General features: G+C 41.2%; 3 protein-coding genes across 7 annotated transcripts; 2 read left to right on the top strand and 1 right to left on the bottom strand.

The window, feature by feature from the left end:
- Nucleotides 1-63,035: 63,035 nt before the first annotated feature.
- Nucleotides 63,036-149,056, top strand: ARHGEF4 (Rho guanine nucleotide exchange factor 4). The gene is given in 13 exon segments (XM_035008306.1): nucleotides 63,036-63,052; nucleotides 63,111-63,495; nucleotides 63,775-63,829; nucleotides 68,506-68,510; nucleotides 135,449-135,628; nucleotides 136,657-136,833; nucleotides 136,915-137,094; nucleotides 139,012-139,244; nucleotides 139,547-139,676; nucleotides 145,489-145,620; nucleotides 146,403-146,646; nucleotides 147,411-147,488; nucleotides 148,023-149,056. Coding segments are annotated over 13 exon segments (1,968 nt in total). The 3' UTR covers nucleotides 148,175-149,056.
- A 900-nt stretch (nucleotides 149,057-149,956) lies between these two features.
- Nucleotides 149,957-195,565, bottom strand: FAM168B (family with sequence similarity 168 member B). 3 transcript variants are annotated; one of them, XM_035008308.1, is made up of 7 exons: nucleotides 195,523-195,565; nucleotides 186,668-186,748; nucleotides 179,268-179,351; nucleotides 157,198-157,340; nucleotides 156,886-157,063; nucleotides 154,978-155,103; nucleotides 149,957-154,525 (listed from the first exon to the last, which is right to left on the bottom strand). In XM_035008308.1, the coding sequence occupies exons 2-6, from the start codon at nucleotides 186,735-186,737 to the stop codon at nucleotides 154,991-154,993; spliced, it is 588 nt and encodes a 195-aa protein (XP_034864199.1). In that variant the 5' UTR covers nucleotides 186,738-186,748; nucleotides 195,523-195,565; the 3' UTR covers nucleotides 149,957-154,525; nucleotides 154,978-154,990. The 3 variants fall into 3 exon arrangements, with proteins under 3 accessions (XP_034864199.1, XP_034864198.1, XP_034864200.1); XM_035008307.1 differs by lacking the exon at nucleotides 195,523-195,565 and adding an exon at nucleotides 195,299-195,508; XM_035008309.1 differs by lacking the exon at nucleotides 195,523-195,565 and adding an exon at nucleotides 191,771-191,811.
- Nucleotides 195,566-208,540: 12,975 nt separating this feature from the next.
- PLEKHB2 (pleckstrin homology domain containing B2) lies at nucleotides 208,541-286,294 on the top strand. Of its 3 annotated transcripts, none has more exons than XM_035008304.1 (8): nucleotides 208,541-208,678; nucleotides 239,906-239,950; nucleotides 243,734-243,886; nucleotides 245,228-245,330; nucleotides 255,009-255,048; nucleotides 263,448-263,537; nucleotides 272,300-272,405; nucleotides 284,085-286,294. In XM_035008304.1, the coding sequence occupies exons 2-8, from the start codon at nucleotides 239,914-239,916 to the stop codon at nucleotides 284,219-284,221; spliced, it is 666 nt and encodes a 221-aa protein (XP_034864195.1). In that variant the 5' UTR covers nucleotides 208,541-208,678; nucleotides 239,906-239,913; the 3' UTR covers nucleotides 284,222-286,294. The 3 variants fall into 3 exon arrangements, with proteins under 3 accessions (XP_034864195.1, XP_034864193.1, XP_034864196.1); XM_035008302.1 differs by having other exon boundaries at nucleotides 272,297-272,405; XM_035008305.1 differs by lacking the exon at nucleotides 263,448-263,537 and having other exon boundaries at nucleotides 272,297-272,405.
- The last annotated feature ends 2,064 nt before the right edge of the window (nucleotides 286,295-288,358 follow it).

The raw sequence follows: 288,358 nt of genomic DNA, 5'->3' as shown, positions 1-288,358 counted from the left end.
CAGAGGCTTCTGAAAGGCCCAAGACCCCCAAGGCCCGGGCAAGCCTCCTGCTTTCTCTGCAGACACTAGACCAGGATGACCAGGAGGAAGAGAGTGGGAAAAGAGGCTGGCATCACCATGGCCTGAGCATAACACCCTCGCTCAGGGACCTTCCTGGGAGTGAGGTGAGTTACCTGTGACTCCCACCAACCTGTTTATTTACTTCTAAATGCAGGAGGAGGGAACCAGATGGGAAATTTTCCCAAGTGAGGAGAGAGGTGAAGCAGGAAGGCCAATTTGCCTTCCATGGAGACTGTACCATTTAACACTACTGGAGTGCCCCGACCCTAATCAACATAGTGTGTGACCAACTTCTGGGAATTTGCCAAACTAACAAATAGGAATTGACATTTCACTATAATTTTGTGCTTCTGGGTTTCTTTTTTTTTTTCCTTGTATAAGTCCAGCTATTTGAATTCCTTTTTCTATCAATTGCCTATTCTTCTATCAGGTGGTTGATGCAGGCTTTTTCCTGTCAGCCTTCATCCTTCCCCACTGTGAAATTTTTTAAAAAAAGAAATTTCCCCGTGTTGTCTTCTAATATTTTTAATGTTTTTATTTATTTATTTTTTACTTTAGATCTGATACCGTTGAGTTTATTTCAGTATAACGAGATAGTTGTTGGTGCTTCTGAATTTCCTAGTAAAAAAAAAAGTGGTCTCTCCCCCAAAGCCAAGACCCAGAACAGGGTAACATGGTGTTGGGTCAGGCACAAGAAAGGGTTTACAAGCTTGGGTTTTCTCATGAGTCACTGCCCTCAGAAGGAGGTAGCTTTTTTGAAATTCCAGAAAGAATACCCTTGGGACTGTGAAAGAAAACCTCCCTATGCCCTATCCACCCCTGTGTGGTGGGGTGGATCTACGTGCCCCCGCCCCTCCGCTTCTTTAGACAAATGGTATCGTGTCTCCCCTGGGCCCAGCACTGTGCTGGTGTGAAAGGACCTCAAGGTCAGCGTCAGTGTCCAGGAAGAGCCGGTCAGGGCAGGCCCAGCTGCACACTGTCCCCTGGTTTCTGGGGAGCCCCACCCCTGAGCGAGCCATCTGTTTGGAGCCAGTCGTGCTGGGCTGGTCTGTGCTCTCCCTCCTCCCGCTGTCAGCCATCCAGGTACTCCTGTGGGTCTCCGGTCTCCGAACACACGCATTTTCCCTGTGTTCATGTATTTGCTGCTCTCTTGTCTTCCTACATGTTCTGATGTGCCCGCACACTAGGCCTTCCCTAGTGGGGAAGATAGGAACTAACATCGGTCACCCGCTTCATGCCTGGCCCTTTCCTGGGCACCTTCCAGGTGTTTGCCTGAGGCCCACCACATCTGCTTCTTCTCTTGTACAACACCTGGACTGCCTGTGTGGGTCTTAACAAGCAGTGATGTGATTGCAAAGTGCCCAGGAAAGGGCTGGGCGTTAAGTGGGCATTGGATAGATGTTACCTCCTGTTCCTCTTTGTCTTTCACATCTTACCCGAGGAAAGGGAAGGCCTCGTGTGCCTACACATCAGAACACGTAGGAAGGGGTGCCTGGCTTCGGCTCAGGTCACGATCCTAGAAGTCCTGGGATCGAGCCCCGCCTCGGGCTCCCTGCTCAGCGCAGAGTCTGCTTCTCCCTCTGACCTTCCCCCTGCTTGTGCTCTCTCTGTCTCTCTCTCTCTCAAATAAATAAATAAAATCTTAAAAAAAAAAAAAAGATGGAGGAAGACAAGAGAGCAGCAGATACGTGCGTGAACACAGGAATGGGAAGGGGAGAAAATCCTTCAAGTTTGCTCTCTAGCTGAAGCCCAGAGCAATCAGGGACCAAGAAACTCAACTTGGAGATACGAAGGCTCCCTCTTGTGGCTGCTCCTGGGAGAGCAGGCAGTGATTGGAGGAGTAATTAGCAAGGAATTCAGTCAGCATTCCCATTTATTCCTTCCACAGTGCATTTAAGGAACAAGGGTTCTTTTATTCCATACCCTAAGACAACCATTCTTAATATTTTGTTAGATTTTCTTCCAGCTTCTTTTTTGCAAGTAAGTTTTATATATTTATCATGTTTGTGATAATGCCATCTATAGAGGCTTTAATTTTCTATGATTTTGCGTCCTGCACTTTGTTTCTTTACAGCTCTTTTAAGTTGAGAAATTCAGAGGTCATACAGAAAAGCATAATGCACATACTATATACACATACGTATAGATAATATTTTTTTAAATGCAAGTGATTTTATTAGGTATAAACATTCTTGGTGTAGGACTAAAGGCATCACTTTAAATATCTTGAATATTAGATAATTGATTAACAGAATAGACTATGATTGGAATGGTAATAGTGAATTTTCACATATTATAGCTTTAGATTATGCATATTTTTTTTTTGCTTATCATTTGGAAAGAAAATTTTTTTATTTAAATTCAATTAGCCAACATATAGTACATCATTAGTTTTTTTTTTTTTAATTTTATTATGTTCTGTTAGTCACCATACAGTACATCATTAGTTTTTGATGTACTGTTCCATGATTCATTGTTTGCATATAACACAGCCACTTTGGAAAACAGTGTGGAGGTGCCTCAAAAAATTAAAAATAGAGCTACCCTATGACCCAGCAGTTGCACTCCTGGGTATTTACCCCAAAGACACAGATATAGTGAAAAGAAGGGCCACATGCACCCCAGTGTTCATAGCAGCAATGTCCATAATAGCCAAACTGTGGAAAGAGCCCAGATGCCCTTCAACAAATGAATAGGTAAAGAAGATGTGGTTCATATATACAATGGAATATTACTCAGCCATCAGAAAGGATGAATACCCAACTTTTGCATCAACATGGATGGGACTGGAGGAGATTATGCTAAGTGAAATAAGTCAAGCAGAGAAAGTCAATTATCATATGGTTTCACTAATTTGTGGAACATAAGGAATAGAATGGGGGACATTAAGAGAAGGAAGGGAAAACTGAAGGGGGGGAATCAGAGGGGGAGATGAACAATGAGAGACTATGGACTCTGAGAAACAAACTGAAGGTTATAGAGGGGATGGGTTAGCATGGTGATGGATAATATATTATAAAACAAAAACCGAGTAACCTCCACCCATTAAGAAACACCACACTCCCCCTGCCCCATCCCTTCCTGCTCAGAGCGCCCTCCCTTCTCTCTGACAGTAACCACTGCAACCTTTATGGTATTCACTTCCTTGCCTTTCATTATAACTTTACTACTTAACTTTGCACCACCAAACCACATAGTTTATTTTTGCCTGTTTTTGAGCTTTATGTAAATAAAACCTTATGATTTCCTTTAAACCTATCCATTCTATTGTCCGCCTTCTTTTGCTCTAATTTTGTTAAGACTCATTCTTACTCTGCGTATCTAACATTCTTTCATTTTCGTTGTTATATAGAATTACTTTGAATCAGCATACCACACTGTGTTTATTAGTCAGCTATTGCTAGACATCGGGGCTTTCTCCGGTTGCATCTCTCATGAACAGGGCTGCTCGGATCGTTTGTGCCTAGGTGCCTACTGCGCGTGCAAATGCATTTCTGCCCAGTGCATTCAGAGGAGTGAGATGGCTGGCTCACTGGGGGACGCAGATCTTCAGCTTTACTAGATACTGTCAAACATTTTCCCAAAGTGATTGTGCCAATTTACACTCCTTCCTTGAGATTTCTTTTACTCCATATTATCATTAACATTTGTTTGGTATTGTCAGTCTTGTTAATGTTAGCCATTCCACTAGGTGGATAGAGGTTGTCTCCTTGTGGTCTGCATCTATGCTTATATGCTTATATGGCAATTTGGATATCCTGTTTGGGGACGTGTCTGACCTAATCTCTCGCCCATTTGTCTGTGAGGTTGCCTTTTTCTTGCTGATGGTGTATATTCTGGTTATGACCCACTGTTGATCAAATGTGCCACACATATATCATTTTCCACTCCATGGCTTGTCTTTTTCCTTCTGTGATGTAAGTGATAAAACTGCACAGAACTAAATGAACACACACACACACACACACACAACTGCAAGGGAAATCTGAATAAGATCTGTGGGTTGTATCAATATCCTGGCTGTAATATTGTAACATTCTATAAAATGTTACTATTATGAGAATCTGAGTACAAAATACACAGGATTTCTCTATACTATTTCTTACACCTGGGTGTGTATCTACAATTATATCAAAATTCAAAGTTTATTTAGAAGAAAACATTTATGTCATCAATTTAATGACTGCATGGTATTCAGCTGTATATATGCATCATAATTCTCAACCAGTTCTCTATTGTTTTGAACAATTAGGTGGTTTGCCACTTTTTAACATAAATAAGGCTATATTGAATATCTGTGCAGATAAGCTTCTCAAAATGTTTTATTCTCCCCCTTTTTTATCCCCTTTACTTTTTAAAATTATCAAAATTATGCATGCACATAGTTATAAAATCAAATGTTAGTTAAATAATGCTTTTCAAACATTAACGCACATGTAAATGAGCTGGGCTCTGTTGAGGTGCAGGTCCTGATTCAGATGTTTGGGTGATGCCTGAGGTTTGCGTTCTGACAAATGTCCAGGTGCTGTAACCACTGGTCCTCCCCTTCATGAGCAGTAGTGAAAGGTTAGAAGACTTCCTTTGGAAAAGACAGCCATCTGGCTCGTTCCTCCCCTGCCCAGAGACAACCAAGTTAGGTTTTAATAGTAATTTCAAACTGCTATTTTGACTTAAAAATATTATGTATTAACTTCCAGTTTTTGATAATCATGAAGGTTCAGCATCTTGCCTTCCATCCCGTCTCATTTCCCATCCTTCTAATACCATCTTTCCAGTACAGAGTTAAGTCAGTAACAAGTGTTTATATCCTTATGGATATGAAAATATTCTTGAATGCAAATCCAAGCAATAGACTACAATGACACTTTTTGGGTTTTTTTTTTTTTCCTGTAGTTAATAATTGTTGAATTTTTCATATGTGTGATTTTCTATAAATCTATCCTTAAATCTGACTATAAGATCACTTATAAACTATTTTCCAAACATTCAAACATGTCAGCATTCTATCAAGTCTCTCCTTTCTCCTAGAGACCTTCCTTCCAGAACCCTCTGACCTCCTGCTGTAATTTGGACTAGTTGTTCCCAGGAATTCTACATAGCTTTCTTCTCTGGTTTCCAGTTTCTTGGATCCTGGGTCTTCCTTTATTCCTTTATTGTGTTCAAGAACATCCCCCACTAGCTTTCTAAGAAAAGGTATGTAGGAGGGATTGTTTTTAGTTTTTGCATGTCTAGAAAAAAAATACCCTTTTAATTTTCATACTTGATGGATAGTTGGGCTTTGTATAGAATTCCAGGTTAAAATGACCCTTCTAAAAAGTGAAGGCATCGCAACACTGTGTTCTAATATCAAACGCCGCTGGTGAGAAGGGCGATAACGTTGTTCCAGGCGGTCCTGCGTGGCTTGGCTTGTTTTGTTTGGTTTTTCTTTAGAAGCTTTTAGGGTTCTCTCTTTTATTCCTGGTGTTACGGAATTTCTTAGTGAAATTCTGGATGTGAGTTTCTTTTTATTCATTGTGCTAAACATTCAGTGTACCCTTTAAATCTGGAGTCTCTTAACCTTCCGTACCGGGAAAAAAAATTATGTATTATTAATTTGATAATTTCCTTCTCTCCTTTTCCCCCTGGAGCTCCTGTTAGAGGTTGTAACTCCTTGACAAAGCTTTAATATTCTTACCATTTCTGTGTTTCATCTCTATATCTTCATTTTATTTTGGGGGGAGGAGAGATTTTCTCAAATATATTTCCAGCCCTCCTATTGAATATTTTCAATGTTCTCTAATTTTATTTTGTAATAAAAATGGCTTTCTTCTAGCTATATGAATAATACATGCTCATTACAAAGAATTCCAACAATACATAAAAATATAGAGAACACAAAAAATTCTCTGTAATCCTACCACTTTATGGTAATCAACCTGATATTTTGGTGACCATTATTTTATTCTTCATTTTATATAAACACACTCAAACAAAGCCACATCTATAATTTGATACAAACAATCACTCTTGCTGTTTTTAATCATAGATGCTACCACTGTCCCTCTTCCTACCTCAGCATCACTTCATTGTGGTCCCCAATTAGCCCATACCTACAGCCTAGTGAATGACATTCTATATTTTCTCCATACTCTTATAATCATACATAAATACATATATGTATACATGCATACACTCCTACACAAAAACACTTGCCTGTATCTTAAACTTATCCCTTAATAACATTCATAGAAATATTCCCAAGGTACTTGTAAGTAATGGTTGCATAATATTCCATGCTGTGAGGGTATCAAAATTTGCTCCTTTTTTTACCCATAGATAGCTACACACTTTTCCTGTTCCTGGAAGCTGCAAATATTCCTTGAGTAAACACCATTTTATATATAACCTTATAGAAGACTAGTAGAGAGTCTTGAATGGAAGTGCCAAAGATCATAAGCATTTTTATATTTTAATAGATTCCAGATTCTCCTCCAAAAAGGCTACAATATTTCATATTTCCAGGGGCACCTGGGTGGCTCAGTCCGTTAAGCATCTGCCTTTGGCTCAGGTCATGATCTCAGGGTCCTGGGATTGAGCCCCACATCAGGCTCCCTACTCAGCAGGGAGCCTGCTTTTCCTCTCCCTCTGCCTCTCTCCCTGCTTGTACTCGCTCTCTCTCTCTGTCAAATAAATAAATAAAATATTTTTAAAATATTTTATATTTCCAGTAGCATTTTATATTTCTCTATATCTCCATCAGTAATGAACATTATAAGCTTATAATTCTTGTTTTGGTGTGATATTGTTGCTATTGTTTTAAAACTTTATTTTTAAATTTTTGTTAGCACATATTTATTTAATTAAAGTTGCTTTTTCTTGTTCCTTCTTGCTCTTTTTAAAACTTTTTATTTTAAAGTTGAAAAATAATATAGAGAGGTCCAGTGTGCTCTTCCTTCATCCAGTTCCCCAAATGTAACATCTTCTTTTTTCAAGATTTTTTATTTATTTATTTGAGAGAGAGAGAGAGAGCGCGCACGCATGTGCACAAGTCAGGGGGAGGGGCAGAGGGAGAGAGAGAAGCAGACTCCCTGATGAGCAGGAAGCCTGATTCTGGACTCAATTCCAGGACCCTGGGTTCATGACCTGAGCCAAAAGCAGATGCTTAACCGACTCAGCCACCCGGGCACCCCCCAAATGTAACACCTTATGTAACTATAGAACAATGTCAAAGCCAGCAACTGGCATTGGTAGAATGGGTGTATGACTCTATGTCATTTTATCACACATGTAGATTTACATGACTACTACCATTAGCCTGGTATGCACTATTCCATTACCCTCATGCTACACTCCTTTACAGTCACACCCTCCCCCCCCTTCCCTGACTACCTGCAACCATGAATCTGTCTCCATCTTTATGATTTTGTCATTTCAAAAAGATTACTTTTTGTGAATGGCTTTTTTCACTCAGTATAAATCCATTGATTTTTATTAAACTATTGTGTGTATCCATAGTTCATTTTTATTGCTGAATACTATTTCATGGTGTGTCTTTACTGTTTTTCTCCTTAACCAATTAACCTATTGAAGGACATTTGGGTTGTGTCCAGCTTGGGGCTATTGCAAGTAAAGCTTCTATAAACATTCATGAACAGGTTTTTGGGTAGATAACAGTTTTCATTCCTCTGGGAGAAATGCCCATTAGTGTGGTTGTTAAGTTGTATGGTAAGTATATTTTTAGTTTTTTAACAAAGTGCCAAATTCTTCCAGAGTGGCTATACCATTTTACATTTCCACCATCAATGTATGGGAGATCCGGTTCTCTGCATCCTTGCCAACATTTGGAATTTTGATGTTTTTCATTTTTCGTGTACTAATAAGCATGTGGCAGTATCTCATTGTGATTATGATTTACATTTCCCTAAGGGCTAGTGATGTTGAACATTTTTCATGTGCTTATTTGCCGTCTTAATCCACTCAGGCTGCTGTAACAAAATACCAGACTGGGTAACTTAAAAAACAACAGAAAACTTACTTCTCGCAGTTCTGGAGGCTGGGGAATCCAAGATCAAAGTGCTGGTGGGTTTGGAGTCTAATAAGAGCCCACATCCTAGATGGCCCTCTTCTCATGCTAATGTCACAAGCGGGAGGGAACAAGGGAACTCCCTGGGGCCTCTTTTATCAGGGCACTAATCCCATCCAGGAGGGATCTGCCCTCCTGGACTAATCACCTCCAAAGGCCCCACCTCCTCTGGGGGTTAGGATTTCAACATATGAATGGAGGAGGGCAGACATTCAGCCTATAGCATTTGCCATGCATATATATCTTCTTCAGTGAAACGTCTCTTTATGTCTTCCTCATTCTCTGAGTTGTTACTTTTTACAGTGGAGTATTGAGAGTTCTTTTTTTTTTTAATGAGATAATACTTGACTTAACACCAATAAGCTTAAGGTGTATAATGTATTGATTTGATGGAATTATATATTGCAATTTGATTACCTCCTTTAGCTAACATCTCTGTCATGTCACGTAATTCTCATTTCTTTTTTGTGATGAGAACATTTAAGATCTCATCTCTTAGCATCTTTGAAGTTTATAATATGGTATTTTTATTGTCATTATTATAATCATTATTCTGTGCATTAGATCTCCAGGATTATTCATCTACCAGGTACAAGTTTGTACCCTTTAACCACATCACCCAATTCTTCTACTCCCCAGCCCCTGGTAACCACCATTCTACTCTCTGACTCCATGAGTTCAGCTTTTTTAGATTCCACATATGAGTGATATCATACAGTATTTGTCCTTCTCTGTTTAACTTATCCCACTTAGCACAATGCCTTCAAGCTCCATCCATGTTGTCACAAATGGCAGGATGTCCTTTTTTCCCATGGCTGAATAATATTCCACTGTCTATATGTATGCCACATCTTCTTAGTCCATTCATCCACTGACAGACACCTACGTTGTTTCAATATCTTGACTATTATGAATAATGCTATAATAAACATGGTAGTGCAAGTATCTCTTCAATATCCTATTTCCATTTCCTTTGGATATATACCCAAAAATAGAACTGCTAGATAATATGGTAGTTCTATTTTTAATTTTCTGAGGAACCTCCATACTATTTTCATAGTAGCTGCACAAATTTACATTCCCACTAACAGTGCATAGTGTTCCCTTTTCTCCACATCCTCACCAATACTTGTTATCTCTTATCTTCTTGATGATAGCCATTCTAACAGGTGATAATCTCATTGTTGTTTTGATTTGCATGTCCCTGACCATCATTTCATCTACTTGTTAGCCACTTGTATGTCTTTGAAAAATGTGTTCTTTCAGTTCCTCCGCCCATTTTTTTTAATCGGATTGTTTGGTTCTTTTTTTATGGAATTGTAGGAGTTCTTTATATATTTTGGATATTAACCCCTTATCCAATATATGGTTTGTAAATATTCTCTGCCATTTTGTAGGTTGTCTTCTCATTTAGTTGTTTCTTTTGCTGTGCAAAGGCTTTTTAGTTTGCTATGGTCTCACTTATTGACTTCTGCTTTTATTGCTTGTGCTTTTGGTGTCATATCCGAAAAATCATTGCTGAGATCAATGTCGAGGAGCCTCTTCCTTATGTTTTCTTCCAGGAGTTTTACTGGATCAGGCCTTCTGTTTACATGTTTAATCCATTTCAAGTTAATTTTGTGCATGGTGTAAGATGGGGTCCAATTTCATTTTTCTGCATGTGGCTCTCCAGTTTTCCAATACCACTTATTGAAGAGACTGTCCTTTCCCCACTGGATGTTCTTGGCTGCCTTGTCAAATATTAGTTGGGCTATTTCTGGGCTCTCTATTCTGTTCCATTGGTCTGTGTGTCTATTTTTGTGCCAGTACCATCCTGTTTTTATTACTATGGCTTTGTAGTATAATTTGAAATTGGAAGTGTGATCCCTCCAACTTTGTTCTTTCTCAGGATAGTTTAGACTATTGGGGTGTTCTGTGGTTCAATACAAATTTTAGAACTGTTTTTTCTATTTCTGTGAAGAATGCCATTGGAATTTTTAAAGGGATTGTATTGAATCTGTAGGTGGCTTTAGGTAGTATGGACACTTTAGCAATATCAACTATTCTGATCCATGAACAGGAACTATCTTTCCATTTATTTGTGTCTCCTTTAATTTCTTTCATCAATGTCTTCTAGTTTTCATTGTGCCGACATTTCACTTCCTTGGTTAGATTTATTCCTAGGTATTTTATTGTTTTTGATGCTATTGTAAATGGGATAGTTTTCTTTCTTTTTTTTTTTAAGGTTTTTTTTTTTTTTTTTTTGACAGAGAGAGACACAGCGAGAGAGGGAACACAAGCAGGGGGAGTGAGAGAGGGAGAAGCAGGCTTCCCGTGGAGCAGGAAGCCTAATGCCCGACGGGATCCCAGGACCCTGCGATCATGACCTGAGCCAAAGGCAGATGCTTAACGACTGAGCCACCCAGGCACCCCGGGATAGTTTTATTTCTTATTCAGATGTTTCATTGCAACTGATTTCTAGGTGTTGATTTTATATCCTTCAACTTTATTGAAGTTCTGAATAGTTCTAATAGTTTTTTAGGTGAGTCTTGGGGGTTTTGTATATGTAAGATGTCACCTGCAAATACTGATGGTTTTACTTCCTCTTTTCCTATTGAGATGCCTCATTTCTTTTTCTTGCCTAATTGCTCTGGTTAGGACTTCCAGTACTATATTGAATAAAAGTAGGGAGAGTGGACATCCTTGTCTTGTTCCTGATCTTAGAGGAAAAGTTTTCAGCTTTTCACTGTTAAATACGATGTTAACTGTGGGCTTGTCATATATGGCCTTTATTATGTTGAGGTACATTCCCTCTATACCCACTTTGTTGAGAATTATTTCATTCTTGGGTTGCCTCGGTAGCTCAGTCAATTAAGTGTCTGCCTTTGGCTCAGGTCATGATCCCAGGGTCCTAGGATCAAGTCCCTGGAGCCTGCTTCTCCCTCTGCCCCTTCCCCTGCTCATGCTCTCTTTCTCTGACAAATAAATAAATAAAATCTTTTTTAAAAAAGAATTATTTTGTTCTTTTTTTAAAAAAAAATTACCCCTGTGAACGTCTCATTTTATTCATATATTACTTTCTTGATATCCTTTAAAAAAAAAAAAAAAGAGTGCAAGCACATCAGCTGGGGGGGGCTGGGGACAGAGGGAAAGGGAGAGAGAGAATCTTAGGTAGGCTCCATGCCCATGCAATATGTGCCCTCCTTAACATCCATCACCACGCTAACCCATCCCCCCACCCCTCCAGCATGAAGCACAACACAGGGCTGCATCTCGCGACCCTCAGATCATGACCCTGAGGTCATGACCTGAGCTGAAACCAAGAGTCAGACACATAATTGACTGAGACACCAGGCACCCCTCTTTTCTTGATATCTTTGAATTGTCTTTCTGTGTTTCCTTGTAGCTCACTGAGTTTCCTTAAAAGTTATTTTAAATCTTTACAAGGGAAATTATAGACTTCCATAACTTTGGGGTAGATTATGGAATATTACTGTGATCCTTGGGAATGTTATTTTCCTTTAATTTTTCATGTTCCTTGAAGTTTTTCATTGCTATCTTCACATGTAAAGTTGTAGTCACCTCCTCCAGGATTTACTTACTGCTTTCAGGATAGAAATACCCACTGTCAGCTCTGCTAGTGATTCTCAGGATTTCTCAGTCTTATTAATATACCGGTTCCATGCTTCTTATACCCTCTTCTGGCACGTTTCTTAAGTTTATATGCCTTCTACTGATCCTGCAAATTAAAAGGCTTTGCAATTCCCCTTTTGCTTTCCAAAAGGTGGTGCTAAAACACAAGCTTGTGTTCTGTCCCTTGCATGCAGATTGGTCTGGCTTTCTACATGTGCTCACTAGCCACATTTCCATCCTTTTTATTTCAACCTACCTGCATCATTATATTTGAAATGAATTTCTTACAGCCAGCATATACTTGGTTGTGCTTTTAATCTACTTTGTCCTTCTGTGTTTTTAATCTGTCCTTTAACCGCATACTATTGACTGTTTACATTTAAAGTAATTCTTAAGGCTTAAGTCTGCCTTTTTATTTTTATTTTTTCTGTTTCCTGTTTATTGTTTCTGTGTTCTTTTTCCCTCAGTCCTGTGGGTTACTTGAATATTTTTGAGAATTCCATTTTTATGTATCCCTAACATGTTTGAATTTCTTTTTTTTTTAACATTACAGCATTAGGGGTTTTTTTTATTTTATTATGTTATGTTAGTCACCATACAATACATCACTGTTTTTTTTTAAATTTTATTATGTTATGTTAGTAACCATACAGTACATCATTAGTTTTTGATGTGGTGATCCACAATCCATTTTTTTTGTATAACACCCTGTGCTCCATGCAATATGTGCCCTCCTTAACACCCATCACCGAGCTAACCCATCCCCTCACCCCCCTCCCCTCTAAAATCCTGTTTGTTTCTCAGAGTCCATAGTCTCTCATGGTTCATCTCTCCCTCCGATTTCCCTCCCTTCATTTTTCCCGTCCTTCTCCTAATGTCCTCCATGCTATTCCTATGTACCACAAATAAGTGAAACCATATGATAATTGTCTTTCTGCTTGACTTATTTAGCTTAGTATAATCCCCTCCAGTTCCACCCATGTCAATGCAAATGGTGGGTATTCATCCTTTCTGATGGCTGAGTAATAGTCCATTGTATATATGGACCACATCTTCTTTATCCATTCATCTGTTGAAGGGCATCTCAGTTCTTTCCACAGTTTGGCTATTGCGGACATTGCTGCTATGAACATTGGGGTGCATATGGTCCTTCTTTTCACTACATCTGTGTCTTTGGGGTAAATACCCAGGAGTGCAATTGCTGGGTCATAGGGTAGCTCTATTTTTAACTTTTTGAGGCACCTCCACACTGTTTTCCAAAGTGTCTGTACCAACTTGCATTCCCACCAACAGTGTAAGAGGGTTCCCCTTTCTCCACAACCTCTCCAACATTTGTTGTTTCTTGCCTTGTCAATTTTTGCCATTCTAACTCGTGGAAAGTGGTATCTCAATGTGGTTTTGATTTGAATTTCCCTGATGGCTAATGATGATGAACATTTTTTTATGTGTCTGTTAGCCATTTGTATGTCTTCTTCAGAGAAGTGTCTTTTCATATCTTCTGCCCATTTTTTGACTTGATTATTTGTTTTTTGGGTGTTGAATTGGAGAAGTTCTTTATAGATCTTGGATACCAGCCCTTTATCTGTAGTGTCATTTGCAAATATTTTCTCCCATTCTGTGGGTTGCCTCTTTGTTTTGTGCAGAAGCTTTTTATCTTGATGAAGTCCCAAAAGTTCATTTTTGCTTTTGTTTCACTAGCTTTTGGAGATGTATCTTGAAAGAAGTTGCTGTGGCCAATGTCAAAGAGGTTACTGCCTATGTTCTCCTCTAGGATTTTGATGGATTCCTGTCTCACATTGAGATCTTTCATCAATTTTGAGTTTATCTTTGTGTATGGTGTTAGAGAATGGTTGAGTTTCATTCTTCTGCATGTGGCTGTCCAATTTTTCCAGCACCATTTGTTGAAGAGACTGTCTTTTTTCCATTGCATGTTTTTTCCTGCTTTGTCAAAGATTATTTGACCACAGAGTTGAGGGTCCATATCTGGGTTCTCTATTCTGTTCCATTGGTCTATATGTCTGTTTTTGTGCCAGTACCATACTGTCTTGGTGATCACAGCTTTGTCATATAGCTTGAAATTGGACAATGTGATGCCCCCAGCTTTGTCTTTCGTTCTCAACATTTGCTTGGCGATTCGGGGTCTTTTCCATACAAATTTTAGGATTGTTTGTTCCAGCACTTTGAAAAATGTCATTGGAATTTTGATTGGGGTGGCACTGAAGGTATAGATTGCTCTGGGTAGCATAGACATTTTAACAATGTTTATTCTTCCGATCCATGAGCATGGAATATTTTTCCATCTTTTTGTGTCTTCTTCAATTTCTTTCATGAGTGTTTTGTAGTTCCTAGAGTATAGATCCTTTACCTCTTTGGTTAGGTTTATTCTGAGGTATCTTATGGTTTTTGGTGCTATTGTAAATGGAATTGTTTCTTTAATTTCTCTTTCAACAGTTGCATTGTTAGTGTATAAGAAAGGAACTGATTTCTGTGCATTGATTTTTGTATCCTGCCACATTACTGAACTGCTGAATGAGTTCTAGTAATTTGGGGGTGGAGTCTTTTGGGTTTTCCACATAAAGTATCATGTCGTCTGTGAAAAGAGAGAGTTTGACTTCTTCTTTGCCAATTTGAATACCTTTTATTTCTTTTTGTTGTCTGATTGCTGTTGCTAGGACTTCTAGTACTATGTTGAGCAATAGTGGCGAGAGTGGGCATTCTTGACGTGTTCCTGATCTTAAGGGAAAGGCTCTCAGCTTTTCCCCACTAAGGATGATATTTGCTGTGGGTTTTTCATAGATGGATTTTATGAACTTGAGGAATGTTCCCTCTATCCCTATACTCTGAAGAGTTTTAATCATGAAAAAATGTTGTATTTTGTCAAATGCTTTTTCTGCATCAATTGAGAGGACCATATGGTCCTTCTCCCTCCTCTTATTAATGTGTTCTATCACATTGATTGATTTGCAAATGTTGAACCACCCTTGCATCCCGGAGATAAATCCCACTTGGTCGTGGTGGATGATCCTTTTAATGTATTGTTGGATCCTATTAGCTAGGATTTTGTTGAGGATTTTGGCATCCATATTCATCAGGGATATCGGTCTGAAATTCTCCTTTTTGATGGGGTCTTTGCTTGGTTTGGGGATTAAGGTAATGCTGGCCTCATAAAATGAGTTTGGAAGTTTTCCTTCTGTTTCTATTTTTTGAAACAGCTTCAGTAGAATAGGTATTATTTCTTCTTTGAATGTTTGGTAGAATTCCCCAGGGAATCCGTCAGGCCCTGGACTCTTGTTTTTTGGGAGGTTTTTGATCACTGCTTCAATCTCCTTACTGGATATTGGCCTATTCAGGTTGTCAATTTCTTCCTGTTTCAGTCTTGGCAGCTTATAGGTTTCCAGGAAGGCCTCCATTTCATCCAGATTGCTCAGTTTATTGGCATATAGTTGTTGATAATAATTTATAATAATTGTTTCTATTTCCTTGGTGTTAGTCATGATCTCTCCCCTTTCATTCATAATTTTATTAATTTGGGTCCTTTCTCTTTTCTTTTGGATAAGTCTGGCCAGTGGTTTATCCATCTTATTAATTCTTTCAAAGAACCAACTTCTAGTTTTGTTGATCTGATCTACTGTGTTTCTGGTTTCTAATTCAGTGATCTGTGCTCTAATTTTAATTATTTCTCTTCTAATGTGTGGCTTAGTCATCATTTGTTGTTTTTTCTCTAGTTCTTTAAGGTGTAGAGTTAGTTGGTGAATTCGGGATTTTTCTGTTTTTTTGAGTGAGGCTTGGCTGGCTATGTATTCCCCCCTTAGGACCGCCTTTGCAGTATCCCATAGGTTTTGCACCGATGTGTTTTTGTTCTTATTGATTTCCCTGAATTCTTTAAGTTCTTCTTTGATTTCCTGGTTGACCCAAACATTCTTGAGCAGAGTGTTTGAATTTCTGCCAAATTTTTTCTTGTGATTGAGTTCCAGTTTTAAAGCATTGTGGTCTGAGAATATGCAGGAATTAATCTCAATCTTTTGGTATCAGTTGAGACCTGATTTGTGAGCCAGTATGTGGTCTATTCTGGAGAAAGATCCATGTGTGCTAAAGAAGAATGAGTATTCTGTTGTTTTAGAGTGGAATGTTCTGTATATATCTATGAGGTCCATCTGGTCCAGTGTATCATTCAAAGCTCTTGTTTCCTTGTTGATTTTCTGCTTAGATGATCTGTCCATTGCTGAGAGTGGAGTATTGAGGTCTCCTACAATTAACATATTGTTATCAATATGACTCTTGATTTTGGTTAACAGTTGACTTATGTATATGGCTGCTCCCATGTTGGGGGCATAGATATTTACAATTGTTAGATCTTCTTGTTGGATAGACCCTTTAAGAATGATATAGTGTCCTTCTGTGTCTCTAATTACAGACTTCAGTTTAAAATCTAATTTGTCTGATATAAGAATTGCTACCCCAGCTTTCTTTTGAGGTCTGCTGGCATGGAAGATGGATCTCCATCCCTTCACTTTCAGTCTGGATGTATCTTTAGGTTCAAAATGAGTCTCTTGTAGGCAGCATATGGATGGGTCCTGTCTTTTTATCCAATCTGCAACCCTGTGCCATTTTATGGGAGCATTTAGGCCATTCACTTTGAGAGTGATTATGGAAAGATATGAATTAATTGTCGTCATGTTGCCTGTGAAGACCTTGTTTTTATAGATTGTCCCTGTAAATTTCTGTTGTAGATCACTCTTGGGGTCTTTCTCCTTTTATAGAACCCCCTTTAATATTTCTTGCAGGGCCGGCTTAGTGGTCACATATTCTTTCAGTTTCTGCCAGTCATGGAAGCTCTGCATCTCTCCATCCATTCTAAATGAAAGCCTTGCCAGATAAAGTATTCTTGGCTGCCTGTTCTTCTCATTTAGTACCCTGAATATGTCTTGCCATGCCTTTCTGGCTTTCTAGGTCTCTGTGGATAGGTCTGATGTTATTCTGATGTTCCTCGCTCCTGTACGTAAGAAATCTCTTCCCCTTAACTCCCCTTAAGGTGGTTTCCTTGGTTCTAAGATTTGCAAGTTTTACTATTACATGCCAGGGTGTTGGCCTGTTTTCCTTGATCTTAGGAGGGGTCCTCTCTGCCTCTAGGACGTGAATGTTTGTTTCATTCCCCAGATTAGGGAAGTTCTCAGCTACAATTTGCTCAAATACATCTTCTAGTCCTCTCTCTCCACCGCCTTTGGGATTCCAATTATTCTGACACTGGAACGCTTCATGGTTTCACTTATTTCTCTGATTCTATTTTCATGGATTCTGAGTTGTTTTTCCCTGCCCTTTTCTTTTCCCTTTTTATCTATTATATTTTCTTCCAGGTCGCTTATTCGTTCTTCTGCCTCACTTACCCTAGCTGTTAGATTATCTAGACTGGATTGGATCTCACTGATAGCATTGTTAAGTTCTGCCAATTCAGCTTTCATTTCTGCCCTTAGAGGCTCTATGCTGCTATTAATTGATTTCTCCATTCTAGCTATTGTCTTCACAATTGCTAGCCTGAATTCCATCTCCAACATCTTGGTTATATCTGCATCCATTTGTAAATCTGCTGCATAAGTCATAATCTCTGAGTCTTTTCTATTTTGGGGGTTCCTCCTCCTAGTCATTCTGTTGATGGGTGGTTGAGGAAATGTATAGAGTCCAAATTATTGACCAGAACCCAAGCAAGATGCACCTGTTTTCTAGGGACCTTAGGGTTGCTGGCCTCTTGTTTTCCCAGCCTGTCTTCTGGGGGAGGGGCCTTCCACGCTGTTACTCAGGCAACCCTGTTTGGGCGGAGTTGCCCTGCCCCCCCATGGGCTCAGTGGGAATCAGTTTTTGGCGCCATCTGCTCCCAGTTCGCCCACGCGACCCCGCCGCTCCGGGTTTCCACCCCGGGGGCTGCAGTTCGCCCCCTCGACCCCGCTGCTCCAGGTTTCTGCCCCAGGGGCTGCCCTAAAGTCCTTTCCCTGCCACTACCGGTCTGCGAGTCTGTGTCCCGTCCCCAGTGCGCGAGGCTGTCACTCACCGGCGGTGCAGCATCCCCACGGCCAGGCACCCTCTCACTGCCGTTTATCCTACAATATCTGCCCACGGAATCACAGCTCCCTGCTTCCTATCTCAAAACCAACTGCCTTCGATATTCTGTTTGTAGAGATCCAGATCTTCTTACATCTTAGGCTGGTTTCATGGGTGCTCAGAGTGGTCTGGTAGATATCCAGCTCAATTTCGGCGACCAGTTGGAATAGGGTCCCCCACTCCTCCATCATCTTTTCCTCCCCCCTTGAATTTCTTTTTATAATTTTTTTTAGTGGTTGTCTAGGTATTACATTGTATATATACTACTTACCAAGGTAGACTGGTATGGACATTTTACCAGTTCAAATAATGTTTATAATATAATTATCTCAAATATTTCCTTAAATATATTGAGAATCACATCAGGTAATGTTATAATTTTTGTTCCAAACATCAAAACATAACTTAGAATTCTCAAGAGGAGAAGGAATGTCGGTTATATTTATCCATATTTTTACCCTTTACATTGTTCTTTTTCTTTCCTGATGTTTGTTGCAAGATTCTTACTTTTATTATCTGTTTCAATACACTCTTTAGCTATTTTTTAATTGAAGTATAGCTGATATACAATGTTATATTAGTTTCAGGTGGACAACATAGTGATTTGACAATTATATACATTATGAAATTCTCACCACAATAAGTGTAGTTACCATCCGTCACCATAAAAATTGTTACAATATTATTGATTATATCCCCTATATTGTACTTTTTATCCTCGGGATTTATTTATTGTATAGCTGGAAGTTTATACCTCTTAATCCCCTTCACCTATTTTACCCATCCCCCTACCCTTTTCTTTGGCAACCACCAGTTCTCTATATTTATGAGTCTGTTACTAGTTTTTGTTTGTTTGTTCATTTGTTTTGTTTCTTAAATTCCACAAATATATGTAATATTATATGACATTTGTCTTTGTCTGACTTATTTCACTTACTATAACACCCTCGAGGTCCATCCATGTTGTCACAAATGGTAAGATTTCATTCTTTTTTAAGGTTGAGTAATATTCTATTGTGTATATATACCACATCTTCTTTAACATTCATCTGTGGGTGACACTTGGGCTGTCTCTATATCTTGGCTAACGTAAATAGTACTGCAATAAACACAGGGGTACATATATCTTTTCAAATTAGTGTTTTCATTTTCTTCAGGAAATACTCAGAAGTGGAATTACTGGATCAAATGGTAGTTCTGTTTTTAATTTTTTTTCTCATTCAGTAAACATTGTCTTTTTTTATTATGTTCAATTAGCCAACATATAGTACATCATTAGTTTTTGATGTAGTGTTCAATGATTCATTAGTTGCATATAACACCCAGTGCTCATCACAACACGTGCTCTCCTTAATACCCATCACCTGGTTACCCTATCCCTCTGCCCCCCTCCCTTCTGTAACCCTCAGTTTGTTTTCCGGGGTCAGAAACGGACCCTCAACTCTTGGTCAACTAATCTTCAACAAAGCAGGAAACAATATTCAATGGAAAAAAGTCTCGTCAATAAATGGTGCTGGGAAAATTGGACAGCCACATGCGAAAGAATGAAACTGAACCTTCCTCTGACACCATACACAAAGATAAACTCAAAATGGATGAAAAACCTAAATGTGAGACAGGAATCCATCAAAATCCTAGAGGAGAACACAGGCAGTAACCTCTCTGACATCGGCCACAGCAACTTCTTGCAAAACACGTCTCTAAAGGCAAGGGAAGTAAAAGCAAAAATGAACTATTGGGACTTCATCAAGATAAAAAGCTTCTGCATAGCAAAGGAAACAGTCAACAAAACTAAAAGGCAGCCTACAGAATGGGAGAATATATTTGCAAATGACACTACAGATAAAGGGCTGGTATCCAAGATCTATAAAGAACTTATCAAACTCAACACCCAAAAAACAAAAAATCTAGTCAAGAAATGGGCAGAAGACATGAACAGACACTTTTCCAAAGAAGACATACAAATGGCCAACAGACACATGAAAAAATGCTCCACATCCCTTGGCATCAGGGAAATACAAATCAAAACCACAATGAAATACCACCTCATACCCATTAGAATGGCTAAAATTAACGAGACAGCCAACAACAAATATTGGTGGGGATGTGAAGAAAGGGGACCCCTCTTACACTGTTGGTGGGAATGCAAGTTGGTACATCCACTTTAGAAAACAGTATGGAGGTTCCTCAAGAAGCTAAAAATAGAGCCACCCTACAACCCAGCAATTGCACTACTAGGTATTTACCCCAAAGACACAGATGTAGTGAAAAGAAGGACCATATGCACCCCAATGTTCATAGCAGCAATGTCCACAATAGCCAAACTGTGGAAGGAGCCGAGATGCCCTTCAACAGATGAATGGATAAAGAAGATGTGGTCCATATATACAATGGACTATTACTCAGCCATCAGAAAGGATGAATACCCACCATTTGCATTGACATGGGTGGAACTGGAGGGGATTATGCTAAGTGAAAAAAGTCAAGCAGAAAGACAATTATCATATGGTTTCACTCATATGTAGAATATAAGGAATATTTTTAATTTTTTGAGGGGCCTCCATACTGTTTTCCATAGTCGCTGCACCAGTTTACCTTCCCACCAGCAGTGCATCAGGGTTCCCCTTTCCCCACATCTTTACCAACACTAATTTTTTCTCTTTTTGGTAATAGCCATTCTGATATGTGTGAGGTGGTATTTCATTGTGGCTTTGATTTGCATGTCCCTGATGATTAATGATGTTGAGCATCTTTTCATATGTCTGTTGGCCAACTGGATATCTTCTTTAGAAAAAAATGTCTATTCAGGTCCTCTGCCCATTTTTAAATTGGATTATTTGTTTTGTGTGTGTGTGTTGAATTACATGAGTTCTTTATGTATTTTGGATATTAACCCCTTATCAGATATACCATTTGCAAATGTCTTCTCCCATTCAGTCGGTTTCCTTTTTGTTGTTTCCTTTGCTGTGCAAAAACTCTTTAGTTTGGTGTAGTCCCAGTTGTTTATTTTTGCTTTTGCTATCCTTGCCTGGGGAGAAAGATTCAGAAAAATATTACTAAGGCAGATATCCAAGAGTTTGCTGCCTGTGTTTTGTTTTATGAGTTTTATGGTTTCAGGTCTGACATTTAGGCCTTTAAATCATTTTTTTTTTTAAAGATTTTACTTATTTATTTGAGAGAGAGAATGAGACAGAGAGAGAGAGAGCATGAGATGGGGGAGGATCAGAGGGAGAAGCAGACTCCCTGCTGAGCAGGGAGCCCAATGCGGGACTCGATCCCGGGACTCCAGGATCATGACCTGAGCCGAAGGCAGTCGCTTAACCAACTGAGCCACCCAGGCGCCCAGGCCTTTAAATCATTTTGAGTTTATTTATGTGTATGGTATAAGAAACCGGTTCAGTCTCATTCTTTTGCATGCAGCTATCCAGTTTTCCCAACACCATTTTTTGAAGAGACTGACTTTTCCCCACTGTATATTCTTGCCTCCTGTGTCATAGACTAATTGACCATGTAAGTGTGGGTTTATTTCTGGGCTTCCTATTCTGTTCCATTGATCTATATGTCAGTTTTCGTGCCAGTAACATACCATTTTGATTACTATAGCTTTGTAGTATATCTTGAAATCTCCAGCTTTGTTCTTTTTCTCAATATTGCTTTGGCTTATTTGGGGTCTTTTGTGGTTCCATACAAATTTTAGGATTATTTGTTGTAGTTACATGAAAAATGATATTAGTATTCTGACAGATTACATTGAATCTGTAGATGGATTTGGGTAGTATGGATATTTTAGTAAGATTAATTCTTATTATCCATAAACATGGGATATCTTTCTACCTATTTGTGTCATCTTCAATGTCTTTCATCAGTGTCTTCTAGTTTTCAGCATACAGGTCTTTCACCTTCTTGGTTAAATTTATTAGTAGGTATCTTATTCTTTTTGATGTAACTGTAAATGGAAGTATTCTCTTATTTCTCTTTCTGCTAATTAGTTATTTGTATAGAAATGCAACAGAGTTCTGCTAATTAATTCTGTGTCCTGTGACTTTACTGAATTTATTTATTAGTTCTAATAGTTTTTTGATGGATTTTTAAAATTTTTTATTGTTATGTTAATCCCCATACATTACATCATTAGTTTTAGATGTAGTGTTCCATGATTCACTGTTTGTGCATAACACCCAGTGCTCCATGCAGAATGTGCCCTCTTTAATACCCATCACCAGGCTAACCCATCCTCCCACCCTCCTTCCCTCTAGAACCTTCAGTTTGTTTTTCAGAGTCCATCGTCTCTCATGGTTCATCTACCCCTCCAATTTCCCCCCTTCATTCTTCCCCTCCTGCTATCTTCTTTTTTTTTTTTCTTAACATATATTGCATTATTTGTTTCAAAGGTACAGATCTGAGATTCAACAGTCTTGCACAATTCACAGCGCTTACGAGAGCACATACCCTCCCCAGTGTCTATCACCCAGTCACCCCATCCCTCCCACCCCACCCCCCACTCCAGCAACCCTCAGTTTGTTTCCTGAGATTAAGAATTCCTCATATCAGTGAGGTCATATGATACATGTCTTTCTCTGTTTGACTTATTTCGCTCAGCATAATACCCTCCAGTTCCATCCATCGTCATTGCAAATGGCAAGATCTCATTCCTTTTGATGGCTGCATAATATTCCATTGTATATATATACCACATCTTCTTTATCCATTCATCTGTCGATGGACATTTGATGGATTTTTTATGGTTATCTATATATAGTATCATTTTGTCTGCAAATTGTGACAGTTTTACTTCTTCCTTACTAATTTGAATGCTTTTATTTCTTCTTGTCTGATTGTTGCATATTTTAACCATTTTTAAGGGTACATCTGATGGTAAAAAATTCCCTGTTTTCCTTTCTCTGAAATTGTCTTGATTTTTCCTTTATTCCTGAAGAATATTTTCACTGCATATAGAATTCTTCATTAACCATTGTTTTCTTTAAAAACAACACTTGAAAAATGTTGTACCTCTTCTTTCTGGCCTCCGTGGTTTCTGATGATGTCATTTAAATTGCTTTTTCCTTACAAGGACGTTGTCTTTTCTATCTTACTGCTTTCTGCCTTGCTTGTGCTGGCCAATGAAATGTCTGATATTAAACAGAGAGATATTTGGAAAGCATCTTGTTCATTTGTGGATAACAAGTTTATTTTACAAGGATGCAAACTGAATAAACCTAATCTGTACTGCCCGATACTACAAGGAGAATTACAGATTTATACTAGAAATTTCCCCAAATAAAAATTTTAAGATTCTTCAAAATAAAAATGAAAAATCAGAGAATGAGTTTAATGCTGTGCATGTTTATAGTGAAATGCTGAAGTAGGACCTGAAAACATGTCATTCCAGACAGATAAGACTATATTACCACCACAGCCCTCTCAGTCCTGTCTACTTATTAATAAAAACAGCAGTGTTGGCTACCATATATTGATGCAGTATATATGTGACAGGCATTATGCTAAGTGCTATATGTATACTCTCTCACTTAATTCTGATAACTTTTCTGAGAGGTATTAGTATTCCCACTTTAGGTAGAGAAATAGAGAGGGAGTTAAGGAAGGTTGCCCAAAGCCACACTGCTGCTAAGAGCCACAGCCAGGATTCAAACTCAGCTTATCTAACCCCACAGTCTGCTCCCTGACCCTCCACCCTAGGATGCATGAGGAGCACAGAACAGCCTGATCTGCCTTGCCTCTCTCTTACTTTCCTGTCTCTCTAGTACAGCGATTCTCAAACTACCCTTGCAACATAATCCCTAGAGGGCATTATAAACAGATTGCTGGCCCCACCCCCAGAACTTCTAATTCAGAAAAGTCTTGATTGGGCTTGAAAATGTGTACTTCTAGCAGGTTCCCAAGAGTATGAGTTATCCATTGCTGCATGACCAGCCTGACTTAGCTGGGTGCCTTTGGCTCAGAGTCTTTCTCAAGGCTGTAGTCAGTGTTTTGGCAATGGCAGCACTTATCTCAAGGCTGGATTGCAGGACTTGCTTCCATGCTTGCTCTGTGACAGGTCACAGATCCCTGCTGGCTGTTGGCTAGAGACATTGGTTTCCTGCCACATGAGCCTCTCCATAACACTCTTCACAGTGTGTCATTTGGCTTCCTGCAAAGCAAGGGGAATCCATGAGAGGCCCCCCCAAAATGAAGCCACAGCCTTTCTATAACATAATCTCAGAAGTGGCATCCCATCCCTTCTGCCATATTCTTTTCATTAGAAGTGAGTCACTAAGTCCAGCCCACTCTCAAGAAGAGAGGCTCAGACAAGGGCCTGCACCAACAAGGTGAGGTCTTTGGGGATCATCTTAGAGGCTGCTCACCATACTGGGTGCTGCTGCTTGTCTGGGGCCACACTTTGCAAACTGCCACTCTAATTAATGGCCTCAGAACAAGACCATTTTTCCTGAGAGCAAAGCTCTTTGGTAAGTAAATGGATCTATGACTCTAGCAGGCTCCCAAGGTAGGAAAAGGGGTGGGAGGGGAGTTAACTCTTTTCTATTGAGCATACAGAAAAAACCAAGGTAAATTTCGCACTTAGAACACTCAGTCTCCAGCCAGCATTTTCTCTAATGGCCCAGAACCAAGCTATGAAAGTGCTAATGTTCTAAAGTTACGTTGAAAGAAAAGTTGAGGATAAAGCTGTCCTGGTGGCATGAAGAGACCCCAGCCAACAACTCAGGTACAGGCTGATAGAAGGCTAGGGAGTGGTGTGATGCAAAAGTCCAAGTTGCCTTCTAACTTGAAAATAAGTGGGCTCATCTTTAGTGGCAGTAAGTTGCATTCTTGTGGAAGTGCCAGTATCAGTTTGCTTGCCTTCCTTTCAGAAGGCTTAATGTCATTTACTTGCTGAATGGCATTAGGAGGACCCACCTTATTTATCTAATATAAGTAGTGTATAAAAGTAAGTGTAAAGGGCATAAAAGGGAGCCTTGTATACAGATGTACTCAATTAATATCCATTTCTTTTGGGGGGACTTTGAGAGTTATAAAAGAGTCTGAGGTATTGTATTGTCCTTGCTTATTATGGAGTCATTCTATCTACCTATGAAACAACAGGAATTTATACAATGTAAAATAGTGAATGGACATGGGGTTTAGAATCACAATATAATGACACACAGAGCTGTGTGAACTCAGGCAATCGCTGAAGCTTTCCAAGACTCTATCTGTAGGATAATACACCAGCTGTTTCTAACCCACAGTGGAGTTGGGGAGAGAAAACTAAATGAAAACACTTTTTAAACTTAGAGCAATATTTGGGAGCTGAAAAACCAAAATGAACAGTGATTTTTAAACCTTGGGTGCATATTAGAATCACCTGGAGAACTTTGAAAAGTCCGAGTTCCCAGGCTGTACCCCAAAACCGTAAGAAAAAATTATGCTCCCCCATCCTCCTCCTCTACGTTCTTTTCTCTCCCCATGGGAGTGTGTGCATACATACATATATATACATATGTATATGTATACATTATTTAAGGCAGACTCTTAAAATAGTTAAAAGAAATTTCACCTTTGTTTCCACCATTATTTTATATTATTTATACACAAAGTATTGGGGATGACATTCCAAAGAAGTGTTGTGAAAGAGGTGTCCTCCAGGGTGGGGTGGGGGCGGGGGTCGTGGGACTTGAAGAACACCTGTGAACAAAAGAGCTTCATTTCCCTACCTGTGGGTTGATTAGAACAGAAAGGATGGCCATGTCAACACAAATCTGAATTATTCTGTTAGGAGGGACAGATTTTATTTTGAATTCAGTTATGGTGTCTGAGTGGATAACTAAACTGAGACAAAGTGAGGGTAGCACAGGTAAGGTGCAGCTGTGTGTACATTGAGTTAATGTCTGTGCCAAGAAAGAAGTAAGAAGTGCCTGAGTGTGTTTGTGTTCAAATTCTGTTCTCAGGGGATATTGTTTAAGCAGGAGCTTTTGCCCCAACTATTGACCTTTAAAAAGTTTCTAATGAGCATGCCAAGTTCAGTGATTATTTTCAAGACTTTGTTTGATCAAGGTAGAAGACTTGATTTTTTGAAATAGTCTTGAAAGTGTAGATTTTAACAGAAACAAGATTTGTTTTATTCCTGATCTTCACATTTTCCAAAATTACTGTGAACAGAGTATTTCACTGGAATCTGTATTTTGGGGATTAACCAAAAGATGGGGTAATACCCAAAAAAAAAACTGAGCAGAAAAAGGACACTGTGCCCAGTTGATATGTTCTCCTCTCTGCTCTCCAGAACCACATGCGGTGGGAAGAACAAGGCATGAAGCCCAGTTGCTCCCACAGTCAGAAAGCTTTTCACATAGAGCCATTCTCTGCCACTGAGAGGGTGGCATGGACCCTCCCCTCCGTCTCTGCAGAGGATGTCCCCAGGGAGACTCCTTCACAACAACCCAGGAGCATCATTCCTCGGCACCCACGCATCAGTTTAGATGACCTGTGGCTGGAGAAGACGCAGAGAAGGAGGTTGAAGAAGCAGGTCCAGGTTGAAAGGAAGATGCACAAGGGAATAGCACATAAAGATGGAATCCAAGTAAGCTGTTCACATGCCATGTGTCATCAGACTTGGCCTGCTATCCCCTCTTCCTCTGCAGCTGCTTGCATTTCCTGAGCTCTCCCCTGACTCTGTCCTATGCTATAGCTTGTTACCCTTGGGCCCTCTGGATACAGCACCATGATGCCCCTCTCCAGCCCCTCCACCCCAGCACAGCCTGCAGGAGAGACTTTTCATAGTGGCATGTCCCAGAGCCAAAGGTTATGGCTCCTCTTCCCTCGCTGCAGTGTGTCTGTGCCTGTGTCCAGCCCTTTGCAAGGTATTGGAGCAGAACTGAAGAAGGCAGGGCCAGCCCTCAAGCCTTTCTGTAGTAATTACCATTCACTGAGGACCTAGTCTGTGTCAAGCACTGTGTTAGACACTGAGCAGTATTAGCTCTATTATTAATAGAGGAGCATGACATTCTGATATAATATTTTTAATTAAGTTAATTAAAATTATATTATGTCAATTAAATGTTGTCTCTAGGGACATTTTGACACCATGATTTTTGCATGAAACTGTGAGCCTATTAAAAAATGACTTAATAGTGCATACACCATACCTTTTATCCAATCCCAGACTCTGTTTCTTCTTCTTTTCCTTTATGAAATAGCAGGTTTATACACATCCCTGAGTCTCCCTCATCTATGAAAGCCACCTTTTTTTTAATAAGATGAAATTCACATAACATAAAATTAACCATGTTAAAGTATACAATTCAGTGGCCTTTAGTAGATTCACAGGTTTTGCAAGCATCACCTCTATGTAGTTCCAAGACATTTTCATCATCTCAAAAGAAAACCTCATACCCATTAAGCACTCACTACCCATTTCACTTCCCCAGACCTGGCAAACACTAATCTACTTTCTGTCCCTGTGGATTTACCTACTCAGATATTTCATATAAGTGGAATCATATAATATATGACCTTTTGGGTCTGGCTTCTTTCACTTAGCATAATCTTTTTGAAATTCATCTATGTTATAGCATATACCAGTACTTCATTCCTTTTTAGGACTGAATAATATTCCATTGTATGGATATATTTGTTTGATTTCATTTATCCATTCATCCACTGATAGACATTTGGGTTGTCTCCACCTTTTGGCTATTGTAAATAGTGCTGTCAGGAACACTTGTGTACAAACTTTTGTTTGAATACATGTTTTCTATTCTTTTGGGTATACACCTAGAAGTGGAATTGCTGGGACATACGGCAATTCTATGATTAGCTTTTTGAGGAATTGCCAAGCTGTTTTCTATACTGTTCACACCATTTAAATTTTTACCAGCAATGTATGAGGGTTGCAAGTTCTCCACATCTTCACCAATAGTTGTTTTCTGTCTTGTATTGTTTTGTAAATTATACCACCTAGTGGACCTGAATGATACCTCATTGTGGTTTGATTTGCATTTTCCTAATGACTAATGTTGAACATATCTTCATATACTTGTTGGACATTTGTATATCTTCTTTGGAAAAATGTCTATTCCCAAGTTGTTTGCCCATTTTGTAGTTGGGTTGTCTTTTTGTTGTTGAGTTGTAAGGATTTTTTATATATGTGGATACTAGCCCCTTATTGGATTAATGATTTGCAGATATTTCCCCCCATCTGTAGGTTGTCTTTCACTTTCTTGATAGTGTCTACTGATGCACAAAAGTACTTAATTTGATATAACCCAATTTGCCTATTTTTTCTTTTGTTCTTGTGAATTTAATGTCAGGTCTAAGAATCCATTACCAAATCCAAGGTTATGAACATTTACTTCTGTGCTTTCCTCTAAGTGTTTTTATAACTCTTGCTTTTACATTTGAGTTTTTTATTTATTTTGAAACTTTTTTGTGTGTTTTGTGTGAGGTTGAGGTCCAACTTCAATTTTTTCTATGAGAATATCTTGTTGTATCAGCAACATTCATTTGTTGAAGAAACTATCCTTTCCCTCACTGAATGGTCTTGGCATACTTGTAAAAAAAAATCAAATGACCTTAGATATATAGATTTATTTCTGGGGTCTCAATTCTGTTCCATTGGTCTGTATATCTATGCTTATGCCAGTACCACATTATTTTAATTACTTTAGTTTTGTATTAAGTTTGGAAGTTGGGATGTATGAGTTCTCTTTGCTACTTATATATATGGTATGGAAGGCTGTTGGGATTTTGTTAAGATTACAGTCACTAAATCCGGGGGCGCCTGCGTGGCTCAAAAGATTACACTAAATCCATAGATCACTTTGGAGAGTATTGCCATCTTAACAATATTAAATTTGAATCCATGAACACAGGTTTTTGTTCTGTTTTTTAGGAGTTCTTTAACTGCTTTTAGCAATTTTTTATAGTTTTCAATGTAGAAGTCTTGCACCTCATTGGTTAAAATATTTCTTAAGTATTTTTTTCAAATTTTTAATTGACATATAGCTGACATACAGTGTTAGTTTCAGATGGACAACATAGTGATTCGAGAGTTATATATATTATAAAATGCTCACTACAATGAGTGTAGTCACCATCTGTCATCATACAAGATTAGTGCAATATTATTGACGGTATTCCCTGTGCTGTACTTTTCATCCCCATTTCTTATTTATTTTATACCTGGATGTCTGTAGCTCTTGATCTCCTTCACTTATTTTGCCCACCAGCCCCCCTCCCCTCTGGCAACCACCAGTTTGTTCTCTGTTTCTGCTTTTTGTTTGTTTGTGTTTGTTCATTTCTTTTGATTTTTAGATTTCACATATAAGTGAAATAGTATGGATTTTTTTGATTTCAGTCTTTTTTGTGGCTGAGTAATGTTCTATTGTGTATGTGTATATATATATATATATATATATATATATGTATATATATCACATCTTTATACATTCATCTATTGAGAGACACTTAGGTTGCTTCCATATCTTGGCTATTGTAAATAATACTACAATAAACTAAGGGGTGCATAGATCTTTGATTTAGTGTTTTTGTTTTCTTCGGGTAATACCTAGTAGTGGAATTACTAGATTGTATGGTATTTCTATTTAGTTTTTTGAGGATTCTCCATACTGTCTTCTATGGTGCTTGCATCAACTTACATTCCCACTAACAGAGCGCAAGTGTTCCCTTTTTTCTACATCCTAGCCAATACTTTTTATTTGTTGTCTTTTTGATAGTAACCATTCTGACAGGTGACAGATACCTCACTGTGACAGATACCTCACTGTGGTTTTGATTTGCATTTCCCTGACAATTAGTGATGTTGAGAATCTTTTCACATGTCTGTTGGCCATCTGTGTGTCTTCTTTGGAAAAATGTATATTTGGGTCCTCTGCCTAGAGTACATATTTGGAAATATATATATCTCACATCTTTATACATTCATCTATTGAGAGACACTTAGGTTGCTTCCATATCATGGCTATTGTAAATAATACTACAATTTAGTCCTTCATAAAATAAATTGGAAAGTATTCTCTCCTCATCTACATTCTTTTTTTTTAAAGATTTTTTTTAATTTATTTATTTGAGACAGAGAGATACAGAGAGAGAGAGAGAGCATGAGCAGGGGGAGGTGCAGAGGGAGAGGGAGAAGCAGGCTCTCTGCTGAGCAGGGAGCCCGATGTGGGACTTGATCCCAGGGCGCTGGGATCATGACCTGAGCCGAAGGCAGAGGCTTAACCATCTGAGCCACCCAGGTGCCCTATATTCTTGAAAAGATTGATGAAATTGATTTTCTTTGTTCTGAAGTCTACCTTGATATTAATATATGCACTTCTTTTTTTGATTTATGTTTACATATACTTTTTACTTTCAACCTGTCATTAATTTGAAGTGAATTTCTTGTAAGAAACAATGTTGGATGTTTTTTTATCCATTATGCTTATCTCTTTTAATTGGTGTATTTTGACCATTGACATTTGAAATAATTACTGTGTTAGGGTTTCAGTCTGTCATTTTATTACTAGTTTCCTGATTCTCCTGTTTTCCAGTACTCTTTTCTTACTTTTCTGTCAGTTACATGAACATTTTTTAGGATTCCATCATAATTTACTTGTAGTATTTTTTTTTTAAAGATTTTATTTATTTATTTGTCAGAGAGACAGAACACAAGCAGGGGGAGAGGCAGGCAGAGGGAGAAGCAGGCTCCCCGCCCAGCAAGGAGCCCGATGTGGGACTCGATCCCAGGACCCTGGGATCATGACCTGAGCTGAAGGCAGTCGCTTAACCGACTGAGCCACCCAGGCATCCCATATTTGTAGTATTTTTTTAAAGATTTATTTATTTATTTGAGAGAGAGAGAACTTGTATGTGAGAGTTGGGAGAGGGGCCGAGGGAGACAATCTCAAGCAGGCTCCCCGCTGAGTGCGGAGCCTAACATGGGGCTTGATCTCACCAGTCATGAGATCATGACCTGTGCCAAACCAAGAGTCAGACGCTTAACCAACTGAGCCACCCAGGTGCCTCTCTGATATTTTTGAATATATGGTTCTGTATGGTTTTCTCAGTGGTTGCTAAAAGTATCATTGTATACATACATAACTAATCATTGTGTACTGTTATCAACATTTTATCACTTCCAATGAATCTTACTTCCGCTGAGGTTCATTTACCCTCCCACTTATAAAATATAATTGTCTAAAGTGTTTTCTTTATATACATTGAGCACCATATCAAAGGTTTTTATATTTTTTTTTAGTCATCAAAAATGATTTGACATTCACAAGAAGTAGGATAGTCTAATACATTTAACCTAATTTTTACCCATGCCATTATTCTTTCTTTAGGAAAGTCCAGACTTTGTTTGTCATCATTTCCTTTCTCTTTAGAGAACTTCCTTTAGCTACCCTTTAAGGGTAAATTTGCCAACAATAAATCTTTTACTTTTCCTTCAACTAAAAATGTCTTTATTTTCCCTTCATCCTGAAGGAAAAAAAATATAGGTTTGGCAGTTGACAGTTCTTTTCTTTCAGTACTTAAAATGTGTTGGGCCACTTCCTTCTGGCCTACATGGCTTCAGATGACAAACCCATTGTCTTTAGAATTGGTGTAACCATATAAGTAATGCCTCTTTGCTCTCTGGTTGCTTTCAGGTTGTTGTTGTTGTTGTTGTTTTATTCTTCACTTTTCAGAGGCTTAACTATGATGTGTCTTAGAAATCATTTCTTTGGGTTTACCCTATTTGGGGTCCACTCAGTGTCTTAGTTAGCTTGGGCTGCTATAACATAATACCACAGACTAGGTTGCTTAAAGAACAAACATTTATTACTCACAGTTCTGGAGGCCAGAGGTCCAAGATCAAAGTGCTGGATGATTCAGGGTCTAATGGGAGCCTGCTCCCTGTTTTGAGATGGCTTCTTGCTATATCCTCATATGGCAGAAAGAAAGATCATCTCTCTTGTGTCTTTTCTTATTAGGGCGCTAATCCCATTTATGAGTGCTACACCTTCTATTACCTTCAGATACCATCACACTGGGGATGAGGGCTTCAACATGAATTGAGGGGGAACACAAACGTTCAGTTTAATAGCACTAAGTGTTTTTGAATTCATAGTTTTATTATCTTTCACCAAATGCACCAAATTTGGCAAGTGTTCAGCCATTATTTTATTAAATATTGTTTCAGTCCCATTTCTCTCTCTTCTCCCTCTAAGACTCTGCTCTTTTGTTATTAGCTCACAGATCTCTGGGGTTCTGTTTATTTTGTTTCAGTCTATTTTCTCTGTTGTTCAGAATGAGCAAATTCTACTGATCTGTCTTCAGGTTCAATGATTTTATCTATCCTCTGTCATCTCCACTCTACTACTGAGCCTATCAATTTTCTGTAACCTAGCAGGGTTTTTGTATCAGTATTGATACCTGTTTGGTTCTTTTTTTATTTGTTTCAAGAAAATGTGTAACTGACTATTCAAGTACTTTTATAATGATTGCTTTATATTGTCAGATAATCCAGAATCTGATTCATCTCAGTGTTGATATGTTGTCTTTTTTCATTCATTTTGTGATTTTCCTGTTTCTTTGTATAATGAGTGAGACTCTGTGTTGTATTTTACCTTTTTTTTTTTTTTTTTTTTTTTTTTTTAGCAGTCAGTCAAAAGCTGGGCACTCACTGCCTCATTGCAGCTGAGTAAAGTAGAAGTTCATCTTCCCCCTCAGGCCTGCTTACAACTTCCTGGTAAAAGTTGGCACCTCATTACTTCCAACATGTAAATCACCTCCCTCCTGGGCCCTGCCACCACACAGAGAGAGGAAACAAAGCAGAGTGCCAGTTGGTCCTGCCTCTCTTCAGTTCCCCTGCCTCATTGTTGCCCAGTGGATCTGGAGGTTCGTCTCTCCTATCTTTCTGACAGAGGGACAGGTAGATATTAAAGTGGTGACAGGAGCAGGTAGATTTGCATGACATCTTTCAGTCTCATTCATGCCAACTGTGGTAGGCGATCACCCTGGCTGCACCCCACCGGCATCAGAGTAAGGGTGGTAAAAACTACTGGTGCCTCACCCCACCTCACATTGCCCTCTTGTCTAGTTCTTGCTGCATGAGGGTGAGGCTCAGCTCTCCACTGGACCCACTGACACTACCCTGGCAAGCAAAGTGGATCACCACTGCTTGCTTCCTCCAGGCAAGGGATGGAAGGTCAGCTCCCTGCTTGGCCTGCTAACACCACCTACTGGGGAAATTAGAGTGCCACCTGGAAAAGAATGGAAATTTCCCACTCATTTCCATAGACACCACTGAGAGTGGGGACAACTAGAGCATTACCTGCTTCTGCTAGGTGCATGTTGGGAGTATAACTCTGTGTTCAGCCCAACCAAACCACCTGAGAGGGGAATTAGAGCATGCCGTCTTCTGTGAGATAGGAAAATGGGGTGAAAGATTAGTTCCTTGCTGGGCCCCACCTTCATTTCATGCTCTTTGTCCCTCTTGGTCCAAACAGGCAGTGATTTTGCTATGATAATATTCTCAAGAACCTTTTGGGTCTCCCATGTATGTCATGGGGATTCACTCCATTAACCAAGAAGCTCTTCCAAAGATCTTTCCTCTCTCTACTTTTGGCTTCTTCTGATATGGCTAAGGGGATCTGTTAGTTGCATGCTTAGTGTCTTCAAAGATCCTTTTGTATAACTGGATACTCTTTCAATCTTTCTTGAGGTATTAGCAAAAGGTGAGGTCTAGACACTCTCAGCTTTTTCTCTAGGCCTAGTTTTCTGAAAGTGATGTCTTAATTTTAGTATTTTTTGCCATCTGGGTAAGCTGAGAATTTCCCAAATCATCAAGCCCCTGTTCCTTGTTTTTCAATAGTTCCTCCCTCAGTTTATCTCTTTCTCTTGCATTTTACCATAAGCAGCAAGAAGAAAACAGGCTATACTTTCAACACTTTGCTTAGAAATCTCCTCACCTAAATATCCAAGTTCATCATGTACCAGTTGTGTTTTCTACATAACTACAGGACACACTTCTGCTAAGCTTCCTACCACCAAATGACAAGGATCCTCTTTCCTCCAGTATCCAAAAAAAAAAAAAAAAATTCCCTCATTTCCCTCTGAGCCCTCACTAGAGGAACCTTTATAAAATGTCCATTTTCTACTAACAGTCTGTTCAAAATATCTTAGTTGTTCTCTAAAGCAATTTATGTTTTCTCTATCATGCTCTTCTCCCTCCGGAGCCCTCACTGCCAGGCATGACTTTAACACCCATGTTTCTATTAACAATCTATTCAAGGCAATATAGATTTTTTCCTATCATGCTTTTCCAAATTCTTCCAGTCTCTGCCTGTTGCTCAATTCCAAAGTCACTTCCATGTTTTTAGGTGCTTGTTCCAGTCACATTCCACGTCCAGGCACCAGAATCTCTACTTGTTTCCTATTTCTACTATAACAAATTACCACAGATCTAACTGTTTAAAAGAACACAAACCTATGACCTTACAGCTCTGTATGTCAGAAGTCTGACATGGCCCTCACTGAGCTAAAATTACCACATCAGTAAAGGTGCGTTCCTTTCTTGCGGTGCTAAGGGAGAATCCATTTCCTTGTCTTTTCCAGCTTCTGGAGGCTGCCCACATTCTTTGTCTCCTGACCACTTCTGCATCTTCAAAGTGACCAACATGGCATCTCTCTGACCATAGTTCTTTCTCTGAACCTGACCTCAGCTGGGAAAAGCACTTTTAAGGACTCAGGATCAGGTTGGGCTCACCTAGGTAATCTCCCCAACTCACAATCCTTAACCTTAATCACATCTGCAAAGTTGCTTGGTAAGGTAACAGGCAGGAATTAGGATGTGTGTCCAGGGTATATTATTCTGCCTAGAACAGCCACCCTTCTCCTAATGCTTTAGCTAGGGAAAACAAGCTTTTCTTTGAGCTTTTCTTGTTTGTGCCTGTTGTTTGTTCTGGGTTGGAGGCTTCTGCAGTGCCTTGTCTGGGATATATGAGAGGCATAAGGAGACCCACGTCACTCAGCACCCCGTTGCTTCTCAAGTCCTGAGGTCTCTAGATAGCCCACCTTCTTTCTACCTACCAGTCTTTCTATGTTTGTTTGTTGTATTATATCTAAGGAATTTAGTGGGAAGAGGAAGGACCTTGAAAGAATAGGGCTATTACCTCCTAGCAGAATCAGAAATCTCTAATAAAAGTTTGGTTTTTAAGAACTAAGCGGATTTGGGGGGGCATGAGGGGGTCCCTAAGGCCAGTGACACATTCAATGATGTGCTAGAAGTACTCCTGATACTCAGCATATAATCATATTTATGGGGAGGCTTACTGCAGTGAAAAGATACAGGACAGGATCAGCAAGGGAAAAAAACACATGTGACCCATGAAGTCTTCCCATGCTTTCTACCTTCTGTGAGGGTTCACACTGAGCTTGCTTCTTTCTCCAGCAGAAAAAAAAAAAAAAATGCAGTAACATGTGCCTAATGCTTCTGTCCAGGGAATTCCACTAGTCACTGAGTGCTTAAGGTTTTTATTGGAGGAAGCTGGCCACATGGCACTCCCTGCCTAACAAATACCAAACTCCAGACTGTTAGAAGGAAAGGAGGTGTTTGGCCTAAAGCACATTATACAACTGAGAACTGTAAGTACTCATTTTAATTACCTGATAAATAAAAATTGTACAGATAGTCCGGGCACAGTGAACCCATCCTTAACAGTTATGGAATGGTTTGAGAGCTAAGTTTCCAGATGCCAGCTAAGAACCAACGTTGCACAGAGGCCCCAGTAAAGATAACAGCCTCAGGTCTGCTGTTTGCTCTTTTCTGCATATGAGTAACAAACTTATTTGAGATTTTATCAGATAGTACATCTAGACAACAACATAAATGGAACAGCCAAACACTTTAGGATCTCACAAAATACCACACCAGGGAATATGCAAACCTATAGCTGGGAATGGAAGGGAGAATGGGGTAAGATTCAGAAATGGGGATAGTGCATTATATAAGGTCACTTTTTACAAAGTACTTTTACCATTTGACCATAATTCTCAGGGTGGGAAGTGAGAGTATAGGAGACAGTTATACATGAATAAAGTTCAGAGATACAAGTTGAACATACTACTTACAAATTTAAAGTATTTTATATTTTGAAGTGAATATTTTGATGCAGGTGCCACGGCAAACTAGCCATATCAAATGGTTGCAACAAGTCAACCCATGAATCTAAACAGTTTTATTATAACAACAGTCTTGTGAGTTGGTTACTATGTGCCCTGTTTTACAGATGAAGAAGCTGAGATTCAGAGACACTAAGAAACTTGCCAAATTTTAAGGTCATACATTGGCAGAGATTAGATTTGAACCCCTATTTGTGTGTCTCCAAAGCCTTTTCTCTTTCTATTTGCATTGTTTTACATAGGTTATAGATGATGAGATGAAACCACATATTTTTATTTGTAAATTCTTGTTTTAATTAGCTAATATGTAAAAAAATAATGTTGGAAGCTGTGTAACCATATAGGGCAGAAACAGATGCAGCATATTTAGTGTGGCACTTCCTTGGCTTCTCAATTCCCAATGGAAGTTGCACCTGCCAGAATCACTATATCACTGTCTGAAGAGGAGTATGAATCCGAGTCCTACTGAATCTGAGGAAATAGTTCAGTTCTTGATACACTACCATTTTTTCATGTGTAAGATTTATATCACCACTGGGGAGGAACTCACTTTAACAGTCAATGCATTTCAGTTTAAAGGTTCCCACCAACAGGCACATTCTTGTGTAAGACTTAAAAGCAGTGAGGACCCTGGTGCTCCCACAGAGTATCTTTGCCTCCAGCACCCAGCATCTCAGAAAGCCCCTCCTCACTCTTCAGTGCCCTTGGTGTCTGGTGACTCAGTGTAGGCTAAGAATGCTTTCCTCCATGCTATTCTAACAAAGAGTGATTTGTCATTAATTTTGATGAGGAATCTATAAAGCATGAAACTAAATAGTTCCTTATTATTCACAGATTCCATATTTGTGAATTCACCTACACACTAAAATTTATTTGTAACCCCAAATTCAGTACTCAAGGCCCTTGGGCAGTCAGTCATTCACAAACATGTGCAAAGCAGCAAATATTTGAGTCACTCAGTGCCAGGTTCTCAGCTCAGGTTGAACAAGGCAATGCTCTTGTTCATGTTTAAGCTCTTTTACTAAACAAATGTCCTTTTCGTGGCCTATTTAGTACCATGTTTTGGGCATTTTTGTGCTTTTTATTGGTTATTTTCCTGCTTAAAATGACTTCCAAACAGGGGCACCTGGGTGGCTCAGTCATTAAGCGTCTGCCTTCGGCTCAGGTCATGATCCCAGGGTCCTGGGATCGAGCCCCGCATTGGGCTCCCTGCTCAGCGGGAAGCCTGCTTCTCCCTCTCCCACTCCCCCTACTTGTGTTCCCTCTCTCACTGTGTCTCTCTCTCTGTCAAATAAATAAATAAAATCTTTAAAAAAAAAATGACTTCCAAACATAGTGCTGAAGTGATGTCTAGTGTTCCTAAGCACAAGAAATCTATGATTGCCTTACAGAGAAAATACATTTGTTGGATAAGCTTTGTTCAGGCATGAGTTCTACTGCTAGTGGCCATGAAGTCAGTGTTAATGAATTAATAATGTGGTACATTCAGAAAAAAGGAAGTGGAAATTCACTGATCTGTATATAAAGTCATTCTAGAAAGTGCTAAGGTAGCAGCTATAGTGTATGCTATAAATATGGAAAAGATGGAAAAAGCAGCTAAAATGTGGATGCCTGAGATGATGAACCATAAAAAAGTGTAGTGGGCACCATGTTGTAGGACTGAAAGCCGAGGAAATTTATGGTCACGTTACCCAGGGTCAGGAAAATGTTAAACCTCTCTGGTTAGTGCTGCCTGGCTCACCTGTTTCAAAGGACAATATGGTATAAGAAACATTAAAGTTGCAGGTAAGGCAGGTTCTAAGGATGAGGGGGCTTCAAGAAAAAAAAATTTAAACACCAGCTAAGTATTATACAAGAAAAGGGTTATGTGGAAGAGCAGATTTTTAGTGCTAATAAGACTAGCTTATTTTATAAGGATGTTGACAAATGAAACTATGTAGTGCGAATACTGTTTTGCCTGACAAAAATGTTGTGACTAGAGGCTCACAGACACCTCACTATTTCTCCCAGGAGCAATGACTCAGTATTTGCTAATTCAGTGTTTTCAAAGGCTTTATAAAATATATGTAGCACAAATAATGAGAATCAACTGTAATTAGAAAACCACAGCTCCAGCAAGAGGGTATGCAGGAAAGCATGGGGATGTGTGGATATAAAGTAGTCATATTCAGTTGTGACTCATTTACTATCTTTATAATAAAAACCTTTTTCCTGGATGATGCAGTCTCATTCCCGACCAGACTGAATTTACAGAATTACCTAGGTTTTGGACTCTTTTATCCATTCTGACAGGATGTTGTCCAGGTGTTTATCAAGGCACTATATTTTACCTACTTAAAAGGCCTATAAGCTAGATATTGAAAATATCTTGATTAAGGTGAATATTAGTCTTATTTATTCAACATACATTTAATTTTAAAAAATAATGTATGGAGCACTAACATACTAGGCATTGTTCTGGGTGGTGAGGATGTAAAAATCAAAGCAGTACAATAGAGGAATGCAAGGACCCCAGGGGGTCACAGCAGGGATGCTGAAGCCAGCCTGGCAATGTAGATGTCCCCTGGGCTGAGTTCTGAAAGATGTGTAGGTTTCTTAGGAAAGAAAGGAATGCAAGAAGGCTATTAGGGCAGAGAGAACAACCTTAGCACAAAGATATGGTGGAAACTTTAAGAAGTTGGCTTAACTAGTATATCAGGTATGAGGGGGAGTGGCAGGAGATGAAACAGAGGATTAGGTCAGGGCTGGGTCACAGAGCATTCTAGATGAAAAGCTTATAGTTTGTCCTCTGGCCACTATGTGAGGTGGGAGCCACCGAAGGCTTTTAAGTGCAGAAGCAATATGGGCACTTGATGCTAGCAATTGCACATTTTAAATAGGAAGCAGAGTAGAGGATGAATCTGGGGGAGACATAATAAGATATGAGGACCTGAATTAGGTGGTGGCCAGAATAAAATAATAAAAATTGTTCTAGTACTTATCAAGGATGGTCTATGTGACAGCCACTAAGTGATTCAAATGAAATAACACATTCATTCCTACAGATGCCATTATTTGCAAGTATTAATGTTATTTTCATTTCTCTAGTGAGAAAATAAAGGCATAAAAAAGTAAGCAGTTTGCCCAAGATCACATAATTAGCAGGTAGCAGGGGTACAATTCAAACCTAAAAAGTCTGGCTCCAGAGCCCATGTTTTAACCATCATGTCATACGTCCTCTCTAGGAGAAGGTTAGAGATATGTTTAAGAGATAAAATCTGTCAGATTTAGTTATTTTTGGGTGTGAGAGATGATAAAAAGGGAAGAATCTAATGTTTCCTTGGATTTCAGCTAAACAACTGCGTAGATGAATAGTACTAGCATTCCCTGAGAAAGGAAACATAGGAGGACCTGAGGTGTAAAGAAAGGGGTAGAATAATAAGAATGATTTGGTACTAGTTCAGTCAGAGGTGCCTGTGGCTCATTCAAATGGATATATTCAGGAATCAGTGTTGGAATTATGGATCTAAAGCTTAGGGGAAAGGTCATGGCTAAAATGGAGATTAAAAAGCCATGGAAAGTATATATTCTAGCAGAAAAGGAGGAGACAGAATGCAGAACACCAACATGAATCATTACAAAGGAAGGAAAGCCAGGAGAAAAGGAAAATAGAACAGAAACAGTAGAATGGTCAGCAATGTCAAATGCAGCAGAAAGCACTGAAAGTGACTCACTGGATTTCACAGTATGAACTTAATTATTGAGCTGTGTAAAGTAGTGTGGGTATAGAGGTATGGGCAGAAGTCAGAAGAGCTGCATGAGGAATGAAGTGAGGAAAGTGGAGGAAGTGAAGCAGTGGAAATATATGGAAATACAGTTTTCTTTCAAAAAGGATAGCCCAGAAAATAAGCAGATTTGGGGCACCTAACATTGCTTAACCTCTCTGAGCCTCAGTTTCCTCATCTGTAAAATGGAGATATTAACATCTTTCTATCTTGTTGGTTTGTTGTAGGAATTAAATTAGAAATGATGAACAAATTGTGCACTACATACCAGACACATATAAAGTGCTTAATGAAAGCTATTCCCTTCCTCTCTATCAACCCCTTCCTGAACAATGAGCTTGACTCAGAGCCATATGTTAGGATAAAACATGAAAACAGTCTCTTTCCTCAGGAAGCTTACAGTCTAGCTAGAGTGCCAACACAGTAATAAAATGTATATTTTAATTCAGTGTACACAAAACCATAGAGATATATACTGCAATACAGATGTTGTAGTTATATCAACAAAATACTGTTAACAGAAAGGAGATGTGGGTGATTCTGTTTGGAGGGATCATGGAAAATACCTTGCAGACAGAGAGATACTTGCCTGAAGAAATGATAAAATTTCACTGGGGAAGGCATTTCAAGCAGAGAGAATAGCAAAATCGAGGGCATGTTAAGGGGAGTCAGTCCAAGATGGTTGTGTAAGAACCTGAACTTACTTCCTCCTGTGCACAGCAAATCTATAGCTACATGTGAAACAATTCCCTCTGAAAAAAAGAACTGAAAACTAGCTGAAATGCTCCTCCACAACAAAGGATAAAAAGACCACATGGAGATGAGTAGGAGAGGCAGAGACATAATCTCTCCAAAATCTCCACCCCAAGACCTCACAAGTCCAGAGTTTCTCTTAAAGAAGGGAGGGGTTTGTGCCCCACATCAAGCACCCAAACCTTGGAACCTGCACCAGAGAGATGAGCCCCCAAAACGTCAGGCTTAGACAACCAATGGGGCTTACATCCAAGCGACCCAAAGGCCTATAGGAAATGGAGATACTTCTTTTAAGGGACTTAAATGCAGTCTCACTTGCCCCAGGAACAAGTGCAAAATCAGCAGTTTGAAAACCATCTATACTACACATGAAGGGGATCCATTTGCTAATCTTAAACATCTGCTGGAGGAGCAAGAGATAGTTGGGACTATGAGGGCCAGCAGGGTATATGATTACAGCCCCACAAGACTGTATACATTTACATACTTTGAAAGCTACTGCCTGAGGGTCAGACTTCCAATCAGCCTGAAACTAGGTGCTGAGATCCCTCTCCTTGGATCATGACAGGTCTTGGTGCACCTTCAACAATGGGGACCTATCAAGAATAAGTCAAACTACTTAGACACCCAAGTCAAGTAGCCAACCAAGATTTAGGGCATGATTAAATAATAAATTTCATCACCTACACAAAGCCACTCCTTCAAGACTGGTAGAGGTACCTCTTTTGCATAATACATAGAAGCAAATACAGAGAGTCAAACACAATGAGGAAACAGAAGAGTATGTTCCAAGCAAAAGAAGAAGATAAAACCTCAAAAAGACCTCAGTGAAAAAGATGTAAGTAATCTACCTGTTAAAGAATTCAAAGTAATGGTCATAAAGATGCTCACTAAACTTGGGAGAAGAATAAATGAACAAAATGAGAACTTAAGGAGATAGAAAATATAAGAAAGTACCAAACAGAAGTCACAGAGCTGAAGAACACTGAACTGAATTGAAAAACACACTAGAGGGGTTCAACAGCAGACTGAATCTAAAGAATCAGTGATCTAGAAAGCAGGGCAGTGGAACTCACCCAAACAGAGCTGTAAAAACAAACAAAAAATTTTAAAAAGTGAAGATAGTTTAAGGGATCTGTGGAACAACATCAAGTGGGATAACATTCACATTACAAGGGTCCCAGAAGGAGAACAGAGAGAGAAAGAAGCAGAAAACTTATTTCAAGAAATAATGACTGAAAACTTCCTATAATCTGGGGAAAGAAACAGACATCCAGATCCAGGAAGCCTACAAAGCTCTCAAAAAGATGAATCCAAAAATATCCACATCAAGACACATTACAGTTAAAATGTCAAAAGTTAAAGAGAGAGTCTTAATGCCAACAAGAGAAAAACAACTTGTTTTGTACAGGGGAATCCCCATAAGACTATCCCCAGATTCCTCAGCAAGAACTTTGCAGTTCCAAAGACAGTGGCAATATATATTGAAAGTTCTGAGAGAGAAAAAAAAAAAACTTTCAACCAAGACTATTCTACCCAGCAAGGTTATCATTCAGAATTGAAGAAGAAATAAAGTTTTTCAGACAAACAAAAGGTACACAAGCCTATCACCACTAAACTGGCCTTACAAGAAGGATAAATGAGACTTCTTTGAGCTGAAAAGAAAAGGCACTATTTAGTAACAAGAAAATATATGAAAGTAAAAATCACAATAGTAAATTTAAATATATAGTAAAGGTAAAGGCTAATAGGCTTATTAGCCACTTATAAAGCTAGTATGAAGGTTAAAAGACAAAAATAGGAAAATTAATATACAGTACTTAGTTAAGGGATATGAAAAAATATGTAAAATGAGATATCAAAAATGATGTTGGTGGGGAGTAAAATGTAGATTTACAATGGATTCAAACTTAAATTGCTGTCAAATTAAAATAGACTGTTATATATATATAGGATGATATATATGTATATATGCAGCACAGTAGTACCAAAATATATAAAGCAAATATTAACAGACCTAAAGGGAGAAATTGACAATAATACAATAATGGTCAGAGACTTTAACCCTGCACTTACATCAATGGATAGGTCACCTGAACAAAATCAATAAGGAAAAATTCAAACATTTGTTGAAGGCCTTCAACAAAAACTGCACATGATGGACTTAACAGATATATATAGAACAGCTTGTGGGGCTGTATTCATATACCCATTGTAAATTCCACCCAAAAGCAGCAGAATACACATTCTTCACAAGTGTACATAGAACATTCTCCAGGATAGATCACAGGTTAGGCCACAAAACAAGTCTCCATAAGTTTAAGAAGAATGAAATCATATCAAGCTTCTTTTCTGACCACAATGGTAGGGGACTAGACATCAATTCAAAGAAGAAAACTGGAAAAATCACAAATAATCAGTGACTACACAACAAAAGAAAATTAAAAAATACCTCAAGACAAATAAAAATGGAAACACAACATTCCAAAATCTGTGGGATACAGGAAAAGTGGTTCTAAGAGGGAACTTCATAGCAAAACAGGCCTACTTCAAAAAACAAGAATAATCTCAAATGAACAATCAAACTATATACCTGAAGGAATTAGGAAAAGAACAAATGAAGTACAAACTTACTAGGAGGGAAGAAATAATAAAAATCACAGCAGAAATAGAGACTAAAAGACAGTAGAAAAGGTCAATGAAACTAAGGGCTGGTTCTCTAAATAGATAAACAAAACTGACAAACGATTAGCCGGGCTCACCAAGAAAAAAAAAAAAAAAAGAGGGTTCAAATCAATACATGAAAGAGACATTGCAACTGATACCACAGAAATACAAACGATCATAGGAGACTACTATGAACATTTATACACCAACAAATTGGACAACCTAGGAGAAATAGATAAATTCCTAGAAATATGCAGTCTTTCAAGAATGAACCGTGAAGAAATAGAAAATTTGAATAGACTGATTATTAGTAAGGAGATTGAACAGTAATCAAAACCCTCCCACAAAAATTCAAGACCAGAGAGCTTTGCTGGTGAATTCCACCAAACATCCAAAGAAGATTTAATACCTATCCTTTCCAAAATCTTCCAAAAAATTAAAGAGAAGGGAATACTTCCAAACTCATTTTACAAAGCCAGCATTTCCCTGATCCCCAAACCAAAAACACCATAAGAAAGGAAAATTACATGCCAATATCCCTAATGAACAAAGATGTAAAAATCTCCAATAAAGTATTGAAGCAAATCAAATATCACAATACATTAAAAGGATCATACACCATGATCAAGTGAGATTTATTCCAAGGATGTGAGGATGGTTCAAAATTGGCAAACCATTGGGGTATAGAAGGAACATGCCTTACCATAATAGAGACCATATAGGACAAGCCCACAGCTAATATCATACTCAATGGTGAAAAGCTGAAAGCTTTCTAAGATCAGCCAACAAGACTAGGCTACCCACTGTCACTACTTTTATTCACCATAGTACTGGAAGTCCTAGCCAGAGAAATTAGGCAAGAGAGAAATAGAAGATATATAAATCAGAAAGGAAAAATAAAACTCACTTTTTGCAGGCAACATGGTATTATATATATAGAAAGCACTAAAGACTCCACCAAAAAAACTGTTGGAATAAATATTCAGTAAAGTTGCAGGGCACAATATCAATATAAAAAAAAGTTGGTTGCATTCTATATACTTAAAACAAACTATCAGAAAGAGAAATTGAGAAAACAATCACATTTACAATTGCATCAAAAAGAACTAAATCTCTAGGAATAATTTAACCAAGGAGGTGAAAGACCTGTACACTAAATTATACAACATTAATAAAAGAAATAAAAAAGACACAAATAAATGGAAAGATATACCATGCTTGTGGATTGGAAGAATTAATATTTAAATGTCCATATTACCCAAAGCAATCTACAGATTCAATGCAATCACTATCAAAATTCCAATGGCATTTTTCACAGAAACATTGTATTCAATTCCATTGTATACAGTATCTTCTTTATCCATTCATCTATCAATGGAAACTTGGGTTATTTCTATATCTTGGCTATTATAAGTAACACTGCAATAAACATAGGGTATTTTTCACAGAACTAGAACCAAACAAATCCTAAAATTTGTATGGAACCATAAAAGAATAGCCAAAGCTATCTTGAAAAAGAACAAAACTAGATATAAATACACAGTGGAATATTACTTAGCCATAAAAGAAAATGACATCTTGCCATTTGTGACAACATGGATGGACCTTAAGGGAATTATGCTAAACAAAGTAAGTCAGACATAGAAATATAAATACTGTATAGTTTCACTTATATGTGGAATCTAAAGAACAAAACAAAACTCATAGGTACAGAAAACAATTGGTGGTTGCTGAGGGGAAGTGGTGGAAAGCAGGCAAAACAGGTAAAGGGGGCCAACAGGTACAAACTTCCAGTAATAAAATAAATAAGTCATGGGATATAATATTCAGCATGGTGACTATAGTCAATAATATTATAGCACATACTTGAAATTTTCCAAGAAAGTAAATCCTAAAATGATCTTTGTATGGAGACAGATGGTAACTAGATTTATGCAGCGATCACTTTGCAATGTATATAAATATCAAATCATTATGTTGTATACCTGAAATCAACATGATGTTATATGTCAATTATACCTCTATAGTTTTTTTAAGAGCATGGTAGTATGGAATTCATGGAGTATCAGGGGTAGTGAGTGATAGGTCCTTGATGCCTTAGAAAGGCAGAAAACAGGGGTTGTTGTAGTGGCTAGAGGACAGAATGTGAAAACCTTGGCCCATGTCAGTCAATCTTGACAGTCTCTTAGGGCTTTAATAGGGGAGTGGCATGACAGATCTGGTGTGGAGCAAGGAGAGAAGATTTAGGAGAATGTTTTAGTAATCCATATGAAAGATGGCTTGATATAAAGTTTTGTGAAAATGATATAGTCAACAGCTTACATGCCTGTTTTTAAAAATCAGATGTGATTTGGCCTCCATGTAAACATGTACAGGGTCCATTTCCTCTTAACCAAGATTAAAGTAGATTTCTAGGGAATTCTAAGTCTGAGATTCTGTGATTTTAACAGGTTTGGGGGCCTAAGAGAGAATTCTGATAATTTAATAGGAAGTGGAGATTATATACTAGTTGAGTCAAATAATGCTCTGATAGTTTCTACAAGTAAACACAAAAAGATACATTACAGGTATGATTACCAAAAGAGCATGATGAAGAATAATACAGTATAGCTTGAAAGAATCAGAACCTAGGAATAAAAACATATGTTGAAGGAATCAGAACACTGGATCACGGTTCTCAAAGTGTAGTCGCTTTACTACCTGGATTATTTTGAAATATGTTGCTTAATTTCTAAGGAGGTGAAGACTCTCCAATTACCTTTTTATCACTGATTTCTAGTGTAATTCCATTTCGGTCAGAGAAGCATATTCTATATGATTTCAATCCTTTTAAACTTGTTGTTGTTACAGTTACTATTATGATCACCAAGGATATAGTCTCTCAGTGAATATTCCGTGTGCACTTGAAAACAATGCATATTCTGTGATTGTTGGATGGACTACTGTGTAATTCTCAGTTCCAGTTGGTGGATGGTGTTGTTCCCTTCACCTGTCCCCTTGCTGTTTTTTTTTTTTTTTCCTATTGATTACCGTGGTAGAAGTGTTAAAGTACCCAACCATAATTCTAGTTCTCCTTTAAATTGTATCAGGTTTTATCACTTCTCAGCCTTTTGGCTAAGATCAAGTGTAAATTGTATCAAGTTTTGCCTCATATATTTTGAAGGTCTGTGATTAGATGCATACCTCTTTAGGGTTGTCTTGTCTTCTTGATGAATTCACCCTCTTGTTATGTGTATAAAGTCCTCTTGTATCTCTGGTAATTTTCCTTACTCTGAAGTCTGTCATGTCTGATATTAGTGTAATGTCTCAAGTTTTCTTTTGATTAGTGTTTGTGTGGCATATGTGTTCCATCCTTTTACTTTTTACCCACCTTCATCATTATTTTGAAAGTGGATTTCTTATGATAGCATATTGTGAGGATTTTTTTCTTTAATCCATTTTGAAAATCTCTTTAATTATGTGTTCTGAGTATTTAAATTTAATGTAATTACTGATGTGTTTGGATTTAGATATACCATCTTCTCTGCTTGTTCCTCTGATTCATTGCTCTGTTTCCTTTTACTGTCTTTTGGATTATTTGGGTACTTTTTAGTTTTTAATTTTAACTTACCTGTTGAGTTTTTTACACTATATATTGTTATGTGTTTTTTTTTCTTAATAGCCACTGTAGGGATTAATATACATCTTTAACTTTTCATAGTCCACTTTTTATAACTGGTTATTTTACTACTTTAAGTAAAACATATGAAACCTCCCACCATATAGGTCCCTTTAGTCCCCCCTTAATGCTGTAGTTGTCATGTGCCATCTGCATATATTGAAAACCTCATCAGACAATAATGTAATTTTTGCTTTTAACTGTCAAACACACTTTAAAGAACTTAGGGGGGAAAAATAGCCTGTTACACTTACCTATATATTCTATTTCTATTGCTCTTCCTTCAGTTCCTGAATTTTGAAGTTTCTCTCTGCTATGATTTTCCTTTGTATGAAGATCTTCAAATTGTCTTCAGAGCAGGTCTGCTAGCTATGAATTTTCTTTGTTTTCTTCATGTAAGAATATATATTCACCTTCTTCTCTAAAGTATTTTTTTGTTGGATATAGAATTCTAGGTTGACGGTGCTGCATTTAAAAAGTAGTGTTCCACTTCTTTCTGGCTTCCATGAGAAATCTATAGTCATTTGAATGATTGTTCCCTTATATATATGATTTGTTGTTAGTTTCTGGCTACTTACAAGATTTTTTCATTGTCTCTAGTCTCAGTAGTTCGATTACAGTGTGTTGGGCATTGATTTTCACGGGTTTTCCTGTTTGAAGTTTGCTGAGCTTCTTGTACTATAAGTTAATGTTTTTCACCACATTTACAATCTTTCCAGAAATTTCTTGATATTGTTCTGCACCACACTTCCTCTTCTCCTTCTAGGTCTCTGATGGCAGAATGTTAGATGTTTGTTGTTGTCCTACAGGTCCCTGAGGCTCTGTTTATTTTTTCCAATATGTTTTCCTCTCTGTTCTTCAGACTGGATAATTTCTTTTAAGCTACTGAGTTTTCTGATTCTTTCCTCAATCATTTTATTTTGTAATTGAACTACACCATGAATTTTTTATTTCAGTTACTATATTTCTGAGTTCTAATGTTTCCATTGCATTCTTTATTTCATCTATATTTGACCCTTGAGCAATATAGGAATTGGGGTGCCAACCCCCCACACAGTCAAAAATCCACATAACTTTTGATGCCCGCAAAATTTACTAATAGCATACTGTTGACCAGAAGCCTTGCTGATAAGTAGTCAATTAACACATATTATTTATGTCATATGTATTATATACTTTATTCTTAAAACAAAGTAAGCTAGAGAAAAGAAAATGTTATTAAGAGAATCATAAGGAAGAGAAAATACATTTACAGTATTGTAGTTATTTTTTTTTTAATTCACATATAAGGCGGTATCTGGGTGGCTCAGTTGGTTTGGTAACTGCCTTCAGCTCAGGTCGTGATCTCAGGGTCCTGGGATCGAGCCCTGCATCGGACTCCCTGATCAGCAGGGAGCCTGCTTCTCCCTCTGCCCCTCCCCACTGCTTGTGCTCTCTCTCCTGTCTCAAATAAATAAAAATCTTTAAAAAAAATAATAAAGCCACATATAAGCACACCTGTGCAGGTCAAACCTGTGTTGTTCAGCTATATCTCCCTGATGTTATTTTCCATTCATTCCAAGAGTGTTCACCCTTACTTCTTAGAGCATGGTTATATGAGCTGCTTTAAAATCTTTGATAATTTCAACAACCATGTCATATTGGTGTTGAGATCTGTCAGTTCTCCTTTCCCTTATACTTTATTGAGATTTTCATAGTTGTTTATATATTAAGTAATTTTGAATAATATCTTGGACATTTTGAATACTATGTTATGAGACTCTGGGCCTTGTTTAGTTGCTATGGAGAACAATGACTAGTACATTTTTCAGGCAGTTGAATCCAATTTAGATTACAAGTTCTTACTGACCTTCAGAGGCTATGTTTCTTATGTCAGTTCAGTTTTCAAGGTGTTTTCAGTGTTATTTGGATAATGTGGATCACTCAGTGACCAGTCTGGGACCTGTAAAATGTTCTATTCCATAGTCCAGTTCTCAAAGACTTTAGTATTCTGTTTAGGGTCAGATCTACCCATGCATAGTTTGGGGGTAAGTCCAAGAGCTTATAAACAACTTTTTGGGATAATTTTCTTGAGTTCCTTCTTCTCTGCATTCTTCCAGACACTTCTTGGTCCCAGGAGCCCCCACATTCCTGGGGGGTTTTTTTGCAAGAAAGCTGGCTTTTGTTTTCCCACTTTGTGATACACTTCCTGCAATTCTCTCTGCCTCTGGAGCCAAGTGGCAGGAGGATAGAAAGAGAAAAATGAAACAGGATTCTTCTGCCATCCCATGCTCTTGGGACCACAGTTCCTCAGGTCATAAAGGATTCCCCTTCCTCAGAGTTTTATGTGCCTACCTGGCCAGGTATAAGGGAAGTATAAGGGAAAGGAGAACTGACTGCCATACTATAATGGAATGTCCTGGAAATCTGGGGTGGGAGGAGAACAACAGAGAAGATTTACCCCATTTGTTCATACTCTTTAGGGGCCCCTTTTCCTTCTCTTCAGACCAGAGAGGGCTTCTTTTGGAGTCCTTTTTATCCATACCATTTCAAGCTGCTGCTGCTGAGTTCAGACCACAGGATATCCCAGGAACAACAAAAGAATTTTCTAAGCACACTTGCTTAATCATGTGAGGGATACAAAAGAAAAGGAAAGGGAACAACATTTATTTGAATACATACCAAAATTTTTAAGTTAATACAATAACTTTACAAAGTAGATAAAACTGGAAGGGGCCAATTTTATCTCTGGATGATGATAAAGAAAGGGACAGTATCCCTTGTCTTCCCAAGACCCTATGCATCACTGGTCCTTACAGTTTGAAAGGTAAAGTCTATCTCATAATTATGATATGTTAGGGACTTTATGAGTTGAATTTTAATTAAGCACTCCTAGAAGAAAATGCTTTGGTTAAAACTAACAGTTATGCTTTTGGAGAACTGTCGGGCTGTGTGACTGAGCAGCTGGGGGAGATTTAGGGTTTTGGAGACTTTCTCAATAGTCCTCACTTTATATTGTTGAATGACAACCTATTCTGCCAGAATTGCCACATATGGCCACATAGGTTGTAGACTCTGGGAGAAGTTTTGTGGGGTTTATTTTCTCATGGATTTTGATGTGAACGGAACCTCCTGAAGCTGTGTGCATTTTGGCAATGTGCCCTACTCATAGCAAAGATCCTGGATAATGAAAAGGTATGATGTAGCAATGACAGCATATCATCTCTTTTTTTCATTTACTCTCTGCCTCTTTCCTCCTCTCCCAGTGTTGGAGGAAGATGACCGTTACCTCTCCAGAGTCTTTGAGTCTCGCTAGAAGAAGTCATCCATTCTCCCAGAGTGCCCCAACAGAATTGAACTGCATGGGCTGGCCAGAGTACATACCTGACACTGGTGAGTTATGTGCCTCTCTCTTCTGTTTTATACTCTGATGTCCTGGAAAGAAGGACAAGAAGTGAGAGAGTGTTGTTGACTGCTATGTTTGTCTGGCAGAAGTAGCTTAAAGGTGAGACAGATAAACCAGTGTCTCTTATCCCTTCAATTAGGAAGGGGTCCCTAGCACCCTGGGAAAGGGAATTCTTGGATGGGAGAAGACTCCATTATTGAATCCCCAAACCTGTCTCTCTTTGTTTATTTTAAGCAGAACTAATGACCACCTCTTGGGTCTTGTAATGGGATATAATTTGCAGAAGAAATAATCACAGAGAGTTGTCTCCTAATCTAGAATGTAACTTGAGTGTTTTCCCTTCTGAGGGACAAGCCTCTTCCTCTAGTTTTATGGCCACTTCTGTGAGTCCATTTCCCAAATCTATAGCAAACAGCCTCACATCACATATTTGGTCATAAAAGGGCTGGCCTTTGTGCCAGAAGGAAGCTGGGCCCCAGGGAGAGCCAGGATAGGGCATCGTTATACACCGCCACCACCTGTCCTAGACCTAACCCAGGATAGGCTGGATATGCTGAAAATGCTCAAGGGCTTCTAGTGGGAGGACAGGTGTTAGGTCTTGAGCGGGTGCAGATTATATTAGATGGCAACATTACTGTCTGAAAGCTGGCTAGAGGGGGAAGCCAAATACGGTGTTTATGAAGGATAGAGAATGGTAAAGCCCTAGACAGGATTAAAAAGGGCAAACTAGATACACCTGTCAAACACGTACTGTGCCAAGGCCTGGGGAGTGGGAACAGGACTGGCATTCAAGGCAAAAGATGATAGGAGCAGAGGGACCAGGCTCTGAACATCAGAGTATGGCATATGCCATCCTGAGGAAAGGTCAACTCTGATGTAGACCTGAGTCCTGAGCTTTGAATCCAACTCAGTGCATACTGGGTGCTGGTCCTGGGGGAAATGACTACTCTGATTAGCTGGTGGACATTATTGTTTTCCATTAGCAAATGTATGTGCTTATGCTGCATCGTGCAATGGACTTTTATTCTTTCCCAGGTATGGTTGTGATCTTAAGTTCACAATGAGAAAAGTCATGAAAAGGTATTTTCAAATGATGAAAGAATCTTTTCAAGGGAAAAAAAAAAAGATATTTCTAACATAGCTCTTCATTAAGTCATGGGATTATTTAGAGGCTCATGGAAGGGTCCATAATGGGTTAGAGTAGCATTTTTCCAGCAATAATCCTCAAGGCTGATTTTGACCCTTGAAGTTAGAATTTTCTTAAAAGCCAAAGCTTAATAATCACATAGTCCTATTATTTCAGAAGTTCATTTGAATTAATTGACAGGTGAATTTATTACAGAATAAGAAGTTAAAAAACCTCAGTCACACATTTGTCCTGGTATGTTTGCATATCAAGAACACTGGTCCGGAGGTTCAGGGCTCTGGCTTTAGCTGCACTTGATCTGGGGATGAGAAATTGGGCACACCCCTCTGTTTCTCTGTACTTCAGATTCCTTTATTATTCAAAAACGGAGTGATAATTCCTGCTTTCCCATTTCATTGGGTTAATATGAAGGTCAAGTTAATATGGGCTTGGGTCTCTGCAATTTACCTTAGAAAAGCCTTCTTTTCTTTAATTATTGCTTCTACTCCAACTGTTCTGTTCCAAACTTCTGAGATTTCTACTTTCTATAGATTATATTTCCAGTTTTATCCTTGGAACCTCTCTCATCATTTTCATTTTTTTTTACCCCTTTTTCCTCTTAGTTCTGGGAGAATTTCTTAGGCTTTTTTTTTTCTTCTTTGTTTTTCTGGGTTTATCTGTTAATTGCCTTCATTGGGATTTGTGATTCAATGATCACACTTTTAATCTCCATTAAATCTTTCCAGTATCCTCTAGAAGCTTGTTAAAAACAGAAAATAGAGAATTTTGTAAAAATTTTCTCCTTTTCATGTTTTATAAATTCATTTCCAGATTCATCTGCATTTCTTTTGACTAGTAGTTTTTCTTTAGGTGAAATTTCTCTATTGGCTTATCCTTACAGACATCAGTCCTTCGCCAGCAAGGGCTTGTTATCATGTAGCACTGGAGACAGCACCCTTTCAGAGACTGTTATAGGTTCCTGTTAAAATCCTTTAAACACGGCTGAGCAGGAAGTGAAAAGTTAAGCTTTCCTATAACATATATCACAAGTTCAGTCACCTTGGAGGGAGCTGTAAACAGTTCCAGCTGAAAGCTTTGCCTCTTGCCAGTATTTCTTTTCTATGTCTGGAGGAGTAGCCAAGAATTGGCCTGATGTGGGAACATGCCACCCTCTGCCCCACAAGTTGGTGCCCAGGATAAATTGCTCCACATCCACTCCTCTCTTGGTGGAGCCAGCAGAGCCAGATACAACTCTTCAAGTCTCCAGCACAGCAGATGCACACAGCATCACATAAAGCCCTCTGCACCTCCAGAGCCCATGCCTATGACTTAGGAAGGGTTGGCAGGGTTCTACCAGGCATTTCCCTACATGCTTTCTGGCTGCATTGCTATTTCAAAGTTATGGGTCACTTCTTTCTTCAGGCCAGTTATATCTTTACTGTATCTTGTGGCTGAATTTCTCTCTATTTTTTAAACAGCTTTATCAAGATATAGTTCACATACCATACAATTCACCCATTTAAAGTATACAATTCAGATTTTTAGTCTATTCACATACATCACAAATTTCCCTATTCTGGATTTTCATGTGAATGGAATCATATAAGACCTGGTCTTTTGTGACTGGCTTTTTTCACTTAGAATAATGTTTTCAAGGTTCATCTGTGTTGTCACATGTATCATTCCTTTTGATGACTGAGTAATATTCCATTGTATAACTGTACCACAATTTGTTTATCTGTTCATCTGCTGGTGGACATTTGGCTTGTTTCCAACTTCTGGCTATTATGAATAATGCTGCTATAAAAATTCATGTACAAGTTTTAGTGAAGACATATGGTTTCATCCGTATACATTAGAGTATAACTGGTGGGTCAGATGTTAACTCTATGTTGAATCATTTGAAGAACTGCTAAACTGTGTTCTAAAGCAGCTGCCCCACTTTACATTCCCACCACCAGTGTAATTTCTCCAACATCCACATCCTAACCCACCAAACTAGTGGGTGTAAAGTGGTATCTCACTATGGTTTTGATTTGCATTTCCCTTTTTATGTATTTATCAGCCATTTATAGATCTTCTTTGGAGAAATGTCTATTCAGATCTTTTCCTCATTTTTTAAAGTTTTTGTTTAAATTCCAGTTAGTTAACATACAGTGTAATATGAATTTCAAGTGTACAATTTAGTGATTTAATACTTCCATACAACACCCAGTGCTCATCACAAGTGCATTCCTTGATCCCTATCACCTATTTCACACATTCTCCCACCTACTTCCCCTCTGGTAGCCATCAGTTTGTGTTTTAATGGGATATTTGTCTTTTTTTTATTGAGTTGTAAGTGTTCTTTATATACTGGATACACATCCATTATCAGATAAATGATTTATAAATATTTTCTTTCTCCTATTCTGTGGTTTGTCTTTTCATTTTCTTGATGGTGTCCTTTGAAGCACAGAAGTTTTTTTTAAATTTGATGTCGTTTTTTTCTTTTTTTGCCTGTGCTTTTGATATCATGTCTAAGAATCCTTTGCCCAATCCAAGGTCATGAAGATTTGCCCCTGTTTTTTCCTTAGAGCTTTATACTTTTAGCTCTTACATTTAGGTTTTTTAGTTGAGTTCGTTTGCATGTGGGTATCCAGTTGTCCCAGCACTATTTGTTGAAAAGACTATTCTTTCCCCTTTGAATGGTCTTGGTACCCTTGGAAGTTCATCATAGATGCATGGATTTATTCCTGTACTGTCAATTGTATTCTACTGATCTGTGTCTACCCTTGTGCCAGTACCACACTGTCTGTTTACCATTGCTCTGTAGTAAGTTTTGAAATTGGGAAGTGGAGTCTTTCCCCTCCTTTACCCTTCATTTTAAGGAATGTCTAGGCTATTCTGAGTCTCTGGCAATTCCATATGAATGTTAGAATCAGGTATCAATTTCTACAAAGAAATCAGCTAGGATTCTCATGAGGATTGTGTTGAATCTGTAGATAAGTTTGGAGAGTATTGCTATCTTAACAATGTTGAATTTTGGATGAAAAACCTAAATGTGAGACACGAATCCATCAAAATCCTAGAGGGGAACATAGGCAGTAACCTCTTCGACATTGGCCACAGTGACTTCTTTCAAGACATGTCTCTAAAGGCAAGGGAAGCAAAAGCACAAATGAACTATTGGGACTTCATCAAGATAAAAGAAAATAGTCAACAAAACTAAGAGGCAACCCATGGAATGGGAGAAGATATTTGCAAATGACATTACAGATAAAGGGCTGGTATCCAAGATCTATAAAGAACCTATCAAACTCAACACCCAAAAAACAAATAATCCAGTCAAGAAATGGGCAGAAGACATGAACAGACACTTCTCCAAAGAAGAAATACAAATGACTAACAAACACATGAAAAAATGTTCCACATCACTAGCCATCAGACAAATACAAATCAAAACAATGATATACCACCTTACACCAGACCCGCATCGGGCTCCCTGCTCAGCAGGAAGCCTGCTTCTCCCTCTCCCACTACCCCCTGCTTGTGTTCCCTCTCTTGCTGTCTCTCTCTCTGTCAAATAAATAAATAAAGTCTTTAAAAAAAAAAAACTAATGATGTACTATATGTTGGCTAATTGAACATAATAAAAACAAAACAAAACAATGTTGAATTTCCTGATCCACAAACATGGGATTTTTCCCCCCATTTATTTAGATCTTCGTTTATTTCTTTCAACTATGTTTCATTTTGTTCGGAATACAAGCTGTACTTCTATTGAAAAATTCATTCCTAAGAGTTTTACTCTTTTTTGTTGCTTTATGAATGAAAGTTTTTTAATTTTCATTGGAAGTATATAAAGTATATAGAAATACAATTGATTTTTGTATATTGATCTTGTATCCTGAAACTTTGCTGAACTCATTTATTAGTTCTAATAGTTTTTTTATGGATTCCTTAAGATTTTCTACATACAGTGTTGTGTCATCTGTAAATAGAAATAGTTTCCCAATCTGGATGTCTTTTATTTCTTTTCCTTGCCTCACTGTCCTGATTAAAGCTCCTGTACAGTACAGTTGAATAGGAATGGCAAGAGTGTTCCTGATCTTAGAAGTAAAGTATCCCATCTTCACCATTAAGTATGATATTAGCTGTGGGTTTTTCATAGATGCCCTTTATCAGGTAAAGTTACCTTCTATTCCTAATTTGTTGAGTTGTTCAGCTTTTTCTTTGTTTGTTTGTTTGTTTGGTTGTTTTTTTAATCATGAAAGGGTACTGAATTTTGTCAGTGCTTTCCTGTGTCTATTGAGATAATCATGCAAATTTTGTTCTTTATTCTATTCATGTGGTATATTACATTAATTGATTTTCAGATTTTAATCCACCCTTGCATTTCTGGGATATCTTGGTTAAGATATAGAATTCTCTTTATATTTTGCTGAATTTGGTTTACTAGTATTTTATTTTATTATGCATATCCATAAGAGATATTGGTCTGTAGTTTTCTTGTAATGTCTTTGTCAGTTTTGGTATCAGGGTACTATTGGCCTCATAAAATGAGTTGAAAAATGTTCCCTCCTCTTCTACTTTTGCAGTAGTTTGTAAAGAATTGGTATTAATTCATTTTTCAATGTTTGGTAGAATTCAGGGATGAAGCCACTAGGATCTGGGCTCTTCTTTGTAGGTAGTCTTATGATTACTGACACAATCTCTTCACTTGTTAGAGGTCTATTCAGATTGCCTACTTCTACTTGAGTGAGTTTTGACAGTTGTGTCATCCTAGAAATTTGTCCATTTCATCTAAGTCATCTAAATGCTTGGTGTATAATCATTCATAGTATTTCTTTATAATCACTTTTATTTCTGTAGGGTCAGAAGTAATGTCCCCTCTTTTTTTTTTTTATTCTAGTAATTTGAGTCCTCTTCTTTCTTCTTGATCCTCTTCTTCTTGAGTCTTCTTTCTTCAGCTCAAAGTCTGTCATTTTTGTTGATCTTTTCTAAGAACCAGCATTTGGTTTCTTTTATTTTCTCTATTCTTTCTCTGTTCTCTATTTCTGTTTTTCTATATTTCTGTTCTTTATTTTTTCTGTAATGATTTCTACTCTAACCTTTATTATTTCCTTCCCTCTGCTTGCTTTAGGTTTTGCACTTCTTTTTCTGGTGTCATGAGATACAAGTTTGGTTGTTGACTTGAGATCTTTCTTCTTTCTTTAATATAGGTATTTGTAGCTATAAATTTCCCTGTAGGCATGCTTTAGCTCTGTCCCATAGGTTTTGGCAAATTTTGTCTTCATTTTCATTTATCTCAAAGTATTTTTTTATTTTTCTTCTCATCTATTCTTTGACACACTGGTTACTTTAGGAGTGTGTTGTTTAATTTCCACATATTTGTGAGTTTCCTACATTTACAGTTACTGATTTCTAATTTTATTCCATGTGGTCAAAGAACATGCTTTGTATTATTTTTATCTCCTTTTAAGTTTACTGAAGTTTGTTTTATGGACTAACATAGGGTCTATCCTAGAAAATGTCCCATGTGCACTTGAGAAGAATGTATACTGTATTGTTGGGTGGTATGTTCTATAGATGTCGGTTTGTAGTGTTGTTCAAGTCTTCTGTTTGCTTGATCTTCTGTACAGTTGTTTTATCCATTGCTGAAAGTTGGATGTTGAAACCTCTATTATTGTTGAATTATCTATTTCTCCCTTCATTTCTGTCAGTTTTTACTTTATGTATTTTGGTGCTCTGTTATTAGGCCTATATAGTTTTAATTGTTCTATCTTCCTGATGGAGTGACCCTTTCATTGTTAAACTCAGCTCTTAAACTCCACTGATTGGCAGTTGATTACTCTACTGTTTACAACAATGTCTTGGGGCATAAGTTGCTCTACAAACTAATTCAATCAAATTATGGCTCCTTTGAAGAAATAGTTTCAGAGATCTGTGTTTGGTGTTTGTTCTGATCCCAGAAGGACTCCCCCGCAAAATGTCTTATTCCTGGTTCTTTCTTGCAAACTAATGGGCTTACAATCTAGGCTATATCTTCATTAGATCCATAAATCTGTTCCCCAATGCCTTTTGCCCGAAGCTCCACTGCTCTTGGGAGCACCTTTAAGTTTAAACTTCTCCATGCTCTAGTACAAATGAGGTTAGTTCTTTTGGGAGAGATTAGCAGCTATCTGTTTTACAGCCTTCCCACAGTCAAAATTCTACACCACCCCCATCCCCACCCCCACCTCTGGCAAAATATTTGAGCAAGAGCTCTGGAACTGGAGATGGGGATCATGGCAGGCTTCTCTATGAGTAACAATCACTGAAGGAGGGTACATTGGCCTGTGGTCCCCTGGGCTTGCCTGACATGGAATCACAGCCTCCCAAGCAGGGGGAAGAGCTATCAGAGCCCCAGTATTCTCGGTATGCTGAAGAAGGGAGTCCCCACTGCTCAACCACTCTTGCCCAGGACTTAGCCTCAACAACAGGTAGTGAGGGACAGGGTGAAAAACACTGCTCCTCGAAATAAGTTAATCAGAGAAAGACATGTATCATATGACCTCACTGATACGAGGAATTCTTAATCTCAGGAAACAAACTGAGGGTTTCTGGAGTGGTGGGGGGTGGGAGGGATGGGGTGGCTGGGTGATAGACATTGGGGAGGGTATGTGCTGTGGTGAGCGCTGTAAAGTGTGCAAGACTGTTGAATCACAGATCTGTACCTCTGAAGCAAATAATACATTATATGTTAAAAAAAAAAAAAAAGAAGAAAAAGATAGGAGGGGAAGAATGAAGGGGGGGATAGCAGAGGGAGATGAACCATGAGAGACTATGGACTCTGTAAAACAAACTGAGGGTTCTAGAGGGGAGGGGGGTGGAAGGATGGGTTAGCCTGGTGATGGGTATTAAAGAGGGCACGTTCTGCGTGGAGCACGGGGTGTTATATGCAAATAATGAATCATGGAACACTACATCAAAAACTAATGATGTAATGTATGGTGAGTAACATAACATAATAATAAAAAAAAAGAAAGAAGAAAGAAAGAAAGAAAAAGAAAGAAAGAAAGAAAGGAAGAAAGAAAGAAAGGAAGGAAGGAAGAAAGGAAGGAAGGAAGGAAGGAAAGGAAGGGAAGGAAGGAAGGAAGGAAGGAAGGAAGGAAGGAAGGAAGGAAGGAAGGAAGGAAGGAAGAAAGAAGAAAGAAAAGAAAGAAAGAAAAGAAAGAAAGAAAGAAAGAAAGAAAGAAAGAAAGAAAGAAAGAAAAGAAAGAAAGAAAGAAAGAAAGAAAGAAAGAAAGAAAGAAAGAAAAGAAAGAAAGAAAGAAAGAAAGAAAGAAAGAAAGAAAGAAAGAAAGAAAGAAAGAAAGAAAGAAAGAAAGAAAGAAAGAAAGACACTGCTCCTCTAGGGAAGTAAGCTCTCCAACTGGGAGATAGTGAGAGAGGGAGCCCTATATTCTTGGCTTTAGCCACCTGGAGTAGAATCTCCAACTCAATGAGCTAGGAAGAAGGGGAGGAGTGGTTTTGGTTCAAATACCACAGACTCTCACCCTTCTTACTAAACTTCCATTGATTTTCTTGAACAGATATTTCTTTATTTGTGGTTTGCCCCTAGGACAATATCCAGGGGTTTTAAGTGGTTGTTTTTAAGTAATTTTCACCAGTTTCACTGGGGAGTGGGTCAGGAGAATTTGTCTTTTTCCTGCCTACAGGAAGTCAATCTCAATTTCCCCTATTTTTATGATTTATTAGTCATTTCCATTAGAGTTTTAAAGGAGATAAGTTAGATGACTGAGTTCATATCATGCTTACTTGATATCAAAATCCATTGCTTGAACTTCCTCATTATATCCCCAACAACTAGCATTATGCTCTGTACAAAGTAGGCTCACAGTGTCTCTTGCCAATGATACTGATAATATCCCAACAAGAACTGTCTAAGAATCCTCAAAATCAGGAGGAATTAACAATTATATAGTGGTTCAAAACATTGCTGGTGAGCATTGGAACCAATTCCACCACTTCCCAGATGTGTGGCCTTGGATCATTCTGAGCTTGTTAGTTTGAACTGAAAAATGAGGCCAATAATAGTACCTATCAGTTAAAGTTGTTGTGGAAGTTAAATAATATATGCAAAGTACTTAACATTTTAGTATATACTTAATAAATAGCTGCTAAGATTTCAGACATTTCTAGACACTGTTGTATATGTACATATCACTTCATTTAATCCTTACAATAATCCTGCAAAAACAGTTGTTAGTATCATTATTTTATGGGTGAAGAAAGAAAGACTTAAGAAGTTTAAATAATTTGCCCAAAGTCACAAGTAGTAAGAGAAAACCAGAATTTGAACCCAGATCTCTCTGGCTTTAAAGCTTCTTTCTGTTTAACACTGTTGTAGAAACTGAAGTAGAGGGTTAGTCAGGAGATACAGAAGCCAATCTCTAAGCTTAGAGAAGTTCCAATCCCATTCTGTATCTGTTTCTACATGTACAGTTCAATTGCAGCTCCTATTTTCACATCATTGAGCCAGCCTCAAACAATGATCCTCTGTACTGACCTTTCTGATAAAGACACTGTATTACTGTTAATTCAGAGAGAGAGAGAGGTAATTACTTATAATTATAAACCTGTCATGTGATGTTAAGAGAACCAACATCTCCTCTCTCTCCCTTAATAATATCAGAAATAGATGAGTTTGATGGGCTTCCCATGGTAGGGAGGCAGCTAAGTCTCACTGCATCAACTTTTATTCCCCAAGATTTCCTTAACCTTGGGTAATAAGTATTAATTTTAGTTGCTGGGGCACCTGGGTGGCTCAGCTGGTTGAACATCCAGCTCTTGGTTTCGGCTCAGGTCATGATCTCAGCCTTGTATCAGCTCATGCTCAGCGGGGAGTCTGCTTGGGATTCTTTCCCTCTCCCTCTGCCCCACCCCAACTCATGCACTCTCTCTCTCTCTCTCTGGAATAAATAAATAAGTCTTTTTAAAAAAAATCTTTAATTTTAGCTGCCATCATCACTGTGGTCTTAAGAAATGTGGATCCTTTTTTATACTCAAATGAAGACACTCAGCAGTACAGCTGAGACCAGGATAGCTGGTTCAAATAAGAGTTTATTGAAGTCTCAGGAAGACTTAAAAGAGAAACGGACTCAGAAAAAGCATGGCGCTTGGCTATCTGGCTGACAGTGGCTTATAGAGGCTAGATTTGCCCATGGCTGCTGCCGTCTGGAGGCACCATCTTTATACTATCCGCTCAGGATGACACATCATCTGCTCAAAGGCCTGACCCCGCAGAACAAGAATGCTCCCTTCCTGCCTAGTTGGCCTCCTACTGAGTTCCAGGCCCCCACTCATTCCTCCACAGGCACGCACCAAGTGCCCAGCCTGCAACAGTGGCCCAGCACCCATGGTCTATGGGGGCAGACAAGAGATAAACAACAAGCCATTGACAGATAAGTCCTGTGAAGGATAAATGAAGTTCCCCTGAGGAGGTAATGTTTGCTAAGATATGAATGTTGAGAAGGAGCCAGTACCCTGAAAAGCAAAGGAAGAGCATTCCAGGTAAAAGGAACAGTAAGTGCAAAGACCCTGAGGCTAGAAGGAGAAAAAGTAAGGTGGCCACAGTGGCTGGAATGCAGAGACCAAGGGATAGAAGAGATGATAAGAGTTGCAGAAATAAGTCAAGTCAGAACACACAGGGTCTTGCAGGTCTGGCTAACTGGGAAGAGATGCTTCTGGAGGGTTTGAAGCAGGAGCATGACATGGTACGCTTTATATTTTAGAGCTCTTGCAGGCTGCTCTGTGGAATAAGTTAAGAAACTAAAGAGGTCTTCCAAGCACAGTGTGATAGTGGTAGCAGTAAAATAAAGACATGGACAACTTTGACACTTATTCTGGAGGCAGAACCCAGACTTGCTGATGAGTTGGGAGAGATGTTTCTTGATCTGTGTCTCATACTGGCAATGACCATCTCTTTCCTGAGCACTTCTTCCCACCCACGAGAGCTTATCTCAGAGTTCTCAACCAGACAGCTGCACAAGAACACAGGGGGAACCCTCCTTGCAGAACTGCCCACAATCAGGAACAAGGGGAGGGAAGAGTTGTTCTTCCCAAGGGCAGGAAAGGCTGGAGGCATGGGTAGGATGTGTGCATTCCAGGTATGGAGTAGTTAGGAAAGCAGAGAGTTTCCCCAGACAAGTACAGTAAATTGAGGGAGGGGTCTTCAAGATGCAGATTGGCTGAGTCACCCTTCAGTGCCCATAAACTGAACACCCAACAATACCAGTATTACCTTATGCTTGTACAGAGCTTTGTACTTACCTACAAGGAGAGGAGAAAGATATCTATAGAGATGCAGGGTCCCTTATGGTACAGAGCTAGGAGCACATGTAGCTTAAGGATGGAAATGGGCCACAGGAAATGGGCCCCAAATGCAGGGAAGGGGAGACCACTTTTCCAGCATCAACCCTATACCAGCCGGTGTGTGGCAAGTACCTCTCATTTTACCCTCATTATCGTTAATATTTCAGCCACTTTACAACCAGCTCCCTAGGGCTTGGAGAAGTTGGAAGACCAGCGATGCTGGTGTGGGGGGGGAAGTGGGGGTTGGGAGGGAGCGTGAGCAGCCCTGATCAGCCTGTATCAATCCATATTAGGACTCCCCTCACACATCTTACCTCCAATACAAAGTCTCCCACTGTTTTCACCTCCCAGATTTTGTATTTCATATAAGTACTTCTTGACTTAACGTTCTTTTTGGAACAGTGGAGGTACTTCACCTTTTAGGCACACTGCAAGAACCCACAGAACTCTCACAAGTGTCTGGAAGGGTCAAAGGAAACAGCAACTTTCTTCCCTAATAATCCCTAACACCCCCCCCCCCAAAAAAAACAAAACCCTGTAATCTCTGGTTCTCTTTCTTGTGCTTTGGGGCTCCCATTTTCATTTGTGCCTGTCACTGGGCTGTTCCAGACACTATAAAAATCGTTTGGCGTGGACCATGATTCTACTTTTTATGGTCTCTTAATCACCGCAGAACACCTAGATGGCGTACCCTAGGCACAGTACCCTCCTGCAGGCTGGCTGCCAGGAGTGTCCAGGGTGCAGTTCCCCCGCACACCGTGCGTGTGGCAGGGCCAGGGGCTAGAGGCATGTCCCGGCCAAGCGCGCTCCCCCGAGCCAGTGTTCACGGTTGCATGCCAGAGTCACGGCCCCTGGATGAGTGTGGCCTCCCACCTGCGTTCCCGCCCCAGATGGACACAGAGGCGCTGCCCGCAGTCTTAGCGGAATCCTTGGAGAAGAAAAGCAAGCGCCCACCGGCTCTACTCACCACCGTGGCCTCGGGGTGTCCGCTTTTGAGAATGACCCTATCCTAACACACGCGTGCGAATGCTGGCTGCGGGCAGCGGCCCTGCGGGGACCGAGGGTGGCCCGGTGACCCGCGCGCCGCGCCCGCGCCCGCCGCCTCTCCAGGTCTGCGTGCGCGCGTGCGTGAGCGCGTGCCGACCGGGCCCACGACCCGCACCCGGGTCGCCGCCGCGGCTCCGAGCCCGCCAGGCTGGCCGGGAGCGGGCGGCGAGAGAAGGCGCCGCGCCCTGCCCGGTGGGCGCCTGGCCTCACCCTGAGCCGCGCGCGCCCCGCGCCTGCAGAGGGTCCCCCCGCCGCCGTGGCCGCAGACCGAGCAGACAGCGGCCGTCCGGGAACCTCCTTAGCGGAGCCCCATGATGTCAGCTGGCCCGGAGCGGCGGCCGTGCGGCGGCGGCGGGCATGGGGCCGAGGACGCCGCGCGATCGCCTGCACGCCCCTCGCCCTCCGACGGCGCTGCCGGCCCCGGCCCGGGCACCGGCTCGCTCGCCCTGTCGCCCTGCAGCCCCGCCGCCTCAGCGGCCCCCGCGCCCTGGCCCGCGCCGCCGCCCGCGGCCCAGCCGCCCCCAAGCCTGTGGCTGGAGCTCGGGCCCGCCTGCATGAGGGCTCAGCAATGCCCGAGCGAGTCGAGCGGGCAGACGAGCGGCGACCTCGGCACTAGCAGCAGCAGCAGCGGAGGCAGTAGCGCCGGGCTGTCCCCGGGCTCCGACTCGGACAGCAGCGGCGTGGTGTGCGGCGGCCGCGGCGGCAGCGGGGGCATGCGCGGCGCCCTGTCCCGCTCCTGGAGCCTGGAGAGCCTGCGCTCGGCCACCGCCGGTAAGGGCGCCGCCCGCGCCCCTGCCGCTCCCCGCGTCTGTCCTCTCCCGAGCTGCTGCTTCTCTCTCCTTCCCCCCTCGAGACTGTCTTGCCTCCTTTCCTGTCCTCCCTCACTTTTTCTGTTTTTCGTTTCCATCTTCTGGTTCCTTGCTTCCCATTGCTTTGCCCTCCTGATTCCTTTTCTTTTCCCTGGTTTTCTTCTGATTTGCCGCCACCACCACCTCCCACCATCCCTGTCCCTTCTTTCACCCACTTTTACCAGTGGGGCACCTGTTACAGCTGGGACCTTGTTGCCCCCACCCCCGGCAGGGCGCGTCGTCAACTGAGAAACTGAGTGCCGAAGGTGAGAATAGAATTTGGTCCTTGATGCTCTGTTTCCCTTCCCCAAACTGTTCTTGACCGAACTGCAGCTCTTTGACCTTTATAAAACAGAAGGTAGGAGAGGGCTCGCTGGCCAAGGGTGGACAGGATTCAGTGCGTTTGGTCCTGGCTTCAGGACAGGCTCCCCACCCAGAGGAGAGGGTTTGTCTTGGACCCGCTGAAATAAGCAGTGCTGTTTCTCTGAGATAGGATTGCTCTGGGGTCCCCAGGGACCATGTGCATCCCTTAGTACCCCCCTTTCTGTTCGGAGGACCCAATTCTGGGTACAGATTGAGATAAAGACTTTGACCCTAAATACTAATTAAGGACGTCCAGAGTGGTTTTATAAATGGTGATGGCCTACCCTTGGTTGGTTGGCAAACGGGATTCTTTATATTTTACTTCTTGCAAAAATTCAACAAGTTATTTTTGAGCCCCTGAAGTGGGAGCTGTAAAGGAAGATAAGTGCTGCCCAGAAATCAGAAATGGGGGGCTGGGGGAGGTAATGCTTGCATTATGCTTATGCATGGTGTAGGGGGTGCAGCCTGGGAGAGCTGCGTGGTCCTACCGAGATAGTGGAGGTGGAGGTGAGGCTCTGCGTGTGCCCTGGTCAGAGTAGCGGAGCCAGAGAAGGGGGCATGCAGACAGCAGTTCTCCCCACCCCGCAAAGGCGGAGCACAGCCATGTTGGGGAGTAGAGTTAAAGGCTGGCTTCCAAGGCTGTGAGAGTACCCTTCCTGGCAGATAACAGGGTTGAGACTCTGCTCTAAAGTCGGTGGTTTGGAAAAGGAAAGTGAAGGGTGCCCAGACCATTGTATTGAGCACTCCATGATTCTCATCTGCTCCGTCCCAAAACAAACACATGAAACTCAGAAAAGTTGGCTTCTCCTCCAAATAAAAGTTTTTTCGGAATTCTACAGCCCTGACTCCTTCCCATCCCAATTCCCTTGAAACTCTCCTTTCCCTCCCTCCCTGGGATGCTTAAATAGAACCCAACTTGAGAAAAACAAGATAATACTGTAAGTGAGACTTTAAGGAAACTGACAAAGGACGCTCTTTTTTTTCTTAGCCCAGTAGCTTTCCTTCTACTTCCAGAGTGAGAAGGCGCACCTTCTCCTCCTCAGCAGTGGCAAACAGGCCCAGAGAAGCTCAAGGAGGTGGCCCTGGTGCCCCCAAGGGCTGCTTTGCCCAAGGGCAGAGCTGAAGCAAATGGAAATGGGAGAGACCGGGTTTGTTAGGTGACCTTGAGATTCAGGGACTCCCAAGACCCCCCCCCCCCGGGGCACTGAGGCCACCTGGATGAGTTTCAGAGAGAACAGCTGTATGGGTATGAAGGTCTGGGGTGGTGTGTATGTGTATGTTGGGAGGCGAAGCAAGGTAAAAGCTAAGGCCCAGAAGGCTGCTCCTTGAGGGGCTCAGAGTTGCCCCTACAGTGGGAGGACAGGGTTTAAAGCAACGTGATATCGGAAGAGTTGATGTGAGACCCAGAAGCAAATGCCATGCCCTTCACAGAACACAGGTATTGCTAGGCATACGGACAGCACACTGCCCTTGCTCAGGGGGTGCTGGTCAGTAACCAACCACAGAGACCCAGGGCTTGAAGGCATTTTATTTTTTTTTTATTTTTTTTATTTATTTATTTTTTAAAGATTTTATTTATTTATTTGAGACAGAGAGAATGAGAGACAGAGAGCATGAGAGGGAGGAGGGTCAGAGGGAGAAGCAGACTCCCTGCCGAGCAGAGAGCCCAATGTGGGACTCGATCCCCGGACTCCAGGATCATGACCTGAGCCGAAGGCAGTCACTCAACCAACTGAGCCACCCAGGCGCCCCCTTGAAAGCATTTTAAATCCCCTCTTCATCCTCTGCCCTCAGTCCCATCCCTCAACCCTCTACTACCTGCCTTGTTTTGGGGACCCTGTATCAGTTGTATTCAATACTAGATTTGTTACAGGGTGCTGCCATGAACCCTGTAGAGTTTTGTGAGTCCATGAAACACATCACAACTGGATTCCTGGAGAGAATTAAGCCCTAATGTCCTAAGACATCTACTCTGTGCAATGCAAGAATTTTCTTCTCTTCTCCTAGAACAGTACTAGCTATTTGCCATCCTTGAGAGGAATTGAGAAAATAGGCACTCAAGTAATACTCTTTGGATTTGTGGTTTAGATGAGATCTGGTTGGAAAGGCTGCCATGGAGAGGGATTCAGTGGGAAGAACAAAGGGAAAGTAATTTGTCAAGCATCTTCTATATGTTCCATGTTACCTGCTTTACCACATAAAAATCCAGTGAGGTAAGCATTATTATCCTACAACTCAGGTGCAAAAACAGGATCAGAAAGATGCAGTAACTTACCCAAGGTTGCCTAGCTAGGCCATGTCTAACTAGAGCTTCAGACCTGGATCCGTGTGATTTGATAAGAGCTCTTTACCAGGTTTGGAGGGAGGCTCCAGTGGAGTGCCAGGTCCAGAAAGAAAAGGTGTGTTGGGGTGGAGCGGCGGCAGGGGGGTACATCCTGAAGTAATATCTTGGCTCCTTGCATGCTATTATCTTTATTTGACAGTCATGGCTTTTTTCTAGATCCCAGTTACCCCATTTTCACAATGAAAACATTGAAACCAAGAATCTGACTCCTTCTCTAATCAACTATAAAATTCCATGATTCTAGTCAGAGCTGTTGATTTGGGGTAGATACCCTCCGTGAGTCGGCATTTATTGTATATTGTATTTCTGTTCCGTCTATGACTCTAAGACAAAGCACATGTGTGTTTAATTGAACTGTGTTTCTCTCTTAAGAAAGATTCAGAATTACCAGTAAAAGATCCTTAGCAAACTTAATTATTGTTGTTGTGATTTTTGTAATGGAGCGTATTTGCTAAACATTTTTGTAGTTGTCAGCAAGAACCAGAAAGGCTAGTACTTGAGGCCGGAATTGCAACTTACCTGCAGGGCAGAACATCAGCTAGGGAATCTAGTAGAGAACTGTAGATTCTCCTTATTTCCAAAAGACTTTTTAAATCTTAAATGTCCAATCTTGGCATTTTCCTTTGAAATTTCACTTTTCCTGTTGTGGAGAGGACCTTCCTTTAAGGCAGAATCTGAAAATTAAACATAGTTGACAAGGTGGAATTGCTCCCTCTGTCTGCCCCACTGTCTCATCCCCCCTAAGCAAGTGCCTGTAGTCTCTGCAGCCCTCAGCTATATTATCACACTGCTGCTACTGGGTTAAGGCTTTTTAAATTCCTATTCTGATGTCTTGTCTGACAGGATTACTTCTCAGTTCAGGCTTCTGGGGTTGACAGTTTTCACTACCTGTGCTATTGCTTGGTTAATGCCATATGACTTCCTGGGAGAGAATGCTTGCTACTTCCACATTCCTCTGCAAGTCCCTGAGGCATTTTTCTGACTCAGATAGGAATCAGACTTTTCAGAAAGCTAGGCCTCTCCTGTAGTCAGACATTTATTTAACACTTGGCATGTTCCAGGCACAGCGCTAGGCACTAGAGATGGTAGGCAAACCATACATCTTGCCCTTAAAGAAATGACAGCAGAGTGAGACAGACAGTGACAGTTCATTATAAGGGCTCTGATAGAAGTAAATCCAGTGGGATGATGCGTCAGGGGTGCCCAAGCCACGCTCAGTGGATGGTTCTCTAGAAAGACGCACAGAACTCAGAAAAGCTTTTACATTCATGGCTTCAGGCTATTACAGTGGAAGCCTACAGACTAAAATCAACTAAGGCAAAGGGAGCATAGGGGCAGAGTATAAGAGAAACCAGGTGCATACTTCCAGATGTTCCCTCCCATGGAATCCCGTGGGCCATGCTTAGCTCTCCCAGTAACGTTGTGTGACAACATGCAGGAAGTATTGCCAACCAGGAGAGTTCGCCAAAGCCTTGGTGTCCAGGGTTTTTATTGGAGGTCAGTTACTTAGGCATGTAGTGTCCACAAGACTGACCTTAGTAACTTAGTCTCCAAGCTCTCCAGAGGTCACACTGATGCAGTGTAGTCCAAGGCCCCCATCATAAATCACACTGTTAGTATAAAGTGTCTGGGGTGGTTGAAGACCCCAGGTATACAAAGCCACTCTTATCAGGCCAGATATTTCAGGGACTTAGAGTCAATGTCCTCAGAACCAGCTGAAGGCCAGCCCTTCCTTCAAAATGTGTAAGGTTTGTACATCCCCAAGCTTCCCCAAGGAAGCTTAGGAGAGAGGCACCAGACCCTACTTGTTATGAGGGGCAAAGACAGGGAGGGAGGGAGTCAGAGAAACCTTTCAGGATAAGGTACTGCCTGAGTCTTATTGCCTGCAAGTTAGCTGTGTGGTGAGGAGTAGAAAGAGCCTTCACGATGAAGAGCCAACACAAATGCAGAAAGATGTACAAAGGAAGGGAGCCTGTGTTTACTGAGCACCTGTGCTGGGTATGTGTCAGGTGCTTTAAATATGCAGGAATTGCAAATAATATGGAATGAGGAGCATAGCAAGAGATAAGGAAGACCAGGCTGTGACTCCATGCTAAGAACTGTGGACTAACAGTTCTTGGAGCCATGGAAAGGTTTTAAGCAGGACATTAATGTGGCCAAATGTTTGCATACTTTCTCTCCTTCTTTGTTTTTATTATCTCATCCTTTATTTTTAAAGTTACACAGTAAAAGTTACTCTTTTTGGTGTATAGTTATAAGAGTTTTGACAGATGTATACAGTCATGTCGCCACCACCATAATCTAAATACAGAAGAGTTCTATTACTCTAAAACATTAATGCTGCCCCTTTGTAGTCACCCCCCTCGCCCACCCCCAGTTCCTGGCCAGTTTGACTATTGCAAGAGTGTCATATCCATGGACTCATATCATACTGCCTTTTGAAGCTGGCTTCTTTCACCTGGGATAACACATTTGAGGTTCCTCTGTGTTTTTGCATGTATCAATAGTTGTTTTTCCCTTTTATTTGCTGAATATTATTCCACCGAATGGATATACCACAGTTGGTCTGTTAGTTCACTAATTGAAGGGTTTTGGGGTTGTTTCTGTTTTTTGTCTATTATAAATAAAGCTACTATGAACATTAGTGTATGAGTCTTTGTATGGACATAAGTTTACATTTCTCTTGGGTAAACACCTAGGAGTAAATTGTGGGATCATTTTGTAAGTATATGTTTAACTATAAGAAACCATCAAACTCTTTTTCAAAGTAGCTACCATTTTCACTCTCACCATCAAAGTATGACAGTTCTCATTGCTCTGTATTTTCTTCAGTACTTAGTACTGCCAGTGTCCCAAGCCATTCTGTTAGGTGTGTGATACCTCATTTGGTTTTTATTTGCATATCCCCAGTAACTACTGATGTTGAACATTTTTTCATATGCTTATTTACCATATGGGTATCTTCTTCTTCAGTGAAGTGCCTGAATCTTTTGCCCAGTTTTATTGGATTATTTGTTTTCTTATTACTGAGTTTTGATGTGAGTTTTACTCATATATTCTGAGTACAAGTGCTTTGTCAGATATGTGATTTGCAAGTATTTTTTCCAGTCTGTGCCTTGTATTTTAGTTATTTAACAGTATCTTTTGCAGAGCAAAAGTTTGTAATTTCAGTGGAACTCAATTTATAACTTTTCTTTTATGGAATATACTTTTAGTGTTGCATCCAGGAACGCCTTTTTGAACCTGAGGACATAGAGTTTCCTGTTTTCTTCTAGACATTTTTATAGTTTTACATTTTATACTTAGATCTTTGATCCATTTTGAGTTAATTTTTATATAGTTTGAGATGAGGGTCAAAGTTCATTTTTTTGCATATGCATGTTCAGTTTTGTAGCACCATTCATTAAAAAGATTATCCTTTCTCCATTGAATTGCCTTTGTACCTTTGTCAAAACTCAACTGTCTATATTTGTGGCTCTATTTCTGGACTCTGCTCTGTTCCACTGATGTAAGGGTCTATCCTTTTGTCCATACTGTTTGTCTTAATTACTATAACTTTATAGTGTGTCTTGAGGAAGGTATGTGAACCCTCTCATTTTATTCTTCTTTTCCAGTATTACTGTAGTTATTCTAATTTTTTTTTACCTTTCCATTTGCATTTTAGAGTCAGTCAATATCTACAAAATGTCCTTCTGCAATCTTGACACAGATTGTAATGAATCTGTAAATCAATTTGGGGACAATTGAAACCTTGACAATATGGAGTCTTTCAATTTATGAACATTGTACCTCGGAGGCTAGGAAGCCAAGCCATGGACCACCCATCACTCACCTGCAGTACCTATAGATTTGGATGAATTCTTTCCTTCTAAAAGTTTCCAAAATATCCCAATGTTCCTGAGCCTGCCAGATAGTGACATTCCTCACTGACCTACAAGTCTGGGAATTCTATAAGCCCCAAATCAGACTAGTTTTTCTTTCTTTTTTTTTTTTTAAGCTTTTAATTATTTATTCATGAGAGATAGAGAAAGAGAGAGAGAGGCAGAGGGAGAAGCAGGCCTCCCACGGAGCAGGGAGCCCGATGCGGGACTCGATCCCAGGACCCTGGAATCATGACCTGAGCCTAAGGCAGACGCTTAACCATCTGAGCCACCCAGGCGCCCCAGACTAGTTTTTCCAAGAAGGTTTTGTAAGCATTGGCTGCATGAAGTCAACTTAGGTCCTTAAAAGTGTCTGGGTGTATGTCATTAAATTCATATTCTTACATTCGTATTCTTTAAATATGACATTCTAGTCATATAGCCAAGTTTCCAGGTATTCCTTCCGTTAACAAGGAGGACAGATTCTTATCGAACCTATGCAAACAATTATGTTGCTATGAAAATAAATAAGAGTACTCAGAGTGTCCAGATTCTGGAGGGGTCAGGCATGGAGAAAAAGGTATAATTAACAAATGTTTCATTTTACAAAAGCATAGTCTACCAAATGGCTGTTTATCATTTAAGGATAACTTAAGAGAATAAAAGCAGTGTTCCTTATGTATCCACAAATTAGAACATTAGAATATTAACAATGTTACAAATAAAACCCACAATCATCCTTCATCAAATCATTCAGTTTAATGTAGTTAATTATCACTCTAGTCTATCTTGGGTTTGTAATTTCTTAAATCCACCTGCTTCTCTGCTAGAGTTTTAGAAATCCAATGTTGGAATCTCAAAGTTGATTATGTGATATCATCAGAACCCTACACCCAAAAGTACCTGGCATAGTCCCTTCCATGGGGTACTGAGACAGTTCTTTGTTGAAGAGGAAGCTCTCAGGCCATTAGCTGTAGCCTCAGAATAAAAGAAAAAACTATCTATAGAAGACTTAAAGTGGCTATGGTTAAATTATTACTAATAATTTTAAAAGTGAAAGATCTCATGAGAATTCATAACAAGAGTAGTGTAACAGACAAGGAATTTTGGATGTTTCTGCTATATACAAAACAAGATAATAAAGTCAATCAGAAAATTTCAGACATCATAATTATAAACATAATGATTAACTGTATTTTCAAAGAAGATAGTTAACATTACAGCTAATTTATTTAAATGAATGAGCATAATCTCTACGTAAAATATTTTCAGATATAATATGTAATAATCCTGACAAAATTTATTATGAATATACCAACCATGTAGTTAGAATATACCAAGAATATCTATGAAGAGGTTGAATAAGTCTGGAGCAGGTCCTAAACATTTCAATCCCCTGTTGAAAACTACTGGCCTACAAAATGCTAGATTCAAATTAAAGAAGTAAAGTTGCAACCAACTTTACATTTAAAAATAAGTGAAATCATGATTTATAATACTATATTATTGTCATATGATACCAGGCAAAGTAGTACCAGTACTCTGATAAACAGGATCACATCATGGACAGCAAGGACATTGGCAATTCTCTAGGAACTTTCCATATAGCATACATTTTCGGAAATATTTCTGTTAACATTTTACCCATTCATATTTAACCTAGGGAAGGTTAGACATCTCTCCTAATTTGACAGCTCTTCCCATTCAGCTCATCTATGGTAACCTATCAAATAAACCTAAATATTTCTAGCACTTGTCTTTTTCACAAGATGAAAGAACAAATGCTTTATGATTTTCCAAACACCTTATAGGAAATTCCAAAGGCTATTTCAGGTTCAAAAGTTATCATTAAGGATTTAATTTTGGAAGGGCAAAATATCAAAAGTTGTCAGGAGATTTGAACACTGATTAAGATAAGATCATGAGTTACTAAACAATACTTGACTAGCTGCTGTTTAACGAATGTGATGATAAAATATTTCCAAAATAAACGTGATTGTAAGGAATCTTAGCTCTTTTCTAACTAAGAAAGCTTTGTGATCTGAAGTAATCAGACATGGCAAAGTCAACATAAAACACAATGGTTTTCATAATATACAGAATCTCTGCTGTCTAGGCAAATTACACAGAAAGCAACAGATAATCTTCTACAACTTCTTATGAAGAGCAAACCAATAATCCAAGAAAATTTTGTAATTTTAACAAAGAGACATCAAATTTTTTTTTGCGTCAGTATAATATTCAATACTACAACTCCTTTTGCAAATCTTATAAAACCTACCAACTCTTTGTCAGCTTTGACCATGACAAGTTGAACTCTTCTCTTACAACTTCTAGTTCTGTCTATATCCCTTACACTTCTCAAAGAGGAAAAAGCAAACACATTTGTTAACAGACCCAATTATATGTATATAGTCTCTCTATAGCATAAAAAATAAGAGCTCTTAAACTCAATGAATGATTCAGTATTCTATCTTATTGGAATAATCTAAATATCTATTGACTATCCATTAGTTAACTCCCAGTTTGAGTGACATAAAAATCTTGGAAATTATCTTCAAGCTAACATACTTACTGTTGAAAGAGGGTTTGTCAGAATAATGATTCAGTTTTGTTAAACACATGTACATTATTCATAATGGTAAACATTTAGTAGAAGTAATGCTAGCTTATATAAAAGTAAGCCTATATAAGTTTAGGAAGAACATACCCAAGTAGAATAAAAACCTACACATATATTATTTAACTCTGATAATTATTTAACATAGAGAAGACATAGTTTCACTTATTAAGCCAAAGACTTCCTAAATTATCTGAACTTGAATAGTTAAACTGTTTCTGAGGGGTTTTTTCACATTGAAAATATTTGAGGTTCAATTTCCTTATCTTCTTATAATACTAGGAATAGTCAATTATTACAAATGCTAATTTATTTTTAAGGTGATCAGAATAGAGCTTCTTTAAGAGATTTTATAATCTAATTTGGTAACACTATCTGAAGTTATGAAAATATTACATACTTGCACAGTGAGAGGGAAAGTCCTTTCTGAATTATAGACATGGAAACATACAGACACATAAAGAGGTTTATAAGCTTCAGTTGTAAAATTTCAGCCATTTTACAGAAATAAAAAACTCACCAGTCCAGATATCTACCTCCTGGTGGGCATGGAATTCTTAATTGACTTGAGCTTAAGATAGACAAAGAGACAAACAGAAGACTAACAAACCAGATTCTCTGCCATCTTCACTCAACAGAAACAAGATCTCTATAAAGCATTATCAGTACCAGAAATTAAGTGAGCACTCAAAAGGAATCAAATTCAAATCCTTACCGTGCTACTGATGGACACAAGTCCAGAGCCCAGGCCCATGAGCCCGACACACCATTGTTTCCCCATCACCAGTCAGGAAGGAGAGGCTCATCACCTGGGTGGAGCAAACAGGGATCTGAAGACTGGCCCTGAGACTGTACGAGTCACAGCACCAAAACTACCAATGATAAAGTGCACTGGGCAATTGAGATGGTTTGATTCAGGCTATTGCAACAAGGAGAATGTTCCTTACTGAGGAAAGTCTCAGAGAAGAGAGACAAAACTTGGGGTTTTATTAAACAAGGGAGTCATTGAAGAAGGGCAGAGGTGGTCTTATCTCAGGATATGGGAGAGTGGGGTGGTCCTTTGTATTCTCAGAATACAAAAGGATCACAAAAGGAGGGAGATTTTTCTGTTTTCTGGGAGCACAGGGCTCAGCTGAAGTTCAACATTGTCCAAATTGTTCTTTCCTTTTCTATTTTTAGGAGGAGATTATGTAGATTTGGGATTATTTTTCCTAAAATGTTTAATAGAATTCAATAGTAAATTATCTAGGTCTGGAGGACTTTGCTGTTATGGTCTTCTTTCTTTTTTTTTAGTTTTCAGTCAATTTAACTAGAGCCTTGTCAACTTTATTGACTTTCCAAAGAATCAACTTTTGGCTTCATTGACTTTTTTCTATTTTTCTGTTTTTAATCTCATTGATTTCTTCTCTTACCATTATTATTCCCTGTCTTCTGCTTTCTTTGTTTTTTTTCTACCGTTTTTTTTCCTAATTTCTTAAGGTATAAGTATAGACAATTGATTTGAAACCTTTCTTCTTTTCTCATAGAAGCATTTAAACTTGAGTCTCCCTCTAAGCACTGCTTTAGCTATATCTCACAAATTTGGTATGTTTTTATTTAATTAAAAATATTTTTTTAGTTTCCCTTGTGACTTCTTTTATCTATATATTATTTAGATTTTTTAAATTTCCAAATATTTAGGGATTCTTCCAAATATCTTTTATTGATTTCTAGTTTAATTCAATTACCATCAGAAAACATATTTTGTATGATTTAGTTCCTTTAAAATTTTTAAAGCTTGATTTTGTGGTACAGTATGGTTCTATCTTGGTTAATGTTGGGTGCAAATTCCATCTTAAAAGATCATTTTTATTTTTAAATAAAGAGAACAATTAGGAGTCCATCATGAACTGAACTGAGCTGAAGCTCCCAGGCATTAGAGTAACTAAGACAAGGCAAAATGAAGCACCAGTCAAGCCTTTGATCACTCACTGTGAAATAATCAAGAGGAGAAAGCATGATTCCACCCCCCAAACACCCCCCCCCCCCACCCCCCCCCCCCCCCCCCCCCCCCGCCCAACAGTGTTTCATTATCCCAAGTATCAGGGCAGGTGGGGAGAATGTTTCACTGCTGAGAGAGGACAGAACAAAAGATTCCTGACATCTTATGGATGGGGCCAGGGGTCAGGAACAGGGAAAGGACAGGAGTACTGGGTACTGAGTCAAAATGGACAAAAGAATCTTCAAGGTTTCTCTCCTCCCTACTATAAGGAGGTCTCTATAGAAGCACCTGAGTAAGGCTTTGGCTGAAGGCCCCCAATAAAGAGGTCTCCAAATAGAGGCACTCTCACTGAGGTAAGTAGTCCAGGACAGACAGGTGTAAGGAAGAAAGATGCTGAGTTAACTTCTGAACATGTTGACAACTTGGGAATCAAACAGTAAAGATCAAATCCCCTTCTTCTGAGTGTTCAAAGAATTAATTGCATTAGTCATGTTTTTATTTGCTAATGCTTTGATATCTTGGGGTCTTGCTGACTGGGAATAAAGCCACTCCCAGGCTACCTCTTTCCTAGAGAGCAAACACTCATCTGAGGCCATTCTCTTCAAATGAAGGCTAACCAATCCAGAGCTCACACTCCCAACCACCTCCTTTATGGGGCTCTTACACTGAGTGCCACTATCCCCTGGCCCTAATCATCCCAGGGTCAGAGACCAGACAACTATAGGCAGCCCCTAGACCCCAGAATCTGCTGAAATTACTCAAACTAGTCACTTCTAAGCCTGGTTACTCCATGTCGCCTTGACTTCCCCACTGAAACCACCCATGTTTTCCCCCACTTCATGTGTCCCCTGCATGGAAACTGTGAGCATTCATGACAGTCATTTCCATGTCCACATGTCTTACCATACCTGATTAAAACAAATCTGGGGTACATTTTAAAACACGAATTTAGGTGATCTGGGCTTCCAGACCTATCAGTTAGGCACCTCTCCACCCACCCTCTGCAGTCAGCAGTTGAAAGAACACTGTGCAGATGAGAAAGAAGAAACGCCACTTTAAGGATTTTTCTATGTAGTCCTCACAACCGTCCTATTTCATAAATAAGAGAAATGGGAGCTCACAGAGTTTAACTTACGGTGATCACATCACACAGCTGATTGATTATTTTAGAGTTGACCTCAGGTCTATCAGATTTCCATGTTTGCTCCATTCTAGCTGTCTCTGACCTGAGGCTTCTATTTGGTCTCTGCAAAAAAATGAGGAAATCGATGCATAGGGAGCTTGTCCAAGGCCATTAGTGTGAAAGTGAAGCTAGAAACATGTACCCCGGGGCGCCTGGGTGGCTCAGATGGTTAAGCGTCTGCCTTCAGCTCAGGTCATGATCCCAGGGTCCTGGGATCAAGCCCCGCATCGGGCTCCTGCTCAGTGGGGGGCCTGCTTCTCCCCCTCCCTCTGCTTCTCCCCTTGCTCATGTTCTCTCTCTCTCTCTGTATCTCTGTGTCTCGAATGAATAAAAAAAAAAAATCTTAAAAAAAAAAAAAAAGAAACATGTACCCCAGAGTGTGTGGCCTGGAGCACCAGTCTTGAGCAATGTTCAGTGGAAGAGGAATCCATAGATCAAATCAGTTTGAGAAATGCAGGTTAAAATGTCTCAGAGCCCATACTTTTCATATCTGTATGTAGTGCTTTCAAAATTTATTTGACTCCACAATTCTGTGTGTGTGTGTGTGTGTGTGTGTGTGTGTGTGTGATGTGTCTTATGCTGCTTTTCTCTGCATCAGCTTCCTTCTTAGTGTGCTTCTGCAGGTTGCCTGGAGCAGCCCACAGTGTCCAAGGTCAAATGTTACAGTCTGTTCTCGTAGAGAGGGCAAGTGTCTCTCATTCCCAGTTTGAGATCCCTTGAGGAGGATCCCGATTGCCTTAATGTGTGCAATCATCTGAAGCCAGCACAGTCATAATTCCCTATATGAGCCAGACAGACGTTCCAAGAGGTATGTACAGCAGGGAGTTCCTAGTCTCATTAAAAAGCTACTATTTATACACAAGAAGCAGTGGAGACACTGTTGCTAGAAAGCATAGCTCAGACACCACTGCTAAGGAGGCTGAAGGGGCGAGGTTCCTGTGCAGGCTGGCGAGGTTGGCTTTGAGAGGTTTGTGCTGGACAAGTGCAGTAGCTCCATGCTCAGGAGGCAGAAGAGGGCTGGCGGGGACTGCAGGATAGAGCTCAGGACCTCTGCTAGCAACCTCAGGGCCTGCTGGTATGGAGCCCAGCAAAAAGACTCTCCTTATGGACATGCTTCATTTCATCAGGGCCTCTGCCTCCTTTTCAGGTTGCAGCCATCTGCCCCAAGAAAAAAGAATTTTAAAGGCACTAGATGTGAGGGACAGGTGAAATTTGGGGGAAATAATTGGCAGTAAGTGCCTAATAATTGTTTGCAAGTACTGTTCTCCCAGTGCATCCCTTCATCTGGCTTCTCCTTTCTCCTGCTTCAGGTAACTCAGCAGGCTTTGAAGCAGTCTTCTCTCCCTCCCTCCTTCCCTCAACACTGTCTGCAGTGCCTTGGGTGCCCTACCCCAGGTGGTCTGCATTGATGGAGAGATGAAGTTAGGAAGAGCACTTCCCTGGCCCTGAAGCAGTCTTGAGCAGTCCCAAGACCTTCTGTGTCTTGTCACATCTCACCCACATCACGAGTAGATCGGCTCTCCTGTACTTCCTATAGGGCTTTCTTTACATATGTCTGCCATGGTGCTCTAGCAGCCCCATGACCATGGGCGCAGGCAGACGGTGAAGGGGCACTGACCTCGCCCTGCAGGCCCAGGACACAGCCCAGGGCGCAGAGTACAGCCCAGGACTACACCGTGCCATCCTGGCCCTGGACACATCTATGCAGGGCCACAGGGAGACGGTTCTGTGAGGTGACAAGGCAGCCAGCTTTCCCAGGGTCTGGAAGGAGCTATTCAAGAGCCCAACATGATGGTGGATCTTGTTGTGTGCCATGACTTCCACATTCTCACAGGGGTCCTATGCCGAGAGCCTTCAGACCCTCAGCAGTGGGTGTTATGAGCTGTGTCAAGGCCACGTTGGCTGTGGGTTTTTTTTTAAGATTTTATTTATTTGGCAGAGAGAGAGAGCACGCACAAGCAGGGAGAGTGGCAGGCAGTGGGAGAGGGAGAAGCAGGCCCCCACTGAGCAGGGGGAGCCCGATGTGGGACTCGATCCCAGGACCCCGGGATCATGAGCTGAGCTGAAGGCAGTTGCTTAACCAACTGAGCTACCCAGGTGCCCTTAGCTGTAGGTTTTAATGGAAAAGCAGCTTGTGAATGTAGTGAAAGATATGGATTAATGTTCTATGTATCAAATCTGATCTTCTGATGTTTTAAAAAGAAACAGCCCATGGGAGGTACTGGAGGATTGTGAAGGACACTGGACTTGGCAGCCACATAGACTAGACACTGGGTTTGGATCCCAACTGTGCCTCTTGCTGTGACAAGCTGACAAGTGACCTAATTCTCTGCTCTCAGGTTTGTCATCTGTAAAATCAGAAGCATGAGATGATCCTGAGGATTTTCATGAGGAATGAAGGCAGTAATGTGTGTAAAGTTTCTAATTAACTGCCTAGCACATAGACAGGTAGACACTAGGTGCTCAATAAATGTATGGAATGAATGACTGAATTTCTTTTTTCTTTTTTTTAATACTTAGTGTTTTGTTTGGCTTTCTTTTTTTATTATTATGTTCAGTTAGCCAACATATAGTACATTAGTTTTTGATGTAGTGTTCATTTTCTGATAGAAAAACAAGTCGAGTAAGTCCACCATGGATGAGATCTGTCTGTGCTCCAGGAGTACCCAGGGAGCCTGGCCAGCCACCTGGACGGCGGGCTCGGGCAGGTCACCAGAGGAGGCGTTGACAGCCCCGAGGGCTGTCCCAGGGCTCTCACAGGAGTCTGCCTCAGATTGGAAGCTTCCTGTTGGCCTTGGATGACCAGGACTCACAGTTCCAGAGCTGCATCTGTGTAGGTAGTCTTTCATCCCCGAAGCATCTCAGGCCTGGTTACTGCAGGGTAGAAATTAGGATCACCTGTGCGTTGTGATAGATGGACACAGAGAAATGAAATTGGATCTGGGGTTCAGGAGATTTAAGAATTAACTCTTAATTGACTTTTATTATTACAAAAGCAATGTATGTTCATTATAGAATTTTTTTTTGAATAATCGCTCATAATCTCCCAACCAAGAAACCATTGCTATTAACATTTTGGTATATATTTGACCAATCATTATTCCATGTGTAAACTTTTTTATTAACAAATAGAGCCCCTACTATATGTTTTGTCTCAGGACATGTTTTTTTTTTTTTCCTCCACTTTTTTTCCTCCACTTGTGGCTTCTTTGGATGTCATTAAATATTCCTATTATTTTCATGGCTACATTTTATTGACATGTCATAATATTTTTAGTTAATATTTTATTGTTGAGCATTTAGGTCTTGTTTATAATTTTCTAGTGTCTTAAAACTAAAACACTTAATTGGTATCCTCCACATATCTTTGTGTACTTCCCCGATTATTTTCTTAAGCTAACCTTCTAGAAATAGATTTGCTGAGTGAAAATGTACATAAAATTTGAAGGTTTCTGCTAAGTTTGAATTAAATTTTGATTGCAATTTTATTCACCTTGCTACAAATCCCTGGAACAGGATTATTGTCTATAATTTCAATAGTATATTAGAGCTGATACATTTATGTTAGGAAACCACACTACATCATAAATAAGATATTTTATAAAATACTTAATAGAAGCACATTTTATTTTTAGCAATGAACATGACTATGATAAAAAAAAAAATCTGAGAATGGATAAGCATAAAGGAATAGGACAAAATTGCCCATAATCTCTTTTCCCAATTAGATTTCTTCTTAACATTTCAGTATTTTCCTTCCAGATTTTTTTTTCTATGCATTTAAACACAACTGAGATCATTCTATATCCTTCATTCAGTACTTCTGCTAGTGTGATTTGTGTGTAGTAAAGTGTGCTTGGCCTGTCTCCATCAGCCTTTCCATGACAGGGCACAGGTTTTGTCCCTCCTTGTGGCCCGACATCGCACAGCACTGTCACAAATACCAAGCAGATGCTCTATACAGACCTTCTCTGAACGGATTTGAGAGTCAGGAAAAGCAAAGGTAAAATTAGTCTTGTGACCATATGGGCGGGGAATTACTGCCATATAGTTAAGCCTCAGAGCCTCTGCCCTTCCAGGATTAACTCACATTGCTGCTTCTCAGAAGTCAGGAGAAAAATGGTTCCCTGTACACAGATCCCTTTGAACTTCGGTCAGCAAACACAGCGTGGACAGTGATCATTTCCCCTACACACTGCCACACTACTTTACCTGGGGCTTCCTAACCCCTGCTGCGTGCAGGGATCCATTCAGATTTGCAGCTTTGCAATCTAGAGATGTTTAGGACCTCGGCTGTGGTTTCAGATAAGCTTTTAGAGTTTGACGCATTCCAGAAAAACATTTTATACATAAAATCAATTGATGTCATGCAGACATAGGTCAGCCTTCTTCAGATGAGTGAATTGCTATTGAGAAAAATATTCTGAATGGCCAAGGACTAAACAGTAAACTCTTTCTGCTTGAATATTTTTGCATTCTTATCCTAAATCCAATTCTTCCCCGTCTTTAAGTGAGTCTAGAGACTTTAATTTTTTTCTTTGTTAAATATCAGCAGATATTAAAGAAGTTTTTGTAATGCAGTATACCTAGCATAGGCTTCAAGGTCAGACCCACCTGAGATTAAGCCCTGGCTCCAGCCCTGGTGAACTGCATGACTTTGGGCAGGTTATCTAATCTGGAGCCTGAATTTTCTCATCTCTAGAATAGGACTAATGATACTTCATTAGTTGAAATATTGAATGCAAAGTTCTTAATACAGTATTTGGCACGTAGTGGATGCTTAATCAGTGTTTGATATTTTCTTCTGCTTTCCCTAAGAACCATCATCAGTGGTTGTGATCTAAGACTGAAGTTACCATCCCAGATATCAGCACCATGGCCAAGAGCTGTGGGAGAAAAGGCATAGGAAATTAGTACATAAATAATGAACTCTAGATATTAACTGGTTACATTTTTTAACAAATCCTTAATAGCAGTTAGTTTTATTATCTTTATTTTTTTGGTAAAGATTTATTGATTGATTGATTGATTGATTGATTGATTTAAGAGAGAGAGCATGCTCGAATGGGTGAAGGGGAAGAGGGAAGGGGGAGGGAAAGAGTCTCAAGCAGACTCCCTGCAGAGCACAGAGCCCCATGTGGGGCTTGATCTGACAACCCTGAGACCATGACCTGAGCCTAAATTGAGAGTCAGATGCTTAACCAACTGAGCCACCTAGGCACCCCTATCTTTATTTTTTTCTAATGAAATTGACTATATCCAAAATTTAAGCTCCTCTCTGCATAGCTCAATTCTGTTTCTTTTTATCTCTGTGGCTAGGGGGAGAGTATGTTTGTAAACAGTTTTAAAAGGGGTGTAAAACATCCTTGGGTAGAAGTGTTTGGGGTGTTGGTAAAAAAAAAAAAAGTGTTTTTTTTAAACATGCATCAATCTGATATTTTCCATGATTTCTTTGTTAAAATTGAGATTTAATTTCTTATTAGCTTCTTGATGAGTTTATAGTCTTAGAAGCTTCTCAGGTAATGTTTTGTGTGAAGATAAAATTACAGCTTCCAGTTCTGCCAGATGGTAAGCTGAGATAAGCTGAAAACTTATTTGCTGTATACCTTTTCAATATGCTGGGTAAAATACAAAAAAAATTACCTTAACTGCAATGGAAGAGAGCTTCCAGGTGCCAGCATCAGGAGGCTCTGAAGATGAGAGTTGACTGTCACACACTCTGACACTATAGTTGATGAGGAAAAGAAGGGTATTTGCCTGAAATCATGGCAGCTAGAGTTGTTTCCACTTGGGAATAGAAGATCAGTCCGTGGGCCTATGCAAGGCGGGATGGAAATAAAACCCTTACTCAAAACGGAGGCCCTGTAAGAGCTATACTATCATTGGGAGGGTGGATTTTTTTTAATTCCACTCAACTCTTCCTATCTCTGGGTTCTGGGTCTGTGTAAGGAAAAAAAAAGACTCTCTTTGAGAATTTGAAATTTGGGGCCTATACCTTACATGGATATAGGGTTCAAATTTACATCAACTCATGCAGTCTGAGAACCTACAAATTGGGAAATCACCTAAAAATCAGTTCCTATTTAGTGATAACTCAGGGCATTTGAGAAACAATCATATATCTAAAGGTGTTCCAAAAGGGAAAAAATAGTGTAAGAAACAATATTTGAAGGATTCATGGCTACACATTTTTTAAAATAGATGAAAGAGATGAATCTTTAATTCAACGGTCACAATAGGCTGCTCATCATAGTGAAACTGCAGAACACCAAAGATAAGTAGGAGATACTAAAAGCAACCAAACAGAGAGAAACCTTTAGATTATCTACCCTAGAACGATATTAGATTGAAAGCCTACTCAGCAGTTAACAGTAGAAGCCAGAAGAAGAATAACTTCAGGAATAACTTCCAAGTACTTCAAAGTGCCAAGAATTCTTTACCCAAATAAAGAGTAAGATTAAAATAAAGACATCAAGGCCTTTCTCTTTTCTAATGCAAGCTCAAGCCTATATATTTTCCTCCAAGCAGATTGTTACATTCTAGAGACTTTTATGTTGTTTTCATTGTCATTCAGTTCAAAATATTTTCTAATTTATATCTAAATTTCTTCTTTGGCCCATGGGCTATTTAGAAGTGTATTATTAATTTATAAATATATGTGGATTTTCTAATTAACTTTTTGTCCTTAATTTCTGATTTATTTGCATTAAGACCAAAAAAATTGCATGATTTCAACACTTTTGAATTTGTTTAAACTTGATTTTCATAGTGTTTTATATGTACTTGAAAATAATGTGTATTCCTTGTTGAAGGCAGTATTGGTCAGTAAGTCAAATCTTGCTGTATCTGTTTGTCTGCTTGTTCTCTCAGATGCTGAGAAAAGAATGCTTAGATTTTCCACCAGGATTTTTAATGTTTCTACTTGCTTTATATATTTAGGAGCTACGTAATTAGGAACATACAAATTTAGATTTGGGTTATATCTTCCTTAAATAGTACCTTTTGTTATTATTAAATGTTTCTCTTTATCTCTGATAATGTGTTTTGCCTTAACATCTACCTTCATATAAATAGAGCTGCATTAGCTTTCTTTTGGTTAGTATTTTCATGGCATTTCATTTTCCATTCTTTTAACCTTTCTGTTAGTTTAGACATTTCTCTTATAAATAGCAAGTTGTGGGTTTTTAAACCAGTCTGAAAACCTGTTTTAATTGGAATATTTAGTGAATCATAATTAATAATATATTTAGTTTTAAATCTACCATCCTAATAAATGTATTTCATTTGTCCCATCTATTTTGAGTTGCTTTTTACTCCTTTTTTCTTTTTGCCTTTTTAGGACTGACTATTTTTTTCCTTTTTTAAAATCTTCTGTTAGCTTGGAAGTTATAAATGTTATTATTCTTTTAGTGGTTATCCTAGAGATCACATCATAAAACCACCTTCATCTTATAAAAGCCTAATATAAATTAGTACTTTTAACATCTTTCTTAATAATGTAAGGACCTTAGGGGCTCCTGGGTGGCTCAGTCATTAAGCGTCTGCCTTCGGCTCAGATCATGATCCCAGGGTCTTGGGATCGAGTCCCGCATCGCTCCCTGCTCGGCAAGAAGCCTGCTTCTCCCTCTCCCTCTGCTTGTGTTCCCTCTCTTGCTGTGTCTCTCTCTGTCAAATAAATAAATAAAATCTTAAAAAATAATAATAATGTAAGGACCTTGGAACATTTAGTACATTTGTTCCTCTACTGACTTATATTTTAAGTTTCTGTATATTTTTTCTATGTATTTTTAAGTCAACAAGACATTATTGTTTCGTAGAGTCAATGTTTATTTATATTTTCCCATATATTTACATTTTCATTGCTTTTCATTTCTTCCTGAATCTCCAGTTTCATATCTAGGATACTTTTCTTTCTGCCATGATAAACATGCCTACTTTAAATCTCTATGCCTAGTTTATACCCCTTCATTTTGGGGTATAAAATTGGTACTTTGAAGATACCATTACATTGTGTTCTAATTCCCATTGTTTCTATTGAAAAATCAACTGTTTTACTTTTTGCACCTTTAAAGTCAATTGTCTTCTCCCCAGGCTCCTTATAAGGTATTCTCTTTGCCTTTTGTTTTCAGCAGTGTTGCTGATGTGCCCAGATGTAGATTTTTTTTTCTTTTTCTTTCTTTTTTTTTTTTTTTTTAGTTTATTACTCAGCTTAGGGTTTTATAGAGCTTCTTAAATTTATGGCTTGATGTCTGTTTTCTATTTTGGAAAATTCAAAATTCTCAAGCCATTCTTTTTAAATATTGCTTCTAGCACACTCCCTCTCACTCTCATCTCCTGAGGCTGTAATTACATGTAGACCTTCTTGGTGGATTTGCAATCTTTTACCTTCTCTTCCGTGCTTTCCATCTTTTTGTCTCTGCTTTATTCTGAGTATTTTTATCTGGCCTACCTTCTCTATTCAGCTGTATCTAATTTTCCGTTAAACCCATTCACTGAGTTCTTGATTTCAGTTACTGAATTTTTTAGCTCTAGGGTTTCCATTTGTTTTTGTTGTTGTTTTTATAGTTTTAACTTCCCTGCTGAAATGGTCATTCTTGCCTTTTACCTCCTTGAACCTATTAAGTATGTTAATTTTAAGATCTCTATCTAATAATTCCATTCTCTGGATTGCCTGTGGGTCTGTATCTATTGAAGTTATTTCTTTTGTTCATATTGCCTTTCCTCTACATATGCCTGGTTATATTTGGTGATGAGCAGAGTATTTGCAGAATTGTTTATAGAAATAATTTTTGGTTTAGGATGATATTATCTTTCTGAAAAGCAAATTTCTATTTGCTTCTGCCAAGTAAGTCTAGGCACTAGCAATTAGAGTTACCTTGGTCCAGTTTCAAATTATTCAAAGCTCAGCCAAGTCCTGCAAAGGACCTATCTATTATTAACCTACCCAGACTCCTAGGATATAGTCCTATAGAGTTCCAACACAAGGATAGACACCCCCCTTACCCCCTCTGGTAGCCCTTGCATCCATTTCCTCCCCTCTAGCCCCTTGAGGTTTTCTAGACCCTCAGCCATTCCTCTGTTTTATCAGGAATCAGTACCCCTCTTCCCCAGGGAAATGAAGCCATAAATACTTGGCTTCTTTGCTTGAGCCTGTTTTTCTCTGGATCTTGACCTTGTTGTTCATATCTTAATCACCTTTGCATGTCTTGAAGCACATGTGTTTCATATTTTGTCTAGTTTTTCTAATGGCTCCCCATAAGTGGATTGTTTGAATTATGGTCTGCTATTACCAGAAGAAGTCCCTTATCATATTTTTAAGATCTGCCTATGTTGCTCTGTATATGTTTACTTTGATTCTCACTGTAGTCTATTATGAGCATTTACTGCATTTTACCTATTATTCCAGTGATAAACACCTAGATTGCCTTCAACTGACTGTTTCCACAATTAGTACTACAAAAAAAATACATAGCATTGTGTTTCCTTATAAACTGTGTGGAAATTTGGGGTGACATCTATCCAGGAAGAGATTGCCAGAACATTGGAAATACCTGTATTTATTTTAATTAAGAGCTTCCAGGTAACTTGTCATCAATCCAGGGTGATTGCATCAATATACTTTCCACCAACACTATCCCCACACTGTCACCGAAACCTGGCATGTTCCAGCTCCCTAATTTCCATCAAGTCTAATGGAAATAAAATGATATCAAAAGTTTAATTTGCATTTTTCAGTTAGTTTTTCTATTGGATTTCTGTCCTTTTTCTCATTGATTTTCAAGAGTTCCTTTTGTTTTTAAATAATATCTTTTTTTTAGATACAAATATTACAGATATATTCTCAGTCTGTCCTTTAACTGTCATCCTATTCATAGTGTCTTAATTGATCAATATTGCTGTTTATGACTTGTGCTTTGTACTACTATTTAAAAAGTCACTTACTGCATGATCTCTTCTGTATTATGAGCTTTTAATTTTACATTTTTACCATTAATTGGTAAGTCTTTAAATCATCTGGAGCCCACTTTTGTATAATGTGTTGATAGGGATCCAGTTTCATTTTTCTGTATATAATCAGTTTTCCCAACACTAGCTATTGACATTCTACCTTTTCCTCTTTTTTCATTTCTTTTCACTTTTAATAAATTCCTATTTTTTAATGCGTTACAAACCAGATTTTTGAGTTTTATCCCCCTAATCCTACTTTTCCCAAAATCCAGTGGTTTTTGTTGTATGATTTTACATAGCATAGTGATTTTTAGGAATGCATATGTTGCATTATAGAACTACATGTATTTGGAAATTTCCATAATAAAATATTTTTTAAATTTTTAAATAAAAATGTAAACCAAATAAGTTCTTTTTTATTTCAGTTTTGTTAAAAGTGTTTTTGTGTAAGTCAGCATTAAACATTTTAATATGCTTTTCCAGAATTGATTGAAATATCTTTTCAATTATTTCTCTTTTTTGTCTGATTTGGTGAATTTTACCAATAGATTATCTCATGTGGAACCATCCTTGCATTTCTGGATAAACCCCTATTTAACCATGATGCATTATTTTTAATGTACTGTTGTATTTGTTTAGCTAATATTTTATTTAGGGTTTTTGCATCTACTTTCATAAAGGAGATCTGACCCTTATTTGTTGTTGTTGTTGGGTTCCCTTATTTGGTTTTGAATCGTAGTTAAACTACCATCAAGTTGAGGAATTTTTGTTCTTTTTCTGTTTTCTAGAACAACTTGTGTAAGATATGAATGAACTGTTCTTTAGAAGCTTGATAGCCTCTAATCTGGTCTGGGGTGCCTGGGTTGCTCATACAGTTAAGCGTCTGACTCTTGATCTCAGGTCAGGTCTTGATCTCAGGGTCATGAGTTCAAGCCCCATGTTGGGCTCCATGCTGGTAAGAGATCCTACTTTAAAATCGCATGGAGCACTGGGTGTTATACGCAAACAATGAATCATGGAACATGGTGACTAGTATAACATAATAAAAAAAAATTATAAAAAAAATAAATACATGAAAACAATGAATCGTGAATCACCACATCAAAAACTAATGATGTATTGTATGGTGATTAACATAACATAATAAAATTAAATAAAATAAATAAATAAATAAATAAAATCTGATCAATGGGATTTGGGGTAGGAAGGTTTTTTTCTTTTATACTACCATTTTAATTTCTTAAACCTTTGTTGGTTCAAATTTTCTTTTATGCCAATTTTACCATTTTATGTACATTTTTACCACTTAATGTACTTTTTCAGAATTTATTTTATCTAGGTTTTCAGATTTAGAATTGAATGACAAGGGACGCCTGGGTGGCTCAGTTGGTTAAGCATCTGCCTTCGGCTCAGGTCATGATCCCCGGGTCCTGGGAGCCCCCAAGTCCCACATTGGGCTCCCTGCTCAGTGCGAGCCTGCTTCTCCCTCTCCTCCCTGCTCATGCTCTCTTCTCGCTGTCTCTGTCTGTCTTTCAAATAAATAAATAAAATCTTTAAAAAAAAAATTGAATGAAAAAACTGAAACTGCAGTCCAACCTAGAAGGAAAGAGATATGCCTTAAAATAGTTAGAGAAAGGGGCGCTTGGGCAGTTCAGTTGGTTCAGCATCCAGCTCTTGGTTTTGGCTGGGGTCATGATCTCGGTGCAGGACCCCAGCAGGGAGTCTGCTTGACATTCTCTCTCCCTCTCCCTCTTCCCCTCTCCCATACTTGTACACATGTGTACTCTTTCTCTCTCTCTCAAAAATAAATACATAAATAAAATCTTTTTTAAAAACTAAATAAAGGGGACCCTGAGTGGCTCAGTCAGTTAAGCGTCTGCCTTCAGCTCAGGTCATGATCCTGGGGTCCTGGGATAGAGCCCCACGTCAGGCTCCCTGCTCGGCAAGGGAGCCTGCTTCTCCCTCTCCCTCTGCCTGCCACTCCCCCTGCTTGTGTTCTCTCTCTCCCTGTCAAATAAATAAATAAAAATCTTCAATATATAAATAAATAAATAAAAATTTTTAAAAACTAAATAAAATATAAAATGGTTAGAGAAAGTCAAAGCCAAAAAAGAAGCCCTAATATAAAGGAAATAAATTAATAAATCTAATAAAATAAAATATAAAACTATGCTTCAAAGCACCATCTAGACAATTTGACTTTTTAGACTAGGAAGTAGACCACATCATAGCATAAGAAAGATATTTAGTCTCTTGTAAGTAACAAAGGATTAGTGTAAAGAATGTGTAACGAACTTCTAAAAATAGATAAGAGGAAGACAGACAACTCAATATACAATGGGTGTATGGTACAAATAAGCAATTCTTAGAAGTGGAACTTGAATAATCAATAAATATATGAACAAACGCTCAGCTTCACTGATCATCAAAAGAAGCAACATAAAATTGGCAGACACTTTAAGTGTGAATGCCAAATATTGGTGAGGATGTACAGTGTCAGGAATTCTCATAAGTTGCTGGTGGGAGTGTAAATTTATACAGGTACTTTGGATAGTGGTTTGTCAATATCTAGTGAAGTTGAAGATAATTTTCTGTGTATCCTAGATAAACTCATCAATATATGCATGAGGGGACAGCTTTGTGTTGACTGGTGCTTCAAGGCTTGGTTATAACCAAGGAACACAGAAGAAGCAGGCTTCAGAAGGATACATGCAGTATGATAGTATTTATGTAAGTGTGTAAAACACAAATAATAAGATCCATAATAGTTTACCTTTGGATATGTATATATTTAGTGTTAGTAATATAACAATCCCTTTGGATATATACATATTTAATCAGATTATAGAAAAATGCATGAGAATACAAGATAATTTTAAGTACAGAGATATACCTCAGGAGAGGAAGATGAGGAGTTCACATGAAGGGTGGGGTCTCAAATGCATCCATAATATTTCGGGGGATCAGCAGAGAATATAGCAAAATGTTAATTAGCACTTGTTTAATCTCTGTGTGGGTGCACAGAAGATTTTTCCATTTTATTTTCTGTACTTTTCTGTATGTTTAGTTTGCATTTATTCAAAAAATATTTACTTAGCACCTACTAGCTGCCAGGCTTTGTTCTGGATGCTTAGAATCCAGCAGTGAACAAGGTACACATGTTGCCCTACCCTCATAGAGCTTACAGAGTTTAAAATGTTTCAGAATTAAAATATTTTAATGCTTGAGATAATTTTTTAAAAGACCCATTTGGGAGCTATTCCTTCTATAAAGCTCTAATTATACTTCTAAATCCATCCAACTTCATTTCTTCTTATCCCTGGGTTCAGGCACTTAAAAGGCTGTGGGTAACAAACACACCACCCTGGTACAGAAGGTCGATAGAGGAAGCTGCGGGGGGCAAGGGGTGTATAGGAACTCACTGTACTTTCTGCTGAGTTTTGCTGTTGCTGTGAACCTAAAACTGCTCTTAAAAATAGTCTATTTAAAAGGGGGGAAAAAAAAACTGTGGGGAAGAAAGCTAACTGCTCCTTGTAAAATCAACCTTCATAAACAGAATGTACAGTCTGAATGAGCTATTGGTCTACCTCCTGTACGAGGTTTTCAACATTGTGGTTTACACTTTTAAGGTCATAGAAGGAGCACCTCAGCTCTATAGTTCTGTAAATAGTCACCTAATGGGAACTGTTTTAATAAATAAACAAGGATGGCCTCTAATTCCTGCATTCACCGACCATATTTTGGGCACCCTTACTTCGTACAAGACTAGGATATGGGATATGGGGACCAGAGAGCAACAAGCAGAGACCCCTGCTCCGAGCGGTCCAGCAGTGTTTGTAATAATAATAAGTAATAATAAGTAATAAGTCTCTCATAAGTAATGATAACAACAGCTGGGGCCATTCGCTGTTCTACCTCCTGCATTGACTATCGAAAGACCTGGAAGATGGAGTCACCAGAGCACTCATGCAAGGACTGGCATGCACAGGTCTCTGTATCCAGAGATTAGGGAGCCAGAGATCCAGGGAGTCAGTAGTGGTTGAAGCATCAGAAAGGGATGGTAAAGGGGCACCTGAGTGGCTCAGTCAGTTAAACGTCCGACTCTTGATCTCAGGTCAGGTCTTGATCTCAGGGTTGTGAGTTCAAGCCCCACATTGGCTCCACACTGGGCGTGAAGCCTACTCAAAAAAAGGAAAGAAAAGAAAGGATGGTAAAGGAGGCCCCTAAAAGGTGAGCTGACAGCATTTTCAACCAGAGGGACACAGGGCCTGCCCAGAAAATGTCAGAACAACAGAGTGCTCAGGAAAAGGAGGGCATGTATGAAGCTCCTCATGGATCAGGGGACATTTTTGAAACCATAAACATGAGTGAAAGGGTAAAGGGGAGGAAGAGAGAGAACAGGAGAAGGCCAAGGGCAGAAGCCCAGTACCTGCGTTTTGGGGTGTAGACAGCATGGGAGGAGGTAAATAAGGAACCAGTGCGGTTGTCCTGTGCCACTGGGCCAAGGGTCTGAGGGGGACTGCCAGTCTGGCCAGGACTGAGAAGGAGCACTGCCTGACCATGCAAACCATTGTGTACCCCGATTAGTGGAAACGGCTCCCCCACAAAGGGCCAGTGTTCACAGCTGGCCGCAGTCATGGGGCTGGCGGCATCCTGACCAAGCCAGGATGCAATTGTCTTAGCACAGACACTGACACATGCAGGCATCAGACTGGGGTTCTGACAGTTCTCTAGGACTTGCCACACGCCATGTTCCAGAGTTAGTGAGGACCTATTGCCTCGGGCCCCCTCACTCGACACCTCCCAGATGCTCCAGATGTTGTAATCCTTGGCCACGGCCTGAGTTCCTGACTTTCCTTGGGCGGATGGCTCATTCTTGAGGACCTGGTTAGTCTCACTTCTACTTCTGAACACAGTGTTTAATGATGGCCCAGAGAAAAGCAGAGACCACAAGTGACAGCCATGTGTAGCCAGAACAAAGGGCTGGAGCCAGGCCTTCCCCTCAGATTTTCACATGAAGCCACAGACCTAAAGGACACCTGCTAAAGGAGACCCCCTGGGACCCATGTCTGATAGCTGGAATGGTCTGAGTCAGACATTTGCACAGGTGTATGGGTACCCAGTGTGTGTTAGGCCTTGTGCCAGGTAGTGAGATACAGTTGGAACAAGAAAGTTTACCCTAGTAGAGAACCCAGACCAGTAAAAAGGGCAGTGAAACATACATACATTACCAGGAATGATTGCAGAGGATGATGTTCATATTTCTGTAGACAGAAGTGCCGGGTACTATAGACATGAGGAAGGAGGAATCTCACCAGTCTGGGGAGTCCCAGAAGATATCCCAGGGGACAAATGAAAAAACCACAGCTGCGGCACCTGTGTGGCTCAGTGGGTTAAGTGTCTGCCTTCGGCTCAGGTCACGAACTCAGGGTCCTGGGATCGAGTTCTGCATCATGCTCCCCCCTCAGTGGGAAGCCTGCTTCTCCCTCTCCCTCTGCCTGATGCTCCCCTGTTGTGCTCTTTCTCTTTCTCTCACTGTCAAATAAATAAATAAATAAAATCTTCAAAAAAAAGAAGAGAAAAAGCCACAGCTAACATCCTACTTAATGGCGAAAGACTAAAAACTTTCCCCCTAAGATCAGGAACAAGGTAAGGATGTTCCATTCAGCATTGTCCTGGAGGTTCTAGCTAGAGCAAGTGGGCAAGAAAAAGATATAGAAGGCACCGACATTGGAAAGGAGGAAGTACAACTATCTCTATTCACAGATGACATCATCTTCTATATAGAAATTTGAAAGAATACTCACACACACACAATTAAAGCTAAAAAATGAATTCCAGGACACAAGATTGCACCCAAAAATGAGTTCTATTTCTATCCTCTAGCACTGCACAATTTGAAGTCGAAATTAAGAAATCAGTTCCATTTATAATAGCATCAAAAAGAAAACTTTTAGGAATAAATTTAACAAAAACAGTGCAAGACTTATACACTGAAAACTACAAAACATAACTGAAATAAATCAAAGAAGATCTATCTAAATGGAAAGACATCCCATTGATCAACAGATTCAAAACCATCCCTATCAAAATCCCAACTGCCTTTTTTGCAGAAATTGAAAGATGCTCATGAAATTAATTGATACGGAATTGCAGGGGAACCAGAAATAGCCAAACAATCCTGAAAAAGAACAAAGTCAGAGAACTCATAGTTCCCAATTTCAAAAAAAAAAAAAAAAAAATACTACAAAGCTGCAGGAATCAAGGCAGTACAGTGCTGGCATAAGATACACATATAGGTCAGTGGAACCAACTTGACAGTCTAGACAGAGATCTTATACAGCCAGGCTCAATTAATTTTCGACGAGTGTGCTAGGACTACTCCCTGGATAAAAGAAGAGTCTTTCAACAAATAGTGCGGAGACAACTGGACATCCACATGCAAAACAATATAGTTGGGCCCCTACCTCATACCATATTCAAAAATTAGCTCGAAGTGCATCATAGATCTAAACATAAGAGCTAAAATTTTAAGCTTCACTGCACAGGGCAGGATATGGGAGACATGGCTCCAGAGGAAAAAGCTGCCGAGGGGCTTTAGTTGACAACTGAAGAAGTCAGCCATAGGATGGAGGGAACAAACAACTTAGGACACTTTTCCCAGCCTGAGGCTGAGCCATTCGAAATCTAACCTTGGAGTGATTGGTTAGGCCATTGCTGAGCCATTGCAGCTCTGGGTACTACAACGTAGGAAGGGCAGAGCCATCTGGAGCGCGTCAAATGAGTGACCAGGCTCACGGGTCCAGGCCTTCTTTGAGATCTGTATTCTGTGTATATGTATCTGGACTGTGTGTGTGTAACAATGTGTATATCGTCTCTTTCCCTGGGTGGTGCACAGGCACACATGTTACCAGTTCTCTGTGGCCAGGGGGTGAACGAGATGGAGAGGCACTTCCGCCTGGCTTCCACGGCTTTACCCTGTGGGAGTGGACCATCCCATGACGGTGCACTTCCTCTGATCCCTTACATACATCTGCTGCTCTGTCTAAAATAGGCTCTACAGTGCCCGCATGCTTGTCCTATTTGTGTGTCTGCACTCATGCACTTTGAGTTCCTTCCCCATTCTCTCTCTCTCCAAACTTACCTTCCTTCCCCTGGCCATGCTAGCCCATATCTATCTTCCTTAGCTCCTTTCTAGGTTATTCATTTGCCCCCACGGTGAGCATAGATCATCAGCTGTAACATTCCTACTAGGCCTAGACAACTTCTCAGGTGGAGGGTTGTGGTCAGTTATGATGTGTATCGTGGACAGTGGCAAGATTGCCATTCCCTGTTCTTTCTATTTCCAGCTCGGTTGACGTGATTTGCATCATGGCCTCATTGTGTGTCATGCATTGGTAGTTTCGTTAGGTGGACTGTCCCTTCTCCCCTAGATCGTAACAGGAGTATTAGGCACATGGTTGTAGTTCAGGTGTGTATGTTACCTTACTTGTTCTACTGACTCTTTTCTCTTCGGACCCAGTTGTGTGACTCCAAAGCCCCTGTTGAAATCTGGAGCCAAAAGTATTTATCATCAAAAGGGCTAATTCCTTAAGGGTTTGGAGCTATTTGTACTTCTAGCAACCTTCTCTGTCTTCATCCTTCCAAAGTTCTCCAAACAAACCTTTCTTCTCCAGGGGTCCAGGGCCCCTCACAGTCTTCCAGACAATCCAGAGCTTCTCCCACTCCTGATTCTGCCCGAATGAATGCCTTGCCCCATTTTCTGCCTCTACTAAGTCCCAATCGCATGTAAGGTCCAGCACCAGTGTCTCTTGTTCTTGGGAATATCCTCCAGCCCACACGTCTCCCTTAGTGTCTATACGTGGGAATGCCACCAACTCCCCTGCATTTGCTTGTTTACTCTTGCCCGCATTCACCTTGGTTTCTCAGTGGAAAGTAGTTTGCTCTGGATATAGCTAGACTTCACATCCACACCCTCTCACTTACTCCAAATCACAACTGCTCTGAGCCTCATTCAGTTCCTTATTTATAAAACAGTGGGGATTCCTGTTTCACCCTGTCTTTGCAGTAAGTGAAATAACATCTATGAAAATTCCTGACTCATCATAACCTTTCAGGAAATGTTAGTTTTATTTTCTTCCTTCTTGAGCATGAGCACTGTCTCTTAAAATTTCTTCAGTAATCTCTGCAGAGAATTCTCTTCTCTGAGCAGAGTTCTGGTCAAAGCAGGACACTCAGTAAACATTGATGGGAATGTATGGTTCATTGAGTCCCCAGAAGCATTAGGATAAGTGGCCTGAGGACAGATGGCTGAAAAAAATCTAAAAGACACTCTGTCCAGACTTACTGGGTTGCTGAGAAAGACGACAGCCCAGCCGCTTACAAGGCTCTGCCCTGCCTCAGAGACTCAAGCGATGCTGATGTTAAGATTGAGATAATCTTTTCTGAACTCTGACTTAGCCAGCAGTCTGCCTTGCATTGGATAGTACATGACAGCACTTGCCAGAATGCTGTGAAAATGCAGAAACATTGAGGAGAAAATAATGTCTGACAACCTAGCCTAGAAATCCAAACCGAAGCACTTATACGTCCATCAGTTGATGGCTTTCAGATCTGTCTTCTGGAAAATAGGCTTTTGTGAAACTGATGAGCTTAATCAGAAAGAACTTAAGTAGGATAACTGGACGATAATGATTTGGAAATAGTTATGCAGGGATCCTTCACAAGGAGTCTTTGTTGAAGTAGGACTTTTTTAAACCCAAAGTTTTCAACAGCCAAGACCCATCTTGGCGGGGGAGCATCATAGGAGGGGAGTTTCACCCCCACAGAGCCTCTCAATGCCCCTGATGGTCTGGACCTGACTCTGAGAGAGACAAGAAAGGGAGGAGCCTGGGTCCAGTGTAGTGTGAAATCTGGGCACACCTTTGGAATCAAGATATCCATTAGTGTTTAAACTACATCCTGAAGTGTTTCCATTCTATGATTGTCTTTTCTCCTCAAAACAAAAAGAAAGGCTCAGGAGGGAAATGAGTTGACAAAGCTCACTTGGGGGCAGAGCCAAGCCTTCCTGGTCATGCCTCCAGAGCTGGTATCAATAGTCCTTCCAGGGCCATGTCTCAGACCCTGCCTCCCTGGTATGTGTATTGGGGCCACAAGCACCTGCCACCTCAACCACCCGCTAGGTGTGTGCAGTGTCCTGTGTCCCACCATATCATTACAGAGTCCAGGCCTAGATATCTGTACTAATGTGAGAATGAAGAATGATCTGGTACCCAGGAGGCGTACGTTTCAACTGATACCTTCTGGCGACAACATCTCCACTTTTTTATAGAGTCCAGCGTTAGCATATAGCTTGCATATGGTTTTATGGTTGCCTGATGGAGGGCAGGATCAGCTCCCTGTTCAGTGTCCCAAAACCTGGGGTAGATGTTGAATCTGATGGCAGCACATACACACCAACAGATTATGAACAGTTTCATTGCTCACATAAGGGGGCTTTCTGGGAGAGCAGGGTAGACTCCCAGCCTGTCTAGAATAGCTGGAACAGAGTGGTTAGTGGCCTAGGATTTTACTGTGGTTAGCGGTGGGCTGGGGTGAGTGTTCCTCACTTCCTGCTGCCTCAGATGGGGCCACAAAATGCCTCAAACAGAGAGGCACAGCCATGAGCAAAGTAACCCCTAAATCATGGAGAAGACTTTGCGTTTCTGAGAGACATAATCTAGTTCTGAGCTGTGCTGTATGCAATATGAGTGGGCTTATTCCATAGAAAAGGTTTAGTTAGAGTATTTTTGGTTGAAAGCATGGATTTTATATTTTGGTCTAAAGTCAGGTTTGGGGATATAGGTTTTCGAGCTAGAATGGCTGGATTTGAATCCCAGCTTCATCTTTGGCTATGTGACCTTGGGCAGGTTAACCTAAATGCTCTGTGCCTCAGTTTCATTAAACTGAAATAATAGTGCCCACCTAAAGATTTGTTTGAATCAAGTGAGATTATAATAAAGGGCTAACTGAGTTTCTAATACATAGTGAGGACTCAAAATTTTTTTTTGTTATTCTGGATATACCAACACCTACAGTAAAATAAGAAAATAAATCAAAGTCCTAAAAATTGGAAAGGAGGAGGCAAAGGTATTATAATTTAAAGATTATTATTTATTCCTGGAAAACCAAAGAGAATCAACTATCAGATACAAACAGATTCAGTAATGTAATTGGTCATAAAATTGGTACACAGAATTATATTTCCAACATAAAAGGCAAAATTAGTAATATATTTAAAAATCAACAGTTTTGGGGGGGATGCCTGAGTGGCACAGTCTGCTGAGCCTCCAACTCTTGGTTTTGGCTCCAGTGGTGATCTTGGGGTCGTGGGATCGAGCCCCACATCAGGCTCAGCCCGGAGTCTGCTTAGGATTCTCTCTCCCTCTCCCTCTGCCTCTCTCCCCTGTGCTCTCTGTCTCTCTGTCTCTGTCTCTGAAAATGGATAAATCTTTCTTTTTAAATCAAGAGTTTTTTAATATATTAGCAAGAATAATGCAAGAAAAAATGTCACACATATGTCTAACCAAAATTAAAAGATACCTTTGTATCTTGAAAAAAAATGTGATGGAGCTATATGAATAAGCTTTTAAAATTCTACTGAAACAAAACTTGAAAATTAGAAAACTTCTTTTTAAGTATCATAAAGTAAAACATTATCTCTTCCCTAAATTAATCTAAAAATTCTACTTAGTTCAGTTCACTCATTTATTCAACAAATATTGAGCATTTTCTGTTCTCCGGTCACTGTGCTAGAACTAAGAGTATAGCAACAAACAGGACAGCCATGGCATCTATCATAATCCCGGAGGTAGCCAGGTACTAGTGTTTGTGATATGTGGAATGAAGAAAAAGTTTAGAATATTGTGAGGCCAGTTACACAAAAGTAGGTGTTCCAAACAAAAGTAGGCCTACTTTTCTGAGTTAGAAGAAACTAAAGAGATGTAACAGGGTGTAAACATTGTGGCCTTTTCCCGATACCTAATACCTAATACCCCACCAGACCCCAAGTGTTAGGTTCATTCATTCATCAAACTGTTGTTAAGGTATTGCCCTGGGCACTGAGATACAATGGAGACAGGAACCAGTTATAAAAACTTCTTTTGGGGAAAATCGGGAGCCTTAATGTGAGCTTAGGCTAGGTGATATTATTGAGCTAATGTTAATTTTCTAATATTTGATAATGGTATTGTGACCATGTAGGAGAATGTCTTTCCTAGGAGATGCATGCTGATGCTTTGAAAGGTGAAGTGTCACCATGGCGACAACTTACTTTTAAATGGTTTAACACAAAATGAATTGTGTGACATAAAACATGTGTGGGAGGAAAATGTATGTATGGAGAAAGAGAAAGACCTAAAGAGGTGTTGTTTAAAGATACAGACTTGTGAGGTGCCTGGGTGGCTCAGTGGTTAAGCATCTGCCTTTGGCTTGGGTCAGGATCCCAGGGTCCTGGGATTGAGCCCCTCCACAAGGCCCTCCACAAGCCTCTTCTGGCTCCCTGCTCAGCAGGGAGTCTGCTTCTCCCTCTCCCTCTGCCCCCTCCCCCTGCTTATATTCTCTCTCTCTCAAATAAATAAATAAAATATTTTTAAAATTTTTTAAAATTTAAAAAATTTTAAAAAGTGTACAAACTTGCAACCAGTAGCTAAATAAGTTCTGGAGATGTCATGCACAGCAGAGTGATTATAGTCAACAATACTATATTATAAACTTAAAAGTTGCTGAGACTAAATTGTTCTAATTTAGTCTAACAATTGTTCAATTGTTAACTAATTGTTCTCACACAAAAAAAGAAATAATTATGTGCCTGATTACAGGTGCTGCTAAAGGGTGGTAATCATATTACAATATATAAATGTATCAAATCAACATGCTATGTACTTTAAATTGAACTTGATGTTATGAGTCAGTTACATCTCAGTTAAAAAAAAACCCAACTAGATAAAGCAAATGTGGCAAGTGTAAACAGTTAGTGAATCTAGGTGAAGCGGAATACTTTAAGGTTTGCAATTTTCAAAATAAAAACTGGGGGGGAATCCAGGTTCTCTCTTTCTATACAGTTACAAACTAAGAGCCCATGTCCCATTTGAGAACTGCCTTGTCAGCAGTTTGGAAGACTGGTGACCTGAGACTGGGCTGGGGAGCTTTGATACTGAGGAGGAGAGAAAATTGTGTCCTCACAGGTTAGCAGGTTAGAATTTGAAAGATTGAAAAGTTCTATTTCACAAGTCATGGTCATGTGCATTAGAAAAGAGTTATAGGATCTATCTCATAAAACATTAAGGAGCTGTCGTTTGTTGAGACTGTTTAGATTATGTCTAGTTTATATAACTCAAAGTTCTCTCTGTTTGGGGGACCAAATTTCTTCATCAGCAGATTGGTTGTGAGGGCACAATAATGGAACAATGCTTCTTGCAGCCTTTTTTTTTTTTTAAAGATTTTATTTATTTATTTGACAGAGAGAGAGATAGCGAGAGAGGGAACACAAGCAGGGGGAGCGGGGGAGGGGGAAGCAGGCTTCCCGCAGAGCAGGGAGCCCAACACGGGGGGGGGGGGGGGGGGCTCGATCCCAGGACCCTGGGATCATGACCTGAGCCGAAGGCAGACGTTTAACAAATGAACCACCCAGGCGCCCCTGCTTCTTGCAGTCTTTAAGAGATGGGGAGTCTGAACAGTATTTAAATGAGAATTTAATTAAGACAGTCCTGGGTTCAAATCTGGACTCAAGAACTTACTAGGAGGGCGCCTGGGTGGCTCAGTTGGTTAAGAACTTATTAGGAAAATCACTTTATCTTTTTTCACCTCTACTTTCTCAGCCTCAAAATGGGGATGATAAAATCTACTTTCTGGGTTGTTACGAGAATTAAACAAGATAAATGATGTAAAGTTCCTGGCATAATGCCTGCCATTTAAGAAGCATTCAATGCTCAGAATTTCCATTTTTCCTTGGATTAATGTTAAGGATCACATAATAAATAATAATAATAATAAAGTTATTACATATGGATTTGTATATAAAATCTGTATATAAAGGTTAAATTTTGGAAAAGCTGAATCTTGACATGTATGTACATGTGTGTGTACATAATATGGTTGTAGAAAGATATATGTCAAATTATTGATGGTGTTTTATACAGGGAGTGTGGTGGGCAGTCTTCCACTATTTACTTTAGATACTGTTTAAAATTGTTTTCAATGAAAACCTATTTGTTTCATAATAAGAGAAAAGAAAGAAAAGCTAAACTGTGTAAATGCACTGGCGGTGGAAGTGGGTTGCCTACCATTGAAAGGAATCTTGTGATGAATCCTTTTGTAAAGGATTCATCTCCAATCACAATTTTACATGCAGGAGTTTTTGTTTTTTAATGAGGTGTCCTAGAGTCCTGGCTGGAAATGGGACACGGCACGATGGGAGGAGAACAGAAACTGATAAAAGAAAAAAAACCTGTGCTCGGGGCTACCTTGGCTTGCTCTACCCTTGCCTCCCTTTCCTTCTCAGAGGATAGGGTACACCCTGGGCTCTGCTGGAAATGCTTTGGCTGTGAGAATCAGCCCAGGGGTCCCCTCTTCTGTTCAGTGATGCTGTTTATATTTTTTTACACTGTTAGATAACAAAAACTCAACTGAATAATTTTTTTTTATTTTATTATGTTATGTTAGTCACCATACGATACATCATTAGTTTTTGATGTAGTGTTCCATGATTCATTGTTTTCGTATAACACCCAGCGCTCCATGCAGTACGTGCCCTCCTTAATACCCATCACTGGGCTAACCAATCCCCATGACCCCTCCCCTCTAAAACCCTGTTTGTTTCTCAGAGTCCATAGTCTCTCATGGTTCATCTCTCCCTCCAATTTCCCCCCCTTCATTTTTCCCTTCCTTCTCATAATGTCCTCCATGCTATTCCTTATGTTCCACAAATAAGTGAAACCATATGATAATTGACTTTCTCTGCTTGACTTATTTCCCTTAGCATAATCTCCTCCAGTCCCATCCATGTTGATGTAAAAGTTGGGTATTCATCCTTTCTGATGGCTGAGTAATATTCCATTGTTTATATGGACCACATCTTCTTTATCCATTCATCTGTTGAAGGGCATCTCGGCTCTTTCCACAGTTTGGCTATTGCGGACATTGCTGCATAATTTAAAAGATCAAACTGGCTTTATAAAACCATTATGAATTGGGCAGCATCCCATCCAGCAAATAGAAAGGAGCTCCGTCAAGCTGCAGAAAAGGAAAGATTTTTAAAGGTAGAGAGGGAGCAGAAAAAAGGAAATTATTAGTAAAAAAAATCCATTGTTTTAGGCAAGGTCACCCTCCCCAGGGGAACGGAAAGGGTCAATCAGTAAATTTCCTAGTGCTGACCAGGAAATTCATGTTGATTTAAAGGTTAAAGGTTACATTCCTGGGGGAAGGAGGAGCTGAAATTGCAGATGGGTCAGATGTTAAGTCTCCTTTGCTTATGCTTTGCTTAACATAAGTGACTCCATTTTGGGCCTGTGGTTTTCTTTTTAACAATACTCATGGGACAAGCATGCAATGGTAGTATGTGCAGGGAACTAAGGCTAGTCTTTGGCTTAGAAGAATAATATCACAAATGTCTAAAGCCATCCTGGTTTAATCATTAACCACAGGCAAGAACCTCTTCATTATTACTCCTGTCAGATATCACTCCCCTCTTCCCTGATTAAACACATTAGTTTTAATTTTGGAAAATTTGACTGCTTTAAAAAAGCCTTCATTCTTGGGCGCCTGGGTGGCTCAGATGGTTAAGCGTCTGCCTTCGGCTCAGGTCATGATCTCAGAGTCCTGGGATCGAGTCCCTTATCGGGCTCCCTGCTCCTTGGGAGCCTGCTTCTCCCTCTGCCTCTCTCTCTCTGTCTCTAATGAATAAATAAATAAAATCTTAAAAAAAAAAAAAAAAAGCCTTCATTCTTATGCTGGGCCAAAATCAGCTTCCTGTAGCTTTTCATTCTTGCTCATGCCTTAAAGTAATTCAAATAAAGTTTTATTTTTCTTAAGTGACAGCCTTTCAGAAGCCTGAAAATCTTTCTCATCTCCCCTTCCTCCTCTTGCCTTTGCCAGGATAACCATGAATAGTAACTTATAACTGTTCCTGATATTTATAGACATATCATTGCCGTAGTTACTTTCTACAGATATGCTCATCTTTGTGAGGGTTCCTTTGAAAGAATGTTGCCAAGTGCCAGACATAGTATTCTACATGTGTTCCGCCAGAAACAATGGAACCCATCCTCCTTGGACCACCACAGTACATCTAAGATATGTGCATATATCTAAAGAAGTTAGAAGAAAAACAAGTTAAATAGAAGGCAGGGAACACTAAATATGAGAGAAGAAACTAATTAAATGTAAAACAAACATATAATAAAGAAGATCAACCCCCAAAAAAGTTGTTCCTTTGAAAAGTCTAATAATTAATTTCTTAAAGTCTAAAATTGATAACCTCTAGCAAGAATGATCAACGGGGTTAAAAAAGAGAGAAGGCACAAGTTACCAGTGTGAAAATGGGGAAAGAACTCATTACAGATCATATAGACATTAAAAAAAAGTCTTAGGACCATATTTTGAGCAACATTATGACAATAAACTAGATGCCTAGTTTAATGCCCTAGAAAAATGAACTTAGCAAATTTAACCAAGAAGAAACAGAATATCTGAAGAGTTTTATATCTAAAAAAGAAATTAAATTCATAATTAGAAAACCTTCTCATAAAAGAAAATGGGAGTAAGTGGCTTCACTACTGAATTCTACCAAAATTTTAAGGAATAAATAACACCAATCTCATATAAACTCTTCCAGAGAATAATAAAGGAGTAAATACTTCCCAGTTTGTTTTATGATCTCACATAACATTGGAAAATTAAAAGACATACTCATTAGAATGGAACAAAAGCTCTAAAAAAAGAAATTAACCAACCAGATTCTCTGTTGTGTGAAAAAGGGACACATCTAACCTAATCACATTCTCAAAAATCAGTCAATAGGTACAACTACTTTGGAAAACAGTTTGGCAGTTTCTTTAAAAAGGTAAACATATACCTACTGTATTACCCATTCCACTCCTTCTTTGGGGTTAATTGATTCCTTTTACTAAATCCCCTTTTTTTTTATTCTTATGTTAATCCCCATACATTACATCATTAGTTTTAGATGTAGTGTTCCATGATTCATTGTTTGTGCATAACACCCAGTGCTCCATGCAGAATGTGCCCTCCTCAATACCCACCACCAGGCTAACCCATCCTCCCACCCCCCTCCCCTCTAGAACCCTCAGTTTGTTTTTCAGAGTCCATCGTCTCTCATGGTTCGTCTACCCCTCCGTACTAAATCCCATTTTTATTTATTGTTGGTTTGTCACTATTCCTTTGCATTATTTTATAATGGTTGCTCTAGAGATTATCATATATATATATCCTTAACTTTTCACAGTCTACCAAGAGTAATATTATACCACTTCATGTAAAATGTAAGAACCTTGAAATTATACAGCCTCATTCTTCTCTTCCTCATCTTTCATAATAGGGCTGCTGCATACATTCATCTACATACACTATAAACCCCATAATATAATGTTACAAATTTTGCTTTTATTTTAAAGAAGTTTTTTTTTTTTTTTTAAGTAGCATGTTGTGTGTGCCCACATTTTTACCACTTCTGGTGCTTGGCATTCCTCCTTGAAGATCAGAGTTTTCATCTGTTATTTCACCTCAAGCTGAGGAACTTAGTATTTCTTGCAGTAATGATCTGCTTGTCACTATCTTAGTTTTTATTTTTCCGAAGATGTCTTTATATCACTTTTATTCTTTTTTTCTTTCAAAATTTTATCACTTTTATTCTTGAAAGACATTTTTGCTGATATGGAATTCTGAGTTGACAGCTTCCCCTACCCTTAGCAATTCAAAGATACTGTTATACTTCTCGCCTGGGGATCACTGATCTCCTTGATTTGTACATTTATGTCTTCTACCAAATTTGTGAAATGTTTGGCTGTTATTTCTTAAGATTTGTTTCTGCCCCATTCACTCTCTCCTCATCTGATATTGTCTCACAAGCCACTGGTGCTGTTCATTATTGTCTAACATTTTTAAGTCTCTTTTTCAGATTGGATATTTTCTCTGGTCCATCTTCAAATTCACTGACATTTTCTTCTGTTATCTCCAATGTGGTGTAAGCCTATCCAGTGAATTTTTTTATTAAAGGTACTATACTTTCCAGTCCTAGAATTTTCATTTGATTCCCTGTTATAATTTCCATTTCTTTGCTATTTCTTATTTCTTCATTCATTAGAAACATGTTTTTCCATATATTTCTGAGCATTGTCACAATAACTTATTTGCTAATTCTGATATCTGGATCATCTAAGTATTAATTTCCATTGATTGACTGACTTTTCTCTTGAGAACTAGTCACATTTTCCTTTTCTTCAAGTGTCTGATAAATTTGGATTGTATATTGGTCATTGAATGTTAAGTTGTAGAGTCTCTGTAATCTGTGTCTCTAAAGAGTATTGTGGTTTTTTTTTTTTTTTTCTTTTAGCAGGAAATTAAGGTGACTGAATGAGAACTTCACATTCCTGCTCAGTTTTTTATCCTTAGCTAGATTTCTTAGTCTTCCCCATACCTTCCCAGTTCAGGAGTCAGCCAGAGATTTAGGCAGAGTTCCACCCAGAAATTATCAGTAGCTGTCCTCTTGCAGCTCTCTCCTTTCTGGGATTGTCTTCGTTGCTCCGGCTTCTATGATCACCCTGAATTCTATTTTCTGGTTCTTCCATCAGTGAGACTATGACTGCAGGTTCCTACCTGAGTATTAGCCAGCTCTTGGAGCCTGCCCTAAGGCAAAAAACTAGAAGAGCAGGAAACTTACCTAGTAGTGTTCTGTTTTTCTCACCTCCAGCTTCTTCCTGCTTTGGGTCATTCTCCAGGGCCATCAGACTGTTGACTTTTACATTTTTTCCAGTGGGTATAATTATCCATGGGAGAGTTTTTCTCATAGTAGTTATTCCACTATTAACTGGAAACCCTTGAGATAAAAATATTTATTGAGTAGTTGAGGGAGATATTTTAACATTCTCTGACATGGGATAATAAATTTTGCTTGACCTTAAACACCTCTAAGTAGAATAATTAAAGAGGGTTGAGTCACAGTATTAGTGTTGTAACTGAGATTAATTTATTTGCACACTTGGCATATAATAAATGGAAGTTAACATCCTTACAGAGCCCTACATTCTATCATATTTCAGGGGACTTCTCCATTTCAGAAATCAAATTCATTCATGTTTGTGTTTTAAAAGCAGATCCAGGGGGCACATGGGTGGCTTAGTCATTAAGCACCTGCCTTAGCCTCAGGTCATGATCTCAGGGTCCTGAGATTGAGCCCAGCATCATCGAGCTCCCTGCTCAGCGGGAAGCCTGCTTCTCCCTCTCCCACTCCCCCTGCTTGGGTTCCCTCTCTCTGCATCAAATAAATAACATCTTTTAAAAATAAAATAAATAAATAAAAGCAGATCCAGGGGCACCTGGATCAGTCAGTTAAGCATCCAACTCTGGATTTCAGTTTAGGTCACGATCTTAGAGGTCATGAGATTGAGCCCCACCAGGCACTGGGCTCTGTGCTCAGCGGGGAGTCTGTTTCTCTCCCTCTCCCTCTGGCCATCTCCCTCCAACCCCCCCACACACACTCATGCATGTTGTCTCTCTCTCTCTCAAATAAATAAATAAATATTTAAAATAATCATGATAAAAGCAGATCCAAAATGGACAGTGTCTTTAAGTTAATTCTGGACAGGTCTTCAGGAAAAGAAAAAACAAGAGTTGAGTAAATTGGTAGTGCAGAGGTATGAGTTTCATTCCTGAAGCCATAGGACTCAAGATTGTGTGTCAATTCTACTGCTATTTTCTCTGTGACCTGGTAAAGCCTCTCCAGGCTACAGCATTTCTCTTGCATAAAATGAAGACAAATAACTTAGTCCATGTGACAGAAATAAGTGAAATATTTGCTAAATCTGAATCTGAAAGGTTTGGATTACACTTTCTTGATAGTAAAACAAAATAGTCCAAGCATGTTAGCACACCTGTTCTTTTAGCTCTCTTTATCCTGACTTTAACCCCTTTACCCCACCCCCAGATTATTTGAAGTTTCACCAGTGTTCGAGCCCATGGCCAGGAGTTTTATGGGAAATATTTTGACAATAAGAGAAAAGTAGCCTTGAGCAAATTTATTTTATCTGTCTGAAAGAATATGATCATTTGAATAGACAATGTCAGGATTGATAAAAAAGAGAGAGAGAGATGGTACAGAGGAGAAGAAAAATGGAATTTCTAGGAAGTCTGAATGATTCCAGCAAAATTTACAACTTGAGACTCAAATGTCAGGATGTTAAACATATGCCTCTTTGCATCAACTACTTCGGCCAGCAGTACATGCTGTTAATGTCCACATTAGTGGTTCCTGGTAGCTTCCATCAAAACTAGTTAATCCTTAGATTGGTCAGGAGCCTAGGGGAACTGGAGTGGAGGGGCGGGGTAGAGAGAGGAAATGAGGCCAGACAGGACACAAGCCATGGGCACCATGGCAAAGAGTGACTCTTACTAGAAAGTAAAGGGGAGCATTTGCATGTTTAGGCAGAGGAGTGATGTGATCTGATTATATTTTACCAAGGAACACTCTGGCTGTGGTGTAGAGGACACGGGCTCAAACAGGGAAACAGCCAGGAGGCTCTTGGGTCACTCAGTGGAGGAGGGGGCAGTGATGTGACCTGCACCAGGGGTTAGTGGTGGAGGAATGAGAAATGGTTGGATTCTGGGGAATAAAGCAAAAGCAGAGCTGACAGATTTGGATGTGAATTGTAAGAGGAAAGTGTCAAGGAGAACTCCAAGTCTGTCATTCTGAGCAACTGAAAGAATGAAGTTGTTAGCCGTTGGGACAAGGATGCCTGTGAGCTAATCAGGTTTGGGTGGACGGTCAGTAGCTCTGCTTGGGGCACGTGAACTTTGAGATTCTATCAGACCTCCAGGCAGAAGAGCCAACCAGGTTGGGTTTATGAGCCAGGAGTTGAAGACAAAGCTCCAGACTGGAGAGCCAGAAGGATGTGAAGCCTCTGGGAGGGAGCAGTGCTCCCCCACCTTGACGGGCAGGGGCAGGTGCTACCTCACCATTGCCTAGCACCGCCCTGACAGAGCAGGTAATGGGCACACGACAATCTAGGCTTCAGAACACATCTTCAACTACCCCTGGGAAACTGTTACAATGACTGCAGTGCAAAAATGCCCAATATCCGAATGTGAACCAAGTGTGGCTGTGGCAAGTAGAAGATAGCTCATGCTGACAATTACACAGCTATAGATATCAGAGCACAGAGTGGAAAACAACTTTCATCGTGAAACCACTCATTCATGCAGCAAGAGTCAAAGCATATTGCAAGAACACTCTACAGTTGACTCTGGACAGACAATGGAAATGAAGTCTACCAATATTTCATTTACATGTAGAATGTTAGAGGTTTATATACAAACTACATCTTCAAGATCCAGGAAAAATCAGTCTGATCCAAATAACCATAATCATTGCAAAAGGATTCACCTCAGCAGTTACCTGGGACTAAGGGACAAATACAGTATTTTCTAATTTAAATGCTAAAATTGAAAAATCATCAGCCTCAGAAGATGGAAACATAAGGACACCCATAATAGCATTTACAGAGAAATGATCATCAAGATTAGTATAAAACATGAGTTCCTCTAGGTCTCTCCAATCTAGCAATATATTTATTTATATTTGTTATTTAAAATGTGTAACTATATGTTAGGGAGGGTCTTTTTTTTGTAATAGGTTAAAGCAAGTCCGTATGAATATTTGATCTAAACTGAAAAGAGGTGCAGATCTTCCAAAGAGGTCACCTAGAATGACCATCAAAGGTAAAGCCCAGCTATACTGAAGGTTCCATTGTGCATGTGAAGACAGCAAAATTTGAAAAGTTACCTCAACCTGAAACTGGTATGGGCATGCTCAGCCTCCATGAGCTGAACATTAAAGCTTTACATGCATGGCCTCACCTTCTTTAAGGACAAACTCACAAAATTTTATTTTACTTTACTTAGAACATTTAACATGAGATATACCCTCTTAGCAAATTTTTGAGTATACAATAAATTATTATTGACTATAGGTAAAATGCTGTAGAGCAAATCTCTAGAGCTTATGATCTTGCTTAACTGACACTTTATGCCCATTTATTAGTAACTACCACCCCCTACCTTCCTGGCCACTGGCAACTACCATTCTGTTCTTTGATTCTATGAATTTGATTATTTTTGATTCCTCATATAAGTAGAATCATGCAATATTTATCTTTCTGTGACTGGCTTGTTTCACTTAGCATGATGTGCTCAAGTTTCATCCATGTTGCTTGCATATTGCAAAATTTCCTTCTTTTTTAATACTGAACCATATTCCATTGTATGTATGTACCACATTGTCTTTATCCATTCTTCTTTGATGGACATTTAACTTGTTTCCACATTTTTGCTATTGTGAACAGTGCTGAAATGAACATGAGAATGCTAATATGTCTTCGAGATCCTGATTTTATTTCTTTTGGATAAATACTCGGAAGTGGGATTGCTAGATCATATGATAGTTTTCTTTTAAATTGAGGAACCTCCATCCTGTTTTCCATAATGGCTGCAGCACTTTGCATTTCCGCCAACAGTATACACGGGTTCCAATTTCTCCACATCCTCTCCAACACTTGTCTTCCATTTTTTTTGATACTAGCCATCCTGACAGTTGTGAAGTGATATCGTATGGTGGTTTTTATTTGCATTTCTCTGATGATTGGCGATGTTGAGCATCTTTTTATTACCTGTTGGCCATTTGTATGTCTTCATTGGAAAAATGTCTATTCATATCTTTAACCCATTCTTTTAGAGATTGATTTATTTATTTTAGAGAAAGAGAACATGAGCGAGTGTGGCAGGGAAGGGCAGAGGGAGAGGAGAGAGAAACTCAAGCAGACTCCATGCTGAGCATGGAGCCTGACGCAGGGCTCAATCCCATGACCCTGAGATCATGACGAAACCAAGAGTCAGACGCTCAACTGACTGCACCACCCAGGTGCCCCTAGCCCATTTTTTAATTGGGCTATTAGCTTTTCTGCTATTAAGTTGGGAGTTCCTTGTATATTTTGGAGATTAACCTCTTATCAGATAATACGGTTTGCAAATACTTTCTTCCATTCCATAGGTTACCTTTTTACCCTGTTAATTGTTTACTTTGCTGAGCAGTAGCTTTCTAGCTTGAGGTAGTCCCACTTGTTTGTTTTTGTTGCCTGTTCTTTTTGTGTCATACTCATTAAATCATTGCCAAGACAAATGTCATAAGCTTTTCCCTTGTGTTTTCTTCTAGGAGTTTTAGTTTCAGGTCTTACATTTAAGTCTTTAATCCATTTTGAGTTGACTTTTGTGTAACGTGTAAGATAAAGGTCCAGTTTCATTCCTTCATATATGGATATCCAGTTTTCTCAACCCCATCTGTTGAGGAGACTGTCTTTTCATCATTGTGTATTCTTGGCATCTTTGTCAAAGATCAGTTGACCATATATGCATGGATGTATTTACAGGTTCCCTATCCTGCTGCATTGGTCCAAATGTCTCTTTATGCCAGTACCATATTATTTTAATCACTATAGCTTTATAATGTGGCTTAAAATCAGGAAATGTGATGCTTCCAGCTTTGTTCTTCTTTCTCAAGACTGATTTGGCTGTTTGTGGTCTTTTGTGCTTCCATATGAATTATACAATTGTTTTTTTCTATTTCTAAAAAAAAATGCCTTTTGGATTTTGATAGAGATTACATTTATCTGAAGATCACTTCGGGTAGTATGACTATTTCAATAATATTAGTGTTTCAATCCATGAACACAGGACATCTTCCCATTTGTTTGTGTCTTCTTTAATTTCTGTGTTTTGTAGTCTTGAGTAGAAAAGTCTTTCATCTCCTTAGTTAGGCTCATTTCTAAGTATTTTATTCTTTTAACTATGACTTTAAATTGAATTATTTTCCTTTTCTTTTTTTTAATTCTTTTTTTCTTTTTTTGCCTTCTCTTTTTATTTTTTATTTATTTTTTTAAAGATTTTATTTATTTATTTGACAGAGAGAGAGAGCAAAAACAGGGGGAGCAGCCGAGGGAGAGGGAGAAGCAGGGAGAAGCTCTTTGCACTGAGCAGAGAGCCCAATGTGGGGCTCAATCCCAGGACCCTGGGATCATGACCTGAGCTAAAGGCAGACACTTAACTGACTGAGCCACCCAGGTGCCCCTTCCTTTTCTTTTCAGTCATTTTTGTTAGTGTATAGAAACACAACTAATTCTTGTACTTTATTTTGTATATCGTTCAACTTTACTCATTTATTAGTTCTAACTGTTTTTTTAATAGAGAGTCTTTAGGGTTTTCTATATATAAGATCGTGTCATCTGTAAACAAAGACAATTGTACTTCCTTTCCAATTTGGATGTGTTTTTTTTTTTTTCCCCCCAGTTACTCTAGCTAGAACTTCCAGTACTGTATTAATAGACATGGTGAGAGTGGGCATCCTTGCCTTATCCCTGTTGTTAGAGGAAAAGCTTTCAGGTTTTCACCATTGAATATGATGTCAGCTGTGGGATCGTTATACATGGCCCTTATTATGTGGATGTACTTCTATTTCTAGTTTGTTGAGATTTTTAATCATGAAAGGATATTTAGTTTTGTCAAATACTTTTCTGCATCTATTGAAATGATCATGTGATTTTCATCCTTTATTTTGTTAATGTGGTGTATCACATTCATTGATTATCGTATGTTGAACCATCCTTGCATCCCAGGGATAAATCCTACTTGGGCATGGTGTATGATTCTTCTAACGTGCTGTTGAATTTGGTTTTCTGGTATTTTGTTGATGACTTTCGCATCAATGTTCAACAGCATTATTGGTCTGTAGTTTTCTTTTCATGTCGTGTCTTTGGCTTTGGCATCAGGGTGATTATGGAATTATAAAATGAGTTTGGAAGTGTTCCCAATTCTTCAGTTTTTTGGAAGAGTTTGAGAAGATTGTTGTTAACTCTCCTTTAAATGTTTATGCAGAGACATCTTTTAGATACATGAGATTGTCCTGTCGCATTTAACTTAAGTAGCTTACACACTAAAAGAAGGAAGTTGTATCATTTTAAAGGTTCAATCTATTTAAAATAACTGGCTCAGCTATAATCTACCATGAACAATCATGATTTTTATTTGGTACTTAATTTTTTATAGTGAAAATTATTATTTCAGTAATGTATGATATGATTCTGTGGCATTGCAGAGTAATGAAAATTTTCATTAAAGCATGTGCATGTGATGTCATTTTATTATATTATGGAGTATATATTATATTGATTACCAAAAATTTACCAAAAATTTGCTAAAAGATACTGCCTTCTTTGGATTTCTACTCCAAAAGTCTATGACCTAGAATGTTATATTGTAGGCTGGTTATATTAAATGAAAAATCAAAGTCATTACCTAAATTTTGCAATAGGCTAAACTTAGAGGAACAGTTGTTTACATCCTTAGCACTTCATATTTGCCTAACATAAAATTGCCATGTGTCAAAAATCATGCTTCACTTCTTGCTAAATTATGATATGTCACATTTTTTAATGTAATTGCTTTTTGAAGTAATTGTGACCACAAAGCCTCTTTTATATGTGAAGACCTGTACTTTGACTGATTTCCCAGGTACTTAATTCTTTGAGTAATAGGGAACCATGGCACCAAACAGCCAGGTGCTGGAGGGTGGCTGATGGGCAAGAAGGCCAGGGGGAAATAAGGGACTGTGTGCTCATGAAGGCGGGACAGCAAGGAGGCCCTCAAGAGGTGTGGGGAAGAGTGTGGGCATTTGGGCAAGTTTTTAAAAAATTTTTATTTAAATTCAACTTAATTAACATATACTGTATTATTAGTTTCAGAGGTAGAATTTAGTGATTCATCAGTTGTGAATAACACCCAGTGCTCATGACACTAAGTGCCCTCCTTAATGCCCATCACCCAGGTACCCCATCCCCCCCACCCACCTCCCCTCCAGCAACCCTCAGTTTGTTTCCTATAGTTAAGAGGCTCTTATGGTTTACCTCCCTCTCTGTTTTCATCTTGTTTTATTTTTCCTTGCCTGGCCCTATGTTCATCTGTTTTGTTTCTTAAATTGCACGTATGAGTGAAATCATATGGTATTTGTCTTTCTCTGATTGACTTATTTCGCTTAGCATAATACCCTCTAGTTCCATCCATGTCATTGCAAATGGCAAGATTTCGTTCTTTTTTATGACTGAGTAATATTCTATTGTATATATAGCTAGACACATCTCCAAAGACAAGAGAAACAAAAGCAAAAATGAACTATTGGGACTTCATCAAGATAAAAAGCTTTTGCACAGCAAAAGAAACAGTCAACAAAACCAAAAGACAACTGACAGAATGGGAGAAGATATTTGCAAATCTCCTATCAGATAAAGGGCTAGAATCCAAAATCTATAAAGAACTTATCAAACTCAACACCCCAAAAAATAACAAATCCGGTCAAGAAATGGGCAGAAGACATGAACAGACATTTCTCCAAAGAGGACATACAAATGAACAACCTTTAGTCCTGCCTTTGCTGCTGGCTCTCTGTGAGACAAGCAAGCATCTTAAGCTCTGGGAGCCTCTTTTTCTGGGTGATGTGTCTAATAGTACCTGTCTCCTAGGGCAGCTTGAATCTGATGTGTAAAACAGTCGGCACTCTGGAAATGCTCAGAAAGAGTTATTTGCTCCCAGCAATAAGAGGACAGGAAGACTAGTAGGGACAAAAGAAGTTCAAAGTCTTTCCTGTGAGAAAACCCTGCAAGTGGGCCTTGTGGGACAGAGGGGATTCAGGGTTGGTGTTACAGAAGCCATAAAGTTTTATTTACCAAATGGACAAAGCTCTCAGAAGCTTGAATAAGTGACCCTTTGTACAACCTGAATAAAAAATCTTGAGCTGAATTGATCACTAAGTGTGATATAGAATCCTGGAACAGAAAAAGTATATTAAGGAAGCACGGAGGAAACATTGAGGAGAGTATGGACTTTAGTTAATAATAACGTATCAGTATTGGCTCATTCACTGTAACAAAAGTAGCTTAAGATCTTAATAATGAGGGAAACTGGGTGTGGGGGATATGGGGACTCTCTGTACTATCTACTCAATTGTTCTATAAAGCTAAAACTTTTAACATATAAGCCTATTTAGTGGGAAAAAAAGTGTTTTTAACCTGGAAGCTGGACAAGATTTAGGACAGAAGGCAGATTCCAACTCATGAGCAAATAACGCATGAGGAGAAACTAGTCATGTCAGGAGGACAGTCTGGCATCCAGACTAGTGGGGTCTGGCCCCTGGGAGGATACCCACTGTCTCCCCCCACCGCCCCAGGTCCGCACTCCTGACTCCCCAGACCTGGCCTCAGAGCACGAGCAGGAAGTGGCTACTGTACCTGGCGATCGATGCAGGGCCACTGATAGGTTACTAATGAGTGGATGGACTCGGCCTGTGCTGTGGGCTCCTCTAGCAGTAAGCACAGACCTCAGGGACCCTTGTCTGACTTGCCATCAGCACATGGAGAAGAAAAGAAAGAAACGTAAACAAACTCAGTCTGGTGAAAGCAGCTCAGAGATCTGGCTGGTGTCTGAGCTTTGACTGCTTGCTTGCTGGGTGATTTTTCTAAAGGAACTTTAACCTCTCTGGACCCCCAGTTCCTCATCTGTAGAACAAGATACACAATTTAACCTTCCTGTGTGTATCACTAGGATGTAGTAAGAAGCCCATGAGGTGACAGACCTGAGAATTTACTCTAGTTGCCCCGCAAGGGGCTGTCGAGAACAACAGTGTTTGCAACAGCCGTCCTTCCCAGGAAGTGACCATCAGACCTCGCCTCTTCCCTCTCTTTGCCCTTTCTCTATTCCTGGAATTCTGAGACTCTTCCATGTCTTTGGACAACCCCATCTTCTTGCTTCTGGGGCCTGGTGCCACCCCCATTGCCTGGAATACCCTTTGCCACCCCCCCTCATCTCCCCACAGGTCACTTCCACCTCGAGGTGTCTAGGACATCTCAGGCTTGGCCAGAGTCTCCTATGCTTGCCATTTCACAGCCCTGCCACCTGTCACCATTTAACTCCTGTGTTTCCTGCCAGACCCTGATCCCCATGAGAGCAGGGGATGTGTCTGTTTTCTTCACACCACATCCTCAGAACCCAGCATGTACCTGGTGGTACACACACAATGGGCGCTAAGTCCTTTTGAGTGAATTCACAGAAAGAAAGAAATACATGCATAGATGGAATAAATGGAAGCCCCTGGGCAGTTGGTGCTGGGGCAACAGCCAAGGCTGCGTGTACCCCTCCAGATGCTCTGACATTCTGAAATTCCTGTTTCTACTCTGCAACTATGTGCCAGGCTCTTTAGAGTTTTCTAAAAGGGCCCCGAAGCCACCCCCAAAGACTGTATTACCTGGATCTGCTGAAGCAGAAATTTCCTAGGAGTTAGTAAGTCACTTTGTTAAGGACTCTTGACTGAGAACAGTAATCTCAGACTTTCAGCTCTGTACCAACGTCACCTGGAGGGCTGTTAAAAACAACCTGATGGGTCCCACCCCAGAGGTCTGGGGAGGGACCCCAGAAACTAGTTCCCAAGAAATGCTGCTGGCCTGAGGACCATACTTTGAGAACCACTAATTTCCAGGGTTCTAGGGCAGCACAGAAAAGATCCCCTGGGACTATCTCCCTTCATTGGCTGAGCCACGGCCTTTCCTTGTAAGTGGACACAAAGAATTGTCTGGGTGCTGTTCATCAGAGATAAAAGGGCCTTGCTGACCTTTTGTCTAGAATCCAAAATTCTTAGCTGTGTTACTGTTTAAATGTTCCAAATAGTTAGAATCTCAGAATGGATCAGACAGCTGACTTGTCTTCCTACATGCAAATTAAAAATCTGAAGTCAAGACTGACTTTGTGTTGACCAGGCCATGTTGTGGTCATGTATTTACTCACCCAAAGATGCTCATAGAGCACTTGCTCCACCCTTTAATGCCTTCATATAAGCTAACTGCATGTGAATCTTCCATTGGCCTTGCTTTGTAAGGAAGGAGTTTGGACCACCTCTCAGAGGGCAAGTGATTGACTCTGCCCCTGGCCATTTGCACAGACCAGCCAGGGCCTGGATTTCCTAACTTTAGTCCTGGGGTCATTCTCCCACTATGGCCTCCACTCACCCTCAGGAATTCCCCACCCCCTTTCCTTTAATGTAAACACCGCTTCTGTCCCAGACCCTGTGATGGAAGCTGGAATATTAGATGATGAGTAAAAATATTGAGACACTCACATTGAAATGTGCTTTTCTTTTCTCCCTGGTCTAAGTTTGCTAGGTGAGCAATCATTCTGTGAGCTGCTGAGACCCCAGCCGAGACTGGCTAAGAAAAAAGCCAAGGAAAGTAGTGACTCTTACAAGGAATCTATTTTATTTCTCCCAAGACCACTGATTTTTAAATTCCCCAGAGAAGAAGGATGGCGCAGAGACAGAGAGAGAGAGAGAGAAAGGCTGTATCTTTTAAGACATATTTTATTGTATTTATAGATTAAATTATAGCATGTCTGGGATTTGATTTAAAATAATGCAGTGCTGAAAGAAATCAAAGAAAATCTAAATTATGGAGAGATATTTCGTGTTCACAAACTGGAGGACTCAACAGTTTTGTAAAGATGTCTATTATCTCCAAATTGATCCACAGTTTTAATGCAATTTTTATCAAATCCCAGCAACTATAACTATAGTTTATAACTATAGACAAGATTATTCTAAAATGTATACAAAAGACAAAGGAATGAGAATAGCTAAAACAATTCTGAAAAAGAGGGATAAAGTAGGAAGAACCACGCTACCAAATTTCAAAAATTACGCAGCTACAGAAAACTGTGTCGTACAGACTGGATGGTATTGGAGGAATAAACAAATAGATCATTGGAACAGAACAGAGAATTCAGAAATAGTGCCAAGCAAGTATAGCCAACCAATGTTTTAAGCAGCTTTATTGAGATATAATCCACATACTATACAACTTACCCACTTAAAGTATAAAACTCAGTGGGTTTTGGTATATATTATTAATTTTTTAAATAGTGGTAAAATATACATTTAAAAATTTACCATTTTAACTGGATAATTCAGTGGCATTCATTATTTTCACATGTGCAACCATCACCACCACTATATATTACCAAGCTTTATCACCCTAAATGGAAACTCTGGTAACCTCTAATCTATTTTCTGTCACTAAGAATTTGCCTATTCTAGGTACCTTATAGAAATGGAATCATACAGTGTGTGTCCTTTGTGCCGGCTCATTTCACTTAGCATAGTGTTTTCAAAGTTCATCCATGTTGTAGCATGAAATAGAACTTTGTCCCTTTTTATGGCTGAATAAAATTCCATTTTATGTATATACCACATTTTGTTTATCCATTTATCTGTTGATGGACTTTTTTTTTTTAAGATTTTATTTATATATTTGACAGAGACAGAGACAGCGTGAGCAGGAACACAAGCAGGGGGAGTGGGAGAGGGAGAAGCAGGCTTCCTGCTGAGCGGAGAGCCCGATGCAGGGTTCGATCCCAGGACCCTGGGACCATGACCTGAGCCGAAGGCAGACACTTATCAATTGAGCCACCCAGGTGCCCTGATGATGGACTTTTAAGTTGTTTCCAACTTTGGGCTATTGTAAATAATGCTACCATGAATATTGGCATACAATATGAATCTTTTTGATTCCCCGATTTCACTTCTCTTGAAGTGGAATTTCTAAATCATACATTAATTCTTTGTTTTGCTTTCTGAGGACCTGCCAGACTGTTTTCCGCAGCAGCTTCACTGTTTATGTTCCTGGCAGCAATGCCTGAGGGTCCTAGTCCCTCCAGTCCTCCTCAGTGCTTGTTATTTCCTTGTTTTTGGTTTTTGGTGTTTGTTTTAATAATAGCCTATCCTAAAGGGAAGAATGAAGAGGGGGGGATTTGGCGGAGGTCGGGGTGGGGGGAGATGAACCATGAGAGACTATGGACTCTGAAAAACAAACTGAGGGTTCTAGAGGGGAGGGCGGTGGGGGAATGGGTTAGCCTGGTGATGGGTATTAAAGAGGGCACGTTCTGCATGGAGCACTGGGTGTTATACGCAAATAATGAATCATGGAACACTACATCAAAAACTAATGATGTAATGTATGGTGATTAACATAACATAATAATAAAAAAAAATAGCCTATCCTAAAGAGTGTGAAGTGGTATATCACTGTGGTTTTGATTTGTATTTTCCTAATCATCAGTGATATTGAGCATCCTTTTATGTGTTGATTGGCCATTTGTATATCTTCTTTGAAGAAATATCTCTTCGAGACCTTTGCCTATTTTTCATTCAGTTTGTTGTTGTTCTTGTCCTTGAATTGTAACCGATACATGATTTGCAATTATTTTCTCCCATTCTGTAGGCTGCCTTTTCAATGTCTTGAAACTATCCGTTGATGCATAATACTTCAAATTTTGATGTATTCCAGTTTATCTATTTTTTTGTTGTTTTTGCGCATACTTTTGGTGTCATATGCAAGAAATCATTTCCCCATCCAATGTCATAAAGCCTTTCCTCTGTTTTCTTCTAAGAGTCTTATAGTTTTCAGTTTTAATTCTTATGTTTAGGTCTTTGATCCATTTTGAGTATATGGTGTAAGGTAAGGATCCAGCTTCATTCTTTTGAATACAGATATCTAGTTTTCCAACACTATTTGTTGAAAAGACTGTCTTTTCCCCCACTGACTATCTTGGCATCTTTGTCAAAAATCAAATGACCATATGTATGACAGTTTATCTCTGGGATCTTTATTTTATTCTACTGGTCTACATGTCTATCCTTAGGATAATACTACACTGTTTTGATTACTGTAGCTTTGTAGTAAGTTTTGAAATCAGGAAATGAGAGTCCTCCAACTTAATTTGGGGTTTTTTTTTTCAAGATAGCTTTGGCTATTCAGGGTACCTTTAGATTCCATATGAATTTTAGGATAAGTTTTTCTTTTTCTGTAAAAATGCCATTGGGATTTTGATGGGGGTTACATTGAATCTGTAGATTACTTTGGGTAGTAATGTCATCTTAACAGTATTAAATCTACCATTTCATGAACATGGAATGTCTTTCCATTTATCAAGTTTTCTGTAGTATCTTGCAGCAGGTGTTGTAATTTCCAATGTACACATTTTTTGCCTGCTTGGTTAAATTTATTCCTAAGTATTTTTATTATTTCCAATATGACTATATTGCAATTAAATTTTTTTTCCTTTTCAAATTGTTCATTGCAAATATATAGAAATAAAACTGATTCTTATGTGTTGATTTGTACTCTGCAACTTTGCTGAATTTATTTATTAGCCTTAATGATTTATTGTGGATTCTTCAGGGTTTTCTACATGTGAGATCATGTCATCTCTGAACAGAAATAACTTTACTTCTTCCTTTCCATTTTAGATGCTTTTTTTTTTTTTCCTTTTTCTTGCTTAATTGCTCTGGCTAGGATCTCCAATACTGTTTTGAATAGAAGTGGTGAAAGTGGGCATCCTTGTCTTATTCCTCATCTTAGAGGGAGAGCTTTCAGTTTCTCATCATTGAGTATATTAGCTATGGCTTTTTCACATATGGCCTTTATCATGTTGAGGACATTCCTTTTTTTTCCTAGTTTGTTGAGTATTTTTTATCATGAAAGGGTGTTGAATTTTGTCAATGCTTTCTCTGCATCAATTGAGATGAAAATGTAGTTTTTTTCCCCCTTCATTCTATTAATGTTGTATATTGCATTGAACAGTTTTCATATGCTGAACCATTCTTGTATTCCAAAAATAAATCCTATTAGGTAAAGATATATAATCCTTTTGATATGCCGTTGAATTCAGTTTACTAGTAGTTTACTTATTGAATTCAGCTTACTAATCCTTTGTTGAGGATTTTTGCATCTATGTTCATAAGGGATATTTGTCTGTAGTTTTCTTGTGTTTTGTCTGGCTTTAATTAGTTAGGAAGTATTCTCTCTTATTCAGTTTTTGGAAGAGCTTGGGAAAGATTGATGCCAATTCTTATTCACATGTTTAGTAGAATTCACTAGTGAAGCCATCTAATCTTGGGCTTTATTTTGTTGGGTAGTTTTTGACTACTCCTTCAATCTCCTTACTAATTTTAGGTATATTCAGATTTTCTGTTTCTTTTTGAGTCATTTTTGGTAGATGTGTGTTCTGAAGAATTTGTCTATATCATCTAGTTTATCTAGGGTACAACAGTTGACCAAAAAAAAAGAAAGAAAGAAAAAAAAAAACACAACTCAAAATGGATCATAGATTTACATGTAAAAGGTAAAACTATAAGGCTTTTAGGAGAAAACATTAGTGAAAATCTTTTGGAACTAGGGTTTGGTGATGAGTTCTTAGACATGATTCCAAAGACATTACCCATAAAAGGAAAAATAAATAAATTGAACTTTATCAAAATTTTAAATTTTTGCTCATGAAAACCCTTGTAAGAGGATGAAAAAATACAGGGCACCTGGGTGGCTTAGTCGTTAAGCATCTGCCTTTGGCTCAGGTCATGATCCCACGGTCCTGGGATCAAGCCCCTCATGAGGCTACCTGCTCAGCAGGAAGCCTACTTCTCCCTCTCCCACTCCCCCTGCTTGTGTTCCCTCTCTTGCTATATATCTCTCTGTCAAATAAAGAAATAAAATCTTTAAAACAAATTAAAAATTTAAAAATTTAAAAAAAATTTTCAAATCTCAACATCAAAACAATAAATGATCTAATTAGAAAAGGGGCAAAAATAAATGAAGAAATACTCCACCAGAAAAGATACATGGATGAGAAATAAGCACATGAAAAAATGTTCAACAGCACCTGCCGTTTGGGAAATGCAAATTAAGACCATGATGTAATTATCACTATTATACCTATCAAAATGTCTAAAATATAAAATTGTTAACAGGGGCACCTGGGTGGCTCAGTCAGTTGAGCGTGCAACTCTTGGTTTCAGCTCAGGTCATGATCAAGCCCTGCTTTGGGAGCTAAGAGCTTAGCAGGGAGTCTGCTTGAGATTCTCTCTCTTGCTCTCCTTCTGCCCCTCCCCCCACTTTTGCTCTCTCTCTCAAATAAATGAATAACTCTTTAAAAATATATATAAAATTGTGACAATACCAAATGCAGATAAGGATTCTGAGAAACACACATTATTGAGTGTGAGAATGTAAAATGGTACAATTGCTCTAGAAAATAGTTTGGCAGTTTCTTAGAAAACTGAACATTCAGTTGCCATATGACCCAGCAATTATACCCCTGGGCAATTGCATTTATTCCAGAGAAATGAAAATTTAGGTCCACCCAAAAACCTGTACACAAATGTTCATAGTACTTTCATTAGAAATCACTTGGATGTCTGTCAGTGGGTTGAATGGTTGAACAAACTTGTATATCCATTGCATGGACTACTGGTAAGCAACAAAAAGAATGAGGTATAAATACAAACAACTTGGATGGATCTCAAGGGCATTTGGCTGAGTGAAAAAGCTATCCTCCAAAGCTTACATACTGGTTGCTGTAGTGGTTACACAAATCTACACAGTGATAAAATGATGTAGAACCATAAACACACATTGTACCAAAGTCATTTTCCTGTCTGTGATATTATATTAGAATTTCATAAGCTGTAACCACTGGGTGAAGGGTACACAGGACCTCTGCACTACAGTTACAATTCCCTATACTCTATAGTTATTTCAAAATAAAAAGGTTTTTTTTTAAGATTTATCTATTTATTTTAGACAGAAGGAGGGGCAGAGGGAGGGAGAGAGAATCCCAAGCAGACTCTGCACTGAGTGCAAAGCTCCACACAGGACTGAATCTCACGACCTTGAGATCACGACCCGAGCAAAAAACCAAAAGTCAATCACTTAACCAACTGTGCCACCCAGGTGCCCCTAAAAAGTTTTTTTAATGCCCTAGAGGAGAAGGTATGCTATTAAGACAACCTCTGATGGATTATAGTTTGTTTTAGATGTGTATTGCTGTGACTTTTTTATAAAGACAAAGTCCTCATCTCTTATAAATATATACTGCAGTTTTTACAGATAAAATTATGCCAAATCTAGGATCTGGAGGAGGAGGGGATATGGATGATGAAACAAAATTGCCCTCGTGTTGAGAATTGCTGAAGCTGGATAATGGATGTACAAGATTCATTCTCTCCGTTTGTGCTTATTTAGAACTTTCCATAATAACAGTTTAAAAACAGAAATGAAATAAAAATGATGAGGGTTCCTTGGGACTCTTGATTGTGTGGGTCAGGAGCAGGGCTCTTAGCTCCTGCCCCCAAGCTGGACTCAGACCATTGCTGCCAGGCTGGAGCAGAGGGCTTCTCCAGTCAGTTCCAGTTCCAGGGACAGAGTGCTGCTTTCATCAAGTCCCGTGCTTCTGTGTCCATATTCGGCCACATGCACGAATCTTTAGCTGTATTCCAGGCATTGGCTCTGCCAGGCCCCACAGGCTCTGCCTTCCATTACTTGCCATCATCCTCCAGGCCTCCCTACATTCACTTATTCATCTCTCCATTTTTTTTATTCACCTGTTCAGTCATTCCTCTGTCCACCATGCTCCCATCCATCTCTTTACTCATTCATTTCTTTAACACTCACTGAAGTCTACATCAATGAATAAGGCATGGTTACTGCCTTTGGGGAGATGGTCAGACAGTGCAATGTATAGGGGATGTATGATAAGTGCCATGACGATTGTCTGTACAAAGCACCTTGGGAGTGAGATGGAAACCGATGTCAGTCCTTGGAGTGATGGTGTTAGATAAGACTTTCACAGAGGAGGTACTGCTTGAGATGAGTCTTCAAAGTTAATATTTTCACCTATGTTTGGCTCACCCAGGGAATGTAAAATAATCCCCTTATTTTGATGTCAGCTGATTTGCAGACTTAATTCCATCTTCAATCTTAATTCCTCTTTGTCATGTAAAATAACATATTCGTGGGCTCCAGGGATTAGGACTTTGACATCTTTTGGAGGCCATTACTCTGCCTCCCACAAGAATAGAGTCCAGAACTTGATTTAAGGCCAGAGCAGACATTGTGGATCGATAGGAAGAGACTGTCTATTCCATAAATGGTGCTGAGAAAATTGCTTATCCTTACAGAAAAAAATGAAATTGGATTCTAAAGGTTGTGGATGCCATTCTCATGTGTGTTCCCATCACCATGCAATTTCTCAGACACCAGCAAGGTGTCCTACAATTCAGCTAAATTCTCACACTCTCCACCTGGAGTTAGCATCAGATTCCACAGGTCAAGGGCTCAGTCCTACAAGACCGCCCTTGTTCTCCCACTTCAGGCACTAGTCACAAGCCCAAGGTGTTTCTGATCCACAGGCTATAGATGGGAGGTTCCAACAAATTCCCACCTTGGGTTTAATTTGCTAGAGCGGCTCACAGAACTCAGAGAAACGTTTTACTGACTAGATTACCAATTTATTACAAAAGGATAGAACTCAGGAACAACCAGATGGAAGAGAGTCCCAGGCAGGGTATGCAGGAAGGGTCACAGAGCTTCCAAGCCCTCTCCAGGTGCGCCACTCTCCCCAAATCTCCATGTGTTCACCAACCAAAAAGCTCTCCAAACACTGTCCTTAGGGTTTTTATGGAGGCTTCACTATGTAGGCATGATTGACTAAATCATTGGCCACTGGCTATTGGTCCAGACCTTCTCCCCTCCCTAGAAGTGGGTTGAGGGGGCAGCCCCATCCCTGGGTTACCTAGGGGCTTTCCAAAAGTCATCATTAACATAACAAAAGAAACATTTATCACTCTTATCACAGGACATCCCAAGAGTTTTAGGAGCTCTGTGCCTGGAAAGGGTCAAAGACCAAATATAAAATTTATTATAAATCATAATACTACAGATTTCAACCTACACAATACACAAAAAGCATTCCCAAGTGCAATAAAAACTTAATGTCAAAAGAAAAACTATAAAACATTGAAGGATAACATAGAAGAGTATCTTTGCAACTTTGAGGTAGGGAAGAGTTTCCTAAGCACAAAAAATATGAACCACACAGGACATGATTGATAAATTTGCCTACATGAAAATTAAGAACTTCTGTTCATCAAAAGCATCTTAAAGAGAGGGGACAAGCTACAAAGTGGGAGATGATACTTGTGATACAAGTGGGCGGCAAAGATTTAGTATGCAGAATTGGGGCAGTGTATGTATATATACACATACATAGAAATATATTTTTTTACATTATTGATTATATTAAAGACCAATAGCTCAATAGACATAGATTTTTCACATTAAAGGAAATACCAATGACCCATAAACATAGACAAGGTGTTCGCCTCATTAGTGATCATTAGCGATCAGAGAAATGTAAATTCAAACCACAGTAAGATTCCATTCCATACCCATCAGCCTGTCAACAGTGTCTGACAATGCCAGTCCTTGGAGCTGGCTAGGATATGGTGTGGTGGGAACATTCATACATACTGTTGGAAGGCTTTTTTTTTAGAGAGAGAGAGCGTGTGCACGCACACGGGGGACAAGAGCAGGGGGAGAGGGAAAGAGAGTCTTAAGCAGACTCCATGCAGAGTATAGAGCCTGAGGTAAGGCTCCATCTCATGACCCCGAGATCATGACCTGAGCTGAATTCAAGAGTCAGACGCTTAACCGACTGAGCTACCCAGGTGCCCCACTGTCGGAAATCTTAAGTGGTAGAATAGCTTTGGGAAACAGTTTGGCATACCTAGGACCCAGGGATGCCACACCTGGGATGCCATACCTGGGCCCTACCCCCCCTAGAGCATCAATTCACACCAGGGGTAATGATTTTGCCAAAGAGGACAAAAATCTTAGGCATGACAATGATTTGTGGTCTTCCAAAGAGCCATGGAACATAACAAATATACAGTATATTTGTGGTATTAAAGTTTCATTGGGACGATTAGGAAAACAATGTATAAAAGGCTCTTTAGGGGGTAGTAATGAGAAAGAGGTTGAGAACCACTGTCCAAGGGGAAACTGTGGAACATGTGCCCAGGAGGTGTGTAGGTATGTTTGCAGTACCATCATTCATACCAGCAGCAACACAGAAAAGCACCCACTGCTCTCCAGCAGTGCAATGGATATGTAAAATTTAACATGTTCATAAAATTCAAGACTGTGCATCAGTGAGAATGAATCAATCACAGCTACACAAGCAGCTGAGTAAAAAAAAAAAGCCAGCCAAAGCAGAAATGCTACTGGATGGTCCCATTTATATAAGGTCAAAACATGCAAGACTCAACAGAAATAAATGCTAAAACACAGCATGGGTGTGATTTATAGAAATAATGGATAGCTCTAAAGGAAAGAGAGGGGGATGCAGTTGGAGTAGGACATGCAGGTGGTTGAATTCTAAGATTCTGGTATTTTTCTTAAGCAGAGTAAGTACTATGGAATTCATTTTATTAATTTCCAAACTATACTTAAATATATATACTGTGTATTTCTTTGGATACATATATATTTCATAATAAATTGTTAGCATTATTCTTAAGGGCCTTCTCCCATACCTGGCACATTGGTAGATGGCTTTGAATTGAATTCAGCTAGAGGGGACTCTTGAGTGTCATGCTCTGGCAGATATTTCTGTTTCCTTTCTTAGGGAGGTGGTGGGGATTGAATGGTAGGTGATTAACAGCGATGGGGCGAACATCAACCTGTGCACTCTTTGAATCAGACCATGTTTTTGCAGCAAAACTGGTTTGAGAAACTAGTTCCCAGGTCTTCTCCTTCCTCTCAAAGAAGGAGCATTTATCCTGAAAAGGTTCATCTCCTGCTCTGCCTGTCTCCCTTCCTCAGCTCCTCTTTGCCAGCTGGTGTCTCTCCTTCCAGCTATCCCTGATGGAGTTCTGGACACAGCCATCCGTGCTGATGAGGCGGGGAGTGAGGAGGACCTGTATGAGGACATGCACAGCTCCAGCCACCACTACAGCCACCCCGGAGGGGGTGGTGAGCAGCTGGCCATCAATGAGGTAGGGTCAAGGCTGCATGGGTGAAGGGATGGGGCTGGGACAGATGGCCTGGATGTCAGGGTGAGTCCAGCATGCTCGCACAGGCCTAGATGTCCACAGTCTCTGTGCTCCAAGCAGATGGCAGACGCCCCACGTGTACACAGCACAGTTTCAGCCTGTGGCTCTCACTTAAGGATGTGGGGTGCACCAGCAGAGCTTCCCCAAATACAGGACCTGCCCCTCTGCCTTCATGGCCTACAAGGAACCCAGAATGGCAGGCATGACCCAGGACCTACAATGAAAGAGCGCTGGTCTGTCCTTCCCCATAAGAGCCCCTGTAAGCCATCCTGGATGGAACAAGATTTGCTTGGCAGAAAGGAGGCCAGGGCTTAGCGCCCTGTCCCTCCAAGAAGTTGTCTGGGCAGGATGGAAAGCAAGGCAAGTGAAAATTGATTTTTCTCCTATTGACTCCAAGAGCTCAGAAAGCTTTCTGGTTGCTATGACAACTGTGTACAAGTTTGTTTGTTTGCTATTCTTACCTTAACAGAAGAAATTAGTGACATACTTCCTCCAGGCAAAACTGCTTCCCATACCAAGGACTCCTTTTGCATTCTCCAAGGACAGAGACATTTTGAGACCTTGACTCCTCTCTTTTTCTCATTTGTACTCCTATTTTCTCCCCCTCTTCTTTTTTACTTAATTCGGCGGGTAGGGGAGCCCTAAACATAATGTGGTTCATAACTCACATCCATTACACTGCATTCTCTTCCTGGTCATAAGCTACTATGTATTTCTGCCTCATCAAAACCAGAATCTGACCACCCAGGATCTTGCAGCACCTCAGAAGGGGGTCAATTTATGAATAGTGTGAGGGAATGAATGGGCTGGTAGGATTCTCAGAAGCCCTCAAGGAGTATGCTGTCCTCATTACCTATTCGACAGATGGGTACAAACTGTAGATGGTGGACGAACTCTTCTCTCAGGCCCGGATCTGAACAATGATTTAGAAGTCATTAAATAATGCTTTATTCAAAATCCATGGTGTGTTAAATAACACATATCCAAGTAAGTTGACTTTTCCAATACACAAAGTCTTTCTTTAAGTACTTCTCATCAGCTATTTTGAATGGAAGATGTTCTAAAATTATGTCATCTTAAGCTGAATTCACAGATAATGGTTTTGCTTTTCCTTGAAGTCTCAGGCTGCCCTCCTCAGTCTTGGGCCCCAGCCCTGGTGGGGAGCAGCATGGTGCAGGGGGTAGAATCTGAGCGTTGGGGCCCCCCAGACCTGGATGGGAGTTCCTCCCTGCCCTGGGCCAGGTGTGGAGCTCTGAGCAGGTAAACCCTCTGAATGCTGGTTTACTTAACTGTAAAATAGGATGGCCATGAGGTTACCTGAAGACTGACTGAAATAATGTAAATACCCTGGCATGTGGTGGGTTCTTGGTAAATTTCCAGCAATGAGGATGATAACAAAAAGGAAATACTCACATACAGCTTTTAGGGACTCTGAAAAGTTGTGTGACCATCGGTGCTGCGTTGTTAGAGTTCTTGAGTCTGTTTTCCGTAGCTGCGTGTGTCCTTCCTGATGGTGAAATTCTGGTCCGTCGCATTGTGTTGCTGGTGCGGAGGGGCCTTCCGAGGCCCTTGACAAGTTTTTCTTTTTTTTTAAGATTTTTTTTTTTAATTTTTATTTATTTGACAGAGAGAGAGAGATAGTGAGAGAGGGAACACAAGCAGGGGGACTGGGAGAAGGAGAAGCAGGCTTCCCGCCAAGCAGGGAGCCCAATGCGGGGCTTGATCCCAGGACCCTGGGATCATGACCTGAGCAAAGGCAGACACTTAACGACTGAGCCACCCAGGTGCCCCAGCCCTTGACAAGTTTTTCATTCTAAGATGCTTTGGATGAGGGAAGCCAAGAGCCAGGACTACTCTAAAAGAACAAATAAGCTCTGGCAGAGGGCACCTTTATGAGGGAAATGAAGGTAATTTAGATTATGAATTGGGTATCACCTATTTTGGCCACTTAGAGAATTTATTTCCTATTCAGTTCGAAGGTCTTTCTTGGTATTTGGGGCTCCTGAGTAGACAGGGTGGTAACGTTGTTTCTTATGTTTAGAGAACTCAGTGCTTTCCAGGGTACTTGTCTTTCCTGGATGTGCCTCTGCGGGGAAGGACGTGTCACATCCTGGAGGAGGCCAGCCAGACCGAGGAGCCCCTCTCCAGGGATACAGCAAGCTCATGCCAGTTGGAAGCTGGGCTCCTGACTTGGTCAGGGTCCACCAGGCTGCTCGCCTTTATGACACCCACCTGCACTTCTAGATCCCTTTCAGGGCAGTATAGCATAAAGGACAGGGCCTGGGTTTGGAGGCTGACAGCCCTGCGTCTTCCCCCCATCCTGCCACTGGCTAGCTGGGGACATGTGTCAAGCCATTCTCTCCTCAGGGCCTCAGTCTCCTCTTGTGGGGTGGATGTGGCACCTGAGTCCCACAGGGAGCTATAGGAGGGCCACTTATACAGGTGTATAAGGTACTCAGGAAAGGCAGGCACCCATTATGATTTTTTGGCAGCATTAAATAGACCCACTTTATCAGAAACTGAAGAGCTATAAAAGGTGATTCTCCAATAACAGGCTAGTTCACTTGGCCTTCCAAGAGCAGCAAATCCCACTGTGCATTCCCTGAAGCCTCTAGCACTCACTGCTGGCTCACATGCATGGCAAGAAGGTTTGCTAGGGTCAACGTGAGTTTCATACTTAGAGATTGTAGAAGTAACAGATGTCAAAAGTCCATACTAAAGAATATTTATCCTGCTCTAAAATCACACATTCACTTGTATTTTTTAGACACATGTATCATGTTCTAAATTGTGACACTTTCTTGTTTGTATTGACTTCAGAAAGAGAGACCACATCTCAATTTCCAAGCAGAAGGGAGCTCAAACCATCTGGCCCAAAGAGCAGTAGACACAGGGGAGAACACTGAAGCGTTTTGGTATTCTGGGTACAGAAGTGAATGCATGTGCCCACACCTGCATGCACAAGAAGGTTCTGAGTGTGATGTGTGGATGTGTGTGTTGCACGTCTGTGACATATCCACTGAGTATTTCATTCATGTCCGGGAATGTCCCAGGCCCTGGGATACAAGACTGTCGGGTCCAGGGGGCAGGCAGGGCATGTATGTGCCCTGACAAGAATGAGAAAGGACACAGGATCACGTTCATTCTGTGTTCCCTGCATCTCACGCGTGCCTTGCACCTCGTGATTGTCCGGGCGCTGCTACAGGAGTTCACGTCCGTGCCTAGAAGTGTCCCTTTCTTTCTTCAGCATTGCCCTGTCTAGTGTCTTGTCCAGATGCCAGTGACCCAGGCCTGGGCCTGTCTGCCTGATTCCTCCCCCTCTTCCCAGCCTCTCCCTGCCTCACAAGGCTCTGAGCAAGCCCTACTGGGCTGGGCAGTTATCCCTGCAGTCAAGCCTGAGGGTATCCTTAGCCCAAGCATATTTTCTGGAGTTGAGGGCTGAAAGGAGGAGTGTCTTTTTGTTCTCTTTTCAGGCAGGGCAGAGGGCACCTCTTAGATCTTAGTTCTTGGTCCCAGCCCAGGTTCGGAGGTTCAGAGGTTCTTCTGCCCCAGGCTGGTCAGCTACAGGGGAGGTCTGACCCCAGAACCGGGCCTTGGATGAAGCCCTAAAACACACCCCCAGGGCCGGAACAGCAGCAGGCAGAGTGCTGTAGACCCACAGCCCGCAGCACTGAGCTGACGAGCGGATCCCCAGAACTGCTTCCTGACCCTTCTTCTTTGGTGTCCGATGGCTCTGGAAGCACAGGGGTACGATAAAACGCCGGGCCCAAAGTCAGGGCTTCTGAGCCACACCCTACCAGAGGGCATGTCACACAGTCTTACCAGAAGAGCCCCGGGATTTGGGGTGGCAGGGAGCCTTCTGATGCCTTCTGTTCCCCCACCATCCTTCTGAGAGCTTGAGGGAGCAAGTCTTGAGCCTAGTTCCCTGAAGAACTGAAGAGATACAGCAAGAAGACTTTTACCCCACAACCAGACAGATGGGACTGGGCTGAACCTTCTGATCTGAGGAAGGCAGCCAGCCCTTCTGGACGCAGTCCTGACCCTCCCCTGGCACACACATCCCAGCATCTGCTTAGGGTGTTCAGCAGGATGGGGGTGTCCTCAGTGCACGCATCTGTACTCACTCACATGCATGTGGTACTGACCCACACCTGGAAACCTGAACATACAGAAACAAAGTCACCTACATGTGAACACCCACCTCTGCACATATTCCATGACTCGTGCCCCAGGAGGCACAGTGTTGAATATGGAGCCTAGAAATCTCTATTCACTTCTGACCTGCTTTTAAGTCTCCTCAGCCCCCTCAGCTGCATCCTTCTGATGGCATGGTGACTGTGACAGAGCTCGCTGTTGTGGATGGACTGACAGACACCTGCACATGAGCTTCAATCCCTACAGTGTTAAGTTTGCAGCCTCTGTCAGGAAGACAGTGGAAACTCCTGCATAGCTGACATAGGTTTTTTGGGGGTTTTTTTTAAGATTTTATTTGAGAAAAAGCACACACGACCACCAGCAGAGGAAGGGGCAGAGAGAAAGGGAGAAGCAGACTCCCCGCTGAGCAGGGCAACGTGGGGCTGGATCCCAGAACCCTGCGATCATGACCTGAGCCGAAGGCAGACGCCCAACCGACTGAGCCACCCAGGTACCCCTGACATAGGATTTTTTTAAAAAGCTGCTGAATCACATGCAGAAGAATGAAACTGGGCCCTTACCTCACGATATACACAAAAATCAACTCAAAATGGATTAAAGACTTAAACCAAAAACCTGAAACCATAAAACTACTAGAAGAAAACAGGGAAAAGCTTCTTGACACTGGTCTGGGCAATGGTTTTTTGGATATGATACCAAAAGCACAGGTAACAAAAGCAAAATAGGTTAAGTGGGACTACACCAAACTATAAGCTTCTGTACAGTGAAGGAAACCATCAACAGAGTGAAAAGGCAACCTGCGGAATGGGAGAATGTATTTGCAAACCATATATCTGATAAAGGATTAATATCCAAAATACATAAGTAACTCATACAACTCAATAGCAAAAAAACCCAATAACTCATTTTAAAAATGGACAAAGCACCTGAATAGACATTTCTCAGATACACAAATGGCCAACAGATATATCGTTCAACATTGTTGATCATCAGAGAAATGCAAATCAAAACCACAATGAGGTATCACTTCACATGTCTTAGAATGCCTATTATTAAAAAGACAAAGGAATAGTGTTGGTGACAATGTGGAGTAAAGGATTTCTGGGTGTTCCAAAAGAAATGAGATCAGGATCTCAAAGAGATATCTGCATTCCCATCTTCATTGCAGCATTATGCACAGTAGTAAAGACATGGAAGCAACCTAAGTGCCCATTGATGGATGAATGAAATGGACAAGGAAAATGTGGTGCATATACCACGGAATATTATTCAGCCTTAAAAAAAGGAAAGTCCACATTTGTGACATCATGGATGAACCTGGAGGATATTATGCTAAGTGAAATAAGCCAGACACAGAAAGATGAAAAATGCATGATCTTACTCATATATATAATCTAAAAGTCAAACTCATAGAAGCAGAGAGGAGAACAATGATTGCCTGGAGTTGGGGGAGGGAGAAATGGGGAAATGTCAGACAAAGGGATACAAAGTGTCTGCGAGATGAATAAATTCTAGAGATCTAACCTGCAGCATGGTGACCATAGTTAACAAATACTGTGTTGTGCGCTTGAAATGTGCTAAGAGGATAGATCTTAAGAGTTGTCACCACACACAGACACACAAATGGTAACTGTGTGAGGTGACAGATATGGTAATTAGCCTGATTGTGGTGATTATTTCACAATGTATACCTGTTTCAAAATACCAAGTTATGCACCTTAAGTATACACAATTTTTATTTATCACTTATACTTCAATAAATCTGGGAGGAGGTGGGGAATAGTAGCTGAAGAAGCCAGCTGCTTTCCCAAAGGATCAAAATGCTGCTCTGATGGGTCAGTAAGGAGAGGTCCTGAGTCAGGACCTGAATGGAGCACCTGGATGTGGATGACGTCAGTCTGTCCTGAGTTCAAATCCTGATTCCACCATCCCTGTATACCCATGAGATTTTATGAGTGAGCAAATTACCGGACCTTTCAGAGCCGCATTTACTCCTCTGAAGTGGAGGCCAAGACAGCTCTTGGTGTTAGGAATCAGAACCGCAAAAACAAAACAAAACAAAACAAAAAAACAACAAAAAAAACTTAGTACAATGCAAAAAAAAAAGGAATCAGAACCGCTGGCCCATCCCCACGGCCGCCGTGCGTCAGGACCTGTAAAGGCCCGCGGCACCCCGGAGCGCCTCCTCCCACCCCCGCCCCGAGCGCCGCCTCGGTCCTCTGCGCCCTGCCGGCCGCGGGCCAGAACCGCCGAGGGGGGTAGTTGAGGTCCCCCGGACACCCACCCCGGAGGCGCCCAGGGCAGAGCGCCGCGCAAGTCCAAGCCTCCTCACCCCTCCCGCCCCGGCTCCCCCGCCCCTGCAGCCGCTCGGTTGCTAGGGCTGCGGGGCCTGAGAGACGCGGCGCACGTGTCGCGGGCTGAGCGGGAGAAGCCCCGGGCCCGGCGAGCGCAGGCGGCTCCGCCCCACTCCGGGCGCTCCCGGCCGCCCCGCTCCCGCCCTATCGCAGCGGCATCTCCGGGCCGCACGGAGCCGGGAGGCCGGGCGCCATGGCCAGGGCCCCGCAGTCCCGGCGACGCCCCTCGGCGCCCGGGAGCGCCCTGCGCGCCTTGCTGCGCTGCAACCTGCCCCCCGGCGCCCAGCGCGTGGTGGTCTTCGCGGTGCTGGCGCTCCTGGTCCTCATCAACGTCGTGCTGATATTCCTGCTGGCCTTCCGCTGACCGCACGGGCAGGGCGCCGCGGGGAACCGCGCAGGGGTGAGTGGTGCCGGCGCTGGGCTCCTGCGGCCGCCGCGCGTCTTCCCTTTCAGACCCGTCCTCCTCGGTGCCCGCCGCGGCTCGCAGCCCGCAGTGGCCCAAGGTGCAGCGGCTGGCCCCGTCTGGCCCCCGTGAGTCCCACACCGGACGCCACTAGGGGAGGCCTCCCCTGCCAGCCCCATGTGCCAAGGCCCGGTCTGTGTGTGTGCCCCCCTGGGGATGCGGCCCTGCAGGTGACTCGGGGCGTAATGACACTTGTGCCACAGGGTCTTTCCATCTGTCCTTTTGCCGTGGTGTGTGTGTGTGTGTGTGCGCGTGCGTGTGTCTAAAATGGCGTGTCTCTATGTGTAGCTGAGGATGCGGATGCAGCTGTGGCCACGGCTGTCTATAGTTGTCTGGAAACTGTACATGTGACTGCCATGTGAGCGGAACTGGACATGCGTTTCTGTGTGGGTTGAAAAATGTCTGGGAAGATGAGTGGGCTCCTCTTCACATGTCATCTGCAGTTGCTTTTCCCATTTTAGGTCTTAGTGGTCTCAGTCAACGTGCCCCCACTACAGGCAGAGCCCCTCCTGCACCCCCTGGAAGGTGGGCATTCTGAATACCCTCTGTCCCCTGCTGTACAGGGGCCCAAAGAAGCTGAGCCACATTCCTTCCCAGACTATCTGATTGGAATCCTCCACCAGCCTGTATATGTGAGAGACAGGAGGAGATGGGGCAGGGTGGGAAAGGTGGTGGGTGCTCATCAGGGGGAACTTTGAGCCAAAGCCTGGCTTCCTGAAGCCTGTCAAAATCTCTGAGGTACAGGAGTGGATCCTGCCCCTGTCCCTCCATGGGGACAGTTCCCCAACTGCCTCCACATAAATATTCCATGTCTCAGAACCAGCTTCTGCTCCCCTCTGCCAGGCCAAGAAAGAGCTTGCAACCCTTGCCTCTCAGCCTGCTGGACTTAAATCTGGGCTTCCATGCAGCTGCACCTCAGACAGAGCATCAGGAAGGGCCTCTGCCCAGAAACCCATCCAGTGTGGGCCTTCGTGGCCTCTGGGCTGTCGGAGGTAGAATGCCTCTCTGAACTCTTAGAGCTACATTTTATCTTGGTGACATCACATAAATGGTTAACGTCATTGCTAACTTGACAGAGTGCCTTGCATTTGCAGATCCGTAGAGGAGCTTTGTGGCCCAGGGAGAGCACATGGTTACTGTGGGCATCAGTCGGGACCAAAGCACAGGGAGATCGGGGGAATTCCTCATGGCTGTATGTCTGTCAAGTACCTTCTGTGCACAGCAAGGCACTGGGACAAGGAAGTGACAAAGGTGGCCACCCACTACCAGAAAGGGCTTCTGGCTGACTGGACAAGACAGGTGTCGGGACTTGTCCATGAAGGTGTCAGGAACCATGGTCTCTCTGGGAAGCCCTACGTCTGCAGTGATAGAGGAAACCAGCTGTGTAGGACGCCCCCTCTCTGCAAGGCTGGCAGAGGACAGTGGCGGGAGGAGGCACTGGCCCATACAAGAGGGGCTTTGCTCGGGGCTCATCTGAGAGAACCCAGGGTTAGGAGGAGACACCTGATCTGGCTAGTATTAGTAGGGAACGACCTGGGCAGGGAAATGGCGGGAAGCTGGGCTGTGTGGAGTATGTCTGCATTACGTCCTCCCTGCCTGGGCTCCAGCAGTGAAAGGTGGCTTCCACACTGTCCTGGAGACCTGCATGTGCAGCTGGTGTGAACTGAGGGTGGACGGCATTCACCTGCAGCGTGGCATACTGTTCTCAGGAGATCAGAGTGTAGCATCCCAGTAGCGAGTGTATAAATGTGTGTTGGCAGGTGCATGTCGGGGTTTGTGCAGGAAGAGGGAGTCTCAGGACACGCACCTCTCAAGGATCAAAACTACCCAAATAGCCTGTAGTCACACATTCCCTCCATTGTGATGCACACACTTTGCCTGAGGTCATACACACTCTCTGTCCTTATGCTCACACTCACCCTTGGTCACATACATCTTCTGTCCTGATGTATCTGCTCACCTGTGATCACTGTCCCTGAAAGAGGACATTCACCTGCAGCCCACATTCTCATTGGCTCACCCACCCCACCCTTGAGTACCCTGCTTCTTCCTTGTCTTCAGGCAAGATCCTCCAAGGCTAGAGGTGGTAGCCTCCTCATGTGGAGCGTGCCTGCTCTGGGCTGCCTAGTCTAGTGCTTGCTCCCTGGGTACAGCAGGCACCTTCATGTGGCTCGCTGAGTCCTCTTGTCTCATCTTGTTCGTATTGCAGCCAGGAGGTCTTGATCCTGGGGGCCAGGCCTTCCTGCAGAAGAGGACATGCCTGTAGTAGGTCTTTTTAGCTGGGGTGAGTTCAATGGTCCCTTGAGGAGGCATGCAGCCCCCCAGGAATAACCCAGTGCTTGGTGCCCAGGGCCCCTGGGTGGGCATCAGGAACCTGCAGCCCCTGAATGGCTTTGCATGGGAGCATAGGTATACACGTCGGCTGTAGATCATTCAGAGGAGTGGTTTCATCAGGGTTTAAAGCAGGTTTCATCCCCAGAAAACATGAACTGGAGGTTTCTGAATGTGCTTGCTCAGGCCCTACCCTGGAGGAAGGTTCCAGCCTGAGTGGGCTCTGGTATCCAGGTGGCCTACCCCACCCTTCACCCTGCCCATTCAGGGCCTGGGGGAGACCCCCTAGCTACTGGAAATGTCAGCTGGAGATCCAGACAGTCCTGTTGCAGCCCTGCTCTGGTTCCCATTTCAGTCTGAGGAACAGCACACACACTGCACGGGGAGCACGCAGAGAAGGCCCCACTGGACCTGAAGCCAAAGAAGGATTCACACGTACAAGTGGGAACAGAGGCGAGCAGCTCAGAGGAGGAAATAGTTGGTTGCAGAGGGCCTGACTGGTTGACCCTCTGAGGCCTTGACTGCCAAAGAGCCACCCTGCAGAGCCAACACTTGGTCCCAGCAGACGTGGATCTCACCTCTTTTTTTTTTTTTTTTTTTTAAGATTTATGTATTTATTTGACAGAGACACAGCGAGAGAGGGAACACAAGCAGGGGGAGTGGGAGAGGGAGAAGCCGGCTTCCCGCTGAGCAGGGAGCCTGATGCGGGGCTCTATCCCAGGACCCTGGGATCATGACCTGAGCCAAAGGCAGACGTTTAACGACTGAGCCACCCAAGCGCCCCTGGACCTCACCTCTTGTATAGCCCCCAACCTACCCCTCCTCTTGTCCTAAGCCCCAGAGCCATTCATTATTCATGGAGCAGAAACTGAGCCCACATTACAGGAAAGCAGGCATCCGCCCAACGGCAAATGGAGCTCTAAGCACAAGGGCTGCCTGGGGCATGGAGGAGGGCGGGAGTCCCATCTCCCTGCCCCTCAGGGCAGGGGAGCATCCCTCCTGATGTGAGGTCCATGACCCTGTGGGAGGAAGGAAACACACCAAATTATTTCAGCAGAGAGAAATTACTATAAAGACTTGTGAGCCAGGTATAAAGTGCCTGCCCCAAAACCAAGTGCACAAGAACAATCCTGAAGTATCCATTACAGAGATAGCAGCTGCAAGATGTACCTACCCCTCCTAGAGATAGGGAATAAAGTAAAGAGGTTGGAATAATTAAAGCTGAGGATCCTGTGGGCCTTGGGACCTGAAAGTCTGAGGCTAGGTGCTGTTCAGCTAGTGCAGGTTGGGATGGCGGGGGAGGGCCATGAGACTGGTTCCACAAGTGTTCGAAAATCACCACAAACCAGATCCAGCTACTGTGATGGCTGGGCGCCCCCCCCTCGCCCCCCCCCCCACCCCCTGCCCTGTACCTAGGAGGAGTGGCACTGGTGCTTGCCAGGTGACCTCACAGGTAATGCAAGGCCACAGGAAGCCAGTGGGAGGGAGTAAGCCCCTTCTCCCTCTGACCTTGTGGTCCCCTCCAGTGCCACATTGGGAGAACCTAACGGGGTAGCTAGCACAGAAGAAATGCAGCCTGCTGTGCTCAGCCCCAGCCTCCCAGAGCAGGGCACAGATGATAAATGAAGCTGAGAGTAGTAAGTGACTCACTGGTCCAGTGGGGTGGGAGGAAGGTGTGCCCTGTGCAGGGGAGTGAGCAACACACTTGCCTCTCAGATTCTGTGGCTCACCAGGATTCTAGTTCACTTCAGGCTTCATCACGAGCCCTGCCAGTCTAGACATGCCCAGGGCATAGTCCTGTCCCTTGAAGAGTGACGGGCTCAGAGGGAGCCTCCGTTCACTCCTCTGTAACCTGAGTCAGGATCCCCTCTTTGCAGGGCTGCTGAGGGATGGAGGATAGAGGGCAGAGCACCCTGCCCCATGAGGAGGTCCATGACAGCCTTGCCCACTGATCTGCTATCTGTGGCTCTCTCCACAGCTCATCAGTGATGGCAGTGTGGTCTGTGCTGAAGCACTCTGGGACCATGTCACCATGGATGACCAGGAACTGGGCTTCAAAGCTGGGGATGTCATCGAAGTAATGGATGCCACCAACAGAGAGTGGTGGTGGGGTCGTGTTGCTGACGGCGAGGGCTGGTTTCCAGCCAGCTTTGTGCGGGTATGGCACAGCCTGTGTGCTTCTCCTTTGCCCATTAGGAGCCAAGTGGCTCTGCTCAGACATGCAGACCTGAAACTGCTCTGGGGTCAGAGGTGCTGGGCATGGACTTCCCCCCGCCCCCGCCTTCCCCCACCCTCAGGGCTGTGCTGGGACTGCAAGGCTGTGGGGTGGAGATGGGGATCGAGGTGTCCAGAAGACCAGCCACAGAGTTGTGACACAGCCATCACCAATTCCTGCCTGCTCCCACCCCTCCCTCCAGGGTGCCCTCAGTGTCCAGAAAGGAACGGGTCAGAAATGATGGTGTGTGCATTCCTCCAGGGGGAATCTGCCTGTTAGAATTCCATCACCACAAACAACTTAGCACCGGGCATTTACTAAACCCCGTGCAGAAAATTTGGACAGGCTTCTCAATTATAACTTTCACAATGCCCTGGGAGCTGGGAACAGCCCCTTACACCTGAGAAAACTGAGGCATGGACAAGTTAAGTCGTTAGCACAAGAGCTCACAGGAAGGGGACCCAGAGCCTCCCTGTGGCAGCCTTTGGTCTCCTAGGAAGGAATCATGGTGCCTTCTCAAAGGCCAGGCAGAGGGCAGTGGGGAGGAGATATCCCAGACTTTGGGGTTCGTTGCTTCTGCTGCCCCAAACCCCGTGGATGAACTGCCCACTCTCCACCTCTAGCCTGTCCTACTTACAGGTCAGAGAGCCAGAAAGGCCCCGTCACCCATCCTCTTCTGTCACAGCCCCTAGAGGGCCAGCCCCGTGTGAGCAGGCCCTGGGTCCGAACCCCAAGAGAGTGAGCATCTGTGCTCCGCTCCCAGCACTGAGTCCAGAACCGACCGAGGAGCGAGAGGAGAAGGGTGCCTTCAGAGGGGCAGGCGCGGTCTCGGGTGCTGGGGGAAAGGGGCTGCCGGGTCTACACGTCCTCCGAGCCTCTGTTCCCCACTGCCGCCGCGTGCCGGTCGCGGGGCGCTGAGCCTCGGCGGGGGCTGACCTGAGGGGCGCTGACCAGCCGCGCGGTGCCTGCAGCTGCGGGTGAACCAGGACGAGCCCGCCGACGAGGAGGCCTTGAGGGCCGGGGACGGCGGGGCCGCGGATGGAGGGGCCGAGGCGCAGAGCAGCAAGGACCAGATGCGGACCAACGTCATCAACGAGATCCTCAGCACCGAGCGGGACTACATCAAGCACTTGCGCGACATCTGCGAGGTGAGGCCCAGCCGGGGGTGCGGAGGGTGGCGTGGGGGACGCGGGTGCCGGGAGAGAGACCTGATGGGCCGCGGGCCGCAGGGCTACATCAGGCAGTGTCGCAAGCGCGCCGACATGTTCAGCGAGGAGCAGCTGCGCACCATCTTCGGGAACATCGAGGACATCTACCGGTGCCAGAAGGCGTTTGTGAAGGCGCTGGAGCAGAGGTTCAATAGGGAGCGCCCCCACCTGAGCGAGCTGGGCGCCTGCTTCCTGGAGCACGTGAGCACGCCCCGCCCCGGACACCCCGCTGCCCAGGACCCACGCACCCTGTCTCCCCACTACGCGAGCCCCCTGCCCTGCCCATCCCTGCTGGGGGTCCGCACCCGGCTACACACAAACCCCCTGGCCCCAGCACAAAGCCTCCCTTCGCCCTTGCCTCCCGTGCCTGCCTCCCCTCAGAAGTCGACCCTGTAGGCTAAAGCCCAGGCAACCTGCTGCTCTTTGCCCAGAAGCATCCAGGCCCCACACCCCTACTGCCCACCTTGCCCTCACGCTCCCACACGGTTTTAGCAGTGTCTCTTCTTGTTTGGGAGGCCGACCAAGCCAGAGAGGGCTCCTTGGAGCAGGGGTGCCTGGGCATCTGCCTGAAAAGCTTTGCTTGGGCTAGAGTAAGTAGAAGACAGAGCTGGGCTGGGCTACCTGTTGAGCATCTTCAGAGCTGTTCCTAACAGGTTCTTGGCTTCCTCACACACTGAGAAAACTGGAATCTGTGGAATGTACAGTGCTTAACTTCCACGCTAAATGCCAGTTGGAATTTAGCCAAGGTTCATTGGCCTGGTCTAGGCTAGATGGACTCCTGGCCTTGCTTGGTAAGGAAGGCACTTGTTACTATCCCTCTCCTGTGGCAGTCACGTGCAGTTGAGCCGAGGATGCCAAGGCCGGCCCATGAAGGACAATGTGGGTTCCTTCTTGGTGTTGGAAGGGCCCTGGCACCTCACTCCAGTGGCAGGAGGAGAACTGGAAAGGGAGACCTTAGACTTCCCGAGCAGGAACTGGGGGCGGGTCAGAGCACCTGTGTGAGTATGGGATTTGCAGCCAGTTATTCAGCAGGCAGAGCTGTGATGGGGGCGGGGGGTGGGGCAGGCACTTTATCGATATTACCTAGTGTGACCATCCCAGCAACCCGCCAGCCAGCCAACTGCTGTTACCCTCCTTTCCCACCTAAGTCCGTGAAGTCCTAGTCACTCTAGGGCACACCCAGTCTTTCTCTGGCTCTAGGTAGATGGAACTTAAAAAAAAAAAGGCACTGTGAGTCTCCTGTACGATACACACACAATGTGGATATATCTGTCACATTGTGTTTGTTGAACAAAGTGGCAGTGGCTGTCTTTCAGATATGAAAGAGCTTTGTGAAGGATAAGCAAGACACTGGGCTGAGGAGGAGAACAATCCAGGGGACATAGCCATAGACCCTGGCATCCATTTAATCTCTCTCTCTCTTTTTTTTTTTAAGATTTTATTCATTTATTTGACAGAAAAATAGACAGTGAGAGAGGGAACACAAGAAGGGGGAGTGGGAGAGGGAGAAGCCAGCTTCCCGCGGAGCAGGGAGCCCGATGTGGGGCTCGATCCCAGGACCCTGGGATCATGACCTGAGCCAAAGGCAGACGCTTAACAACTGAGCCACCCAGGCGCCCCCATTTAATCTCTCTTAATCCCTTTCTCCTCTCCCTCTCTCTCCCTCTCCCCCTCTTTCCCAGTTTCCCTTTCCTTCACTCCTTCTCTCCCTCTCTTTCTCCCTGTCCCTCCCCCTCTCTCTCCCTCTCTCTCCTGTCCTGTCTCTCTCTCTGCTTCTCTCTCTGGTTTTTGGTCTTATAACGCTTCCTTATTAGCATCATTGATTTCATCCAAAAAACCAGACATACAGTCAGAATCTCTGCTGAGGGCCCTGCTGAGAAAGCTGGGTGGCGACAGTGCACACACAAGCCTGAGTTTTCAGGTCTCTCACATCTCCGTGCCTAATTCCACATAGTTTGCGCCCAGTGAAGTGAGTAGACAGAGCCTGGGTCCTCCGAGCCCAGCTCCTGAAGGAAATGCAGACACTCGCTCCCGCTCCCTCCCGATGCTGTGCCTGAGGCGCCTGGGTGGCCTGAGGGGCAGGGGCTCCCCATGCTAACCTCCAGCTTGTGCCCCCAGCAAGCGGACTTCCAGATCTACTCAGAGTACTGCAACAACCACCCCAATGCCTGTGTGGAGCTGTCGCGGCTCGCCAAGCTCAGCAAGTACGTGTACTTCTTTGAGGCCTGCCGGCTGCTACAGAAGATGATCGACATCTCGCTGGACGGCTTCCTGCTGACCCCCGTGCAGAAGATCTGCAAGTACCCTCTGCAGCTGGCCGAGCTGCTCAAGTACACACCCCCCCAGCACAGGTAGGAGGCTGTAGGGGAGCGGGGGCCGGGGGCCAGCCAGGGTGTCGCGTACTGGCTGTGGGTGGCCACTGCTGTAGGCGCTGGCTGGCAGCCCACAGTCAAACAGGCGCCACTGTTGCATGCTGTTGCTGCAAGGAGGGGACCGGACAAAAATGGGGTATTCCGTTCTGCTGTGTCCAGCCAGGTGTGCGTTGACAAGTGAAGAACTGGCCGAGGGCAGAGCCCCAGAGGGAAGCAGCTCCACAGGGGGCCCCTCTCTGCTCTCCAAAGTGCGGCCTTCTTCCATCTCTCTTCTGCCCCAGGGATTTCAAGGACGTGGAAGCAGCCCTACATGCCATGAAGAACGTGGCCCGGCTCATCAATGAACGGAAACGGAGGCTTGAAAACATCGACAAGATTGCTCAGTGGCAGAGCTCCATAGAGGACTGGGAGGTGAGGGTCCCACACCCCACAAAATACCATGGGGCTCTGCCCCTGAACAATCTAGGAAGGAGCTGAAGCAGGGAGCCGTGCTCCTGGGAGCTGGCGAACAGGCACCAGTGGTAAGCAAGCTGGTCCTCTGCCCAGGCCAACCCACCCGAGCACTGAGCTGCAGGCCTGGTGGTGGAGAGTGTAGGGCATGTGTGAAGTAAGATGTCGCTCCTGGTGCAGCCGGTCAGCCCAGCAGGACAGGCCAGCCCCCAGTTTTAGTAACTACTAGGACTTCTCCCAACAGAAGGGTTCAGGCCTGCCATAGCATGACCAAAAACAATTGCCATGGGTTAGAGCCTCCTGGTTCCATTCTTCTGGCTTGCACATACCCCTTGTCTCTGCCAGTCTTGCCTTCTAAAGCTGCCGGAGGCCTGAACTTACAGGGACATTTCCTGTCCTGTTCTCTCACCTCCACCCACTAGCCATAAATATTATGAAAATACAGATTCTTGGGCCTCATCCTAGAACTAGGAAATTAGAATCCCTGGTGGTGGGGCTGAGCAACGTGGTCTTTGTTTTGTTCAGGGTTTTTTATTTTCTTGGTGCTTGGTTCTGAGGCCCAGACCTGGCTAAGGACCCCTACAAAATTCACTTATCCCAAACTGAACAGCTGCCAAAAACTCCTGGCTGAGGTTTGCATTTCCCAGGAGGAACCGAAAGGGGGCAGGGCTTAGCCTGAAAGTTTGAAGTCTAATGATGGGGCTTCAGGTACTAACTACATTTAGCTGAGAAAACTTCCTTAGCCCCTAAAAGACAAAGTTCACAGGTGACTTCTAGCCAGGTCTAACTATTCTTGAGCGCAGCACTGAACGAAATATCATGGGAGTCATATAGGTAATTGTATATGTTCTAATAGCCATCTTAAAACAGAAAAAAAAGAGTGAAATTAATTTTTTTCTTTTCTGCTCAGTAATTTTCTTTTTTTATATATATTTTTTTATTAACATATAATGTATTATTTGTCTCAGGGGTATAGGTCTGTGATTCATCAGTCTTATATAATTCACAGTGCTCACCATAGCACATACCCTCCCCAATGTCTATCACCCAGCCACCCCATCCCTCCCACCCACCTCCACTACAGCAACTCTCAGTTTGTTTGCTGAGATTAAGAGTCTCATATGGTTTGTCTCCCTCTCTGATTCATCTTGTTTCATTTTTCCCTCCCTTCCCCTATGATCCTCTGCCTTGTTTCTCAAATTCCACATATCAGTGAGATCATATGATAATTTGATCTGATTGACTTATTTCGCTTAGCATAATACCCTCTAGTTCCATCCACGTTGTTGCAAATGACAAGATTTCTTTTTTGTGATGGCTGCATAATATTCCATTGTGTGTGTGTATATATACGTATATATATGTGTGTGTGAGTGTGTGTGTGTGTGTGTGTGTATATATATATATATATATATATATATATATATATATATATACCACAGCTTCTTTATCCATTCATCTGTTGATGGACATCTAGGCTCTTTCCATAGTTTGGCTATTGTGGACATTGCTGCTATAAACATTGGGGTGCAGGTGCCCCTTCAGATCAGTACATTTGTATTTTTGGGGTAAATACGCTCTTTCCACAGTTTGGCTATTGTGGACATTGCTGCTATAAACATCGGGGTGCATGTGCCCCTTCAGATCACTACATTTGTATCTTTGGGGTAAATACCTAGTAGTGCAATTGCTGGGTCATAGGGTAGCTCTATTTTCAACTTTTTGAGGAACCTCCATACTGTTTTCCAGAGTGGCACCAGCTTGCATTCCCACCAACAGTGTAGGAAGGTTCCCCTTTCTCCACATCCTCGCCAACATCTATAGTTTCCTGATTTGTTCATTTTTGCCATTCTGACTGGTGTGAGGTGGTATCTCATTGAGGTTTTGATTTGGATTTCCCTGATAGCGAGTGATATTGAGCACTTTTTCATGTGTCTGTTGGCCATTTGGATGTCTTCTTTGCAGATACGTCTGTTCATGTCTTCTGCCCTTTTCTTGATTGGATTATTTGTTCTTTGGGTGTTCAGTTTGATAAGTTCTTTGTAGATCTTGGATACTAGCCCTTAATCTGATACGTCATTTGCAAATATCTTCTTCCATTCTGTCCCTTGTCTTTTGGTTTTGTTGACTGTTTTCTTTGTTGTGCAAAAGTTTTTTATCTTGATGAAGTCCCAATAGTTCATTTTTGCCCTTGCTTCCCTTGCCTTTGGCAATGTTTCTAGGAAGAAGTTGTTGTGGCTGAGGTCAAAGAGGTTGCTGCCTGTGTTCTCAAGGATTTTGATGGATTCCTGTCTCACATTTAGATCTTTCATCCATTTTGAGTCTATTTTTGTGTGTGGTATAAGGAAATGGTCCAGTTTCACTCTTCTGCATGTGGCTGTCCAATTTTCCCAACACCATTTGTTGAAGAGACTTTTTTCCATTGGACATTCTTTCCTGCTTTGTTGAAGATTAGTTGATCATTGGGTTGAGGGCCCATTTCTGGGCTCTCTGTTCTGTTCCATTGATCTATGTGTCTGTTTTTGTGCCAGTACCATACTGTCTTGATGATGACAGCTTTGTGATAGAGCTTGAAATCTGGCTTTGTGATACCACCAGCTTTGCTTTTCTTTTTCAACATTCTTCTCGCTATTTGGGGTCTTTTCTAGTTCCATACAAATTTTAGGATTATTTGTTCCAATTCTGTGAAAAATGCTGATGGTATTTTGATAGGGATTGCATTAAATGTGTAGATTGCTCTAGGTAGCGTTGACATCTTCACAATATTTGTTCTTCCAATCCATGAGCATGGAATGTTTTTCCATTTCTTTGTGTCTTCCTCAGTTTCTTTCGTGAGTATTTTATAGTTTTCTGCGTGCAGATTCTTTGCCTCTTTGGTTAGATTTATTCCTAGGTATCTTATGGTTTTGGGTGCAGTTGTAAATGGGATCGACTCCTTCATTTCTCTTTGTTCTGTCTTGTTGTTGGTGTATAGGAATGCCACTGATTTCTGTGCATTGATTTTATATCCTGCCACTTTACTGAATTCCTGTATGAGTTCTAGCAGTTTTGGGGTGGAGTCTTTGGGGTTTGCCCCATAAAGTATCATATCTGCAAAAAAGAGAGTTTGACTTCTTCTTTGCTGATTAAGATGCCTTTTACTTCTTTTTGTTTTCTAATTGCTGTGGCTAGGACTTCCAATACTATGTGGAATAGCAGTGGTGATACTGGACATCCCTGCCGCATTCCTGACCTTAGGGGGAAAGCTCTGTTTTTCCCCATTAAGAATGATATTTGCTGTGGGTTTTTCATAGATGACTTTTATGATATTGAGGTATGTACCCTCTATCCCTACACTGTGAAGAGTTTTAATCAAGAAAGGATGCTGTACTTTGTCAAATGCTTTTTCTGCGTCTATTGAGAGGATCATATGGTTCTTGTTCTTTCTTTTATTAATGTATTGTATCACATTGATTGATTTGTGGATGTTGAACCAACCTTGCAGCCCAGGAATAAATCCCACTTGGTTGTGGTGAATAATCCTTTTAATGTACTATTGGATCCTATTGGCTAGTATTTTGGTGAGAATTTTTGCATCCATGTTCATCAGGGATATTGGTCTGTAGTTCTCCTTTTTGATGGGGTCTTTGTCTGATTTTGGGATCAAGGCAATGCTGGCCTCAAAAAAGAGCTTGGAAGTTTTCCTTCCATTTCTATTTTTTGGGACAGTTTCAGAAGAATAGGTATTAGTTCTTCTTTAAATGTTTGGTAGAATTCCCCTGGGAAGCCATCTGGCCCTGGCTCTTGTTTATTGGGAGATTTTTGATTACTGCATCAATTTCCTTAGTGGTTATGGGTCTGTTCAGGTTTTCTATTTCTTCCTGGTTCAGTTTTGGTAGTTTATACATCTCTAAGAATGCATCCATTTCTTCCAGATTATCTAATTTGCTGCCATAGAGTTGCTCATAATATGTTCTTATAATTGTTTGTATTTCTTTGGTGTTGGTTGTGATCTCTCCTCTTTCATTCATGATTTTGTTGATTTGGGTCATTTCTCTTCTCTTTTTGATAAGTCTGGCCAGGGGTTTATCAATCTTGTTAATTCTCTCAAAGAACCAGCCCCTAGTTTTGTTGATCTGTTCTACTGTTCTTTTGGTTTCTATTTCATTGATTTCTGCTCTGATCTTTATTATTTCTCTTCTCTTACTGGGTTTAGGCTTTATTTGCTGTTCTTTCTCCAGCTCCTTTAGGTGTAGGGTTAGGTTGTGTATTTGAGACCTTTCTTGTTTCTTGAGAAAGGCTTATATTGCTATATACTTTCCTCTTAGGACCACCTTTGCTGCATCCCAAAGATTTGAACAGTTGTGTTTTCATTTTTATTGGTTTCCGTGAATTTTTTTAATTCTTAATTTCCTGGTTCTTTAGTAGGATGCTCTGTAGCCTCCATGTATTTGAGTTCTTTCCAAATTTCCTCTTGTAGTTGAGTTCTAGTTTCAAAGCATTGTGGTCCAAAAATATGCAGGGAATGATCCCAAACTTTTGGTACCAGTTGAGACCTGATTTGTGACCCAGGATGTGATCTATTCTGGAGAATGTTCCATGTGCCCTAGAGAAGAATGTGTATTCTGTTGCTTTGGGATGGAATGTTCTGAATATATCTGTGAAGTCCATCTGTTCCAGTGTATCATTTAAAGTTTTTATTTCCTTGTTGATCTTTGGCTTAGATGATGTGTCCTGATTTCAGTGAGGGGGGATGTTAAAGTCCCCTACTATTATTGTATTGTTGTCGATGTGTTTCTTTGATTTTGTTATTAATTGATTTATATAATTGGCTGCTCCCATGTTAGGGGCATAGATATTTACAATTGTTAGATCTTCTTGTTGGATAGACCCTTTAAGTAGGATGTAGTGTCTTCCTCATCTCTTATTATAGTTTTTGGTTTAAAATCTAATTTGTCTGATCTAAGAATTGCCACCCCAGCTTTCTTTTGGTGTCCATTAGCATGGTAAATGGTTTTCTACCCCCTCACTTTCAATCTGGAGGTGTCTTTCGGTCTAAAATGAGTCTCTTGCAGACAGCATATCGATGGGTCTTGTTTTTTTATCCAATCTGCTACCCTGTTACATTCAGGGTAACTATTGAAAGATATGGATTTAGTGCCATTGTATTGCCTGTAAGGTGACTGTTACTGTATATTGTCTCTGTTCCTTTCTGGTCTGTTACTTTTAGGCTCTCTCTTCACTTAGAGGACCCCTTTCAATATTTCTTGTAGGGCTGGTTTCGTGTTCACAAATTGTTTTAGTTTTTGTTTGTCCTTGAAGGTGAAATTTATTTTAATGTTCTATTTAACTCAGAATATCCAACGTATCATTTCAGTGTGTACTGAACATAAAATCATTAGTGAAATATTTCACATTCTTTATTTTATTTAGTCTTCAAATTCGGTGTTATTTTACTTACATAACATCTCAGCAGGGATTGGCCACATTTCATTCAAGTGCACATGCCACAGGCTGCCTCCTGGCCCCATTTTGCAGAGACAACCAACTTGTAGGTCAGATGACCTTTTCACTCCCCACCCCACCCCCAACAGCCCCCACCACTTCCTTGAGCTTCAAGAGCAATCCCTCCCTCAGTGGCCTTCTGCTTACTACTTGCCAGTGGGGACCACAGGCAGGCCAGGCCAGTGGGGAGGCCACCCAACCCCATGATGGAGGCAGGAGGAAGTGCCCAGTGGAGAGGGCTTCCAATGTTAGGTGCACTCAGCTCACAGCTCTCCTTGGGGTACCCCAGGGGGAAGATCTCCTGGTCAGGAGCTCAGAACTCATCTATTCCGGGGAGCTGACTCGTGTTACACAGCCACAAGCCAAGAGCCAGCAGAGGATGTTTTTTCTCTTTGACCACCAGCTCATCTACTGCAAGAAGGTACCAGAATTGCTTTGCCCTGCTGGATGAGCCATTTAGAGCAGGAGTAGAGGGGGTGAAGCTGAGGGCTGGGAGTAGCTGCCAAAGAAAAGGAGCCACACAGAGGTGGTTCCTTTTCCTGGGGACCTTCAGTGGAGCAGGCCCTTTGAGGTGATTCTGTGCAGAGGGAGCCAAATAGCCCAAGGACCATGGCAGTCTGACCAGGGCCCAGTGTTGTTGAGAATACCTTCCTGCTTGACCTAGCCCCTGCTTGTTTCTAAAGCCACCTCTACTGTCCCTGCAAATCTCAGCTCCCCCTGAGCCCTGGGATCCTTGCTCCCACTGCTGCTTCTTTGCTGTAGCTTCTACTCCTCTCAACACGTGGCCCAGGTGGCTTTGTCGAGGAAGCCTGCCTGGCTGCTGGCCCTGGGCCCAGCCTGGTAGGCCTGGTACTCTTCTCTGTCATGCAGGGTGGGCCCTGGGCCACTGTTTCCATGGCTGCCTCCCCACGAGATTATGGGTACCCTAAAGACCCTCCAGGCCAGTCAGTAACTGAAGGCCAGTTCCTTCGCTGAAGGAGTGAGGCTCCTGCATCATGGCTACAGCACACAGTTGTGGGCTACACCAACACTCACTCTGCCCTCATGAGCCCACCATCTGCTTGGAAAGTGGGTGAGCAGCCCACTGGCCCTTCCAATTGCAGGGTGCGGGGTGAAGCATAAACATGGTCAGGAGAGTGGTTTGGAGGCCTGGGAGGGACCCAACAAGCAGGATAGGCCAGGAGCTCACAGAGTCTCTGGCAGGATCTTCTCCGCCGGGATGTGCTGTACTATAAGGGCCGAGTGGATATGGATGGACTGGAGGTGGTGGATCTAGAGGATGGAAAAGACAGAGACCTCCACATGAGTGTCAAGAATGCCTTCCGGCTGCTCTGCGGCACCACGGGAGAGAGTCACCTGCTGTGTGCCAGGAAGCCTGAGCAGAAACAGCGCTGGCTCAAGGCCTTCGCCAGAGAGAGGGAGCAGGTGCGGCTGGACCAGGAGACAGGTGCGAGACGCCATCAGCCTTGCTCCACTGTGAGGGCCCACCCAGCCCTCCTAACCCCTGAACACGAGGTCAGGAGAACCTTGAGACTGTGAGACAGCATGTCCCACCGCCTAAGGGCCTCAGGTTTTGGCAAGGCTCCAGGGCACCTCTTCATTTCAGCCCCAGGGCATGGGTCTCCTGGCCTGTTGGGGGTTTGCTTCCAGAACACTCACATATGCACGCACACTTCATAAGGTGGAGGCCCTCTGCTCAGTTGCAGAGACCCGGTGAGGCCTCTTTCCAGCACAAAGCATTCAAGTAGGATTTGGGCACTGGCTGTGAGAAGCCTCCCCCACCCCAGCATAAGCAAGGCACCTTCCCACTGCATTCCTCTCCTCTCCGTGGGCCCCTGGGCATCATGCTCAAGAGTGACCAGATTGGCTCTTGGTCTGGGAAAGCCACAGTGGAGAGAAAGGATACTAGATGCTGGATACATCACGGATTAGGTCAGGGTGAGAGATGGGATAGGGCAAGGATGTGGGGAGGGCCCTTGCACATCTCCTCTGCCTGGCTGGTCAAGGCAGGCTGGCTGAGCAGGATGCCGAACATCTGCAGCATGATGAGATCCCAGGCCCTGTGGGAGGTGCAGGGTACACAGAGGACCACACAGATGCCAGGAGACACAGGCAAGAGGAATTATTGGCTGGGGAGGTGGGGGCGGGGGGGGGAAAGGCAGCCAAGTCCTCAAGGTAAGCAGAGGTCTCATTTGTGGCCCTCCCTCCCAGGCTTCTCCATCACCGAGCTGCAGAGGAAGCAGGCCATGCTGAATGCCAGCAAGCAGCAGGCCACTGGGAAGCCCAAAGGTAAGCGGATGGTTCCCTAACTCCTCCCATAGCAGCCTGGCCCTAGCCATGATCAAACTCTTCTCTGACCCCCAAAGTGAGCTAGCTCCTGGGGCCCACGTGCTGCCCACTGCCCTTTGCAGGTAATTGTTCCCAAAGATTGGTGTTGAGGCCACTGGTAACAAAGCTTTCGTCGGTGTGCAGTTGATGTTGCTCTCAATTCCCTTGGGTACCCCAGAGCAGGAACATTAGTGGAAGTGCACCTCCCCAGGCAGGATTTCTGGGAGGCCTCGTTCAGTCACCTGGCAAGGAGCTTCTTACAGAGATGTTAAATGCCTGGCATGCAGCCTGTTCCATGGAGGAGCTCCAGAGCCCCACACCATCTCTGTAGGCTAGCGGGTGGCCCAGGCCACTAGGTGTGGTGGGCCGCATAGGAAGGCAGTTCCCTCCCGTGGGACAGGCCCCATCCCACCCCCCTACTGAGCAGAGGCTGCCGCTCTGCCCTGTGCCACCTGGCGACCTAGGCACCTATGATCCCTGCTTTCTTCTGCCCAGCCCTCAGCCGGCCCTACTACCTGGCACGCCAGAAGCACCCGGCTCTGCCCGCCAGCCTGCCCCAGCAACAGGTCTTGGTACTGGCAGAGCCCAAGCGAAAGCCATCCACCTTCTGGCACAGCATTAGCCGGCTGGCACCCTTCCGCAAGTGAGCCAGCTCCCCATCCGACAGCACTGTCTGGACCTGCCCCGCCAGTGGGCCTCCACAGCTTTTTCTCCCCGAGGCCCACCGCATGTGGCCTCCTCTGCTGGTCACGCACACTGGAAGTTACGGACTGAGCGAGGGAGCTGCTCGGCGCCCCATTCGTGGATTCTCCCCCACTACTGGTGCACTGAAGACACCAGCTGGAGGGGCAGGGGCCCACAGCGGTGAGCCTCCCACCACCCTCTGGACCTCTATGGGGCCTCCTGGGAGCTACAGCTCAGAGCCAGCGGCCAGGCCAGTGTAGAAAACTGGCTGCTCTGAACCCTCTTCTCTGGACATCTGATCGTCCCTCCTCCTGTTTCCTCTGGGCAGGGGACCATCTGCCTTTAGCCCCTGCAAAGTTGGGCTCTGTGCCCCCTGCCCTCCAATTGTCCCTCAGGCCCCCAGTCCCCAGCTGGTGGTGCCAGGCAACTTGCATCCCTGGAGGGTGGGAACCAGAATTCTCTGCACAAAAATGTCTGGCCCAGAGCCAACTCATTTTTGCCTCCCAGCCCGTCTAGGCACTCCTGGCTGCTGGACACCCTTCCTCACTTGTGATGTGTTTATAGTGGAAAGAAAACAAAACCATAGTCACTGCATACTTCCGCCAGGGTTTGTGACCAGTCCACGTGTAGTTGTGGGTTGACTCCAGAACCTGGTCCCGGTTTTTTTGTTTGGATTGTGCTGTTTTTCTAACAATGGGGAAAAAGAATTGTTATCAGTGACACAGAAAGATTGCCTTACCCTAAGTGAGCATGAGAAGCCATAAGGACTGAATTCTGTGGCCCAGCATCCAGGACTGACCCACCAACCCAGAGGCCGGTGGACATGTGAGTTAGAGGGAAGCCCACGTCCCGCTGAGAAGGGTTCCCCATGAGTACAGCCAGGACCTGGCCTGTGGGTGTGGAACACTGAGCTGCCCCTCTGGCCCATGGGAATTCAGCAGCATGTACAGTCAGTCACTCTTGCACTATACCTTCTCCAAGCCAGAAACCACATTTAATTTCATAAAGAAACTTATGAAAAATAACCTGGCTGCCAGCCCTTGTTTTTCCATTTGTGTCTGTGTATTTTCTTCTTTGCATGCCCCATCCTTCCTGTACCTCTTATACCTGTCTCTGCCCTGGGCCTTTCCTTCAACAGAAAGGAAGAGCCCAGCATCACCCAGTGCGTGGGAGCTCACTTATCTGCAGACCATGCCCTCAGAGCTTTGGTGGACAGAAACAAAGGTGATGGGGGAAGTACTTCAGAGGCTCAGACGGAGCTGGGAGGACAATATGTGGCCCAATCAGCTGTCCTGATGTGGGATATAGCTGGCCCAGCTCCTCTAACCTATTCAGGCCTGGAAGCCTCCCTGGCTGCTCCGAGTCGATGTTTAGCTGACGTTGGCCAATGTCAATTTGGGGAACAGGAAGTCTGCAATCTTTCTGGGTCTTAGCATCCTCCTCAGTGAAATGGAGAATGCGTCCTCCCAGGACGAGCGAGGCCACAGGACCAGAAGAGGAACAGGGCCAGCTTTCCTCCCCTTCCCCCAGGGGAAAGAGTCCCCACAACCTGCTGCCTCCACACACCCTTACACACTGAGATGTCAGTGCCACACAAGGTCACCGGGGCTGAGCACCACAAGGCCCTCGGCCCCCAAACCCTGGATGTCCTAACTTGAAAGAATCTATACCACCTCCCAGCCAGGCCATGCCACCTCGATAAAACCTACAGGGGAAAAATTTTTTTAAAAAATCACAACATGAAACACAAGTCAATCTTTATTGAAAACTGCAGTATTAATACATAACAATTCTTGTTACAATAAACGTGCCTTTAAGAATTTTAAATCTGAGCTCATCTACTCATCAGATTGCATAAAAAATTAAAATAGTATGAATTTACACATAATGGAACTGGCTCAGGATGGATGTTCCATTCCTTTGTATTGATGGACACCGTAAGTTCAATGCAGAGGTGAGGGATGCCTTTAACACTGGAAGACAATGCTGACTTAAGCTTAAAAAAAGTACCAAGAGAACGGTCTAAAAAAAGTATTTAAAAATCATTTAAAAAAAAAAAAAAGGAACCATTTCCTAGTCAGTCACAGCCCATGTGGCTCCTTGGGGCCTCTCCTCCATCACAGCAACCCTGCCAGGAGTGCAACAGAGCCTATTTTACTGACCACTAGTCTGCACAAGGACCCGTGGGAGACTGACAAGGCTCAGGAGGCCCAAACGAGAGACACCTGTCATCTCCAAAACACCAGCCCTGGGAGCAAAGGTCTCCTGAAGCCCTCTGCAGGCTTCCTGAACAGACACCTGCCTCTCCTCTGTCTCCCTGTCCCAAGTAAGTAAACTTTAGTCCTGGGGATTCAAATAAGGTTATCCCTAGGGGGTTTTCTGTTCTTCAAATGAATGGGGGGTGGGGGGGCTGCATGCTAGGGGTGGGGGGAGAAGACAAATCCTCTGAAACATGTAACATCAACTTTGCAACTTTCAACCCAAAAAGATCAGACCCTCCTCTGCAGCAGGTCATCTGCAAGTCTGTTCAAAAAAGTCTGATGCACCTTCAGAAAGCTCAGGCTGAGTAATAAACAGCTCAGGGGAAAAACACACACAAACACTTGAGATGTGCTAGAGAGGAGCTAAGCAGTCTGCCCTTCCCCTGAGCCAACCACACTCCTCTGTAGAGACACCCCCACCCACCCTTAGAAAGCACCAGAGAGAAGAACCAGAAGCTGCCCCCCACCCTCAAGCCACTCAGCCTTAAAACTGCCCATGAGCCTGCTGAGGGGTCAGAGAGGCATCCTGTCCTGTCTGGGCAATACTCAGGTTGGCAATGACTGGGGTATCCAGCCATTAGCTGCCAGATAGGGAGAAGGTGGCCCAACTGGTCAGAGAAATACTGTTTCCAACTGTTTCCAAGAACTGAAGAAGTCTGGATTTCCTTTTGGAAGTGGGCCCCAATGCTGATGTAGTTGGCATGTGCCACCTTTCACCACCGGCTGGCAGGCACACTCACAGAAACCCGTGTGCCAGAGAGCAGCATAGCCAAAGTGCCTTAAGAATGTATTTCCTCTCATTATAGAAGTGATGGTGCCACCAGATGGAGCAAGGCACTGTATGCCCAGCGTGGGAAGGGCAAAATGCTTGCCAACCAGATGCCCAGGCCGAGGCTCAAGACCTCCCTCGTGTCCTGTAAATACTGCATTTGCATAGCACTCAAGAAACAGAGTCACAGAACAGCAACTGGCTGGTCTAATAACCATACCAATAAGAATGTTCTGAAAAGATTTAACACGATACATAAAAGCTTCTGGAAGCGCCTGGCCTCCATGCCTATCACCATGAATGGCCCTGGCCATGATGTTGGCTTCACTTCACAGAGGCAGCAAGCTGATGGGACCAACGCTCTTCACTAAACAGTCAAGTCACCTGGCCCAGATCCTAACAAAATTTCCATAAGCAAAGAGACCTCCTAAACCTTAGCAGAGAGGCTGTAGAACAATTTTTTTTTTAATACCCATGATAACATTCATGTTTAGAGGAATTAGGTCCTTCGCTTGCCTATCTCCACTTCTGAAAGAACCATAATTCAGCTGAAAGACTCTCAAATTAGGAATGTCACATACAAAAAGAAAAGCAAAGTTTCTCTGAATGTTCCACTATTATTCTTGGGATATCAAATTATGCAAATTTATAACAGAAGTCTATTCCTTAATTAATTTTACTGGAATTAAATGCTGTTAAAATTGCAACCTATGACAGTTTTGCTACTATTCGTATGTCCAGATTCTTACCTGCTAGGCAAGATCTACCTTTCATTATATTTGATAGCTGACGCCCTGACAGGTTCAAAATAGAAGATTTCCAGAGATGTATTCCATTATGCAAAAGTATTTGATAAAGCCTCCCAAAACTCACCTTCACAAAAGGAGAAAAGAGATTAAAAAAAATTATAAGGTGGAAAGTGTTTATGAAGCTGATATAAATGGGGGCGAAATGCAACCCACCCTTCTTGCTCTCAAAAACACCATTTAATTCAGTGCTTGTGAAAACGCTCACCCTGTGTGTGCCATGTCTTAAGCAAGCCCAATGAAGCATCCTATATAACTTCTATCTTTCCTCAATTCAAATAACTCCACCCCTTTACATGTAGTTTTGTGTGTGTGTGTATGTGTGTGTGCGCACACCCATTTTGATGTTCAGGGCTTTACTAAAGCATACATTAAAATCGTATTTTCTCCTAATCTATTACACTAAACTGGGGAAACTGACTTTTCTTTTACTTGGTCAGTTCAGCCCTGGAACCCTTAGAACCTATCAGATATTTATCACAAACCATCTACTATACAGATGGAATTACCAACAAAGAGTTGAAGAAGTGGACACAAACCATGTGCCTGAAGTAAATGGTTCACATACACACAGACACACACTGACAAACACACATGTGGGTTAAGTGCTAATGAAGCAATTTAAAGTACTTATCAGTAAGCACACTATGTTAATAGACATTAGGAATAAGGAATCTTCTGTTTACAATGATCCATGCAAAAATATTCCTAAACTTCTTATAAAATAAAATGTGGAAAAAAAAATTATGGGGTACTTACTACAAAAAATAAGGTTACCAAAGGCTCAGGGGTCAGGTGTCCTACTCACCAAATGGGGCCGAATGCCAAACCAGTGCCAGAGTCCTGACCTAGCTGCCAGAGATGTAGGGGCAGGGTCCCCTCCCCAACCAAAGCCCACAACACTTGAAACAATGATGGGGTGAACAGGAGCATACCCCACGCCCACCTGACAGACTGCTGAAAGGGAACAAAACCCTCACCCTCCCACCCCCTCTCTGAACAGACACACATTCCCATTGATACAAGTTGGGCACATTTAGGCAAAAAAATCCTTTTCATTTCTTATGTACAATATTCAGACTTTAAACACAAAATCCTTTCCGAATAAATCCTGGAAAGCAAATGCATTCTGATGCTGCCTGGCCCTTTGCTGTCCATACCTGCTTTGTGCTAAGAGCCCTCAGCTACAAGACATGGCAGACAAGGCTCACAGACAAAAGGCACCAGCCCTTCCCTCACATCTCCACAGACCCATCTCCAGGAGCAGCCTCCAAATTTTCTGAGATGACAAGTCCCCATCAGGTGGATGGGCCCAAACATAGCCACAGCCCTGCCTCTCTACAAGAAACTTCAAATAAAGTTTTGTTCCCTTTTAATAGTTCTTAAATATACAACTTTCTTCATAACAGCTGAAATCTTTGCCCTTCTTTGGCGAGGAGGGTGACAGGGGGGCGGTGAGAACAGCAATGCCTATCTATGTTTTCAGTGGACTGAAACATTTCTTGGGGCAGGGAGGAATGGTTTTCTGTGCTAAATAAAGGAGAAGCCAATACCTCCTACAAGTGTGGCTGTTTCTCCTTCACATGTCTTCCATCCCAGGAAAATAATTTAGTTCTACATAGGACTTTTCCAGTAAAGATACAGAAAACCTCATCTCTATCTGTAAGAGGCTTGTCATGAAAACTTAAATGGCAGAGAAAATTGCTTTGCTGATACAAAGACCACCTCTTGCCCCTAGCTATATACTGGCCACACACTCTACACTTTCACGATGATCTTTAAGAATGTCCACACCACAATGCCCCCCAAGACTAAATGGCAAGATAGGGATGCCCAGTAAGCTGGCTGCATCCCTGGCAGTGGTGGCTCTCCTGGCACTCTCCCTGTCCCTGCAACTCTCTCCCCTCGCCGTGCAGTCAGTGTGAAAGAAACAGATGGCTGAAAACTCAAAGTCCACGTTACCAACTGGCAACCCACCTCAACCCCAAAGGCTGAAGAATCATCATCTAAGGGATTTCAGATACTCTATGAAGAAATTCACTTTAACACTTATAACTTTAAGACTCTGCATACAACAGTGCATTAGTGATACAAGTTATAAAATGCTTTTCCATTCCTTTGGGTTTTGCATATGATGGTTTTGCATCAGTCACTGCAGGTAGATTGAGCAAGCTTTGTTTTTGTTTGTTTTTTTAAACATGCATTCAACTAGATATGATTCAGAATAGATTAATACTCCCTTTTAATCATTACAGTTAGCTAAAAAATTGCCAGGCAGCCCATAAAACAGGATTTGCTTTAAGACCAACCCACAGAGTTAGTTGGAGACTAATGGCGCTGGGACCTGCTGGGCCGGGCCATAGTAGTGTTTAGCTAAGTGTAGAGAGCATTAAGAAGAAAGTCCGGGTTGGAGGCGCGAGGCCTGCAGCACCAGCTGTGGAACCTCCATGATGTGACTGCACAGCTCCATCCTCAAACCTGGCAGGGGGAAGAAAGACAGACACAGTCAACAAAGAGTGCCTCTGGCACCACTGCTCCAAAAAGGAGGGGTTTCATTCAACTCAAGGAGGACGAAATCCACTAGGACCAGAAAGGGCAGCAGCAGGAGAGGCCACTGCTCCTGGTTCTGTGGACCTGAGAGAGACTTCCAGTTACAACTAGAATCCTATTTCCTGCAGAAGGCAGTGGGAGATTAGAGCATGGAAGAGGAAAGGAACAAAGTCTACAGTGTATACAGCAAGTACTCCATGGTTCCCTTCCTTCTTCTACTTTATAGAGTCCCAATAAGAACAAAAATTTAAATACCACACTGCTCTTGGATTAACAGGTAGCATTTTTCTCATTAGTGCTTAAAATGTTAGATTTGCCATTCTGTACTGAAAAAAATACACTTTAGTCGAGAGTCAACACAGATTTCACCGGTCACTTACATTTGCAGGGTGATCACCACTGAGGGGGCACGTAGCTGTAGGTGGGCGTTCCTGGGGCCCGATACGTGGGCACAGTGACTGGGTGGGGGGCAACAGGAGTTGGGGAGTGGGCGGTCAGCAGGGTACCTGGAAGAAAGAGCAGCTGTCTCAGTGGCAGGCAGCACCACCACACACAAGGCGAGCCCGTGTCACCATACAGCTCCACGCTGCCCAACGAGAGAGCTCTGGCCCGGCCTGCTTTGAAAGGAAGGAGATACACAGAAGGAGGGGTAGTCTCGACCTAGAGTGCTGTCAGAACTCTGATCGTACACAACTCAAAGCTGTACGAACACAGCAAGCTTATATGATAACGTCTACAGAAGGCTTTGTGCTTTCCCTTCACACAAGCATACTCAATGATTTTTGGAAATCAGGTAATTGACAAAATAAAAAAATTCAGCCTTAAAAAGGAAGGAAATTGGTTACATGCTACAACATGGATGAACCCTGAGGACGTTATGTTAAGTAAAATAAGCCAGTCACAAAAAGATACATCCAAAAGGACTCCACTTACATGAGGTATCTCGAGTAGTCAAACTGACAAAGTATAAACGGTGGTGGCCAGGGGCTGGACTGGGCTGGGGGTGGGGGGCACAGGGGATAAGGGGAATTGTTATTTAATGAGCAGACCTTCAGTTCTGCAAGGTGAAAAAGTCCTGTTTTACAAAAATGTGACTAAAGTTAACATTACTAAACTATATACAGTTAAAAATGGTTAAGATGGTAATAAATTGAAGAGAGGGAAGACTCCAAACTACATGAGCTTCTGAGTACATGAAAATAATGTATTCCCTTATAACTACAGAAAACTCAGCAACACTCTGAGCCCATCTGTAGATAAGCAGAACCTCAAACCTAACAGCCTCACTTTGCTTCTCTTCACTTCCCATCTCCCTGCCCACAACAAGCCCACAGCCTGCCATCCCTCCCTCCACATGCCTCAAACATGCAGTTTCTGTCTCTCCACAGATAAGTATGGGAAACCCAAATACAATGGAGACTCTGGGCAGAAAACACATACCTTTCTCTCTGGCACAATCTCCCTATGTTGAAGTTAAAAAAAAAAAAAAAAAGAAAAGAAAAAAAAGAGGGAACAACAATGGGGAAAAAACCCCAACAAAACAAAAACAAAAAAACACAGCCAATGGCAAGCACGTGCATCTTGTGTACCTGGCCGCCCGGCCATAGACAACTCATGTGCCCACTGGAGGTAACCTAATCCTTAGACATTACGTCAAGTCCCCAGGGGCTCTGTAGTCCAAGAAGATGTGTACATCCTACCCAGGAGCCTCATGTTTCTGTGATTTATTTTTCTGACCAAGGGAAGCCTTGGGAAATAAAGTCGACCAATGCCAAAGGATTTCTACAAGTAGCTGTTAATGTCTATTAACACAAAGCCAGTTTTTTTAGATTTATGCAAACACCAACATTCACACAACTTGCCCTGCAAAGATAGCCCACAATAAAGGGTGGTACCAGGAGGGCCAGCCCACCTAGACACAAAGTAATCCCCTTCTGCTCAAGCTTGGTATGCTCCTCAGGGGGACCGACCACTCCTCGGCCCTACTGCCAAGGGTTCAGCTCACCCGTCAAATACAGAGATCACTAACCAGTTGTGCCCACAGGAAAGGTACCTGGTTCTTGGCTTGTCACTCTAAACCCCAGACTCCTCTCAACTGAAAGGAGAAGAGGAGGAAATGAAGGGAAGGGAAAGAAAAAGATTATATGCTGTTCCTTTCCTGACGAGTATGTCCTTCCATACAACTCGAGCCATGAAAAATCAAACCAAGGGTAAAAGAATTAGTGAGCTCTCTCTTCCCCCGGCTCTCACGCCATCATAAAACAGGCAACCCAGGGTCAAGGACTCACCTGCCGACATGGCCATAGTGGTCCCAGCCACCATGCCCATGGTGACGCCGTTGCCTCTAGGTGGAGGGATGGGAGCAGGGTACACCGTCGCCGGCATGCCATTGGGCTGCACCACTGTGGTGTGGTGGATGACGTGAGGGGGTGCTGCATACAGGGGCTGTGTGTAGTACGTGCCTTGCTGTGGAGAAGAGGAGAGACAACTGCCACAGGGCTCCACACCCCATGGATCAGAGCCCAGAGAGAACCAACCCTTCCCGTACGCACAGTGCCCGTGAGCACCATTAAGAGACCCACAGCACACCCCAGGCCTACCTGCGCGTAGGGGCTCTGCTGGGGGTAGGCACTTCGCACAGGGTACACAGCGGTCTGGTAGGGGTTGGGGGAGGAGGAGTATGGTGGCACTGCCCCGCTGGTGGGGGAACAGGACACTTTGTAAGGTGTGCCGGGAGTGTAACCTGAAACAAAGAAGCCAATGGCCGTGAAAAACCCAGAGCTTTTCCTCTAAGGTCAGGAACAAGACAAGGCTGTCCACTCTCACCACTGATATTCAACACAGTACTGGAAGTCCTAGGCACAGCAGTCAGACAAGAAATAAATGGCATCCAAAATGGTAAGGAGGAAGTAAAACTGTCTATCTGCAGATGACATGACACTACACATAGAAAACTCTAAAGACTCCATCAAGAAACTAATAAATGAATTCAGTAAAACTGTAGGACACGAATATATAGAAATCTGTTGTGTTTCTACACACTAATGAAAAGTAGAAGAGAAATTAAGAAAACAGTCCCACTTAAAACTGTACCAAAAAGAATAAGATACCTAGAAATAAATTTAACCAAGGAGGTGGAAGACCTGTGCTCTGAGAACTGTAGAACACACTTATGGAAAAAAACTGAAGACAACACAAATAAATGGAAAGCTACACCACACTCATGAACTGGAAGAATATTGTTAAAATGTCCTTACTACCAAAGGCAATATACAGATTCAACGCAATTCCTATCAAAACACCAATAGCATTTTTCACAGAACTAGAACAAACAATCCTAAAACTTGTATATGGAACCACAAAAGACCCTGAATAGCCAAAGCAATCTTGAGAAAGAAGAACAAAGCTGGAGGTATCACAATCCCAGATTTCAAGATATATTACAAAGATGTAATCATCAAGACAGTATGGTACTGGCATAAAAACAGACACACAGATCAATGGAACAGAATAGAGAGCCCAGAAATAAACCCACGTTTAATTGGCCAACTAATGATCTACAACAAAGGAGGCAAGAATATACCATGGGGAAAAGACAGTTTAATAAATGGTATTGGGAAAAGTGCACAGCTACATGCAAAAGAATGAAACTGGACCACTTTCTTACACCATACACAAAAATTAAAATGGAATAAAGACCTAAATGTGAGACCTGAAACCTCAAAAAAGTCCTAAAAGAAAATCTAGGCAATAATCTCTTGTACAATGGCCTTAGCAACATATTTATGGATCTCTCAAGCAAGGGAAACAAAAGCAAAAATAAACTTAGAACTACAATCAAACTAAAAAGCTTCTGCACAGGGGTTCCTGGGTGGTGCAGCTGATTGAGCGTTCGACTCTTGGTTTCGGCTCAAGTCACGATATCAGGGTCATGGAATCGAGCCCCCTGCCTGGCTCCAGGCCCCACACTGAAGGAGTCTGCTTCGGTTTCTCCCTCTGTCCCTCCCTCCCGCACTCGGTCTCTCTAAAATAAACAGATCTTTAAAAATAAACAGATCTTTAAAAATAAACAAATAAATAAAATGCTTCTGCACAGTAAAGTAACCCATGACAAAACAAAAAGACAACTAGTGAATGGGAGACAAGATCTGCAAATGAAAAATGTGATAAGGGGTTAATATCCAAAATTACATGAAGAACACCACCAAAAAAACAATCCAGTTAAGAAATGGGCAAAAGACCTGGATAGACATTTTTCCAAACAAGATCCCAGGTGGCTAAAAGACACATTAAAAGATGCTCAACATCACTCATCATCAGGGAAATGCAAATCAAAACTACAATGAGATCTCACCTCACACCAGTCAGAATGGCTAGTATCAAAAAGACAAGAAATAACAAGTGCTGGTAAGGATGTGGAGAAAGGGGAACCCTGGTGCACTGCTGGTGGGAATGAAATTGGTGCAGCCACTACAGAAAATAGTATGAACATTCCTCAAAAAGTTAAAAACAAACAAACACCACATGATCCAGTAATTCCACTATTGGGTATTTAACCAAAGAAAATGAAAACACTAGTCTGGAAAGATACATACACCCCTATGTTTATTGTAGCATTATTTACAACAGCCAAGATATGGAAGCAACCCAAGTATCCAATGATAGAATGGATAAAGATGATGTCATGTATATGTACGTGTGTACACACACACACACACACACACAAACACACTCTCTCTCTCTCTCTCTCTCTCTCTCTCTCTCTCTGGAATACTACTCAGCCATAAAAAAGAATGAGATCTTGTCATTTGCAACAACATGGATGGACCTAGAGGATATTACGTTAAGTGAAGTAAGTCTGACTGAGAAAGACAAATACCATATGATCCAGTGATTTCACTTATATGTACAATCTAAAAAACAAAACAAAGCAAAAACCACAAACAGACTCAAAAATAGAGAACAAAGCAGTGGTTGCCGGGCTGGGGGAGAAGGGAATGGTGATAGGCAAAACAGGTGAAGGGGATTAAGAGGTACAAACGTCCAGTTATAAAGTTAAGTCAGTCATGTAGACGAAAAGTAGAGTACAGGGAATATAGTCAATAATACTGTAATAACACTGTATGACTGTGCTAAGCAATGAGCAATACACAGAAATGTTAAATCACTATGTTTATACACCTAAAACTAATAAAAAAAATTTTTTAAAAGGAAAGAAAAAAAGGCCTTAATTCAAACCCACTTTTGGGCCCGGCACAGGGAGGAACCACATGTGCAGTGAGGAACAAAGCAATGTTACAGCCCTGACTGCAGTCAATATCTGACACCACTGTGGCCCTGTCTATCCTCCACAAACATCTGACTTCATTTCTAGACCTGATGTGCAAGTATGTTTGTGGGGACTGGGGGAGAAGGGAAAAAACAAAGGAGAAGGTTCTACTGAGAGTATACTCAACACAGGAATAGGAAAGAAATACCTGTCCTGTGGGAATACAAATTGGTACACCTTCCTGGGCCACAATCTGGCATTAAAAGTATGGACTGGAACAGACTCAACTGTAAGAATTCTCATCACAGTGTTGTTTATTACAGCAAAAAAAAGGGGACAGGGGAGAAACTTGTCAAACACCAGGGCTAAGATAAAAAGATTTGAGTTAAGACAGCAAGTTGAACACATACATTTGCATCTGTCCCCACCCAAAGTGACAATAAATCAGATTAATAAGTTAAAGATGTAAAGCCACAGAGACAAAGAATGGGAGAGAAGACAACACTTTGGAACCTAAAAAGCAGAAGCGGAAAATGATCTGGCAGACTCAAAATAGCTACATCGCAGCCAACAGTGAAGAGGGCCGAGAAGCAGCCTGCTACCAGGCACACCCCTTCCCCAAAACCTGGAAACTATCAGCACTTGCTTCCAGTTGATGGAGGGCTAAAAGTCTGGAAGAGTGGCTAGAGTCTATTTGCTAAGCCAGAAGATGTCTGGCTCCCCATTCTTCCTGACTCCCCATCCCAACAAGGAACAGTGGCTTATTCTCAAGGGAGGGTATGAGAGGGCCTCTGAACTGCTATGTTCTTAGCAGCTTTATTCATAATGACCAAATGTCCACCAGCAAACTGGTACATCCATAGAATAAAATACTAGTTAGCAACCAAAAAGATACAACTGCTGATACATACAACATGGGATAAATCTCAAACTATAAGATGCAAAAGAAGCCAGACATAAGAATACATGCTGAGAGGTGCCTGGCTGGCTCAGTTGGTGGAGCACCTGACTCTTGATCTCAGGGTCCTGAGTTCAAGCCCCACATTGGGCACAAAGCCTACTTAAGAAAATTTTAAATTATTAAAAAAAATACATGCTAACTTCACTGATAGGAAACTCTAGGAAAGACCAACCTAATATTCCAAGATAGAAAACCGACTGGTGGTGGTCAGGGGCCAGAGGGCATGAAGGAACTTCTCAGGGAATGAAGTCACTTGACTGTGGTGGCGTTACACAACTGTATACTCCTGTCTAAAGACACCAGACCAACCGCTTAAAAGGATAACTTTTAGTATATGTAAATTATACCTCAATAAAACTGCTTTCTAAAAGTGAGAGAGGCTCCCGGGTGGAGCACTCAGTTAAGTGTCTGACTCTTGGTTTTGGCTCAGGTCATGATCTAAGGGTGATGAGACTGAGCCCTGCTTCCGGATCCACATTCAGGGTGGAGTCCGTTTCAAGAGTCTCTCCCTCTGCCCCTCCCCCAAACCTCTCTCTAAAATAAATCTTCAAAAAAAATTAAAAAAAAAAAAGGTGTCTGAGGTACTATTTCTCATTCATTACGAGACAAGGGCTCACTCACTCACACTTAATTCATGGGCGTGTCAGTACAACTGCTCATAAAGCTAGAGAAATACTTTCCATAGGACCCAGCAATTCACGCTCAGATATCTATCCTAGAAGAATGAAAACATATGTTCACACCAGGACTTATAAAAACTGTTCACCAAACTTCTTCATAATAGACAAAAATTGGGAAATAACGCTCATCAAAAGGAGAATGGATAAATTATGACACATCCAAATAAAAAATACTAAGTATCAAAAGGAAAAAACGCAAATAAATCTCAAACCATGTTGAACACCATGTTGAATGTTTAAAAGACACCAGACACACACAGAAGAGCACACATCATATGATCTCATTTTCAATACAAAGCCTATAAATATACCTATGGTGGGAGAAAGGGGAAGGGTGGTTTGGAGAGGGCAGAAAGAAAGCATCTGGGATGATCAAAGTGCTTGGTATTTTCCTTCAGATGTGATAACATGAGTATATACAACTGTCAAAATCAGTCTAACTGAACACTTAATACATGGGTGTTTGTGCATAAATTATACCTCAAGTTTAAAAAACAAGCTAAGTGAGGCACCTGGGTGGCTTAGTCAATTAAGCATCTGATTATTGACTTCGACTCAGGTCATGATCTCAGGGTCCTGAGATCAAGCACCACGTCGGGTTCTGCACTTACTGGGGAGTATGCTTGAGATTCTCCTGTCACTGTCCCACTCTGCCCCCCAGACCAAGCTCACACACACTCTCTCTCAAATAAATAAATCTTAAAAAAAAAGCTGAGTATTAAAAAATTAAAATTAGAAAAATTTATCTTATTGGACTGTGGTTAGAAGTGGACATATATTTTGTTTTTAATTTAAGGAAGAGAATGAATGATCCCAGGAATTTAAGATTATTTATTTATTGAGGAGGAGGGGCAGAGGGAGAGAGAATCTCAAGCACACTCCCCGCTGAGGAGTGGAGGCCAACAATGCACGGCTTGATCTCCTGACCCCGAGATCATGACCTGAGCCAAAATCAAGAGTTAGATGCTTAACCAACTAAGCCACCCAGGTGCCCCAAAATGCACCACTTTTATTTCTTTATTTAAATTCCACAGTACATCATTAGTTTCAGATGAAGTGTTCAATAATTCATCAGTTGCATATAGCACCCAGTGCTCATCACATCACGTGCCATCCTTAATGCCCATCACCCAGTTATCCATCCCCCTGCCCACCTCCCCTCCAGCAACCCTCAATTCTTTCCTATAGTTAAGTCTCTCACGGTTTTTGTCCCTCTCTGAAGACTTCCCGTTCACTTTTCCCTCCTTTCCCCTATGATCCTCTATGCTGTTTCTTATATTCCACATATGAGTGAAACCATATAATTGTCATTCTGATTGACTTATTTCACTCCAGGTCCATGCACATCCGTGTAATTAAATTGTAAGTATTCATCCTTTCTGATGACTAATATTCCATTGTGTGTGTGTATGTATGTGTGTGTATACGTATACAAACACACACACACACACACACACATATACACCACATCTTCATTCATCATCTGTCAGTGGACATCTCAGCTCATTCCAGTTTCGCTATTGCGGACATTGCTGCTATAAACGTTGAGGTGCAGGTGCCCCTTCAGATCACTACATTTGTATCGTTGGGATAAATACCTAGTAGTGCAATTGCTTAGTTGTAGGGTAGCTGTACGTTTAACTTTTGAGGAACCTCCACACTGTTTTCCAGAGTGACTGTACCAGCTTGCAATCCCACCAACAGTGTAAAAGGGTTGCCCTTTCTCCGCATCCCTGCCATTTGTTGTTTCCTGTCTTGTTAATTTTAGCCATTCTAACTGGTGTGAGGTGGTATATTATTGTGGTATTGATTTGTATTTCCCTGAGGCTGAGTGATGTTGAGCATTTTTTCATGTGTCTGTTGGCCGTTTGGATGTCTTCCTCGGAGAAAAGTCTGTTCATGTCTTCTGCCCATTTCTTAACTGGATTGTTTGTTTTTTGGGTGTTGAGTTTGGTAAGTTCTTTATAGATCTTGGATACTAGCCCATTATCTGATTATGTCATTTGCAAATACCTTCTCCCATTCTGTAGGTTGCCTTTTAGTTTTGTCAACTGTTTCCTTTGCTGTGCAGCTTTTTATCTTGATGAAATAGGTTATTTTTGCTTTTGTTTGCTTGCCTTTGGAGACATGTCTAACAAGAAGTTGCTGCAGCCGAGGTTTAACAGGTTGCTGCCTGGTGTTCTCCTCTACGATTCTGATAGATTCGTGTCTCACAGTTAGGCCTTTCATCCATTTTGAGTTTATCTTTGTGTATGGTGCAAGAAAATGGTCCAGTTTCATTCTTAACATGTGGTTGTCCAATTTCCCCAGCACCATTTATTGAAGAGACTGTCCTTTTTCCACTGATAGTCTTTCCTGTTTTGTCAAAGATAAGCTGAGGGCCCATTTTGGGATTCTCTATTCCACTCCACTGATCTATGTGTCTGTTTTTCTGACAGTGCCATACTGTCTTGATAGTCACAGCTTTGTAATATAGGCCTGAAGTCCGGCATTGTGAGGCCACCAGTTTTGGTTTTCTTTTTCAACATTCCTCTGGCTATTCAGGGTCTTTTCTGGTTCCATACAAATTTTAGGATTTATTTTTTCCAACTCTGTGAAAAATGTTGATGGTATTTTGATAGGGATTGCACTGAATGTGTAGATTGCTCCAGGTAGCACAGACATTTTAACAGTATTTATTCTTCCAATCCATAAGCACGGAATGTTCTTCCATTTCTTTGTGTCTTCCTCAATTTCTTTCACAAGTGTTCTGTAGTTTTTTCAGTACAGGTCATTTGCCTCTTTGGTTAGGTTTATTCCTAGGTATCTTATGGGTTTCAGTGCAATGTAAATGGGATTGATTCCTTAACTCCCCTTTTTTTTAAATTTGACAGAGAGAGACACAGCGAGAGAGGGAACACAAGCAGGGGGAGTGGGAGAGGGAGAAACAAGTCTCCCGCTGAGCAGGGAGCCCGATGCGGGCTCAATCCCAGGACCCTGCAATCATGACCCGAGCTGAAGGCAGAAGCCTAACGACTGCGCCACCCAGGTGCCCTTAACTCCTCTTTTCTTCTGTCTCATTGTTAGTGTATAAAAATGCAACTGATTTCTGTGCATTGATTTATATCCTGCCATGTTACTGAATTCCCATATGAGTTCTAGCAATTTTGGGGTGGAGTCTTTTGGGTTTCCCACATAAAGTATCATGTTATCTTGGAAGAGTGAGTGAGTGACTTCTTTGCCAATTTGAATGCTTTTTAATTCTTTTTGTTGTCTGATTACTGTGGCTAGGACTTCTAGTACTGTAGTGAACAACAGTGGTGAGAGTGGGCATTGCTGTCATGTTCCTGACCTCAGGGGAAAAGCTCTGTTTTTCCCCATCGAGAATATTTGCTGTGGGTTTTTCATAGATAGCTTTTATGATATTGAGGTATATACCCTCTATCCCTAAACTGTGAAGAGTTTTAATCAAGAAAGGATGCTGTATTTTGTCAAATGCTTTTTCTGCATCAATTGAGAGAATCATACGGTTCTTGTCCTTTCTTTTACTGATGTGATATATATCACATTGATTTGTGAATGCTGAACCACCCTTGCAGCACAGGAATAAATCGACTTGGTCATGGTGAATAATCCTTTTAATGTATGTTGGATCCTACTGGCTAGTATTTCGGTGAGAATTGTGGCATCCATGTTCATCAGGGATATTGGTCTGTAATTAGTGGGGGTCTGGTTTTAGGATCAAGGTAATACTGGCCTCATAGAATGAGTATTGAAGTTCCTTCCATTTCTATTTTTTGGGAACAGTTTCAGAAAAACAGGTATCAATTTTTCTTTAAATGTTTGGTAGAATTCCCCTGGGAAGCCATCCAGCCCTGGACTCTTGTTGGGAGAGTTTTGATTATTGATTCAATTTATTTGCTGGTTATGGGTCTGTTCAGGTTTTCTATTTCTTAATTAAGCTTCAGTTTTGGTAGTTTATATGTTTCTAGGAATGCATCTATTTCTTCCAGATTACCTAATTTGTTGGCATTTAGTTGCTCATAATATGGTCTTAAAATTGTTATTTCCTTGGTGTTGGTTGTGATCTCTTTTTCATTCATGAGTTTATTAATTTTCATCCTTTCTCTTTTCTTTTTGATAAGTCTGGCTAGGGGTTTATTGATTTTAGTTAAGTCAAAGAGCCAGCTTCTAGTTTCACTGACCTGTTCTACTGTTCCTTTGGTTTCTATTTCATTGATTTCTGCTTTAATCTTTATTATTTCTGTTCTCCTGCTTGGTTTAGGCTTTATTGGCTATTCTTTCTCCAGCTCCTTTAAGTTGTAAGGTTAGCTTGTGTATTTGAGATAGAAATAATTTTTTGAGAACAGCTTGTATTACTATGTACTTCTCTCTTAGGACTGATTGCCTTTGCTGCAACCCAAAGGTTTTGAACAGCTGTGTTTTCATTTTCATTTGTTTCCATGAATTTTAAAATTCTTTATTTTCCTGGTCGACCCATTCATTAATAGGATGCTCTTTAACTTCCAAGTGTTTGAGTTCCTTCCAAATTTCCCTTTGTGACTGAGTTCAAGTTTCAAAGCATTGTGGTCTGAAAATATGCAAGGAATAATCCCAGTCTTTTGGTACCACTTGAGATCTGATTAGTGACCCAAGGTGTTGCTCATGTGCTCATGATCTCTCCTCTTTCATTCATGATTAACTTGGATCCTTTCTCTTTTCTTTTTGATAAGTCTGGCTAGGTGTTTATCGATCTTATTAATCCTTTCAAATAACCAGCTCATAGTTTCAGTGATCTACTGGGATTTTTTCCATTTATATATCATTGATTTCTGTTCTGATCTTTATTATTTCTCTTCTGCTGGATTTAGGTGTTATTTGCTGTCCTTTTTCCAGCTCCTTTAGGTGTAAGGTTAGGTTATGTATTGGAGACTTTTCTTCTTTCTTAAGGAAGGACTATATATATATTTCCCACTTAAGACCACCTTTGCTGCATCCCAAAGGTTTTGGACTGTCGTGCTTTCATTTTCATTTGCTCCTATGTATATTTTAATTCTTCTTTAATTTCCTAGTTGACCCATTCATTCTTTAGAGGGACGTTCTTTAATCTCCATGTATTTATGTTCCTTCCAAATTTCTTCTTGTGGTTGACTTCAAGTTTCACAGCACTGTGGTCTGAAAATATGCAGGAAATAATCCCATTTTTTTGGTGCCAGTTGAGACTTGATTTGTGACCCAATATGTGATCTGTTTTGAAGAATGTTCCATGTGGACTTGAGAAGAATGTATATCCTGTTGCTTCAGGATGGAATGCTCCTTAGCTATCTGTGAGGTCCATCTAGTCCAGTGTGTCATTCAAAGCCCTTGTTTCCCTATCGATCTTCTGCTTAGATGATCTGTCCATCGTTGTGAGTGGAGTGCTGAAGTCCCCTAGTATTATTGCATTATTATCAATGTGTTTCTTTAATGTGGTTATTAATTGGTTTATATAATTGGCTGCTCCCAAATTAGGATACATATTTGTAATTGTTAGATCTTCTTGTTGGATAGACCCTTTAAGTATGATACAGTGTCCCTCTTCATTCCTTACTATAGTCTTTGGTTTAAAATCTAATTTGTCTGACATGAGGATTGTTATCCCAGCTTTCTTTTGAGGTCCATTAGCATGATAAATGGTTCTCTGCCCCCTCACTTTCAATATGGAGGTGTCTTTAGGTCTAAAATGAGCCTCAGCCTATGATGGGTCTTGCTTTTTTATCCACTCTGTTACCCTGTGTCTTCTGATTGGAGCATATAGTACATTTACATTCAGAGTGACTATTGAAAGATATGAATTTAGTGCCATTGTATTACCTGTGAAGTCCCTGTTTCTGTAGACTGTCTCTGTTTCTTTCTGGTGTGTGTTACTTTTGGGCTCTCTCTGTGCTTACAGGATCCCCTTTAGTGTTTCTTGCAGGGCTGGTTTAGTGATCACAAATTATTTTCTGTTTTCCTGGAAGCTCTTTAATCTCTCCCTCCATTATGAATGGCAGCCTTGCTGGATAAAGTATTGCTGTATGTTTTTCTCATTTAGTACCCTGAATATATCATGCCAGCCCTTTCTGGTCTGCCAGGTCTCTGTAGATAGTCCTGCTGCCAGTCTAGTGTTTCTACCATTGTAGGTTAAGGAGCTCTTGTCTCGAGCTGCTTTCAGGATTTTCTCTTTATCTTTAAAATCTGCAAGCTTCACTATTATATGTCTGGGTGTTGATCTATTTTTACTGATTTTGAGGGGTGTTCTCTCTACCTCTTGGACTTGAATACCTGTTTCCTTCCCCAGATTAGGGAAATTCTCAGCTACAATTTTCTCAAATATACCTTCTGTCCCTCTCTCTCTTCTTCCTCTGGGACCCCAATAATTCTAATATGGTTTTATTTTATGGTATTGCTGATTTCTCGAAGCCTCCCCTCAGGGTCCATTTAGTTGTTTTTCTCTCTTTTCCTCAGCTTCCTTCCTTTACAGCATCTTGTCTTCTATGTCACTAACTCTCTCTTCTGTCTCATTTACCCTAGCTGTTAGAGCATCTATTTGCAGATTAGACTGCATCTCAGTTGAACCATTTTTAATTTCAGTCTGATTAGATATTACTTCTGCTCTAAGAGATTTTCTAGTGTCTTTTATGCTTTTTTTCAGGGCCCAGCTAGTAAATTTATAACTCTTAACCTGAATTGCAGCTCTGACATTTTATGTATGTCCATACTGATTAGATGTGTGGCAGAGAGTATTACCTCTGGTTCTTTCCTTTGTTTTGAATTCCTCCTTCTAGGCATTTTGCCCAGCGAAGAACGGATGAATAAGAGAACGAGAGCAAAAATATCAAACACAATCCAAACGAAATACAGAACAGACAAATCCGAAGGTTAGAAACCAAAAAAGGAAAGAAAAAGAAACAAAAGAAAGGAAAAAGAGAGAGAATATAATCTCCCAGGTGGACAAAACAGGGTGATCCATGTTGTCCTGGGAATATTTTGGTCTGTCAGAAGACACTAAATCCCAAAATTGTAAAGAAAGCCAAGACTTATATATGTATATACAAAAATAAAATTGAATACAGTGAAAGAACCCCAAAATGAAGAATATATCTATAAAATGCAAATGTAAAAATGAAAGTTAAAAAAAAACTTAAAGAGAGTTGATAAAATAAAAAATTGAAAAGAAAAAAAGGAAAATTCTAAAATGAAAGATAATAGAATCATGAGAAAAAACCTTGAATCCTATATCATATTTTCCCCTGGTGCTGGAGTTTTGCAATTCTGTGTGCGTGGTAAACTTGGTATTCCCCTGATGTTCCAGCTGGTCTCCTGGAGGAGGGGCCTGCTGTGCTGATTCTCAGGTGTCTCTGCCTGGGCGGAGTTGTACCTTCCCTTGCAAGGGGGCCCAGCTCGGTCAGTGTAAGCTGCTTCAGATTGTTCTATGTGGCTTTTGTTCCCTGAAGGCTTTCCCTGCTGCTTTAAAGGATGAAAATAAAAATGGCCACACCTTATCCCCAGCCCCAGAGGTGAAAGATCACCATCCCCTCTCTTCAGTAAACCCTCAGGGAAAAGCAGTCTTCAATTTTGTGTGCCCCAAACTTTGCAGACTCTTGTGGTGTACACCTGTGCGGATCCTCATAGAGGTGGGAGGAGGGTTGCCTTGGGCTTGCAGCTTGCAGGGCCCCCACACGGACAGCAGTCGCCCCATCGTGTCCTGGTTCACAGTTAATGGCAAACCAAGCTGAGAGTCCACTCCTGGGCTCGCTGACCGTAGCAGGTTTCCCCGCTCCAAAGCTTGGGAATTCTGCCAGCTCAGGCACCCCTGTTCTTTCTGAGACCCCGGGGATCCTGAGACCATACTGTCCCACCTCGGATTCTGCCCCACTCTGCCACCTGAGCACCTTTCAGGCAGGGATGTCCCTCACAGAAGCAGACTTCTACAAGTTCTGATTTTGCATTCTGCTGCTATTATCACTTTCCGGTAGCCCGCGTATGGAGACTCCCTCCCCCCACCATTTATCATCTTCTGATATATCCCCTCAGATTCACTTCTCCACATCTGCCTTGCATAAAGTGGTCACTTTTCTATTTGTAGAATTCCACCAATTCTTTTCTTACATCTCAGGTTGAATTCACACGTGTTCAAAATGATTTGAAAGTTAGCTAGCTAAATTCAAAGGACCAGATGAAACGAGGTCCCCTACTCTTCCTCCATCTTGCCTCCCTCTCTGTGCCAGTTTTAAATGATGCTTTTTTTGAGCCACAAGAAAGAAATCCCCCTTTTCTACAAGGATCAAGTTAATCTAGAGGTCCTTCTTAGAACTGTTATGTACTTGCCTAGGTTCACTCCCCAAAATGCCCTGCATGGCATTCATTATGAAGATGCTGATAAAGATACTACTGCCCAAAATGTCACAAAGTCCTATGTAGCACAGCGGGTACAACCCCAGATCTGGCTGAGTCCTGACTCCTTTGCCCAAACCAGGCACCTCCCAGGCTCAGCTACTTTCTGTCTGAAGAGTGAAAAGATCCTCCAAAGTTTTACTGTACTATTCTGAAATTCATTTTAACTGTTATGTTAACTGTAAGTAAAAACAACAAATAGCCACTCTGCTCAGGTGTAGTGCTTCCATCACCAGGATTGCTCACAAGTATGCCCAGCACACATTAGCATTTCATTGATCCCAATACGATAAATTGATTTAGAAAAAGCAGCTGCCTGAGGAAGTGAAAACATACAAGCAATGAATTCATGACCTGGAGAAAAAAGAGCCTCTAAAAAGCCTATCACTATTCCTAATAAGAAAGTTAAAGACCATTTTGTCACTGTTCAAACTGCAGAAAGAGCTTGGAGCTTGGACTGCATACAAAATGGAAGCTGCCAACCTGAACAAGCTTCCAGAAATACAGTATAAAACAAAACAAGATCTAGGCATACAACCCTTCACAGAGAGATTCTCTGATTCAGAAGCACTGTTTTGACCAACCACATCCACTAAAAAAGGTGAAGTCCTTCACTCACAACCAATGAATGGTCAACCTACAATGCCTTTCATTTCTTCTAATGGAAGCCTGAGGCTACTGCTGCAGAAATCCCTCCAGCTGGCCCTAGGTCTCTTACTCATCTGAAGATGTCTTGTAACACCTGCCTGTATGTATGCTTTGTTAAAGATGATGAGATGACTCCAAGAAGCTCCTATGTATATGCACCTGTCAGAATGCAATGGAATGGTACACTTAAAATGTATGCATCTCGTTTTCAATTTCACCTAAAAAAAAAACTAAAATAGAATTGCAAATACTAATGATAAGCACAGTGAACCAAATGGGGTGAAGTGTATTAATGTCAACTTACTTTGAAACACATCAAAAAACATGAGGCACTGCAGGTAGAGGGAAGGATACATATGTGATACAAGTAAAATGTTAATTTTCAAAATTGATTTTAGGGGTGCCTGCCTAGCTGTGGGTGGAACATATGATTCTTGAGCTCCAGCTTAAGAGTTCAAGCCCCACACAGGGGGTAGAAATTACTTAAATAAATAAAACTTAAAAAAAAAATAAAAGGTTTTAAAAGGTTTAATTGTAGGGGTGCTGGGGTGGCTAAGTCAGTTAAGTATCTGACTCTTGATTTCAAGCTCAGGTCATGAGCTCGAGGTCGTGAGAACGAGCCCTGTATGGGGCTCTGCACTAGGTATGGAGCCTGCTTGCCTGCTTAAGATTCTCTCCCCTCCCCACCATCGTGCACACTCTTAAAAAAACAAAAAAAAAAGTTTAATTGTAGAATCTTGGCAGTCTACATGTAGATGTTCACTGTGAACATTTTTTCAGTTTCTCTGTATACTGAAAATATTCACAATAAAAATGTTGGAAAAACGGTCACCCACTATTATTACTAATGACAGCAATGATTTTTTTAAGATTCATTTATTTATATGGGAGAGAGGCAGGGAGTATGAGGGGGGTGGCAGAGGGAGAGGCAGTGAGAATCTTAGGCAGACTCTGTGCTGAGCACAGAGCCTGACATGGGTCTCCATCTCATGATCTTGAGATCACCACGTGAACAGAAACCAAGAGTCGGACGCTCAACAGATTGGAGAATGACCCCAGGGTAAGGCGTAATCTAGGATACCAGGTCCAGGGAAGACAAAGCAGTGCCCCAGCAATGATTTTTAATATATGTTATCATACTGCGTATTTTTTAACTGTGAGCTATGTCTTAATACTAAAACAGAAAATTTACTTTTTTCTTGTATAGGTACTTTCTAACCAACACTCAAGACAAATCGGTTTCAAGGAAAATAAACACGTCCCCTGTCAGTTAAAACTGAGTGTGCTGGGCATCTGGGTGCCTCAGTCGGTTAAGCATCTGCCTTTGGCTCGGGTCATGTTCCCAGGTTCCTGGGATCCAGCCCACGTCGGGCTCCCTGCTCAGTGGGGAGCCTGCTTCTCCTTCTCCTCCCTGCTCATGCTGTCTCTATCTCTGGCTCTCTCTCAAATGAATAAATAAAATCTTTAAAAAACAAAAAAACTGAGTGTGTGCCAGGCATCTTCCTTTTTTTGTTTGTTTTATATAGCACTAGCTCCAACGTTATCACACAGGAACACCTCAACAGGAAACTTAAAATGCATACACACACACCTCTCATAGTATCCAAAACTGACAAGGCCTCTCTAAAACTTATTAACCATTCACAATACAAAACCAAATACTGGGGCGCCTGGGTGGCTCAGGTGGCTAAGCGTCAGCCTTCAGCTCAGGTCATGATCTCTGGGTCCTGAGATCGAGCCCCACATTAGGCTCCCTGCTCAGTGGGAAAGTCCGCCTCTCCCCCTATTCATGCTCTCTCTCAAATAAAAAAAAAAAAAAAAAAAAAAAAAAAACCCCACACATTCACTGCACAGTCTTTTAAAAACAGTAATAGCTTTCCAGATTGTCCTTTCCTAAAAAGACCATCCATTCCAATGCAACACAGACAACAAAATGATTAGAACCTTTCTCCTTTCCCTCTCACCAAAAAAGTGAGTCACCGTTGGTTGACTTCCCTCAGGGAAAAGTACATGTCTAGGGCCACTGTTCTTAGACTGCTAACTGTGAGGTGCCAAAAGCTTTTTATATTCAAATAGATCACATTTCTTCCAAAAGTACTGTATACTGCACAACATTTTACGTTAAGTTTCTCAGCATAATAGTTAGAAAATTCAGAACAACAGGGGCATCTGGCATGCAATTCTTGATCTCGGGGTCATGAGTTCAAGCCCCATGTTGGGTGTAGAGATTACTTAAATAAATAAAAACTTAGAAAAAAATATATTTAAAAAGAAAAAAAAAGAAAATTCAGAACATAAAATGTATGTGAAAAGGAAAGACCTGCACCAAGACACAGCTCAAGAAATTTCAAAACACTGGAGACAAAAATACTACAGATTACCATAGAGAAACCCAGCTTACAGTCAATCAAGCATCAGCAAGGTATCACAATTCTCAGCAGCAACAATGGAAGCTGGAAAACAAACAATGTCCTCAAAATTCTGGGGGAAATAATTGCTAGCCTAGACTTCTATAACCAAACTACTCAAGTATGAGTGCAGAACAAAATGTTTTCAGACATGAAAAATCTCGAAATTATGACTCTCCTGTACTACTGGGAGACTACTGAAGGAGATCCTCCACTGAAACCAAAAGGTAAACTAAGAAAGACAAGGAATTGAACAGAAGGGAAAGGTTTAAGAAATCCCTGAGCTGGGGGCGCCTGGGTGGCTCAGTCGTTAAGCGTCTGCCTTCAGCTCAGGTCGTGATCCCAGGGTCCTGGGATCGAGCCCCACATCGGGCTCCCTGCTCCGCGGGGAAGCCTGCTTCTCCCCTGCTTCTCCCCTCCTTCTCCCCCTGCCTGTGTTCCCTCTCTCACTATGTCTCTGTCAAATAAATAAATAAAATCTTTAAAAAGAAATCCCTGAGCTGTTGGAGAAGAATGACCCCAGAGTGAGGCATAATCTAGGATACCAGGTCCAGGGAAGACAAAGCAGTTGCAGAAGAAAATAGCCACACCTTCACTGAAGGATGCTCACAGGGTCACAGTAACAGGGATAGGAAGGAGGGAGGTTACCTTTAAACTAAGTGCATGTAAACCTTTAATTTAAACGAGAGAAAACAGATCCCATGACCCCACAACCTGGTAACATTCTAAGGCTTTTCTCTCCTATGTGACTGCCATAAGTGAAGTTTATTTTTTTAAACAAACCTGGGGTCTTACTTCATGGACATAATTCAAATATTCCCCAATTTATTCTCCATCCAGCCCTGCATGGCAACAACCAAGGAAGCTATTTCATCACTCTTTAACATTTCTCTCCCTTTAAAATGTATGCTGGTGGGTAGGGGGGAGAGGTTAAATAGTTCACGGGTATTAAGGAGGGCACTTGTGTTGAAGCACCGGGTGTTATATGTAGGTGATGAATCACTAAATTCTACACCCAAAACTGGTATTACACTGTATGTTAACTGGAATTTTAAAACTTGGAAAGAAAAAAGATAAATACCCCCCCAAATGCACGTTAATGTAGTGTTTAAATCATTTCTTAAATAGAGTTTACTACAAAGAACTGAATGTTTTCTTGAGGACTTCAGATGATCATTGCAAATATTATTATAGATACTCACGACTGTAAATGGGAGAAGAGAAGCCTGAATGTGCAGCCTCAGGGCCATGAGAGCCTGATTGTGTGCATGCTGCCTGCCAGAATCCTCAAATAACACAGCTGCAGGAATATGTTAATTCATTATACAAATGCCAAAAATGAAATAAAATAACTTTCCCAGGAGTGACACAGCTATGATTTGAGCCCCATCTAGCAAACTCCACACCCCAAACTCTTTCCAATATATTTCTCTGATTCCAAAAAAAGACAGCCCACTCATGTTGCACAGGTACTCAGCCTACTACACTTGTTCATGAGGATGAAATAAATGACACTTCCATCAGAATAATGGAATCTTTCAGCAAAAGACATGATATCTCATCACAAGGTTCTCTAAACCCTCACTGTGTCACACTTAGAAGAGCTAAGAAATAAGCAGTATTAGGATTGCCCAAGTGCTTTAAAAGCCAATCTCCACGAACACACCATCTGTACTACACATCAGCTTTGTCCACAAATCTGGTGCTGAGAGAACCAGCAGGCAGATTGAGAAAGCAGCAGAAATGGGAGAAAAACTTCTTTTTGCTTAACCTTTTTATAGTGACAACTCTGGCTTGCTCATCAGGTAAGATAAAAAAGCCCACTGAAAAGGAAAATTTTAAAATTCACAATATGAAACAATGAGCAGATCCCAGAAAAAGATGGGAGCACAGCTGTGGCCCAGACTCAAATCAGGTGGCTAAAATCACTGGGGGACGTTGGTGGAACCTTCAAAGTGCTTTTATTTTCTCATTTGCAAATTTCATATACATCTTTATCCCCAGCCTCTTCCCAGCTTATTTTTTATTCTCAGCTTCTTCTGTCGTTTACAAATTTCACATACATCTTTATTACCAGCTTTCCCTAAAAATCAGAGGGTCTGACAATACTGGGCCAGCAGTCAGGCAGTTGACAACTCTCTGCCATCTATCAGTGGATGCCCCTTTGTACAAAGCAGGCCCTCTTGGCAGCCACCATCCCCAATAATCCCATTACTCAACACCTGCCTGGTCCAGCTTCTTGGTTACAACAGCAACTTGAGAGCAGTCTTAGAAAAGTAGCAAGAAATGACTCATCTCCCAAAGAGAAGATGGATGACACTGGTTCTACAGGTTGGCCTGAGGCACCCCCAAAGGAGGAAGCTAACCAGACCTAAAAACACCAAGCTTCCTCTTGGGGGAGCATTGTACACTCTGGGCAAGGATAACAGCTTTGCCAGCCTCAAACAAGCCTGAGGCTCTTTTTGTAAAAGAATATAAAAGAATTGGAAGCTTTTGGTATTTTTTTTTTTTAAGATTTATTTACTTGAGAGAGAGAGAGAACACATGAGCATGTGTGGGGGACAGGGAAGCAGGACAGAACAGAATCCCAAGCAAACCCTGTGTTGAGCGCAGAGCCTGATGCAGGGCTTGATCCCACAACCCTGAGATCACAACCTGAGCCAAAACCAAGAGTTGGACACTTAACTGACAGCGCCAGCCAGGCACCCCGCTTTTACTACAATTTTACATTAACTTGTTGTACTCCAAGAAGAAAATGAATATAGGTGAGCTACCATGGAAAATTCTACAATGTGCCATTTTATGGTGATCTGCTAACAACTAATTCTTAAGCAGAAAAATGAACTTCAATTTATTCCTCCCATCAAATACAAAAACTAAACCAAAATGGGCAACAGACTTAAATGTAAAAGCCAAAACTATAAACTAGAAGAAAACAGGAGAACATCTTTGTGATTTGGGTTAGGCAAATATTTCTTAGAAATAACACCAAACACATGACCCATAAATGAACAAAACGATAATCTGAAAATCATTAAATTTAAAAACTCTTGCTCTTAGGGCGCCTGGCTGGCTCAGTTGGTGGAGCAAACGACTCTTGATCTTGGAATTGGAAGTTCAAGCCCTATGCTGGGTGTAGAGATTACTTACAAATAATCTTAAAAAATAAATAAATAAATAAAAACTCTTGCTCTTCGGGGCACCTGGGTGGCTCAGTCGTTAAGCGTCTGCCTTCAGCTCAGGTCATGATCCCAGGGTCCTGGGATTGAGCCCCACATCGGGCTGCCTGCTCCACGGGAAGCCTGCTTCTCCCTCTCCCACTCCCCCTGCTTGTGTTCCCTCTCTCGCTGTTTCTGTCAAATAAATAAAATCTTAAAACACACACACACACACACACACACACACAAAAACTCTTGCTCTTCTAAAGACACTGTTAAGAAAATGAAAAAAGCCACAGACTGGGAGAAAATAGCTGCAAATCATCTGTAAAACAAGTCTCAAACTGAACAATAAGAAAACAAACTCAAAAACTGACATACAATAAAGATGTACACACTTAACCAAAGCCGTTACAGATGGCAAATAAGCACATGAAAAGATGCTCAACATTATTAGTCATTAGGTTAAGTTCAAATTAAAACTGAAATGAGACATTACTACACACCCCCTAGAATGGCTAAAATTAAACAGAATGACCATACCAAGTGTTGACATGGAGGTAAAGGAACTGGAACTCTCATACACTGTGGATGGGAACATAAAATGGTACAACCACTTTGGAAGACAGTTTGGCAATTTTTTACAAAGTTAAATATACACGTGCTTTGAGAACCAGCCACTCCCCTCCTTTGTATTTATTCAAGAGAAATGAAGCATATATCCACACAGACTTGTACAGAGCTATTCACAGCAGTTTCATCTTTAACAGCCCCAAACTGCAAATAATCCATTCGTTCATCAACTGGCAAATGGGTAAGCAAATTGTGGTATTTCCAAACAATGGAACCCCACAATAAAAAGGAACCAATTACTGATAAACACTATGACATGGATGTTAATTATGTTGAATGAAAGCAGTCTGAAAAAGAAGAGTACATTCCATAGGATTCATTTATACAAAATTTTAGAAAATAAAGCAATCTACAGTGAGAGAAAACAGATCAGTGATTTCCTGGATATCCTGGTGGAGATTACAAAGGGGCAGGAGAAAACTTTTAGTGATGAGAGCTATGTTTACTCCCAACTGTGAAGGTGATACATATGTGAGGTTTATACACATTATATCAAAAATTATCTAACTATACACTTTAAATATGTACAATGTACTGTATGTCATCTACACCTCAAGAGAACTACTTTTAAAAAGTTAACCTGAGAAGTTTTACAAAAAGAGATGGGTGGTGCCATTTAGCTGTTGAAGAATCCAGTAAGGTATAGTGAAAAGAAGGGCCATATGCACCCCAATGTTAGCAGCAATGTCCACAATAGCCAAACTGTGGAAAGAGCCGAGATGCCCTTCAACAGACGAATGGATAAAGACATGGTCCATATATACAATGGAATATTACTCAGCCATCAGAAAGGATGAATACCCAACTTTTACATCAACATGGATGAGACTGGAGAAGATTATGCTAAGTGAAATAAGTCAAGCAGAGAAAGTCAACTACATATCGTTTTACTTATTTGTGGAATATAAGGCATAGCATGAGGACATTAGGAGAAGGAAGGGAAAAATGAAGGTGGGGAAATCGGAGGGGGGGACGAACCATGAGAGACTATGGACTCTGAGAAACAAACTGAGGGTTTCACAGGGGACGGGGTGGGGGATGGGTTAGCCCAGTGATGGGTATTAAGGAGGGCACGTATTGCATGGAGCACTAGGTGTTATACGAAAACAATGAATCATGGAACACTACATCAAACACTAAACATAATAAAATAAAATTAAATAAAAAAAAAAAATCCAGTAAGTAACGTAATATTGCTGATCCCAGGGAAGGGATTTCCATAACTGATCCCAAAAGATAGGCATTTGTAGCAGGTACTCTAGGCCAGGTGGGAGAGAAAGAAAGAAAGTAAAAGCTGGCAAAAACATAAAACAAAAATATTTTGGAAAGAACCGGCCAATGTGGCAAAGAACTAGATTTTTAAAGTTGAGAGTCTCGCCTTTACAGTCACAGGAAACCTTCATCTGAGAACACTACTCTGGTGTAAGCAGGGAGGGAACATGAACCAGAGGTGAAAAGGCTTGGGAGCAGGATAAGCAAGCCAAGGTCCTTGTCTGGGTGTGAGCTACAAGCTGAACAAATGCAGTCAGAGTAGGCATAGAAAAGGAGAAAGAGACAGAAGGGTCACAGAAGGAAGAATTTTATGATTAGCAAAATACGGAGAATTCAGGGAAAGGACACTACTCCTATCTCCTTTTCTGTCAAAGTTAACTGTGTGAGGCTAGGGGTTTCAAGGTGAAAAAAGTGAAGCACCCCAGCAGATCCATGAGGCCAAGACTTGAGGTCAGTGTGGGCCACCACTGCTGCAGGAGAATCACAAAGTCCAGTGTCAGTGAGTAAAGCCTGGAACAAGCCCACACCAAAGTACAAACTCACAGAGGAAAGTCCCACTCTCTTTACAAAGTTCAGACCCAAACCAAGTTAACTTTCAACTGTATCACTGATTTCTAAAATCTAAAAATATTCTCATGCATATGAAATAAGACTTTGTTTTAAAACCATAAAAGGGACAGCATAGGGAATATAGTCAGTGGTACTGTAATAGGGTTGTCTGGTGACAGATGGTAGCTACACTTGTGGTACGAATAGCATAAAGTACATCTGTAGAATCACTATCCTGTACACCTGAAACTAATGTAACATTATCACCCACACTTGAAAGAAAAAATAACAGAACTATAACCAGAGTGCTAAAACACTGGAGAGAAATCAGTCATCTCTAAAAACGTTAGCAACATGGAAATTCCACCTATTAACTAGGCAAAATGATCTTTAATTTCTAGTAATCAACACTATTTCATAAATACGTGTCCTGGCACTAGTCACCTGTAACAACGTATGATTAGAATAAAGATCTATGTTGTGGAAGAACATCAGAAATGCAGCGTCTGAAGTTTTACATGCAGTAAGAATAAAGTTTTTATCACACTCATCAACAAGGCTGAACTTATGAACCAAGAAATCAATTCAAACCCAAATCCCAATTCTATAACCACACTTCTCAAAACCTACCCACTTACATTCTCCCCCAGCCACGCAGACAAAGCACTTCTGCCAGCCAGCACATATACACTGCATACCTGTTTGGAAGGTAGGATTCGCTCCAGGGTACATGTTGGGGGAGTAGGCAGGAGCTGCGGCTGCATAGCCCATGGGGAAACCAGCTGGAGAAAAAGAACAATGGGATATCACCACCTGAAGGAGTAACATAATGTTACAACCATGGCTCCCACAGACCCAGTCATTCTTACCTTCTTCATCAAGCTCCACAGACTGACTTAAGGAGCCCAACAGTATTACATATGATAAGCAGTTTGTCACTAGTTGTCTCCTTTCCTCAGAATTGGGATGGGTCACAGATATCCATTTACAGATGAATAGATAAAGAAGATGTGGTATATATATATATACAAGGGAATATTACTGAGTCATAAGAAAGAATGAAATCTTACCATTTCCAACAATGTGCATGGAACATCGGTATTATGCTAAGCGAAGTAAGTCAACCAGAGAAAGACAAATACCATATGATTTCATTCACATATGGAATTTAAGAAACAGATGAACGTAAGGGGAAAGAAAGAGAAAATAAAATAAAATAAAAACAGAGAGAGACAAACCATAAGAGACTCTTAACTACAAGGAACAAACTGAGGGTTGCTGGGGGGCAAGTAGGTGGGGGGGGTGATGGGCATTAAGGAGGGCACTTGATGTAATGAGCACTGGGTGTTATATGCAACCAATGAATCACTAAACTCTACCCTGAAACTAATAATATACCGTATGATAACTTGAATTTAAATTTAAAAAAAATTTGGAAAGGATCACGAACATAATCAAGTCTTTTAAACCTGTAAGTAAATGCTTACGACTTCTTACAATTGAAAAAATACGCCAGAAAACTGAGAACGCCAAAAAATAAAACAAAAAAACAAACCTAAGCTGAAGTCAGGAAACTCCTAATACTTCTGGCAGTTTTATTGTAGATTTTCATCACATAATTTATTACTTAGCAACAGTAGTAAGAATGCTAAGAAATTGTGTGGTGAAGGGGCCATTAACTGGCACCACTGACACACGGAAATGGGAAAAATCCAATCTCACAACCCTCTTGCAAGCAATCTAATCTTTATTAATATAAATGAGGAATCCTTAATAACACTAAACCATAACCACTACTAATTCATGTGAATACAACAAAAACATCAACTAAGACAGTGTTACAGTCAAAATCCTGGCTACCAGCCATCCACCAGCAAAGGGGCCTCAGTTACCTGCTCCTGGCCTCCTCGGAGCCTAGGGACCCCTGTAAGGCCCATGCCCAGGCCTTCCCCTGACCTGTCTGGTTCACAGTTCAAAATGCTGCACTCATGTGACAGCTAGAGCATTAGAATCTACTTCCTTATATTCAGGGCACAGAGCCAACAAAGATGACCCACATTCCCTAGTCTTTACTACTGTCACAAACTAGTTGTGAAAACCTGTTAACTTCTCTTTCCCTCTTTCCCCTCACCTATAAATAAAGTTGAAATGGAAAGGCAGACTTCAAAAGACACTGTTGAAGACACTAGGGATATCTCAGGTACTGTGGTGGTTGAGAGTAACCGAAGTGAAAAAAACGTAAGGGTAGTAGGATAACATAAAGGAGAAAACGGAGTAGAGTTCAGAGTAGAATTCTAAAGGTCATCTTTGTGGGTCTGGATGTCATTTGTAAAGGTTTTGGATAAGGTGCCTTACAGGAATCCCTGCAGTCTCCAGCACAGCTTGGATGACCTTGCTCTGCTGCACCTCCTGCTCCAGCTGTCCTGTAGGTTCCATGGGCTCCTCCAAGGGCAGGGACAGAAGTGTTCAGTCCCACTGCTCCCAAGGAATCCCTACTTGCAAGTGCCCAGTTTTCACGTCATATACAAATCCTCTGCTTCGGAGTCGCCTTCTTCTTTCTCAAGACTGAACCTCCCCTACCTCAGCAGAAGCTATTTTGAGTTTCCTTCCTATATTATTATTTTCCTTTTTGTCCAATTACTTAGAGAACTGTGAGGGGATCAAATGCTTACCAGATTCTCTCACTGTGAACATCAAGGACAGATTCCACTTGAAAGAGACCTAAAATGGCTATTTTTAAAAGACCAGGAAGGTGGTTTTCAATCTGTGTTCTATGAACCCTGAGCATTTCCTTAGAGGCCTCAACTATGAGCAGCAGGAGGCCAAGCAGGCTCTGGAGCCTGCCCGAAATTCACCCTGGGAAATGCTCTAACTCATCTTAGTACTAAGGAACCACTTACAAATCCTTTCTAAGGTTTCATTGTTAAAAACAAAGTTTAAGGGGTGTCTGGGTGGCTCAGATGTTAAGCGTCTGCCTTCGGCTCAAGTCATGGTCCCAGGGTCCTGGGATCGAGCCCCACATCGGGCTCCCTGCTCAGCGGGAAGCCTGCTTCTCCCTCTCCCACTTCCCCTGCTTGTATTCCCCCTCTCGCTGTGTCTCTCTGTCAAATAAATAAATAAAATCTTAAAAAAAAAAAAAAAAGTTTAAAATACTACTGACCTAGGCTTCTGCAACAATTCCCTCAAAATCCAAACGTCCTCATCTCTCCATAAATTCTACCAATAAATCCTCCGGGGCACTGTCTGCTTCTGTACTTGTCTTGTGTCTAAGAGCTCCTGAAACACTACTATTATGTTTGCTTGGCCCTTCCTATCCTAGCCTTCTAACAGTGAGTTAACATGCTCTAAAATGAAAAAGAAAAGCCACATAACAAGTATTTAAAACAGCATTAATTAACCACCAGCAACAGGACATCCCTGCTTCTATGCCTGCGCACAGAAGTACACCACCCTCACACACCACTCACACACCACCAAATCCCACACATACACTTCCACCCTGGCCATATAAAACCCCCACATAGAAACCCTTGAAAGGACTATCTCCCTGGAGCCCCACAAACACTATTTTAACTGGTTGTAGCATCTTCTGTTTCTTCATTTTTCAAGAAAATTCTAACTTGCAGGGCTCCAATCAACAAGGTTGAGAAGCACTATTCCTTCCTATCCCTGTCAATCTTTCTGGCCACAGCACTGTCTTCCTAAAAATGCCCCTCACAGCAAGTACTGTGGACTGTTTCCTTCAACATCTGGTCTAGCTCCCTTCTAGGACAGAAACTCTGGAAAGCTAGAAACTACACTGCCCAGAAGCCCCTCTTATAAGAGACTATGTGATCCCAAATCCTAACCACTTTTATGAGATTAATCACTTCATGAAAATAAAAAACTTCAAAACAGAAAATACCATAAGTAAAAAAAAAGAAAAGAAAAAATACTTGCAAATTATATAGACAAAAACTTAATACATACAAAAATACAAAAACTTAATAATATAACTCTTAAAACTAAAAAAAAAAAAAAAAAACCACCAATAGAAAAAAAAAATCAGTAGAAGGACATGGACAGAACTGCCAACTACTACACTGATCCCATTTCTAACATCAGACTGGCAAAACTCCAAAAGCTGAAAACACACTTTGTTGGCAAGACTATGGGGAAACCATTGCCTCACAGACTTCTGGTAGGAATACAAAACAGTAAAAATCCTATGGAGGGGAAATCAGAAGCATCTTAAAAATAACGTATGCATTGGGCGCCTGGGTGGCTCAGTTGGTTAAGCGACTGCCTTCGGCTCAGGTCATGATCCTGGAGTCCTGGGATCGAGTCCCGCATCGGGCTCCCTGCTCGGCAGGGAGTCTGCTTCTCCCTCTGACCCTCCTCCCTCTCATGCTCTCTGTCTCTCATTCTCTCTGTCTCAAATAAATAAATAAAATCTTAAAAAAAAAAAAAAAAGTATGCATTTACACTCTCACCCAGCAATCCCATCTCAAAGAACCCACTCTGAAGATAATTTCCACAATCAACATAAGCTGCAATATTACTGGAATACTGAAATACTTCAAACAACACATCTATCCAAAAATTGGTTGAATAAACTATGGAAACCCCACAAGATGCAGGTTACACAGCAGTACTGTGCAAAATGTAAAAAAGAACAAGAGGCAAACCTTTGTAAACTGAGATGGAATGATTCTAGAATATACTGAGTTGACAAAGCAAACCGAACATCACCACCTGAATCTCTATTCCAGGGAAGAAGCCCCTGTTCAGCCACGAATAGTACATGGGCAGACAGCCTCTGGCAGCAGCGCCTCCAAAGGCCACTTTTGCCTAATGAGGGCCTCCTCTAACCTCCAATCCTTCCCTCACAGCTCCCCCATGAGCTGGTTAAGAATTCAGCAAAGTGTAGCACAGTCCTGAGGCTCCCCCTACCTGATTCTGCATCCTCTTCATTAGATCTTTCACAAATGTTCCCCCAAAATGCCTTCTTCCCTAATTTCATCTCCGTGTCCATTACCTTTTGTGTTAACAAAAGAGAAATTAGAGTATATGGACAAATTGGAGTGTGGCCACGATATGAACTGAGTATTTGTGTCTCCTCCAAAATTTATGTGCTGAAATTCTAACCCCCAAATGTGACAGTATTTGAAGATACTCAATTATGGTAATCATTTCACAGTGTATACATATATTAAATCATCACATAAACCTTAAAAAAAAAAAAAAAAACTTGTACAACCTAAATACATATAATTTGTACTTGTCAATCATACCTCAATAAAGCTGTTTAAAAAAAAAGCTAATCAGGGGCGCCTGGGTGGCTCAGTTGTTAAGTGTCTGCCTTTGGCTCAGGTCATGGTCCCAGGTCCTGGGATCAAGCCCCGCACTGGGCTCCCTGCTCCACAGGAAGCTTGCTTCTCCCTCTCCCTCTCCCTCTCCCCTTGCTTGTGTTCCCTCTCTCACTGTGTCTCTCTCTGTCAAATAAATAAAATCTTAAAAAAAAAAAAAAAAAAAAAGCTAATCAGCATGCTATCTGCCTCACAGGGAAGACAGCAACTGGACCACCTACAATTTTTAATATACTGTGTATTACATTCAATGAAAAAACATTAGGCATGCCAAGAGACAAAACTGCATAGTTGAATAACAAAAGAAAAAGACAAACTGACCATAGAAACAAACCCACAGGTGACTCACAGGCTGCAGTCAACCAACAAAGTCTTTAGAATAACTGTGAGTAGTATGCTGTTCGAGAAAAAAAAAAATGAAGTACATTAAAAGATTCAATGAATGGGTTTTATAGTAAATTAGAGAAAAATTAGCAGAGTTAATGAAATGGAAGCAGACAGGTACAAAATATCCACATTAAAACTCACAGAAGAAACTGTAAAATATGGAAAAGGATGCAACAGATGTGACACAGAGTAAAATGGTCTAATATACTTATAAATGGAGTCCCAAGAGAGAAGAAGGGAGCAGAAAAAAAGTATTTGAAAAGTCACTCCTATTGCTGGGGGGAAAAAAAATCAGCCTACTGAGTCTGTTTTCAGTGTTACTGAAACACACACACTCAGTATTGTCTACAGCTGCTTTAGCTCTGGAAAGGCAGAGCTGAGGAGTTACAACAGAGACGCTATGGCCCACAAAGCCTGAAATATGTACTACACCTGGACCTTTACATAAACTTTGTCAAACCCTGTTTTTGACCAACCAAAGAACTGGAACAAAATTTAGACACCTTGCATAGAACTGGAATATGACAGGCATTGTTTTATTAAAAAGTCTATCAGGTAAAACTAATGCCATCGGGTTTTGCCTTTATCCCTTGCTCTAGATCCACTCAGGATTCTCAGGAAGCTACTTGGCATTCTGTTTAAACTAGTCTTGATAATTTAAAGACAACAGGTCTTATTACTAAATTACCTTTTATCAATTCTGGAAAATTCTGTCACTCCTCTTCTTGTCTCTCTATTCAGTCCTTCTGGAGCTCTTAATTCTCCCCAAATCTGATTCTGACATCTCGATTTCTTAACTGGTCTCCTATTGCCCCCTCTTTCTTTATTCTGCATCCTAGTTCTCCCATTTAGCAGTGTTTTACCTGCAATTTAACCTGAATTTTGTTCAAATGCCACTGCTTTTTCATTTAAGTTCCAGTTGGTTCTCCCCCCACCCCAGTATCTTGTTCCCCTCTTATATTCTGACTCTTTTAGATCTTCAATTATTCTAAACTTGTGTGATGCGGTATCTATTTGATGTTCTACTCGTGCAATCTATCATGACTGGTAACTCTTAGGTGATGAAGAAGTCACGTTTCATAATAATTTTGCATTGTTAACAGGCAGAATTTTGTGGGAAAACCCACACAACCTGGAATGAGGACATGTGCCTCCACAGCAGTTCTGCTTTTGCTGCTGTCAAGTGCTGGGGGTAATGTAGGCTGCAGACTACTTTTTATGTTAGTTTTTCAATTATGAGCCCCCCCCACCCCCAAAGTAAGTAATACAAAGTAGAGCCTCCAACATCCCTGACTGGTTACAAAGTCTTAGCAAAGATTTCCCCTTCCTAGAGCCCATGCAGAGACAAAATTCCCTCGTGGAACCAGTGAAAGGATTTTTTTAATCTACCTTTTCCCTGGGAGTACCACCCTCTGGAGGAACCAGATTGATGAGGGGTCCCACCTCCAAGCCCCAGACTCACAAGGGCCTAAGGCCTCACTTTCTCTCCCCATGTGGGTTATTAAAACCCACAAAAAGCAAATGCCCCCAAGACAGGCACATCATCAGTTCAATGGCCAAACGCACTGGTTTTTAGGTCACTTTCATATTTAGCACAGATATTTTGCTTACTACCCCTGCCAGTTCAGTTACACATTTCTCAAGATGTTTTGTTCAATTTTCTAGAGACTTTTTTAGCAACAAGATTTTAAGATGATCTGTTCCACCATATTATCAAAACCCACAATAAAACTGTAACATTACAAATAATTACTCCTTATTGGATGTCACCAATTAGGATGTCCATCTGCTATTTTCAACCAACCAGCTATTCCCCCAAATTTTGCTTTATTGCCTCCCTCACAGCCCATGTTCGACTAGCTGACTCCAGTAACGAGGGAAAGTGGCTCAGGCATAAATTAATTAGTAGAATTCCCTCCCTGGCCCTGGGATGGTAGCTGAGTGCAATCAGAACACACCCCAGGACTGGTCTGATTAGAGAACAAGAAGCCCCAGGGGGGTTTCCTGTAGAGCAGAGATAAAGAGGCTCCTAGTCAGGGTACTGCTTGGGGTGGGGGGTTGCTGAACACCACAAAGAGATCACAACGGGGAGATATGTAACCTGTGACCAACACTGAGCCAATCCTGAGGAAGTGAAGCTGAGCCCAGGCGGTAGAAACTAGATCCTAGTCCAACTGTTGGAGCCACCAAATCAAGCTTTGACCAAAGCCAGTCCTAGCTCTTGATTTTTCAGTTCCATGCCCAAAACGTTTTCTTGTGTAAATCACTTTGAGCTAGGTTTGTCAATTGAAAGCATTCTGAGCAACAAGGAAATTTACCAAGTGTTCAAAGTTCAATAATGAAACAAAGTTTTACGTGCTTACCTGGATAACCAATTCCTTTGGCATTTGCATAGGGAACCCCAGAAGAACCAGGGCTATAAACAGGATTCATGATTTCAAGAACTAAAAAGGAAAAAAAAGTGGTTTAGCCAAGCACTTTTATTCTCCGTTTTTTTTCCAATATCACTCGCAAAAGAACAGGCAGCAAGAGTCCCTTCTCTAGTTTACTAAAAACAAGGCATTTCATGCTGCTGCCAACCAACACAGAAAAGGAAGGCCGGAAGTCCTGATGAAAGCCCACCTAAACACTGTAATCTTTCCTTTACAACTTCTTCAGTCCATCAGAAGCTACGGGAAAGTGTTCTCTACATTCCTGCTTAAAACAGTGAAAAAGTGTTCTTATAATCTAAATGTCCTTATAACAAAAATAGTTAAGGAAACCAGGTCTATCGAGAATATGAAATACTATACAGCTACTTTTTTTTTTTAAAGATTTTATTTATTTATTTGAGAGAGAGAGAATGAGAGACAGAGAGCACAAGAGGGAAGAGGATCAGAAGGAGAAGCAGACCCCCCGCCGAGCAGGGAGCCCGATGCGGGACTCGATCCCAGGACTCCAGGATCATGACCTGAGCCGAAGGCAGTCGCTTAACCAACTGAGCCACCCAGGCGCCCTACACAGCTACTTTTTAAAGTGTTTAAAAACATGACTGATATAAAGTTATGTGATGAAAGGAAAAGAACAATGCTGCATTGTGCAGTATGATCCCAAATCTGCACCTACATGTAGTACAGGCATGTGCACTTCCAGCACAAACAGAAAAGGTCTGGGAGAATATAAAAATACGAACAAAGATGATCTCTAGATGGAGTAGGTTTAGTGTTGTTTTTACACTTTTCTCTATTTCTTAAGTAGCTTTTGTTAAATATGTATATATTTTCTTTAAAAGACAAATCAGCTGTAGCCCAGCAACTCTATTAACCCATCCAATGTTTTTTCATAATCTTTTTTTTCCTGAAAAGTTCAAGAGCTTGCACAACCACAACCATGATTTTACCTCTTCCCGAAAAGTAAAATATAATTTTCATCAGTATCTCCAGCAAGCTCCTCTGAATTCTATCACCCAAAGTATTCTGAAAGTTTGAGTTTAATTAAGACTACTCTGTATTCCTCACCTAGTAAGTCACTCACTGATTTATGTGGTAGTAAGGATTAAGGGGATCTTAAATTTAAAAATAAAAATGGTACAGGGGAGGGGGATAGCAGGCAACAGGTAATATGGGAACTCTGTACCTTCTGCTCAATTTTGCTATGAACCTAAAACTGCTCTAAAAAAGTCTACTTAAAAATAAAAATAAAGAGGGGTGGCTGGATGGCTCAGGTCTTGATCTCACAGTCATGATTTCGAGCTCCACGTTGGGCTTCGTGCACAATGTGGAACCTACTTAAAAATAAATAAAATTAAAAATTAAAAATAAATAAAATGTACACATACATACTTAGTGTCTGCCTCCCCTACTACATCCCCAACTAGAAAGTAGCCTGGGGCAGACAGGGAACAAGGACTTGGTCCTATTTAGTGCAGTATCTCCAGTGCCAATAATACTGTCTGGCACAAAACAGGTCCAAGTACCTGCTGACTTTCTTTAAGAAAAAAAAAAAAAGATTTTATTTATTCATGAGAGACAGGCAGACAGAGAAGCAGGCTCCTGGCAGAGCAGGGAGCCCAAAGCAGGACTCAATCCCAGGACCCTGGGATCATGACCTGAGCCAAAGGCAGACGCCCAACTAACTGAGCCACCAGGCGCCTGACCGGCTGACTTTCTAAAAACACATGCACCTTCAAACACTGTAGGTATCAAATTCCATTACAAAAACATATTGCAAAAATTAACCACTTCCAAGTCTCAGCTTACCTGACTCATTTAAAATATTCACAATCAAGCAGTTCAGTACACACAAAAACATACCCGGTCACATCCCTAGCCTTTGTAACAAGTTCTAGTCTAAATCAGGAATAAACTGGGAACATCAGTGATTGGGACGTTCTTACCTAAATAATTGTCTGACTTTTTTTTTTAAAAAAACTTCTAAGCCAAACCTACTATGCCATCCACAATTACAGCTAAGAGATTAGTCTAGATCAGTGCAGTACTCTCTGCAACAATGAAGATGCTCTCTATCTGTGCCTTCCAATATGGCAGCCATTAGCTAAAAGTACTGAGCACCCAGGAGCCTGGGTGGCTCAGTCGTTAAGCGTCTGCCTTCGGCTCAGGTCACGATCCCAGAGTCCTGGGATCAAGCCCCACATCGGGCTCCTTGCTCCACAGGAAGCCTGCTTCTCCCTCTCCCACTCCCCCTGCTTGTGTTCCCTCTCTCGCTGTCTCTCTCTCTGTCAAATAAATAAACAAAATCTTTAAAAAAAAAAGTACTGAGCACTCAAAACTGTGGCTAGTGCAAGATCTGATTTTTAAATTTTATCTGACCTCAACTTAAATTTTTTAATTAATTAATTAAAGTAATCTCTACACCCAACAAGGGGCTTGAACTCATGACCCTTAAATCAAGAGTCACGCTCCACCAAATGAGCCTCAACTTAGATTTAAATAGTCCTATGTGCTTAGGAACTACCACATGGACAGCACAAGTCTATGAGACAGATGAGAGAAAACAAGGATAGGAAGACACAAAAAGTAAGCAGGAGAATCAATCGATTATGTATCTTACCACATAGTTTAAGAATAAACAAACTGGGGGGGCGCCTGGGTGGCTCAGTCCATTAAGCATCTACCTTGGGCTCCAGTCATGATCCCAGTGGGGTCCTGGGATAGAGCCCCACGTCGGGCTCCCTGCTCAGCGGGGAGCCTGCTTCTCCCTCTCATCCCTGCTGTGCTCTTTCTCAAATAAATAAAATCTTAAAAAAAAAAAAAAAGAAAAGAAAGAAAGTAAACAAGCTGGGGGGGCACCTGGGTGGCTCAGCTGGTTAAGCGTCTGACTCTTGATCTCAGGGTCGGGAGTTCAAGCACTGCATTAGGCTCCACACCCAGCATGGAGCCTACTTAAAAAAAAAAAAAAAAAAAAGAATAAAAACTAGCAATTGCCAACCCCTATTATCCTGCACTTTTAACCCATTCTTGGTGGATCTCCAACAGAAGAATTGTGGTAGCGCTCATAAATTCCATCTCTCTCTGTGCTTTAATTATGATCTGTTGAGAAAGTATATAATTCCCAAAACTCTTGTTTCTCTATTCCGTGCCAGAACCTAATTTTACTTTCTCAATTGAATTCAAGATAAGGAAAACACTATGCAAAGGCCACAGAGAAAACAAAAAGAGCAAGTCACAAGCTTCTGAGTTTACAATCTAGGAAAGTGCTGTCCAACAGAACCTTCTGTGAAGATGAAAATGTATGGTAACTGTCCATGTAAAGTAGCCACTAATGGCTGGCTAGTGAACACGTGAAGTGTGGCTAGCACAACTAAAGAACTGCATTTTAGTTTAACTTAAACAGTCACACATAGGTGATGGCTATTGTATTGGAGAACTCAGGACTATAAGACAAAGACATGACTAATGGTGATACAGGGCAAAGAGTATTAACAGACACATTAAGTACCATTAAGGAATAAAGTGTTCTGAGGGTTAAGTGGAGAGAGCAAAAATTCAATAGATGAGGGGAGGAATGGTCAGGAAAAACTTGATTACAGAGGTAGTATTTCCAATAAGCTCTGAACAAGTAAAAAGCCACTGAAGTGAGAAAATGTAAAATGCACTTTTGGAATATTGGGCAATTGGGCTTGTAGGGAAACAACAAAGATAATTATGGAAACACAGGTTAGTTTCTTAGAACCATCATGTGGAGACCCTTAAATGTGGGGCTGAGCAGATGTCATCTGGTAGGCACTGAAGCTCATGAATAGCATAGCAGATTAACACAAGAGTTACCAGATAACCTGGTAATTCTACTCCTTGGTAAATACCTAAGAGAAATGAAAACATACATCCACACAAAAATCTGTACACGAATGTTTATTATTCGTAACAGCCAAAAACTGTAAACAACTCAAATGAAGCACTGAACACCACAAGGCTCACCTAAGGATCTCAGTGTAAACCAATAATACAATTCTACTATATGCTTGTCACTAAAAAGTGTATAGAATTGTATTTAAATTCTCAATACCATAAGTTCCAAACTACCCAGAAGTTATATTTCCTAAAAGCATTTTTACCTCCCCAGAGGATAATGTTTCCTAAAGAGACTGAAAAATCTTAATGAATTTAAAAAATATTAGGAAGAAATATAACAAGATTGATGAAAGAAAATGTTGCAGTTCCCTCTATCCAATAAAAGGGCCTGACTAATATAAAGGCAAAGTCTGTGAATTAATGCCAAAAAAAAAAAAAAAAAGCTTCTTTGGTTACTTGTTCAAATAATGAGATTCCCCCCAAGATTCTGACCCTCAAGGACAGGGAAAATACTTTGTTCAGCTCTGTCTTCCTGTATCTCACCAGTGCTAGGCACACAGGTAGTTAACATATATCTTCTGAATGTTTTTGAAGAATTATGTGATAGAAAATATAACTTTTCACAGCAATAAATATGAAGTTGAGGGGCGCCTGTCTGGCTCAGTCAGAGCATGTAACTCTTTTATCTCAGGGTAGTTGAGTTCAAGCCCCATACTGGGTGTAGAGCTTCCTTAAAAAAAAAAAAAAAATGAAGATGAGATATTTATTTCAAATATAACTCAGAATAGTTGAAACGCATCTGTTTATTGATTAGTGACTATGAAAGCTGAACCCACTGGCCAATCTTAATTAACATTACCAGAAATCAAACTATTTAACATTATGTGCATGCTCATATGATAGAATTCCTCTGCATCACCTAAGGTGTACTACTACAAAAACATTACAATCTGAATCTAATGAATCCTATACATCCAACTTCTAGTTTACAGAAAAAGAAGTTGGAGGAATAGAATGAACAACACCATGAAGCAATCAGACAAACCCAAAAGATGGGGCATCTTAGACGAATAACCCAGTTTCTTTAGTAAGTCAATGGTCTGAAAACTGGTGGGGATAGGGGGCTGGGGAGGCGGGGAGGGCAGTTCTAGATTAAAATAGATTTAGACGGGGCACCTGGGTGGCTCAGTCGTTAAGCGTCTGCCTTCGGCTCAGGTCATGGTCCCAGGGTCCTGGGATCAAGTCCCACATCGGGCTCCCTGCTTGGTGGGAAGCCTGCTTCTCCCTCTCCCACTCCCCCTGCTTGTGTTCCCTCTCTTGCTGTGTTTCTCTCTGTCAAATAAATAAAATAAAATAAAATAAAAATTAAAAAAATAAAATAAAATAGATTTAGACATAAAAACCATTAGGTAGGGGTGCCTGGGTGGCTCGGTTGTTGAGCGTCTGCCTTCGGCTCGGATCATGATCCTGGGGTCCTGGGATCGAGCCCCGTATCAGGCTCCCTGCTCAGTGGGAGGCCTGCTTCTCCCTCTCCCACCCCCCTTGCTTGTGTTCCCTCTCTCACTGTGTCTCTCTCTGTCAAATAAATAAATAAAATCTTAAAAAAAAAAAAAAATTAGGTAGTTTTGTTTGGATTTCGGTTTAGATTGAAAAAACTGTAGAAAGATATTTTAAGGATTTGGGGACACAAGTGAATATGGGCTAAATATCAAATGGCATTAATTTTGCTAGGTGTGGTGATAGCATTTTGGTTATGTAAAGACACCATTTTTCAGAAGTACATGCTAAAGGGGCGCCTGGGTGGCTCAGTCGGTTAAGCGTCTGCCTTCGGCTCAGGTCATGATCCCAGGGTCCTGGGATTGAGCCCCGCCTCGGGCTCCCTGCTCTGCGGGAAGCCTGCTTCTCCCTCTCCCGCTCCCCCTGCCTGTGTTCCCTCTCTCGCCATCTCTCTGTCAAATAAATAAATAAAATCTTAAAAAAAAAAAAAGTACATGCTAAAGCATACAAGATTTAAAAAATGACATGGTCTCTAAGTATTCTTACAAAAAAAGAAAATTACAGTAAAATGCTAATAATTGTTACGCTGAGATATTGGGTTATGGCTGTATACTGTATTTTCATACTTTTTAAGTTTGCGTAACAAAAAAATAAGAAAAAAATACACCATCATTCTGCCTCGGATCCTAGTGCCACTGGCCACCCAGAAACCATCAATTTCCCAGTCTGATTTACTGTGGACCAAGGACCCCAATTCCAACACTGGACCCAGAGGGTATCACTTTTTTCCTCCCCATTTGGAATGACTCAATTGTCAGAATACCTACAGGCGGTTTGACACCTGCACCAGAAAAGACAAATCTCAGATTTACCTTTAAAAAAGATGACAGCAAAAATTTCTGCATTTGAAAATCCAGAGATAATCAGAGATAAAACACATTTAAGACCCAACACTATATTATTTTCCCTAGTTTCAAAAGATACGATGATCTAAAGAAAGTTCTCACGTACAACGGTAATTATAAAACTCTGAAGGCCTTTTATATTAGTATTTCACATCAACAAAACTAATTTCAAGAGGCTTAAATTTTATTTCTCTCAGAGACATCAATATACAAGATATAATACTCTTCAGCACAACCAACACTGGAAATTTTTAGCAACGTCTGATACTATCAAGAAGAGCATATAAGAAGACAAAGTTCTTCTCAATTCCTTCAAACTCTACCTTCACTACTGCGGTTTGCAATCTATTGGGAGAAATTCATGTATTTCTCACAGGACTGGAGAGACTTCGAAGACAAAGATATAGAGTGGAACACAGACATGAGAAAAGTAACTACTACCCTACTACACTGGTGTACCACTGTTTTAAAAGTGTTTCAATTATCTTGGAAAAGAAGCTATTTAAGTGAGAAGTTTGGCAGACAAAAATTTCCCTTTAAACTACAGAACCTGTACCTATAGGGGTGCCTGGGTGGCTCAGTGTGTTAAGCCTCAATTCTTGATTTCAGCTCAGGTCTTGATCTCAGGGTCGTGGGTTCAAGCCCCATGTTGGGCTCCAGACTGGCCGTGGAGCCTACTTAAAAAAAAAAAATTTTTTTAAACTACAGAACCTATAAGAAGTTAAAATATTTTAAAATGAACTTTTTTTCCCAATTCTAATCCTCTACCTCTGTGGCATTATACTAATTTTCCTGATGTTCAAAAATTCAAATGATTTTGGCATTACAATTCTAATCTTAGAATGAAAATGAGTCGAAAAGCCGAAGTAGAGCAGAATAATTAAATATCCTAACAAATATATCAGGGCCTGATAAAAGGGCAGGGGGCAGTAACAGCAACAGCAGCAAATGGTGCTTCCTCCTGAGATGCAGGCACTTGCCTCATACACACAACCCAATCTTTCCACTATTTCCAAGGGCAGGAACCAGGAAGACAGGATGCTGCTACCTGCTCAGCATTTCTAGCGACTGCCACACAAGCACACCCAGCAGAACGCACAGAAAGCCAGCTGTCTCCAACTCAAGGCCTTCGGAGACCTCTACCAAGCCTCAGATTCCATCTACTCACAAACACAACTAAACATAACATGCAAACACCCCGACCAAAACAAGCCAGCTTTATAAGAAAAACAAAAAAATCTTCACAATGTGCACACACTAGCTTCAGCATTAGGAAGAAGAGCCTTAAGTTATCCAATTGGCTGTCAAAGCAAAAATAGTCCACTACTTTACTTAACCAAAGTTGCAAATGTGTCCCTATTATTGTCCACAGCAAAAACTTTTAATCTAAACTTTTTCATGTAGTATTTGAGAAAATCTCAAATTACACAAAGATGACTTGAGAATTTAAGGGGTGGGAACAAGACTACATTTTTCATTTAAAATTTTTTCCTGCATGCCAAAAACACTCCAAAATATTTTTATGTATGACTTGAATAAAACATTAACTCATACAATCCATTAGACGCACACTTACATATATTATGAAAGAAAAATACCCTGTTTGTGGACAGGTTGCAAAGGTACACCTCTTTTTCCCAAAGTTAACAGACTGGGCCACGAAACGTCCTTTCTGAAGAAATCATTAAAAGCCTTTCAAGCTGGAGGGCGAACACTAAGCTTCTGCCAGGCAAATGGACTAATTTTCACTTTGTGGGTAGACAAAATGAATAGTTTACCCATTCGAAATGATTACAACCACAAGAATTCTAAATCTAAGTTACAGAAAACACCTTGCCGCTTCCCCATTTTTTCATACGTATTCCTGACCTGATCTAAGTCGGACCTTAGTAAGGCCCAGAGAACAGTCTTGTGCACTGACTCCACCTCTCACCGGCCACCTGGGCAGCAGCAACCCCCCCCCACCCCCGGCCGCCCACACCGCACCTGCCCAAGCGCGGGTCCGCGCCCAGCTCCGACTCTCTCGGGCCCCCAGCTGCCCGGCCTGCCCCACCGGACAAAGCACAGCCAGGGTTCGGTCCGCGGCGGCCGACAGGCCGTCCCCCCGCCCCGGCGCCAAGCGACCCCGAGCCGCGGGCCCGACCTTGGCGCCGCCCAGGCCGGCCGCACAAAGCGCCGCACTTCCGGCCGGGTAGCGCCGCCGCCCGAGCCCGCCGCCTCGGCCCGCGGGCAGCCCCCGGCCCGAGAGGACGCCGCGTTCCCCCCCATCCACCCCCGCCCGGGGGCGCCCGCCCGCACTCACCGCGCCGCGGCGGCGGCGGCGGGCTGGGCCTCGGTGACCAGCGCACGCCGGCCCGGAGCGGGCTCGGTGGTGGGGCTCGGCGAGGGGCGAGCGCCGCGGAGGGCTGCTCCGATGCGGGGGCTGAGCCTCGAGGTCCCCCGTCGCAGCCGCCGCCGCCTCCCCGGCCCGCGCTTCCAGTCGCTCCGCTCCGCCCGGCCCGCCTCTCCGCAGCCCGCGCTACCCACCGACGCTGCGCAGCCACCGAGCCGCCGACCTCACTTCCGCCTGGAGCGCGCCGCAGCGAGGGCGCGCTGGGCACGTGACTGGAGGACTCCGTCCAGACTAGGGTGGTGGCGTGCGCGCTCCCGCCGGCGTCTAAGAAGCGCCCGGATGGAGAGCCCGCCGGGCGCAGCGCGGCGTGCGACCCAGGGCTGGTCTGTGTACGCTAGAGCCCCCCGTGTGGGGCTTGGAGGGCGAGTAACCCGAGCGGCCAACGGCGCCCACGTAGACGTCTGTGTCCACCTTTCGGAATAGGCATTCATATGGACTGTTTTTCCTCACGCTATTTTTGCCCTTCTACTAATGCAATGTGGAAGGAACACATTGGAACATAATTATAGAGTTTTACTAATTTCTTATGAGAAATATGTCTTCGATTTCGTATTGTTAAAACAGCCACCGTACTGCAGGAGCCTCTGTAAATGAAGACGCAAGGGTGCGGTGGTGGTGTGTGACCCGGTCCTGGCTGTGCTGCTCGATGGTGACAACTGAGGACAAGGCTCAGCACCCCCAGCCAGGGCTACTGTAGTGGCGGGCAGTCCAAGTGCTATCCCACCGAGTGGCACGGGGGCTGGCCTGGAACATTGCAGGGGCGGTCGCAACACAGCACGCCTCAGCGACGCCAGAGCAGCAAGTAGAGGCTGCCAGCGCGGACACCGCTCACTCTGCCAATCACTGTTTCCAAAACTCTGCATTCATTAGGTTAATACCCGTAATCATTTTGCAAATGAGGGAATTAAGACAAAAAGAAGCTGATAAGCCTTCAAGAACACGCTATTAGGAAACCCACTCTGGATTCAAACCCCAACATCTGGCGTCAGAGTCCATGCTCTTTAAGGGAATGTTCTCGGATTTAGTTTTCCCAAAACAGCTATAGCAGTTTGTGTGACATTAATAGGACCCACAAGTTCCCTGCCTGAGCTGAGAGTCAGTGAGTCTGCTTTGAAGAAAGGTGGAGGAATCCTGTGTTGCAGGCTGGGATGGGTTCTTTGGAAGGGCCTGGAGAAAGCAGGACAACCCTGTGGGCCTGTACTTGGCAGAAAAAGCCCAGGCAGTTTACCTTCTTGACCAAGCAGAGAATAACTGATACGGAGGGACACTTAGTATGTACAGTTTCTAAAGACTCTTTACCCGGCACATCTGTAAGAATTCAGTGTAGGTTAAAGTAGTTGCAAAGGGCATGATTTCTGGCAAGCTGTAAATGTTGACTTTTTTTTTAAGATTTATTTATTGGGCGGGGAGGGGCACAGGGAGAGGAAAAGACCTCTTCAAGTAGACTCCCTGCTGAACTGGGCTGGATCCCAGAAACCCCAGATCATGACTTAAGCCCAAATCAAGAGTTGGCTGCTTAAGGGACTGAGCCACCCAGGTGCTTCTGAAGATTTTATTTTTTAGTAATCTCTGCACCCAATGTGGGGCTGAATTTACAACCCCCAGATCAAGAGTAGCATGCTCCACTAACTGAGCCAGTCAGGAGCCCTGAATGTTGACAGTTCTAAATAAAACGATGTTACTCTTTCAAATATCCACTAGAATATAAACACTATGGCAATTCAATTCCCACCTTTTTCCATTTTAAAAATACGTGAGTAAGTTCTATAACAAAAAATTTAATTGTTCCCTTTTCTCCTTGACTGCTTCAATTTCACTGCCCCCACAGAATTTTACCCTAATACTTGTGTGTTGAGTGTCTTTTTTTTTTTTATCACTTGTATTTGTCAGGATAGCTAGGAAATGCTCCAGTAACAACAAACCCAAAATCTCAGTATCCTCACACAACAGGATTTTATTTCTCATGTATGCATCAGGTCAAAAAACAGGTGGGATCCTCTGAAAAGCTACACAAACAATAAGAGAATTCAGCAACAAGCAATAATCAAAATGAAAAAATATATACAGCTATCATGCACCTAGTTAACTACCAGTTAGAAGATAAAATGAAATTATACAAAAGTTCAATATTATACAAGGATTATATAAATATGATATAATACCTATCAATAAACTTTTATAAGAATTGTACAAGATCTATGTGAATAAAACTTTAAAAACAAAAGAACACTTAAACACATGGAGAAAAACATCATATTCTTCGATGAGTAGATTTAACATCAGAAAGATGTCAGTGCTCCCTAAATTAATTTATAAATTTAAATAAAATGCCTATGAAACACCAATAATTATTTTTAACTAGATGAAGTGATTCTAATTTACTTATGGGGAAAAAATCAAAAAGAATCAAAAGAAAGAATCTGCCAGGAAAACTTTGAAAACAAAGAGTAATAGGGTGGTGGCTGGCTACTAGATAAGAAAACATACTTAAAAGCCTCAGTGGGGTGCCTGGGTGGCTCAGTTGGTTAAGCACCTGCCTTCATTCAGCTCAGGTCCTGATCACAGGGTTCTGGGATAGAGCCCTAAGTCCTCCCCGCTCAGCGAGGAGTCCGCTTCTCCCTCTCCCTCTACCCTTGACTCCTGCTCTTGCTCTCTCTCGCTATCTCTCTCTCTAATAAATAAATAAAATCTTTTAAAAAATAATAAAGCCTCAATAAGTAAAGCAGTGTGTCACTGACTCATGAATAGATAGACCAATGATGTATAACAGAAGATCCAGAAATACACCCAAATAATTCTGGGAAATCACCAAGGATAAAGATGGATTATTCAATAAATGGTATTGGGACAAAAATATAGCCATCTGAAAAAATATAAAATTGGGCCCATACCTTACACCATACCAGAATGAAATCCAAATCAAAAAGATATGAATGTATAACAGTGGAATCATAAAAGGTCAAGAAGAAAACATGGGGAAAATCCTTTTTTAATCTTGGAGTAAAGGGGTTTTTCCTTTTTTTTTTTTTAAGATTTATTTATTTATTTGAGAGTGAGCACAAGTGGGGGGAGGGGCAGAGGGAGAAGCAGGCTCCCTGCTGAGGAAGGAGCCCAATGCTGGACCAGATTCCAGGACGCCAGGATCATGACTTGAGTGGAAGGCAGATACTCAACCAACTGAGCCACCCAGGTACCCTAAAAAAGGCCTTTCTAACTCCTGCTCAAAATCCAGAAGCCATGACTATGAAAAACATTGGTTTGGCAAAAAGCACCATGAACATAGTCAAAAGACAGATGATTAACAAGGAATAAATAGTTCCAACACACGTGATAGACAAAGGGCTAATCTCTCTAGCATAAAGGAATTTCAGAAGTTAGTAAGAAGTTCTACAAGCCAATAAAAAACAATGAGGAGAGTTCACAGATAAGAAAGTAAATGGCTCTTAATCATATAAAAAAATTCAATCTTACTCATTGAGAAAAATGCAAGTTAAAACTTTTTGATATAGCATTTTCCCCCTATTTGATTGGCAAACATCCAAAAAATAGATAGTACCCTCTATTGATGTGGCTGTGGGGAAGTAGGCACATTGCTGGACTGGAGAAGAGACTGTTTGATGATGTATTATGACAAGTATACACAAAACATTTGACCCAACAATTCTACTTCAGGGAATTTGTCTATAGAGATGCTTTCTGGTATATAAAATGAACTAGGTGTAAGCTTATTCATTGCAGCATTGTTGTGAGTAGCAAAATATTGGAAACAACCCTAGTGTCTATCAATAGGGGACTGATTTACTGACCGGTCAGTTCATCCATACAATAAATTACTCTCTAACTCAAAAAACAAATAAGCAACCTTTCTATATATTGAAAGGGGAATATCATCAAAGAAGACTGTTAAATGAACAAAGCAAAGGATAGACCTGTTCTTATAGGCTGAATTGTGTTCCCCCACCTTTAATTCATATGTGGAAGCCCTAACCCCCAGTACCTCAGAATCTGTATTTGCAGATATGGCCTTTAAAGAGATACTTAGGTTAAAATGAGGTCAGTGGGCCCTAATCCAATCTGATTGATGTCTTTATAAGAAAAGGAGATTAGGACACAGACGAAACAGATGACTGGACAGCCATGTAAGAACACAGTGAGAAAGTGATCATCTACAAGCCATGGAGAAAGACATCAGGAGAATCTAACCCTGCTGGGACCACGATCTTGGATTTCCAGCCTCCAGAATTGGGACAACATAAATTTTTGTTGTCTAAGCTGTTTTGTCTGAGGTATTTGTTATGGCAGCCCTAGTCAACTAATACAAATGTGTTAAAAAGCATTGTGTTAAAAGGGGAAATGAAAATATATATTAGTATTTACTTGTGTACAAATACAGAAATAATTTCTGGGGCACCTGGGTGGCACAGGTGGTTAAGCGTCTGACTCTTGGTTTGGTTCAGGTCATGATCTCAGGTCCTGGGATAGAGCCCTCCATCAGGATCCAAGTGTGGAGTCGGCTTGAGACTCTCTCTTCCTTTCCCTCTGCCCCTCCCGCTTGTGCTCTCTCTTTCTCTAAAAATAAATAAATAAAATCTTAAAAAAAAATACAGAATTAATTTCTAAAATCCAAGAAACTAACAACTGTGATCACCTGTAATGAGGCCAGGGACAGAGTGGGCAAATGTGGAACAACGGTAAGAATAATTTTCAAGGTTTGTTTTTCTTTTGAAATATATGAATGTATTACATATTATTAAAAAATTATAAATAAAAAAATCTAATATATTTTGCAGGAGTGTAAAATGGTATAATCATTTTGGGAATAGGTCTGGTTGTTTCTCAAAAACTAAACACACACCTATCCTATCACCTTATAAATTGTAGGTATCTGCCAAAGAAAGATGAAAACACAAATCCATGCAAAAGAATTGTACAAAAATGTTTATAGCAGTTTTATTGATAATGGCCAAAAATTGAAAAAAGTACACACATCTATCATCAGGAGAATAGCTGAACCAGCTCAGTAGGGTGCCTGGGGTCTGTTTATAATGACCTGCACTGGTTCCTGAAAGCCAAAGGATATATTTTCAGGAATTTGGCAAGACATTGGGCAAGCACAGCCGTTATTAACAGTTATAGAAATTTGATATTATAAACAAAAGAAATAGGGGCATCTGAGTGGCTCAGTCGTTAGGCATCTGCCTTCCGCTCGAATCACGATCCCAGGGGCCTGGGATCGAGCCCCACATCAGGCTCCCTGCTCAGTGGGGAGGCCTGCTTCTCCCTCTCCCACTCCCCCTGCTTGTGTTCCCTCTCTCGCTGTGTCCCTCTCTGTCAAATAAATAAAAAATAAAATCTTAAAAAAAAAGAAATAAATATTCAAAAACTTATTCTTTCCTAATTCTTATATTTTATGGTTGCCTGTTCCCTGAGGCTCTTTGCCGCTATTGGAACTGCCTGGTGGAAATGTTCTATAAGACTAGGCTGCAGGGCTTCCCTTCCTGCCTCCCCTCGGTGAGGTCATGTTGTAGCCTGAAATCAACCATGGTCGGAATATCTACACCAAGCAACTTGTCCAGTAATACTAATCAGGGCTTGATTTATTGTTTGCTAATTTTACAGGCTTAAGAATATGATAGAGAAAATATTAATAATGTAGATTAAACTTAAAGGGATGATGTCAATAGCTGTCACATTATGAATAGCACAAAAAATTTAGGAAATATTCTTCTAATATCCAAAAGCTATTATCCTACACAGCAAAAAAGTCACTCATGTCATTGACAAGCAACTGAAGTTCCAACAAGATAATTTCACTTAAATCTTACTGATTAACATAAAGGGAAATATCAACCCGAGTACTATGAGACATGGTAATAATAAATTGTTGTTTGAAGCCATTAGGTTTTGGGGTGAATTGGTATGCAGCAGTAGATATTCAGAGCAGCCCTCTCTTAAACAGCAACCTGACTATCAGTCCCAGGTCATGAACTCAATCTAATGATTTATTGTGTGCATTTTAAAAAGTGAACTGGACTGGAAAACAAGAAAATAGAGTGCATAGCACAAGATATGGTTAAGTATTATTTTGCAAAACTCTATAAATATGTTTTTACATATATTATATACTGGGTCATGAAATTAGTTTATTACTGTAGCTGATAATCAAAAAGTTTGAAAATACTACTCTAAGGTATTTACCTAGAAGCAGAACTTATTTGGTCATAGGTTACCTGTATCTTAAAACTAACCAGATAGTGCCAAATTGCTCTCAAAGTGTTTGTAATAAGGTAAGCCATCCACAGTAAGATACAAGCCCTGGTAGCTTCACATATTTGTCATGCTTAGTATGAACTTCTAAATTTTTGACTATCAGCTGGATGTGAAATTTTATCTCATGATCATTTTAATTTCTATTTTTTTTTAAAAAAGATTTTATTTATTTATTTGAGAGAGTGAGCGAGAGAGAGCATGAGCAGGGGCAGGGGAGGGGGCAGGGGGAGAGGGAGAAGCAAACTCCTTGCTGAGCAGGGAGCCCAACACAGGGCTCCATCCCAGGACCTTGGGATCATGACTTGTCGCTTAACTGACTGAGCCACCCAGGCAACCCTAATTTTTATTTCTTATACACCTGATATACATCCTTGTAAACAACTTTTGGCTGGAGTTTCTGTATATTATGGGATCTTTGCATCAAAGAATTACTAATTTAAAGAGTATGAACTTAAACTTGTTGATGGTATCAAATTTAACTCCAGAAAGGTTACATCAATCTATGGTTGCACAAACACTGTATACCACTGACTGTCTCGTCAACTCTTGTATCGAGCATTTCATTAATTTTTTTTTTAAAAATTTGATCACTAGGGGCGCCTGGGTGGCTCAGTCGTTAAGCGTCTGCCTTTGGCTCAGGTCATGATCCCAGGGTGCTGGGATCGAGCCCCACATCGGGCTCCCTGCTCGGCGGGAAGCCTGCTTCTCCCTCTCCCACTCCCCCTGCTTGTGTTCCCTCTCTCGCTGTGTCTCTCTCTGTCAAATAAATAAATCTTTAAAAAAATAAAATAAAAAAATAAAATTTGATCACTAAAAATCTATTTCATTTGTTTTAATTTGCATTTGTTAGATTACAGGCAAGATTCATTTAAAAATGTCTGTTGCAGGGGCGTCTGGGTGGCTCAGTTGGTTAAACATCCAACTCTTGATTTCTGCTCAGGTCATGATCTCAGGGTCATGAGCTCCTTGTCTGCATCTGTGTCAGGCTCTGCCCCAGGACAGACATGGAGCCTGCTTAAGATTCTCTCTCCCTCTGCCCCTCCCCACATTCTCATTTTCTCTCTCTCTTTAAAAAAAAGAAAAAAAAAGTTTCATTGCTTTTTGATTTACTCATATATTTTTTTGCCTGTTTTTGTACTGGAGACTTAGTGTTTTTCTTGTCAATCTATTTGAGTTCCTTCTACATAAAAATTGAGGGGCTAGAGTGCCTGGGTGGCTCAGTCAGTTAAGCGTCTGCCTTCGGCTCAGGTCATGATCCCAGGGTCCTGGGATCGAGCCTCACATCGGGCTCCCTGCTCTGTGGGGAGCCTGCTTCTCCCTCTCCTCCCCACTTGTGCTCTCTCTCACACTATCTCTGTCTCTCTCTCTCAAATAAATAAAATCTAAAAAAAAAAAAAAATTAAAAAAAATTGAGAGGTTAACAGGACAATGGCACTGTTTTCTGTTCACTATCTAGCTGCAGGCAAAGTTTTTGAGAGTACAAAATTTTTGGATTGGTTTTGGTTCAGCACATAGGGTTGAACATAGGGATCTACTTCCCTTCCCCTCCAAAGCCTATTTAGGTAAAAGAAAAAGTATTTTTTTTTTTTTTTTTTAGTATTTATTTTTTTTAAGTAGGCTTCATGCCCAGCATAAAGTCCGATGTGGGGTCCCAACTCATGACCCCAAGATCAAGACCTCAGCTGAGATCAAGTGTCAGATGCTCAACCAACTGAGCCACCCAGGCACCCTCCAAAAAAAGTATTTTTAAAAAAATGAATCCTGAATAGTCCTGGAAAACAAGTTAAGGGTATTGTCAGTTAACCAGACTCTTAGAGACAATTGAGCATGATAGAAAGCAACTGGGGTTGGAGCCTTCTGACTCAAGATGGCAGACCAAGAACACACTTTGGTCTTCTCTTCTCTCCTTAGACTTCTATGAAATAGATAGTGGGTGTTTAAAAATAATAAGCAACACAGCAAACTGAAGCAGTAGTGGAGGCTGTGGTGGGTGGGGGAGGAGAGGGACTCACTTTCATGTGGATGGTTTAAAAAGGCAGAGCAGGTGTGAGGTGAGGAGGGGGAAGGGTGGTGAGAAATAGGCCTGTAAACAGGGACAGTGACAGCAAGGCTGCCTGTGCCACAGCTGTGCCCCATCTCTCTTCCTCATTCTTGTGTGAATGGACAGTTTCATGTTTATAGTGGGCAAAAACACAACTGCTCTCCTCCAAAGAAATGGGCTCAACTATCTGAAGAAAGCTAACGCTCTTCAGTAGATGTTGAGCGCAAGTAGAGTCAAATTTAAATATGCAAAAACTCATTATTTCCTACCCAATAAAGAAAGTTTTAGAATTTCCTTCTAGGAAGAGCAAAGGTGCAGCGAGCAGAGTGGAAGAGCTTCCTAGTCCTGGACTAGACTTGGCTTTGGCTTGACCAAAGAGCCAAGTCTGTTTCTCACTAGGATTCTCATTCCAAATCATGGGGTGTGGCATGGAGAGGCACAACATATTATTTCATGTCCTATTAATTTTTTTAAAATTTATTTATTTTAAATGATTTTTAAAAGATTTACTTATTTCTTTGAGAGAGTGAGAGCATGAGCAGTGGGGAGGGGGAGGGGCAGTGGGAGAGGGAGAAGTGAGAGGGAGAAGCAGATTCCCCAGCTGACCCTGGGATCACAACCTGAGCTGAAGGTAGAAGCTTAACCGACTGAGCCACCAGGCGCCCTTATTTATTTATTTTAGTAATCTCTACACCCAACATGGGGCTTGAACTCACAGCCATGAGATCACAAGTCACATGCTCTACTGAATGAGCCAGCCAAGGACCCAATGTCCTATTTAGATTTTCTTTTTTAACCACAAAAATCTTACACTTTCTTTTATCAATTTCAGTACTTGTAATTGGGGCAAAGGGAGCAGGGTTAATCAGCATATAATTTGGTTTGATTGAGTTGAGGACCACAAATTCTATGGAGCCAATGGAGCCAGGGAACTGATGAATGCAGAGTCCCCGTGTAGCTCCTTGAAACCCCATTTCAATTCTAGACCAGAAGCCACATACTCAGTTATGGCAGATGTGGGGCTGGAAATTAGGTGTTCTTACACGCAGTCGGCCTTCTTCCTCCTGTACTTTTCTTGTCAGCAAACTTGGACAGAAAGCCAATTTTGCTGGGCACTGCTCCTTGTGAGAGTGCCCTGCAACCATCCTCCGATCCAAATGCATCAATGGGTCAGGTGGCAGCAAGTTGGGATCAAAATGACTTGGGTGATTTACGAGCATGTCAGAACACTCCAGAGAAGATTTTCATTTACCTCCATTTATGGAATCCCAGGAGTCCAGGATGATTAGGATCTGAATGTTGCTGTTCTTCATATCACCAGTGACTGGCACACTATGATTTTTCAATTCATATTTATTGAATTGTGTTTATAACTATGCACAAGTTATGGTGCTGGTGAGTGTTTATGAACTTTGCCACCTATGGTAAAATAGTTTATTAATAGCCTAAGAGAACTATTTTGACCTGAATTCGTGTTAAAGAGATTGGAGAATTAAAAAAAAAGAAAAGAAAAGAAAGCCAATTTTACTAAACCACAAAACTTACTAGGAGATATTTCCTGCTCCAGCTCCTGGAACATCTACATAAACCAAACTGGATTCAAATATTACTTTTTTGTGGGACACCTGGGAGGCTCAATTGGTTAAGTGGCCAACTCTTGATCTCAGCTCAGGTCTTGATTTCAGGGTTGTGAGTTCAAGCACTGTGTTGGGCTCCATGCTAGGCGTGGAGCCTACTTTAAAAAAAAAAATACACACACACACACACACACATTACTTTTTTCCTATTGTCTATGTGATTTTAAAATTATGTGTTAAGTGATTAATTGAAGAAAATTTGGAAAATATAGAAAAGAATGAAGAAGAAATAAGTCATCCATAGACCCATCACTTGAAGACAATGTTTGTGTATTTTTGAACACTCCAAATCCAAGCCCTGAAAGATACCTAAAACTAACACAGAAGATAGGGCTAGCCTTATTGCTTTACTGAGAGAGAGTCAGGAACTTCAGTGATGGCACAGTTTGCTCAAGCTCATCCTTGGGTGGTGGGACCAGGAAGAATTCTAGATGACTCCAATCTCTGAACTCTTTGTTGACTAAGTCATGCTATTTTGCAAAAGATTAGATTGGAAGACATCACAGTATGCCCCATCCTGAATTTCTTCTCAGAGAGGAGCTGGGCAGGAGCTCTTACCATCAGAGTCTGGAGTTTTGAAGCCCATTAACCACAGGCCTTCCCAAAGTTTTTTTTTTTTTTTTTTTTAATGTGTGTGTGTGTGTGTGTGTGTGTAGAGAGAGAGAGAAAGATAGAGAGTGAAAGTTTACATGTAGATGTTAAAAATGAGAAAGCAGGGGCGCCTGGGTGGCTCAGTCGTTAAGCATCTGCCTTCGGCTCAGGTCATGATCTCAGGGTCCTGGGATCGAGCCCCGCATCGGGCTCCCTGCTCCACAGGAAGCCTGCTTCTCCCTCTCCCCCTCCCCCTGCTTGTGTTCCCTCTCTCGCTGTGTCTCTCTGTCAAATAAATAAATAAAATCCTTAAAAAAAAAAAAATGAGAAAGCAGTCTCAAAATGGAGTCACTTGTGCTAAATTCCACACTAGCTAAAAAAGATTTAATGCCTAATCTAATTGTAGTTGCAACCTCCCAGGAATAACCTTTAACCAGACAACATGGAATTGTCTGGTAAGCATAATGAGATAATCTTCTTGATAGACCCCTTTTGATCTCTTTAGGAAGGCTGTCTTGCCTGAAACAATGCATTCTTTGCCAATAATTTTCTTTTCCTATCCTCTTTCCACCTTTAAAAACTTTTCATTTTCTATAGCTCATTGGAGCTCCTTGCTAGATGTGATGCTGCCCGATTCATGAATCGCTGAATAAAATCAATTTGATCTTTAAATTTACTCAGTTAAATGTTTGCTATTTATCACAGAAAAGGAAACAAACCTTAAGTGTACAGCTCGATAAGTATTTACAGAATTCACCTTTCAGGAGTAGGGTTGTGGGAGGTTCCCTCAGGCTACTTCCCAGGAAGGGTCCCTACCCTGAGCCCAGATGCACCACAGGGGCTTAAAGGCATCTTAAAAGTTTAGCAGTAAAGATCACTAACATTTCCCTTTTTCCCTCTATTGTCTTCTTTTTTTTTTAATAAACTTTTTTATTTTGGAATAATTTTATCTTTTTTTTTAAAGATTTTATTTATTTATTTGATATAGAGAGCACAAGTAGGCAGAGCAGCAGGCAGAGGGAGAGGAGAAGCAGGCTCCACGCTGAGCAGGCAGCCCGATGGAGGGCTCCATCCCAGGACCCTGGGATCAGGACCTAAGGCAGACGCTTTACTGACTGAGCCACCTAGGTGCCCCTGGAATAATTTTAAATCTGCGGAAAAGTTAGTATACTTTTCATTCAGTTTCCCATAATGTTTACATCTTACATAATCATGGTGCAATTATCAAAACTAAAAATTACTAGTAATTCTTATTATTATTTAAAATTTTTTAAAGATTTTATTTACTTATTTGTCAGAGAGAGAGAGCACAAGCAGAGGGAGAAACAGGCTTCCCGCTGAGCAGGGAGCCCGATGCAGGACTCAATCCCGGGACTCCAGGATCATGACCTGAGCCGAAGGCAGTTGTTTAACCAACTGAGCCACCCAGGCGCCCCACTAGTAATTATTATAATCAAAATCAAAAGTTTATTTGGAATTTACCAATTTTTTCACTAACATCCTTTTTTTCTGTTCCAGGATTCCATCCCATTGATCCCCCATTGCCTCTGACAGTTTCTCAGTCTTTCCTTGTTTCTCATGACCTTTATAGTTTTGAGGAGTACTGGTGAGGTAATTTGTGGAATATCCATCAATTAGGATTTGTCTGATGTTTTTCTCATGGTTAGATTGGGATTATAATTTTTGGGGGAGGAAGACCACAGGAAAAGTGACCTTTTCATTACATCACGTCAAGGGTAAATATTATCAACATGACTTACCATGGCTGATGTCATTCTTGATCACATGGTTGAGTAGTGTTTGTCAGGTTCCTCCACTGTAAAGTTATTTTTCCCTTTCTCACACTCTTTGGGAGGAAGTAATTATGCAGATTCAGGGGTGTTTGGGTGGAGATTAATACCCCCTCTGGACTGGGTATGATATTAGAATTCCTCTATAAAAAAGACTTCTCTCTTCTCCCCATTAATTTAACCATTTACTTACAAAAGAATGGACTCTATTATATATATATATATTTTAAGATTTTATTTATTTATTTGACAAGGACACAGCGAGAGAGGGAACACAGGCAGGGGGAGCGGGAGAGGGAGGAGCAGGCTTCCCGCGGAGCAGGAGCCTGATGCAGGGCTCGATCCCAGGACCCTGGGATCATGACCTGAGCCAAAGGCAGACGCTTAATGACTGAGCCACCCAGGCGCCCCTATTATATTTGTTTTATACTCCAAGTTATAATTTAATACTACATAATTTATTTTGGTGCTCAAATTGTTCCAGATTTGGCCATGGGGAGCTCTTCCAGGTTGACTCCTGTGTCCTTCGACAGGCCTCCATGATTTTATTCTTTGAGCATTTTTTACTTCTGGAGCTATACCAAGCTCCAGACTCCGGTTGTACTTTCCCTGCCACAGCTCTAGAACCACTCTTTTCTCTAAACAGCCCTGGCTTCTCTTATTGGAGGATGGTATTTGGACGAAGACCAGAGTGCAAACGATTCCCTTTCAGTTGAAAATGAAGTAGAGTTGAGGATGCCTCAGGACCCTGCCCTCCCTCCTACGACGACCTCCGACGCAGCCCCCGCGACTATTCCAGGCATGCCCCGCGCGACCGAGCGCATGCGCGCCGGGGCGGTGTGACGCTGGACATCGGCCCGGACGCAGGCGTGAGGCAGTCGGAGCCGAGGAACCCCAGCGGCGTCCCTGCGCTCCAGTGCCTTGCTTCGGTGCTCCGCGGCGGCGCCTCGAGAGTTCGCAGGTAAATGTGTCGGTCCGGTCCGGGTGACGCCAGGCCCCCTTCTGCTCCCCATCCCCCAGATTTGATTCCTCTGGAGCTTTTCCTAGAGCCGCCCAGCCCCGCACCCCTCCGAGAAGATCCCCTCTCGACCCGCGTCCCGCCCCTCTCCAGCGTCGGTCCCTGTAGAGCCTCGGTTAGAGTCGCCCCGCTCCGCGCGCCCTCCCCTTCCCGGGTGTAGGTCCCTGCAGAACTTCCCGTACTGCCGCTCAGCCCCGCACCCCTCTGAGAGGACCCCCCCTTCCAGCCCGCGGCCCGCCCCTCCCTGGCTTAGATCCCAGCCACCTCTAGCGCGGTCCACTCCGCGCCCATCGGAGGCGACCCCCCTCCCCCAGCCCTCCTCCTTTCTTCCCTTCCTGGTGTTGGCTCCACCAGAGCCTCCGCTAGAGCCCTCGAGCTCCGAGCGCCCTCCTCTTCCCCGGTGTTGGACGCTCCAGAGCCTTCTTCCCTAGAGCCCACCCCGCGCCGCTCGGAGCGGACCCCCTCGGCTTCGGCCAGGCTAGAGCGGCCCAGCTCCAAGCCGCTCTGGAGGCACTGTCCTCGGCCCGCGTCGCCTCCCCTCCCTGGTGCCGGCCCCTCCAGAGCCGCCCAACCCCGCACCCCTCGGAGAGGACCCCCTCCTCCGGGTCAGCGTCCCTCCGTCCCAGGGTCCTGTGGAGCCTCCTCTAGCGCCACCCACTCGGCGCCCCTCTGAGGCGATCCCCGGCCCACTCCCCTTCTCCCCTCTCTGGTGTCCGCCGCTCCAGAGCCTCCCTTAGAGCCGCCCAGCCCCGCCCGATCTCCTTCTGCTGCCCCCTTCCCGCAGGTGCTCCCCGCGAGCCCGCCACCTTTCCGCACGCATGGGTCTCCCAGTGCCTGGTCTCTGCCCTTGCCCGCACTGAGATCGCACTCTCCTTAGGAATCCGGAGCGGCATTGAAGCTGTGGACTCGCGGGTGCGCCCGGCCTCCCGCTTCGTTTCACTTACTCTTGGCTTTGTGGTGGTTAAGACTTTTGGTTGTACATTATCTTTTTTCACGTTTGATCCTTTCACTCAGCCAGATCGGGAACTCCGGAGCCCACGGTTTTTATTTTGTGTCGCAAAGAGTTTTTTGTTTTTATCTCAAATGTAGAGTAATTTACAAAGAAGAGGCTTCATAAAAATGAACGAATAGTAAGTTCCTGTTTTTCAGGGTGGGTGGAGGGAATGAGGTGTGACAGTCATACTGTCAAGAAATCTAGAGGAACGTGGTTAATTCCCAACGCCATTGACTCCTGGCCCCTGAGAATCTTTCTTTTTTTGAGTGCCTCTTCTGACTAGGACAGGGTGGAGCCACTGCTTGAGGCAGGAGTGTTTAAATTGAAAGGGAGGAAAGTTCCTCGGTCTCGTGGTCTTTGAGGAAACCATTGCGAGCGCAGGAAGTGAGTTGTCTTAAGTCACAAGGGGAATTAGGGCCTAAGCGGGGATTGTCAGCTGACTTACGGCCGTCATTTTTTGTCGAACAAATCAATGACCAAAATATATGTGATTGGGCAGCCGGACTGTCTTAAGGGCCAGCCTGTACATGGGAATGAGAATGCCTGGGGCATTACTTTTTGCGTTAGTGATTTCTGTACTTGACTCCTCCTGCCCCTCCCCAACATACTAATCTCTGAGGGCAGGAATCCAAAATGTTGCAGGATGGTCTTGGCAGACAATATAGTGTTCAGTAAATGTTTACTAAAGGAGGCTGCGGAAAGGAACTCAGAACCTGACAGAGGTTCTTCACTAGCATATTTTTAATTGCGTTGGCACATTCTGTAGGCAATATTCCTAATAATCTCAAGGACTGAATTTATGAAATGTGTACACATTTTGTGTGTGTGTGTGTACATCATTCTATAGAATGAACAGATACCATTCTTGGTGTGATGGTCGTATTATTCCTCTGGAAGATAGAGGGTTTTTCTGATTCCCTCTAGAAACTTTGCTATGCTTCCCAGCTTGCCACCCTACATTAATATTTGGTTTCTTTCTCCTTAACTCTGCCTTTTTTTCTTTCTTACTAGATGTCTGAAGAAATTAAAAATTATTAGTGTCTGTAACTATGAAAAACTGCAGAGAGTAAAATAAACTATTAAACATGTTACAAAAAGTGGTTTAGTTATGATTTATTGGTTGTATGTTTGCTTCTGAATTTGATCATGGGGACAGAAAGTTGAACTTTCTTGCCTGTCCAGTGTGTCTGCCCTTTGATGAGTGCTTGTATTAGGCTTGTTATCAAGAAATGGTTGCTACCCGGCAATGGCCAGTGCTACATACGAACTGACCTCTAAATGATGATGGGTCACCCAGTTCTTGTCCCCTGTATTTAGAGACGCTTGGGAATTCTTGTTGCCTTTACAGTATCATTCTTTTTTTTTTAAAGATTTTATTTAAAGATTTATTTATTTGAGAGAGAGAGTGTGTGTGTGTGTGTGTGTTCCTACGGTGAGGAAGGGCAGAGGAAGAGAATCTTCAAGCCGACTTTGAGCTAAGTGCACAGCCCAAGGCGGGACTCAGTCTCACACCCCATTAGATCATGACCTGAGCCGAAACCAAGAGTTGGTCACTTAACTGACTGAGCCATCTAGGCACCCCTAAAGATTTTACTTTTAAGTAATCTCTACACCCAGTGTGGGGCACAAACTCACAATCCCGAGATCAAGAGTGTCATGCTCTACTGACGAAGCCAGCCAGGTGCCCCTGCATTATCATTTTTGAAGAACAGAGTTTTCCTCCCTTTCATAAGGTAGTAACTTTTACAGTTAAAGTACAGAGAGGGCTAGCCAGAGGAACGAGGGTATTGTGAATGAGTCAGTTGTAGACAACCCTGAATTGCTGTTCTTAGAACAAAATAGTAATGTAATTATAGCTGTTCTCTGTTTTGGAGAGCCTCCTAAGGGGCTCTTTGGGCATATTGCCTCAGTTAATTCTTACACTAACCTTATAAGATAACTAGTAATGTCCTGTTGTATAGGTAAGAAAAGTGAGGCTTGGGAGGTTTGGTATTGTGCTCAAAGTCATACCAGTTAGTAAAAGGTAGTAAAAGGAATCTGTTGCCAGATTCCAAAGGCAATATTCTTTCTACCTGTTAAATTGATCTCTTTTGGATTCAGTGTTACGTTTTGTTTTTAAAAATTTATTTTATTTTAGAGAGAGAGTGAGCATGCACTCACAAAGGCGGGGAGGGCTGGAGGGAAAGGGAGAGAGAATGTCAAGCAGACTCCATGCTGAGTGCAGAGCCCCACATGGGCTCAATCTCATGACCCTGGTGAGATTAGGACTTGAGCCGAAACCAAGAGTTGGGATGCTTAACCAACTGAGCCACCCAGGCACCCCTGGATTTAGTGTTTTTGAAATGATTTCAGTTCACATTTAAAATAATTTGAATTGCTGAATATGATTTATATTTGAAAACTTCCTATAGGTTTACTGGCATGTGAGTAATGTGGGTATTTTTCAACTAGTTAGTTTGCTGGTGTTTTATTCTTTAGAGACCACCAGCAGGACTTTTATCTGATGAGTTTTAGTTTATGCAATAGATCTTGCTCCAGGATATAAATAGTGAAATGTTGAAATAAATTGTGAAGTGATGTGGAATTCAGCAAGGAAAGCAAAGAAATATTCCTGTTCCTTAAGAGATGGATTTGGTTATGTACTGGGAGGTCTTTTATTTGTTTTTTGCTTTTACTTTAAGTGTATATGTGTTCAAATTTTGACCTTCAAGGGCATCTTAATTTATTAAATCTTCTAAGCCATTTGAGAAGCATCCTAATGTGCTTCTGTCTCCTGGAATGTTTTGGGCAAATTTTGTCAGGTGAGGAAGTAATAGTGATAACAGTAATAATTGCTGTGTGAGCAGCTCCCATTTCTTGAGTTTTAGTAAATGTAAGGCACTATGCCAAACACATGTTATTTCACCCAGTTTTCCAAATATCTGTCAAGTAGGTGTTGGCATTCTCATTGTATAGATCAAGAAACTAAGGCTTGGAAAAGTTAAGTAACTTGCCCAAGGTTATTTATTTACTTATTTATTTCCCAACCCTGCCCCTCTTGCCCAAGTTTATTTATAAGTCGGTGAGTCAGGATTTGAACATGGGTCATCTGCTTTTGTCTCTGCTGTTGGTATCTTTTGTCTTTGTGATTTATGCCTTGTTTTCCCCTTAACTCGTTTAAGTTCCATTTCAGGAGGGAACAGAGTTAGTTGTTTGTGCTCCTTATAATCCATCATTAATGTTGAAAATAGCAAAGCAGTCACCAGCATGGGTGATCTTGACATTATTGGTATATCTTTTGTCTTGGATCCTCATTTTAGTATTACTGTTGTGTCTTCTATGAAAATAATTCTCCTGTGAATTTCAGTGTTTAGTGATAAGAAATATGGATTTTACATATCTATGTAATATTTCTGTTTAACACGGAGGGAAAAATGAAAAGATGGATGTTTAAAGTCTGCCTTTTGTTTGTTTGTTTCCCCCCTCTGAGCACTGTTTCCAGGTAATCTCAAGGCAGGGCAGGCTAGCAGGATCTGGGATCAGAAATTGGGCTAGGCTGATGAGTAGGGTACCTCTTTTAGGCAGTGGCATGTGAGTGCTCTGTAAGGCTGAGGGCAAGTAGGCTGAGTGATAATGTCCCTTCCTCCTCTGCTTTGTGGTCAGGATTCAGGAGCCTGGCAGGGTACAGACTCTAAATAGAAAGATGTACCTGCGGTCCAGTTTAGGTGAGGTGGGTCATTTAAGGAGCAGTTGATGGCAGCTGCTTATTTAAGGACTTGTTGCCCGTGGTGTATCTTATTTATAGGACCTTGGTGTATCTTATGTGGAGGGTCTGTATTGTGTTACATGTTGCTTATGGGTTGGGAGTCAGAGGCAAGGGTTCTCTTGCTTTAGAGGCTGAGACTAAGGCTGATGAGGCAATAAGCTTCATGTGGTGGTCATGATACCAAAGTGATGCCTGACAGAAGAGGCTATTAGCACAAAGGACACACATCTCTTTAGTGGGGATAAAGAACTTATTTTCCTGCATTCAGATGAGGGCCCACCTTGCAGTCTCTGCTAAGATGGCAAAATACCCTGGCTTTAGTCCCCCAAGAAGATGTGCTGTCATGGATGATATTGCCCAATTAGAGTGAAGATCTCACAGGGGGCTTTAGGAGGCTTTTATTATCATGGGGCTTTAATCTTTTCTTGGTTTCTTTTGACTTTTCTGGAGACTGGCTTGTAAGTGCCTGCTCAGCAAGTGCAAGTAGTCAAACTCAGTGTATTTCTGAGGGTGTGAGTCCAAGGTTCGTTTCCTGAACATCCTTCTTCCCAGCAGCCTATACTGGTTCAAAGCCTATACCTCTAGTCTTCTCTACTGTGTAAGTTTTGTACACTTGAGTTGTTGCAAATGGCAAGATTTCATTCTTTTTGATGGCTTAGTAATATTCCATTATAGATATCTTCACACACACATACACACTACATCTTCTTTATCCATTCAACTGTCGGCTCTTTCCTCAGTTTGGCTGAAGTGGACATTGCTGCTATAAACGTTGGGGTGCATGTACCCGTTCGAATCACTGTTTGTATCCTTTGGATAAATACCTAGTGGTGCAATTGCTAGGTTGTAGGATAGCTCTGTTTTTAACTTTTTGAGGAACCTCCATACTGTTTTCCAGAGTTGGCTACACCAGCTTGAATTCCCACCAACAATGTAAAGAGGGTTCCCCTTTCTCCACATCCTCACCAGCATCTATTGTTTCCTGACTTCTTCATTTTAGCCATTCTGACTCGTGTGAGGTCGTATCTCATTGTGGTTTTGATTTGTATTTCCCTGATGCCGGGTGATGTTGAGCATTTTTTCATGTGTCTGTTAGCCATTTGTGTGTGTCTTCTTTGGAGAAGTGTCTATTCATGTCTTCTGCCCATTTCTTGACTGGATTTGTTGTTTTTTGGGTGTTGAGTTTGAGAAGTTCATAGATTTTGGATACTAGCCCTTTATCTGATAGGTCATTTGCGAGTATCTTCTCTCAGGCTATGGGTTGCCTTTTAGTTTTGTTGATTGGTTTCCTTTGCTGTGCAAAAGCTTTTTGTTCTGATGAAGTCCCAATACTTTTTTTTTTTTTAAAGATTTTGTTTATTTATTTAGAAAGAGAGAGAGCAAGCCTGAGCTCTCATGCACCAGCATGAGCAGGGAGCGGCAGAGGGAGAGGGAGAAAGAATCTGAAGGAGACTCTGCACTAAGTGTGGAGCCCGACGTGGGGCTCGATCCCTGAACCTCTAGATCTTGACCTCAGCTGAAACCAAGAGTCAGATGCTTAACTGACTGAGCCACCCAGGCGCCCCACAATTTTATTTTTCCTTTGATTCCCTGGCATTTGGAGACCTATCTAGCAAGAAGTTGCTGCAGCCGAGGTCAAAGAGGTTGCTGCCTGTGTTCTCCTCAAGGATTTTGATGGATTCCTGTCTCACATTTAGGTCTTTCATCCATTTTGAGTCTATTTTTGTGTGTGGTGTAAGGAAATGGTCCAGGTTCATTCTTCTGCATGTGGCTGTCCAATTTTCCCAACACCATTTGTTGAAGAGACTGTCTTTTTTCCATTGGACATTCTTTCCTGCTTTGTCAAAGACTAGTTGACCATAGAGTTGAGGGACCATTTCTAGGTTTTCTATTCTGTTCCATTGAGCTATGTGTTTGTTTTTGTGCCAGTACCATACTGTTTGGATGATTACAGCTTTGTAATACAGCTTGAAGTCCAGAGTTGTGATGCCTCCAGCTTTGGTTTTCTTTTTCAGGTTTGCTTTAGGTATTTGGGGTCTTTTGTGGTTCCATATAAATTTTAGGATTGTTTGTTCCAACTCTGTGAAAAATGCTGATGGTATTTTTTTTTTTTTAAAGATTTTATTTATTTGAGAGAGAATGAGAGACAGAGAGCATGAGAGGGAGGAGGGTCAGAGGGAGAAGCAGACTCCCTGCCAAGCAGGGAGCCCGATGCGGGACTCGATCCCGGGACTCCAGGATCATGACCTGAGCCGAAGGCAGTCGCTTAACCAACTGAACCACCCAGGCGCCCATGCTGATGGTATTTTGATAAGGATTGCATTGAATGTGTAGATTGCTTTGGGCAGTATAGACATTTTAACAATATTTGTTCTTCCAATCCATGAGTGTGTAATGGTTTTCCATTTCTTTGTGTCTTCCTCAATTTCTTTCATAAGTGTTAAATTGTTTTCAGAGTACAGATCTTATACCTCTTTGGTTAGTTTTATTCCTAGGTATCTTACGGTTTTTGGTGCAATTGTAAATGGGATTGATTCTGTAATTTCTCTTTCTTCTTCTTCATTGTTAGTGTATAGAAGTGCAACTGACTTCTCTGTGTTGATTTTATATCCTGGCACTTTGCTGGATTTCTGTATTTGTTCTAGCAATTTTTGGGTTTCCGAGGTTATTATGTCATCTGCAAAGAGTGGAAGTTTGACTTCTTCTTTGCTGATTTGGATGCCTTTTATTTCTTTGTGTTGTCTGATTGTTGAGGCTAGGACTTCCAGTAGCATATTGAACAACAGTGTGAGTGGACATCCCTGTTCGTGACCTTAGGGGAAAACCTCTCAGTTCTTCCATATTGAGCATGATACTCACAGTGGGTCTTTCATATATGGCTTTTATGATGTTTAGGTGTGTTCCCTCTATCCCTACATGGTGGAGGGTTTTTATCAGGAAGGGATACTATATTTTGTCAAATGCTTTTTTTTCTGCATTAATTGAGAGGATCATATGGTTATTGTCCTTTCTTTTATTTATGTGATGTATCACATTGATTTTTGGATGTTGAACCATCCTTGCAGCCCAGGAATAAATCCATCCCACTTGGTCGTACTGAATAATCATTTTAATGTACTGTTGGATCTTATTGGCTAGTATCTTGGTCAGAATTTTGGCATCCATGTTCATCAGGGCTATTGGTCTGTTAATTCTCCTTTTTAGTGGGGTCTTTGGTTTTGGGATCAGGGTAATGCTGGCCTCATAAAATGAGTTTGGACATTTTCCTTCCATTTCTGTTTTCGGAAACAGCTTCAAAAGAATAGGTATTAATTTGTGTTTCAATGTTTGGTTGATTTCCCCTGGGAAGCCATTTGGCCCTGGACTCTTGTTTATTGGGAGATTTTTTTTTAAAAAAAATTTTTTATTGTTATGTTAATCACCATATATTACATCATTAGTTTTTGATGTAGTGTTCCATGATTCATTGTTTGTGCATAACACCTAGTGCTCCATGCAGAACGTGCCCTCTTTAATACCCATCACCAGGCTAACCCATCCTCCCACCTCCCTCCCCTCTAGAACCCTCAGTTTGTTTTTCAGAGTCCATAGTCTCTCATGGTTTGCCTTCCCCTCCGATTTACCCCGCTTCATTCTTCTTCTCCTGCTATTTTCTTATTTTTTTTTTCTTAACATATATTGCATTATTTGTTGCAGAGGTACAGATCTGTGATTCAAGTCTTGCACAATTCACAGCGCTTACCATAGCACATACCCTCCCCAGTGTCTATCACCCAGCCACCCCATCCCTCCCACCCCACCCCACACTCCAGCAACCCTCGGTTTGTTTCCTAGATTAAGAATTCCTCATATCAGTAAGGTCATATGATACATGTCTTTCTCTGATTGACTTATTTCGCTCAGCATAACACCCTCCAGTTCCATCCACGTTGTTGCAAGTGGCAAGATCTCATTTCTTTTGATGGCTGCATATTATTCCATTGTATATATATATACATCTTCTTTATCCATTCATCTGTCGATGGACATCTTGGCTCTTTCCACAGTTTGGCTATTGTGGACATTGCTGCTATAAACATCGGGGTGCACGTACCCCTTTGGATCCCTACATTTGTATCTTTGGGGTAAATACCCAGTAGTGCAATTGCTGGGTCATATGGTAGCTCTATTTTCAACTTTTTGAGGAACCTCCATACTGTTTTCCAGAGTGGTTGCACCAGCTTGCATTCCCACCAACAGTGTAGGAGGGTTCCCCTTTCTCCACATCCCTGCCAACATCTGTCTTTTCCTGACTTGTTAATTTTAGCCATTCTGACTGGTGTGAGGTGGTATCTCATTGAGGTTTTGATTTGGATTTCCCTGATGGCGAGCGATGTTGAGCACTTTTTCATGTGTCTGTTGGCCATTTGGATGTCTTCTTTGGAGAAGTGTCTATTCATGTCTTCTGCCCATTTCTTGATTGGATTCTTTGTTCTTTGGGTGTTCAGTTTGATAAGTTCTTCATAGATTTTGGATACTAGCCCTTTATCTGATACGTCATTTGCAAATATCTTCTCCCATTCTGTCAGTTGTCTTTTGGTTTTGTTGACCGTTTCTTTTGCTGTGCAAAAGCTTTTTATCTTGATGAAGTCCCAATAGTTCATTTTTGCCCTTGCTTCCCTTGCCTTTGGCACTGTTTCTAGGAAGAAGTTGTTGTGGCTGAGGTCGAAGAGGTTGCTGCCTGTGTTCTCTTTTAGGATTTTGATGGACTCCTGTCTCACATTTAGGGCTTTCAACCATTTGGAGTCTGTTTTTGTGTGTGGTGTAAGGAAATGGTCCAGTTTGATTCTTCTGCATGTGGTTGGCTGTCCAATTTTCCCAAAACCATTTGTTGAAGAGACAGTCTTCTTTCCATTGGACATTCTTTCCTGCTTTGTCAAGGATGAGTTGACCATAGAGTTGAGGGTCCATTTCTGGGCTCTTTATTCTGTTCCATTGATCTATGTGTCTGATTTTGTGCCAGTACCATACTGTCTTGATGATGATACCTTTGTAATAGAGCTTGAAGTCTGGAATTGTGATGCCACCAGCTTTGCTTTTCTTTTTTAACATTCCTCTGGCTATGCGGGGTCTTTTCTGGTTCCATATAAATTTTAGGATTATTTGTTCCATTTCTTTGAAAAAAGTGGATGGTATTTTCATGGGGATTGTATTGAATGTGTAGATTGCTCTAGGTAGCATTGACATCTTCACAATATTTGTTCTTCCAGTCCATGAGCATGGAACATTTTTCCATCTCTTTGTGTGTTTCTCAGTTTCTTTCATGAGTATTTTATAGTTTTCTGAGTACAGATCCTTTGCCTCTTTGGCTAGATTTATTCCTAGGTATCTTATGGTTTTGGGTGCAGTTGTAAATGGGATCGACTCCTTAATTTCTCTTTCTTCTGTCTTGTTGGTGTTTAGGAATGCCACTGATTTCTATGCATTGCTTTTATATCCTGCCACTACTGAATTCCTGTATGAGTTCTAGCAGTTTTGGGGTGGAGTCTTTGGGGTTTTCCACATAAAGTATCACATCATCTGCAAAGAGTGAGAGTTTGACTTCTTTGCCGATTTGGATGCCTTTGATTTCTTTTTGTTGTCTGATTGCTGTGGCTAGGACTTCTAATACTGTGTTGAATAGCAGTGATGATAGTGGACATCCCTGCTGCATTCGTGACCTTAGGGGGAAAGCTCTCAGTTTTTCCCCATTGAGAATGATATTCGCTGTAGGTTTTTCATAGATGGCTTTTATGATCTTGAGGTATGTACCCTCTATCCCTATACTCTGAAGAGTTTTGATCAAGAAAGGATGCTGTACTTTGTCAAATGCTTTTTCTGCATCTATTGAGAGGATCATATGATTCTTGTTCTTTCTTTTATTAATGTATTGTATCATGTTCATTGATTTGCGGATGTTGAACCAACCTTGCAGCTCAGGGATAAATCCCACTTGCTCGTGGTCAGTAATCCTTTTAATGTACTGTTGGATCCTATTGGCTAGTATTTTGGTGAGAATTTTTGCATCCATGTTCATCAAGGATATTGGTTTGTAATTCTCCTTTTTGATGGGGTCTTTGTCTGGTTTTGGGATCAATGTAAGGTGGCCTCATAAAATGAGTTTGGAAGTTTTCCTTCCATTTCTATTTTTGGAACAGTTTCAGAAGAATAGGTATTAATTCTTCAAATATTTGATAGAATTCCCCTGGGAAGACATTTGGCCCTGGGCTTTTGTTTGTTGGGAGATTTTTGATGACTGCTTCAATTTCCTTAGTGGTAATGGTCTGTGCAGGTTTTCTATTTCTTCCTGGTTCAGTTTTGGTAGTTGATACATCTCTAGGAATGTAACCATTGCTTCCAGGTTATCTAATTTGCTGGCATAGAGTTGCTCATAATATGTTCTTATAATTGTTTGTATTTCTTTGGTGTTGGTTGTGATCTCTCCTCTTTCATTCATGATTTTGTTGATTTGGGTCATTTCTCTTTTCTTTTTCTTTTTTTTTCTCTTTTCTTTTTGATAAGTCTGGCCAGGGGTTTATCAATATTGTTAATTCTATCAAAGAACCAGCTCCTAGTTTCGTTATCTGTTCTACTGTTCTTTTGGTTTCTATTTCATTGATTTCTGCTCTGATCTTTATTATTTCCCTTCTCCTGCTGCGTTTAGGCTTTATTTGCTGTTCTTTCTCCAGCTCCTTTAGGTGTAGGGTTAGGTTGTGTACTTGAGACCTTTCTTGTTTCTTGAGAAAGGCTTGTATTGCTATATACTTTCCTCTTAGGACTGCATTTGTTGCATCCCAAAGATTTTGAACAGTTGTGGTTTTATTTTCATTGGTTTCCATGAGTTTTTTTAATTCTTCCTTAATTTCCTGGTTGACCCATTCATTCTTTAGTAGGATGCTCTTTAGCCTCCATGTATTTGAGTTCTTTCCGACTTTCCTCTTGTGACTGAGTTCTAGTATCAAAGCATTGTGGTCTGAAAATAGGCAGGGAATGATCCCAGTCTTTTGGTACCGGTTGAGATCTGATTTATGACCTAGGATGTGATCAGTTCTGGAGAATGTTCCATGGGCACTAGAGAAGAACGTGTATTCCGTTGCTTTGGGATGGAATGATGGAATGAATATGTCTGTGAAGTCCATTTGGTCCAGGGTGTCATTTAAAGTCTTTATTTCCTTGTTGATCTTTTGCTTAGATGATCTGTCCATTTCAGTGTGGGGGGTGTTAGAGTCCCCCACTGTTATTGTATTATTGTCAATGTGTTTCTTTGCTTTTGTTATTAATTGTCTTATATAATTGGCTGCTCCCATGTTAGGGGCATATTTACAATTGTTAGATCTTGTTGTATAGACCCTTTAAGTAGGATATAGTATCCTTCCTCATCTCTTATTACAGTCTTGGGTTTAAAATCTAATTTCTCTGATATAAGGATTGCCACCGCAGCTTTCTTTTGGTGTCCATTAGCATGGTAAATGGTTTTCCACCCCCTCACTTTCAATATGGGGGTGTCTTTCGGTCTAAAATGAGTCTCTTGCAGACAGCATATCGATGGGTCTTGTTTTTTTATCCAATCTGATAGCCTGTGTCTTTTGACTGTGGCATTTAGCCCTTTTATGCCGGAGTCCAGCTCCAGCCGGGGTGGGTCTCTCATAGGAAAGGACATCGTCGGCGAATGAGGAGACAGAGACACAGGATCCGTTTGCAAGCATCTCCTCCTGATAGCCTCGGAGGAACTTTATATATATGTTAGGATATTTTTGTTTTCCAAATCTTAGATCATTTTCTTGATTACAGCCATAGCCTTCTTTCATTTTTCCTTTGTAATGATTAACATGACCTTTATTGATTTCTGCTTTATTGGCTTTCGCTAAAACCAAAAAACAGTACACAAAGAGAAAGCTGCTAGACAGAGCATGACTGTCTTCTTATTTTGTTCTATAGAAACTAATTCTTTGTGGAATTAGTTTCATTATGATTGCTTAGATAGGCGTAACTGAGTAGTCACTTTATCATGAAACCCCAGAAATATTCCCACAATTATAAAGATTGCCATAAATAAAATGAAAGAGAATAACAGGAGCCAGCCCAGAAATATTCCCACAATTATAACGATTGCCATGAACAAAATGAAAGAGAATAGTAGGAGCCAGCTCTGGAATCTCCTGTTTTCAGAATCGTCCCCCATACTTGGACTTTGTCAAAGAGCATGAGTAGCTTGGCTTGTGCCACATTTACATTCAGGGTAACTATTGAAAGATAGGAATTTAGTGCCATTGTATTGCCTGTAAGGTGACTGTTACTGTATATTGTCTGTGTTCCTTTCTGGTCTATGTTGCTTTTAGGCTCTCTCTTTGCTTAGAGGACCCCTTTCAAGATTTCTTGTAGGGCTGGTTTTGTGTTTGCAAATTCCTTTAGTTTTTGTTTGTCCTGGAAGCTTTTTATCTCTCCTTCTATTTTCAGTGACAGCCTAGCTGGATATAGTATTCTTGGCTGCATATTTTTCTCGTTTAGTGCTCTGAATATATCATGCCAGTCCTTTCTGGCCTGCCAGGTCTCTGTGGATAGGTCTGTTGCCAATCTAATGTTTCTACCATTGTAGGTTACATGTCTCTTCTCCCAAGCTGCTTTCAGGATTTTCTCTTTGTCTCTGAGACTCGTACGTTTTACTATTAGATGTTGGGGTGTTGACCTATTTTTATTGATTTTGAGAGGGGTTCTCTGTGCTTCCTGGATTTTGATGCCTGTTTCCTTCCCCAAATTAGGGAAGTTCTCTGCTATAATTTGCTCCATTAATCCTTCTGCCCCTCTCTCTCTTTCTTCTTCTGGTATCCCAATTATTCTAATGTTGTTTCGTCTTATGGTATCGCTTATCTCTCGAATTCTGCCTTCATGATCCAGTAGTTGTTTATCTCTCTTTTTCTCAGCTTCTTTATTTTCTATCCTTTGGTCTTCTATATTACTGATTCTCTCTTCTGCCTCATTTATCCTAGCAGTTAGCGCCCACATGTTTGATTGCACCTCATTAATAGCCTTTTTGATTTTGACTTGGTTAGGTTTTAGTTTTTATTTCTCCAGAAAGGGTTTCTCTAATAACTTCCATGTTTTTTTCAAGCCCAGCTAGTATCTTTAAAGTGATGATTCTGAATTGTAGATCCGACATTTTACTAATGTCCGTACTGAGTAGGTCCCTGGCAGTCGGTACTGCCTCTTGTTCTTTCTGTTGAGGTGATTTTTTCCATCTTGTCATTTTGTCCAGAGGAGACTAGATGAGTGAGAGAACAAAATGCTAACAGGGTAACAACTTCCCCAGAAAATATACTCTAAACAAATCAGAAAAGACCTGAAGCCGGGGGGAAAGAAAGGGAAAGAAAGAAAAAAGAAAAAAAAAGAAAAAGATAAAAAGAAACAAAAACAGAACAAAACAAAAAAAAAACAGTATATGATCAAATATGATTAGGCTTGTGCATAGATCAGTGCCACACATTAGATTTTTGGTGTATTTTGGTCTGTTAGAAGAAAGTGCCTCCCAAAATTTTAAAGAAAGAAAAACTTATATATGTACAAAAATGAGGGTTGATATGATGAAGGGATGGAATATGACTGTAAAGATGAAAATTATAAAAAATTTTATAGAAGGAATTGATAAGGAATTGTTTGAAAAAAGAAAGAAGAGGATTTTAAAAAAAAAGAAAAAGGAGAGAATGTGATCAGGCAGCAGAGTAGAACAAAACCATACACTAGAGATTTAGGGTATATTTTGATCTGTTAGAAGAAACTATCTCAAAATTTTAAAGAGAGAACAATTTATATATATACATGCCAAAAATAAGGGTAACTACTATGAAGGGATAGAATGAAATGAAAAATAAAATGAAAAATAAAAATGTTTTTTAAAAAAGGGATTGATAAGATGTTGGTTGAAAAGGGGAAAAAGAAAAATTGGGAAAAAGAATAATTAAAAAAAAAAGATAGTTAAAAAGATATATTAACTTTGAAAGACTAAAGACTCATGGTAAAAAAGCCATGGATTCTATGTGCAGTATTCCCCTAGTGATGGAGTTCTGCTCTTCTCATTGATCGGTAAACTTGGTCTTGGCTGGCTGTTCTTGCTGATCTTCTGGGGGAGGGGCCTGTTGCCCTGGTTCCCAGATGTCTTTGCGGGATGCGGAATTTCCCCTCCCTTGCGGGTCCGGGTTAAGTAATCTGCTCGGGTTTGCTCTCAGGAGCTTTTGTTCACTGAAAGCTTTCCGTACAGCTTTGGAGGCCAAGAGTGAAAATGGCGGCCTCCCAATCTCTGCCCTGGAGGAGCCGAGAACTTGGGGCCCCACTCCTCAGTGAGCCCCTAGAGAAAAGCAGTCAGTCACTCCTGTCTCCCCGGTCTCCGGCCGCACTCTGTGCTCACCCAGCCTGTGACTGAGCGTTTCTATCTCTGGCACCCGACCTCGTGTGGAGTCTCCAAACCCAGCAGATCCCTTCGGTGCACTTCCCGTGCACTCCTCCCGGGGGAGGAAGGGGAGTCTCCCCGGATCTGCCGCTTGTTGGGTCCTTCCTGGAGGAGCAGTGGCCCAACTGTGCCACGGGTCGCGGTTTATGGCAACCCTGAGCAGAGAGCCCGCATCTCAGCTCCGTCTCTGCAGCCGGCTTCCCTGCTCGGATACCTGGGAGCCCTGCCGCACCCAGGCACCCCTGGTCTTTCTGTGACCTCAAGGGTCCTGAGACCACAGAGTCCCACGAGGTTTCCACCCCCTGCTTAGCCACCAGTGTGAAGTTCCTCAGCGGAGCAGACTTCTAAAAGTTCCGATTTTGTGCTCTGCTGCTCTATCACTTGCGGGTATCAGCTGACGGTGGCCCCCTCCCCTGCCATCTATCCTCCCGAACGTCACCTCAGATTCACTTCTCCGCACGTCCTACCTTCCAGAAAGTGGTCGCTTTTCTGTTCAGAGAGTTGTTGCTATTCTTTTCTTTGATCTCCTATTGAGTTTGTAGGTGTTCAGAATGGTTTGATCCCTATCCCGCTGAATAACTGAGACCAGACGAAATCCAGGTCTCCTACTCCTCTGCCATCTTGCTCCACCCCCTCAGCAAGGTTTCTGCCCAGTGTGAGCTGCGCCTTCCAGGTGGACGAAGAGCTCTAACCCTATTGGGAGATTTTTGATGCCTGATTCAATTTCTTTGCTGTTTATAGGTCTGTTCAGGTTTTCTATTTCTTCCTGCTTCAGTTTTGGTAATTTATATGTTTGTAGGAATGCATCCATTTCTTCCAGAGTGCCTAATTTGTTGGCATTTAATTGCTCATAATATTCTCTTATAATTGTATGTATGTGGTGTTGGTTGAGATCTCTTTTATTCACAATTTTATTAATTTGGGTTCTTTCTCTTTTTGATGAGTCTGGCTAGGGGTTTATTGATCTTTTTTTTTTTTTTAAAGATTTTATTTATTTATTTGACAGAGATAGAGAGTGAGAGCAGGAACACAAGCAGGGGGAGTGGGAGAGGGAGAAGCAGGCTTCCCGCTGAGCAGGGAGCCCGACGTGGGACTCGATCCCAGGACCCTGGGATCATGACCTGAGCCGAAAGCAGATGCTTAACGACTGAGCCACCCAGGTGCCCCTGGGGTTTATTGATCTTATTAATTCTTTCAAAGAACTAACTCCTGGTTTCATTTTTTTTTTTTTAATTTCTGTATCATTGATTTCTGTTCTCATCTTTATTATTTCTCTTCTCCTGCTGGATTTAGGCTTTATTTGCTGTTCTTTTTCTAGCTCCTTTAGGTAGGTGTAAGGTTAGGTGTAAGGTTATTTGAGACTTTTCTTGTTTCTTGAGGAAGGCCTGTATTGCTATATCCTGTCCTCTTAAGACTGCCTTTGCTACATCCCAAAGGTTTTGGACTGTCGTGTTTTTATTTTCATTTGCTTCCATATATTTTTTAAGTCTTCTTTAATTTCCTGTTTGGCCCATTCATTCTTTAGTAGGATGTTCTTTAACCTCCATGTATTTTTTTTTCTTCTTTTTGCATTTTTTTCTCAAATGGCTTGGTATTGATTCCCAAACTGTTCTGATCCCTCATGTTGACATACCTTTGAACCTCAGGTACCCGAAAAGTAAAACTCAGGCTCCCAGCAAGTAAATTTCAAAGAGAATACAGGTACAGTATCTGGCAACTCAGATGTTGACGCATACAATTTGTAGATAATAGGAAATCTCTAGGTCCTTAAGGTTTTAGCTCGAACTCTCTTTTTAACTCTTATCTTCATGAGTGGTAGTGTTACTAATTTTATAGGTATGTAAAGTTGTTGGACTCAGGTTCTTAAAAGACCTTTGAATAAATGTAACTGTTCTTATCAGTGTTAACAGTTGTCTGACATTTTTGACTATTATGAATGACAGCAAATAGAGACAAGTTGATATCAAGAATCATAAAAGATGGGGCGCCTGGGTGGCTCAGTCGTTAAGTGTCTGCCTTCGGCTCATGTCACTCTCCCCGGGTCCTGGGATCGAGCCCCACATCAGACTTCGTGCTCCGCGGGAACCCTGCTTCTCCTCCCACTCACTCCCCCTGCTTGTGTTCCTCTCTTACTGTGTCTTCCTTTGTCAAATAAATAAATAAAATCTTTAAAAAAAGTCATAAAAGTTTATAAAAAATTAACACAGAAGTTCAGGAAACTCCTTTCTATTGCTCCACACTTTTACATAACCACCAACTGATCAAGTACCAGCGAATTTGTATGATAGCATTTCAGCCAGCTTTAATTGTATTATATTGTGACTTGGTAGCTCCCAAATACCTGCTAATAATTTTTTGGCGTATACCCAGATATTTTCTTTTCCACGTGAAATACAGATTGAGAATACACATTATTATGATGGTAGGATACTTTAGTATAATTATTCAGTTTTTGGCGTAAATGAATACGGTTTTATGTTCTGGGGGGTAATAACACTATTATAAAGATGTAATGCTGTCTACAACATTGCAAAACCCGTCTTTTTATTTTTAATATTTTTTAATATGGAAAGACTTCCAATTTTATTTTACACATTTTTGGTAATAGGAGTTAAGTAGATTCAGAGTAGAAGCAACAATCTTAACAGTCTATATTTCTTTTTTTTTTTTATTAACATAACGTATTATTTGTTTTAGGGTTACAGGTCTGTGATTCATCAGTCTTACACAATTCATAGCACTTCTCCCCAATGTCTATCACCCAGCCACCCCATCCTTCCCACCCCCCTCCACTCCAGCAACCCTCAGTTTATTTCCTGAGGTTAAGATTCTCTTATGGTTTGTCTCCTCCTCAGTTTCGTCTTGTTTCATTTTTCCCTCCCTTCTCCCTATGATCCTCTGTTTCGTTTCTCAAATTCCTTGTATCAGTGAGATCATATGATAATTGCCTTTCTCTGATTGACTTATTTCGCTTAGCATAATACCCTCTAGTTGCATCCACGTTGTTCTGAATATATCTCTGTTCTGAATATATCTGTGAAGTCCATCTGGCCCAGTGTGTCATTTAAAGCCTTTATCTCCTTGTTGATCTTGAGCTTAAATGATCTATCCATTTCAGTGAGGGGGAGGTGTTAAAGTCCCCTACTTTATTGTATTACTGTCGATATGTTTCTTTGATTTTGTTACTAATTGGCTTATATAATTGGCTGTTCGCAAGTTAGGGGCATAGATATTTAAAATTGTTAGATCTTCTTGTTGGATAAACCCTTTAAGTATGATGTAGTGTCCTTCCTCATCTCTCATTATACTCTTTGGTTTAAAATCTAATTGGATCTCAGGATTGCCACCCCAGCTTTCTTTTGATGTCCATTAGCATAGTAAATGTTTTTTCACCCCCCTCACTTTAAATCTGGAGGTGTCTTTGGGTCTAAAATGAGTCTCTTGCAGACAGCTTATCGATGGGTCTCGTTTTCTTTATCCAATCTGATACCCTGTGTCTTTTAATTGGGGCATTTAGCCCATTTACAGTCAGGGTAACTATTGAAAGATATGAATTTAGTGCCATTGTATTGCCTGTAAGGTGACTGTTGCTGTATATTGTCTGTGTTCCTTTCAGGTCTATGTTACTTTTTTGTTTTGTTTTGTTTTGTTTTATGTCTGCTATGTTAGTCACCATACAATACATCATTAGTTTTTGATGTAGTGATCCACGGTTCATTGTTTTCGTATAATACTAGTGCTCCATGGAGTACATGCCCTCCTTAATACCCATCATCGGGCTAACCCATCACCCCACCATCCTCCCCTCTAATACCCTCAGTTTGTTTCTCAGAGTCCGTAGTCTCTCATGGTTCATCTCTCCCTCCGATTTCCCCCCTTCATTTTTCCCTTCTCCTAATATCCTCCATGCTACTCCTTATGTTCCATAAATAAGTGAAACCATATGATAATTGACGTTCTCTGCTTGATTTATTTCATTTAGCATAATCTCCAGTCCCATCCATGTTGGTGCAAAAGTTGGGTATTCATCCTTTCTGATGGCTGAGTAATATTCCATTGTATATATGGACATCTTCTTTATCCTGTTGAAGGGCATCTCGGCTCTTTCCACAGTTTGGCTATTGTGGACATTGCTGCTATGAATATTGGGGTGCATATGGCCCTTCTTTTCACTACATCTATGTCTTTGGGGTAAATACCAAGTAGCATAATTGCTGGGTCATAGGGTAGCTCTATTTTTAATTTTTTGAGGCACCTCCACACTGTTTTCCAAAGTGGCTGTACAAACACCAACAGTGTAATAGGCTTCCCCTTTCTGCACAAGCTCCAAGATTTGTTGTTTCTTGCCTTGTCAATTTTTGTCGTTCTAACTGGTGTAAGGTGGTATCTCAATGTGGTTTTGATTTGAATTTCCCTGATGGCTAATGATGATGAACATTTTCTCATGTATGTTAGCTATTTGTATTTCTTAGGAGAAGTGTTTGTTCATATCTTCTGCCCATTTTTTGACTTGATTATTTTTTGGTCGTTGAGTTTCAGAAGTTCTTTATAGATGCTGGATACCCGCCCTTTATCTGTAGTGTCATTTGCAAATATCTTCTCCCATTTTGTGGGTTGCCTCTTTGTTTTGTTGACTGTTTCCTTTGCTGTGCAGAAGCTTTTTATCTTGATGAAGTCCCAAAAGTTCATTTTTGCTTTTGTTTCACTAGCCTTTGGAGATGTATCTTGAAAGACGTTGCTGTGGCCGATGTCAAAGAAGTTACTACCTATGTTCTCCTCTAGGATTTTGATGGATTCCTGTCTCACATTGAGGTCTTTCATCCATTTTGAGTTTATTTTTGTATAGGGTGTTAGAGAATGGTCGAGTTTCATTCTTCTGCCTGTGGCTGTCCAATTTTCACAGCACCATTTGTTGAAGAGACTGTCTTTTTTCCATTGCATATTTTTTCCTGCTTTGTCGAAGATTATTTGACCATAGAGTTGAGGGTCCATATCTGGGCTCTTTGTTCTGTTCCACTGATCTATATGTCTGTTTTTGTGCCAGTACCATGCTGTCTTGGTGATCACAGCTTTGTAACGTAGCTTGAAATCAGGCAATGTGATGCCCCCAGCTTTGTTTTTCTTTTTCAACATTTCCTTGGCAATTCGGGGTTATTTCTGATTCCATACAAATTTTAGGATTGTTTGTTCCAGCACTTTGAAAAATGTCATTGGAATTTTGATTGGGATGGTATTGATGGTATCAATTGGTCTGTGTAGCATAGACACTTTAACAATGTTTATTCTTCTGATCCATGAGCATGGAATGTTTTTCCATATTTTTGTGTCTTCTTCAATTTCCTTCATGAGTGTTCTGTAGTTCCTAGAGTATAGATCCTTTGCCTCTTTGGTTAGGTTTATTCCGAGGTATCTTACGGTTTTTGGTGTTATAGTAAATGGAATCGTTTCTCTAATTTCTCTTTTTATGGTTGCATTGTTAGCGTGTAAGAAAGCAACTAATTTCTGTGCATTGATTTTGTTTCGTGCCACATTAGTGAATTGCTGTATGAGTTCTAGTAATTTGAGGGTGAAGTCTTTTAGGTTGTCCACATAAAGTGTCATGTCATCTGCGAAAAGAGAGACTTTGACTTCTTCTTTACCAATCTGAATACCTTTTATTTCTTTTTGTTGTCTGATTGCTGTTGCTAGGACTTCTAGTACTATGTTGAACAATAGTGGTCAGAGTGGGCATCCTTGACGTGTTCCTGACCTTAAGGGAAAGGTTCTCAGGTTTTCCCCATTGAGGAGGATATTTGCTGTGGGTTTCTTATAGATGGATTTTATAAACTTGAGGAATGTTCCCTCTATCCCTATACTCTGAAGAGTTTTAATCAGGAAAGGATTCTGTATTTTGTTAAATGCTTTTTTCTGCATCAGTTGAGAGCACCATATGGTTCTTCTCTCACCTCTTATTAATGTGTTCTGTTACATTGATTGATTTGCGAATGTTGAACCACCCTTGCAGCCCAGGGATAAATCCCACTTGGTCGTGGTGGATGATCCTTTTAATGTATTGTTGGATCCTATTAGCTAGGATTTTGTTGAGAATTTTGGAATCCATATTCATCAGGGATATCGGTCTGAAAGTCTCCTTTTTGTTGGGGTCTTTGCCTGATTTGGGGATTAAGGTAATGCTGGCTTCATAGATTTAGTCTGGAAGCTTTCCTTCTGTTTCTTTATTTTGAAACAGCTTCAGGAGAATAGGTATTATTTCTTCTTTGAATGTTTGGTAGAATTTCCCAGGGAATCCATCAGGCCCTGGGCTCTTGTTTTTTGGGAGGTTTTTGATCACTGCTTCAATCTCTTTACTGGTTATTGGCCTATTCAGGTGGCCAGTTTCTTCCTGCTCCAAAGTCTTGGCAGTTTATGGGTTTCCAGGAAGGCATCCATTTCATCCAGATAGCTCAGTTTATTGGCATATAGTTGTTGATAATAATTTCTAATAATTGTTTCTACTTCCTTGGTGTTAGTCATGATCTCTCCCGTTTCATTCATAATTTCATTAATTTGGGTCCTTTCTTTTTTTTCTGTCTCGCCAGTGGTTTATCAATCTTATTAATTCTTTCAAAGAACCCGCTTTTAGTTTCGTTGAACTGATCTACTGTGTTTCTGGTTTCTAATTCATTGATCTCTGCTCCAGTCTTCCTTATTTGTTTTCTAATGCGTGGCTTAGGCATCGTTTGTTCCCTTTTCTCTAGTTCTTTAAGGTGTAAAGTTGGTGAATTCTGGATTTTTCTATTTTTTTGAGTGAGGCTTGGCTGGCTATGTATTTCCCCCTTAGGACCGCCTTGGCAGTATCCCATAGGTATTGGATTGATATGTTTTCATTCTCATTGGTTTCCATGAATTGTTTAAGTTCTTTGATTTCCTGGTTGACCCAAACATTCTTGAGCAGAGTGGTCTTTAGCTTCCAAGTGTTTGAATTTCTGCCAAATTTTTTCTTGTCATTGAGTTCCAGTTTTAAAGCATTATGGTCTGAGTATATGCAGGGAATAATCTCAGTCTTTTGGTATTGGTTGAGACTTGATTTGTGACCCAGTATGTGGTCTATTCTGGAGAAAGTTCCATGTGCGCTCGAGAAGAGTGAGTATTCTGTTGTTTTAGGGTGGAATGTTCTGTATATATGTATGAGGTCCATCTGGTCCAGTGTGTCATTCAAAGCTCTTGTTTTTTTGTTGATTTTCTGCTTAGAGGAGCTGTGTGTTGCTGAAACTGCAGTATTGAGGTGTCCTACAATTAACGTATTGTTATCAATATGACTCTTGATTTTGGTTAACAGTTGGCTTATGTAGATGGCTGGTCCCGTGTTGGGGGCGTAGATATTTTTTTGTTTGTTTGTTTTTGTTTTTTTTTTAAGAATTATTTATTCATTTGAGAGAGCAAGAATGAGAGAGAGTACATGAGAGGGGGGAGGGTCAGAGGGAGAAGCAGGCTCCTCGCTGAGCAGGGAGCCCGATGCGGGACTCGATCCCGGGACTCCAGGATCATGACCTGATCCGAAGGCAGTCGCTCAACCAACTGAGTCACCCAGGCGCCCGGGGGCGTAGATATTTACAATTGTTAGATCTTCTTGTTGGATAGACCCTTTAAGAATGACATAGTGTCCTTCTGTGTCTTTAACTGCAGTCTTTAGTTTAAAATCTAATTTGTTTGGTATAAGAATTGCTACCCCAGCTTTCTTCTGAGGTCTGTTGGCATGGAAGATGGATCTCCATCCCTTTACTTTCAGTCTGGATGCATCTTTAGGTTCAAAATGAGTCTCTTTTAGACAGCATTTGGATGGGTCCTGTCTTTTTATCCAATCTGCAACCCTTTTCCTTTTTATGGGAACATTTAGTCCATTCACATTGAGAGTGATTATTGAAAGATATGAATTTATGTCGTCATGTTGCCTGTGAAGACCTTGTCTCTCTAGATTGTCCCTGTAAATTTCTATATCCCTCTTGGGGTCTTTCTCCTTTTATTGAAGTCTCCCTTAATATTTCTTGCAGGGCCGGTTTAGTGGTCTCAAATTCTTTCAGTTTCTGCTGGTCTTGGAAGCTCTGCATCTCTCCATCCATTCTAAATGACAGCCTTGCCGGATCAAGTATTCTTGGCTGTATGTCCTTCTCATTTAGTACCCTGAATATGTCTTGCAAGGCCTTTCTGGCTTGCCAGGTCTCTATGGATAAGTCTGACGTTATTCTGATGTTCCTCCCTCTGTACGTAAGAAATTTCTTCTCCCTAACTGCCCTTAAGGTGGTTTCCTTGGTTCTGAGATTTGCAAATTTTACTATTACATGCTGGAGTGTTGGCCTGTTTTTCTTGATCTTTGGAGTTTCCTCTCTGCCTGTAGGACACGAATGTTTGTTTCATTCTCGGATTAGGAAAGTTCTCAGCTATGAAATGCTCAAATATATCTTCTAGTCCTCTCTCTCCATCTCCTCAGGGATTCCAATAACTCTGACATTGGTACACTTCATGGTGTCCCTTATTTCTGGTTCTATTTTCATGGCTTATGAGTTGTTTTTCCCTGACCTTCTCTTTTCCCTTTTTATTTATTAAATGGTCTTCCAGGTCAGTAATTCGTTCTTCTGCCTCACTTACCCTAGCTGTTAGATTATCTAGCTTAGATTGGATCTCATTGATAGAATTTTTAATTTCTGCCAATTCAGCTTTCATTTCTGCGCTTAGAGACTCTATGTTGCCATTAATCGATTTCTCCATTCTAGCTCTTGTCTTCATAACTGTTACCCTGAAGTCCATTTCTGACATATTGGTTATATCTGTATCCGTTTGTAAATCTGTGGCAGAAGTCACAGTATGAGTCTTTCATATTTTGGGGGTTCCTCCTCCTAGTCATTCTGTTGATGGTGGTTGAGGGAATGTATAGAGTCCAAATTATTGACCAGAACCCAAGCAAGATGCACCTGTTTTCTAGGGACCTTATGGTTGCTGGCCTCTTGTTTTCCCAGCCTGTCTTCTGGGGGAGAGACCTGCCACACTATACTCAGGCAACCCTGTTCGGGCAGAGTTGCCCTGCTCCCTGTGGCCAGGTATGGGCTCAGTGGAAACCGGTTTTTTGGGGCTTTTGTTCTCTGGCACCTTTCCCTGGAGGCTTTGTGCATCTCTTCCAAAAGAGCAGAAGAGACTGTTTCCAACCCTCTGCCTCGTAGCAGAGAGATCTGTTTGTTCTTCAGTGAGCTCTCCAGGCCACACTATCTCTGTTTCTGTCTGTGCTGCTATAAACTGCAGCGTCCTGGGTTGTGCGCCCCTCAGCAGAGCTCCCAGTCCTTGCCTCCAGGTTGGGGCACGTCTCTGCCTTTGTGCTTCTAAAACCACCAGCCTCCCCCAGTTTGCAGGCTCAGCCTGCTGCTCCAGGTTTCCCTCCATGGGGCTGCCCTAAAGTCCTTTCCCCGTCGCTACTCATCTGGGAGCCTGTGCCTCGTTCCCAGTGCGAGAGGCTTTTGCTCACTGGCGATGTAGGATCCCCACGGCCAGGCTCCCTCCCCCTTCCATTTATTCGATATCTGTCCATGGAATCGGCTCCCCGCTTGGTACCTCGAAACGAACCGCCTGTGATATTCTGTTTGTAGAGGTCCAAATCTATCTTCTTACATCTCAGGCTGATTTTGTGAGTGTTCAGAGTGGCCTGGTAGATATCCAGCTCAATTCCAGGGACCGGTTCGAATAGGGTCCCCTACTCCTCTGGTATCTTTCCCCCCTCCAGGTTTATGTTACCTTTAGACTGTTTCTTTGCTTAGAGGACCCCTTTCATATTTCTTGTGGGGCTGGTTTGGTGTTCACAAATTCTTCTATTTTTTGTTTGTCTTGGAAGCTTTTTATCTTTCATTCTATTTTCAATGATAGCCTAGCTGGATATAGCATTCTTGCTTGCTTGTTTTTCTCATTTAGTGCTCTGTATATCATGCCAGTCCTTTCTTTGCCTGCCAGGTTTGTGGATAAGTCTGCTGCCAATCTAATGTTTCTAATGTTGTAGGTTACAGACTTCTTGTCCCGAGTTGCTTTTAGAATTTTCTCTGTGTCTCTGAGACTTGTAAGTTTTACTATTAGATGTTGGGGTGTTGACCTATTTTTATTGAGTTTGAGGGGGTTCTCTGTGCCTCCTCGATTTTGATGCCTGTTTCCTTCCCCACATTATGGAAGTTCTCCAGTATAATTTGCTCCAGTATACCTTCTGCCCCTCTTTCTCTTCTTCTGGGATTCCAGTTATTCTAATATTGTTTCATCTTATGGTATCACTTATCTGTTGATTTCTCCCCTGGTGATCCAGTAGTTGTTTCTCTCTCTCTCTCTCAGCTTCTTTATTCTCCATCATTTGGTGTTGTATATCCCTAATTCTCTCTTTTGCCTCACTTATCCTAGCAGTTAGAGCTTCCATTTTTCATTGCACCTCATTAATAGCCTTTTTGATTTCGACTTGGTTAGATTTTAGTTCTTTTGTTTCTCCAGAAAGGGATTCTCTAGTGTTTTCTATGCTTTTTTCAAGTGCAGCTAGTATCTTTATAATCGTCATTCTGAACTGTAGTTCTGACATGTTACTAATGTCAGTATTGATTAGGTCCCTGGCAGTCAGTACTGCCTCTTTTTCTTTTTTTTTGAGGTGAGTTTTTCTGTCTTGTCAATTTGTCTAGAGAATAGATAAGTGAGAGAACAAATTGCCAGAAGTGTAACAACGACCCCAGAAAAATATACACTAAATAAATCAGAAGAGACCCAAAAACCAGAGGGGTGGGGGGCGGGGAAGAAAGGAAAAAAAAAATATGATCAGGCTGGTGACTAGAACAGAGCCACACACTAGATTTTGGGTGTATTTTGTCCTGTTAGAAGAAACTGCCTCCAAAAATTTAAAGAAAGAAAAACTCATGTATATATACAAAAATAAGGGTAAATATGATGAAGGGATAGAATATGACTGTAAAGATGAAAATCAAAAAAGATTTTAAAAACGGAATTGATAAGTTGGTTGAGAAAATATAGAAAAAAAATTTAAAAAAAGAAAAAAGGATAGAATGTGATCAGGCAGGAGACTAGAACCAAGCCATATACTAGATTTAGGGTATATTTTGGTCTCTTGGAAGAAACTCTATCCCAAAATTTTGAAGAAAGAAAAATGTGTATGTGTATTTATGTATATATATATACACATATATATACACACACACAAAAATAAGGTTAAATACAATGAAGGGATAGAATATGACTAAAAATGCAAATTAAAGAAGATTTTAAAATGAATTGATAATGTAAGATGTTGGTTGAAAAAGGAAAGTAGAAAAATTCAAAAAAGAATAGAAAAGAAAAAAGAAAATTTTAAAAATTAACTTTGAGGGCGCCTGGGTGGCTCAGTTGGTTAAGCGACTGCCTTCGGCTCAGGTCATGATCCTGGAGTCCCGGGATCGAGTCCCACATCAGGCTCCCTGCTCAGCAGGGAGTCTGCTTCTCCCTCTGACCCACTCCCCTCTCATGCTCTCTGTCTCTCATTCTCTCTCTCGCAAATAAATAAAAAAAATTAAAAAAAATTAAAAAAAAAATTAACGTTGAAAGACTAAAGAATCATGGGAAAAAAGCCATGAATTCTATGTGTAGTATTCCCCTAGTGCTTGGAGTTTTGCAGTTCTCATTGATCGGTAAACTTGCTTTTGGCCGGAAGTTCTTGCTGATCTTCTAGGGGAGGGTCCTGTTGCAGTGGTTCTTAAATGTCTTTGCCAGAGGCGGAATTGCCCCTCCCTTGCCTGGTCGGGGCTAAGTAATCTTGGATTTGCTCTTGGGAGCTTTTGTTCCCTAAAAGCTTTCTTTACAGCCTTGGAGGACAGAGTGAAATGGCAGCCTCCCAGTCTCCGCTCTGGAGGAGCCAAGAACTCAGGTGACTCCTCATTGAGCCCCCAGAGAAAAGCAGTCAATCTCTCCCATCTCTCCGGCCTCCGGCTGCAGTCCGTGCTCACCTGGCCTGTGACCAAGGGTTTCTATCTCTGCCACCGGACCCCATGTGGAGTCTCCAAACCCAGCAGATCCCTGCGGTGCGCTCCCGTGCTGCTTCTCCTGGGGCAGGAAGGGGAGTCTCCCCGATTCTGCAGCTGGCTTCCCTGCTCTGATACCTGGGAGCTCTGCCACTCTCCGGCTCCCCTGGTCTTTCTGTGATCCCGAGGGCCTGAGAGCACACTGTCCCAGCGAGGTTCCCACCCCATGCTTAGCCACCGGAGCGAAGTCCCTCAGCGGAGCCGACTTCTAAAAGTTTTGATTTTGTGCTCCGCGGCTGTATCACTTGCCCATAGCAGCTGATGGAGGCCCCCTCCCCTGGCCATCTATCTTCCTGAATATTGCCTTCTTTGCACGTCCTGCCTTCCAGAAAGTGGTCCCTTTTCTGTTCATAGAATTGTTGCTCTTCTTTTCTTTGATCTGCTGTCAAGTTTGAGGTGTTCAGAATGGTTTCATAACTATCTAGCTGAATTCCTGGGAACAGACGAAATTTAGGTCTCTTACTCCTCTGCCATCTTGCTCCTCCCCACCTGTCTTTTTAATTTATAAGTTTAACCAATTGCTTTCCTACAGTGTAAGCTACATGAAAACAGGGACTTTAGCTTGGTCACTGCTGTGTCCTTAGTGCCTACTACAAGGTTGGGCACATATTAGCACTCAATATTTGTTGGATGAAGATATGATGGTATCTGTTTGGAAGTAAATGATGGTTTTTGGCTGCATGTTTTTTTTGTTTTTGTTTTTCCTTTTTTTTCCTGCGAGTTTAGCAAACCAGTTCAACCCAGTTTAAATAATAAACTGTCATTTTGCCTAACAGAGAGCTTTGGATTAGAGTGGGTTTCCTGGTCAGTGATAGGTGCTGTTAGCCATCTAGTCAGCAGCACTTGGGCTAGTCCCCTCTAGTCAGCAGTGAGCAGCATGCATGTCCAGTGGGATAAATGGGAGAGACTGCATTTCTGTTTCTAGTTTACCTGAGTGTGTGGGAGAAAAATGGGGAAAGATGAAAAACTTTCTAACTTTCGTAGAGAGGGCAGACAGCATGAATTGGCAGAAATCACAAGGACATTAAGAACCTTGAGTATGAGATTTTGGAGATGCTGGAGTATAGGATAAACCAAGCTTGTGTAGCTCTTTTTGTAAAGGTTTGGAGAATGGTGAGAATTTAGTCATACTTAGACATGGGAAAAATTAAAGGTTGGGGGGGCTGATTTGTTCTTTTCAGGTGCCCACTTGGGCTTTTCCTCCTTTTTGCTGACCATCCAACTGTTAAAGAGAGTACCTAAAAATGCTAAAGTAGAAAAGAAAAATGGTTCCCATAAAATCTCCAAGTAAGATCTGTTTTTTTTAAAGATTTTATTTACCTATCTGAGAGACACAGAGAGCACAAGTAGGGGGAGGGGCAGAGTCAAAGGGAGAGGGACAACCAGAAATCCCACTGAGTTGGGAGCCTGACTTGGGCCTTGATTCCAGGATCCCAAAATCACCTTAGCCGAAGTCAGATGCTTAATTGACTGAGCCACCCAGGTGCCCTTATTTTTTTTTAATTAAAAAAAAAGTAATCTCTATGCCCCCCCTCAAAAAAACGTAATCTCTGTTTCCAACATGGGGCTCGAACTCACAACCCCGAGGTCAAGTATTACATGTTTTACCAACTGAGGCAGCCAGGGGCCCCTAAAATCTGTTGATTAAAGAAAAAATATAATACATGCAAGTTGTTAAAAATTTTAAGTATTAATAGAAAGAAAGGTATAATAGGACTGAATAGGCACTTTTTTTCTGAAAGATTTATTTATTTTAGAGAGCATTTTTGTGTGTGAAGGGTGGGTGGTGGGGCAGAGAGAGAGGGAGAGAGAGTATCAAGCAGACAAGCAGACTCCTCACTGAGTGTGGAGTCTGATGTGGGGCTCCATCTCACAACCCTGAGCTCACTCCCTGAGCCGAAACCAAGGGTTGGATGCTCAACCGACTGTGCCACCGAGGCGCCCCTAGTCACTTTCTTTTCTGATACATACACAGCATTGCCTTCTTTCTCTCCTCAAAGGTACATGTGGTTAAGAGTTTCTTTGATTCCTTCCCCAAAACAATTGTGCAGGTATCAGCACACACTGTTCTACCTCCTTTTTCATATCTGCATAATGATATGTCATGTGTGGAGGTACCCTTTGAGCCATCTTCTGATGTGGATCACTTTGGTTGGAGCTAGTGTTTTGCAGTATAAGCAACATTGCCATAAATATACAGATTTGTTGGTAGACCTCTGCACGTGTATCAATGAGGTATAATCCTAGTAATGGTGAAATCTCTGGGTCAGAGTTTATGAACATTTAAAATTTTGATAGATGTCAAATCCTTCTCCCAGAAGTTTGCAACAGTTTTCATTCCTGCCATCATGCTTACTCCTTTCTGGGTATCATAGTTTTTTTTCATTTGTGCCCATCTGATAGGTAATATTGTTAACTTGTGTTTTGAATTTTGTGTGTTGAATTGAGAGAGAAATTGAATATCTTAACAAATTTATTGCCTATTAATGTTTGTTTTCTTGTGAACTGCCAGATGATTGTCATTTTTGTTATATGTGAGCTTTGTACTTGAAGGAAATTAGCTCATTGTTGCCAAAAACATTGTTGTAAATGTTTTTCTTAGTATTTTGTTTTCTTGACTTTTTTTGCCACTCAGATTTTTATTTTTATGGAGTTAAATTTATCACACTCTTTCTTGACTTCGGTATTCTGCTCTGACTGGCCACTTGGCCTGTTGACACCAGTGCACATATGACTGGGCTGTGTGAATGCTACTGGGCACACCAGGTATAAAGCTGAGGCAGTGGACCCCAGAGCCCCAGGATGCTGGTCATATTAGGAGAAGCCACAAATCCTTGACAGAGCTAAATCTTAGTGTTCCTGGGATGCTTTATGTCTGTTGAGTGGTGTTAGATTTAGTAAGGTGGGCAGAGTGTTGAGCCCAAAGCCTAGAGTGGGAGGTGGGGGGAGGTGGGGAGAGGGGTTGTGTTGGCCCTACTGAGGAGGTATTAAGTAAATGCCAGATGGCCAGTGAGGTAAAATGGCTTTATTGCCTTCCTCAGCTGACACAGAGATCAGGATGGAGAGTTAGACCAGATGGCTGTGATTTTTGTGATGTAAGAACTATGTGAACTAAAATCTTTGGAATTTCCTGAGGTAGAGGTGCCAAGAGTATCTTCTTATTCATAATGAGCCCCTTTCAACCATATCTGTTTATGCTGATGAGGTGACTTTTGTTGGGCCCCTAGATAACTTTAGGATGGGGCTGATTGCCAGGGAAATCAGCCTTGTGATTAGAAGGTTAGAACTTTCAGCCCCATCCCTGGACCTGCAGGGATGGGAAGAGGCTGGGGATTAAGTTCAGTCACCAGTGGTCAGTAATGTGATAATCAATCACACCCACCTAATGTCACTTCCTTAAAACCCCTAAAGCCAGGGTTTTAAGAGCTTCTGGGTTAATGATCACACAGAGGTGCTAGGAGGGGGCGGTGTGCCTAGAGAAAGCATGAAAGACTTACGTTGCTCTGTGCATCTCTTCCATCTGGCTTTTCCTGAGTTGTATGCTTTATAAGAAATAGGACATGGTAAGTAAAATGCTTTCTTGAGTTCTGTGAGCCATTCTGGCAAAATTATCAAATTTGAGGAGAGGTTATGGGAACCCCCAATTTGTAGGTCAGAAATATTGGAGGCTCAGAACTTGTTTTCTGAAGTGGGAGCACTCTTGTGGAACTGAACCCTTAACTGATGCTCATTCCAGGTCAGAATCGAGTTGAATCAGTAGACATCTAGTTGTTGTCCTGAGATTTGGAGAATTCGTTGTTAATGTGGAAAGACCCCACATGTTTGGTGTCAGAACTGTTGTGAGTGAAAAACAGCTTGTATGGGCCATTCTCTTTTCAGGGTATAACTTTGAACCTGGCTGTTTCTTTTACAGGTGGAAAAATGGCGTTTGTGAAGAGTGGATGGTTGCTGCGACAGAGTAAGTACAGAACATGAGCCTGTTGGACTGGGTTTAGTGTTGCCTTAGGGTACATGTTTATTTCTATTGCTGAAACAGATCACATTTAAAAATAAATGTCAAAGTCTTATTAATGTGCTTGCTCTGGATTTCCTCTGGGAAATTTTTAGAGCTCTGTGAACTGTGTTTCTGCTCACCAGAGTTCCTTCTTGGTTGCTATTTCCTTGGCAGTCAGCCCCATCCTAAAGTTATCTAGGGGCCCATGTACTCATGGCTGACCTGAGTCCCTGCTTGAATCTAACCAAGCTGAACTCTGATATATTAGCATGGAGGTACTGCTGTCTTTGTGGGAAATACCTGTTTTATTTGGGGATTGAATAGTGACTAAGATTCTAAAACACTGGAGACTTTAATTTATAGAGATGAAGATTTGACTTGAAGGAATGAGTTTATCTAAAACTAATCTTTTGGATCTCCAAAAGGACTCTGCAGAAGAGAATCAGTTTTTTTTTTTTTTTTTTAAGATTTTATTTATTTGAGAGAGGCAGAGAGAGAGAGAGTGTGTGAGCATGAGAGAGAGAGAGAACGCATGAGCAGTGGGGATGGGCATAGGGAGAGGGAGAAACAGACTCCCTGCTGAGCAGGGAGCCCGATGCAGGACTCAATCCCAGGATCCTGGGATCATGACCTGGGCCAAAGGCAGACGCTTAACCGACTGAGCCACCCAGGCCCCCAGATTCATGGTGTGTTCTAAAGCAGGAATAACCAACTCTGTTCATTAGAGAAAAAGTAAACAGATTATTCTGCTGTCCCTCTATAAAGAGCAGAGTTAAGGGAAAAGTGACTACTATATCATTTATGACTAGCAAAAAACTGAGCTATAGTTTATACTGTTTATTATTCAGATACAAATTTCTGTTGGGGGGTTACCTTCAGAACTTAGCTAAAATTGAGACTAGCAGTGAAGAATGGACTGCATACCTTAGATGGTTTATAAAAACTATTATTTATGAAGGTTGTTTGTGACCTTGTTACATAGATTTTACATATATTATGTACTTACCACAGCAGCTCTGTGAGGTAGGTGGCATTATCCTGGTTTCTAGTTGAAGAAATTGAGTTTTAGTGATATTAGGTAACTTAACACTGTGGGTGGCAAACCTGTATTCAGATTCAGGACTGTGTCATTTCGGCATTGACACACTTTCTACCAGGACACAAGCCTTCAGCTTATTTGTCCTGTCACTAGTTCTACATTCCCAGACCTCGAGCTGAACCAGGTGTCCTTTCAAGGTCTGTGACAGTTCTATATTCTAAGAATAGATAGAGCAATGTTGCTTTAAAAAGAAAGTCCTGGCATATTGGAGCCTAGCCCCAGTCTTTGTGTAAGTTTCTTTGTTTTGGGTTTTGTGATCCCATCCTTCCCTAAATTGTCAGGGGATGTGGAGAGCCTTGTTTGGACCTAGAGGATGTACCTTCCTTTCCTGGTCCTGTGGATATCCTCTGGTTTTCTCTTTAGGCTTTGCTGCGTCCTTGTTTGAGGACAAGCTTTCCTTTCTTCACCATGACTCAGTGTAAATGTTCTGTCAACATAAGTGAACAGTGACCATTTTGACTTTTTGTCCCCTCTCCCAGTCAATGCCTAGCATAATGACGTACACAAAATAGATGTCTTTTAAATAAGTTGTACAGACTTTTCTAGTGTCCTGGTCCATGGCAGTCTTGAAGTGTATATTCAGAAGACTTATTCCATTTTCCTTTGCAAAAATCAGAACTATCAATCCTAATAAAATAAGATGAGGTGACTTGTATTATATTCACTGGGTAGCAGAGGTACACAGATGGTTACATGTATGCAAAGCAGTCTGGAGGATTCCTTTTATTGCTATTGCCACACAGACCTTTAGGACTATGGAGGACAGCCTAATTTGGGAATCTGCAGTCAGGGCTTTGGTGGCAGGTGAGATACTTGGGTAGAACTCCCTAATCCGGTTCACCTATGTGTCTGGGTGGCTCTATTTGGTAGTTTCTGTACAGCTCAGGGGCTGCCAATCAAGTGGATGCTGATGTCACTTATTTATCAGTTTGGGACACTGCTGTGGATGCCCTTCTTAGCAAGGAGGGTGCCTGATAGTGGTAAAAGAAATTTGGAGAGCTGATACGATGCATATTTAGTTCACACCAGTAATGGCTATGGGAGCATAAGGAGAGGTACATGGAATGGAATTTGTGCACGATGGCCAAGAAGGGTGGGATCTACAGGAACAAAGGATGTAGTAGGTAGTGTCTGGGTGTGAGGAAGGAGCAGGGGTGACTGACTTGGCCTTTTAGTTTTCCTTTTTGGCTAATAGGGAAATTTGAGTTTCATAAAGTTAAGTGCCTACTCCAAGATTACAAATGTTAGGATGAATTCCCTAAACTGATAGGGACGTATGAGGTAGCAGGACAGATGCACACAGGATGGGAGTCAGTGTCCTGGCTGTGGGTACACCCAGTGTCCGAACCTGCTTCTGTGTCTGTCTGAAGCAGGGAGACCCTCCCACACCATGGGCTTTAAGGGATGGTGAATGTTAGAGAAGAATATATGTGAAAGCTCTTCGAGAAAAACAAAACAAAGCATGTTTTTTTAAAAGAGGAATGTATTATTGTTTTTTGTATATAGAGACTTCACAGTCCAATGTTCTCTGATCAATTTAGCAAAGTTAAATACTCCTGGGAGAGTGTAGATATACTACATGGAAAATTAAATATTAGATGTTTTATTAGCTTAAAATGAAGGATTTTGGGGGTTTTTTTGGTTTTTAAAAATTTGAGTATAGTTGACGTAATGTTACATTAGTTTCAGGTGTGTAACTCTTGTTATGCTATGCTCACCACAGGCGTAGCTACCATCTGTTTCCATACATCACTGTTACAATATCATTGACTGTATTCTTCATGCAGTGCCTTTTATTCCCATGACTTAACTCATTTCATAACTGGAAGCCTCTATCTCCCACTGCCCTTCCTCTGTTTTGCCCATCCTCCCAGCCCTTTCCCATCTGGCAACCATCAGTTTGTTCTCTGTATTTATGTGTCGTTTCTGCTTTTAATGTTTGTTTATTCATTTGTTTTTTTTTTTTTAGATTCCACATTGAGTGGAATAATATGGTATTTGTCTTTCTCAGTCCATCCATGTCATCACAAATGGCACAGTCTCATCCTTTTTTATGACTGCATAATATTTCATTGTATATAACTATCACATCTTCCTTATCCATCTGTCTATTGATGGACACTTAGCAACTTAGGTTGCTTCCATATCTTGGCTATTGTAAATAATGCTGCAATAAACATGGTGCCTATATATTTTTGAATTAGTGTTTTTGTTGTCTTTGGGTAAATAGTAGTAGAATTATTGGACCATATGGTATTTCTGTTTTTAATTTTTTTGGGAGCATCCATACTGTTTTCCACAGTGGCTGTACCAGTTTACATTCCCACCAACATGATGGTTCTTTTTTCCTCTACATCCTCACCAACACTTGTTATCAAAATCAAGGTTTTATTGAACTTTAAAAAAAAAATTTGGACTATTAAGTTGGCAGCATTCTTAGTATCTTTAGTGTAAGGTGCATGTACAGCATGGGTGTTTGTGCCATTGGAGTTTGATTTCATCTCCATTTTGATGTAGTGCTCTGGGCAACTGTATGCGTGTGTACTTATGGGGCCAGAGAAAAGTTTCCTTCGTTTCAGTTACCTGTGAGCTAGAGGATAAAGTCCTTGCTTTTTTTGGCTCAAAGCCAACCTTTCCATTTTTTTCAGGTACTATTTTGAAGCGTTGGAAGAAGAATTGGTTTGACCTGTGGTCAGATGGTCACCTGATCTATTATGATGACCAAACTCGGCAGAGTGTCGAGGATAAGGTCCATATGCCAGTGGACTGCATCAATATCCGCACCGGGCACGAGTGTCGGGGTAAGTGAGTCAGTTGTGGCCAGCTTCTGTCCTCTACCCTTCCCCATTCTTGGTGGGAGTTGAATCATTTTCCTTACTCATTTTGCTTTCATTGACAGACCAAAGAAGGGTTTCATCTTTCATCAAACAAGGGAGGTAAACACAGTGGGCACCCAGACACTTGGATCATGAATCATATGATTGGGGCAGATTAATTTTCTCATCTGAATCAGACCCAGCAGTCCACATTCCTTGCTCTGTCATGGAGAAAGTGGTGGAGAATAACCAGAGTGCTGGGATCCCCAAGAAAGATGGAACCACCCTAGGTAGTGTATAGGTTTTGTTGCTCAGAAACAGGCATCTCATTGATAACACCATCAGTCAGTTACTTAAAAATCCATGATGCCTTGGTTTCCTGAGTTATTCTTTATATTCATTTTAAAGGAATAAATTTTTAATAAGTATAGACTTTTCTATTTCTTATTAAGGGCATATGTAGACTTCCCTGCTTATTAGCTCTGTTTCTATTTGGAATAGAGTCTGTTTTAGTAAACATTGATGTTTGAAACATCCTGCTCCTATAAATAGTTTTTGAATTAAAGAGTTACAAATGGCCTATATGCTTGTAGTAACCATTGTTGTTGTAACATCTTGCCCCCCTGCATGTTAGTTCTTGAAACACAAGTGTCCATGGATGACTAGCTGTTGAAATATCTACCTAAACCAGGCTCAAATATCACAGACCTTATTTCTTGGTACACAGAACTACTTTAAAGTATGATTTTCACTTTTAAAGCAGTGGTCCAGTTTAGTATTTCCTGTGAATAAAAACAATAAGTATTCTGTTATCTGATGCTCATTAACACTTTTCATTGTTTGGGGCTTATTCTTCTAATATCTGGGCTGTTCTGTACATCTCTGTTTATGGATTGCCCTCTAGAAGAGGCCTGCTTGTTCTTCCTGGAGGAAGTTTGTTTGTTTATTTATTTATTTATTTAAAGATTTTATTTATTTGAGAGAGGGAGGGAGATAGTGCATGAGTGGGAGGAGGGGGAGAGGGAGAAGCAGACGCCCTGCTGAGCAGGGAGGCTGATGTGGGGTTCCATCCCAGGACCCTGAGAACATGACCCAGGCTGAAGGCAGATGCTTAACTGACTGAGCCACCCAGGCGCCCCTCCTGCAGAAAGTTTAATTGGAACAGAGTTGTAATTCATGTGCTTGGTTCTGTAGAGCAGGACAAAGATGTTTTATTATTGGAACGTTCTGAAATATTCGTCCTTTGCTTATCTAAGCTGTTAGGTAAGAATAAAGCCTTTAAAAAGAACTATATAAATATTGCCTTATTCTACTTACTTTTCACAGATATTCAGCCTCCAGATGGGAAGCCAAAAGACTGTATGCTGCAGATTGTTTGCCGAGATGGGAAAATTATCAGTCTTTGTGCAGAAAGCACAGATGATTGTTTGTAAGTTTTGGGTTTTTATGTGTTTTAATTTAAAAAGTGTTGTGTTTTAATTTCCAGTTATCAGGAAGGGAGTAGAATGAGAATGGCGTTTTCCTTCAGGCAGCAGAATAAGTGACTCAGAGGATGTGTGAAACAAATGTAACAGGGCCTTATTCCAAGCCTAATAACTCTCGTCCTAGTTTCTGCTTCTCCAGAGCTGTGCAGGCAAGATCCCATTATAGCGGGAATGACAAAGTATTAGTATGTAGCCACTTTGTACTTTTTCATTACTAGATGTACATTGGGTAATGGGCATAGTTGAATGGGTTCTTAAATCTTGTTCTTTTTATGTAAATATCTTTTAAAAAAGCACTGACATCTCTATTACACAGTCTGTTCCTTCCTTTGGTGGTTCTTGCTCCATCTGCCATCTCTGAAGAAGAGATGTAGAGCCGCAAGAAAGAAAACCCAGCTTTATCAGTTCTCAGCCTGTTAACATTGGCAGTGAAATTGGATCAGAATCTTGAAAACACTGATTAAATACAATTTGGGGGTGAGGGGGTGCCTAGGTGGCTCTGTCGGTTAAGCATCAGACTCTTGATTTCAGCTCAGGTCATGATCTCAGGGTCATGAGATCGAGCCCTGCATTGGGCTCCACGTTGGGTGTGGAGCCTGCTTAAGATTCTCTCTCTCTCTGCCTCTCTCTCTGCCCAAGCACAAGCACATGCACTCTCTCTTTCTCTCAAAAACGAAAAAAAAAAAAGAATTTGGGGGGAAGAATTTTTTTTTTTTCCTGGCCACTCTGTACCACTCTTATGAGTTAAGTCTGGACATTGTAAGAATTCACTAACATATTATTGTAATATTCATTTATATTAAAATATTTATATGTAGGTGACTATTTTCGTACAATCCAGACCAGTTTGTCGAGTGCTTGCTCTGCATTTCACATATATGTTCATTTTAAATATAAACATTTATTCCATGCTAAACTCACAGAATTAATTTTAAATCCCATATATAGCTGCTTTTTTACACTCTTATGATTCATATCAGTGAATCTTAAATGATACTTTTTGGAAGAAATATAGCTTTCCTATAGACTGATGGAGAAATGACCACACGTAAAGCCAGTTTGCTACTTTTTAATAAACTGGACTTACAGTATTACTACTCAACAATTTAAACATGTATATTGAACACTTACTTGGCACTGGGCACTATGCTAACTGCTTTATATATGTTATTTAATCCTTACCATATCTTATAAGGTAAGTGCTGTTTTTGTTATAAGAAACTAGTAACTTCCTATATCACTTTTTTTCTTTTCTTTTCTTTTTTTAAACATTTTATTTATTTGACAGAGAGAAGGAGAGAAAGAGCACAAGTAGGTGGAGCGGCAGAGGGTGAGGGAGAAGCAGCCTTCCTGCCTGCTGAGCAGGGAGCCTGACACGGGGCTTGATCCCAGGGGACCCTGGGATCATGACCTGAGTCGAAGGCAGATGCTTAACCAACTGAGCCACCCAGGCACCACCCTATATCACTTTTTTAATGCTCCTATAATAAATTACCCTGAGCTTAGTGGCTTCAAGCAGTACAAATTTATGATTGCATTTCTGAAGGTCAGGAGTCCAACACTGGGTCTTATAGTATTGGCAGGCTCTAGGGGAGAGTCTGCTTGTCTTTTAAGTTTCTAAAGGCTTCCTGGTTTCTTGGCTTCTGGGCCATGCCCTTTTCTTACGGTCATCTCTTTGGTTCTCTGCAGGTGGGGAAGGTTATATGCTTTTAAGCACTTAATGAATAGTTTGGGCCAACCTGGATAATCCAGGGTAATCTCCCCATCTCAAAGTCCTTAACCTTAATTACAGCTGTAGAGTCTCTTTTGCCCTGTGAGATAACATTCACAGGTTTTCAGGATTAGGATGTAGATGTCATTCTGCCTACCACACTTCCCAAGATTTTAGAGCTAACAGATTAGACTCAGGATTTGAACCTTTGTCTCCACAGAGACCTTTGTTCTTAACTGCTCTGTTCTACTATACACTGAGGTGTTGCATGGAATGTTTAAGTAGTGGCAAAAATATCTGGAACTAGCAGTAATTAGACCGATGATGTTTATGATCTCAGTAAATGTGAACTGGTTAAATTCCCCTTAAAAAGAATAAGATCTGAGATTGGGTAAAAAATGCAAAGTCTAACTATATAGTCTGTTAACAAGAAACATACTTGAAATAAAATGACTCAGAAAGGTAAAAAAGTAACGAATAGGAGACTCTTAGTTTCAGGAGACTGTTAGTTTCCCATGGCTGCCACAAACTGGGTGCCTTAAAACAACAAATGTTTTCTCTCACAGTTGTGGAAGCTAGGAGTCTGAGCTCAGCGTGTCAGCAGAGGCTTGCTCCCTCTGAGACTCCTGAGTAGAATCCTTCCTTGCCTTTTCCTAGTTTGGGTTGTGGCCATTGATCCTTGGCGTTCTTTGGCTTGCCACTGTGTCAGTCCAATTTCTTCCTCTGTTGTAAAAAGACATTCTCCCTGTGTGTCTGTGTCCAGATGTTCTCTTAAAAGGACACCAACTGTATTAGAGTAAGGATTCGCATTAATTCAGTATGACCTCATCTTGAGTCCATCTGTAAAGACCGACCAACCTACCTTCCTTTTTCTTCTCTTTTCTTTAAGATTTATTTATTTATTTTAGAGAGGGAGTGCACATGTGCCTGGGAAGGGGCAGAGGGAGAGGGAGAGAGTGTCTTAAGCAGACTCTGTGCTGAGCACAGGGCCCTACGTGGAGTTGATCTCATGACCCTGAGATCACAACCTGAGCTGAACACTTAACTGACTGAGCCACCCAGGCGCCCCCAAAACCTTATTTCTAAGTAAGTCAAAGGTACTGGGGATTAGGACTTCAACTTATTTTTTGGCAGAGGACAGAATTCAACCCATAACTGAGACCTTTGAGTAAAAATGGTGAAATGAAGGGGAAACCTTTTAGCAGTAATAGCCAAATGAAGAAGTTCAGCTTTAAGCACCAACTACAAAGAGTGATGGCCAAAGAAAGAAATAGAAGATTTTGTTGAGATGTTTCATTGTTTTTACCTCCAACTCCCAGAAGTAGTAACAAGAGGAGTTAGTTAAGTCTTGCAAATTTTCAGTAATACTCTGCAGTCTGGAAGGATGTTGACTAAAGGAGTAAGGTACTTTTTGGGAAAGCTAAGGAAAAACCCTTGAGAATATGATATCCTTGGGACCTCAGTGGAGAGTGGAAGGTTCCCACCAGGGTTTGTCATTCCAGAGCCACTGGAAGACTTCAGAGCTCACAGGAGTAGAATAATTCTGTGGCTGATGAAGTAAGTCCTAGCATGAGACATTCAAAAGAATATGCTCAGAAGAGTGTAGAAGCCAGATTTTTCAGAAAGGACTTAACTGCCACAAGAAATTTTCTTTTCTCTCACCATTATTCTCTTTGATTACAGAAAAATGATTGAGGGTAACACCTAGTCTGTTGCTGGGGTAGAGTGAGGTGGGGCTACCAATAGATGTCAGATTAAGTAGGAAGGGTGTCAAGAAGAAATAACACATACTATATGAGAGCAAATAGAATTTTTAGGTATCATTTCCCATGTTAAACATGAGCAGGATGCAAAGAAATGGTGTGCCATATATACTGTAAAGGAAAAATAAGAAGGAAAATGTAATAAGCCTCAGAAAAAGCTCCTCATCTGTAGGAAAATAAAACCCACAAAACAGAATCAAATTTTCCAAGAATGCTTTCCTGGCTACCATATTTAAAATTATAACCCCCTCTCTTGCATCATACATATACACACATACTTACAATCTAATTAGCTATTTGTTTACCTTGTTTGTCTCTTTTTATTAGAATATAAACTGCACGAGAGAGGGAATTCATGTTTCTTCTGTGCCCTTTAGCATCTGTGTAGCCAAGAAGGTCCGTCGTAGGGTATATCTGCCATTCATTTTATAATCTAATTTAAATCTTGGCTCCCTTCCTTGGGGTACAAGCCCAACTAAAAAATGAATCACTGACATGAAGGAAAGACTTGAGCGTACTCTCAGGGAAAGCAGGGGGAAAAGATTAAAGAATTTAGAGAAAAGATCAGAATTATGTTAGACTAAAAGAGTTTATCAGGAAGATTATTGATCAATAGTCTGCAAAGTACAGAACCCAAGAAGGTAGTTAGAAATTCAGTGCAAGAAAAACTTTCTGAAATACTAGAACTGAATTAGACCAAAGTCCATAATAGACTCTCCTACCTGACAATATTAAATCCAGATACAATATATGAACAATCCAATAGGATACCCTTTAGCAAAATGAATGATAGTAGTGAACTGCTTATAAATCTGTTGGGGGAATTTTGCAACTTGATTGCATCCATTAGAAAACCAGAATGTTTGAAAGTAGCTTAGCTTGAAAATAACTTAGCAAAGGTTTTAACTCAAGGAGGTAGTGAAATGACAATAAAACAGAAAAGGAACTGGTATAGATAAGAGCAGAACGATAGTCATTAAGAAAGGTGAGGGGATGAGGGAGGGAGAACAGAAAATTTGTGAGACTTAAGATTTAGGTATCTAGTTTTTGTGACCATATATGGGCAGTTAGTAGGAATAGAATTTGTTACAACTTTTCCCAGGGTCATTTGGCAGTGTCCACTGAAATATGTTTATATTTCTTGACCTAGCAGTTTCACTCTTTGGAATTTGTCCTATAGAAATGTTTACATAAGGGTACAAAGGTAATAAGGATGTTTGTTTTAATAATAGCGTAGTTCTCATGTATGGCCAATCCACAGCTAACATATTCAACAGTGACAGGTTGGAAGCTTTCCCACCAAGATCAGGAATAAGACAAGGATTCCCACTCTTACTACTTCTATTCAGTACACAGGAAGTCTTAGCCAAAGTAGTTAGGCAAGAAAGAAAAATAAAAGGCATTTAAATTGGAAAGGAAGAAGTAAAATTGTCTCTGTTTATGGATGATTTGATCTTCTATATAGAAAACCCTAAAGAGGGATGCCTGAGTTGGTTAAGTGTCTGCCTTCAGCTCAGGTCATGATCCCAGCCAGCGTCCTGGAATCGAGTCCCGTACCAGGCTCCTTGCTCAGCGGGGAGCCTGCTTCTCCCTCTGCCTGCTGTTCCCCCTGCTTCTGCTGACTCTCTCTCTGACAAATAAATAAAATCTTAAAAAACAAAAGAAAACCCTAAGGGCTCCACCAAAAAATTGTTAGATCTAATAAATGAGTTCAGTAAAATTATAGGATATAAACCCAATGTACAAACATCAGTTGCATTTCTTTATACTAACAAAACTTCTGAAAAAAAAAATCCCATTTGTAATAGCATTAAAAATAATAAAATGCTTAAAAAAAAAGAAAGAATAAATTTAACCAAGGAGATGAAAGATCTGTACACTGAAAATTACAAGACATAGATGAAAGAAATTGAAGATGACACAGACAAATGGAAAGATACCCTGTGTTCATGGATTGGAAGAATTAATATCATTACTACCCCAAACCATCTGTAAATTCAGTGTAGTTCCTGTCAGTTTCAATGGCATTTTTCAAATAAAAAGAGCAATCCTAAAACTCAAGGGGAACCACAAAAGACCTTGAATAGCCAAAGAAAGAACAAGTCTGGAGACATCACAATTCTGGATTTCAAACTTTATTGCAAAACTATAGTAATCAAAACTGTAGTATTGGGATACACATAGACACATAGACAAATGGAACAGATTAAGAGTCCAGAAATAAAGCCACGTGTATATAGTCAATAATACATATTTTTAAAGTTTATTTTTTATTTTTTTATTTATTTAATTTTAATTTTTTTTTTTAAAGATTTTATTTATTTGACAGAGAGATAGAGAGCACAAGTAGGCAGAGTGGCAGGCAGAGGGAGAGGGAGAAGCAGGCTCTCCAATGAGCAGGGAGCCAGATGTGGGGCTCAATCCCAGGACCCAGGATCATGACCTGAGCTGAAGGCAGACACTTAACTGACTGAGCCACCCAGGCACCCCATAAAGTTTATTTTTTATTTATTTAAGTAATCTCTTTTTGGCTCAAACTCATGACCCTGAGATCAAGAGTCGTGTGCTCTTCTGACTGAGCCAGTCAGGTGTATGGTTAATAATATTTGATGAGGGAGCAAAGAATACTCAGTGGGGAAAGGACAGTCTCTTCAATAAATGGTGCTGGGAAAACTGGATGATATGCGAAAGAATGAAATGAGAATGCTATCTTAGACTACTCACACTGGTTAATTCAAAGTGGATTAAAAACTTAAATGTAAGACCTTAAACTGTTTAAACTACTAGAAGACATAGGGAAAAAGCTCTTTGTCTTTTTTTTTTTTTTTTAATTCTTACACGTTAACATACAGTGCTACATCAATTTCAGGTGTACAATACAGTGATCCAACAATTCTGTCCATTATACAGTGTTTATTGTGATAAGTTGTACTCTTAATCGTCTTCACCAATGTCACCTATCCCCCCCACTCACCTCCCCTCTAGCAACCATCCATTTGTTCTCCATAGTTGAGACTCTCCTTTTTGGTTTGTGTTTGTCTGTCTGTCTCTTTTTCCCTTTGTTCATTTCTTTTGTTTCTCAGATTCCACAAATGAGTGAAATCATAGGGTTATTTGTCTTTGGCTTTTTTCGCTTAATACTCTCTAGCTCCATTCATGTTGTTGCAAATGGAAAGATTCTATTCTTTATGGCTGATAGTATTCCATTTTGTGTGTACATGTGTATATATGTGTGTGTGTATACGTACATATGTGTCTGTATACATATACATACACGTATATATGCATATACATACACACATATGTATACATATACACATACACACACACACACACACACCACTTCTTTATCCATTCATCTGTTGATGGACTCTTGGGCTGCTGTGTGGCCACTGTTAATAATGCTGCAGTAAACATAGGGATGTGTATAGCTCTTCAAATTAGTGTTTTCATATTCTTTGGGTAAGTATTCAGGAGTGGATCATAGGGTAATTCCATTTTTAATTTTTTGAGGAGCCTCTATACTGTTTTCCATAGTGGCTGCACCAGTTCACATTCCCACCCACAAGTGCAAGAGGGTTCCTTTTTCTCCACATCTTCGCCAACACTTGTTTCTTGTGTTGTTGATTTTAGCCATTCTGGACAGGTGTGAGGTGATATCTCACTGTGGTTTTGATTTGCATTTCTTTGATGACGAGTGATGTTGAGTTCATATGTCTGTTGGCCATCTGGCTGTGTCCTTGGAGAAATGTCTATTCGTGTCTTCTGCCCTATTTTAATTGGATTATTTGTTTTTTGGGTGTTGAGTTTTAGAAGTTCTTTATATATTTTGGATACTAACCTTTATCAGATATGCCATTTGCAAATACCTTCTCCCATTCTGTAGGTTGTCTTTTAGTTTTATTGGTTGTTTCCTTTGTTGCGGGGAAGCTTTTTACTTTGATGTAGTCCCAGTAATTTATTTTTACTTTTGTTTCCCTTGCCTCAGGAGATGTCAAGAAAGAAGTTGCTATGGCTTATGTCAGAGAAATTACTGTCTGTGCTCTCTCTTCTAGGATTTTTTGGTTTTAGGGTTCAGGTTTAGGTCCTTAACCCATTTGAGTTTATTTTTGTGTATGGTGTAAGAAAATGGTAGTTTTGGGGAAAAGCTCTTTAACATTGGTCTTGGCAGTGATTTTTTTGGATATAACACCAAAAGCGCAGGCAGCAAAGACAAAAGTAAACACATGGCACCACATCAAATTGTAAAGCTTCTGCAGAGCAAAAGAAACAATCAGAAAAATGAAAAGGCATCCTATGGAATGGGAGAAAAAAATATATTTTTAAGATTTTATTTATCAGAGAGAGAGAGAGCATGAGTTGGGAGGGGCAGAGGGAGCGGGAGAAGCCGAGTCCCCACTGACTGAGCAGGGAGCCCAACACAGGGCTCAACCCCAGGACCCTGAGATCATGACCTGAACCGACTGAGCAACCCAGGTGCCCCTGGGAGAAAATATTTGTAAACCATCTACATGATAAGGGCTTGGTATCCAAAATATATAAGGAGCTTATACAGCTTCATAGCAAAAAACCCCACAGGTTTATTTTATTTATTATTATTATTTTTTTTATTTATTTGAGAGAGAGAGAGAGCACATGAGGGGGGGAGGGTCAGAGGCAGAAGCAGGCTCCCCGCTGAGCAGGGAGCCCGATGCGGGACTCGATCCCGGGACTCCGGGATCACGACCCGAGCCGAAGGCAGCCGCTTAACCAACTGAGCCACCCAGGCGCCCCCCCACAGGTTTATTTTAAAATGAGCAAAGGACTTGAATAGATATTTTTCCAAAGATACACAAATGGCCAAAAGGAAAAGATGCTCAACATCACTAATCACCAGGGATGCAAATCAAAAATATAATGAGATTACCTCACACCTCCTAGAATGGCTGTTACCAAAAAGACAAAAAGATAAGTGTTGGTGAGGATATAGAGATAAGGGAACCCTGTGCATTGTTGGCAGGAATGTAAATTGGTACAAGCCACTATGGAAATATTACGGTGTTCCTAAAAAAACTAAAAGTAGAACCAGCATATGATCTAGCAATCCCTCTCTGGATATCTGTCTTGAAGGAAATGAAATCATTATCTTGAAGAGATACTTGCACCCACATGTCCAATGCAGCATTATTCACAGTATCCAAAACATAAAACAACCTAAGCAGTTGTTGATGGATGAATGGATAAAGAAAATGGGACACACACACAGAATATTATTCAGTCATGAAAAAAAGAAGGAAATCCTCCCTTTGCAACATCATGGATGGACCTTGAGGGCATTGTGCTAAGTGAAATAAGTCAAACAGAGAAAGACAAATACTATATGGTCTCACTTACTGGTAGAATCTAAAAAAGCCAGATTCCTAAAAATAGTAGAATGAATGGTGGTTGCCCAGGGCCGGTGGTTGGGGGAAATCAGGAGATGTTGGTTGAAGGGTACAAACTTTCAACTATATGATGAATAAGTTGGGCATCTAATTATATAGTATGGTGATTATAATTAACAAATACTTTATTATATACTTGAACAAGTTAAGGGAGTAGATTTTAAATGTTATCACCAGAAAAAATAAATAAAGCAGTTATGTGAGGGAATGAAGGTATTAATCTTACTGTGATACATATATATCAGATCACCACATTATATAGCTTAAACTTACATGTTATGTGTCAGTTTCTCAAGCTGAGAAAAAAATACCAGCATTATTTTCAATTACAAAAAAATCGCTGACAGTCTGAATCTCACATCATGGAACATTATGTAGCCATTAAAAACAAATGCAGATCTGTGTGTGTGACATGAATTGATGAAGCAAATTGCGGTATAGTAAGCATGGTGCATTTTATACTTACTAAAGAGTAAAGCAAAAACTGTATAGTCACAGATTATGCTTTAAATATTATATAGTGTATGTACCATAGATATATATTTTTTGCATATTTATTTCTTGTGCATGTTTCAAATGCTTTGATTGAATAGGTTTGGGGTGAAGGCTGAAGACCTGTTCTTGAAACAAGCTTTTTCAGAAATTTTGATGCCAACACAGGTTTGAGAATCATTGAAATAGATGTTGGATTACCTTAAATAAAACATCCCTTTTTCTTTTTTTCAGGGCCTGGAAATTTACACTCCAGGATTCCAGGACAAACACAGTAAGTTGCTAAGGGCAATCACCAGTAACGTTTTCACCTAGTCTTGCTGTAACAAATGGAAGGGTAGGGGATTAGGAAAGGGAAATGGGAATGGGTCTCTTGGCCATCCAGCCATGGCTGAGTAGTCATAGCCAGGTGAGGCACCTTTCACTGATATTAGAGAAAGCTAGATTTTGGCAAACCTTTTAAGGCAGAAGAAGCCCTCTGAATATAGGCAACACTGGTTTCAGTGTTACCTTCCAGAAATGTCTGTATCTGAGAAAGTTTTGCAACACTTTGAGTTCTGTGATTTACAGGGATGGCTGAAAAAGGACCACAAAGTCCTTTCTATATATAGCATCTCAGCCTTGTGAAACAAGCATTTTTGGATCCTAAAATGATTCTTTGTATGAATTTTTTTTTTTAAAGAGTTGCATTGATTTTTCTTTTCCACTGGGAAGTAATTTAATGAAGGATTTTTTTTTTTTTAATGCAAAAAGCAGGCTGTGTGTAGAACAATCTCTGACTGCTACATTTCAGACTGTAGGATTTTTATTTAACAAAAGGGTTGTTGAGGGTGGTACATCACCTTTGAAAAGGCCTGGGTGATGGAAGACTCTTTGGTCTCCTTGGGTAGTGAGGGCTCTGTTCTTGCCTCTTGCAGATGGCTGAAGAGGACCCCCTCCTCCCGATTTCAAAGGATACCAGAGTGTAGGGTTGAAAGGGAGTGGTGGGGAGGCATTCCTGTTCACTGCTTCTCAGAGAGCTGTTTTATTTGCTGTTCTAATTTTTTTTTTTTTCCAAATTCAGTCTTTTTTTTTTTTTTTGGACTTTTTTATGTTATGTTAATCCCCATACATTACATGATTAGTTTTTGATGTAGTGTTCCATGATTCATTGTTTGTGCATAACACCCAGTGCTCCATGCAGAACGTGCCCTCTTTAATACCCATCACCAGGATAACCCATCCTCCTACCTCCCTCCCCTCTAGAACCCTCAGTTTGTTTTTCAGAGTCCATCATCTCTCACAGTTCGTCTCCCCCTACGATTCCCCCCCTTCATTCTTCCCCTCCTACTATCTTCTTCTTCTTTTTTTATTAACATATATTGCATTATTTGTTTCAGAAGTACAGATCTGTGATTCAACAGGGTTGGCACAATTCACAGTGCTCACCATAGCACATACCCTCCCCAATGTATATCACCCAGCCACCCCATCCCTCCCATCCCAGCCCCCACTCCAGCAACCCTCGGTTTGTTTCCTGAGATTAAGAATTCCTCATATCGGGGCACCTGGGTGGCTCAGTCGTTAGGCGTCTGCCTTCAGCTCAGGTCATGATCCCAGGGTCCTGGGATCGAGCCCCGCATCTGGCTCCCTGCTCAGTGGGAGGCCTGCTTCTCCCTCTCCCACTCCCCCTGCTTGTACTCCCTCTCTCGCTGTCTCTCTCTCTGTCAAATAAATAAATAAAATCTTTAAAAAAAAAAAAAAAAAGAATTCCTCCTATCAGTGAGGTCATATAATACATGTCTTTCTCTGATTGACTTACTTTGCTCAGCATAACACCCTCCAGTTCCATCCACGTTGTTGCAAATGGCAAGATCTCATTCCTTTTGATGGCAGCATAATATTCCATTGTATATATATACCACGTCTTCTTTATCCATTCATCTGTCGATGGACATCTTGGCTCTTTCCACAGTTTGGCTATTGTGGACATTGCTGCTATAAACATCGGGGTGCACGTACCCTTTCGGATCCCTACATTTGTATCTTTGGGGTAAATACCCAGTAGTGCAATTGCTGGATCGTATGGTAGCTCTATTTTCAACTTTTTGAGGAACCTCCATACTGTTTTCCAGAGTGGCTGCACCAGCTTGCATTCCCACCAACAGTGTAGGAGGGTTCCCCTTTCTCCACATCCCTGCCAACATCTGTCGTTTCCTGACTTGTTAATTTTAGCCATTCTGACTGGTGTGAGGTGGTATCTCATTGAGGTTTTGATTTGGATTTCCCTGATGCCGAGCGATGTTGAGCACTTTTTCATGTGTCTGTTGGCCATTTGGATGTCTTCTTTGGAAAGATGTCTGTTCATGTCTTCTGCCCATTTCCCAATTGGATCATTTGTTCTTTGGGTGTTGAGTTTGATAAGTTCTTTATAGATTTTGGATACTAGCCCTTTATCTTATACGTCATTTGCAAATATCTTCACCCATTCTGTCAGTTGTCTTTTGGCTTTGTTGACCGTTTCTTTTGCTGTACAAAAGCTTTTTATCTTGATGAAGTCTCAATAGTTCATTTTTGCCCTTGCTTCCCTTGCCTTTGGCGATGTTTCTAGGAAGAAGTTGCTGTGGCTGAGGTCGAAGAGTTTGCTGCCTGTGTTCTCCTTTAGGATTTTGATGGACTCCTGTCTCACGTTTATGTCTTTGAACCATTTTGAATCTATTTTTGTGTGTGGTGTAAGGAAATGGACCAGTTTGATTCTTCTGCATGTGGCTGTCCAATTTTCCCAACACCATTTGTTGAAGAGACTTTTTTCCATTGGACATTCTTTCCTGCTTTGTTGAAGATTAGTTGATTCTTGCATTGAGGGTCCATTTCTGGGCTCTCTGTTCTGTTCCATTGATCTATGTGTCTGTTTTTGTCCCAGTACCATACTGTCTTGATGATGATAGCTTTGTAATAGAGCTTGAAGTCTGGAATTGTGATGCCACCAGCTTCGCTTTTCTTTTTCAACATTCCTCTGGCTATTCGGGGTCTTTTCTGGTTCCATATAAATTTTAGGATTATTTGTTCCATTTCTTTGAAAAAAGTGGATGGTATTTTGATCGGGATTGCATTGAATGTGTAGATTGTTCTAGGTAGCATTGACATCTTCACAATATTTGTTCTTCCAGTCCATGAGCATGGAACGTTTTTCCATTTCTTTGTGTCTTCCTCAATTTCTTTCATGAGTATTTTATAGTTTTCTGAGTACAGTTCCTTTGCCTCTTTGGTTAGATTTATTCCTAGGTATCTTATGGTTTTGGGTACAATTGTAAATGGAATCGACTCCTTCATTTCTCTTTGTTCTGTCTTGTTGTTGGTGTTTAGGAATGCCACTGATTTCTGTGCATTGATTTTATATCCTGCCAGTTTACTGAATTCCTGTATGAGTTCTAGCAGTTTTGAGGTGGAGTCTTTTGGGTTTTCCACATAAAGTATCATATCATCTGCAAAGAGTGAGAGTTTGACTTCTTCTTTGCCGATTTGGATGCCTTTGATTTCTTTTTGTTGTCTGATTGCTGTGGCTAGGACTTCTAATACTGTGTTGAATAGCAGTGATGATAGTGGACATCCCTGCCGCATTCCTGACCTTAGGGGGAAAGCTCTCAGTTTTTCCCCATTGAGAATGATATTCGCTGTAGGTTTTTCATAGATGGCTTTTATGATCTTGAGGTATGTACCCTCTATCCCTATACTCTGAAGAGTTTTGATCAAGAAAGGATGCTGTACTTTGTCAAATGCTTTTTCTGCATCTATTGAGAGGATCATATGATTCTTGTTCTTTTTTTTGTTAATGTATTGTATCACGTTCATTGATTTGTGGATGTTGAACCAACCTTGCAGCCCAGGGATAAATCCCACTTGGTCGTGGTGAATAATCCTTTTAATGTACTGTTGGATCCTATTGGCTAGTATTTTGGTGAGAATTTTTGCATCCATGTTCATCAAGGATATTGGTTTGTAATTCTCCTTTTTGATGGGGTCTTTGTCTGGTTTGGGGATCAAGGTAATGGTGGCCTCATAAAATGAGTTTGGAAGTTTTCCTTCCATTTCTATTTTTGGTACAGTTTCAGAAGGATAGGTATTAATTCTTGAAATGTTTGGTAGAATTCCCCTGGGAAGCCATCTGGCCTTGGGCTTTTGTTTTTTGGGAGATTTTTTTGGCTGCTTCAATTTCCTTAGTGGTTATAGGTCTGTTCAGGTTTTCTATTTCTTCCTGGTTCAGTTTTGGTAGTTGATACATTTCTAGGAATGCATCCATTTCTTCCAGGTTATCGAATTTGCTGGCATAGAGTTGCTCATAATATGTTCTTATAATTGTTTATATTTCTTTGGTGTTGGTTGTGATCTCTCTCATTCATGATTTTGTTGATTTTGGTCATTTCTCTTTTCTTTTTGATAAGTCTGGCCAGCAGTTTATCAATCTTGGTAATGCTTTCAAAGAACCAGCTCCTAGTTTCGTTGATCTGTTCTACTGTTCTTTTAGTTTCTATTTCATTGATTTCTGCTCTGATCTTTATTATTTCTCTTCTCCTGCTGGGTTTAGGCTTTATTTGCTGTTCTTTCTCCAGCTCCTTTAGGTGTAGGGTTAGGTTGTGTACTTGAGACCTGTCTTGTTTCTTGAGAAAGGCTTGTATTGCTATATACTTTCCTCTTAAGACTGCCTTTGCTGCAGCCCAAAGATTTTGAACAGTTGTGTTTTCATTTTCATTGGTTTCCATGAATTTTTAAAATTCTTCTTTAATTTCCTGGTTGACCCATTCATTCTTCAGTAGGATGCTCTTTAGCCTCCATGTATTTGAATTCTTTCCGACTTTCCTCTTGTGATTGAGTTCTAGTTTCAAAGCATTGTGGTCTGAAAATAGGCAGGGAATGATCCCAGTCTTTTGGTAGTGGTTGAGACCTGACTTGTGACCTAGGGTATGATCTATTCTGGAGAATGTTCCATGGGCACTAGAGAAGAATGTGTATTCTGTTGCTTTGGGATGGAACTTTCTGAGTATGTCTGTGAAGTCCATTTGGTCCAGTGTGTCATTTAAAGTCTTTATTTCCTTGTTGATCTTTTGCTTAGACGATCTGTCCATTTCAGTGAGGGGGGTGTTAAAGTCCCCTACTATTATTGTATTGTTGTCAATGTGTTTCTTTGCTTTTGTTATTAATTGGCTTATATAATTGGCTGCTCCCATGTTAGGGGCATAGATATTTACAATTGTTCGATCTTTTTGTTGGAAAGACCCTTTAAGTAGGATATAGTGTCCTTCCTCATCTCTTATTGCAGTGTTTGGTTTAAAATCTAATTTGTCTGATGTAAGGATTGCCACCCCAGCTTTCTTTTGGTGTCCGTTAACATGGTAAATGGTTTTCCACCCCCTCACTTTCAATCTGGGGGTGTTTTGGGGTCTAAAATGAGTCTCTTGCAGTCAGCATATTGATGGGTCTTGTTTTTTAATGCAATCTGATACCCTCTGTCTTCTTATTGGGGCATTTAGCCCATTTACATTCAGGGTAACTATTGAAAGATAGGAATTTAGTGCCATTGTATTGCCTGGAAGGTGACTGTTACTGTCTATTGTCTGTGTTCCTTTCTGGTCTATGTTGCTTTTAGGCTCTGTCTTTGCTTAGAGGACCCCTTTCAAGATTTCTTGTAGGGCTGGTTTTGTGTTTGCAAATTCCTTTAGTTTTTGTTTGTCCTGGAAGCTTTTTATCTCTCCTTCTATTTTCAGTGACAGCCTACCTGGATATAGTATTCTTGGCTGCATATTTTTCTCGTTTAGTGCTCTGAATATATCATGCCAGTCCTTTCTGGCCTGCCAGGTCTCTGTGGATAGGTCTGTTGCCAATCTAATGTTTCTACCATTGTAGGTTACATGTCTCTTCTCCCAAGCTGCTTTCAGGATTTTCTCTTTGTCTCTGAGACTCGTACGTTTTACTATTAGATGTCGGGGTGTTGACCTATTTTTATTGATTTTGAGAGGGGTTCTCTGTGCCTCCTGGATTTTGATGCCTGTTTCCTTCCCCAAATTAGGGAAGTTCTCTGCTATAATTTGCTCCGATATACCTTCTGCAGCTCTCTCTCTTTCTTCTTCTTCTAGGATCCCAATTATTCTAATGTTGTTTTGTCTTATGGTATTGCTTAGCTCTCAGATTCTGCCCTCATGATCCAGTAGTTGTTTATCTCTCTTTTTCTCAGCTTCTTGATTTTCCATCATTTGGTCTTCTGTATCACTGATTCTCTCTTCTGCCTCATTTATGCTAGCAGTTAGTGCCCCCATTTTTGATTACACCTCATTAATAGCCTTTTTGATTTCGACTTGGTTAGATTTTAGTTCTTTTATTTCTCCAGAAAGGGTTTCTCTAATAACTTCCATGTTTTTTTCAAGCCCAGCTAGTATCTTTAAAGTGATGATTCTGAACTCTACATCTGACATCGTACTAATATCTGTATTGAGTAGGTCCCTGGCAGTCGGTACTGCCTCTTGTTCTTTCTGTTGAGGTGATTTTTTTCCATCTTGTCATTTTGTCCAAAGGAAAATAGATGGATGAGAGAACAAAATGCTAACAGGGTAACAACGTCCCCAGAAAATATACTCTAAACAAATCAGAAAAGACATGAAGCTGGGGATAAAGAAAGGGAAAGAAAGAAAAAAGAAAAAGAAAAAAAAAAGAAAAAGGAAAAGATAAAAACAAACAAAAACAGAAGAAAAGAAAAAAAACTAGAATATGTTCAAATAGGATCAGGCTGGTTCGTAGATCAATGCCACACACTAGATTTTTGGTGTATTTTGGTCTGTTAGAAGAAAGTGCCTCCCAAAATTTTAAAGAAAAACTTATATATGTACAAAAATAAGGATTGATATGATGAAGGGATGGAATATGACTGTAAAGATGAAAAGTATAATAAATTTTATAAAAGGAATTGATAAGAAGTTGTTTGAAAAAAGAAAGGATTTAAAAAAAAGAAAGAAAAAAAAGGGAGAGAATGTGATCAGGCAGGAGAGTAGAACAAAGCCATACACTAAAGATTTAGGGTATATTTTGATCTGTTAGAAGAAACTGTATCTCAAAATTTTAAAGAGAGAAGAACTTATATATACATATATATGCCAAAAATAAGGGTAACTACTATGAAGGGATAGAATATGACTCTAAAAATGAAAAAGAAAATTTTTTTTTTAAAAAGGGATCTCGGGGCGCCTGGGCGGCTCAGTTGGTTAAGCGACTGCCTTCGGCCCAGGTCATAATCCTGGAGTCCCGGGATCGAGTCCCACATCGGGCTCCCTGCTCGGCGGGGGGTCTGCTTCTCCCTCTGCCCTCTTCCCTCTTGTGCTGTCTCTCATTCTCTCTCTCTCTCAAATAAACAAATAAAATCTTTAAAAAAAAAAGGGATTGATAAGATGTTGGTTGAAAAAGGGAAAAAGAAAAATTAAAAAAAAAAAAGTTAAAAAAAATTAACTTTGAAAGACTAAAGAGTCATGGTAAAAAAGCCATGGATTCTATGTGCAGTATTCCCCTAGCGCTGGAGTTCTGCCGTTCTCATTGATCGGTAAATTTGGTCTTGGCTGGCTGTTCTCGCTGATCTTCTGGGGAAGGGGCCTGTTGCCGTGGTTCCCAAATGTTTTTGCTGGAGGCGTAATTGCCCGGCTCTTGTCCGGTCTGGGCTAAGTATTATGCTCGGGTTTGCTCTCAGGAGCTTTTTGTTCCCTGCAAGCTTTCCGTACAGCTTTGGGGGCCAAGAGTGAAAATGGCGGCCTCCCAATCTCTGCCCCGGAGGAGCCAAGAACTCGGGGCCCCACTCCTCAGTGCGCCCCCACAGAAAAGCAGTCGGTCACTCCCATCTCCCTGGTCTCCGGCCGCACTCCGTGCTCACCCGGCCTGTGACCGAGTGTTTCTATCTCTGGCACCCGACCTGGTGTGGAGTCTCCAAACCCGCAGATCCCTGTGGTGCGCTCCCATGCCGCTCCTCCCAGGGGACAAGGGGGAGTCTCCCCAGATTTGCCGCATTGGGTCCCTGCTGGAGGAGCAGTGGCCCGACTGTGCCGCAGATAACGGTTTATAAGAACCCTGAGCTGAAAGCCCGCGCCTCGGCTCTGTCTCTGCAGCCGGCTTCCCTGGTCCGGTACCTGGGAGCTTTGCCACACTCTGGCACCCCCAGTCTTTCTGTGACCCCGAGGGTGCTGAGACCACACTGTCCCATGAGGATTCCACCCCCAGCTTAGCCACTGGAGCAGTGTCCCTTAGTGGAGCCCACTTCTAAAAGTTCTGATTTTGCGCTCCGGGGCTCTATCACTTGCCAGAAACGGCCGAGGGATGCCCCCTCCCCTGCCGCTTATCCTCCCGAATATTGCCTCCTATTCACTTTTCCACACGTCCTACCTTCCAGAAAGTGGTCGCTTTTCTGTTCAGAGAGTTGTTGCTATTCTTTTCTTCGAACTCCTGTTGAGTTTGTAGGTGTTCAGAATGGTTTGATCCCTACCCAGCTGAATTCCTGAGACCAGAGGAAATCCGGGTCTGGTACTCCTCCGCCATCTTGCTCCGCCCCCCTGCTGTTCTACGTTTTAAGAATTTGCTGAATAAAAAGGACATATATGCATAGAATCCTAGGAGCCTATAGTTGCTTTGTGACAGCTCTCTTTCATTCTCTCTCTCCTCTCATAGGCTTACGTTGGCTCAGAGGTCCTGTATGATGAGACAGCTGTGGCTTCTTCCCCACCTCCTTATACAGCTTATGCTGCACCAACCCCCGAGGTAGGGAGCGAATCTTGGCGTTTTGGAATCCAAGTGAAGGGAAGTTGTGGTCTCTGTGCTACTGTCCTTTTTAAAAAATAAAAAAGAACCTTGAGCCACTATCAGAGAAATTAGAAACGTACTCAACCCTTTTCTTCTTTAAACTTTTTTTAAAAACAGGTTATTGTTTTCGTTCGTAAAATTTATAATCTTCATGTTCACATTTTGTTTTAAAGATACACCTGAAAATGATTCATGTTAATGACAGTTGCTTTGGTAATATGATGTTGATGATTTATGGTTTATACTTAATTAATTAATAAATGAGAATTCAAATATTTGAATTCTCTTTATAATCAGAAAAAATGCTGCTTTTATTTTGAAACAAAACCTTAAAAAATCACATACCAAATACCTTGGGGGTATCTGCTAGTTAGAAGTGCCAAGTGGTCAGTGCTACATATAGAAGTCTCTGTTGTGGAAGGTACTTCTGTTTTGTTTTGTTTTTTTAACTTTTAATTTTGAAATAATTATAGATTTATAGGAAGTTGGAAAAATAATATGTAGAGATCTTATGTACTCTTCACCCAGCTCCCCAGTTGTTACATGTTAGATAAAATCAAAACCAGGAATTTGAAATTGGCACAATGTTTATGTCTGGTTTTTTGTCATTTTATCCTATGTGTAGATTTGTGTAATCAGCCCCTCAGTCAAGATATAAAACTGTTCACAAAATCTTCCTTCTACACCCTTACATAGTCACATCTTCCTTCCCCTTTCCTAACTCTTGTCAACCACTGATTTGTTCTCTGTCTATATAATTTTGTCATTTCCACAATGTTATATAAATTGAGTCATACAGCATGTGATCTTTTTGAGTTTGGTATTTTTCACTTAGCACAGTGCCCTTTAGAGCCATCCAGATTGTTGCATGTGTACCTCATTAAGTATTGAGGAGCATTTGTCTGTTGGGGTTGTTTCAGAGTTCTGACTATTACCAATAAACCCACTGTGAACAGTCATCACGTACAGGTTTTTGTAGAAACATAAGGTTTTATTTCTCTGCGAAAAAATGCTTCAAAATGGAATTACTGGGTCTTTTGTATGGTAAATACATGGTTAGTTTTTTGAAAAGCTAGCAAACTACTCTCCAGAATGACTCTACCATTTCACTGATGAGTAATCCAGTTTCTCTGCATCCTCTCCAGCATTAAGTGGCATCACTGTTTTTTTATTTTAGCTGTTCAACAGGTGTGTAGTGATATTTCATTCTGATCTTTATTTGTGTTTCCCTAATAGGTAGTGATGTTGCCATTTTTTATGTGCTTATTTGACATCATATATCCTGTTTAGTAAAATGTCCTATGTCTTTTGCTTGTTTTCTAATTATTTTTTTTAACATTGAGTTTTGAAGTTGTCATATATATGTTTGAAATAGGAATGCTTTGTCAGATATGTGTTCTGTAGCATGTGTTTTTATTCTCTTAACAATGTCTTTCACAGTTTTAATTTTCATGTAGTCCAGTTCCTCAGTTTTTATGGTTTGTGCTTTTGTTGTCATGTTTCACACTTCACCAGACCAGGGTTCCTAAGGTTTTCTCCTGTGCTATTTTCTGAAAGTTTTATAGTCCCAGGGTTTACACTTAAGTGTTTTCCATTGTGAGTTAATTTTTTATAAGGTGTTAGGGTTAAGTTAAGGTTCATTTTTTTGAATATGGATGTCTGATTGTTCCACTACAATTTGTTGAAAAGACTTTTAGTCCTTTCTGTAATTGCTTTTGCATCTCTGTTAAAAATCAGTTTGTGTGTGTCTATTTCTCGGGTCTCTGTTCAGTCCCATTGATCTCTGTGTTTTTCTTCCTCTGACACCACACAGACTTGGTGAGTGTAGCTGTATAAAAAGTCTTGAGATTGGTTAGACTGATCCCCCACTTTATTCTTCCTTTTCAGAATTCCCTTAACTGTTCTCGTTCCATTTCCTTTCCATATGAAGTGTCTAAATCTACAACAAAGCCTTGATAGATTTTGATAGAAATTGTTTTAAACTTCTGTATCAGGTTTATTGGGGGAGAATTGACATCTTTATTATGTTGAGTTTTCCAGTCAATGACTGTCTCTCTTAGATGCTCTTTGATCTTTTCACCAGCATTTTGTAGTTTCAGCATAAAAATCTTGTTCATGTTTTATTAGATTTACTATTATTTCTTTTTTTTTTTGAATCTTTGTCTATGGTATTGTATTTTAAATTTCAATTTCCCCAAGTTTATTGATTTTTGTTTGTTGATCTTGTAGCTTATGAACTTAACTAAGCTCACTTACTGGTTCTAGAAGTATTTTTTTGTACTTCTCTGGGATATACTACATAGACAACCATGTCATTTACAAATAGGGAGAATTTTGCTTCTTCCTTTCCAGTCTGTGTGCCACCTATTTCCTTGCCCAGGTTGGAATTTCTAATATGTTGAATAGCAGTGGTGAGAGCAGGCATCCTTGCCTTATTCCTGATTTTAGGGGGAATGCATTTGGTTTTTCTACATTATGTATGATGTTAGCTGTAGGTTTTTGAGGATGTTCTACAATAAATTGAGGAAATTCCCTCCATTTCTAGTTTTCTGACAGTTTTTTTTCTTTTTTAAATCATGAATAGGTGTTGAACTTTGTGAAATACTTTTTCTGCATCAATTGATATGGTCATGTGATTTTTTTTTTTAACCTGCTAATATGATGGATCATACTGATTGATTTTCAAATATTGAACCAGCCTTGCATCCCTGGAATAAACTTCACTTAGTTGGGGTGTATAATTCTTTTCATTTATTGCTGAATTCTGTTTAATATTATAAAAATTTTTGCATCTATATTCATAAAAAATGTTGGTCTGTAGTTGTTTTTTTTTTTTTTTTTGTACTCTTATTTTGCTATTGGGTAATACTGGCCTTACAGAATGAGTTTTGGGATGTTTCCCTGCTCTTCTTTTTTCTAGAAGAGATTATATAGAATTGGTGTTAATTCTTTTTTAAATGTTTGGTAGAAATCTCCAATAAAACAGTCCAAGCCTGAAGATTTCTTTTTGGGATATTTTTAATTATAAATTCTATTTTCTTAAGAGTTATAGGACTGTTTATTCTCTATTTCCTATTGAGTGGGTTGTAGTAATTTGTACTTTTTGAGGAATTGGTCCTTTTCATATAAGTTGTCTAGTTTATATGTGCAACTCTGTTTTTTATATTTTCTTGCTGGATTAACTGTATTATAATGTAATGTCCCTTTCTGTTTCTGGTAATTTTCTTCTGTCTGATGTCTCCTCTATCTGATACTGATATAGCTACTTCTGCTTACTTTTTATTGTTTGCATGGTGCCTCTTCCCATCTTTTTTCTTTCAAGCTGCATATACCATTACATTTGAAGTGAGTTTCTCATAGGCAGCATATAATTGGGTCATCTCTCCCTGTACATCTGACAAACCTTCATCTTGTAGCTAGTATATTTAGACCATTTACGTTTAATGTAATTTTTGATAGGTTTAAGTATGCCATTTTGTTTTTTGTTTTCCTTTAGTTCTGTTTTAATTTCTCTATGTTCTTTTACTTAAGCTTTTTGTGAGTTATTTGAACAGGTTTTAAAATTTCATTTTTTAAAAAGATTTATTTTATTTATTTATTTATTTATTTATTTATTGAAAGATTTTATTTATTTATTTGAGAGAGAGAGAGCATGAGAGGGGGGAGGGTCAGAGGGAGAAGCAGACTCCCCGCTGAGCAGGGAGCCCGATGCAGGACTCGATCCCGGGACTCCAGGATCATGACCTGAGCCGAAGGCAGTCGCCCAACCAACTGAGCCACCCAGGCGCCCAAGATTTATTTATTTTAGAGAGGGGAAGAGAGAATGTGTGAATGGGGGGAGGGGCAGAGGGAGAGAAAGATCCAAAGCAGACTCTGCAGAGAGTGGGGCTCGATCTCACGACCCCGAGATCATGACCCGAGCCCAAACCAAGAGTTGGACGCTTACTTAACCAACTCAGCCACCCAGTTACCCCAAAAATTGCATTTTGATTTATCTATAATGTTTCTTGAGTGTATCTCTTTTTATTTCTTTTTTAGTGGTGGTTCTAGTTATTACGTTATTCATAAATACATATTTTTCAAAGTCAAGCATTCACATTTCTTTTGTATATGAGGACTGTATGTTAGAAATTTTGCTTCAAAAAAAAAAAAGAATTTTGCTTCAGCTGTCAGACTTGTTAGAAAAGTCAAGATGTGAAGAAAAGTTTATTATATTTACATGTATTTCTGTTCTGACCATATTTTCTTACCTTCTGATATTTCAGGATTCTTTTTTTATTGTTTACTTTTTGTTTAGTGAACTTCCTTTTGCCATTCTCTTGGGATAGATCAGCTGGCAACAGATTCTGTTTTCTTTCATCTGAGAATATCTTGATTTCTTCTTCATTTCTGGAGGATATTTTCACTAGTGTAGAATTCTGAGTTGATATTTCTTTGAACATTTGGTAAGTGTGTGCTGTTTTCTTTGGCCTTTATGGTTTCTGAGGATAAATCTTATTTAAAATTTTTCCCCCATGTATTTAGTACATTGTTTTTTCTAGCTGCTTTCTTTGTGCTTAGTTTTGAGAAGTTTGACTATAATGTGTTTTGGTATGGATTTTGGGGGAGGTTTATCTTGTTTGATTCAGTTTTTTGAATATGTAGGTTTATGGTTCTTGCTAAATTTGGGAAAATTTAGGCCATTATTTCTGAAATGTTTTTTCAGTCCCACCTCCTTTCTCTTTTGAAACTGATGACATGAATGTTAGATATTCCACATGTCTCAGATTCTGTTCATTTTCTTTTCATCAGTCTTTTTTCTCTCCAATTTATACTCCTGTTTACTGATTCTTTTTCTCATCTCTATTCTGTTGTTAAGCTCACTTATTGTATTTTTTATATAATTTTTTCCCTCAAATTTTCATTTTATTTTTTATATCTTGAAAATATATAAATATGTGTATATATCTTTACATTGTTTTTCCTGAGATTTTCTGTTTTTGCATAGACTTTTTTAAAATGTATTTCAGATGTGTTCATAATTGCTTTTTGAAATATTTTTATGATAGCTGCTTTAAAAAGCTTCCTAGAGGGGCTCCTGGGTGGCTCAGTCAGTTAAGCATCTGCCTTCAGCTTAGGTCATGATCCCGGGGTCCTGGGATTGAGCCCCGCATCGGGCTCCCTGCTTATTGGGGAGCCTACTTCTCCCTCTGCACCTCCCCCCGGCTTGTGCTTCCTCTTTTGTGCTCTCTGTCTCATTCTCAGATAAAGAAAATCTTTAAAAATCTCTTGTTGTTTTATTCATTTTGAGATCTTCCTGATACTTGATAGGACAAATGATTTTTTATCGAAACTTGGGCATTTTAAGTATTAATGAGACTGAATCTTACTTAAATCTTGTATTTTAGTGTACTCCCTTCCAATGCTGTTCTTGTGGGTGAAGAGGGAGTTACTCTGTCGCTGCCATGTAGGGATGGAAGTGCAGGTTCTCCACTGAGCCAAACTCCCAGGGGTTGGGTTTCTTGTCACCTCCTTGTCAGGAGGGTTGGGAATTTAGGCCCTCCTCCAGGTCTCTGCTGACACCACCCTATGTGGGAATTGGAGGGTTCCTCTTTACTGCTCCCCACTAGCTCCCACTGATACTGTGTTTTCCACTAGGTCTCTGCTGATTGCATCCAATGGGTCTGGGAGGGGCACCTGGTTTGTGCTGGACAGAGGTGGGAGTTCTGGCTTCTTACATGGTCTCCATCTGGCAGGGATGAAATTCTCAGCTCCCTACTTGGCCTTCTCTGACACAACTTGGGACAGGGGTGGCGGGGGGAGGGTGCCTTATTACAGCCTGCCAAACATGGAAGCTCACTCTGTATATTTGGCCTTGCTGGTGGGATTTGGGGTGGGGCCACAGTTATTTCTGTAGTGTTGGACTGGAGTAGAACAGTTACTGCCTAAAAATGGTCTTTCTTGCCAGATTGTCCCTTTCCTCCCAAGGTTTTTTGGGTAGAGAGAGCAGGCTTTTCTTGGGGGCCTTTTTGTCTGTACTTACTGGTTCCTGTCTTCTCCTTTAGTTAGTCGAGGATATAGGAGGCAAAAAGGAAACCCAGGGAGCTCACCATCTGTCCTTCTTAGGATCCTGAGGTCCCTAGCCAGTGTGCCACCTTCTTGCCATCTTTCAGAGTCTCTTTATGTTTGTTTTATATATTATGTTCAGGGTTTTCAGTTGTACTTAGTAGGAAGAATAGGGAACATCTTTGTTCCCTACATCTTTGCCATCTTCCAGAATCGTAACTCCTGTGTCCTGTTTTTATAAGATGACAGGTTTAAACTATGCAGCTATTTGTCTGACAGCAGCAACCTATTCTCCCTTGTGCCACATACAGTACTTGTCACACGACAACAGTAATTGTAATTATCTGTAAGCATATCTGTCCTCCTCGCCCTCCCCCCCCCACCTGTGAGCTCGTAAAGAAGGCTGGGCCTTTTGTCTCCAGATTTCCCAGAATATAGCAGTCATTCACTTGGTCAGTGAAGGTGGGTCCATTGCCCATGTCTCTCAATGCCCATTCACAGACATGTGCTGCTGGAAGACTGCCAGTCACCTGCCGAGGTCTCAGACCTCAGGGTCTTCCCACCCAGCAACATTCCTGGTCCTTCATATTCTCCTTCCCGGAACTGCTGAAAATTGCTAGAGGGGATTCTGCTACTAGGCTGGCTTCCTTACCTCTCTCAGCCTTCACAGAATTGAAGTGAGTCAGGGCCTTGCTCAGGATTAGGCTTTGGCTTAAGGGAATGTTGGACTGGTTTGATTTTCTATCTATCCAGACTACTCAGACTTTCTCCATATTAGCTATATGGCTGTTTTGCTTACCATTTGTATGTTCACTGGAGTAGCACTTTTAAAGATTTTATTTATTTATTTTAGAGAGAGAGAACATGAATAGGGGGAGGGACACAGGGAGAGGGAGAGAGAATCTCAAGTGGACTCTGCACTGAGCATGGAGCCCAATGTGGGGCTCCATCTCACGACCCTGAGATCATGACCTGATAAAGAGTCGGATGCCTAACCAGCTGAGCCACCCAGGCACCCCCCAAGTAACACTTTTAATTTCCTTCAAGAGTTTTTCCTCTGCATTCACAACTTGGCTAACTGCTTGGTACAAGAGGCCCAGCTTTTGGCCTGTCTTGGCTTTCCACATGCCTTCCTCACTAAGCTTAATCATTCTTAGGTTCTGATTTAAAGAGAGAGACATGTGACTCTTCCTTTCACTTGACCACTTAGAGACCATTGTAGTTTTTTTTTTTTTTAAGATTTTATTTATTTATTTATTTGACAGAGAGAGAGAGAAAGAACAAACAAGCAGGGGAGCAGCAGAGGGAGAGGGAGAAGCAGGCTTCCTGCTCGAGCCCGATTGAGGGCTTTGGTCCCAGGACCCTGGGATCATGACCTCAGCCAAAGGCAGACGCTTAACTGACTGAGCCAGCCCATTGTAGGGTTATTAATTGGCCTCATTTCCATATTGTTGTGTCTCAGGAAATAGGAAGGCCTGAGAGGGAGAGAGACAGGAACTAGTAGTTGGTGGAGCAGTCAGAACACACAAGATTTATCAATTAAGTTTGCCCATTTTATGGGTGTGTTTTGTGGCACCCCAAAACAATAGTAATTTGTATATGATGTAAGATAGTGTTTCAGTTACATTCTGTACATGTGGCTGTCCAGTTTTTCAAACACCACTTATTGAAGAGACTGTCCTTTCCCTATAGTGTATTCTTGGCTCCTTTGTCATAAATTAATTGACCATGTATGTGTGGGTTTATTTCTAGGCTCTCTGTTCTGTTCCATTGATCTGTCTGTGTGTTTTTATGCCAGTATTACTGTAGCTTTGTCATACAGTTTGAAATTGGTGAGTGTGATGTCTCCTGCTTTGATGTTTTTTACCTTAATGTTGCTTTGGCTATTGGGGTCTTTTGTGGTTCCATACAAACTGTAGAATTGTTTGTTCTGTTTCTGGGGGTAAAATACCACTGGAATTCTGATAGCGATTGCATTGAACCTGTAGATTGCTCTGGATAGTATGGACATTTTAACTATTCTTACAGTCCATGAGCATAGAATATTTTTTTCATTTGTGTTTCCTTCAATTTTTTTTTTTTTTTCTTCAGTGTCTCATGGCTTTCAGTGCACAGGTCTTTCTCTTCTTTGGTTAAATTTAATCCTAGGTTTTTCTGTTTCTGATATAATTGTAAATGGGATAGTTTTCTTAATTTGTCATTCTGATAGTTATTAGTGTATAGGAACACAACAGTTTTGTATATATTGATTTTGTATCCTGTAACTTCACTGAATTCCTTTTTTTAGTTCTAATAGTTTTTTGGTAGTTTTCTTTTGAGTTTTCTAGGTATAATATCATATCATCTGCAAATAGTGACAGTTTTACTATTCCTTCTCAATTACTATTACTATTACTTCTCAATTTATTTGCCTTTCATTTCTTTTTCTCCAGGACTTTGATTATGATGTTGAATAAAAGTGGTAAGAGTGGGCATCTTATTGTCTTGTTCCTGATCTTAGAGGAAAGCTTTGAACTTTTCACTGTTGAATATGATGTCAGCTGTAGGCTTGTCATATATGACCTTTATTAAGTTGAATTACATTCCCTCTCCACCCACTTTGTTGAGAATTTTTATTACAAATTGATGCTGAATTTCAAAATTGTATTTCTGATGGGCCTGTTTCTTTTCAGCAGGCATATGGCTATGGTCCATACAGTGGTGTATACCCTCCAGGAACTCAAGTTGTCTATGCTGCAAATGGGCAGGCTTATGCTGTACCCTACCAGTACCCATATGCAGGTAACTCCATTCCTTCCATTCCTTATTTCTCTTCATTTAGTGGGTAGATGAGTCCTGAAAGATTTGTATTTCTTAGTTTAAGGATAAGTGAGCTATGTTTCTGGTATAGATCTGCTACTGTGTTTAAAATAAAAAGTATTATGTACTTTTATACTATCTTAGAAAGTTAGAGTAGACTTTTAAAAACTTCACTATTGCATCTAGTTTTGTTCCCAAGGAGAGAATTTGTACTTACCTGGTATTCACTTATATTATGGAGCAACCAAACTAAGAGGCCAGTTTTAAGGGATAACTTTCTCTTATTTTTCTCTTTTGGTAACGTCCTTCAAAAATTATCACTACTCAGGTGATATTCCCTTTTGCAGGTGAAGTAAAGGCCTGGAAGGTACTTATATTTATTCTGGGGCTTTTGATGCACTTTTTCTGTTTTTCACCTTACCTGAGAAAGATTGTAGATGTGAGTAACTCGCCTGTGTGGGTAGCATCAAGTCCTGGGTGCAGTTTGGACAGTGGGAGGTCTAAGGTGGAGGTACAGGAGAATGCTGGCTGTGAGGCTGGAGCCTGCAGTCAGGGCGAGGGGGCTGAGAGCCATGTGACTGATGGACTGAAGAGCAAGGGCACACGCAGATGCCGGGAGAGCAGGGGAAGTCAGGCAGGGGCAGGTTGCAGGGGACATGGCATGTCAGATCAACATAAAAGAGAATGAGCTGGTGAATAGCCTAGAACAAGAGCCCGGAGCTTAGAGACAGATAGGAAATCAGGGGGTTGTGAGCAAACATAGTGCAATGTCTTAACACAGAAGCAGTGGAAGGAGAATCTGTTAACAGAAAGGTAAGTGGTCACTGATGCTAATGCCACAGGGAGGCCCAGGGGTCACCAGCCCCGAGTCAAAGTGTCCTTCTAATTATTGGTGGTTACTTTGGTTTCTCATACTTTAATTTAGCACCTAATACAAGAGTATTTCTGCTCATCTGTTCCTGCAGTCTGATGCAGTTTGCTCAACTAGCATGGACCATGAGGGATTCTGCTTGCTTGACTTTTTATCATGTCAAGTTGAAAACCAATAAAATGCTGATGCTAACAACTATTTTTGTTTGAATTACCTTTCCCATATAAAATAAATTTTTCATTTTTGCAGTCATATATTGCATTTCTTTTCTCATTTAAAAATTTTATGTATTTTATCCAGAGTGCTACATAATCTCCATAAGTAATTTTTAATGACTTCATATTATCATATTGGGTGGTATATCATTAGTTGAATCTTCTAGTATTGGCTGTTTACTTTCTTTTTTTCCTGTTTGCAGTGGTAGATATTACTTTATTTTTTTTTATTCTTATGTTAATCCCCATACATTACATCATTAGTTTTTGATGTAGTGTTCCATGCTTCATTGTTTGTGCATAACACCCTGTGCTCCATGCAGAATGTGCCCTCCTCAATACCCACCACCAGGCTAACCCATCCTCCCACCCTCCTCCCCTCTAGAACCTTCAGTTTGTTTTTCAGAGTCCATCGTCTCTCATGGTTCGTCTACCCCTCTGATTTCCCCCCTTCATTCTTCCCCTCCTGCTACCTTCTTCTTCTTTTTTTTTTTCTTAATATATATTGCATTATTTGTTTCAGAGGTACAGATCTGAGATTCAGCAGTCTTCCACAATTCACAGCGCTTATCAGAGCACATACCCTCCCCAGTGTCTATCACCCAGCCACCCCATCCCTCCCACCCCAACCCCCACTCCAGCAACCCTCAGTTTGTTTCCTGCGATTAACAATTCCTCATATCAGTGAGATCATATGATACATGTCTTTCTGTTTGACTTATTTCGCTCAACATAATACCCTCCAGTTCCATCCACGTCATTGCAAATGGCAAGATCTCATTCCTTTTGATGGCTGCATAATATTCCATTGTGTATATATACCACATCTTCTTTATCCATTCATCTGTCGATGGACATCTTGGCTCTTTCCACAGTTTGGCTATTGTGGACATTGCTGCTATAAACATCGGGGTGCACGTACCCTTTCGGATCCCTACTTTTGTATCTTTGGGGTAAATACCTAGTAGTGCAATTGCTGGATCATATGGTAGCTCTATCTTCAACTTTTTGAGGAACCTCCATACTGTTTTCCAGAGTGGCTACACCAGCTTGCATTCCTACCAACAGTGTAGGAGGGTTCCCCTTTCTCCGCATCCCTGCCAACATCTGTCATTTCCTGACTTGTTAATTTTAGCCATTCTGACTGGTGTGAGGTGGTATCTCATTGAGGTTTTGATTTGGATTTCCCTGATGCCGAGCGATATTGAGCACTTTTTCATGTGTCTGTTGGCCATTTGGATGTCTTCTTTGGAAAAATGTCTGTTCATGTCTTCTGCCCTTTTCTTGATTGGATTCTTTGTTCTTTGGATGTTGAGTTTGGTAAGTTCTTTATAGATTTTGGATACTAGCCCTTTATCTGATACGTCATTTGCAAATATCTTCTCCCATTCTGTCGGTTGTCTTTTGGTTTTGTTGACTGTTTCCTTTGCTTTGCAAAAGCTTTTTATCTTGATAAAGTCCCAATAGTTCATTTTTGCTCTTGCTTCCCTTGCCTTTGGCGATGTTTCTAGGAAGAAGTTGCTTTGGCTGAGGTCAGAGACGTTGCTGCCTGTGTTCTCCTTTAGGATTTTGATGGACTCCTGTCTCACATTGAGGTCGTTCAACCATTTTGAGTCTATTTTTGTGTGTGGTGTAAGGAAATGGTCCAGTTTCATTCTTCTGCATGTGGCTATCTAATTTTCCCAACACCATTTGTTGAAGAGACTGTCTTTTTTCCACTGGACATTCTTTCCTGCTTTGTCAAAGATGAGTTGACCATAGAGTTGAGGGTCCATTTCTGGGCTCTCTATTCTGTTCCATTGATCTATGTGTCTGTTTTTGTACCAGTACCATGCTGTCTTGGTGATGACAGCTTTGTAATAGAACTGGAAGTCTGGAACTGTGATGCCGCCAGCTTTGCTTTTCTTTTTCAACATTCCTCTGGCTATGCGGGGTCTTTTCTGGTTCCATACAAATTTTAGGATGATTTGTTCCATTTCTTTGAAAAAAGTGGTTGGTATTTTGATGGGGATTGCATTGAATGTGTAGATTGCTCTAGGTAGCATTGACATCTTCACAATATTTGTTCTTCCAATCCATGAGCATGGAACGTTTTTCCATTTCTTTGTGTCTTCCTCAATTTCTTTCATGAGTATTTTATAGTTTTCTGAGTACAGATCCTTTGTCTCTTTGGTTAGATTTATTCCTAGGTATCTTATGGTTTTGGGTGCAATTGTAAATGGGATCGACTCCTTCATTTCTCTTTCTTCTGTCTTATTGTTGGTGTATAGGAATGCCACTGATTTCTGTGCATTGATTTTATATCCTGCCAGTTTACTGAATTCCTGTATGAGTTCTAGCAGTTTTGGGGTGGAGTCTTTGGGGTTTTCCACATAAAGTATCATATCATCTGCAAAGAGTGAGAGTTTGACTTCTTTGCCGATTTGGATGCCTTTGATTTCTTTTTGTTGTCTGATGGCTGTGGCTAGGACTTCCAATACTGTGTTGAATAGCAGTGGTGATAGTGGACATCCCTGCCGCGTTCCTGACCTTAGGGGGAAAGCTCTCAGTTTTTCCCCATTGAGAATGATATTCGCTGTAGGTTTTTCATAGATGGCTTTTATGATCTTGAGGTATATATGCTCTATGCCTATACTCTGAAGAGTTTTGATCAAGAAAGGATGCTGTACTTTGTCAAAAGCTTTTTCTGCATCTATTGAGAGGATCATATGATTCTTGTTCTTTCTTTTGTTAATGTATTGTATCACGTTCATTGATTTGCGGATGTTGAACCAACCTTGCAGCCCAGGGATAAATCCCACTTGGTCGTGATGAATAATCCTTTTAATGGACTGTTGGATCCTATTGGCTAGTATTTTGGTGAGAATTTTTGCATCCATGTTCATCAGGGATATTGGTCTGTAATTCTCCTTTTTGATGGGGTTTTTGTCAGGTTTGGGGTTCAAGGTAATGCTGGCCTCATAAAATGAGTTTGGAAGTTTTCCTTCCATTTCTATTTTTTGGAACAGTTTCAGAAGAATAGGTATTGATTCTTCTTGGAATGTTTGGTAGAATTCCCCTGGGAAGCCATCTGGCCCTGGGCTTTTGTTTTTTGGGAGATTTTTGATGACTGCTTCAATTTCCTTAGTGGTTATAGATCTGTTCAGGTTTTCTATTTCTTCTTGGTTCAGTTTTGGTAGTTGATACATCTCTAGGAATGCATCCATTTCTTCCAGATTATCTAATTTGCTGGCATAGAGTTGCTCATAATATGTTCTTATAATTGTTTGTATTTCTTTGGTGTTGGTTGTGACCTTTCCTCTTTCATTCATGATTTTGTTGATTTGGGTCATTTCTCTTTTCTTTTTGATAAGTCTGGCCAGGGGTTTATCAATCTTGTTAATTCTTTCAAAGAACCAGCTCCTAGTTTCGTTGATCCGTTCTACTGTTCTTTTAGTTTCTATTTCATTGATTTCTGCTCTGATCTTTATTATTTCTCTTCTCCTGCTGGGTTTAGGCTTTATTTGCTGTTCTTTCTCCAGCTCCTTTAGGTGTAGGGTTAGGTTGTGTACTTGAGACCTTTCTTGTTTCTTGAGAAAGGCTTGTATTGCTATATACTTTCCTCTTAGGACTGCCTTTGCTGCATCCCAAAGATTTTGAAGAGTTGTGTTTTCGTTTTCATTGGTTTCCATGTATTTTTTTAATTCTTCTTTAATTTCCTGGTTGACCCATTCATTCTTCAGTAGGATGCTCTTTAGCCTCCATGTATTTGAGTTCTTTCCGACTTTCCTCTTGTGACTGAGTTCTAGTTTCAAAGCATTGTGGTCTGAAAATAGGCACAGAATGATCCCAGTCTTTTGGTACCGGTTGAGACCTGATTTATGACCTAGGATGTGATCGATTCTGGAGAATGTTCCATGGGCACTAGAGAAGAATGTGTATTCCATTGCTTTGGGATGGAATGTTCTGAATATGTCTGTGAAGTCCATTTGGTCCAGTGTGTCATTTAAAGTCTTTATTTCCTTGTTGATCTTTTGCTTAGACGATCTGTCCATTTCAGTGAGGGGGGTGTTAAAGTCCCCCACTATTATTGTATTGTTGTTGATGTGTTTCTTTGCTTTTGTTATTTTATTTTATTTTTTTTTTAAAGATTTTATTTATTTATTTGAGAGAGAGAGACTGAGAGAGAGAACACATGAGAGGGGGGAGGGTCGGGAGGGTCAGAGGAAGAAGCAGACTCCTGCCGAGCAGGGAGCCCGATTCTTTGCTTTTGTTATTAATTGGCTTATATAATTGGCTGCTCCCATGTTAGGGGTATAGATATTTACAATTGTTAGATCTTCTTGTTCGATAGACCCTTTAAGTAGGATATAATGTCCTTCCTCATCTCTTATTACAGTCTTTGGTTTAAAATCTAATTTGTCTGATATAAGGATTGCCACCCCAGCTTTCTTTTGGTGTCCATTAGCATGGTAAATGGTTTTCCACCCCCTCACTTTCAATCTGGGGGTATCTTTGGGTCTAAAATGAGTCTCTTGCAGACAGCATATCGATGGGTCTTGTTTTTTTATCCTTTGGATAGTCTGTGTCTTTTGATTGGGGCATTTAGCCCATTTACATTCAGGGTAACTATTGAAAGATAGGAATTTAGTGCCATTGTATTGCCTGGAAGGTGACTGTTACTGTCTATTGTCTGTGTTCCTTTCTGGTCTATGTTGCTTTTAGGCTCTCTCTTTGCTTAGAGGACCCCTTTCAAGATTTCTTGTAGGGCTGGTTTTGTGTTTGCAATTTCCTTTAGTTTTTGTTTGTCTTGGAAGCTTTTTATCTCTCCTTCAATTTTCAGTGACAGCCTAGCTGGATATAGTATTCTTGGCTGCATATTTTTCTCATTGAGTGTTCTGAATATATCATGCCAGTCCTTTCTGGCCTGCCAGGTCTCTGTGGATAGGTCTGTTGCCAATCTAATGTTTCTACCATTGTAGGTTACATATCTCTTCTCCCGAGCTGCTTTCAGGATTTTCTGTTTGTCTATGAGACTCGTACGTTTTACTATTAGATGTCAGGGTGTTGACCTATTTTTATTGATTTTGAGAGGGGTTCTCTCTGCTTCCTGGATTTTGATGCCTGTTTCCTTCCCCAAATTATGGAAGTTCTGTGCTATAATTTGCTCCGATATACCTTCTGCCCCTCTTTCTCTTTCTTCTTCTTCTGGGATCCCAATTATTCTAATGTTGTTTTGTCTTATGGTATCGTTTATCTCTCGAATTCTGCCCTCGTGATCCAGTAGTTGTTTATCTCTCTTTTTCTCAGCTTCTTTATTTTCCATCCTTTGGTCTTCTATATTACTGATTCTCTCTTCTGCCTCATTTATCCTAGCAGTTAGCGCCCCCATTTTTGATTGCACCTCATTAATAGCCTTTTTGATTTCTACTTGGTTAGATTTTAGTTCTTTTACTTCTCCAGAAAGGGTTTCTCTAATAACTTCCATATTTTTTTCAAGCCTAAGTAGTATCTTTAAAGTGATGATTCTGAACTCTAGGTCTGACATCATACTAATGTCCGTATTGAGTAGGTCCCTGGCAGTTGGTACTACCTCTTGTTCTTTTTGTTGAGATGATTTTTTCTATCTTGTCATTTTGTGCAGAGGAGAATAGATTAATGAGAGAACAAAATGCTAGCAGAGTAACAACGTCCCCAGAAAATATACTCTAAACAAATCAGAAAAGACCTGAAGCAGTGGAAAAAGAAACTGAAAGAGAGAAAAAAGAAAAAGAAAAAAAAGAAAAAGAAAAAGATAAAGATAAAAACAAACAAAAACAAACAAAACAGAACAACAACAACAAAAAAAACCAGAATGTGATCAAATATGATCAGGCTGGTATATAGATCAGTGCCACACACTAGATTTGGGTTGTATTTTGGTCTTTTAGAAGAACGTGCCTCCCAAAATTTTAAAGAAAGAAAAACTTATCTATGTACAAAAATAAGGTTTGATATGATGAAGGGATGGAGTATGACTGTAAAGATGGAAATTATAAATAATTTTATAAAAGGAATTGATAAGTTGTTTGAAAAAAGAAAGAAAAGGATTTAAAAAAAGAAAAAAAAAAGGGAGAGAATGTCATCAGGCAGGGGAGTAGAAAAAACCATATACTAGAGATTTAGGGTATATTTTGATCTGTTAGAAGAAACTATCTCAAAATTTTAAAGAGAGAACAACTTATATATATATGCCAAACATACGGGTAACTACTATGAAGTGATAGAATATGACTCTAAAAATGAAAAATAAAAACATTTTTTTAAAAAAAGGGATTGATAAGATGTTGGTTGAAAAAGGGAAAAAGAAAAACTCAAAAAAAAAAAAGAAAAAGAAAAGACAGTTAAAAAAAATTAACTTTGAAAGACTAAAGAATCATGGTAAAAAAGCCATGAATTCTATGTGCAGTATTCCCCTAGCGCTGGAGTTCTGCCGTTCTCATTGATCGGTAAACTTGGTCTTGGCTGGCTGTTCTTGCTGATCTTCTGGGGAGGGGCCTGTTGCCGTGGTTTCCAAATGTCTTTGCCGTAGGCGGAATTGCCCCGCCCTTGCCCCCTCCCGGCTACATAATCTGCTCCGGTTTGCTCTCCGGGGCTTTTGTTCCCTGCGAGCTTTCCGTACAGCTTTGGAGTCGGAGAGTGAAAATGGCGGCCTCCCAATATCTGCCCTGGAGGAGCCGAGAACTCCGGGCCCTGCTCCTCAGTGAGCCCCCAGAGAAAAGCCGTCAGTCACTCCCGTCTCCCCGGTCTCCGGCCGTACTCCGTGCTCACCCGGCCTGTGACCGCGCGTTTCTATCTCTCGCACCCGACCCCCGGTGGAGTCTCCAAACCCAGCAGATCCCTGCGGTTCACTCCCGCGCCGCTCCTCCCAGGGGAGGAAGGTGAGTCTCCCCAGATCTGCCGCTTGTTGGGTCCCTGCTGGAGGAGCAGTGGCCCTACTGTGCCGCGGATCACGGTTTACAAGAACCCCGAGCTGAGAGCCCGCGCCTGGGCTCCGCCTCTGCAGCCGGCTTCCCTGCTCCATTACCTGTGAGCTCTGCCACACTCAGGCACCCCCGGTCTTTCTGTGACCCGAGGGTCCTGAGACCACACTGTCCCGGAGGGTTCCACCCCCCGCTTAGCCACCAGAGTGACGTCCCTCGGTGGAGCAGACTTTTAAAAGTTCTGATTTTGTGCTCCACGGCTCTATCACTTGCCAGAAGCGGCCGACGGAGGCCCCTCCTCCACCGTCTATCCTCCCGAATATCGCCTCGGATTCACTTCTCCACACGTCCTACCTTCCAGAAAGTGGTCGCTTTTCTGATGAGATAGTTGTTGCTATTCTTTTCTTTGATCTCCTTTTGAGTTTGTAGGTGTTCAGAATGGTTTGATCCCTATCCAGCTGAATTCCTGAGAGGAGACGAAATCCAGGTCTCCTACTCCTCCGCCATCTTGCTCCGCCCCCGGTAGATATTACTTTAAACATCTAATGATTTTCTTTTTCATTCCTGTTAAATATGTTTTAGAATACATTTTTTATTTGTGTTTATTAAGTTAATATGTAAAGGGGTATAGACATTTATATTTCTTTTGATACCATTGAAATTTATAAAAGTTCTCAAACATGCGAAAGTAGGGACAGTAGTTTAATAAACTGTCATTTGTCCATTACCAGCTTCAGTCACTACATCATGCCTGATTTTCTTTCACCTCCATCTCCTTTCCTTATCTCCGGATGGTTTTGAGGGAAATTTGGACTTTATATCATGTCGTCTGAAAGATGACAATAAATCTTAATACCATTTACCCAGTTGATTCTCAGAACAGTTTACCAGTTTCTAACACCACTAGGAGTTCATGAAACACTGGTTTCTCAGTTGTCCTGAAAGATTTCCTATTGTTGTTAGCTCTAAAAGTTTTTAGGTCTAAATTGGATTGTCAGGTGGCTTTAGTTTACTTTTCTCTGATGACTGGTGAAGATAAACATGGTATGATTGTTTATAAATTTGATTTCTTTGCCCATTTATCTTGGAGTTGGTGGTGGGTTTTTAAGCCCTAGCCTAACCAAGCCATGAGAGCTAGCCTCTTTCTTATTCAGCTGCCAGACTTCCAGAATGGGGTAATCTCAGCTGTTTCTTACTGTTCAGAAGAGCTGAAGTTTTGCAGAAGTACTTGTGAAGGGAATTTCTGTAAATCAGATTCTGTCTTTGCCGTTGACTTGCCTCATAGGAAAAGAGATAGATAGCACTCTCAGTGGGCATCCTCAAGATACTGCTGCAAATGGCAGAGTCTGTAGGTCGTCCTTCAGCATTAGCATTATGACCAGCTAGCAGGTGTACTTGCTCTGGAGGGGCGAGTTGGTTTGTGGTCATTCCACAGTAGTGTTGTGCTGATAACCATACTGGAGCTCCTCAGTCAGCTCTTCTAGACACCCCGGTGCTTTGCCAACTTCATGACATACTGCCTTCCATTGTTCATAGACATCCTCATCCTGTGTAGAGCAGGTTAAATAAAGGCCTTCTCTCTCTCTCTCTTTTTTTTTTTTTTCAAAGATTTTACTTTTAATCTCCACACCCAACGTGGGGCTTGAAGTAAAGACCCCAAGACCAAGAGTCCCATGCTGTACTGACTGAGCCAGCCAGGTGCTCCAAGGCCTTCTCTGTAATATGATTGGAGCTAGTGGTCACTCAGCCAATTTAACAAATACAAAGGGTGCTGTGTACACACTATAAGTATTCTGTTTTGATTTACCCACATTAGTGGACAGTTGTTCAACTGTCTTTTGATATATAGACTCTAGGTCTTTGCTTTGAGTTGGCTCCTTTGGTTGGAGTTTTCTGTCTTGTAGAGATTGTACTCATGATGCATTTTTGCCCTGCAGTTTCCCTTGGCAAGTACAAATGAGAAGGCCAGATTTTGTGATTCTTCTATAATTTATTCAGTTACTTGCTTTAATAGTAATTTGTAAATGTTACCTGCCTTTTTTTAGTCTTCCCTGAAGTATCTAATTTAGTTACCCTGGGGAAATAATATCTGTCTGTTTCACATTCACATTTTGACCATTTATGTAAAGCTTAGTTAAATTATTAGGTAATTACAATAAATACAACTTGGAAATGTCCCCAACTGACTTGGGTAAGGACTTCCCCCTTGGTAGGAGCAGAGGTGAGCACGAGCTACAGGAGAGGGCTCTCCTGGTCATGTGGTATGGGAGTCCCTTGGTGTAACCTACTGAGGGGAATGCAGATTTAGATCGTCTAAGGGATCTTTTAATTAAGTCAGCTTACTAGTTTCTACTATCCTACATTTCATAGTTACAGTTGCCTAATTGAAAACTTTTAACTTTCAAGGCTGTGAAAGTAAATATTACAGTTCACCAATTTTGAGATTTAAACATTGTGGTAAAAGATTGTTGACTTCCAGTGCTGTTACCTGTACTTGATCAGCCCTTAGGTTTATAATGGTCTCATTCTACTCCTCTGTGGCTTTGGGTTTTTTTCTCTCCTATCCTTCTCCGTCTGTTTGAGACATTAGTGGTTATGAGTGCACACTTTGTAGCCCAATGCCTGGGTTTGCATGCCCTTAACAGCCTCTAACCCCTGTGTGCCTCACTTTTGCCCATTGGTAAAATGGGGATAATAATAAATTCAATTCACAAGGATATTGTGAGGATTAAGTGAGTCAGTACATGTAAATGCTTGTAGTACTGTAAATGCTTAGAGTGATGAGCATTTATAAATCTTATTTTGCTGTTGGTTTTCACCTACATGTATACATTACTGTTGGATTAGTTTCTAGCTCCCATAGGTCTGAATTGTTAAGGGAACAGCAGGTCAGGGAGGAAAGTTAACGTTATTTATATTTGAGTAATTTTAAAGCTCATTAGCTGTTAGACAATGTAGCTGTGAAGTACAGAAGATGTTCTCTTTGTTCAGTGATATATTTCCAGTTGTAAACTTTAATGATGCAAATTAAATGTTAAATGTGTTTAAAGTTTGCTTTTTAGAAGTTTTTCCCTCTAAGTATTTTCCCCCATAAGGACATGATTAAAAATGAAGAGCAAATTGTATTTTCGGATTTAAGGTTTAATTTAAAAATGGTTTGCATGAATATCAAGAAACTAATTAGCTTTCAAATGGGTTTTACATTTTTAGCTTTAGGTACAGATTCTTGGCTCTCGCCTTGTCTGTAGGCTCTGTGTCTCTCCCACGCTATCCCCCATCTACCTGTCATACTAATGAGCATGATGTGGAAGGCAGAAGTGGACATTGGAAGCTGGAGCTTACAGCTTCATGAGGATCCTGCTGTTTGCAGTGGTTGGGGCTTTGGATCTTGGAAAGTTGAGCACCTTGATTTCCTCTTGGTATAGTCTTAGAAACTGTCACCTGAGCCTTTGGTGGAGGAGAGCTGGGGAGCAACCACTCAGCCACCCCACATACCTCTCCAGAGGAAGACAGCAGGAGGGATGCACATGCAGGGAGATGTGGCCTTTACCATTCTCAGGACACACTGTCTTTCTGAGGGAATGTTGGACTTAAACTGCTCCTTACAACGTCTGCTTTTGTACTTCTTTTTTAGGACTTTATGGACAACAGCCTGCCAACCAAGTCATCATTCGGGAGCGGTATCGAGACAGCGACAGTGATCTGGCACTGGGCATGCTGGCTGGGGCAGCCACGGGCATGGCCTTAGGGTCTCTGTTCTGGGTCTTCTAGAGTCCTTCAGATCTGGATATGCATAGCTTCTGATGCCCTGTGTGCAATACTATAATTTGCAGGGTGTTTTCTGTTGGTGATAAATGTTAATAATAGTTTGAATAGTTCTTTTGAAAGTGGTGACATCATAGTTATAACTAATCCATACACGTACTGTAGAGAAGGCTTCTGATTTCTGTTTAGCTAAAACATGACTCTGGGGCACTGGCTCATTCCAGGAGTTTGTTTATAGAACTCTTGGAATACCTTATTTTGAACATACCTATTTTGAACATACCTGTTTTGAAAGGCGTTTTCTTTTCAGTTAGGTGTAGTGCTTAAGGGACAGTTTACTTTAGTGTTATAATAGTATGGTGATGTATGAGTGAGTTATGTGGCAAGGAGAACTGCAGCTTCTTTCTGTTTAATATCAAACTTTCAAGCCTCAGATCAGAACTGGCTGCATGTAACTTCAGGAATTATGAGCTGGTAAGCTCTCAGGAACTTCCCTGAGGCAGTGGGGTTGGTATTCCCACAATCTATGGGGCCAGTGACTGCTCAGGATGGTGGGGGAGGGGCAGCCCTCCCTCCCCCTCCCCCCCCCTTAAAATGATGCTTCTTCATTTTATTCTTTGTTTTCTTGGTAGCGATACTTGGAAAATATCCCACATTAGGAATTGACTTGAGCCTCAAAGTTTTAGGGCTTTATCCTTTAAAACTTGAAGAAGGCAAAACAGTTACAAGTATGTGGAGATAGATTTGCTTTATTCAGAGACATTATGTTTTTAGTGTCTGCTTTGAGTATTTTTATTGCCACCTCAGCCTATTTACAGCTTATTTTTCTACCTGTTGAGAAAGTGCTATTAGAAGAATGGTGAGGAAAATGGAATGAGAGCCATACTTACAGTGTTACTGTGTTAGGCCTCCAGAGATTGCACTGTGCAGAGGATGCTCTTTCCCAACCTTCTGAAGGCTGTTAAAAAGCAGGTGTCCTGTTTTGTGCAGGACTGGGGCACTGTGGCTGTCCCCAAGCACTAGGGTGCATGGAGCCCTGGTGGTGGCATAGTGAGGGCTCTTGGACCATGGCTGTGGGGGAGACTCAGGTTAGAGATGGGAAATGAAGCCTAAGGACTTGAATGACTTGCTGTCAAGATATTAGTGAACCTGACCAGGGCGCCAGCTTTGTTTTTATTCCTGACTCAGGTGTCACAGAGAAGCTTAAACATTTAATTTTGAGCCCCAGCTATGTGTGAAGCTCTGGAAAACCCATAATCCTGCACTTCTCTTATTTATGTGAATTTTTAAAGCTTCTAATTAGTCCAGTTTTCTGTCCTGCATGCTTTAAAAAATGTACTTCTACCAAGGCAATTTAGCACAGTAGTAGTGCCTGTTCTCACACTCCGTGTGGCCCTGTTTCCACAAAATACGCAGACATAGTTGAGCCTGGAAATTCACTGTTGCCAGTGACTTGATGCTGATATGAAATGCATAGTAGTTATAAAGATGGGCTGAGATACTTCATTTCCCTGGTCCAACTTCCAAAGATGTTAACTCTGTGATCACCTCAATTTATGTAATCCTAAATCAACAAGTTAGATGAGGTGGAAGGAACTTGTTCATGTGTGAGTAAGCATTCCGCGTTCATATGTACTTCTGTATAATGTACCTGGAAGAAGTTGGCCACTGACATTGCACACATGCCGATCTGATTTTTCTTTTAATTCCTGGAGTGCACTTCGGGTCATAGTAAAGAGAAGGAAGAGAGCAGTGGCTGTGTTTCAGATGATCATCCTGAAACAGGCCAGGCCCCAAGACCTGGATCATAAGGAGACGTTCCTGTGTTTGAGACGAATGTCCCAACTTTATTTTCTACATCAGTTATGATCCTGTTTCATTTTTCTTTCTCCTTCCCAAGTTTATGTAGACAGAGGCTTGGAATGCAGGTCCATTTTTTTCCCCCTAGAATTGATCTATTTTCTGATTGCTTCCCTGTCTCTTGTATTCTCTTGTGTCCACAGAACCTGTTTTTCCCTATATATGCAAATTGTATGTTTATAAGTGAAAATGTTAATACATTAAATGATTAACCATAAAGCATGTTTCATTGTGACTTTTTTTTTAAATTTATTTGAACTAAAAAATAAAACCCAGCTTACCCCATTTCTCCCACTCCCCACCCCCCACTTTGGCAACCACCAATCTTTTTTTTCCGGTTATTTTACAGTAACATACTGTCAGCTATTTCTGCTGCATCATGGGCAATAAGAATGGCACTTACTGAGAATGCCCTAAGTGCTGGGGAATGCGTTACCACATCAGAAAACAATGACTCATTAAAGTCTTGAAGTAACTGTAAGGCAGGTATCATCCAGGCTATACTGGATGAAACTGAGGCTCAGAAGTTAAATACTTGTCTCAGGAGCACACAGGTAGTAAGTGAAATGGGTTTGTATCTGATACTAAAGTACATTCTTTCTCTCTCTGCTGCGTGCATATAAATAAGGTATAATTTCCACAAGAACATATGAATGGCATGTGCAGTAATTCTTCTAAGAATTAGAAAACTGACGGTATCATTGTCCTCAACCAGATCCACTTGGCAGTGTGGGTTCAGTAACTTCTCCAGTATTTTGGGGTGCATGATTTTGTGTTTTTTGTTGTTTTTAAAAATTGAATTTTCTTTAGATCCTGAATTGCCTTGGTTCCTCTGGGCTAGTTTTTCTGTTTACCTCACCTATTGCAGACTTTGATTAAATGGTGATACATGGTTGTATGTTATAGTTTAAGATGAAGAATCTCATACTAGAAGCCCTGGGTCTCTTGGTTTCACCTCTTTAGAGAAGAATCCTCCAGAATTTTGCCTGGAGACAATTTCTGGATGTGGAGGAGGGTAGACACTCCATACACAGACCACAGCCCTTCCCCTTTCCAGGCTGACTTTGTCCCCATCTACTGCCAGGCTGACCCCTGCTGCTTCCAGCTCTTTATAAAACTTTTTTTTTTTTTTTAAATAGGCTATACATATACATAGCTCCAGAATTTTTTTAAAAAATGAGAGATTCAGTAAGGGGTTTTCCCACCTGCCCTTTTCCTACTCTCTCTTTGCTTAACCACGACCACTACTGGTTTATCCTTCATGAGATCCTTCGTGCATGTATAAGCTAGTACAAAGATATTTTTCTCCCCTTTTTACACAAAGGGTGGTGTATACACCCATGGTACTCAGATTTTTTAGACTCAGGATCCTTTTATACTGTTAAATTTTTGGAGGCCTCCAAAGAGCTTTTTATTTTTTAAAAAGATTTTAATTATTTGAGAGAGAGTGAGCGAGAGAGCAGGAGCAGGGGAGGCAGAAGCAGACTTCCCGCGTGGCAGGAGCCTGATAGGGGTGTGTGTGGGGGTCCGATCCAGGGACCCCAGGATCATGACCTGAGCCAAAGGCAGATGCTTAACCAGCTGAGCCACCCAGGCGCCCCGCAAAGAGCTTTTTATTTTTATTTTTTTAAAGATTTTATTTTTCTATTAGAGAACAAGTGGTGGGAGTGGCAGAGGGAGGGAGAGAGAGAGAGAAGCAGACTCCCTGCTGAGCAGGAAGCCTGAGGGGGGGCTTGATCCCAGGACCCAGAGATCATGACCTGAGCTGAAGGCTGATGGCAGACGCTAGGTGCTTAACCAACTGAGCCACACAGGCGCCCCACCCCCCAAAAGAGCTTTTTAAATGTGAGTTATATTTATCAATATTTATCATACTATAAAATTCAGAAACTAAAAACTTAAAAAAGATAAACCTATTGTGACATTTTAAACCTAGAATTTATAAAAAATACTTTCTAAAACAAAAATCAGTGAGGCAAAGCGTTTTCACATTTGAAAAAATGTTAGCATATGGTTTAATAGAAAACAGCTGGATTCTCCTGCTTCTGCATTCAGTCTATTGTGATTTGTTTTTTAGCTGAGGAATAGAAGGAAATCTAGCTGCACATAGACATGTAGTTGGAAAGGGAGGACCTAGCAGGCTCTCTGAAAGGATCTTGGGCACTCTCAGGGTTCCTTGGATCATACCTTGAAAACTGCTGATGTCTGCTGTTCTATACTTCATTTTTTCCCCACATAACAGGTCTGAGGTATTTCCATATCAGCACATAACTCCCTCAAAAA

Source organism: Mirounga leonina, unplaced genomic scaffold (assembly GCF_011800145.1).
Source record: "Mirounga leonina isolate KUSES-001 unplaced genomic scaffold, KU_Mleo_1.0 Mir_151, whole genome shotgun sequence".
In the NCBI taxonomy this organism is placed as follows: domain Eukaryota; kingdom Metazoa; phylum Chordata; class Mammalia; order Carnivora; family Phocidae; genus Mirounga; species Mirounga leonina.
The sequence above is the reverse complement of the archived record's forward strand: the minus strand, read 5'-3'. Positions and strand labels throughout refer to the sequence as shown.

Excerpts from the sequence above, each read along its gene's own strand:
- FAM168B (XM_035008308.1), bottom strand. The coding sequence starts at position 186,737 with ATGAATCCTGTTTATAGCCCTGGTTCTTCTGGGGTTCCCTATGCAAAT. Across the intron at positions 157,341-179,267 it reads GAATCCTACCTTCCAAACAG|GTTACACTCCCGGCACACCT; the intron begins GTATGCAGTGTA and ends TCTTTGTTTCAG. Across the intron at positions 155,104-156,885 it reads CACTATGGCCATGTCGGCAG|GTACCCTGCTGACCGCCCAC; the intron begins GTGAGTCCTTGA and ends TCTTTCTTCCAG.
- PLEKHB2 (XM_035008302.1), top strand. The coding sequence starts at position 239,914 with ATGGCGTTTGTGAAGAGTGGATGGTTGCTGCGACAGA. Across the intron at positions 243,887-245,227 it reads CACCGGGCACGAGTGTCGGG|ATATTCAGCCTCCAGATGGG; the intron begins GTAAGTGAGTCA and ends TACTTTTCACAG. Across the intron at positions 255,049-263,447 it reads AGGATTCCAGGACAAACACA|GCTTACGTTGGCTCAGAGGT; the intron begins GTAAGTTGCTAA and ends CTCCTCTCATAG.